The 227,446-nt window shown below is 41.5% G+C and overlaps 3 protein-coding genes across 6 annotated transcripts; 1 reads left to right on the top strand and 2 right to left on the bottom strand.

Annotated features, from left to right (window-relative positions):
• Nucleotides 1–1,996: 1,996 nt before the first annotated feature.
• kcnh2b (potassium voltage-gated channel, subfamily H (eag-related), member 2b) lies at nucleotides 1,997–149,251 on the bottom strand. Of its 4 annotated transcripts, XM_081696418.1 has the most exons (16): nucleotides 148,640–149,251; nucleotides 136,831–137,061; nucleotides 68,797–68,955; nucleotides 68,099–68,617; nucleotides 67,354–67,565; nucleotides 16,098–16,505; nucleotides 13,078–13,468; nucleotides 11,668–11,867; nucleotides 10,983–11,018; nucleotides 9,629–9,881; nucleotides 8,917–9,110; nucleotides 8,698–8,800; nucleotides 8,200–8,490; nucleotides 7,231–7,420; nucleotides 6,233–6,434; nucleotides 1,997–5,949 (listed from the first exon to the last, which is right to left on the bottom strand). In XM_081696418.1, the coding sequence occupies exons 1-16, from the start codon at nucleotides 148,713–148,715 to the stop codon at nucleotides 5,698–5,700; spliced, it is 3,717 nt and encodes a 1,238-aa protein (XP_081552544.1). In that variant the 5' UTR covers nucleotides 148,716–149,251; the 3' UTR covers nucleotides 1,997–5,697. The 4 variants fall into 4 exon arrangements, with proteins under 4 accessions (XP_081552544.1, XP_026858752.1, XP_081552545.1 ...); XM_027002951.3 differs by lacking the exon at nucleotides 10,983–11,018; XM_081696419.1 differs by lacking the exons at nucleotides 136,831–137,061; nucleotides 148,640–149,251 and adding an exon at nucleotides 70,345–70,424.
• A 1,222-nt stretch (nucleotides 149,252–150,473) lies between these two features.
• Nucleotides 150,474–204,991, bottom strand: sspo (SCO-spondin). The gene is made up of 109 exons (XM_081696442.1): nucleotides 204,967–204,991; nucleotides 204,344–204,514; nucleotides 203,711–203,934; nucleotides 203,160–203,262; nucleotides 202,135–202,293; nucleotides 201,464–201,549; nucleotides 201,044–201,169; nucleotides 200,661–200,817; nucleotides 200,180–200,420; nucleotides 199,509–199,650; nucleotides 199,151–199,277; nucleotides 198,729–198,901; nucleotides 198,253–198,471; nucleotides 197,693–197,858; nucleotides 197,061–197,313; nucleotides 195,494–195,689; nucleotides 194,738–194,832; nucleotides 194,255–194,511; nucleotides 193,862–193,996; nucleotides 193,493–193,695; nucleotides 193,268–193,395; nucleotides 192,836–192,945; nucleotides 192,534–192,683; nucleotides 192,203–192,296; nucleotides 191,566–191,975; nucleotides 191,076–191,312; nucleotides 190,645–190,875; nucleotides 190,276–190,398; nucleotides 189,588–189,688; nucleotides 188,971–189,202; nucleotides 188,558–188,695; nucleotides 188,237–188,374; nucleotides 187,565–187,747; nucleotides 187,256–187,406; nucleotides 186,893–187,052; nucleotides 186,666–186,720; nucleotides 186,423–186,539; nucleotides 186,012–186,260; nucleotides 185,733–185,860; nucleotides 185,353–185,494; nucleotides 185,015–185,182; nucleotides 184,381–184,631; nucleotides 184,203–184,224; nucleotides 183,580–183,700; nucleotides 182,646–182,889; nucleotides 182,313–182,454; nucleotides 181,841–182,020; nucleotides 181,210–181,410; nucleotides 180,886–181,041; nucleotides 180,594–180,755; nucleotides 180,024–180,188; nucleotides 179,608–179,799; nucleotides 179,239–179,361; nucleotides 178,984–179,113; nucleotides 178,695–178,820; nucleotides 178,515–178,606; nucleotides 178,131–178,313; nucleotides 177,742–177,912; nucleotides 177,270–177,522; nucleotides 177,067–177,113; nucleotides 176,808–176,978; nucleotides 176,498–176,632; nucleotides 176,123–176,265; nucleotides 175,909–176,003; nucleotides 175,595–175,644; nucleotides 175,336–175,506; nucleotides 175,013–175,183; nucleotides 174,758–174,837; nucleotides 174,395–174,564; nucleotides 174,228–174,274; nucleotides 173,780–173,980; nucleotides 173,435–173,605; nucleotides 173,139–173,336; nucleotides 172,744–172,843; nucleotides 172,343–172,563; nucleotides 171,822–171,971; nucleotides 169,721–169,887; nucleotides 169,377–169,522; nucleotides 168,665–168,885; nucleotides 168,309–168,344; nucleotides 167,946–168,110; nucleotides 167,407–167,616; nucleotides 166,982–167,149; nucleotides 166,540–166,674; nucleotides 166,091–166,334; nucleotides 165,522–165,674; nucleotides 165,292–165,338; nucleotides 164,933–165,103; nucleotides 164,509–164,685; nucleotides 163,100–163,255; nucleotides 162,784–162,905; nucleotides 162,288–162,424; nucleotides 162,012–162,058; nucleotides 161,540–161,803; nucleotides 160,990–161,151; nucleotides 160,416–160,532; nucleotides 160,053–160,191; nucleotides 159,632–159,828; nucleotides 159,208–159,378; nucleotides 157,457–157,584; nucleotides 156,903–157,048; nucleotides 156,386–156,432; nucleotides 155,782–155,946; nucleotides 155,370–155,593; nucleotides 154,765–154,860; nucleotides 153,904–153,964; nucleotides 153,083–153,213; nucleotides 151,765–151,915; nucleotides 150,474–150,814 (listed from the first exon to the last, which is right to left on the bottom strand). The coding sequence occupies exons 1-109, from the start codon at nucleotides 204,989–204,991 to the stop codon at nucleotides 150,792–150,794; spliced, it is 16,662 nt and encodes a 5,553-aa protein (XP_081552568.1). The 3' UTR covers nucleotides 150,474–150,791.
• Nucleotides 204,992–208,749: 3,758 nt separating this feature from the next.
• On the top strand, nucleotides 208,750–212,664 carry aoc1 (amine oxidase copper containing 1). The gene is made up of 5 exons (XM_027003001.3): nucleotides 208,750–208,814; nucleotides 209,178–210,721; nucleotides 211,073–211,361; nucleotides 211,667–211,799; nucleotides 212,052–212,664. Exons 2-5 carry the CDS (start codon nucleotides 209,185–209,187, stop codon nucleotides 212,319–212,321), a joined length of 2,229 nt encoding a protein of 742 aa, XP_026858802.2. The 5' UTR covers nucleotides 208,750–208,814; nucleotides 209,178–209,184; the 3' UTR covers nucleotides 212,322–212,664.
• The last annotated feature ends 14,782 nt before the right edge of the window (nucleotides 212,665–227,446 follow it).

Raw genomic sequence — 227,446 nt, 5'->3', positions numbered from 1 at the left:
GACTGATGGCGACTCCAGATAAGTTACTGCATCAAAACACTCATTATCATTCCTAGTGATGATGACCCAATTATGACCCATCCAGGACTTGATGTTTTCTAGACAGTTAAAAATCAAATCAGTGGAATCCTGGGGGATTAGTAAATTGAGACATCTATAATTGTGTGTTGCCTGCATAGTGGTGAAACAAGATATTATATTTACTGACATTTGTGGCAAACGGAAACATATAGAGGGGAACAGCAAAGGATAGTGCATAGCATTTAGAGCTGCTCTCACTGAGTGTGACATAGTATTCATGCCTGGTCAGACATGAATGGAATCAGCTCAGAGCAATCTGCCTGGTCAGATATGAATGGAACCAGTTCAGTTAGGCCAACTCTGTCTCTTAGATGGTTTAGCAATATACAGTGGTCTACTGTGTTGAATGCAGCATTGTCATCAAGAAGAACCTGTGTAAACATGTTACTGATATTACAGTTTAGCCTAAGATTGTTAAGATAGTCTTTTGTTAGTGTGGTTAATGTGCTGTGATGAACTCTTTAACTAGCCTAAAATGTCACATAGTTCATTACTATTTAAATATTTTTTGAAGTTGAAGAGAGACCAGCATGTGAATAATCTTTCATAGAAATTGAATATTAGAGATCGGTTTGTAATCATTGAGGTCAGTGGGGTCTAATTTATTCTTTTTTATAAGAGGTTTGATAACCACTGTTTTGAGACTCTGTAGGTACATTTTATGTAACTGATTAATGTCATGTTTATGTAATGTCATTTGACAGTGCACTGAAAGCTTGTTTAAAGAATTGTGTTGGTATGCTGTCTAGAGGACAGAATTGTTAAAGAGTAAGATTACTTTGACCTCCTGCTGTTCCTAATGAAAGAGATTTTAAACAGTTGAGTGAGTGGTTAACCAGCTTATCAACTGTAGTAAAATGGTTTATTTTGGTGGTGTTCAATCAGGCTGGAAAAGTAGGTTGCCCTTGCAATGCTGATCAGCATGTTGAGTTCATTCTACAGATTTTTGGACAGTGTGCTGAGTCAATCTCCATTTTCCTTTTTGTCTTTAACCTAATTAATAAGGTAGAATTTTACATAGAACTTTATAAATGTTGTGCTTTATAAGGCATTCTTTCAAAAACTAATTATAAACTACAATTATTTTTAGAGGTTTGGATGTTTAGAGGTGCTATAGTATTTATACATTTATTCAGTCTAAATGTTTTAACTAGGCTACTTGGGATAAATATTTTATTAAATGTTAAATATTTAATTTAATTTAATATTTGAGCCTTATTAAATATCTCGAATGATGTCAGTGCTTTTTTGCAGCATTTTTTTGCAGCAAAAACAGGTTTTGATACATAAGTTTATATAATATGTCTTGTATAACTGTTGTGAACTGATTGAAACTATATGAAAGCAATTAAACTAAAAGTGCAGTTTTTTTCATTACTTTATACAATGTTTCAAAGACAATTAGCAATTAGAAAAATGCATTTGTTTAGATTAGCAGATTAGCATATACATTTTTCAAATGCAGTTAAGGATTTGATCTCATTAACTTTACTGGCCAATTAAATCTCCAGTCTAATTTAGTCAGGGTTTTTGTTGTTGTTGTTGTTATTGGGGTTTGTGTGTGTGTGTGTGTGTGTGTGTGTGTGTGTGTGTGTGTGTGTGTGTGTGTGTGTGTGTGTGTGTGTGTGTGTGTGTGTGTACAAACAAATGTGACTGAAGTTCCAAATGTCACAAGAGCTCAACTAAACTTCTGTATTATATATAAAATTGTGTCCTTTAAAGTAAAGGGCGTGTTTATTGCCTTAGTTTAACTGGCTGCTCAGTCAGTTTACCTGAAAAATGACATAATAAGAAAATATATATACCTAAAAAAAGTCCCAAGAATGATAAAAGGTGACACAGGTGGTGTGCATTCACAAAAACATATTTGACCTCACTATCCACTTCTACTTTTTATTTTAAACAATAAAGTACAAGGTTTGACATTTGCTTTTAGAAATCAACATCACCTCCTAATAAGAAAAGTAAAATACAGGCTGACACTGTTAAATTTGTTCATCCAATACATACAAGTCTATCTTAATAAGGAAAAATATGAATTGAGCTATTTTTGTTAACCATTTTCAGCTATATAAATGACCTAGAGGTAAAAGTGGAAAATATATTAATTAAACACATTCATACAAGCAAAAACACAAAGAATACTTTATGATATTTAATTTGTTTTCAAACAGGTTTATTGAAAGAAATAGTTTAAATTTTATAAAGTCAACCATTTATGATTCTATAGCACAATCAAGACCTTTATCTTAGCTTTCTGGAGTGATCTGATATGGATCAATAGATTATATCAACATCTTCCAGTTTTTTTCTGGCAATTGTTTTTATGTATGGTTTCAAAATTCATCACTCTAGCATTCGTACAGCAGTTTTTCAGTTTTACATTGTCCATTCTTCCATTACCTGGAAGTACACAAAATCACTCTCTTAAGTGACCTGGAAGTACAGTGCATCTGTCTACACATTCTAAATTCAACAGCGAATCAGCTGCTTTTACACCTTTGTCCATTCAGTGCAGCATGCAAATAAATGTGCACAAAGATTAAATTTGTCTTTGTCATTATATATTAATTATTATTAATATTAACATTATTAACATAGTTATTCACATATCTATCTGTTTAAAAATCAAACATATATTTTTCATCTACAGTTTTTTTCTGCATTTCGAAGCATGCCAAGGAAATGACAGAGTCTGCATAGTGCCGTCTATACGAGTGCCAAGAATTGATTCCTTTACAAGACTCTCTTATGTACAGTACACGAAAGGGAGAAAAAAGCAATCCGGTGAAAATGCAGTACCAAAATAAATTAAAGCCAAGACTGAAAAATATCTACATACCTCAACAGCTGTTAGACAGATAAGTAGATGTAACAGAGGGGGAACAATTTCTTTAATTTTTTACATCTTGGGAAGGAGGGGGCTCTCTAAAGTGCACATCAGTACACTAAACAAGTAACAAGACACAGATATTATGTTTACATATCACAGGAGATAAAATGATAACACACATGAAGGTTATGACAATATTACGGTGCTAAACATTCATTATGAATGCATGAACAGAATTTTTGAATATTGTGTTCCAAGATACCATAGCATTGGTAGAGAATATACATGTTGCAATGTCCACTTAGCTAATATTGTTGGAGTCATTGCACTACTCAGAGAATAGTTTGATAAACGTCATACAACCATATTTTGTCAACAAATCAAGTTGGTTTGTCCAATGTCTTACTCTAATACCACTTCTCTCTGAAACAGTCATCCAGAAACTGACAAAATCTTAAAGAAATCTCAAATGCTACTGTGGGGGAGAAAATCATTACTTATGTGGGTATGGCTTTGGTTATACTCTAAAGTGCACCAACAGGAAACATGATCAGCCAATAATGCTCTCTAACCAGTGTTGTTATTCTTTATATAGGGATATTTGCCATAACTCAACAAGACTAATTAAAAATAATAATAATTCAGAATAGGAATGCAAATCTAGGATTCATTGTTATGATTCATTGTTATATGTGCAGTACATAAAAAGATTCTATTAAAATATGAATACTTCCCATATCTTATGGATCCTAGATTTGCTATTAGGAGACTTCCTGCTGAACTAATAATAATTAAATGTACATATTCATGGTGAATGAACAATCACTAAGAGCAGATAAAGCAGGCAGAGATAATGTGTGCAACATCTTCAGTCTGTTTTTGTCACGTTGTCATCCCATAATCCTAATAAACTAGATAGAAGAAGATGGTGTGGACAACTGTTGGACAAATGGAGACAACCAGTAACCTTTATTTAAATTCCTTACCATTAATAATGTCTTGCAAAATAATATGCAATAATGTCTTGCAAAATTAAAGTAGCATTAGGTACAAACAAAACATAATTCACAAATGATATACAATATAAATAATGCCTGAATTCAAACAAATGGGAAATATGATGCATTCTGTTACAAATTCATAATCCACTCACTATAGTAACTTTGTTTATCAGAAAGTGTATATGAATGGTGCTTGTCGGTAGAGAAGTGGCATGCACCACAATAACTCCCAGAGCAAAATATACCACTGACTGGAGAACCTTCTGCTTCTTCATCTGGATGGAGTGGTGAAGCTTATTTTTAATGTGTTATCCAGTGCACATTAATATCACTGCATTGCACACACAAACACTCACTGTGTCTCCTTTCTCTCGATCTCTCTGACGTGTGTATATGCATGTGTGTGTGTGAGAGAGAGAGAGATAGAGAGAGAGCCAAAAGAGCCAAGACTGCTGGTGTTAAAAACACTATCACTGAAACATTGAAATGAAGACTGTTGACTAACATTAGTGCTTTTAACACAAGCATGTTTTGGTGTTAAGGTGAGTAATACTTTAAAAATAAAGAGAGTACCACACATATCCACTTGTTTCAGGTGCCTGATTATATTCTTGGGCCAAGTCTTGTGACTAATAGAAGAACATTAATTAGAACAATACTGGTAGTATCTGATTTCAATTTTAAATACCCCAGAAATAAAAAACAATAGAAAGCTACCAGTATTATTTTAGTTTTAATTGAAGATTAATGAAGTATTTTATCATTTATGGTGACCATTTTTTTGTGTGATTCTGGAAGAAATTGCAGTACTTATACACATTAGCAGTGTGTTTACTTAACATGTGGGGTTGTGGGTTCTGGGGATAAGTATTGCTGAGGTCATTTGATTAATCAAGACATCCTTAAAAATATCTGTGAACGTCTTTAACCACTGTGAGCTAGGACACACCCTCAAACACATTTGACATCATCCGGTGTTTAACACAAACAGTCTTATTTTGCATATTCATTTACTCCTTCATTCCCAAGCCACCCATTGTCATTGCACAGCAATTTGATATGTTCAGTAATGGAATGGCTTTAGTCTCACCCTTAATTACACATGAATGCAAACCAGACCATCCAGGACACTCTTGGGGCCTAAACCACAGATATGAATGGATAAAGAGGCAGAATGACAGGACAAAAGAAACACTTTTTTCTTTTTCTCTGTTAGGCCAGCTAACACTAAAAAGTTGTTTTCTTTTTTCTTCGGAAGCGCCGCGGACATGATATAGATAAAGATTCTGAAAAATTTCAGTGCAAGACATAATGGCTACTTATTAGTTTTCATTATTATTCATAAATGGTAATCCAATACTGGATAACAGCAGTAAAGGGACAATTTGGACATGGGAGCTGCCCTTAGGGTGATAATTCCACTTTTTAACAAAAGCCAAAAAGAGTGGACAATGTTCAACACCCTTCCACACTCTTGCTGCTCCTGGTGTCCATTTTATTGACAGTTTGGTAATGTGTCACCCCATCCTGAGGGCACTTAGACCACAGATGTCAAAAAGAGCCAATGGCCTTATTTTGAGATCAGTGGTTTATATCTTTAGGTCCTTCAGGTTGACCTGGATCAGCAACATTTTGACTCCAGCAACAGAAAAATAGAGGTCTGCCATGAGATGTGCAAGAAAGAGAAAGAGAGTAACTGAAAAAGACTGAGAGGCAGAGGCAGGAGTTTTCTGAGTGCTCTATGTTTCCTCCTCTCACCCTTTGGGTTCTTCTACTCCCTCCCTAGCTCCCAGGGTTGGAGCTATGTCTCTGCGGTGTCCTTGAGTCCAGAGGGGCCTTCGGCTCCTGGAGGGAGAACCTTCGTTGGGTGTCAGGGTCTAGTGGATTGCCACAGGGACCCAGGTTGGAGAGGCCCTGGACAGGAATGTCCCCTGGGCCGAGCAAGGGAGTCTCTGTTGGATGAAGCTCCATCATAGAGTGAGACAACTCACAAGACTTAGCCTGGAATTCCTCAAAGTCCTGTGCATCCAGGATCTGGATAGAAAAGACACAAGGCAAGCAGACATTAGCAATCTAAGGATCTTTGGGAAAATGTATTTAATTGGAAAAAAAACTGTGTTGTATATTCTTGAGTGAATTTAAGTTAATGTATATTTATTCTCAAAAAGGTAGGTTTTTGAATTTTAAAACGATTTGTTGTAAATTCTAATAGGGTGCTCAGATGGAAATCCTGGTAAATCAATACATGTGCATGGTAATCTGTGCTGTTCAACAGAATATTGCATGTCTCAGTTTTAGTGTGTGGAGATGCAGGAACCTGTGAGATTGAGGCAAGAGTCTCAGATTCCCCAGGTGTGACAGGCTGGGTGAGTCTCTCTCCGTGGCCTGCAGCAGCCTCGGGATATGAGCAGGCCTGTGGGGGGGAAGACACTGTGCTGTAGGATGGAGGTACAAGTGCCATCTGCCTCTGCAACAACTGCATGATTGTACTGATGTCTGTGGCCATACGAGTTTCCAGCCTGTAAAATACACAAGCACACACACATGAACACCAATCAATCAGTCACAAATTTCAAAGAGTATATGTAAAATATCAAGAGCAGGAGAGATGAAATAATTGCTGACAGTTAAACATGCATTATGCACTGGCATAATCATAATAGTAATTACATATGCATACAACAATAAACTCTCTAAATAAACAATAGTTGCTCTGTGCATGAACCATAAACATAGTCATAGTCATCCAAACTGATTATAGACAACAGCTATTCTGTATAAACAATATTCCAGGGTAGGAGAATATTTTAACAGCTACAAGTTTAAACAAGCATTATTTTAAGGGCAGTTTAAAGGAATTATCTGATCACTTTCAGCAGCACTGATTGACAGCACTGCCAGCAACCCTGATTAGACCCTTACAAACAGTGCATCGAATGATCTCCAGATAGTTAGGAATTGTGGCACATAGAAGTCCAGCTTTCAATGAGGGGGGATTCTGTCATCAAATGTGACTAAAGCACCTATGAATATTTCCTTTCATTTTCTTTGAGTGCCATATGGAATATACCATGCACTGATCTAGTACAGGATATCTGTGAAAGGGTCCCAAAAACATTGTGTGACACACTGCTCAATGATACAAGTTTGCTGACTTTAAGTAAAAGTCATGTACTTTAAGTTAAAAGAATAATTAAACAAACTGCTTATGTGAATAACAAGTTAGCATGACATGCACATGTCATAACAGGAAGGCAGCATCTTTGCCCAATTCTCAGATATGCTATCATCTGTGTATGGTGAGGGGTCCTTCACCTGTTAAGCTGTTTCTGCAGCAAGTCAAGCCTGCTCTCCAGCTGGCTCCGCTGCTGTCTGGAGATGCTATGCAGTGGCACATGGAGGTGCGAAGGGGGCGAGGGAAGGTTGCAGCGTGGCAGCTCCTGGTACTGGCGTCCACGGCTCTCGCCCCAGAAACTAAAGATGTTGGACACACCTGAGAGAGCACCTTGGAGAGAGAGAGAAGCAGAAGGAGAGAGGGCCAGATACAACAAACATATAACAAATATAAAAATGTAGAAGTATGTAGGAATTAAGTAACGTCTGTACATTAAGCAACTTCTTTCTTATTTCTTCAATAAAATATCTTTATTGTGCACCAAAATACTCTTTTGTACATGCTGTACAAAATACTTTGTACATATTCTTCATCTAAGCAAAATGTAATAAACCAACAAATAAATGAAGGCAAAGCTATGTATTATGTAAAAAAAAAAGTGAAAAGTAATTTGCAAGTAATTTTTCACTCTTTACTCAAGGATAGTAGCAGTGATCTTTTTCCAAATTATGTAATATAACAATGTCTCAGTTGGAACCCTAATAGATTGCAAAATTATACATTTGAAAAGCCAATTTATTTTGTTCTTACATTCAACCAGTGTGAGAGCCAGTTGAAAGAGAAGCCCTGATGAAAAGGTTTCTCTCTCATCTGAGTGCTGATTATGTCTGAGAGGCCTAATGAGAACATCTAGCCCTGGGTTGTAGAGATGGGTGAACAGAAAGGTGGCAGGCATGCAAATATCTGGCTGAAAAAAAGGGGTCTCAGGAGAAAGCTAGCTAAGAGTTGATCCTTTTCCTATTCTAATCCTGCATTAAGCGTGTCTTAGTCATGACAGGGGTTTGTTAATAGAGACAAACATTACCTCACTTAATACAAAATTGGCTTTTATAAAACCAGACAGTGTTTAGTTTAGTTATAGTTTAGTTCCAAGCTTAGTCATAGCTTACCTGACAGAGCGTTGCAGGTGTTGCTTGTCTTAGGATCCCCCTCCACTTCGATGTTGTCACTGAAGCTCATAGAAGTGCCTTGTGCTTGAGAAAGCTCCAGCAGTGTAGTTGGAGGGGCAGGGCATGCGTGAACAGGTTCCTCCCCTTCATCATCACTGGAGTGGGAGGAGACAGAACTGTGAGGCCCTACCCAGTCTGGTTTTAGTCCCTGATTTTGATTACTTCTGGTTTGTTTCCTGTTACGCCGCACAGGCTTCTGGTTCTTTTTGATCTCTCCAGCATCGGCATCATCTGATGAAGGACAAAGAAAGTATGTTCGTATCAAGGTTATTATGTCAGCAAACTTAACAGTTACATATGTTGCAGTTGAGCAAGATTAGTGGAATTATTCATGCATCATGTTTTTCTTTCATGTATTGTGATATCTCTGATATCTTCCAGTGGGAAAAAAAATTGGTTCAAGAGACTGGAGAGAGTTCAGGTAGAGAGAAACAGTACCTTTTTCTGTTCGACGCCGGAATGAAAGCTTTCTCTTACGTAGTTTGTTGAAGCCAATACAGTCAGAATCTTCGCTGCTCGGAGACCCAGGAATCATGTTGGTCTGAAGTGACAAGATAAATGTAGTAATAGTAACATTTTACCACAACCTGTCATATGTGTTGCATACTGCCAGGAAGAGTAGGAGTTCAGCTTTCTGGCTTGGTGGCAGTGACTCACATCTCTCAGGTTGAAGGTGATCTCTAGGTTGCTCCAGAAGTGATCAGAGAACTCTGGGTACATGTCCAGCACTTCCAAAACATCCTCTCTGTGGATCTTGTGCAAGTCACAGTAAGTCAGAGCTCTCACATCAGCATTTGACTTCCCTGGCCGAGCATACAGGTTGATGGGCTCACCAAATATATCATTCTTTCCTGTGGAAAAAAAGTGCAATATGAAACAATATCAAACTAGATAGATGTATATCTTATTAGGTAAATATAATGAAATTTCTCTGTATTTACTTGAAAAATAAATGTATTTCTGCTACCATGAGCATAAAATGTGACTGTTATATAAAAATGTAGTTTTACAGCCAGCAGATGGCACTAGAGTAGGCACAATCTCTCTCTCTCTCTCTCTCTCTCTCGATCTCTCTCTCTCTCTCTCACGTATAAAATACAATGTACATCTCAGGCAAAATCTCTCTCTCACACACACACAAACACTAAACACACATATATAAAACACAGTGTATTTCATTGTTTGAACACAGGTGAGGAAGAGAAGACAAAAGCATTTCTCTCAATACCTAACACTTTAAAACCACAATCCCTGAAGGACATCGAGTGCACAATGTCACAGTGATATTAAATTACAAAGGAAATTAGCAAGTTAGTACTCAGAATGCTACAAATACTTAGAGTAGTTTTTGAGTCCAAGCAAAACATACCCAAAATGGCCACTACCACATCTCCGCGTAAGATCTCGATGGATCCACGGGAGATGAAGTAGAGCGCAGTGAGCACATCGCCCTGGTGTACCAGAGTGTCGCCTGGTGGGGCATGGGTGGTCTTAAATTTCATGGCCAGGGCTCGCAGGCAGCCTTTTGTGGAGCCCTTAAAAGCTTTGCAGTTCTGGAGCAGTGTGCGGTTCAGGTGCAAACAGATATCTGCCTGTAGACACTCGGGAAAGCCTTTCAACACCTGGAAAGGAGGGGAGAGAAAGAAAGAAAGAGAGGGAGAGATAGAAAGAAATACTGCCATGAACACAGAGGAAATTGAAATGACAGCAATGGACACATCTAAAGACCTAACCTGGAAATTAAGACCTGATGAAATGTTGACTTGCACAGGGATCGTAACAGTAGAATTCAGATCTGGATGTAAACGCAGCTAATTAACATTCTGAAAAGAGTCTTTTTCTTCTTATATATGCCACATTACTTTAACTGATTTTAAACTAATGAGTAACCTTGCCAGCATCCTACATTCCCTTCTCAGATGAGCAGTCACAGCAACCTATTTCCATTTAATGTCTCCCTCCTCATCTTTTTTACTTCTTCATAATGTGTGTCTTTCTTCCCAGGCATAAGCATTAAGCCATATTTCCTCGTCATTACTAATGAAACACGGAACGAGATGGGTGGAAGAGGACTTAATTTCACCCAGAGCCATTCCAAAACATTATCGTGCTCATTTTCTAATCCAAAACATTATAGTACGCACTTTTTAATCTAAAACATTATAGTGCTCATTTTCTAATCCAAAACATTATACCACTCACTTTCTAATCCAAAACATTACTGTATTCACTTTCTAATCCAAAATGCCCTACTAGCCCATTACCATTACATAATGAGAAATATAATGAGTGAAAAGCACAGAACAGAACAGACACCAGCTTTACCATTTCTTTTCTTTACCCATGTAAAATGTCATTAAAGTGCCAAATTTGGAAAAGGAAATAGTAAAACCATCACAGTAGGAGCAAGGAGAATTGTAGCTTCTAAATTTAGCTCAGTTTGTTTAACCCATGTTTAAAGGAAATATACTTAAATATATTTTGATAAATATATTTGTGTTTTGATATATTTTATCCAAATCTATTAAATCTATTTATTTAAATATATCGATCATTAATTTTAAGTATATTTAAATATTAAAATTGATAATAAAATTAGTATTTGCATATATTAACCTACATGTGTATATATATTTCAATATATATGAACATGTGTTGGAGGTGATTTTCATATGAAAGGGGCATCTTCTCTATAGGTTAGAATACTGATGTATACAGTTGACCTTTTGTATTCTGCAGGAAGTTTTTCCTTGTTCCCTCTGTAAAAGACATGACAGAAGATAAAGACAAAACATTTTAAAGAACATCATTACTAAACTTCAGATGCTCAGAGGTTTCACAACAAAGCAACACTTCTCCCTATTAAAAGGATACAATGCCACATTTAAGCAAAGATCCAATTATGTAGACTCTTCAGTACTGTTACTTATAGAGAGGATGCCCCTTTCACATGAAAACCACTTCTCACACATGCTTACATACTGTAAATATGCCTATGTGGGTTACATAAAACTACCAATTTTTAATATTTAAATATATTTCTAATATAGGAATATTTAAATATATTTCAAATTTACTCTCAATATAATTAAAATAAAGCAAAATATATTTAATATATCCTTTGATTTTCAAGAGCATGAGATACTGAAAGATGAAAAATGAATTGCTGTAATGTCGAGTACAAGCTGTAAAATTGGAGAGGAGAGTTATTCTGACGTGCAGAATTACTTATTTGCCGCAGAACAACTGAATTCATTAACTTACCCTAAAAACCATGAATTAGCAAGTGTTTGTGGTTATACACACCCAAAAACATAACGTGTGTGTCTGTGTGTGTGTGTGTGTGTGTGTGTGTGTGTGTGTGTGTGTGTGTGTGTGTGTGTGCGCATGTCTGTGTGTATGACTTACGGCGTTCATGTCGATGCCATTAGTATAGGACCAAGCATGTTGGAAGTACTCCTCCAGCCTCTGTCTCAGCGGGTTGGGAATCTGATGGAAGCGGATGAACTCTCTCACGCGCAGCATCTGTGTGTGGTAGCGAGCCGTACCGGAGTATAACCTTTGGATAATGGCTGACACATTCCCAAAGATACTAGCATACATGAGGGCTGAAAAGAGAGATAACTGAATATTAGGCTTGTCTGCTTCCACACTGAATATATAAATATGTTACAGACATAATGCTTCACAACTTCTGATGCAGCTTTAGGGGAATTCACTGCTGTCCCAGATAAAAATTAATAAAGGACAAACGCATCATACCACAAACAGCAACAGCTAAACCACTTTCTAATCAAACTATTTGATCTTGTAAAATTTTAAATAGATTGTTGTTGGAACATTGGTCATTTTAGGTTACACATAAGGTGAAATTCAAATTTGATAACCTTCACCAGTATTTGAATCATTTTTCATATTTGACTGACTGCATTAGTTTTGAGAATATCATAATTTGTTTTGGGCAAATACCACCAGCTGAAGAAGTCCTGGGATCATCACTAATGGTAGAAAATGCACTGCAGGAGTTCTGATAAACGTAGGGGTCAGCAGTGAGATGATATCACATGAGCTAATAAATGTACTCATTACTATGCAGAAAGGGGTTTCCCCCTTTGGACACTTTAACATTTTAGCATGAATAAATGCAAATTTTAAAGAAGTAACAAAACACTTTTTAACTCCAAGATTCTATCTCAACAAAGCACCAAAGTCTTTGACAGTAACTAATATACATGCAAAACAATGCATTGAAAAACAATGCATCTCTAGTACTGTCCTTTGGTTCTTTTTTATTATTAATGGCAAGAGTGAGTCTTTAAGGCAAAGGAATGCATGGCTGCATATTCTGAGGGAAATACAATGGCATGCCCTGCATTCATATGTTTCACTTGTTTCACTTGTACAGTAAATTGTGTTAATATATTTGGGTTTCATTTATGAAATGCAATGCTACAGTGTTGTATTTGAATGCAAAAATGGAAAGCAAAACAGTCATGCCTAAGTCAACAGAAAATCAACAGGAAATGTGCACTGCATTTCAAATTTACTTTTATGTTGTTGTTTGTGTGGGTTTTTTTACATTTACATTACATTATCTTCTGTGAAATTTGTAAGGGTTTGGGTTAACATTTTTGTTTTAAATATGTGCAGAAAGACATTTGTGAACACGCTTCAAGTTTTAAGAAGGTCTCATGCATGCAGACACATTATCTATCATCTTGGCTGAGCATTATGGATAAGGCATCTAGGACCACATTCTTGCAAATCATGGCTTAAAGAAATAGTTAAGTGAAAATATTTCATATTCCTATTACTCACATCCAATAAGCATGACGCAGATGGAGAAGATCTTCTCTGAGTTGGTGTTGGGTGAGACATTGCCAAATCCTACACTCGTCAAGCTACTGAAGGTGAAATAGAGGGCCGTCACGTATTTGTCCTTGATGGAGGGGCCCGAATTTGAGATTGTGTCATTGTAGGGTTTCCCGAGCTGATCCGCCAGCGTGTTGAGCCAGCCAATGGAACCATTGCGTTCTACACTGCCAATGGCGTACCAGATGCAGGCCAGCCAATGGGCAATGAGGGCAAAGGTGCACATGAGGAGGAAGAGCACAGCAGCACCATATTCTGAATAGCGGTCCAGCTTTCGTGCCACACGGACCAGACGTAAAAGCCGCGCTGTCTTGAGGAGGCCTATTAGAGTGGTTGTCTTGAACAAAAGAAAAGAGAAAAAAATCCAACATAAATAAAGTTGCCTGGATCACAAATGTCTTATTTAAAATTCTCAGGCAACAAACAATTATGAAATTAATGCAAGACTTTATAAATTTGATTTGACTCAGGTATGTGCAGTGATAGACATCCCAAAGCAGAAAGTTAGAGTCATTTCTAAAGTAACCTTAAACTGAAAACAATGGTATGGTTGGGTTTGTAAGTAAACTCTGCAGGGCAGTACATCTATAAAGTTGGGCATCTCATGAAGCAATGGGATAAAGCTCCAGGTTCCATTAAATGTATTGGTATTAATTCTGGATGGTTTTTGATTCCTAGAATTGACCCCTAACATCCCATCTTGGTCATTATCCATTAGAAGATGATACTGTATTGTATATATAGTGTATACATAGACTGATCAGGCTGACATCAATTAGTTTACATTGATTTAGCTTCTCACTGGGCCTGTAACATCCGGATTTGTGCAGGGGACCTATTCATACATAAAATAGACTTCTTAGTGGAGTCGCTATTGGCTTGGTATCAGGTTTAGTCATGATAAACTGAGGACATACTATTGCGGATGAACTGCTAATGGTGCATATCTCTGCATATTGTGTGCATACACATTTTTTTAGATTGCATCAAAATGTTGCTAAAATTCCTGTTGTGTACTCTCAGCATTGTTTTGTGTTAACATACCACTGCTCTTCAAGCCTTAGTGTCATGGAACGCTCACCTCCCGCGAGTCACGTGGTTTGGCCCGCCACGTGCAGTGGGAGGATCTTTGTTTGTGGCACCTCGTTTTGTCGGTGTGTTTAAACCCGCGTCAGTGTGTGCAGCGTCGTCATTGTTAGATGTATTCGTGTTTATCGGTTTTGTTCCATGTTCATTTCTTGTGTTATAGGTGAGTGCCGCTGTCTTCATGTAAAAATAAACGTTCGTCCATGTCGCTGGAGCCTGTGCGTCCTGCCCCCCTCACCCTTGGGCACTTGGGCAAACGTCACAGAATGACCAACCACCACAGGACGCCTACTCCATCGTCGAAAGTTGGACTTCCTAACGGGAGCTGCGTAGGCACTTAGGCACCCCCGCCCTGCCGCCTGGATCCCAGGAGGTTGGGGAGAGGACCGGGACTGGTGTCCGTATCCACTCCGGAAGTGCAGGGGAACACCCCCAGGAATTTATTGGGGTGGGCCGAAGGCTATCGGTCCTGGGCTGAGGAGGACCGATGTGCCCCACAACAACCAGAAAGAGGGTGGTTGAGTGGATCCATCGGGATCTCCAGTGGGTAGAGTGGAAGCTCGAATTCCTTCCCTTCAGCGGACTCGCCAGCAAGACTGGAGGGATCTGCCCAAAGCCCCGGAGGCAAACTGCCTCTGGGACGCTCCTAGAGCGGTGGGAGAGAGGAGGACGGTGGTGGGAGGTAGCACGTCTGGAAGCGGGGGCGGACGTGCACCCCTGCGTGTCTGTTGAGGCCACGAACACGTTTGAGGTGCCTGCGACAAATGCAGGCGCCATGTCACAGCGCCTTATGTTTGTGTGTGGGCGCTATTGTGTGTTTGCGCCTTTTGTCTTTACAGACGCAACGTCGTTGGGAGCGTACCAGACCGCCCTGAGAGAGGCATGGAAGCTGCCTGTCTCCCTTACTGGCGGCACCTGGCCCGCCTAGTACTGGGTGGGCGCCGGGCACTGCTGTGCTGTGTTTGTGTGTACGTGTACACTGCTCCCGGAGGCTCGCGTTCACTGGACGGACGCATCGGGACTGCGCCCCTTGGGAGGGGGTTTTGTCACTGAACGCTCGCCTCCACCGAGTCACGTGGTTTGGGCCGCCACGTGCAGTTGGAGGATCTTCGTTTGAGGCCACGCCTGCACAACTGCACCTCGTTTTGTCTGTATTTAACCCCGCGTCAGTGTGTGCAGTGTCGTTGGTCATTGTTGATGTTAAATCTTATCGTTTTTGTTGTATGCTTGTTCCACACATCGTTGTTGCATGTATTCGTGTTTATCGTTTTTGTTCCATGTTAACGGTTTCGTGTTCATTTATTATGTGAGTGCCGCTGTCTTCATGTAACAATAAATGTTCGTCCACGGTGCTGGAGCCTATGCATCCTGCCCCTCACCCTTAGGCACTCGGGCCCTAACCATTACACCTAGCAATAATCCCCATTTTTAATTTTGATTATAATTAAAATAAAGATGTCACTTTTATTTAAAAAATTTAAATACATTTAGAACATTTAAGTGCTTTATTAACATACCATTTTGTTAATGGAGTGAGAATACAGTCTTCCAAGATAAACTTTCTCCCTAAACTAAATAGTAAATTGATCATTGCAGAATAAGGTAAGGGGAATTTTTACCCTACTATTCATCCTTCTACACATTCCTAGAGAACATGTTTTGGTTAGTTTTAATAAAACCTTAATAGGTTTCTGCACTTGATTAAAAATGTCTTACATTTATTTGAATTTATTTATTTCTCAGTTCATTGGGCTTTTTATTGTGTTGTATCTTAATTTCTTTCTTTTTTTTTGTTAAACATGCATTTGTACAACATTTTGGAGAAAATGGCAAAAATCCATTGTGGGTGGAATTCCCATCACAGCCCCTGCCCTTCTCACCTCCTCGCCATTGTTGTATATGAGTAAGTCGAAGGGGATGGCTGCCACCATGTCGATGAGGAACCAGCCTTTAAAGTAGTGAACAGCAATGCGCAGCGGGTGGCTCACCACCTCGTCATTGGCATTGACGTACGTCGTGCGGAAGTTGATGAGGATGTCGATGATGAACATGATGTCCACGATGAGGTCGACAACGCAGAGCGGGCAGCAGTAGCTGCAGCTCGGCATTCCACTATCCTCCAGGAAGGCAGCGGAGTAGGGCGTGACGATGGCTGTGTAGATGACCAGCAGCAGGATGAGCCAGTCCCACACAGCCTTGAAGGGGCTGTAGTGCAGCACGGTCCACTTGTGGATGCGTGGTGCCTGCAGCTTATATTCAGGCAGGACGTCGGCACCTAGCGACAGCACCTGTGGTGATGAGAGAGGGTCATGTGTTTGACCATGGCTGACAACTCAGTATTTATGTGGAAGGCTTCCAGATCAGGCCTGGCCTAATTATTTGGCCATAACCTTTGTTGATTTGGAAAGTGTTTTATTTTTAAACGAACTTTGCATATGACTTCTTTTATAATTCCAATATCCATAATACAGAAATCCACATAGTTCGAAATATACACAGTCTGCTGGTCTAAATCTTTGTGCACAGTTGCCTGAGGACAGAAATGTTACATTCCCTGTTACATGTATTATCTAAGAATACAGAATGGAAAATTGGTGATACACAAAAAGGAGTAGGATGGGTAGTGTAAAAAAAAAATGACAGATCTGATCCTGTTTTCATCAACAAACTCTTGAATGTGCTGGTATGATTATTTCCAAACACTGACCACACTGTCTATAGTGCAGAGAAAAGAAAATTAGGTTTTGGAAGTAAAGTCCATTAATGCAGCTTTTTCACTGGATGCCCTACTCAAAATAATGTCTCCACTTTAGGCACAGACCCCAAAGTAGCAACAGATTTACAATGTTTTTTTTTCTCCATCAGAACAAGCACATCAGCATACTGACACACAAATATTCTCAGCTATATGTATGTTCACACAACAAATGTACACACACATGCATGTTAAAATATTTGTGCAGACCATTTGAAACATAATTTCACACTTTTATACGCTCATTCAGAAATCCTCACGAATCTCATGCAGCATGAGGCATTATTATACTTATTATATGAACAGCAGATATCAGTACTTAAATTATTTCTGACACACTAAAGCCAGTGGGATCAGTGTACATCACATGACCCAATGCCAGGGACTAAGGAGCATAATACACTCAACTAACTGTAAGCCCACATATTAAGTTGTACTCACTCATAATTGTAAGTCACTTTGGATAAAAGCGTCAGCTACATGCCATAAATGTAAATGTAAATTAACATTTTAAAACACTTTTGGTAATGTGCACTCTATGAATTCCTGTAGTGATGTGGCAGAGAGAGACATTGAGGAGAGCAGAGTGGTTGAGCAGAAGCCAGGGCTCCAGAGACTACACCACCTCTGTATCCATTACCCTTTCTTCACCACCATGCACCTCCACAGCAGCTCTCTATACTAACCATGACTTCACATGTTCACGGTGATCTCCATACACAGTCCCTCTCTCCACACTCTGCCCTGTCCTGTATGTTATACAACTCCCTGGCCTCCACACTGCAGAAAACTCTCCCCCACAACAGCCCCTCCCACTCTCAACACCATGGTAATCTGGCAACTTGCTAGAGTTTAACAAATGTGAACAGACATATCTTATGCAAGATAATTGCACAGCAATTTAGCATCAAAAACATTAGAGCAAATATCTATATTCAATGACGCCTTGAAGTTTATTTATTACAAGTATTCCCCTGGCTGTTTTCCAGAACAGGACCCATCAAAACTCTACCATTGGCACTTGCTCAGAAGTGTCTCGTAGTTTAAAATTCCACCAATGTCTGCAACATCTTCAGTCAAGTCAGTTCTATCCCCAGTTACATCCACCAATCCACAAAGAAGGACTCAACTGCCATCATCTTTAATCTTCACAGTTAAGTATGCATGTTTAGGATCCCTGCAGTGTCTTAGCAAATTGACTGAAAGATGCCCAGCTCATTGCACACAGAACTTTTATATATCCAGCACTTCAAAGACAAAAGAAAATATCCATGGCACTCCCACATAAAAAGGTGAAAGGTCATTCTTATCAGGGCAGTTGCATGGTTTTAAAACTCAAAAACAGAATGATGAAAGACTGAGACAGATTCCAATGTCTCTCTTGTAGAAATGTTTGGATTCACAAAATTTCTCTATAAAGGCTGAGATTGGCATAGACTACTGCAGCCATATCATTATTCTGTTATTAACATCATGCTCACCCATATGAGCTATTCTAGGTTTAAAGATTTTTTTGTTGTTTTTGTCAATGAGTTTTTGAAAGTCACCTCTGCTGTGACTTGTGGGGAACAAAAATGTTCCAAACCAATGAATTTTGTCCCATGCATGTTTCACTATAATATTATGCACTCATTTGATTTATGAGTTTGTTAGAGTCAAAAAACTAAATTTGCTACACATATGCTATAATGCACTGAACTGACATTAAAAAAATAGCAAACTCTTGCTGTTGTAGATTTCTTTTTCAAACTTCAATTTTGTCAAGCCAGCTTCTATTTAGTGTGCAATTGTCAGTTAACTGTCTGTGAGCTAGCACTGCTTTATAAGTTATATAGCTAGACTATGATTCAGTTAGCAAACTTTGATATTTGATAGACCTTTCATTTCATTTTTTATCATTGAAGTCTCCATTGTAGCCACTTTCACAATATAAAACAAAATTCTAACATAAAAAACAACATACATAAAAAACACATAAAAACAGCATAAGAAACAACATGCATAAAACCCAAAGCCATTATCTATTGAATAATCTAATAAAATGGACTGAATATTTGTATCTACTTGTCTTCATTAAATGAGTTATATAGTGAGTGCCAGATGGGAGAAGAGGAAAATCAAAGTGTAGTGGATGCTGGCAGTCCAAGAGGATAGCCCGGACCTTACTCACAGTCCTTCTGTCACACAGCTCAGCTAACGCTACACTTCTCTGTTGTACTTGGCTAGCTTGGCTGAGAATACTACTTAGATTCTCACTAGTTGATAATATTAGACTTTTTTATGTTTCACTTTAAAGTTATAAAACCAACAGATCACTGAAAAACTGTCATGGTTGGTCAGCCGGATAGCAGAAGGGAAACACTCCCTCCTGCTAGGGATCACACCCCTTATTTGCCCCGTTCACAATCACCAGAGTACTGATGGAAATCACCTGTTCGTAATCAGTATCTGCTTATTTAAACCCACAGAGTCCAAGAGTTGGGGTTATACATTAGAGCACCCAAAATGCCACTCTCGTCCACTAACTGTGCCCCTCAAAGAGAGCCACTGTTAGTATTGTCTAAGTGTTAGTGTTGCTCAACACTGATGGATAATAAAAAGCACTTTGCTGCAACCCTGCCTCTTGCTTCTTCAGTGCTGGTTCTCAGTCTAGGGTAGCATGTTAATTGCCTGGCCACAAGACCAGAGCAGCAATCCACCTATTTCAGAAGGGATGTATTGCCTCATCGCTACCCCCAAGATGTATGGAGGAGACACAGCGGGATGTTAGGGCTTCATCGTTCAGTGTAGTCTTTTTTTTTTTTTTTTTTTTTTTTGCATACCCACCCCAACTGCTTGACCATGCCAAAGTGTCTTATGTCCAGAATCACTTGGAAAGTCCATACCTGAGGAGCTGCTCTTGTGACTAATGCCTCCCTGCTAATGAATGATTATGCCACTTTCATGCAGGAGCCGGCCTTATTAGACGCTTTTATCTGCAGACTTGCAGGCAGAATTCATGTGTAAACAGGGGGCTTCATCACTGAACGAGGTAGTGCACCTAGTGATCACGTATGACTGCCTTTTGCAGGAGTGACACCAGTAGCTTCATCGTGGGCTACCACAGCGGGAGAATGGCTCCACTATTGGGCAGGTGAAGGCCCCAGTGGAGCCTATGCAGCTAGGTGTGGCAAGGATGCGAGGCAAGCCAAAGGACCGAGGGAGAAGACAAAATTCAGTGAGTCATTCCTTGATCCTTTCTATGTGTAAACTGCCAGTAAGTCAGGGTCGCCAGCTCTCTGCTTTGGCACAGTTGATTCAGGGGCTGCAGGCAACATAATGGACTGGGGCTTTGCCAGGAGGTTAGGGATAAGCGCCATCCCCCTTCCCACTTAGTTAAGCGTGAGAGCACTTGACAGAGGACCCGTGGGATTGGGTTCCATAACTCGTTACCCCTTGTGTTCTCCTCGAGACTGGAGGGGAGCATGTGGAGCAAGTTGCCTTTTACCCTTTTCCTTTCTCATCCAGTCACATTAGGGCTCCCATGGCTAAGGGTGCACAATCCCCCTTTGCAATAGACAGAGAACCGTGTCCTCGAGTGGGCTGCCACCTGCCAGAGCAAATGCCTGTCCTACTAGCAGACGTCACTGCAGTCCACATCTATCTAGAGTCCCAAAGCCGAGAACATCACCATGCCCCAGGAATACAGCGACCTGGTGCAGGTATTTAGCCCCACGAGAGCCACAGTTGCCTCCACATCAGGACTGGGACTACGCCATCACGCTGAAGGAGGGCACGGTTTCTCCCCGATGTAGGCTATATCCTCTATCCCAAGAGGAGGAAGGAGCAATGGGGCAATGCATCAAGGAGGCCCTCCACCTCTTCAGCATCCACAAGTGTCTTAAGAGTGACAGAGGGTTGAGGCCTTGTGTGGACTATCGGGGACTCAATGAACTGTTGGTACAATATCCATACCAGCTTTCCCTTGTCCCCGCAGCACTCACGCAATTAAGGGGAGCCCGGATATTCACAAAACTGAACCGCTGCAGTGTGTACAACCTCATCCAAATCAAGGAGGGTGAAGAGTGGAAGACCATCTTCAGCACAGCTTTGGGACATTACAAGAACTTGGTGCTTCTGTATGGCCTAGCCACTGCCCCTTCTGTCTTCCAGGCCTATATCAGTGAGGTCCTATGGGAACACCTGGGTAGATCTGTTGCATATATAGATGACATTTTGATCTATTCCTCCTCCTGGGATCAACATGTGCATGACATATGGGATGTCCTCTGCACCCTCCTGCTAAACCACCTCTGTTGCAAACTGGAGAAATGCGAGTTCCATCAGAAAGAGGCAAGTTTCTTGGGGTATATCATGAGGGCAGGGTACACATGCAACCATGCAAGGTAGAAGCAGTAAGGGGCTGGCCTAGATCTCAGACTCGCAGGGAACTACAGCGCTTCCTGGCATTTGCTCATTTTTATCACTGTTGTTAATCCTTCAATATGGTGGCTAGACCTCTTACCAACATACTCCACAGGACAGCCAAGAGGCTAAGACGGGGACCCGAGGCAGAGAACTTCTTCTTTGAGCTAAAGGAATCCCTCACCACTGGCCCGGTACTACAGGAACTGGACCTGGAGAGGCCGTTTGTGGTAGAGGTAGTTCCATTGCATGGGGGGGGGGGGGGGCTATACTCTCAACACAAAGGCAAAGCAGGACAGTTGAAACTGATTGCCTATTTTTCAAGGAAACCTCTCCACAGAGAGGAACTATGGCGTGGGGGATCGGGAACTCCTCTCTATGAAACTAGCATTTGAGGAGTGGAGGCACTGGTTAGAGGGAGCACGACACCCCTTTTTGGTCATCACTGACCACAAACCTGGAGTACCTCAAATGCAAGGAGGCTCAATTTCAGGCAAGCCTGGTGGTTGCTTTTTTCACCAGGTTTAGCTTCCGCATCACGTATAGGACAGGAGAGAGGAACATTAAGGTGGATGCTGTCTCGGCAACACTACGCAGAGGCCCAGTCTACCAGCAAGGAGCCAGTACTTTCACCCACTTGCTTCCTGGAAGCTCTGAGCTGGGACCTGGATCGTCAGATAAAGGAAGCAAATCCACATCTGCACTGCCTGCCAAACCGCCTCTGTCCCACTCTGCCTTTGTCAAGCCCTTCACGTGGGGACAGGCCATCTGGGAACAACCCACACATTGCAGCTACTGAATGCTTGCTATTGGTGGCCAGCCATGCACAAAGACATAGTGAGGTATGTGGCATCTTGTGCCGATTGTGCCTGCAGCAAGATCCTTTGCACACTACCTGCAGGTAAGCTGCTGCTGCTGCCCACACCTATAAGACCCTGGTCTCACCTGGCTATTGATTGTCACTGACTTGCGTGTCTGAGGGCAACACAGTGGTCTTGGTCATAGTGGACCGATTTTCCAAGATGGTAAGGTTCCTCCCCTTAAGGGTCTACCTACTGCCTGGGAGACGGCAGACCAGCTCTTCTGGCACATCTTTCAGCAAATCGGGCTACCAGAGGACATCATCTGGGACCAGGGCCCACAATTCACCTCCAGAGTGTGGAAGGAACTGCTGGGTAAGATGAATATCACAGTAAAGCCCAGTTCTTGTGTGGTTAGAAACAGTCAAATCTGATTGGTTTTGTTCAATCCAAGAAATTCCTTGTGCTTGGCTCAGGTTCCTTCAATTAATGTGCCCATAATCTAGATCCATTTTGTTGTAGCCTGTGTCAATGGGACACTTGTATGACTGCTGATTGTGTTCTAACTCCTGGAGTATGTGTTTGACGTCAGGCTTTAGGAGGCTGATTTTCATGTCATAGTATGTCATCTGAGTAGCCCCTGTACTGGGCTTGAATATTCCGTGTGTTGGTGTGTAACAGTAGTCCAACAGAACCAAAGTTGCAAGACAGGATCAATAATTGTCATTGTTTTTGGTTGTCTTCACAGCTGATTCAGCTTTGCTGTTACTCTGTGGATGGCCTGGTGAAGAGGTTCTATAATCAAAGCCCCACAGTTGGCTGAATCTCCAATAGTTCTGATATATGAATTGTGGACCCCTGTCCAAGGTAAAAGTAACTGGAATACCCTGATGGGCAAAATTGACCTTCAATTTATTAATAACTATACTGCCCTTTGTGTATACGCTCAGATCTCCCAGAAGTCAATCTCCCAAACATTTGAGAAATAGCCCACTGTGATAAGGTAGTCCTTACCATCATAGGTGAATAAATCGGTTCCAATTTTCCCCCATTTCATGTGGGCGAAATGTTTTCTTCGGCTGCTTATTGTCCACTGCATGACTTCACGATTTCACATCTGAATATGAATGACTCTTTGGTCATTTATAGCCTGATGGTACACACTCTCTGGGTCTCCTGACATGGCCCTCAACCCCCAAATGAGGAGAGGAGCACTCTCTTCTGAGAGCATGGGGAATAACTGCATATTCTCCCTTAAGAATTAAGCTCAATTCCTCCTGAAGTGAAAAGTAATGCATTATTTCACTCAGGAAAGCAGTTCTGTGACTTGGCCATCCTTGCAGATTGGTTTTGATGAATGTTTGTAGTGACACATCTCCTTTTGCAGTAGCACAAATCCTACGGCGCCTGTCCCCTGAAATAGATAGGTGTTCTACTATAGTGACTGTCTCTATTTCAGCAGCTACCAGCTTTGCTGATGGGCACTCTGGCAGGTATGCCCTGCTCAATGTGTCAGTGAGTAACATGTCTCTTCCAGGAACATAAACTACATCCACATCATGGTTCTGGATACAAAGCATCATTCACTGCATCCTTAACAGTATGCACTATATTCTCCAAGTGACTGATCACTTTGCATCCATGCATGTATTTATTAAATGTTTCCATACTAAATACCATGGCCAAGAATTCCTTCTCCATTTGAACATAACCAGGTTCTGTCTAAGTGCTCTGTTCTCAAATGTGATCAGTGTGCCCCCTTGTATGAGTACAGCACCTAGACCTGTATATTAAGCATCAAATTGGAGTCAGGTCTTCCTCCAGATTGGAGTACTTTAGGACTGGTGTATCTGATATGGTTTATTTCAGTCTGAGAACTGCATCCTCATGCTAAACTGTCCATTCTGATGAAAATATTCTCAGGCTTGCACAGTTGTCAGGCAGATAGAACAGAACTTGGAGAGGTGATTTACCATCCCCAACAACTGCTGAACAGCTATGACATCTGTCTGTCCAGGCATATGTGTAATAGCCCAACCTTCTCTGGGTCAATTTTCAGTCCAGTAGAACTCAGCAGGTGCCCTATGTATGGAACTTCCAACTGCTGTAGTTTAAATTGAATTGGCAATGAGTCAAACAGCCTCAGTTTTTCATTGTTTTAACTGGCTACTTCCTTGTCCTTTGCTCATATCGTTTATAATGCATACATGCCTTCAGTGCATTTCAGAATTTTCTCTGAAAGACCTCTGGAATTGGACATGGGCAATATCCCCATGGGCATCCTGAGTCATCTGTTATCTAAATGGTGAAATTGGTCAGGGTTCTTCTAATCTGACATGCTAGAAGCCACATTTAACATCACATAAAGTAAGTTTTTGCTTTAGAGCTGTGTGGTAGTGTGTGGTCTATGGTTGGCAGAGAAAAAAGACTACAAGTCAATGCCTTATTCAGCAGCCTTGGATCAATGCACACTCTATGTTTGCTGCTAGGTTTCTGTACAAACACCAATCTGTGCTTCTCTCCTTAGACGATCTTGTAACCCTTCCTTTAATGTTTTCATCATGGCAACTGGGTTTCTTCTTTGGAAGTTTGATCATGTAGTAAAACCTGTAAATCTCAGGTTTTTAACTCCTTTTGCCATCACCAGCAAAGACATCTCTGTACTGTATTTTGTTCCATTATCCTCCAACTATCTGCTTGCTTTTCCAATGTGACAATGCAGTCTGTTGCTGCTGTTCACACATGTTCATATAATGCTCCTTAATCAACTAAATTTTTCATCTATTCCTTAATTTAACATGGCATTTTCCCATTGGTTTCAGTTTGCTATTATACATTAGCAACAGGCTTTATTTTCTCAATTTGTGTCAAGATTTAGGAGACTTACTAAAATGATGCAGCTTGCACCATAATCAATCTGGAATTTCACAAGATCTTGGCCTAAGAGCATGCCAACAAACAGGTGCAAATTTCCTTTTTTTCCCTGTTTCCACTGTATTTACAATGTCAACAAATGCAGTGGTAATGTTGAGGTTGTCCATCACTCTACAGTTTTCCTATGGCTTTGATCAGTCTTAGACTTGCACTTCATTGTAAAGTGGTTTTCCACATTTCTTTCCTAAGGCTGTACATTTGTTTATCTTGTGTAATATTTTCCACATAACCTGCCCCATCCACAACCCACAGACTGTATCTTTGGGATGTTTTTGGTGCACTGTCCCTTTCATTCTATGTACTTTCTTCACTACTACTCCTGAAATACTTGTCTTGTTTTGCATTCCTCGGGACAATTTTGCAGCACTCAGTATGTGTAGACAGTTATCCAGTGTCGGGTTTTTCTCACAGAGCAGTCTCTCAAAGTTGAGTTGAATATCCTGCACACAAACTTGTCTGATGTGATTTATATCTCTAATTACCAAAATTGCATATTCTGGTTAACCCTTGGAGATCTGTGCTGTCACATATCCAGCCATGCCCTATAGTGTACTCTGCCCCTCTTTCACCTATTAATTAGCCCTAGGCCACCTCCAGCCCCTTACACACCTGAGGATTACCAAAAACCCATAAGGCTTCCTGAGGATTTAAAAAAAAATTTTTTTAGATAAACTCATCATGGAGTCTCTTGCACCTATGCGAAGTAAACGAGCTGTTTCTTGTATCCTTCTCTTTACCCCACCCCCCTTTTATCCTGGACTGTTTTTAGCTTTGCCCTTTTTCTGTCTGATTCCTGTCTCCCCGATCTGAATTTTGGACAGTTTGACATCTATTGCCTTTGGTTTATTGGAGCATAAACAGAACATCTGCACTTGAGCTTGCTGACAACAGGAAGCAAGGACATACAGATGTAGCAGTTTTCACCTGTATGCAGTAATATTTTAACTTTACCATGACTAAATGTAACATGACTGTATTTAACTATTTATTACTGAACAACTCCTGTCCCCCCCCCCCCCCCCTTTTTTTCCTGACCAATCATGAAATCGAGCATACTGAATGTGAATGACACAAATTTATATCACATATTTATGGGATCATACACTAACAATGATTTAGCAGAAACTGTTAGTAATAAGTTAGCTTTGATTTTAAATAGGCCACATGACAATGCATAGTAACGTTAGCTTCATATAGGTTATTAACCGCACAGAGCGTCTGATAAAACAAATTGTGTCTTAAGGGGTAGTAGTAATTTAAGCTCTGTATCTTCATAAACTAAGCTCATATTTTGGAGAAGATAACAGGATCCACAGCTGACTTTAGCTTCTGCGCTAAAGTAACTTGCCATACCACTCACTTACAGAAATACTGAGCTAGCTACAATAGACAGTCCTTAGCTAGCTAACATAATTCAAACGAATTTAGCAGCTCTATCATTCGGTAGTCGCAGATTTTGGTGTAACACCGCCACACCAGACAGCACCCACAAAGTATAGTACACGTAGCACACACATGCATGCACACGGAACGAAACAAGTTGAAAACAAAGTGTGCGCTTGCATCGATTGCTGTGCTTGCTTCGTGCTTCCTTTTGCTTTGGCCTGTTCCGTTTTAATGTACACAAGCCAAAACGAACGGGAGATTTCACAATCTAGTGGCCTAGTAAGAAATATGGATAGATATTTGACTTTAAAATGTAGTGGAGTTAAAGTAAAAAGTCGCCCAAAATGGAAATACTTAAGTAAAGATATACGTAAAAGCTACTTGGGTACACTAACGAATTACATTACTTCGTTACTGGCCACCGCTGGTTACAAATTTTATAACGAATAGAGGCAACTTTCAAGAAGAGTTTTAAATGTTTTGGGAAAAACCTTTTAGAGCCAGAGTTCCTAATACAGGAACACCAACTATGACGACACATGACTTCAGCGTTCTGACACAGCATAATTATAGTGTAAGATTTTTAGGCAATATTTATTTTTATTTTGATGTCACTTGACTCTTGTTTGCTTCCAAAAAAACACTTGGGATGACAGCGGTTTGACGGTTTGTAAAATAAATCTGCAAGTACAAATACAGAAGTGTAGTTCCTAGCATGATTTGCAGTAAAAAAAAAAAAAAAGCAATTCTCCCCATGTTCTTCCATTTGCTATCACAAAGCAAAAATCAGTAGCAGGACATTTAATGTGCAATTTTTACATAGATTCAGGGTTAACTGGGATCAAGTGGAGCAAAGTGGACCCATAAATTGACAGATTTAACTAATGTCTAACTGAGCAGGATGATGCAGTACGCTTGATGCAGAGCAGGGGACAGGGCTTTAACCTCAAGACTCTAATTCACAGTGACTCACCCACTGCTTGCCACCTTTTATCCTCAGCTGAACGCTTTAATGCCAAATCACAATCATATTAAACTGTGATCACAAGTAATACGGAAATAGCTTTTCTTACTTTTGGACGGATAAGTCAGGATTTTTCTAGCTATATTGCTTTAGATATAGTAAAGTTATAAACCACATGCTAACAGAGATCTCAGCAGAAAACATGGTGAACAGTAAGGGAATAATTCTTGTCCCCCCATTCCAAGCAGAGCAGGTGGAAGAAAAGGGTGGATGACTTGATCTTGTGACAAGATCAAAACCTTTCATTTTACTCAGGCAAGATGAACAAGGGAGCTTGTTCAGGCTTCAGCCAACAAAATATTCTCCAGTTCCTGACATGGAAGCATTGACCTGATGTGGCCTCTTGCAGCATGAGCCGGCATACTTCTTTCAACCCTCGCTGTTCATCACAGCCCATTTCCCACAAGTCCTGACAGGCATGGCATATGGGCACTGAACCTCTTCTGGGGTTATCCTCTTATCCTGAGGCACTGTGGGCTTATTTTAGCTATTCGTGTGAATTAGAATGAAAAATAAGGGCAACAACAGCTGTAATAATAAAATAATTATTGTAAACATCATAAAGGACTATGGAGAACATTAGGAAAAAAGCTAGTACACCCAAATAGCATATGGCTGTCTATCATAAATAATGTTGATTGTATTATTGGTTATGAAAAACAAGATTTTGCTATTTTATACCTGAAATAACCATCATTAGCAAAATGCCATTATTTTGCCCTCTGAAAATCATGGTCCAACTTAAGAATTTAAGTGATTAGAATATTTGAAGCTTCCCCTGTAAATCTCAAAGGGAGAAATCTCAATGGATTTCTGTTGAAACTCCATATTTGGTCTCATCTGATCTGTTGGCTTAAAATGACTAAAACTAGACTAGGTTGGATACAAAAGTACTGTATACCGATCACAGGCAAAACTGGGTCTGTGAGGTTTTTTGTCAATCATCTGTTGACTATTTCTTCTGAATCTTCTGAACTTTTTGTTTGTGGTGCATTGCATGGTATGGCTGATAATAAGTAATGGAATGATTTCTGGTAGCTTTAACCTGGATAAACCTTTGATTTGACTGGGATTGAGCCTGTGTGTGTGTGTATATATATGTGTGTGTGTATATATGTGTGTGTGTGTGTGTGTGTGTGTGTGTGTGTGTGTGTGTGTATATATATATATATATATATATATATATATATATATATATATATATATATATAATGCTGCACTGTGCTATGTATCAGACGGAAGGTAAATGAGACAGGAAAGCAAAGGGCCTGCCCCCACTGACAGAAACGGTGGAGGAAAGCCGTAATTAATTATGGCAAACACCTTCATCTTAGAGCAATAACGCAGTGACTAAACAGGCATTAAGACAGGGAAACCTATGAGAGGCATCTTGCGGTGAAATACTGCTCCTCAGGTGTCAGATGTCCTATCACACTGCTATCCTTCTCAGGACTCAGGACTGGCTCTCAGGGCTACTGAGTGAAGCATAGGTTAATCTTCTTTTAGTTAGTGTTTCTGTAAGAGTCTTCTATAATCTTCAGTGTTCATAAAAACCAATCTTCACAAAGAACCAACCTGCTGTATGTCAAGAGGTGTTCTTACCATTCTTTTGTCTTTTGCTTTAAAAACTATTAATGCTTTAAAAAAAATCCTCTTTTAAAAAGGTTGCACTTGCTTTTTCTGCTTTAAATTGAATCAATGAAAAATGAGGTAGAAATTTGGTAGACATTCCTTTCATCCTGCTACATGGTTGTTAATTATCTTTAGAGAGAGTCTATTCAGTCCATCTGTTGATTAGCTCTCTTCGCCTGGGCCAGTTACATTTCACATGTTCTGATTGATCTGGCACCAATGATTAAAAAACAAATTAATCAATAAATCATGAAGAGCATTAAAGACAACTTAGTTTGGAAAGCCCATATGTGGTATTCTGTTTTTAAAAAAGTGGTGTGTGTGTGTGTGTGTGTGTGTGTGTGTGTGTGTGTTGCACCCTTTGGAAAGACCTTCAACCTATGGTTATCAAAGAAGCCAAAAAGCAGTTTAAGTCCACGTTCCATCTGGTTTCTAAAAAAAAAAAAACTCATCTAAAAGAATACATTAAAGATCAGAGCCAGTACTCAGGTAATATTTTACCTCGGGTATCTCTACTTTAACACATTAAAGGTCTGATCCACTGGTCTATTCTACTGCTCAACTCAAACACTACCCCACACAAGACATGCTGCAAACAAAGTTTTTTTCAAAGCACCTGTAGCTACTCTGTAATCTTGCCACCAGAAGAATGGGGAACAGAAAGACTGCTAGAGGGATTAAACCCATGGCACAGCAATACATTCATGCATACTACTGTAATGTGACAAGACTCAACCCACTTTCACAGGATCTTTATATGTGCAGTGTGGTACACACAGACAGACAGATACTCTGCTTGGAGCCTTAGGGTCTCTGTGGCCATACGTTCGCAGTGTCACCCACAAATGTTTAAGTTCTCAGTTCTGAGTTCTGTCAGAAACTGTTAGGTGAGCTCGAGCTGTACGAGCCCACCAAGTGGTAATGCTGACAGTCTAGAATCTGCCATATGCCCCTTTGATTAACTGCTCTATATATACCATTTGGTGACCATGTTGGGCCATGAACTTGGATGAGAAAAACATTCCTGGATTTAATGTAATAAATCTTGCAAGTGTTGGCTTCCAGTACAGTACTTGTGATAATACTGCCGTCTGTGATCACATCGTTTCATGTGTTACAGCAGCACGACATGTTAGCCTTTATCATCCCCCAATAAACAGTTAATGAGCTGTTGGAAATTCAGCTGCAACACTAGAATGTTCCAGCTGTTTGCATTAGACAACAGTTTCAAGCATAAACATGCCAAGGCTCAAATGCTTTAGAGTTGCCTGGAAATCTCCTGTGAGATGAGGTTTTGCCTGGTGAAACTGCAATTATACAATGGCCAAGGCATGCCTTTTCAGGAGAACCTACTAAATACAGAACCATGTCTGCTAAGAAGTAGTTCTTAAAGAGAAAATGACATGAAAACTGACATGAATGACGTAAACTACTACAGTGTTATTTGAAATAGAGAATCATTGTCACTTCTGCAAGAGGACCATTCACAGAACCAGCAATTGTGCTCTCCTACCAGGATATTGGTAATTCACTGCAAGCGAATTAATTAAACATACTCTGTGCCAATACAGGTACACCCCAAGAGTGCTTTTTGATATATTTATGTCATGTCCTCTCTCCTGATGCTCCAGTTCATAAGGCTTGCCCCAATTCCAGATTCAACTGTGTGGAATAACCACTTGTGAAGTTAATGTGCTCTCCGTGGAAAAGATTCACTTTGACAGGTAGAGCTATTGCTTGTTCCACATTAATGTCTGTGTGAGTAGGTAGCTAAAAGCTCAAATAAAACAGGGCACCATTAAGTTAATAGCTAGCAGTTACACTGATTTATATTTGCTGAACTAAAGTTATTTTCTCTGTCTTAATAAATATTGGTGTATTGGTGTATTTGTTTTCTAGAGAAAGTACACAGTGATGCATGTGGTTTATAGCAGGCAAATACAATAAAGCCTGCAGTGGTTTCAGTAATTCTGGGGACACAAAATTAATGATGGCCCACAAGCCCCTCCTGAGTACATAATGACAGGAACCCCCCCCCCCCCCTCCCCAATCCCCCGGGCGCATGATGTGTCCAGTGTGCCCAATTCTTTAATTCATATTTTCAAATAAAAGAGTCACCGCCAGTAACTCAACGGTCTCACTATTTTATAGATCCTGGGTGCACAGATAGATGTACACCCTGTGCAAGGGAATATAGGTTGCCACTAGAGATCCATTTCACAGTAATGGGACACACAATTTTCAGAGACTTCTTTTTCAACTGTAAACAATGGCTGAGACTGAAGCCTAGGTCTGTCCATATTAACAAGATCTGAATAACTAGTTATCTTAGCAACACCAGCTTTGATACAGCAATAAATAATTCAGCCATGGGACACAATTCAGAAATCAATATATGAAACTCTTTCATGACAAAATGCCATCCCTGCATCACCATACTATGCCTTTGACTGCTTTCAATCAGTAATCCCATAATTTTGTCTCCATAGCATTTATCACTTTAACACTAGTGATTCTGTATAACAACAATGATTCTATTAACTTGGTTATGTTTTTATACTTGCTGAAACAATTTCATCTTGGCCAATAAAAACAGAGCACCTAATATTGAAGGAGAGTGAGTAAAAATATTCCACAGCCATATTTGGTGTTGTAACTGATAGGCAGATGTACTGGTTTGAGCAGCCCTATACACTGAGAGACCTTTTCCTTTATGGTACAGATGCCTCTAATTAAAACACAGCAGAAGACTCCTACATTAATTTCCTCCAGCTCATGTTCAACTCTCTAATGCTGTGCCTGGATACAACCTTCTCCTTCCCTTTATATCAGTGCAATAGCTCTGCTTCAGTCATTCTCTCTCCCTGTCTCTCTCTCTTTATTGCTCCCTCTCTTTCCCTTGTAACTTTCCAGCTGCTCTCTCAATTAACGATTGCACATGCACCAGTAAAGAGATGAGAATAAAGTTTGAATAAAGTTAGTGACGCAAGTTTGCAGATGATTCTGAGAAATTAATTTACAAAAGACAGGGGGTAGGGGGTTGAGCAGTCAATGACACCTTATCGCTTTAGTGACAAATTTCCTCTTGAGCTCATAATCTCTGCTTTTCCTCCTCCTGATGGAATCGTCTTAATAAAACAAATTTACATAACAGGCAAAGGATCAGCATTCCAGGGTACTGTAAATGTAAAGATCAAGTGTATAAACAGTCATGAATAAAATGTAGAAAAAAAACAACATTAAAAACCCACACACTTAATCAATTTTCTTGACTTTTTTTCCACTGCATTTGGCCCTGAGGTTAGACAATCTGACTAGCTGAGTCATACTTTCAATGTCAGTTAAATGTACTTCATGCAGCACACAGTGCATAGTCATGCTACTGCAGTTTAAATCAGGATTTTATAACATTCCCAGATTTTATACATATTTGTTTGCCAAGAGAAAATTGTTGCACATGCTGCATACATAAAAATGAATTAAACTAGAATGACTGAATAAATTCAGGTGGAATTAATGAATTAATTCAGCTTGGCATAGTGAGCCACACTAAATACATGAGAAGCAAAATCAAACTGAAAAAGAAGAAAAAACCTGGAGAGGAGCCTTTCTTCCCAAAAAAAAACATCTACAAAGGTCAGAATTATCCAAGCTGAAGTACGATACATTACCAGCTTTGCTGAAACACAAAATGTACACTGTGCCTAGTAAAGATATGACAAAGGCAGCAAGGAACAGGACTAAATGTTATTTGAATCACAATCAAATTCACCTATGTAATTAACATGGCTGCCCATTCTGTCTGCTCTTTTCTTTACTGCTTTAAAATAAAGCAATGGTAATCGGTTCACATATTGTAATAGAAATCCTAACCCTTTTCTCTGACAAATAATGGAACCCGGGACTGATCTGGTTTGGGAATTGGCCCATTTCATTTTTCATAAGTTGGGATACTCTTAAAAGCAGTACAAGGCACTCTGAAAAGATCAATATAAATATGCTCCATTGATGTATCTTTTATTCATAGACATGCGCACACAAAAACCTGACTGATGTGATTAATTTTCCACTTCACTGCTCCATGGTCATAGTGGCAGGTCCCAGGTAGAAGGAAATGGAGTCAGTCTTTTACTGTAAATCAGCAAAAACACTTGGCATTGTGGGAAGCCACGATAACGCATCATTCATGGCATCATTTATCTCTCGTCTCTTTGCTAGCCAAGTACCTCATTAGTCACCTCAGAGAACTGTGCTTGTAGGTTTGGCTAACAGCCCATCATCAGACAGGTTATTTGGGCTGGTTAGGCGCTCTGTGGGCTTGGGACACCTTGGCAGCTTCTGCCTCTGGAGACGCTTTACAGTATGTGAGAGAAATAAAGAAGGAAAGAAAGAAAAGGAAATAGAGAGGAACGTCCTACATCCTCAAGAGAAATTAATGCTGTTTGTGTGCACATCACTGTGTGAGTATGTGTGTGTGTGTGTGTGTGTGTGTGTGTGTGTGTGTGTGTGTGTGTGCGTGTGCACGTCATTGTTTGAGTATATGTGTGTGTGTGTGTGTGTGTGCACGTCATTGTGTGAGTAGATGTGTGTGTGTGTGTGTGTGCGTGTGCACGTCATTGTGTGAGTATATGTGGGTGTGTGCATGTCATTGTGTGAGTATATGTGTGTGTGTGGGTATGTGTGTGTGTGTGCATGTCATTATGTGAGTATGTGTGTGTGTGTGTGTGTGTGTGTGTGTGTGTGTGTGTACGTCCTTGTGTGAGTATGTGTGTGTGCAAGTCATTGTGTGAGTAGATATGTGTGTGTGTGTGTGTGTGTGTGTGTGTGTGTGTGTGCACGTCATTGTGTGAGTATATGTGGGTGTGTGCACGTCATTGTGTGAGTATATGTGTGTGTGTGTGGGTATGTGTGTGTGTGTGCACTTCATTATGTGAGTATGTGTGTGTGTGTGTGTGTGTGTGTGTGTGTACATCATTGTGTGAGTATATGTTTGTGTGTGTGCACATCATTGTGTGAGTATGTGTGTGTGTGTGTGTGTGTGTGTGTGTGTGCACATCATTGTGTGAGTATGTGTGTGTGTGTGTGTGTGTGTGTGTGTGCACGTCATTGTGTGAGTATGTGTGTGTGTGTGTGTGTGTGTGTGTGTGTGTGTGTGTGTACACGTCGTTGTGTGAGTATGTGTTTGTGTGTGTGTCTGTGTGAGCATACGTGTCAGTACGTATCTTTCTCTGTTTATGCATACGCATATGTGTGTGTGTATGTGGTTGTGTGAGTATGTGTCTGTGTGTGTTTGTTTGTGTACAGTCTCCCAAGGGCAGAGGCAGTAACCACTGCAGCAAGAGACTGTTCAGACTGGAGTCTCATCAGCATGTGCCCCCAGAGCACATGGATCCCCTTCCACTGAGGCCAGCCATGTAGAATGTTCCAAAACAGAATCAGGTCAGCATCAGCAGATGTCCACTTTAATACAAGAGCATAATTCCCTTTGCCCTCGTGTACCATCAATCCACGCTTATTCAAAGCGAAGACTTCTCACAGCCCAGTATCAAAAAGCATGAACAAGATGAAACCTTAAGCTTCATTTTAGGTGAGAAACTTATAATTTAACACAAAATTACTTTCTCCAAAACCATGTTAAATAATCATCAAATAATAATGAAAGCTTTTCCCTCTGATCAGTCATTGACACCAAATCTCTAATGCAGGTAATTTTTTTCTATGATTTAATGGTTTGTCTCCTGACATTGAGAAACAAACAAATAAAAGAATTCAATTTCTCTTCCCATCATTCCTGCAGCTCAGTTTAACTCCCATCCAGGATTAAGTCACGATGAAGAGATCTTAATCCTGAAGGTGTCAGACAAAATTATGCATTTCATTTCTCCTTCTAATTCACTCAACTGCCATAATAGCCCAAACAATTACATTCTTTCTCCTTGGTTAACTAATCTAGGTCTAAATGCATTTGTAAACCTGAACCACCTGACAGAGAATCAGGCTGACTGTGATAAACCCTCAGCACAGAGGGCTCCAGGTGTAAAGGGAGTCAGATGTGTGTCTGAGTCACAGAGATACAGAGTCTCACTGAGTGGCAGCCAGGCCTTGTTCAGAGCACTGGGGATGAGCGGAGCGAACGTCCTGTGGATGCTTAATGCAAAACATATACAAAACACAGCCCGTGCTATTTTCAGCAGGACACAGTGAGCGGATGGGACGTCTTCCCACATCTCCTTTACTCCCTCAAGTCTGCTGCAGGCTGTGTGCTGCTTCCTCTCTATCTTTTCGCTGTCTGCTCAGAGCCTGAGCCAGGGGTGGAGAAGCTCTCCCTTGGCCCACACTGTGTGTGTGGGTAGAGTGGGAGGATGAAGAATCTGGAAACATCTCTAAAGAGTAAGAGCTCTGACACAGCCAGGACAAACAGTTAATCTCTCCCACACAGTAAAGTCTAAATATGAGGATATCAAATAATCTGAATTGAATCCACACACAAGTGGCAGTGCCAGCAGGGCACTAGAACAGAAACATAGAAAAGTGCAAGAAAATCTTATCTACTGAATTAAATTAAATAAATGAATACTTGGCGAATGATATAAGGTTAATGTATAAATCCTCTAAATGTCTGAATTCTAAATCCATTTTTCTTTTCACTAGCATTACACTCGTCCTCTTTCACTAAGTCTAATTTGAAATCAAGTCATCCCTCCTAAACAAGCATACTCCTTATCAGCCCAACACAGGGAGTCCCCGCTCACCTCTCTCCGCTCGGAGGTCAGGTGTGCCGCGTTGCTGTTGTCCCAGCCCTGGCAGCTGGTGGAGCCGGCCTCACAGAGTTGCATGGGAGCGGGGCACTGGAGCAGCTCGGTCACAAGCTTTAGTGCCAAAGAAACGACCATGATCCTCAGTGCTGCATCAGGCTGCCGCCGCCACCGGCCCCTGCCGTCACCACCGGCAACGGGCTGGTGCACCTCCGCAGGGGCACCTCCAGCACCACTGCCCGCCAGCCGAACATGCCTCAGACTCGTCCAGCGGGCATCAACCCATACCCTGGCTGACCGAGTTTCTCTAATGTCCCTGAGTCTGAGACAGTGAGCGTATCAGGGGTAAAGGGGGTGCTATTCCCAGTTTAGGGGCTCTCTGTCATGTCACCGAGGCTGATCCCTCTCCTGTCAGCTGCTCCCGGGCTACAGCCGCCGATTCTCTCAATGAGTTCCTCCGAGTGGTTTTCGGAGCACCAGTTCCACTGAGCTGCCCATGAATTATTCAACAAGCGGAGAAGAGGCGAGCGGAGGAAAGCAGAGCGCACGCTTGTGAAGCACCACAGATACACGACTGGATAGCAACAGGAGCCTCGTCACTGTAGTTGTGCATGAAAGAGTGATGCTGGTAGAATCTTCACAAGTGCTCTGGCTTGTGCCAGAGTGAACGAGAGAGAGAGAGAGAGAGAGAGAGAGAGAGAGAGAGAGAGAGAGAGAGAGAGAGAGAGATAGAGCAAGGGAGAGGGAGAGAAGAGTGTGTTCTGGGAAGTGATTGCTAAGACTGAAAAAAGCCCTTTGCAAGCGAGACATGCTCTGCTGAGGATAATCAGAGAGGAACAGAGGGAGTCAGAGTGAGCACTGAGAGAAAATAAAGAGATAAAGAGAGAAAAGAGATCTTCGGAGATCTAAAACAACCAAAAGGAAGCATATCAAAATGATGTGATGAAAAGAGAGTATGTGAGAGTACAATGAGTGAAAATATCTGTCAAATGTTACTGGAGGAAGAAATCTTTTCACACTGATTTTATTCAGTCCCCTTTCACCGACAGGTCTGCAGAGGCCCTACAGATGGTACACTGGTTCTGGTGGATTACCACATTAGCTGGTTGCACAAAGCACTCATTGACTGAACACAGGGTTCCTGAGCTGAGGAATAACATGACTAATAAATACTAATGACCAAAAATGTATGTGTGCTTGTGTGTATATGTGTTTGTGCATGCGTGTATATGTGTGTGTGCAAATCAAGCAAGAGGCAAATTTCAGTGACAGTTGCCTATAAGTGTTAGTATGGGTATATGTGTGTATGCAAATGTGTATTTGATGTGTGTCTCTTTGGTGATAGAAACACAGGTTAAGGTCTTGGAAATGCTGCTCTGACCACCCTTTGGGCTCAAACACACACACATGCACACGCACGCACCTAGACAATACTGTGACACCACAGAGCATGAACAATCCTATTGTACAGGTAAGTGACAATAGACCATTACAGAGCAGGGTCTAATTGCACATATTGGCCAGGCACCTGTAGCACACTAAACATCCCATGCTAGGCTAACCAGCTGTGCTAAATTCTCTAATGCTGATCACCAAGCCATATACAACTGCATGCTCATTGTGCTATGTTAATACGGAAAGTCATCATACTTCAGTAGCATAAATCATACTTTTACATACACACTGAGTACAAAATATTAAATATGCCCTCTTGATATTGTAGTGCAGCCGGTTTTACCCTCAGAACAGCAACAACAAATTGAAACAACATGCTGCCCATCACATACCATGCAAACAAATCCCCCCACATCACCACCATCAATGTGTAGAGTTGACACACAGTACGATGGATGCAAGAGCTCACTTTTTTTTTTCTGGTTTAAGTTTGAAACAGTGTTCAGTCTTCCCATCCATTAGCCCACTGTAACACATTTCCGTTTAGCTGAACAAGCTGGACTTATCTGTTATTTTGCTGCGATATCCCATTCAATCCAAAGATTAGGGAACTGTTTAGTTTTTCTAGAACTCTCAGTATTATTGTTGAAAGTACCTCAGAATAGTGGTTAAATATGGCTAGATTGTCTGTGCATCTGTACAGTTTGTTTTAGCCTCTTTGTGCCTCTTTCAGGTCATCTCCGTCTGTTATTGGTTTGGATGTTTTTGGCTGATGAACCATTTCAGAAACATGGGACAGTGCTGATCTTAAAAGCCCAGCAATGGTGCAGCTCTTACAAAGTTACTTATTTACTTTGTAAAGTTATTTATTTATTTTGCCCTCAAATGCACAATCTGTGTCTTAAATGTTTTAAAGATCTTAAAAATCCATTTAGGCCTCCCCCCCTTCATCTACATTGATTGATTACATTGATTACTTTTACCAGGTGAAATAACTTGGATGTCAGATTTCAGATGTCATAGTGATCAATTTGTATCAAGGAAAGAGCCTGGGCCCATAATGTATAGAACACTCACATTCCATACAAATTATGACAAACCATTGTGATAACTACTTTGTACTGTGCTGATAATTAGCAAAGTGGTTACGGAAATGTTAATAATAACGAAGGCAGCCTGCCACATGATCTGCATATTGTATGATGAATCACTTCACTGCAATGCAGTTAGCATGCATTTTTAATATATGCGGCAAAACAGGCTCCTAAATCATAGAACACAGTGAAGGTGTTTTATTATATTTCTTTATATATTATACTGCCCAACATTAGCAAATGCCACGGCTTTAAATGGAGCTGCTCCCAACATTAGTATGTGTGTGTGTGTGTCTACGTGTGTGTGTGTGTGTATGCATGTATGTATGTATGTATGTGTGTGTGTGTGTGTGCTCTGAATCAGGACACAGTGGTTGTGCTTTGCTAGTCTCTTAGTTTAACACTTTATCTGGGAGATGGCTGTGCTTCTCTTTTCGACCATCCATGATGAAGAGCAACCTGCTCTCTCTCTCTCTCTCTCTCTCTCTCTCTCTCTCTCTCTCTCTCTCTCTCTCTCTCTCTCTCTCTCTCACACGCACACAGCTTACAGACTTGCACAGGCAGATAATCTATCAAAGAAAAGAAATGTATCATTTTGGTTCAATTTTGCTGATTATATTCAGGTTTAACTTCAGTTGTTCAGCCTCTTTGATTCCATTCTGATGTCTGTCACAGCAAGTATATTGCAGGGCTTGATTATCCCAGAGTCCACTGCACAGACAGTCCAGTAAAGAAACAATAGTTGAGAATAGACTGGTCTCAGTGGTAGTCCTGGGAACCCTATGCACCGTTTCCATAGCTTCTCTGTTAATTTGTTTGTTTGAGCTCATCAGGTAATCAGACAATAATTGATCCTTTCACAATCTGAGTCAGACACATTAGAGGAGGGATGGAGAACATCTAACTCATCGTTTGCCATCTCTCCCCCTCACCACCTCTAAGTCATTGCATCTTTCTGTCTCCCATCTTTTCTGTCTTCCATCATTTCTCTCTCTTTTTAAGGTGGCTAAGGCATCACTCATGCTCAATAGTTGTTCAATTCAGATGAGCATGATGCACGGCCTGTCTCCTGTTACCATGTCACAGGTCATCTCTAAAGATGCTATATTCAGAGCAGTAAGGACTATAGGGCTAAATATGACTGTGTGTGTGTGTGTGTGTGTGTGTTTGCTTGCGCTGATTGCAGACTAACATGTCTGTGATAGATTGTTCATTGTTTTATGTTTTTTTTATTTTTTACACTTTTTGTGTCGCTATTTATCTACTGTGGAACGCTGTATAGAATTCTGACTTCACTTTAGACATGAGCATAAGAGCGTTGGAGCCAGTTCCAAGCACTTACACAATAGCCTGGTCTGTGTTGCCTAGCTACCAGATAGAGAGAGAGAGAGAGAGAGAGAGAGAGAGAGAGAGAGAGAGAGAGAGAGAGTGAGTGAGTGAGTAGCCTCTGTGGTCTAAATTTAACGCCTGAGACTGAGAAAAGGAGATTGCAGGAACGCATCAAGTTTAATATTCAATAAAATTCTCATTTGTGTTTTGTTTGGTTTTGATTTGTTCTTTTTTATGAGGAACATTAGAAGCTATTATTAATTCTGAAGACTTTGACACCTAAGATGAAACCTAAAATGAAATTATTTTCAGTAAATTCTAAAGACTGCTTGTCACTTGCAGTGAGAATGATCAGATACAGCCCTCGCTAGCAGGTGCAACCAAGGATTATAACCCCTGGGATTATAACTCCTGAGTTTAGCATCAGAAGGAAGCTCCTAGATTCTCCTAAAGAATTCCACACTACTCAGAGATTTCAGAACATTTCAGCTCAGGAATGTGAAATTCGATCTTTTAGCATACGTTATTGTATGTATCATTATGCATTGCATATATTGTATCATTATAGCTACTCCATTAATCTGTGCAGGTGTTAAATCTATATCCTGGGTGATTCCTCTCCATGGTGCTAGAGGAGAAAATAAAGTCTTATTCACCATCTTCACCATCTAAGAGATCCACTTACAGTCAGATACTAATAATGGAAATCTACCTTTGGATCCAGAGATCAGGGATGGACACCTAACAGGATACAGAGCATTGTGTCACTTTTATGCTCTTGTTGGCATAAATAGATCTAGAGGATGTTGCACCGAGGCTGTTCTGAGCAGCTTTGCTTGTGTTTCAGTCATGCAGTATGATCCCTGCAGCACGATGGTGGAACACAGGCGTGAGCAAGCTTCTCCCTGGCACTCTTAATCTTTCCAATCTCATTATGTAATCAGTGATATTTACCGGACAATCCTAATTAATTACATAACTGTATTGAATGTTTCTACCCTATAACTAGTTTCATCTTTCCAAGGATTGAGGCCTCCCAGGGACTGGCTGGCCCTGGACTGTACACTTATCACCTTGGAATATTGTATCAGTCCTTTTGCCTAAAGGTGACTTTCTGGTGCAGACCTTCTGGTGTAAAATAGTGATAATATCTTGTATGTTATTGTGTCCTCATAAACATTTTAACACTCCATTTTATATATATATTTTATTGAATATAATTATTATTACTGTCATTACATTGTAGAGGACGTTAATCATCTTTAATATAGTTACACTTTACATTAAAAATATGCTTCTAATTGAAAGCATACCTTACTAATAAATAATTGAGATATGAATGAGCTTGAACATGACAATCTGATGACAATCAAGCACAAGAGGACAGTGTCATTTCATAAGGGGAAAGGTTTAGCTTCTTCTACGGGTATGATAAGTAAGTACCTTTAAAGGCAAGAAAATACGCAAAAACTGAGAAAATGCCCTGAGACTAAATATAGGGTTAAACAGCACAATGCTTACGCCAGCTGACGGCCAGCCCCAGAATGCCTGGGGCAAGGGTGCATGGCTGAGCAGGGCTAGAGCAGAACTTCCCACTGAGGGGCCAGACAGCACTGACTGATTATGCTGCTGCCATTTTACCGCAAAAGACAAACTGATGGATGGAATCAGTGAAGATGAGAAGAAGAGGGGTGGTTACTGGATATAGAAAAAAACAAGGAACCTGCTCATCTCTCTCTCTCTCTCTCTCTCTCTCTCTCTCTTTCTCTCTCTCTCTCTCTCATTATGTATGTCTATACACCAGTTTGTAAGAAAAAGAGAGAAAGAAAGAGAGAGACACTGAACACTAAATGAGAGATGGAATGACACAACGAGAGTGAATGAGGTGTAAAAATGAAGGGAAAAAGTACCAGAGAGAAGGAACAGGAGTTATACTGTGTCACACTCCATTAGGGCACCAGTCTCCATGTTTGTTTAAAATGCCAATTTTATTTTAAATACACACACACACACACACACACACGGGCAGAGACCAGGTATCAACTGTAGTGGGATATTGTCCCATCAACTGTCCTAGAAGAAACAGTGCCTCCAGTGTTGGAAGAGAGGTATAGGTCCTCATACTGCACTCTGACAACTGTAGTTTTTCTTAATGTAAAAAGACACTTTAAAATGCACTTATGCAATACCTTATATAAGGGGAATCAATAAACATGCCAACATGTCCTGAATGATAGAATTACAATTTGTGCAAGATATTCACCATGAGTTAAATGGTGAAACTCAATATAGGATTGAGTTGTTCAAAACCAAAACATTTTTTACAGTTTTGGTCATATATTTTCAAAATTAATTCATGGAAAATTTATTAATTCAGAAAGATATGACTGTTTCAAATGAAACGTGTAGAAAATGTTGACTGTGTTTACGAGAAGCTTGATAGTGGGATTGGTCTGCACCTCAGCTGTAGCTCAGATGCAAAGAATCCTTGACTCTTAAAGGTTTGAGACATAAGATGATAGCACACAGTGACACAGGAACTCCCAATGGGTTATAAACAGGGGTTATTGTCAGGTTGTAATAAAGAGTTATTACAGAGTACAGCGATCACAGCAAAATACATGTTTTATGCATAACATTTCATTAGAAGTCTGTGGAGTGTGAACACAACAGAACATTAAGCAGAGGAGATAACTGCTGTTTTATTTCACATTCAGCCAGAGATTTCTGAGGCATGCTGGAATAAAAATATCCCATCTCAGGAATAAAAGTCATCTGGCAACACACTGAATCTATTGTCAGTGGCGCGAAAAGGAATACAAATAAACAGGAGGGAAAGGATGGGCATGTGGGGTTTGTGTCCCCCACACCATGCTGATCAAACTAATCTCTCTCTCTCTCTCTTACACACACACACAGATTAAACTCACCATTACATTGCACAGACATGATGTACAATCAATATCTGTTAAATCAAATGCCTGCCTCCGTGCTGTGTTTCAACACAACTGAAAATGGAAAATGTGCTTCAACTCTTACAGCTAACAAATGGCTGTAATTTCATCATCAGAGTGTATGTATGATGTGCATGTGTATGTGTGTGTGTGCCTGGAACAGCGTGTACTTCAGGAACAGTACACGCATGAAATTGAAGTTTCAGCAGGTCTCTGTTGGTCTGCCTTGAAGAGGTGTATGTTTGTGGAGAGAGACACCTGCAGGTTGAAAATATACAGACATTCACTCTGCACCAATTAGGGAACATATATATGCTTACACACACACACACCTCCAAAACACTCAACTAGATCCTACATCACAGTGAGGTAGTAAATCAGTATTGTCTCTATTTTCAAAAGGGTAGATTTGAGAGAAAACACAACTTTAAATGCAATATTTGCTTACAAATCTGTGTGTTCTATTTAAAAATGTGAACCTCACAGGGTAATTCGGTTTACAACTCCATAATTTTCATGTTGTCTTTTAAATCCTCTCACTGATGATAAACTGAAAGATTCACTTTATTCCCATTCTCTCTTGATAGTGATTCTCCTGAGGGAGTCCAGTAGGCCTGGGTTCACTGTGATTCACTGTGATTCAGCCACTACAGATGTCCTTGGGAAGAGTTAATAGAAATAAAGCACAGCTGTGGTTTTAAATGCTCCGCGTGTCAGCAGAAGTGCTCACCAGTAGTCAGGAATAGCTACAACTGGTAGGCCAGGTTACGGGAGAACTACTAACAAGAAAGAAAAATATTACAGAGTTCAAGGTAAAATATATTTCCAAAAAGATTATGGCAGGTAGCAAAAAGGTATCATGCCACCAGAAAAATGAAACAACAGCATAGAAGACTTAAACTGAGACTCGGGTCAACGACCTGGCACCTGGATGCTTACTCAGGCATTGGGACACTTTTCATTCCCCCAGCAGCTGTTGGAGAATATGACAGATAACTGAGTTTTAGCATGAGCTACTGCGCTGCTGTCCTCTGCACTAGCAAGACCACATGTGGCTGACGTATGGCATATGTTGATGGATGGCCCCGCCCTCCTGATTGTCATTTGTTGCTCTGATGGATGGGCTGGCCACTGGTGGCCTCAGAAGCCAATCTGATCTTTGTCTCTGAGCATGACAACACAGAGGCGTGATGCCACAGTCCTACATTTGGCCAGACGGCGGGTCTACACAGACCCCTGAGCACTCTGTGCAAGTAGTGGGGATCTGAAAGGAGCATAGCGAGAATAACAACTGTACTTATCTACTCCCACTACCTTACAGGTGGACCATCAATAAAAGAAAAATTCTCAATCGGGGCTTTGTAGTAATTGCATGCTGGAATTATTGCTGAAAACAAGTGGGAGATGCAAAATCATGGCAGGAGCTTTCCTTTAAAACTTGAACATGTACACTTCTGCACTAGCCTACTGTTAACTTCAATCACCCACTTACCTAAAGGCAAGTACTCTCTAGTGACTGCAGATTCAAGCACAACTCATGCCAGCACCAGAACATTACACAGTATGCAGAACTACAACAAAGATCACAGCTAATCTTTTACATTTCCACAACAAATGATTGCCCTGATGCATTATCTTCACATACGTAAAATGATCTAATTAGCTAAAGTTAGAACTTGCCCAGAAGAACTTTTTCATGGTAAGATCAGGTGAGGGGCTATGAGAGCTAACAGTCAGAATCCAGTCAGATTGCAGTAGTAGTTTTGCTCTGACAGGCATCTGTTTAGAAAGAAATATGATACCGCCCTGGCAGACACACGAGTAGGAGCCAAAGGATCTTCCACAATACACGGCTGTGCTCCCTATGAAAATTAGCTTCACCTTTTGTGTGAAAATTGATTGTGTTTGGGTCTCCATTTATCATCTTTGTGCTTGGGAGAGCATGCAGGAAGAAGGAGGACATGGACCCCCATCGAATGCATAGAGCAAGCGGCAGAAGAGGAAAAACATGAAGGGAGGACATGAAAGCAACTCCATGCTGAAACTGAATCCATGCAAACAAACTTAACAAAACAAAACTAAACTAAACAAAACAACTAGAAAAGCATAACAGAAACATAACAATGCAAAAGAAGCACATTCACTCAAAGATATCACTGATTTAAACCCTGAAGATGCCAAAGTCATCTGGAGCCTGGAGTCTACATGAGCAAAATTGGTGTTGCTCTCTGGGTGGGAGGGATGACGTTACTCAGTCCACTGCCAATCACAGCAATCCTAGCCAATCCTGAATATATGTGTGCTTATGTTTGCTGACAAGAGCAGTTGTTGCTTTCCTCTGAGTGAGTTCAGTTAGATATGCATGGAAAAATGTATGCAAGAATATCTGACTACAGTCTACTCATTTTAGTGTCCCACCCCTAGATTGCTGTTCTCTAGATATCACTAATCACAAAGTGAATCAATATAGATGTTCATGGTTAGTTCTGGAGATTATATGCTGTTCCTTGTGCAGAGTTTCTAAACTCAGTCTGTAGGTGGGAAAGAATCTATTTATTAAAGTGTAAGAAACAGCGCAGCAAGTATGTGAGAGAACAGTAATTAATATTATTAGTAATATATAATTAAAATTAATATTGCACCTTGGCAAAGAACACTGTATGTAAATGAATTCTTGAAAACAAGACTAGGTAAATGTAGTTCAACAGGACTCCAAACAGAGAAAAAAGTGTTTGTTAGAATTTAAATGTTTATCTACAAACAAGGCTAGCTTGTTAGAGAAAAATGTCATTGGTGGATGTGATCTATCCATAGACAGTAAGTGTCTATCTATGATTCAGTGAGGAGTGCCATACAACAGTGGTCCTTCCTTTTGGGAGTAGGTTGTTAATTGCTGTGTTCAGGTTTGAAATATGAGTCCACTTTTGCAGCTGTTGTAGCCACAGCAGGCGAATGGCATTGTTGATGTTGTCGATACCAAACACAGCGTCGCTTACAATGACGTTCCTTTCCACTCTTAACAGACGTTTTAAACAATGGGGAGACTGCAGAGTGGCTGGTGAGAAAAAATTGAGTATACTGCTGCAAATTTGCCTTGACAGCCTTGTGTTCTCAGCCTGCTGCATACAGCACAACAAGACGCCATGGTGTCTTTCCCTTCATACTGGTTTCCCCACATGACTTATTATGGGGGAGTTCTGTAACGGAGCGTCCTTTTGTGCTGTCTCTAGCAGGCAGGGAGCCCCACTATGCAGTGTCCTATCAGTGCTGGGTCTCCCAGGGGACAAGAGCTTAAGAAAACACTATTACTGTCAGACCAAAGCACGCAGTTTGTGCTGCAAAAGCAAACTGTCTGTACAACCATCTCTCCGTGTGTCATGGAGCTGTTACTGGATGCATGACACACTGAGCAGAGAAGCTGGAGCAATATACTAACACACAAACTTGTACATACATTCGCAACCGCATGTTTACACATACGGATACATATCCAGAAGTGTACATCCACAATCACATAAAACGGAGTGAAGCTCTAAGCTACATATGGTACCACTAGTATATATCTTGACTTGAAATTATCAATGTCAATCTGCAGTATGGAATTAAACAATATTCATATTTATATTGATATATTTATATTCAAATGCATATTTAATGTGGGTATGCTAGCCTTGAATATTGAGGGTTTTGCCTTTAATTAACAATGATATGATGTTCCAGGTTTTAACTGACAAATTTACAATGTAAACTGATATTATCATTAAAAGGTTTTTAAAAATTCCAACTTTATCAATTCAATCTCCTATTTTTCTTAATACAGATTTCCCTTCTTAAATCAGGAACATCAGGTTTCTGAACTGGATGCTGACTGGAATAAATCTCATACCTGTTTGATCACTGTACTTTTACAACTTTAAGCAAATAAACACTTTCCACAGATTCTGTAATTGTGAAATGTAACCAGTTTTCAAGATAAAAATGAACATTATGCTGGGAAACATCAGACACAGAGAATTTCTTTAATATGGGATAAGAGGAATCACTTCCAGTATTTGCTGGATCATTTTCTAATTCTTTGAAGAAAACCAAGGCTTAGGACTTACAACTTGTCATGCCCTGGCCGGTAGCAAGATAGACCACATCCACCAATCATGGCATGCGTTCACTTCCCTGATCCCAGTCACCTGTTTATTGAATGATGACCTACACCTGTCCCTCATTTATCTCTAATCTGTTTAACTCCCACAGGTGCCAGAGTTCATTGTTCCTGGTCACTCATCAGTTTAAAAACATTGCTAGTCCTGCAGCCTACTTTGAAAGCTTACCCTTCCCTTCTGGCTTTTGCAAATAAAATGCCTTGTCTATTCTATGGATAATTTTTGCTTCAACATGGTACAGTAATTGTACAAGTAATTTTGATTTACTGTACATTTTATTAGTTTATATATATGTATACAGTCAGCTGATGTGTTAATGTGTGCTTATGCTTTTACATATAAACATATGTTTTTCCTCATCTTAGGACACTTGTAGTATCCCTTGGTTGCATGCGACAGTTCAGTTTATGATAGCTTTAGGTTAGGCACAGTGGAATAGTGATATACTGTATGTGATTGGTTTAAGCAATTGGAGATAAAGATAAAAAGGTACATAGCCTCAAAGCACACTTTTAACAGTTTTAATGGTAGTAGGCCTATTAGCACCCTTAAGCGCAGGGTCCTAGTAATATTTCTACCCACTCTACTCAGTGCTTTTTCACTGAGCAGTGTGCTGCATGATAGGATATCAGGGTAGGATCCTGATGTTCTTGTCCAGTTGCTCTTTTGACCAGCTTTAATATTTTGGAGTCATTTGCATGTACGATTCTCCCTCTGACTGAAGTGAAAAACCTCACCACAATGCTCCAGAGACTTCTGTATTGCTCTTGGTCAATCACCATGATTAATCGACGATTAACAAACAAATTGCTTTTGCTCATATCAGACTTTCTACATACATATGCTGCTCTCATATCCAATATTTTATTTATGTTCAATCTAATCAGTACTCCACCAGATCTTTGATTGACTTATAACAGACTTGCAGTAACACACCTTCATCCGTACAATCCCAGTGCCTGTTTATTCCCTTGTAAATTTCACACTTCTGCTGTCTTGAAAAGGATGAAGTCACCTTCTCAGACTAGGCTCCTCTCATGGTTTCTTCATAAACAACTCTGAAGGAGTATTCCTTTGCCACTGTTCACATTGTGGGGCTGGATATGTATTTCATTAAAGATTCTTTGTCATTATGTTGATTGTTTATAGGGTTATATACATAATATTGAACTAAATATTTGGGATTTTACAATTCTTTGACTTTGACAGTACTCTGTGAAAATGGTATGTGGTCCTGGAGAAGGTCATCTTAAAACAGTTCTACTATCAGTTTCATTATAGTGGACCCTTTTCATCCTACTTTTACATTATCTCTGATCTTTTTAATCTCTGATCTTAAATCACTCAAGCAATATAATCTTGCACTCTCTTTTTCACTTCCCCAGCAAAATTTGATCTAGCATCAGCTTTGCTTTATTTTGCTTCACAGGACTGGACTGCAAAATCTATTTTTTATTAGGTGCTTTTATAGTAGGGAACTAATCACCCTCTTGTCCATTAGAGCACTATGGGCTCACCAAAGAGAATGATTACACAAACTACACCTAGTGAGACACAGAGTGTCAAGGAGAGCCAAATCCTTCCATTCCAACCAGGTGTGTGTGTGTGTGTGTGTGTGTGTGTGTGTGTGTGTGTGTGTGTGTGTGTGTGTGTGTGTGTGTGTTAGAGAGTGAAAGTGTGAATGTGTGTGAATAAGTGTGCATGTATGCAAGTCCATCAGTGTATGAATAACACTGGAAATACACAGCTGTGAGTGTATGCATATGTTACCTGTGCTGTACCATGTTCCTCAAAGTTCTACCCAAATGTGCAACACTGGACTTTGTTTCTGATTATAATCTCATGTGCCATGGTGGCGCCCTACACCATCAACCCACAGCAAGGCCACAGGGAGAAGGAGGTGGCTGTTAGGGTTGTAGGGGATACAATTTAAAACGTTGGAGGGAACACTGTCTTGATTTATTTGTCCACAGTCACTGATTGCTGTGTTCAAGGGCATTGTTTATAAAAGTGATGGATGAAGGCTGTTCACTCTCTCTCTCTCTCTCTCTCTCTCTCTCTCTCTCTATTTCTCTTTCTTTCTTTCTTTCTTTCTTTCTTTCTTTCTTTCTGTCTCTCTCTCTGTCTAACCAGAACTCACTCACTCACTCACTCTCCCTCTTTCTTTCTCTCTCTCTTTCTTTCTTCTCTCTCTCTCTCTCTCTCTCTCTGTTCCAGTATCCTTTTCCCCATCCTTCTGTCACTTGTGCATGGCAAGGCCAACTATCTCTCTGGAAATTGTCAACATAACTTTTCCTTGAGGGAAAAAGGGCAGCCATAAAAAAGGGAATTTGTCTTGCTGCTGATAATGATAATAATAATTCATTTAGGCCCAGAATATTCCCCATTATGGTCAATGTTTAGTCGGGCCTGACTGCTGACCCGGCCAGATGGGGGCTTGTAATACAAGCTAAATTTACATAGACACAAGAGTCACAAAAGAACGAGAGGAATGAAAGATATTATACACATGTGCATGCAAAGAAGTAGTACAATGTGTCATTGGTCACAAACATTTCTAAGCAGAGACAGAATCTGCAGCACAAAAACTATAAAGCTGTCCATTAGCAGATATACAAGGCAAGCCCATGCCCAGGCCTTTGCACAACTGTATGAAGACATAAATCAGATCACAACCATTTACAGCAAGAAACTATGTTCACAGCTCTACATTTGGTAAAAATTACAGCCACCCTAAATAATATAAAATGTTTCTATGCTGAACAAATATTACTTGGTGAGTATTTATGTTGAATAAACCATGCCACATAATTAAAAAAATATTTTTACTAGCAGTGTAACACCATGTTTGAATATGATTCATAGCTGCTGGTTACACAGTAAAGAAGCTCAGCTGCCTCCTCCAGAACCCAGAGAACCATTCCAAGCATGCAAGGTATTAGATCTTAGTAGATTTTAAAATCCCAGTCCTTTCATTTCAGTAGAGCCCCACAGTATCTGCAGCTTTGGACTCCTCATAAACATCAGTTTATGCTGAATCACAGTGGTGAATTGTATCTGGCAAAATTGATAGATGTGTATTCTGGGTGATTAGAGTCACCCTCCAAACTACACAGCCCCCCCCCCCCCACACACACACACACACAAATGATAAATGATGTATACTAAGCATCATGAAAATGCATTTGTCCTATAAATGTCAAGGCAGCAAATAAAGTAGCACTCGAGTTACCATATACACACAAATGTACACACACACGCACACACACACAAACAAACAATATATCCACCCAATCAGATAGAACAGGGCTCTTATATAAAGCAGTTTGTTCAATTACTATTGATGCCACTGCTAATGGTGAGGTGGGTCACATTTCAGCTCCAAACACATATTTTCCATCTGCAAATATTCTCATCTGAGAAAAGAAATACGTGCCCGTGCACCTTCTTCTTGTACAATATCTCGTGTTCTCTTTTTCAAACATAGACACACACAAAGCACCTGGCCTCCCATATCATCTTTCGTTTCCATAACCCTCTGTTTTAGGTCAGGAGCAGCACTTGAGAGGCTCTGAGAAACGTTTGCAATTTTGAAGCCCATCACCCACTGTAATTTGATTGAACAGTAGGAAATGGAGGGCTAATGCATTTTATAGCCTGGCTGCTGGAATGGGCAAAGGCAAACCTCTCAGAAGAAACACTTTTGGAAAAATCACTCGCCCAATCAACATGTTGGTCCCTGAGGCACTCCACTTGGGAAATCAAACTCTTTTATGAAAAGCTTTTGGGAGAAATGTTCAGAGCTCAGAGCAAATAATAAGAAAGAAAAAAAAGTTTAGTACAAGAAATGCAAGTGTTCTAACTAAAAGTGCACCAAGATGTGGTGTTGAAGTCATTACATGCAAAGCAAACACTAATCCATCCACATGAATAAACCAGTAAACAGTGCAAAGATTATTAGTTCACTTGTATCCATAAAATTCACACCAACACCAAACACAAAATGCCTCACCAGCTCCATGCTTGTGTTTTCAGATATACCTGCTAGCACCCATCTGTTAGGTGATGGGTGTGTGGGATGTGTCCGGAGCACTCACCTCCTGGGCCACAATGCTGGAGATTCGCACAGCCCTCTTCACGCGGGCGTTTCTGCCGCCCGGCGCCCCCTCCTGGGGGATGCTGTCACGACCACTGAGCGACATCTCGCTCATCATCTGATCGCTCCCGGCCGAGCTGCGGGCATCCCGCCATTCACCCGCTGCCTGCCCATCTGCGCCGCGCGCCAGTACGACCCCGGCCCCAACCCCGCTGCCCCCAACCTGTGACCCCCGTCTGGCCAGCGCCAGGAGTAGATGCACACCCTCCTCGTCCCCCTGCACTGCTGCCTCTTTGGGCTCTGTGCACGTGGTGCTGGCCCCGTGTCTGGGGCGGAGCTGCCTGACAGCCTCACTGCTTCCCTCAGTGATGCAGCTGTTGTGGGAGTCACTGCGCACTGGCTTCCCTGTCCACCTCACTGACTGTGTGTGAACTCTCAAATGCCGCGCTATCTGCGCTCCTGCTCGATCACACTCCCCTCCCCTCCTCCCCTCACACTTTTCCCCTCCTTCGTTGTCTTATCAGAAGGGGAGTCAAAGTGTGGGGGAGCATTTCTGTTCCCTCCCTCTAAGCCCCCTTTCACTAGCAGTAGTCTCTTCTCTCCCTCTCAGTACCATTGCTACTCTGCTCCTCTCTGATGATTCACTCCTCTTGATCAGGTCTAATTGCTGCTGCCTGTCTGATCCTCTTCTCTGCTCGTCTTTCCTCACCTCCTCATCCTTGCTTTTCCACCAGCTGTGGTACTTGATTAATTTTTTGTAATTCTTGTAGATACTTGTATGATGAAACCTCACTATCTGGTGGTTGTGTCACATACATTGTCCAGATTTCCACACACACACACACACACACACACACACACACACACACAAACAAACAGTACATCAATCCAATCAGATAGGACAGGGCTATTATATAAAGCAGTTTGTTCAATTACTATTGATACTACTGCTAATGTTGTGGGGGTCACATTTCAGCTGCAAAGTAAGGTTATAGTATTCCTGTTTAATATGTTAGTGAAAGATAAGTTAGCAAAGATACTTGCCAAGTTTGCTCTCTGTTACATTCAGAATATTTGCTTAAATAAACCAAGTCTGTGGAAAAAGACTTGAGTGCTGCATCAGACTGCTTTCACTGCCATTATGTCCAGAGAGTACTACAGAAGGAAAGCATGCCACAACCCACATGCATGTGGTCTGTTTTGCTTTACAAACTAAAAAGAACTGCAGCATGGCTGACAGCATGTATTGTGTTGAAAATAGCCACCAGTATACTACGAGCATCTGTTAAGGAAACTAAAGCATGCTTATACCACAAAAGGACTGCAGATCCACATTATGCATCATTATTGATGTTTTCTCCCTCTTTGCCTAATGCAATAGTGCAATTGTGTGAACCGTCTGAGATTATGTAGACATGGCTGACTAGTGGTACTGTGGTATGTTTTTAAGAGACAGTCATGCTACAACAGCCGGTGGTCCCAGTTTAACCAAAACTAATCTACAGTGGAAACTGTTTCATACAAGACCACAGACACAGAAGCAATGCCACATCTTCTTGAAAAACACAGAGCAACGGAAAACACACCCAGTGAGGAAACAAGACAAGAACTTGTAAACATTAGGATTTGAGGGATTTAGCAAAAATCACAGAATATAAGGAAATAATACAATAAAACTAATGAGGCAAATTTTGGCCATGTTTTATGCTCTCACAAACATATCAAAGTTAGTACAAGGGCTTTCAAGCCACTAAGATCAGAGATTTGCTCACTTCCAAACATTCAAAGGTATTGCATTGAATCCCTGATCAAATTCCTGCCTTTAAATTCTATATGCAGTTTACTTGTTAATAAATATTTCCTTTTCATGCCTCATTTCCAATAAACATGTTTTTGTGTGTGTGTGTGTGTGTGTGTGTGTGTGTGTGTGTGTGTGTGTGTGTGTGTGTGTATTCCTGTCTCCCTCTTTTGTCCTCACATTTGCATGAGAGATGGTTTGCAGTATTTTCACTCTTCCTAGGATTGCTGTTTTTGTTCTGGACTGAGATTGATGTTAACAATGCTGGGATCTGTTGGAGCCACTCCTCAAGTTTAAGTCCCAAGCCGCAAGTGCCCCATCACCACTTGGACAAGCTTGGTGTGTTAACCTTCCACATGTTCTCTGTTTCCTCTCTGAGGCACTGGTATTTCACAAGCTTTTGTATTCCTTCCTTCAGATGGCAATATCACTTGGTATTGCCATATCTATTTTCCACTGATGTTTTCTGTTTTTTTCTTCTTTTTCTATTTTCTGTTATATACTACTAATAATAATACAAATAGATAAATCAATAAATAAGATGCTAAATTCTGAATCTTAAATTATGGCTGTAAATGTCACATATGCATTATCAGTCAACTGCAAAAAAAGGTTTTCTGAAACTCTGTCTAAACATTATGAATCAGAAAAGTTGCTCAAATTGGAGCCTAATTACTGTGCATGGGACTTCATTCTGCTGTCTGTGGAGTACCAGTTAGGTCCAGGAGCCAGAGGTACAAGAGGCAGGCAGCATCTGTTTTCAGACCCCCTTATACATAATTCATACACGTTGAACAGAGCGGCAGGCATAGAGCTGTGTGGTGCTCTGGCTGTGTCAAGTCTTCTCTATTACCTTGCTTTGAGAGCCTGAGATAGTGAGCAGTGTTGGCACACAGGGCACCCTGGCACCACCCACAAACCCAAGTGTCCAGCTTCAGCTTTAAAAGACTGAACATTTTCAGATGCAGAGGCCAGTGATCTCAGAAGGGTATAATTGCAGCATCTATTCATCTTAAGTCAGAAAGATGTGCCTTTAAAGTGCTGCGACATGCCCTTCAGAAATCTGGTGAGCAAGCGAGTGATTTCTGAGTCCTTGTTAAAGCTAGGTGAGAGAGGGTTTGTCCCACAGGGCTTCATTCTTTGAGACATAACCCCAACACCTACTTGCACTATACCTTTAGACACAGCAGCAATTACTGCAGGGTTATCATCAATAAACCACCTCCAACAGCAATATAACGCACTGATGCATATGCCATGTATCTCTATCTATCTCTCTCTCTCTCTCTCTGTCTCTCTCTCTGTGTCTTTCTCTCACCCACACACACACACACGCACACACACACGCACACACACACACACACACACACACACACACACACACACACACACACACACACACACACACTCTTCTATACAGTCTGTAACTCTGAGGTGCTCATTACTGTAATGATGAAGCCTGGGACAACATGTAAATCATCACTAATTAAAAATCAGTGCACTGCTTTCATAACCAAGATATAGTGGTCCGGGATCACTGAACCCAGGACGTAATTTAGTCATAGCTGCTTAGAGACGACGACAGTGCAACGACCCCCCCGAAGAGTTAGAAGTATTATTATAAAGGCAACTTTAAAAGAACTGCAGAACAGGCCTGACTGTTGATCATGATACTTCTCTTAAAAAGAGTTTTTGGTAGCATTCCTGCTGCATCTCAAAGCTGTGTAAATATTAGCAGGCAAGTAATAATTAATATGTAAAATGTGGTGTTATGTCTGAAAGAAAAATGCTTAGTTCCACAGTTTATACATAAAAGCTAGGCGGTCCTGATGTTTTTTGATGCTATTACACCAAAGGCAAACACACAATTATTGTTTAATCTAATAAGTACATTAACAAAATGGACTCCTTCTTTATATGGTCAAAGAGCCTGCTCTGTTCAAAGAGGAATTTAGAGCTACATAAGATTATTTTCTCAAAAAACAGAAGAAAAAAAATCATTCTAAAAAAATAAACTTATTACAAACATATTTAGCCTATGACTCCAAAAAAAATTCTGAACATTTACTGAAACATTCTTGCAGTACACACTAGTTTATATTGTCTTTCTCCAAATCCTACATTCTCTCCAAAGAACAACATGACTCTTAACACAGTGTGATAGTTTGGAAGCAGCTACAAGTCAGTCACATGTGCTTTTAAACACTCCTGCCTGAGTCATGCTCCTCCTTTAATCAAGCAGCCTTTTCAAGACCGGCATGTTTCTATTAATCACAGCTGAAAACGAATGCCTGATATCTAAACTGTTTTCAGGTCAAGATAATTTTCAAAGAGGATTAAGAAAAAACAAACTATCAAACTAAAAGGGAAATGATGTGATTGCAACACCTCCTGCCTGGCTTGTCAATGTCTACAGCATCAAAGATTCCTTTGTTTATAAGAATGAAGTGCTGGGCTCATGGCCAGAAATAATCAGATAGGGGATTTTAATTCGTCTGCTGAAGCAATTATACCTGCAAAGAAGGATCCTTGACTGTCATTGATTTTATTGATTTGTTCAGTTCAAACTCAGAACTTTATTCTGGGAGTGGTCTTTGTGGTGTTCTCTAAGTCATTTACAAAGGCAATAAATCACCTAAAGATATTCCAGTCTCTGCATAGTTGATAAAGAACAAATCTAAACAAAAAAATAGTGAAGAAAAACTGAAGAGGGCTGAACAAAGGTTAATAGGTGGGCAACTCTGAGAGAACATGATGAACATCCACTGTATGAAGAAGAGTGATTTGCTGCTTTCTCTGCTCTGTCTACATATGTACACACATGCACACACTCAAACAGGCATGCAAACACATGCTCAGCAAAGACAAGGTCACTGTGCTTAGATTGAACAGCAGGTTGGAACTAATGATATCCTGCAATACCGCATGGCAAAAATGTCCTTACACAAGACCCCAGTTAAAGAGTGTGCAGCAGATAAGAATAATTTACACCTCTACTCTCTCACTGCATGATATATTTTAATTAGGAACAGGTTCTAAAACCCATTATGTATACTGGCATGCAATGAATATTGTGACTCATATATGCATGTAATCAAGATATGAGTGGTGTCACTGAGACGTAAGGAGAGTGGGAATTCCTAATTAGACTTGATAATAGCCACAGGGTCTAGGTTGTGGGTTAAACTGCCACTGAACCATCATGCTGCTTTCTGAATCTAATCAAAGTTTTACTACACAGTTTCCTTTATGGCACCTAGAGGTGCCTTTTTATTGATTAAAATGATATCATGTCCTCAAATTGCTTTGCACTTCATTTATATTTTTAATTGGAGTTCAGTTAGAGATCAGTATAACTTCATTAGATTTGTAATGTGATTGGGACACCTGAATATGAAGGATCCTTTCACATGTGATGTATGAGCGTCCATCTACACATCTACATCATGAATGACTGCTCGCTGGGTTCTGTAAAAAATAAATCACGGGTTTTCCTAGCAAGTTAGGAGCTTGGGAGTTTGATACTGGAGCGAAGTAGAGTCACTGTTCCAGCTGCTGCTTCCGTTTGGTCTCCGCTGTGCACTGAAAACAGATGGCCCCTCTACTCCCTACATGACTCTGCCCCACTTACAGCTCAAAGGGCTGAGGTAGGCAGCTTTGTGCCGCGATCTTGTAATGCCAAAGACTTCGCCAATGTATCTTCATGAGTATACACACACACACACACACACACACACACACACACACACACACACGCTTCACAATGTACTGACAATGTTCTGCTTTCTATGGCATTAATGCAAGTAATAGTATTTCAGACTTCATATCCTTAGAGATTCGTCTTCCACACAGTTCTGTCAGCCTTCCTTTTGAAAGGATTCTGTGTGTATAACTTCTGGGCTCAGGATGTGAGATGCACACCTGCCATTACAGCTCCGATTAGCATGGAGTAAAGCTGTTGAAGTGAGTGATGGAGACTTTTGATATCCCTAGCATCTGTTTAAGCACCTCTTGTTCTGACAAAAGCAAAACCATCTTGGTGAGAAAGGGAGGAGACACAGGCAGTGAGAAAATGAGGCATAGTAGCGCCGTTTAAAATCACTCCACACTTCCACTCACAGGTCTTATCTTGCACAAAAGAAAAGTCATAACAGCTTGGTTGCTGAGCACCTGCATCAGACTGCCACACCATTTGACTCTACGTACCCAAATCAATCTTGGAGATGCCAAAAGAGGGGTCAAGTGTGTCTGACAACCCACCATCGAGCCCCACACAAACGATGCTACAGCAGCTCAAGGTGAGGGAAAGGACAGTTCTGTCATTCTTCACCCCACTTCTGCTCCCTAGAGCCACAATGCTGTAGCTGGAAATGAGGACCCCGATAAGACACTCCTCTGAGACGGATGACTCCCATCTCCTCTACGAGCTGATGGATAAGGGCACGGGAACGGAAGCGTGCTTGCCTCCTGACGGGCCACTGGAAAGGTCAGAGCTGCCGGGAGGGGATTAGAGAGGGAAGCCAGTTTTGTTTAATGTACAGTAACATCCTTTATGTGTCAATGGCTCATTGCGGGTCCTGACTGCAGGCAGTGCTAACACGGGGTCACCTCACCGCAGTGGCTGCTCAGGTAATCCTAACGGCTGATTTGCATTCGGCCAACTCAGCAGAAGTATTCTGTGGAGAGCATGGCAGGCTGAGAGCATCACTGGAAGAGGCCCTGTGCAGAAGGCACTCATGACAATCACTCATCCCGCAGCCGGCTGTGGGATGACTCACCATCATCATTAGTGCCAAAGAGTGTCCCCGAGGATGGCGGAGGTAATCTAGTTAGCGGCAGTACGACAATGCATCACATGGCAGCTCACGCTGGCACCCTTAATTAATAAGCACCCAGGCATTCATCACACAACCCAAATTAGCCCCCGTAGTTGGGACCACAGGCTCTAAAGATTGGACTAAAACAAACGTCCAGTAAAAATGCAGTGTGGGTTTATGTGCCTGTTGGCAAGCATGTAGTAATGTAACATGAAGCCATAAACCACGATCGACAAGGATAATGCTTTGGCTCCCAGGAACATGTCCTTAGTGGCTCTCCCTAAGGAAAGACTGCTGTACATGAGAAGTGAGTCTTTCGGACAGCACTTCTCCACAGAGCACCGCTGCCACTTCTCTGCAGCTGTAAATAACCTTTCATGACGCTTCAGAAAGGCAGAGCCAACCCACATTACGAACCCGTAAAGGTTTGAAGTGACTGCTCTTTAAACCAAAGCACTTCCCTCCGAAGCCCAGCGCAGGAGGCCATCACGTCTCCTGTAATCCCACTGGAGTGTCTGTAACAGGCGTGGAGCTATCGGTCACTTGGTGCAGGGCTGTGACAGCGGGCATGAGGCGCAGGGCCTTCTCAACCATAATTTGTGGTGGTCTGATGCAGAGCATCTCCTACGGTTATGGTGCAGTCGCCACACTTAGCTGTATCTGGAGGCTGATCACTGAAAGAGCCGGACATGATATGACTCGATAAGAGCCAGATAACATGTCATGAAAGGTGCACAAGGTAAGTGAATGAGCAAACATTCAGAAGACTGCCTTAAAGTTGAACCAGAAGGACACAGCATCTGCTTTTTGTCTGTATTCAGCTTGCGTTTAAATGAATTGCTTTTGGATATGTGAAAACTGCTGATTAGGCAGTGACAGTATGAATAACAGTGTCACTATGCAATTGTTCGTGATATATTGTGACACCCAATCACTATCAGGAAGCAATACATTCTAGAAGTCCAAATTGCAGGATGATTTCATCGCCCAGAGCAAACTGTTCACATGTAATGCATTGAAATTGGCAGGGTAGCAAAGAGATGTGACTGTAAGATCCAGTAGAGGATTCAGTGTGATGTCATTCAGGAGCACCAAGCAGTGCTCTCTTGGGCTCTAGCATGGCTATGCTAGCATGCATACCATGGCAGGCCATTAATGATTCAGTGTTTTCACCCAAATCCATTATCCTTATGGGCTCACTGAGTTGATATGGGGCTTGGGTGTCATTTGAGAGCTGGTCAGTTGAGGAAGGAAGTGAGTGCCTCAGAGGGAGGGAGAGGTAGCAATGAATTGGCAAATATTAATCACCCCCAGCTTAAACACATCTTAGTGGACATTATTACAGATGCAGCCACAGTGAAAAAATTACAGGGGCAGGGGAGACATCTAAGGGAATCACAAACACTGTTTGTGGTGGGCTATGCATTTAGTAATACAGACGCTTGATACAGCACAGGTATTTGTAATGCCATACACTCAGTCTGTGCAGATTGTTGAGACTGCAGTCATTGTTTCAGCATCACATGGACAGCTAACTGGATGTGTAAGTGGCACAGTCTTTAGAGTGCCTGCTGCAAAACCCACTGGAACTGAATTACAGATGCAAAACAAGCATGAAACCCTTTTCTGGAATTCCTATTTCTGTCCTGCAGACTCAGCGACGGGAATGCTTTACTGGGAATGCCCTGCAGGCATTTGCCATGGCAGTATACTCCGCCCACTAGTCACGGAACCATGATGTATCACTCTATCTCTAAATACATTTTGTGCATGAAGGAAAACACATTACACACCAAGGAGCTACTAATACCTTTTACAGTCAAAAAGGGGTAGGTTTTATCACAAGGATAAGCAAGCATTTTCCCATGTGGCAAATCATTCAGTTATATAATTTCATGTCATTGCAAATTTCAGTTATTCTTAAACACAGAGACTGTATGCAGCATTATGGTAAAGCTTTAATATCCATCTTTACTTTGGGTCACAGGTTTGCAACATGTTCCCCTAGGTGTAGTGAAAAATCTTCTGCAAACAGTTTCTTTCTGTTAGTGCAAAATAATGCCATTAGATCCTTAATGGTACAATTCACCATGTTAAAGTTGTTCTACGGAAAACTGACCTTTATTATTATGTGTTATCTCACTCTCCCTGCAGGTGTTAATTGGTCTCCATGAACAGGATAGATAACATGACAGCAAAATCTCATGATCATAACCCATGTGACGACAAAATCAAATTTAGCTTTTTTTTTTACACTTTTCATTTACACTTTGCTTTTAAAGCAAACCAATAAGCATAAGCTCGGGCATGTGTGTGTATGTATGTGTGTGTGTGTGTGTGTGTGTGTGTGTGTGTGTGTGTGTGTGTGTGTGTGTGTGTGTGTGATTGTATATATGCATATCTGTGCATTCCTCTAGTGTGACACATGGAGCCAAGCCTTTAGGCTCTTTTTCTCAGTCTGCTTGGCTGACATTGAGAACATATGGTCCCTGTAAAACAGGGAAGTCAGGCGTGTGGCCACGACTTGCACATACCGCCATGAAGCAGAAACAGCAAGAACGTGTCAACGGCTCTTCCTCTCTGCTCCCACCCCCCTCCCTCTCCACAACACTTGGCATGGGCAGATGGTTTGGACCACAAGCTACTAAAGAGGACAGCAGGTAGAGAGCTACTCTTCCTGTGTCTGCCACCTCATTCAGTGCAGGATTACAATTCTCCTGCCACAGAAACTCCCTTCATGCTGACTAAAGTTGCCCCTTTAAGAGAGCAGGACAGGAATCATGAGAGTATTAGAGAACAATGTTACTGAGAGCAGATGACAAAGATGCAGATCTAAGACTACATTTTCACTAGCTGCTTCGAGTTGAACTGCAGCCATTTGCTGAATATGCCTTTCCAATATGCCATAACCTCTATAATCTTTGAAATGACTTATGAACAGTCTCTCTAAGAGCAAGTGTTTCTCTCAGCATATGAAACATGATAGCAGTAGAAAATATAAAAACATAACAATATACAATGAAAAATATTAGGCTGTTTGAAGAATGTCAGTATTCTGCCAACTATAAAGGGCAGACATGCCATTCAAAGTAGAAAAGATCAGCAGAGTTCAGAGTCCCCTGGTCCTGGTCCTGTGTGGATTACTAGGCTTTGCTAAAGTCAACATCTGGGGTCCCTGAGTGAATTGCCTGTGATATTACACTGTGCTAGCTTTTGACTCTATCAAATGATGTCATTTGGAGAAACGAGTTAGGGATCATTAAAAGGTATCCACGGCATGGGAGTGGCGTGCTTGCCCTTAACTAATGTAAAGCTTAATGAAAAGTGAGTGAGAGTCTGAAATAGATATGCTAAAGTAAGAAATCATAATTAAGTAATTTGTGGAGAATGCACTCATATTAGAATGTAAATTGTTTTACAAAGGCCATGTTTTATATATAATAAAAGCAACTTCCAAAAAAGCACTGTACAAAATACAATAACAGCGGAAGCAATAAATAATTAGGAAAAAGACAGAAAAAGAACTGTGGATGGCAGGTGGCCGTTGTGAAATGCACCATGTTTGTGCGACATTAACTTCAGTTGAGTTTCTTGATATATCTTGTGCTATTTACACTGGCAGACAGATGTTGGATGGAGTCTGAGAGAATGGAAGCCTGGGTAAATGACACCATCAATGCACACTCACCTACGGCTTGCATCCCAGAGGCGTCCACCACAAACGTATGTGTGTGTAGATATGTTCTTGTGGCTGGAGCGCACGCACTCTGGCGGGTTGGTGCGGTCTGCAAATGCTGGCACCTGGTTGCTGGGGGTCCGTGAAGGAGCACTCTCATGTGCCCACGTTCACGCCACTACCGAGATGAGCCTATCAGGCTCCCATGCCCCTAACGCTGCCGTGATGGATTAGGCCTGCTAGGCTGCTGAGCCTGAGATCATTACCAGCGGATGTCAAAACTATATGGCCAATTAATTCAGCAAAAGAAAGGCATACTTCAGCTATATCATCCACTCTGACGCTGGGAAGTGCAGGACTGATTCTAAGCTGTTTTTATGCACATTGTGGGTGACAAATTGTAGGTGCCTGGTGAAAGGCATGCAGGTGCAAAAGACACCCCTTTTACATTTCTTCTAAATGCACCTATAATTGCTTGCAGAGGAATATGCTCACACAGTAACATTTTTTGGCACGATGAACCTAATCACTAATTCGATTTTTTTAATACCTTAGCCAATTACAAACTTGTTAAGCTCCAGAAGAACAATTTGCTTCTGCAGTACTCAATGTTTTAGTAAATCAGGCCTCTGTTTTCTGAACTCCATTCAAACATACTATAATCACTATTCCTAATCCAAACTTAAAGTGCTAAAAGCCAGCTAATGACATGTATGTCTTGTTTGCATGTTTGTTTGATTGTTTGTTTGTTTGTTTTGGTGAGCAAAAGTAATAAGACCAACTGAAGCTTGGTTCTCAGCTGAGCCAGACATGCATTAGTGATACACCCCAAATCGATGTTGCTTAGAGCAGGGCCCAATAGAAGGGCGAGTGAACTGCCAGGCCAGCCCAGAGATTAATGGCTCTGATGCTGCCAATATGGGTTACCCATATATATGTTTATGTGTGTGTGTGTGTGTGTGTGTGTGTGTGTGTGTGTGTGTGTGTGTGTGTGTGTGTGTGTGTGTGTGTGTGTGTGCAGGCTATTTGTGTTGGTTGGGAGAGTGGGCAGTGCCTAGAAAGGAGCGGATGAAGTTGAGGCGGGACAGGCATACCTTGGTGCACATCCTATTTTTTTCATTTTGAGCTGTCCGTGAGCTGGAACATCAGCAGCAATGATGTCTGAGCACTAACCCCCTCACACCAGTGTATGTACACACACACACACACACACATCTTGGACCAAAGCACCACTTCAAAGGCATCAGGGCGGGCCGTACCCTGTGCCCCTGAGGGCTCTAATCACTCAGACCTCCACCCAGCTGTCTGACACTTTGACCTGCATCAATCAAATCTACCTATATCTGGAGGATGCTGGGCAGGCAATGTGTCCTGCTGACAATCTCAAGGACAGGTATATAGTTAAATTCTACATACACAGAGGAACAGTGGGTTTACGGGTCCTCTTGCTGATTAAAGATGTTCTGGTATGATGTGATAGACTGCATTGCCCAACAACCTTGCAGATGCCAGGGCCCATGGCTGGCTGACACCAAGGCCAAGCTCGAGGCTGCAGACTTTCAAGCCAGTCTGGAAGAAGCAGTCCAGGTTCTGACAGACATACATCGAATAATGGAGGTCGTGACTCGGGAAAGCTCTGATGTAGGAAATTATCATCTGAGTGAGCTGAACAGCAGAAGAGGGGGGACCCCAGATGTTTAAAACTACAAGATGTTCCACTTACACATGTAGACAGCATTGACATAGGTGCCAAAAAAACAAATAATGGGGTATCTTCCTTGTCCCTTTCTATTGCATCTTTCTTACAGGTTTGGCACTTAAGAAAATGACATAATGATTCCGAGTTATCCTTACAACTCCAGCTCTAAACATAACACTAGAACATTCACCTTTTCAATTCATATATGAAATCCTAGATCCAGAACCTTTATTGTTCAAAAGTTTGACTTGCAGAAATTTTGGTGTACAAAAACCCAGTGGACTGAAAGGAAAAACTGCTTTAGAACTAAACAGAATAATTAACACAAGTCATTTACTTTAAATGATTGTGTTGCACACTTTGTATAAATTACATCACCAGACCCTACAGGCTTACACAGAGAGGTGGTGAATCTTTAATCTGAGGTTTTATGTGATCAAGGAGGTTATGGCTTTGGCATGTCCAAGTGAACTTTAAAGTGAACTTTGACACAAGCACAGACCTCTCTGGTTTGATCTCCTGGGTGTGTTTGATCCCTAGTACTTGTGAATGGGTATACACTGCTGATGGTTACATACTTCTTTCAGATTCTATAAAAGCATTAAATCCATAACATTTCCATACTAACTACACTGGTTGGGGAAAAAGCCCCATATAATGAGTTAAAGCAATAATGAAAGGCATAAACCAAATGTTCACTGCTGTTGCATTTTTACCACAATACTGAGAATAAAAACAACATAAAACACATCCAAGAGCACTTTTAAATTTACCCACTGTGAACCATTGACCATTCACAACTTTAAATATAGGATTCATCAGTTAAAGTTAATGTGTGTTCTGCATGTTCTAGGGGACTCTAGGCATGTTCATCAGATCTTAGCATTTTACCAGCACAAAGAGCTTCCCATTTCTCCAACTTTGCTACTGTATCAGAGCAGGACAATTCCTCGGCCAAGCTAAAAGTGGGAGAGCGAGCTCTTTCAATGGAATGCGCAGCAAGCACACACAGCATAATTCACATACTAATGGTGCTAGTGATAGTAAATGACCGTGTGTTTAAGTGTGCAACATCAGCCAGTTTTGCGGAATTGTGGGTAATTGTTCCTTAACTGCACATGCAAGGATTAATTATCACTTATCAAAAAGTCCACCATACCACAAGTCCACCACAAGTCCACCATACCTCCCAATCAGTCTCTGAACCTAAATTCACATCTTGCAAAAACAGGGAATTATTAACGTTAAATCATAAGTTAGCATGTTGCTAGCTACTTCTCATTAGGGGCATATATTATGTATAAACCATATACACATTTAATATGATTTAAAAGTACACAGACATGATTATATTTAGCTATATTTACACTCCCAAATAACATACAATACAAATCATAAACATTAAAGAAGCAATGGTATTTTTTCCCCCAATGATTCTTCGCCAGATTATGAAACAGCCATTATACTGACATCTAGTGGCCTGGACCTTTCAGAGAGTGTGTACATCTATTTTTAAACATGGCTGCATCCGTGTGGGAGACCTGGTTCAAATTAAGAACTACAAAGCAATCTGATTCTTCACTCATGTGAGCTGCAATTTAAAGGAAATTATAACAATAATAAATAATTACATTTATAAATATTGTTTGCTACTTTTTGGTGGTAAAATCTATTGCACTTTAAATTAAAATTGTGTTTTATTGTGTATTATTTTCTCTCTTTATTTTAAGTATATTGTTGCGAACTTGAAGACAGCAGGGCTGTAGCAGTGTTGTACTGACATGAGCGGATTATGCATACTATTACAGGCTTCACACATCAGTTTGAACGGAGGTGATGCAGTTGGTTAAATGGTTGTTAGACTTGCTGTGTGTTAAGGGAAGCTATAGTCCAGTTACAGCCCATCTTTAGATCTCTATTTAATATTTGTTCTATTTAATCAATTTAAAGCGATAGTTTTAATTATCTACGTAGCAACTATCATTGAAGCCCTTTGAATTACCACTGTGTATTAAAAGTGTCATATCAATAAACTAGCGTTGCTGTGTGTGTGTGTGTGTGTGTGTGTGTGTGTGTGTGTGTGTGTGTGTTTGGGGGGGGGGTGTATGTGTGGGTGTTTGGGGGTGTGTGGGTGTTTGTGTGTTAAAAATATCCCACCATGAATTAAAGGCACAGCTGGTGTCTTCTGCCTGAGCACTGTGACCTGCCTACTTTTTCTGCACCTGAGCTATAAACACAAGCACACATACATTCCACTAGACTTTGAATAGGTCCCTTAGAGGTGATAAGGAAAGACCCGCAAACACACACACACACAAACCCACACACTAACACAGCAACTACACCCATCCCCCCACCCCCTACACTCACACACACAAATACACAAATAAAGGACAGTTTACTAACTAAAAAATGACTAACAATTAAGAGCAGTATGTGTTGTGTTCTGCAGTTTGGAGGGTTGGAGAGCCCTTGCTTTTTCACCTGAATAAAATAGCCAAATGGCCCGATGAGCTGTGCAACCAAGGAAATGAAAGCTTTAAGCGCAACACACACACACACACACACACACACACACACTAGCTACCGTATAGAATCATATGCAAATACATTTAACACTCACTGCAGCAAAAATTATCACATTCTGCCTTATCTGATTCTGCTGTGAAAAATTGTTATGACTTCATGAGTTTATTATGACATCAGAGTGCAAACCTAATCAGTAATTCAGTAAGGCTTGATCAGATGGATCTATTCCACAGAGAGAGAGTCCTTCATCACCATGACAACCTGGGAGCTGTGAACAGTGAGGACACTAGAGATGTTGAGGCCACGCCCACATGTCTAAGGGGGAGCTGGTGCTAGCAGGTTCTCAGGTGTAATTTATGCAGTTCAATAGTTGCTCATCAACACACAGTATACACACACAGAACACGCTATAAAACACTTAGACATGCCATCCTCAAGCCCACGTATATATCAAGCATCTCAGAGGAGAAGTGGGGGTCAGCTCCTTGTTGTCCATACACTGGTATTTATTACGATAGGAAAGATGGAAAAAAAAAAGATCTCACACTTTATTCTCCAAGGAGACTGATGTATGTGAGCCCTATACTATGTGAACTACAGAGAAAAAGTGATCAGTTTTGTGTTTCCTCTTTTGTTTTTTGGAAATTGCTGTTATTTTTAACCAAAGACTTTTAAATTTATTATAAGATGATATAAAGTATTTTTTTTAAATTTCAGAAATACTAAATGATGTCACATTTGTATCACAAACACAAAGAAGAATATCCCAATCTATAAAACATATCCACTGTAAACATTATTTGCCTGGAATTCCCCCCCAAAAAAGCTTTCTGGCGCATGACTGTCACATCACAAACCACAAGCAGGCAGGGGCATGATGCATTGCACATGATATAAATCTGCTCTGTGTGTGCTTAACCTGGGTGCACCCAGCTGAGAGGGCCAGGCCAGCCGCATGACATGGAGGTGCATTAGCTTAACATGGGTACACCCAGTACACTACTTGACTGTACAGTAAGGTTGTGTTTCAGTGTGAGGGTGAGAAGTTCTACAACTGACCCTACAATGCAACTCTGATAAAACAAACATGTTGCATTTAAAAAAACAAACCAGACTTTCCACATTATACACTCAAAATAATCATGTCTTAAATTAATAATGCATTTTCTCACTTGGCCATTTTATCACATTTATAATCCTCATGCATCTGGAAAAGAGAACTGTTGATGCCAATCTAACCCAAGAAGATGAACAACAACAAATGAAAAGACTGCTTTACTCAGGCTTTGCCAAAGCCAGGATCACCTGCTGCTAGCACTGCTGGACCATTGTTGCTGCCGTCAAAGTGATGAAACAGGAGTTCTGGAGTCTTGCCATTCTAAGAGTTAATCACCAAAGAAACAGATGTGCCATTAAAGCATCTGCTGCGATTCATACCCAGAACAGCCAACTGATCATTTGGTGCTAAATGCCCATATAAGCGTGCAGACTATTAGACACATGACAAACATATGGCACTATACATATCAGCCTTAGCTGTACACAGTGAAGCCAAATGTCAAAAGTAGGAGTCAGAATGCTGATGGCTTGTGAACCTCTAAATCTGCATAAGATCTAAATAGCAGAACTTGCCAAAACAAGACCAGCACATTTTCAGGCATAGTCAGCATGCCAAACTGAATGCACCTCAGTGACTCATTGCAATCTTTCTTACCCAAATTTCCTTCAAAATCTAAAAATATAAGCTTAATTTTTACACTACTTAAATAAAACACAAAAAGTCCAAAAAAGCATTTTGCAACTTTGTCTTCAAACCATCAGAAAGAATGTCCACTATGAAAATTTAAAATAATACACTCCCTGTGGAAAGTGGCCCAATTAGTAGAAAGCGCTCGGCCCTACCTGCGTGACCTTCTCTGTGACATTGTGTGTGCGGTCCATGAGCTTGCATGGAGCAATGATGTCTATCTCCCCAGGAGGAAGTGCAATGAGTGGGTCCGGCTTGAAGTCCACAAAGTTGAGAGTGATCTGGGGGATCTTACTGATGGTACGGTATCGCATGAGGTCTGAGTCAGAGGTAGAGTTCAGGATCGTGGACTTGTTGTTCACTGCACCTGTGAAAATGTGTGGCTGGGTAAAAGGGCAGTGTGGCGGGTCCACTGACAGAATAATAATGCATGCAATGCTATATATTTTTTTTTAAATTTACATTTATGGCATTTAGCTGACACTTTTATCCAAAGTTACTTACAATTATGACTGAATACAACTTGAGCAATTGAGGGTTAAGGGCCTTGCTCAGGGGCCCAAGAATGGCAACCTTGAATTAGCAACCTTCAGTATGTGTGTGTGTGTGTGTGTGTGTATGTGTGTGTGTGTGTGTGTGTGTGTGTGTGTGTGTGTGTGTGCTTTGCCTGCACAGCTGATGAAGGACCTCTGTCCAAAACATACTGTTTCTCTGTATAATTACCTGCCACACTCAACTACAGACAAGATGAAGCAGTAAACTGAAAGGAAATTTATGAGCTCCTAATATGATGCACTTAGGTCTTGCCACTTCAGTAGTTCTCCTCTCAGACCTGCCTGCCTGGTGTTGTATTGTGTACCCTGAGGACCAATCGCAGGGCATCATGCCTGAGCAGCTCACCCGTGCTGCTACTGGAGACTCGGGGGCCATGCTTGCGCTCCCACTCGGGCCTCATGGCCTCGATGTCGTCCACGGAAGAGGCGCGGCGCATGCTGTGGAAGCTCTCTCGTGAGCGGCTGGGCGTCAGGCTGCAGTTGGACACCGAGGCCTCCGTGTTCAGCCTGGGGGGCCGCGGAGAGGACTGACCCAGTGGCAGCGCCGGGGCCGGCGGAGGGCCCGGGGACGAGGAGGTAAGATCACTGCCCAGCAGGGTGCGCCTGTCCTCCAGCCACAGTGAGGACGAGGGGGTTTCTGTGGCAGCGGTAGCAGTGGTGGCAGTGCCAGGCCGTGCTTGCTCGTGCTCTCTCAGGGACAAGAGCTCAGTCAGAGCCAGCGACTCGTGGCTGCTGCTGGCTGGGAGAGGGGCGGTGCCACGAAGGGCTACGACGCGGCCAGTCTCAGGGTCTTCCTGAAGAGAGGACTGGCTGGCACTGTGGGACTGCAGGAGAGGCAGACGCAGTCGGAGACGCCATGATCGATCTGATATTGGGAGAGAGAGAGAGAGAGAGAGAGAGAAGGAGAGACAGAGACAGCAAAAGAAAGAGAGAGAAAGACGCATATAGAGAAAGAAACGGCCTTAGTAAATACATAGGGCCAGTGATTGAGCCAGTGAAAAATAAAATGTGTGAGTGTGAGAATGGAGAAGAACGGAGACTTACTTATGGGTCGCCACGAGAGAGGCAGCCGGTGGTTGAGTTGCAGGGCGGGGTTGTGCGGTGTGTCATCAGTCATGACCTCGAAGTTTAGGATGAACATGATCACCACTCCATCTTCATTCTTTACCGGCACCACATCCACCATGCATGGGAAGCACACACCTGGGGAGAGCAGTGTTAATTAGAGGACAGTTTTTTTTTAAATACCATTTTCTATATTAATTTCATCATAAAATATTTTACGCAACCAATTAACATTATCAGCCATAACTGATGACCACTGTAGTGTAGTAAGAAGGGCTCCATGTCCAGGACAATCACTGAAGCTACTCTGGTCAGGGGTAAGTAAGTCAGTATTCTAGATTCTGCAAATGTATTATGTTCCTGATTTCATGCATTGGTTGCACAGTCTTCATTCCTCCAAAAAATTCACATGCACCCCTCCCAGTACACCTGTCATCACTTCTATGTACTACATTTTCCATGATCCTCATGTCAACCTTGTTCATTCTAATTCCTGTCAATTAGTCCTGCCTATTTGTAAGTCCCCTGTTTGATTCCCTTTGTACTGAAACAACTTTGTGTCTCATATTCGTTGCGAAGTCTCAGTCAGTACTTGCAAGTATGAACAAAGCTGTTATTGTTTCCTTGCCTGTTTTGATCTACTGCTTTAAGGTTTGCCCTGTTTTGCTAAAGCATTGCCTGGTTTTTGCTTTTTCTATTTTTGACTGCTGCTTGTTATTCTGCATTTTTGGATTGCCCCTTTACTTATATATTAAAGCCCTGGTTTTGCCGACTCTGCCTCTGCCTGCTCAGCCTGTTTACTAACACACAAAATCATACATTTACAGCATTGAGCTGATGCTTTTTATCCACAGTGACTTACAGTTATGACAGCTTGAGCAATTGAGGGTTAAGGGCCTTGCTCAAGGGCCCGACAGTGGCAACTTGGTAGTGGTGCTTGAACCAGCAACCTTCCATTTACAAGTCAAGTACCTTAACCACTGAACTACCAGTTGCTAAACAACCCTTTACATATAGTAAGTAATAAAAAGTCTAAAAAGACAGTGACCAGTGAGTATTTATGCATTTGAGAGAATATGCAACATTAAAATGCAAGATTAAACCTCATTTCAACCTATATTATATTCACAATATCAATGCTTCAGTTTGTAGGATATAATCTAAAATCAATAACCACATACAGCAAATCTATAGCCTTCAATGAACTCTTCTTTTGATTACTTTGTGCAGCTAGATTCTCTTGGATGGATTTTACTGTTACCACAAGAATTGCAACAGCAACCATGATAATCTTATAGAGAACTACAGAGTATGTAAACCTTCTCAAAACCTTCTCTTTTTTGTACCCACCTTGCTAAACCCTTCTCATCCACTCAGTCTGCCACTTTTTCAGTCTTGTAGATGTTGAATGTAATTTCATACAAAGTTCATACAAAGTCTACACAGATTACTATAGCCTCCAAACCTGTAGTGGCACAGTATAAATGGCATTTAAAGTAAAAGAATAGCTGCCTTGCTCCCTCTTACCGCATGTGGAGAAACAAGAATGATATCTGGTAGTACATATTCTCAGAAGACTGACAGATTGACAGTTGTTCTCTTTAATAGAGAGAGCGATAGAGCAGGAGAGAGACACAGGGGGCTAACAGAGATTGAGCCATTATATAATCCCAGCTGTGGAAGAACCAGAGGGTATGATACATGGATTACAGGAAACCTAACACCATCTGGTTTGAGTGCTGAGTGTGTAGCATGGGTGGTGTGTAGCAGTTTGAAAGCAGTTTGGAACAAACCTCCTATGCATGCATACTAAACACTATATTGTATTGTGAGCAAGCATGGGTGCCTTACATCAATCCAGTCACAATTTGTTCTTAACACTCATGTCAAGGCCTTTCAGAATTCTGCCTGGGTGATTGAATGTCTTTGATCTTCCTTATCTAAATGGTAAAATGTAATAAAATCTCAGATAAAAAATGTATTTTACCACCGTATAATACTTACACTCTGCACCTCTTATTTACAGAAGAGTAATAGCTTGTTTTACTCTTACCAAGATATGGGGATATTATGTTATTACTATATGATGTGATTGTATTCATTAGGCTTCTTCATTAAAAGTGTAGTTGGTGTTACAAAAAGGAAAAAGATACCAGATAAATTCAGATATACTATCTAGTAAACTAGAACATTAATCTGAATTTAAATGTTCAGTATTTCCTTGTAAATATGTATGGAGTCTTGAACAATATATGGGCTCAGACATTTCTGCTGACAATACTGTATGTTTCAAAAATGTCTTCCACATGTAAAAAGCCAACATTGAGATATTGAAAATATATAGGTATCTAAAACCCATTGTTTTACTTGATGTTTTTTTTAAGAATCACCTCAAATAAGGACAACTCAGAAGAGTGTAAACAATAGCTGTCATAAACAACACACAGAGTGACCACGTTTAAACATACAAAACAAGAACAGAGGAAACATATATCACTGGTGTCTTTATAGTGAGCAAGGCTACCTGTGTGAGTTATGGTTAAGCAGTATTTCTCAAGCTGGGAAGTTGTTTTTTTGTTTGTTTGTTTTTTCCATTGTGACAGAACTGATTAAACTAATACAGCTCTAACATTTACAAAGTCTACTTATAACCTTTTAGGGACTATTCAGAGTGTCTGATTAGTAGAACCCCTTTCATAGTGTTTGTACAGGGTGAAGCAGAAAGAAACAAAAACTGTACTAGAAGCAAAATGTTTTTTTGAAAAACAGTGTGCTGATAAATTCATAATCTCCCTAGTAGAATATCTGATAAACACTTATATATACACATACAGATGCATGCAGACATGCGCGCATGCGCTAACACACACACACACACACACACACAAACAAACAAACAACAAAAAAAACAATGTCAGTGAGGGATTATATTCTTTGTGGAGGAAGGGATTTGACTTCAATTCATTATGCTTCCTGGGTTTATTGTGCACCACTTAAAAAGACTGATCCACTCTTTAAGATTAAGGCTGAGTTCTCAATCTGTGAAACACTCATAAGTCCAACCATGTATATGCAGTCAAACACACACATATTGGCGCATTGCTGTCCTGGTTGTCCTGGGGTCTGGAACACTGCATAAACTGTAAAGCCCAGCACACTCATGGCCATCTCTAATCTGTAATCTCTAGTTAATGTTCAGACACAATATCTTACCACACCATCTAAATGTTTAACATGATGGCACTCAATACAGAAAGGAAAAAAAGAAAAGCAAGGTTGAATATAAAAGGATGGAAAAGAGAGGTTAAATTATTTAATTAATTATTATTTGCGTGTGTGTGTGTGCGTGTGTGTGCACGTGTGCGTGTGTGGTGTGTGTGTGTGGTGTGTGGTGTGTGAGCGTGTGTGCGCGTGTGTGTGCGCGCGTGCATGCATATTTGTGTGCGGGCAATCATTTTGATTTCTTTTTCCATAGGTGCATAGTGAGTTGTCTGCACTCAGAGTTAAATAAATAAACAAAAAAGAGTTGTATTAACCAGAAAACATTTATAGTGATATAAAGAACAGATTCTGTAACCTGCGATACTTAATAATAAAAAAATTAATAAAAATACAATGATTATAACATGACTCTTTGCAAACTCTTCAAACTTTGACAGAATAGAAAACTATTTGTGGAAAACTAATGAGAGCTAATCTCTACTGTTACCATTCCCGCTTGTTAAATGAAAATCCTCAACACGATACTGGGATATTTGCAGCTCACAAACATGCATGACATAGAAGTGTTTGTCATTAAAAGGTCATTTATATTTAAATTATGCTGCCGTTCTTATCCAGAAAGTTTGATGTGAAGTTTAATGTGCCAAATAATCAGTGAGTAAAAAGGTGTCCTAAATGGTTGTCGTGTCCTGATCAAAGCAACTACTCCAGCAATTTTTTTTTTTTTATGGATGAGATACTTAATAATCATCTCAGTTATTAGGAAGAGACTGAGACAAGACTGAGTAAAAATTCATGCAGGTGTCAAGACTGAGACAATCAATATGTGATTTTGAGTCTCGAGTAATACAACTCTAATATGTAGAGTAATTACAACTCGAGTAATACAACTTTAACATTAAACATGGTTAAAATTTAATGGGGTTGACACTGGATTTGCAAGGCTATAAACTTGAATATTGAATATCTGAATATCCTAGGAAAAAACTACAGCTTCATTCATAAAGCAACCTGCCTTTATCAATAGGATAGAATTAGGATTAATGAAAAAGAAATCCAGAAAGGATTCCATTCTTTACATCTCTCTGAGAAGAGAAATAAGTGTCGGATTTGTTTAATTTAGGTTTAATTTACTGAAAGACAATTTAATTGAGCCTAAGAAAAATTCAAGGTCTCTTCTTAGTTTAAAACTGTTCTTCACTGCACAGTAATACGTCTAGGATACTCCTCCAGGCTTGCTGTTCTGACAGTTAGGCTGTTCTTGCTGTTAGACAGTTGTTTTGTTTTTTTTTAGCCCAATATATTATTACTGCAGAAATATTCACTCATTCAAGTATGACTGCTTGGAGATACTGTTGTAATGAATAGCTCACTAGATTTGCTGGTTAGAACGACAAAAGTTTTAGGTAACAGATGCTGTGTGTGTTAAGTGGGGCGTTTGCAGCAATCTTAACATCAGAACAGACAGCAGGGCTCTGATCCCAGAAGACAGGGTAAGAGCAATTCCAGAGGAGCAGACATGGTTCAGATTATCCAGCAAAGTAAGAAATATTGTGTCCAGAAAATATGTGGGGAACTGTTCTTTAGTTTTGCTATGCATAAATTTCACATTTTACTATATGGAGGTAAGATGCTGCTCTCTAGTGGGAGGATGTAAGGTTACTCAGGTAGCAGCCCTTTACAAGGATAATGTATGATTTTTTAAAATGTTTTAATATTTTTTAAGATAAGAAATATTAGCATAAAAATGGAAATAAAAGCTCCAATGTGTAAATGCACATTCCATGCAAGTTTATCAATACCTTTATCTCTCTCGCTGCTCCTGAGACCATTGAGTTACTTGTTCATGCTGACACATGCATTTCCTCAGTCACAAAATCCTTGTCACGTCCTGAACGTTTTGACCTTTTATTACCGAAATCCATCAATGTAATGCCCTCTCTATCAGGCTGGCTTATGACCTAGCTGGCATCTTTGGGTAACATTTCTGCTATGTAGACATTTTCCAAGATCACTCTTAGCTATAAAAAAAAAAAACTGTCCAGGCCATGATGAATAATCTAGCAATGGAGCAAATGTTTATATTATTGCAGGAAAGAAGGTGGATGAGGCATGTATACTCGATGTTTGTGAGCTGAAGATTTTGGACTTTGTAGAGACAAAGTTAATCTTATATAAATGTAATTCTGTGCCCCTGCCAAAGAACAGCCATTGTCAAAGAAAACCATTGTCAAAGACAACCCATGCAAAAGTGAAATAGTGGTTGCAAAATAATATAGATATTACTTCACACATTAAAGTCTGTGCAAGAGTTTACCACTAGAGGGCAAAACAGTTCTAGATTTTATCTCTACTGACTCTGTGCAGTCAGTAGTGGATACATCCATTAACTTACCACGCTGCTTACTGAGAAATGGCATTAACCCTGACTTCTGATGGCATTATCTGGTGCCAGGAATTGACAGCGGTATTGTTTTAGCATATCACTTCTATCGGCAAATCGGAATTCAGTTTTGTGGTGGAACAGACAATGAGAAAGAATGTAGATGCATCCTGTTCTACCACAAGCATCACAAGGCGACCTCTTAGTGAAAAGAGAGTGCAGAGCCTTGGAACCTGACTAGAATAACACAGCCCTATGTCTGAAAGTACCTATCTGAGCTGATGCAGGATCAGTGATGTCAGTCTACTGAGCACAGGCTAAAGTAATGGCCATGGCTCAGACTGGGTTGAACCCTTTGCTGGAGCAGGTTAAGTGGACACAGATCGCCCACAAACCATCCACAGGCCCACAGGGGAGCGTAAGCATGCTGGCACACGTTTCACATAAACACACACATAAACATTTTCAACTTTACTGATGTGAGACACACACATATACAAAAACCTGTCACCTGTAACACTTACTTTGATGCTGCTTGACTCCCAGCAGATGTGTGTGGATGGCAGTTTGAATGGATGCTATTTGTCACAATTCTGAATCTAATCCAGTCAACCTTCCGCTCACACCCAAACTGATTGTTTATGATTAGCTGCTGAGCTTTGACAGAAAGAAAATGAGGGGAGGCCGAAGAGTGCTGACGCTCTAAAGACTGAGTTTAAAGTAAACATCAATGTGGTTTTAAAGTGTAGTGAAAGACATAGGTATACTGAAACTCAGAACCTGACTGCTAACCATTTGCTCTCTCTCTGATTGAATAAACATTGCCAATATACCTAACAATATTCACCGCTAACAACCTAGTTCATAAAGTGTAGGGACTGTTCTTCCCTTGTTAACAAACATTTCTCTACTTTTTCTTTCTCTCTCTTTCTGACTCTCTCTCTCTCTCTCTTTCTCTCTCTCTCTCTCTCTCTCTCTCTCTCTCTCTCTCTCTCTCTCTCTCTCTCTCATTCCCTTGCATCTTTTCTATCTGTTGCCAGAACAAAAAGACTATCCTGTAATTAGGGTAACATGAGGCTCATCAGATCTTCGGTGGAACTCTCATATAGAGAGCTCTATGGAGGGTGCTGGCCATGCACTATCGTGAGGCCGGGTCCCTCAAAATTGGCCTCACCTTTACCACAGCCTAACCTCATCCTCATGTTTACTAAGACTTAAGACATCCTAAGATCATATTTACTAATGTGGACACAATGTCTCATACAGGTAATTACACACATCTGCCCTGAATGCAACAATGAACCATGTATGTATATGTATGTATATATGTGTGTGGTGTGTGTGTGTGTGTGTGTGTGTGTGTGTGTGTGTGTGTGTGTGTGTGTGTGTGTGTGTGTGTGTGTGTGTGTTTGTATGTGTGTGTTGCAATGGTATATGTATAACTCCACCACCAATCTTCCTATTTGAGCTCTTTCTCTATCTAACACCCACCCCTCCACACACACACACACACACACACACACACACACACACGCACGCACACACACACACAAACACTATAGATACTGTGTGAGAACCTGTGTTGATTGATAACATTGTCTGCAGGATCCTGCACTGGCATTAGGTTATCTGTCAGAACACTGACAGTTTGATGGACACACATCTCAGGTTCCACACCCTGATCCTGTCCCACACACAATTATTAACAGATGACTTGTCAACCAATAGGATTACGTATGAAAACCACCTGAGCAATATGGCTCAGCAGGAAGGTCACCCAGGCTTTCGTGGCTAATCCTGGTATGAAGCCTTTAGGATAAGTGATGTTTGACGGGATGTACGGAGAGAGTGACCTTTCTCAGCTCAGCACACACAGCTCACTTTGGTTCCTCATAAGTCCTGTCCCTAAATATAGCAGTCATCATCTGTCATTAAAATAAAAAATGTCATTAAATAAAATTAAAATAAATAAATTACTGAAAAATAAGTGCCTCTCCTTTATATAATTAATAGTATTTCTGTTTAGGTCCATAATGCCATTTTATCATTTGTACAATGGGAAAAGAAAACAGCCAAGCCCCATACCCTCTAGTTTCATAGGACAGCATCTCTTTAAAAACAGTTATTTCTTCTGAAGCCAACCGAATGGTTATCTCGGGAATATCGCGGGAATGGTTATTTCAGTGAGAGCGATCATTCAGGATGTGCTCTAGCAGGACTGATTCTGAGAGTTTGGTGTAAGGAAATGCTATTACCTCTAGGCCTCTTTCTCTCTCCTATGCCTAAATGAGCTCTCTGCTTTGTGAGGTCTGAAACACTTTAGACATTCAACATGATGTCAATGTTTTTTGTTTTTTGTTTTTTTTCCATCCATCATTTGACAACTGCTTTTTGCCAATACACATTGTACCGGAACCTTGAATCAGTAAGTAAGAACTTCCCTAAGCTGAATCCCGAAGTTCCCAGGTTGAATCATGTCCAGCATCAACCAAAGCAACAGTCTTCCAGACAAAAGCACGCAGACGCAGCATGCAGCATAGTCTTGTGTCAGTAAAAACATGGCAGAAGATAACAGCACTCTGGAGATTTTTCAGTCTTCTAAGAGTACTAAGTCTGAAGCATGGTCCTAAGACTGGGGAATGGGGAAAATCTCATGGTTTGTTGGTCTAATTTGCTAATAGCTTGTCAATAATTTAAACATAAGCTTTCAGTGTTGCTTACTCTTGTAAAACACTACACATTGTCAGTGATGTGGAATCAGCACTTTCTTTTTTTTTTTGCCTCAGGCTCAAAATTAACTGAATATCCATTAAGAAGGAATTCTACGTACATTTGTATTTGCATATTCTTGAAACAGAACACTATTTTAGCCCCATCTATTTCCAGCGTAATTTTGGATTTTCCAGCATAACTATTATGTGACAGCATTATTTGTATTTGTATTTGTCCGAAGTTCAGTAGGTCGTGAGTCAATTAGCCAGAGGAAACCAAACATTTGAAAACATTTCAGCATTATCATTATATTCTGAAATGACCTATAAGTTAGCCTAATATACCAAGACCTTTAGAAAACATGTACAATCGGACTGGACTCTTCCCTTTACACTCGAGTTGTGATGAATAATGCATCCAAATCAAGAGCCTGTTGGCTCAGGTAACAACGTTTGCATTTAAAAGCAGTACTGAAAAATCTTTACATTAACATGATGAAATAAGAACTAAAAGCACTACTATGCCTTTAAAAGTAACAAGGAGTGCTTCTTATTTGTGCTTCTTGTTCCTGAACAGCCGTCGTTTGTGATAGCAGTGCTAGCAGTGTTAGTGCTGCTGACACGTGGTGTGTGAGTGTGTGAGAGAGCTTCACAGAAGGGGGGGCACACCTCTCCCACTGCTCCAGCTGAAGATAAAGCACTTCCTGCCACCAGCAACCTTGATTTAGGATTATGATCTATAGCTCGCATGCACACACACACACACACACACACACACACACACACTACTCCCTGCATGATGTGTTTACTCAGACGGTCTGTAATGTGTTCCTCTGGTTCTTCCATAAAGTGGAAAACTCCACACGGGACGGGAAAAAAAAAAAAAAAGACGACCAGATAGCTCCAGAGCATAAACATCTTCAGGGATGTTTTGTGGGAAAAGACTATGGAAAATGATGGTTTACTTCTGTATATCCTGCATTTAGTTTCAATATTTGTCAGCTTTCTTGTAGACATTGGTAAGAATATTCTGTCTCTCTCTCACGTGACGTCCACTGCAAGATTTTCATGTTGCATGCTCTAACTACATTGTTTATAGCTTTCAGACAGTGCCTGTGAATGCCCTTCATCCTGGCCTGCAGATAATTGAATCCAATTTGTTGGTCTTGGGTCTTCTCTGTGAGTCTGCTTTGGCCTAGCTAACTCATGATAACAATTCCAGTCTGCCTCTGACCTGAATGAGAGCCGACCGATTAGGTGTAAGAACATTGCTGTAGTCTATGGTTTTGATTTAAATTAGGATTTTGACCAGATAAGATCAGTATGATCTTAGGTTATTAAGAAAGGGTAATGTTTACTGTACATTCTATCTTAAATCAATGTGAGAATAAGTCTTTATGGAAGACCATGGAAGGTTTATAGTCACACAAACTTAGGTTTGGCTTTGCAACAATGTGCTAATAGCTCTAAAAAAAGTACTGTAGATCTGCTGAATGGTTCGGTTAAAACTGTAATGTGTATTTTGTGAGAGCTAACATGGCAACCTGGCAGTCCGTACCCCGATCCGTACCTCGAGTAAGCCCAAGCCGTACCTCAAGTACTTCGAACCTCAAGTACCGCTCGGCTTGAAATACCTTGCTTCAGGTCTCATGGACGACAAGCATCGAGACTATTTTCAGTCCTGGCTCCAAGATGGTGGAATGAACTCCCGCTTGCTGTTCAGACAGCAGAGTCCCTTGCAGTCTTCAAACACAGACTGAAGACCCATCTATTTGCAGAATATTTAAAGGACAACGGACACTGCTCCCTTATTGACTGACTAATTTAGTACTTATTGTAGGGCACTATTTATGCTTTTTAACAAACTCTAGCACTTATTGTTTATAGCACTTATCATTGTTTAAGATAGACCTTATGTATTTTGCACTTCTAGGTATCAGCATTCATCTCTGTATTCTACAGTATTCTAGTTCGTTGGTATGTTTAATTCTAACCGACTATACTATACTTGAATATATTCTATGAGTAAATGACAAAGCACTTTTCTAAGTCGCTCTGGATAACAGCGTCTGCTAAATGCCGTAAATGTAAATATAAAATGTAAATGGTGGTGGAGGTTTTATGCAGGATGGCAGAGAGACACTGTTTTGCTTACAACTTCCAGGTTTTGCTTGGTAAGCAAATGTCTAGAATGAGCATGGTTTGTATGCAACTAGAGACAAAAAACATGCAAAATAGCCATGTGAGACATTTACATTGCAGCTAGAAAAAACAATTAAATACATAAGTGGCACAATTTGTCAATAAAATGTCAGGTGCACACACACATAAATACCTCTACACATGAATGCAAATTAATGAGGTACAACCTTAATTAAACAGAATTAAATACATTTATAAAAAGAAACACATTTGCTTTAACTTTAACACTTGATATCAACTTTATACTTTACACTGAAAAATACTCTTTTCCAGTATAATGTAGTCTTTGAACTGTAAATGGAAAATGCTTTTGAGCTCTTTTTGTGTTTGCCTTTACACATATTTTGAGAAACTCAAAGAAGGTCTGCAGCCAGGTAATGTAGCTCATTCTGTTGGGAATTGTGCCTTAGCTATGCCATATCTTTCATGGAAGGGCACCTTTAACACTTTTAGACATTTTTTACCATACCCACAGTAAAACCACGAACACTAATGAGAGTTTATTTCAATCCTGTTTAAGTCATGCAGTTAAAGGGGGTTTCACTGAACACCATACAAATAAAGCCAACACTGCCTTTTCCAGCATGCTGTTTTGGATTGTGTGTGCACATGGTCCTTGGGACTAGGCCAAGCTGAAGGAGGAAGAAGCTCCCAAGTGCTTTTCCCATCTGCTGACTGACAGCAGCTCGAAGCGATGCACAAATGGCATGGCAGGACAAGTCTGAGCACTTTATTTACGCGAGGCAGGGGTCTGCAGACCCAGCACGCAGCCACTAGTGGTGTTGTGTTAAACCTTTGGCAGACAGAGGTTGCAGAAACAGCGCAGAGGATTAGTACACGATGATACGACCACAAAGGAGGGCGTGATGTGTTCCTCTTTCAGAGGACTGGCTTCATACCGCTGAAGAGTGAAACAGCTCTGCGAGTGTAAGGAAGACAGAAGCATGTGCTGTACATCAGGACTACAGCTGAATACCAATATGCTCAAGGTTTCTTTCTTTCTCTTCTGTCTTCTTTCTCAAAGAAGTTGGTTTGCCATTCTTGCCTCTGCTTTGCCCACTGGGCACTGTTCTATGAAACAAACCCACACTTTAATACCTTAAAGTGATAAATACAGGATCATACAACCAAAAAAAAAAAGGAACAGTGGAACAAACAAAAAAAAAAATTCTGATCTGGTCTGGATGTTCATCCACAATATCTCATGTCTGTCTTGTTCATATATATATATATATATATATATATATATATATATATACATTATTGTCACAACACACACTGCATCATTTTGTCCATAATAGATTAAAGAGTGAACAGTGGATTTCGTCATTGAGACAGGTGTAATAAGGCTCAATAATGCTCACGCTTCTGTATGCAGTCTGTCTCTTCTTGTCTTGCTACCACTGAAGACATGTTACCAGCAGTGGGCTCATTAAGCACTCCATCATAGGGCACAAATGATAGGGCTCTTTGTTTTATATAGCACTTACAAAATCACAATACATCTTTCACAGGCAATCAATATTCTTTGACTAACATTTACCACTGTTGCTCTTGTATCTGAATATCTTTTCAAAAGTTCACTTGGGCCATTTCTGTCAGATTTGGCTAAAATGTGGTATAAAACATACAGTTGCATGTGTTGGTTAGACTGTGGCATATTGATGTCCATGCATGTGCAACATTTTTGGTGAAAGAGGTTTCAGGTTTGTCTGAAAAAGCACCACAGTGGCAGAGATATCAGTGGGTATTAATTCAGCTCCTCTACAGAGGACAGTAATAGAGTAACCATGATATATCATGGTGTCACGTGAAACAAACCAACTGCACCAATTAGTCAGACAGTCATACACTCTGGTCCTTATTACCTCAACCGGTGACAGTAGTCAAGACAGAAAGGGTCAACAGCTTGACTGGGACTGTTTATCTAGCACACTGCCTTGGCCAGTGAGGGGGTGGAATTGCTGAGTGAGTTTCTTGTTAGAGGGGACTGATTTCTATGGGGAGAAAGGTAAAGAGCACAAGCAGTTATTAAATGCTAAGGTATGTTTGAATGCACTGTTCAGGAGTCTTAATGGCTGCAGATCAGAAAACTGTCAAGTAGTTCTGGTATGGGTGCCACAAATGAGGACTGGACAGGAAGTAATTTAAGGCAAGTGGGATATGGTCAAAAGAATTACACCAGCAATATTGGAGCAAATATATAATAAGAGCACAATGGATGTAAAAGAGCAGACAGTGAAATTTTGCTAAGGGCTCCCAGGAATCTCTCTCTAATCAAATGGAAATGCCACATGACCATGTCATCATACATAAGCATGCATGACAAATTTATGCCACAATACAGTCTAACAAGCAGATTTCTCCCGACATCACACCCCTCTGCAATGAGTGCAACCTGACCTGTAGACTTATAATTCATTCACTAATGAGCATTAGGCCACAGTTTTGACAGGATACACCTCATTTTAGGAGTAGATGCACTATGAGTTTTATGTGCTTTGACACATCTAACTTCAGCTGGGCTTCACATATGAATGACAAGATATTATATGAACTCTGAAAAGACACACTCACACACGTGTGTATATGCAGACACGAATGTGAAAACATACAAAACACATAGGCATACAAACAGATAGACATATTCGCACGCACACACACACACACACACACACACACACACACACACACACACACACACACACACACATGGTCCTACCATGCTGCAAAAAATCTCGAATGGAAGAGCAACTAACAGATGACAATAAAAATGGTGACCTAGTCCAGCATACTGCTTCTGCTGGATTACAGTATATGGCATATTTTTCTCTTCCTCTGATTTGCAATTTCATCCTCTTTTTCCAGTTTCCAAGGAAACAAAGTTCTTGAGCTTTTGCTGATATGAATTAAACAGAGCTAAGCATAGCTAAGCAGTCATAATGACTTGTGTGAGATCTTTTACCTCAAACTGTTCATTGATATCACTGATATCATTGCAGGTTCCTGTCACGGTATGACACTTCTGCCCAAATGTCTCTGTGTGTGTGTGTGTGTGTGTGTGTGTTTGTCTGTATTGCCACGTCCTCTTGTGTTGTTCACCTGATCCTTGTTGTGTGTAATTGTCATGCGTGTATATAAGTCTCATGTCTTATATTGAGATTGTCGGTGTTTGAAATCATAGCCTGTGTGCTACGTCATAGTGTTAAGCCTCTGAACATCACAGAAACACCGACTGAAGAAGGATGGCTGGGAAAAGCAAAAAGACGAAGGGAAAGAAGGGAAGGGAATGCCCTCCCACAGCCCGTGCAGGGAAGCCCCATGTGTTCTTGGGCCCCCTCCTGATGGCCACAATAGGGGAGAGTGGTCCAGGTGAACGTGGTCCAGGTGTGGAAGCAGGGGGGTCATATGGAACCATGTATGGTGACCGGGACTGGCATAATGATTTCCAGTCCTCGGAGTCGGACTACTATCCCGCAGAGAGATCCCTGCTACTTCCCTCAGCCTGGCCTCGCTCCATGGATCCACAAGGAGGGAGGAACCCTCTGGATGATTTTTGGGGGGGCCCTGTGCATGGTCCGGGGTCGGACTCTGTGGTGTCCAGCCGGACTATGGGAACCGACACTCGGAGTTGGACTCTGCTGGGTCCTACGGAGACCAGTCGGACTATGAGAACCAGCACTCGGAGGTAGACTCTATTGGGTCCCAACAGCGACGCGAAAGGCTCCGAGAACGATGAGCCCCCAGCACGCAAGGCTCTGCCGAGGGCACGTCGCCCCAGAGCAAGCAAGCTGCCCCAGGGGCCTAGCAGGGAGGCAGCGTCATCAGAGGAGGACACTCCTCTGCCTAAGGCAAAGGGCCCCAGAGCACATGCGCCTACGCCTAAGCCTCATGGAGGCCAGAAGGCAGCGCCACCAGTGCCTGCACCAGAACCGGGCAACACAGCTGGTGCACTTTCCAACGTGCATACGCTAAAACCAGGACAGCCGCCGCTACCCAAGCCAGCGAAGGACAATCCCCCACCAGGCTGGTCGGTCTTTGACCCAGCTGACAACTAGGGGACTGGCTGGTGTTCCTTCTCCCTTTTCCAGACTGTTTAATATGTGTGGTGTTGTTCATGTGCCTGTCCCTATTACACTGAATGTACCAATCACTTTGTCCCCCTTTGTGTCTGTGCCGTCCCTGTTAGTACGTGCGTCCCTGTGTCTGTCGTCGTCCTGGTCCCTGTCCTCCCCCGCTGTCCTGCTCACGCTGTCCCGTAGCGGGTTATCCAGTCCTTTTGGCTCGCCGTTTGGCGTTGGTCTCGGGACCGCAGCCTGATAGGGTGGCGCGCCAGTAGTCGCGCCCATGAAGGGGGTCTCTGTCACGGTATGCCGCCGCCCCCCCAAACGTCTCCGTGTGTGTATTTGTCTGGAATGCCACACCCTCTCATGTCGTTCACCTGATTCTTGTTGTGTGTAATTGCCATGCGTGTATATAAGTCTCATGTCTTATATTAAGGTTGTTGGTGTTTGAAACCACAGCCTGTGTACTACATCATAGTGTTAAGTGTGTTAATAAATGTCTGTGTTAACGTGTCTCGTCCCCGCCTCCTGCTTAAGCCTCCGAATGTCACAGTTCCCTTGCTCCTTTAGTTTAGACAGTAAAGGAGAATAAAAGCAACCTTCCTCTGATGTACCTGCTTGACATACATTAAACATTGATTTTTTCTGTGACATTTAGGCACTGTTAAAATTAATGTACAAGTCTCCAGAAATACTCAACTTGCAACTTATAGCATTATGGTGAATTGAATTGAAAATTATACTCCAAAGTGGCCTTGCCAGATATTCATGAAGCAATTATAAACTTTACTCTGAACCAAATCTTTTAAATAAGTTCCACTGTATTGAGAGCTCTTGGTGCAGTAAATTAGGTAGGCATTGGAAACAGTGATAACTCTTTCTACTCTGTGAAGTATGTGGTGGTCTTAGACTCTTATCCTAAGAGTCAGACCTGCTTCATAAGGCTCTGGTATTTCTGTTTTCTTGCCATTATTGCCACTCTTAAATTTCTTTTTTCAAATGTATTTATGTTTTATCACTGACAATCACTTTTATCACTGACAATCAAATGTATTTATGTTTTATCACTGACAATCTCATATTGGTGGAATTAGATGATGACGGTCTTCCTTTTGACAGGTTTATTATGAGAATCATAGGTAGTGTTGCTTTCAGGCAAGAAAAAATATATCCTCTAATGAAACTCATATGCTCCCAGTGTTGGCAATGATCAAGGCCATCCAGATTTCTCAGAGAACACAGAAAGTCCACCAAGAAACTGCTGCTCAGGGATTTTGGCTCCACAGTAATTGAGCTCTAAACAGATGGGGGATGAAAGGATGCTGGGACGATCAGTGCTGTGAGCAGGTTCATCTTGAAAATGAGAACACACCAAAAGACAAAAATTGACATTAGGTGGAGAACCGATTAGGACTCAACTGTAGACCGCACAATCCAATCTGCTGATCAATAAGTTGATAGCTTCATTAGCAACGACCAATTGCTACACTGATGTGTCTTACTTTAATGCCAAGCCAATGAGCAACAATTCTTATTTAAACTTCATTTAAAATGCTAACACAGAGATACCCATTAGCAGCACACATGTGTGCTTCTTGATGGTCAGAGCTGCAGTAGTGGGCTGAGGGCCGGGAGCAAGTGCTGTGTAGTGTCAGTGCTGATAAATCCAGGGTGTGTACATTTGCATTGCCAGTATGACTCTGCAGCACAGCGTGCAGCGTCTGTGTATATGCTATCACCTCCCCACGGGGTCGCCTCTGTTTGCTCGGGAGCTGTATCTCAGCAACGGCAATTAACACAGAGGGGCACACACAGAGCTTTAATGCTGAGTGCACACAATCTATTACATCACTCTACCATACTATCTATCTATCTATCTATCTATCTATCTATCTATCTATCTGTCTGTTTGTCTGTCTGTCTGTCTGAACTGATCAGATATCACCATTTACAGAAAGTTGGGAACACAGCATATAACATAAAATGAAGTGTGGGTATGTAAATATACACCTATGTATCTACACTCCCCTGCAGGCAATATAAATGTCAACACCAACTTCAACACCAACACCCTATGTCGACGCCACGTACTTGATCAACAATAATTGTGTAAAGGATAAACTTTTCCTCTCCCAGTTATTTTCTAAACTTAATTTTGCGGTTCCCTTCCCTGGTTAGCTGAATCAGGCATATTACATTTGGGTATAAGATGCAACCGACATTTCGAGGAGGGTCGGTGACACTGCTCCAGATAAGACATTTATTTACTTATTGTTAAATCTTCCAATTAAAAAGCTCCCTGCCTGAAAAGCAGTGTATACATTGTGAAATGGATGAGCAAACTCAAAAGTAGATATCCATTGCTCCACTTAATATAACAAGCAACTTGTTAAGGATGAGTTATATCAGATTGTTAAACCTAATGAGCTCCAAGAGCTCTGCAAATCCCAATGAAGGCCTGGGTGGAGCCAGGTAATGCATGATAGCCCTGCTGCTTTCCTGGATAAGACACAAACACCCCCACCCCCCACCCCAGCACACACACACACACACACACACACACACACACACACACACACACATAGTAACTTAACTCTGAGTTAGTGGAGGTGAATGCATCAGTTACTACATGCAATTACAATATTATGAAACATGATATAAGGGAGCCAGCATGCACCACCACACCTTCCAAACAAAGATAAAGAAATATGTCATGATACTTATAGAGGTCTTATATCCCTTGTGCTTCATGAAATTATAAACAAGATCTTGCACTATGTCCTTTAAAGGCAGGAAATTTTTGAATCTCATTTTGTTCTCATTTGAACCTTTCCCACCCTTGCCTTATTTTTCCACCCTCTTATCAACAGCCATGAATGACCTAGTGCACATCGGTTTTAGAAAGACTCACACACAGCTAATGTGTGATTAACGGTGAATTTCAAATCCATCAGACCCATGTTGTGCACAGCAGCCTGGGCCGCTGGCGCTGGGTTTGACTGCTCAATCATGGTGTGTAAAGTAAGCAGCTGTTTGGGACGGTGTCATTAAAAGGCTGTTTATCGCTGCCATCATCACTGCCATCCCAGCGTGACACTGAGAGTGGGGCTGAGGCTGGGGGCTATACGATGCAGCATGCTTGTTAACAAGGCGTGTGAAAAATGTTCCTGCCTCCAGGACACCACGAACTAACCATAATAGATAAAAATGTCAGGAGCCGCATGATGGCAGTGTTTTAGCAAAAGGGCAGGTCATTTTTTTCCTGAGTAATCCAATTTACCAAGCAAATTTATTACTCTTTTTTTCAGTGGAAGGGATCCAGAGAGTGGAGTGGGGTTGTCATCCACTATTTGTCAGCCACTCTCCAATCAGATCATCACTTGTCAGTTTCTGACCACAGGAGCACTGTTGACCAAATATTAGTTAGGCTGTGGACCATCCTCAACACTGCTCTGACACGCTAGTGGCATGATAGTGACATGGTAGTGACATGGCAATGACATGGTAGTATCATGATGACATGGTAGCATGGTAGTGTCATAATAGTTACATGGTAGTATCATGATAGTGCCATGGTACTGCCATGGTAGTTTTGTGCTGGTAAATGATATTACATGTCAAAAAACATTGGCACTGTGTAAATAAAGTGAACACACATTTCTCATGTATGGTGTATGCTGTTGTCATTAAATATGGTATATAAATAAATATTATTATTATTATTATTATTGTTATTATTACTAGGTACTGTCAGGAGCATATAAGTTATCCCTCTTATATATTTCCCCCCACACAGCAGCCTCCGTCTGGAGGCATCCACGTGGCTTTTGCTTGTGTTTTGACTTTCATTTCCACATACTTTATGCTTTGGTTTTGTGCCACACCCCCTCAGACAAGTGGTGCATGTTTCCATCTTATTTGGTGCACCAGCTGTGTATTATTATGTCTTTATTTTCTTCCTTTAAGACCACCTTTGTTTTAACCATTTGTCCGTTATTAACGTTGCTTTGGATTTCTTTCTTTACCATTTGTGCATTTGTTTTGTGTTTTCTTTTGTTCTATTCAGGTTGAGACTTGGAAGGAAGCATTTATTTACTTCCTTTTTGTACACTCTTTACCTGTGACAACATTAAACACAACATCATTTAATATGCACAAGTGACTTCAAGAAGTCAGTGGGAACACTTAGAAGGATAACTAGACATCCAGCACAGTGACAGAGAGAATGAGGATGAGCACATCTATGTCCGCATAAAACCAGGATCCAGGAAAGTGCTCCAGGGTCCAGGATCGGCACTAGATGAACTGACCAACAGGACACAGCTTGCTCCCTGCAGCCAGAGGTGTGTGTGTGTGTGTGTGTGTGTATGTGTGTGTATGTACGTGTGTGGCACAGACACGCTGTCCGCCAGGCTGTAAGCAGGGAATGCGTATGAAAAAGATTTTGTCATTTCAGCTGGCCACTAGCACGCTATGTGCAGAGAGAGTGTAAGGGAAGTTGGCCCACATAGTGGGTGCATGGCTGAAAGGGTGAGCACTGCAGGGAGGAAATGATGCCCCTTGGCGGCTGTCAGGCTGGCTAATCCAGGCCGCTGCACTTGGCTGCCCACTGACTGGCATGTGCCAAGACCCATATCTGCAACTGGCGCCTGCTCCCTCTCCCTTGCTAGGGCCTTTCTGTTGTGTTTACCCTGCCTCAGTAGGTACTGCTGACAACAAATGCATTACAGAAAGGAAGGAAGGAAGGAAGGAAGGAAGGAAGGAAGGAAGGAAGGAAGGAAGGAAGGAAGGAAGGAAGGAAGGAAGGAAGGACAGAAGGCAGGATGGAAGGATGGAAGGAAGGATGAATTATCAAGAGAGGACCACTATAGACACAAACATATGTTCAGGAAGTGTCAGAAATACAGTAGTGATCTGTATTAGTTCTTTACTGCATTACTTTAAAAAATAGACTATACAGGGTACAGGACTATATAGGGTGCAGAATTCTTGACATTCATAAACCCTTAACCATATTATTACATTGTCTGCTTTGTGTGTTGGCCGCTTGATAGTAGAAAAGTCCACACCTGCTTACTCTTATTCTCATGGCAACAGAAAATGGCAAACAATATCCACTATAACCCTATCAAAATTGTTAAAACATGTTAACATGTATTCATCTGTTTTAAAAGAGGAAGGGCCCTTAGCTCATATAAGTAAGTGTGTTAAAACATCATAACTTCTATACTCAAAATCATTAACCAACTGAGGTCTGCAGAAGGAGCAGAGGTCATTGCAGAAGGCAGAGGTGGACTGTCATTGCTCCTTAGATGTCACCATATCTGCCCTGGTGTGTCAGGTTGCAGAGGAGAGACAGGCCATATGACAGAATGGGATCAGGCAGGAGGCCTCCATGAGCTCATGTCTGTTTTAATTGCATTTTCAGTGCGGCTATCGGACAAACGCTCCTCACTAGCAGGTCCTGGATCGAGAAGCCATGGTAACAGGACACCAGGACAAGAATGAGCTGTGGTTTGTGCAGTGGCAGGCAGGGGCCTAGTAATGCTAGTTTCCAGAGTGAAATGCAAAACGAACTGGTATCACACCCAAACCTCACTTCGGAGGGAATTTGAGGTTTCATACACCTGGGTGAACATGGAGTGGATCAAACTGATTGATTGTCATCACAGCCATCCTGGAATTTCCATCTTATAAAACCATAAGTAACAATAACACACAGCACATAATCTCACACTATTCAGCAAAATATGATCAACAGGTGGAGTTGCTGAATGCAGTTAGTACACCAATACCAATGAGTTACAAAACCAAAAACACCTTAAAAATTAAGGTATCCTCCCAGGCTTGTAGATAACACACATGTTGTAAACAGGTACAGTTGTGATTTGTGTGAATACCAGAACTTGGTCTCACCTCCCACTGATCAATGATAACACATGTTAATGCATGTTTACTCCACAGCTGGCTGGGGAAAAAGGCCTGTTCACTAACCTCTGTCTGTTTCCATCACATCCACTGTGTATTGTAAGCCTTGAAGGCTGATTACTATGTCGAGTTGTGTGCGATCGATGCCCCAGGAGGAGCGGATAGGTGTTGGGCGTTTTTGCCTGTGATTAAATGCCTGATCATGGCTTCCATTATGGGCCAGCGTGCCCCACAGGCCCCTGGTGCTACCCGGAGAGCAGGCCAATATAAACCTGCTCAGTGTGGCTGGAGATACTGAGCTTATTAGGCTGCAGGGCTAACAGAGAAGGCCCACAGCTGAGGGCTCGAGTTTTGCAGAGAAGCCTTGACCTGGCTCACAGCACAGGGACGGTCCCACCCAGCATGCTGAAGAGAAATGAGCGACCCCCAGCGCTAGCGTTGCGGCTCACGCAGCCACCACAGATGACCTTTTACGCTCTGCTGTGTCTCCTCTTTCAGGAAGGACAGCCGGCTGGTTGGAGTCGTGTACTGTAATATATGGGGCTTGAAAGTGCAAACATCTGTCCCTTCATTATACTGGGCCACTGGGTTTCTAATGTAGGCAGGAGCTCATTATTTGCAGCATATCTCTGAAGTTTTTGCAAGAATGAAATCAAAGCTATGTGGCTAGCTTTGTCCTCTATTTGTCGACCATTTCTCAGTAAGAATAATAATTGAGAATCAGGCAACTTGTGCCTACTCTTTTTTAAAATACCACTTTATTAGAAACATGCTGTAGGTGTATAGTTATGTACTGTGTTAGTTTAAGTGAACAATTTATGTTAGGCATCCACATCCAATATGTCAGTGTCACTGCTGTGTTCAGAAAATTGAATATATACCAACTTTGTTTCATCATTAGTGACAGAACATATCATTTATAACATAAAGGAGCAGGACATCCAAGGTTTTCAAGTTTCTTCACCATTGCCCTTTGTACCATTTCAAGTGTCCTGGGCCTCCTCTCCATGGCAGAGGTTGGCGGGGCCATTCTAGCAGTAGCTTTAGAGAGTTTGAACATAGTGTATGAATCTTTAATGCAAGCGCACTGCCATCAACAATCATTATCCAGGCAGGACGAGGACAGGAAATCTTGGCAGGTTTAAAAGCATTTTCGCATAACTGATTTCGGTTATGCCTTCATTTCTCTCCATTATCCAGTTCACCCTATTAAATTAGACAAAGCTCTAGTAGGAAAGCCAACTTCCTGCTGCTTCCTCACGCTCACTTTACCATGGTCAGACACAAAACCATGATGTCCATTTAGCCGCAATGGATTCCTCCTCATTTAGGACCATTAGATGCCATTTCAAATTTTTCATTTCAAAAATGCAATTAATGGAAACAATTAGAACTAAGAAGGAGTGAGATTGGATTTTAAAGATGATAACAAATCAGGCTGTTGCCACAATGCATGGAATATGTACAGAGAAAAGCAAGCATTATTATTATAGTCATTAACCACCCACTTAGAAGTTGTCATTGCATTTATATAAGAGAGTAAAAATTCTGTTTAATAAAATAAACTATTAGAGAATCACAAAGAAGCACTCCCAATTAAGCATTCCCAAAAGAAGCACTCACAAAGAAGCCACATTATTAGGCTCACTACACACTGTAAATCCAAGCAATTGTACATGTATATTTCCACAACATATATCTTGTCACAATAATATTGATTTAGATTTAAATAGATAATGAGAACATCTAGTACCGTTTGGCTTTCCTGCAAAATACCAAAAGCAGCCATACTGTTTCTCTGCAGCACGATGGTTTCATTAAATAACTGGCTCCAGTCAGCAGAGCTGAGAGGGATTTCAACAGCCCAAAGCCAGCTGCCCTGAACTGATCCACTGGTGAAGACAAAGTAGATCGTTGGCTTGGAATTAATTAAAGAATGTGATAATGATAATGGATATTGTGAACCACATTCCAATTCAACTTCAGAAGAGTCAAACTGATCCATGAATCTTTTCTTAGAATCTTTTAAAGCCCATTGAAAGCCTAGTTAACCAGTACTCAATAAATATACCAAGCAGCCACTGTTACAGTCTGTGTGTGTGTGTGTCTGTGGGTGGGTGGGGGGGTGTTTCTAGTTCTGAATGAATGAATATGTGTCTTCCACATATTTTCTGTAGTTGGAAAACCTGTACCTCTCTGTGTCCTTTCACCAAGCGCCTCTGCAGTAAAGCTATACATCTAAACATCTCTGCCTTTAGTTAATAAATACAACACTTTTTGACCTCTTCAGCTAAAGACCTGTATCCAACAGGGACATATAGCTCTGTCTAAAAAATCAATAAATGGAGAGTCAGATGCTCAGATGCTCATCAGCAATATATATGGATGAATGGTGCATTTTGTGTGTGTGTGTGTGTGTGTGTGTGTGTGTGTGTGTGTGTGTGTGTGTGTGTGTGTGTGTGTGTGTGTGTGTGTGTGTTTGTGTGTGTGTGAATATGTGCACATATGTGTGTAAGTGTAAACCTTTTAACAAGCAGTTATAGTTACTCTCATGTGATTTTAGGATTGTGGTGCAATTGTGGCAAAAGACCTAAACAAAGGTTAGAACAATCCTGTTTTGTAATTACTAGCGAGAGAACTATTCATTCCCTAACAAGCTTCCTTCCTAGTTCTCAGATCAAACCAACTCCACAGACAGTCATAAGAGAAGTGGACTGCTCTGAACTTCATATACAGGAGAGGACAATTAGCTCTGCTAAAGGAAGTGCAATATTTCTACCCAACATCCCGATTACATTTTAAATTGGTGTAAATAATAAAGGATTTTTTCATTGTCAAACCTAACTTTATTCTTCTCACCTGTCACACACATACTCTCTCACACTCGCACTCGCTCTCACTCACTCTCTCTCTCTCTCTCTCCCTCCCTCTCTCTCGTGCATGCACTGTCTTTGGTAGGTGCTGATCTGGTGAGCCAGTGAAGGTTAAGGGCAGTCATCCAGAAAGCACAATTAAATCACAGGGTGGCATGCTGAATGGCCTGTCCCCCGCTGGAGGTGCTGATAACGGCATGGCTCTGGGTTGCAGGGAAAGAGCTTAGTCCTCCACCACTTCACAGACTCCTCAAACTTCTCACAGCAGAGAAAGGACTGAGCTTGGACTGGTCGTATCCCGGTTAGTCTGTAACAGTCTCGACAGGAGGAGCTGACTCCAGAGTGTCAGACCGACTAGCAGAGGCCTGATACATTTAGGCCTGGTGTGCTTGAGATTAAGGATAGGACATCACTTACAGAGTCAGATTTGAGGGTAGATTTAAAGGGGCAAAAGACCAAATAAAGCAAGTGAGAGAGCCTTATCTGAATCTGTAGGATTCCTGTCATGTTTCCCCGACTCAGAATCTGCAAGGAAAATGTTCAATTATCACCTTTTGTCCTCTGTTGTCCCTCTGTTCCTCCTTCACACAAATCTGTCTAAGAAGATTATTCTACCACCGGCGCATCATTAACAAGCCATGCAGGAAATGAAGTATTGTAGAAAAAAAAAAATCCAGTGGAAGTTCAGAGTGTGTTTTAACAGGGATCATAAACCATGAGAGTATTCTCCCAGGTGCAACTGCCTTTACTCAGCACATTAAATACTGATTGGATGCCAAAAGGAAAAGGCTGCTTAACATACTAGGGCAGACTTTGGGACACAGATAATGTCTAGTCCTAAACTCAAGGGGATTTTCAATGGGCAGGATCTCCACGGATGATCTTGTCAAAGAGTAGGACTAATCTATGTCTAAAAAACTGGTTTCTAACTGTCTTTGTTTAATCAAAGCGTAAGCAGAAGTAGAGATTTGTTGGAACTTTTAAGTTCTGTGCACATACTATGGTTGTTAGTGACTAGAGATGAAGAAGAGCCCAGCTTGGTTAGGTATCTGGGATGGAAATAAGAGAATGGGAGCACTGCGTGTGGCGGTGGTGGCAGGGCAGACCGAGCTGTATTTCAATGAGACCACACACGCTGACAGCAGGATGAGGCCAGTCATGACTATACACATGTGTTTATCTTACAGCATCAACAAAGGACCTCCTATCGGGAGGAAAACACATATCTTCTCCCAGCTCCCCCCTTTTGTATCGCAACGTGACATAGCAATAGGGGAGTGAGACCAGGAGAGGGAGAAAAAGAGTGTTTCCAACAGCCATTCAGACCCTACACTACTTTCTCTACATTTATTCCATATAACAATGTTCATTCCATTTCCAACTGAATAGACACATAATGCTGGAGTGCTCAAGCCTTTCACTGAGGGGGATGACCACAGGCTTACACAGTCAGCCTCCTGCGTCCAGCGACCAACATGGAGAGGGGCAGAGTGGAGAGCAAGCAGCCATAAGCAGCAGTGTGGACAGTAGGGAAAAGTAACACCAAAGCAGCTGCTGTGCGCAGGAAGAAGGTGGAAACGGATCCCCTTCGAGAAGGAAGCCAGCAGCACATTTCAGATGAGCCAGCAGCAAATAATTAGACGAGCAACACCAGAAAACTAGACAAAACTTTTACGAGAAGGTGGTCAAGCAGAAGGGGGTGCAAGAAATCATATTAGCTATGTGGAGAAGCCACTATAAAATTTGAGAAGAATGTGATTCTGAGGAGAAAGAGGGGAGGTCTCGAGGGAGTATAAAGGAGGTTCTAATACTAGAATGATCTCATTCATCGTCCACCACTCAGAGGAGCTGATGAGAAATATCAGCCAGATATCTCAAAGCAACCACTTGGGAAAGAGTAAAGTAGTTCAAGGCCCTCTATGGATGTGATAAGATCTCATCTGACGATGCACACTTGAGAACCTCGTAACTCGGTTTACTTGTATAAACCACCTGCAAGGTATTGAAGACCACATGGTCCCATTCATAAGCAAAGTAATCACGCTTAATCACAAGTGAGACATGGAATATTGTTTATGCAGTGCATGTACTATGGCTTTAACTAAAGCAAAGTTTATCCATCCATAAAACTTTCTGAATTCAGCCAAGAAAAAATACCAATGCAAAAAGCAAATCTAAAAGCACAACTACTAAGAAGTGAAAGAAACCTTAACGTTTTGCTATTTACATCATATTAAATGGGTTGCATGTGTGTATGTGTGGGAGGGAATCTGAGATTCTGCCTTTACATGAAGAATATGATTGTCACTGTACATTCACATCAACTTATGCCATTGCTTTCTTTAAGAACCATTCACAAGTAAATGAAATATAGCATGTATGGTTCCCCACTGACTCCAGCCACACAGAGGCAAGAAGGCTTTGAGCAACTCCAGACATGAGGTGACTAACAAGAGACAGTGCCTATAGGAAAACACCCATTTGCAAATCAGGCTTCAACTCTATAGCCCATTCAATACCCGCTTAGCCTGTGGCATCCTAAGCCTTCCACCAATTGATCCCTGGGTACGTTTGCCTGCTTGGGAGGGAATTTACACAAGCACAGCATTAAGATATGGCCCACATGTTATGTGTGGATGATCCGCTAGGCCTCTGCTCTTCAGCATACTCCCGCAGAGCCAATAGGGCACAAGGAGCTGTCACAGCCTAATTTCACCTTTGTGTGGAAATGTCCTTCATCCTATTTTCGAGTGGAGTTTGGTTGGTCACTTTCATCATCCACACCAGATTACACTCATTGACATAGTCTGCAGAACCATTTATTATTAATCTAAAATTTCATTCAGTATTTATCACTGGCAGGAATATATAAGGGTGAATCTACTGTCAGTTCTGGAGGTAGCATTTCTTGACATTAGTGCTGAATCTGGACTAGCATGTCACATTACATTTTGTCTACACTGTAAAGTCCATTTAAAATATGCATTTCCTTTTTGACTTTACTATAACACAGTGGTGTCCAATTACTTAACTGTAAGTAAAGTAAAAGACCTCACATTGATCCTCACTACCTTTGCTTGCTTTGAAGAAAGGCCCAGGTTGCTCGTGTTCTGTCTTCTTCACTAAAAACAAAGCCATAGGCTGGAACTTGACACGCAGTCAACAACAGGCCAGCTGAGGCATGCAGACCATCTTGGAGGTACGGTTCTTCTGTCTTCCTGTAGCAGGTGGGCAATCACCAAGGCAATGAGAGGCCTATCGGCACTGACCCTCCTCTGGAGGATGCCAGAGAAAAGCACTCAGCCCTCTTTAATGAATCGCCTGCAAACGGCTGTGGCTAACCCGGAGGGCGGCAGGGTGGCATTTAGCAGAGACAGGCTAGGAGGGCTCCTTCCCCTGCCACACAGGCCTCAGACAGATGGGCTAAATGTCATGGTATCCTGTGCATGGTATTTCAAAAGTGGTAAGAACCTTCGTTAGTACTGTTACCTAGCAAAGGATGAGTTCATTTGGCAACAGGCTTTGTCTCTGTCCTTCTCCCTTCCTCTCTGATTCTCTGTTTCCCTCTCCCAATAATGGGGCTCTCAAGCTGGAAACAGATTGAAGAGCAAAAAATGAGAGTGGGTCTAAAAAGGGTGGTTGGAGTGTTGGCGAGGGCCATTTCCCTACGTAGAGAACCCATCATTTCCCAGATCATCCAGCTGGCCATAGCCAGGCTGGCAAACTGAGTGTCCTCTTTTAGCTTTCGCATGAGGATGTAATAAGAGTGCCTGTGCATATTTGCTTCCCGCCGAGTCCAGTCATGGATCAAAGCGCCCGGCTGAGGATGGAGGCGGCCAGGCGAATCCTGGGAGCTGGGGTCAGTGAAATGAGGGGCAAGAGCTGGAGGAAATGGTGAAGAAGATAACCTGACCAATGTAAGTAGGAGGAGTCCCATTTTACAGCCACAGAACTGCTCAGCTTCGACAAGAAACACTTTGTGGCAAGCGCACATAATGCATGCCTAATCACTTTACACTCAGTACTGATGGAAATCTGCTCAGATCCTCTCTGAAGCTGGATCAGCTCCATAAACTCCTCTCTAAATTTACTTTCTATTCCAGGTGTTGATTTATCTTTTCTTGTGTTCCAAAAAAAATGCCAGAGCAAAACATGACTGAAACGATCGGCTCGATAGGAAGAGGATTTTTTGTTCTTCCTTTTCTCCAAGTGGGGAGTTTGTCATTAACAGGGCTGAGGCAGGCTCAGCACTGAGTGGTGTATGTCTGGGAGAGTACCTCTGCAGTACTGAGGCTTTGAAGGCTTAGAAGTAAGCAAGAGCACTTTGAAACAGCACGGTGAAGCGAAGGCCAGGCGTGAGAGCTCACCAAGCCAAAAAAACATGGCTGGGCTGCCTAATGAATAAGCAGCCACACATGGACCATCATGAACACAGAGCTATTCCAGCCAAATTCCAAACAGGCCTTGGAATAAACAGCTGGGACCTTCAGGGTTTGTCTTTTCTACACAAATGGAGAGGGGGAGGGGTATGACAGACAGAGAAGAGGAGGTAGCAAAAGTGGACAATAAAAGAAAACAATGTACATCTGTTGTGGAGATTGTTGTCATGGTGGTGCTCCTTTCCCATCACCAAGGTGACAGGTCTAAAAGGGGGTTCTGGAAGTAGAGAAGTGGGAGTGCTGTGTGTGTGTGTGTGTGTGTGTGTGTATTATATATATATATATATATATATATATATATATATATATATATATATAGTGCGTGTGTGTGTGTGTGCGTGTGTGTGTGTGTGTGTGTGTGTGTGTGTCAGTGGGCAGGTCTGATGGGGCTGGACTCCATTAGAGAAGAGCCATGTGAGAAGCACTTACAGACAGGAGTTCAATGTCACTGGCAGCGTGCAGGGCAAAGTCATCTCTCAGTTTGCCAGTGACATCCTGGCACCCTGCAAGACCCATGAGACCAGCTCCTCTGAGCCCCATGCCACTACACAGCTTACTGATAACAAGGGCTCTCCTCATCTATCAGTTCCTCTATTAAGACATAGTTCAAATGCAGCTGATCACTACTAAGAGAGAAAAGGCTACCATACCGAAGAAACTCTAAAAGACCGCATAAAAAAATAGAACAGTACTATGCCGTAATGTATCTGTGTATCTGTGTGTACAACTCAGAGCCCTTTGACAAGCATTTGTTGAACTAAGTGTACAATCTGTGGATGCAATAAGTTCATGACACACTAACTCTATTTCCTCCTATGTGCCCCTGCAAGGTCACACACCCATATAAGCATGGGTGAAGAACTGCTCCATCAGAAGACATCATCTCCTTCCCACTTCCCTTCTCTCTCAATCAGGCTGCCGGAGGTGATAAGAGAGAGCAAGGCCGTCATCTGCCTGCTGAGACTGCAGAAGACTGCAGTTATCACAGCCTGTCTAAGCCGCAGACACCTCCATCCATCCTTATGCTTTACTGAGCCCCTTCCAGGATGGCGAGAAGAGGTCAGCGATAGCAGGAATGGGCTGGCAAGCCTGAGAGGGCACGGAGAACAAGGGGATCACACTATAAAGAGCAAGGGCACGCAAGAATGTGTTTCTTAGAACGTGTGAGACGGCTGGTGCGTGCGAGGAAGAGGGTGTGAGCGAGGAGAGCATCTGTAGTTAAGAGTGGGTGAGAGCATGTGACTGTGGCTAATGAGGATGGAGGACCAGGAGAAGTAGGGGAGAAAGATTTATGTTGCGTTAATATGTTTGTCAGACAGATGCGCCGGCCACAGCACACAACTCTGGACAAGAGCGAGTGCTTGTAATGATTGAGTTTATTAAGTATACACAAACTTGCACACTTGCACACATATATACTCACACAAACAAAATTGCACATACACATTGGGCCAGTAACAGATGGTGGCTCATAAGCTGTGGGTTTTGTTGTTGTTGTTGTTGTTGTTTGTTTTTGGTCCCTACTTTTTCACAATCTGCTAAGCATGCGTGACATAGAGGAGGCTACTAACAGCTACAGTGTTATGACAAGAAGGATAAACTTTGCAAGCTTCCCCAGAATGGGGGTGGGGGGTGAGGGGGCAGTGATATGTGACTGTCGTAAAAGCTGCAATCAGGACAATATGTTAAACACAGCTTGTACTACTGAAAGCTGTGAGTAAAGGTGGCTTTAGCCAGAGCACCAGCAAGGTCAAGTGTTAAAGTATCCTATCCAGGACAGCACATTTAGTGCATGCTTCAAAGATCCAATTCAGGACCACACAAATAGTGCATTCTTCAAAGATCAACAACCACAAGTTCAAGACCTGAACATTCTAAATCTGTTATCAGCATGCAACATTATGGTTCTCTGTTGTTACCAGGACTGGTAAAATGTGTGGGACATATACTTGATTTTCTTCAATAGCACCCCTTAAAGGCTAAATGTTTTGATCCATAGCATTTAAGTTTCATCATGATTGGTCAATTTTAAGCCCGTAAAATACCTTCTGATATCTGATCAGCCAATGGCGATCCCATTTTTTTTTACTTATTGGTTAATCTTTCATTTCTGTTGTATATTACAGCTCAGTGGTGCACCATCTGCTTTTGGGACGCTGAGATTTTTTGAGTGTTAATAGCGCCCACTATTGACTCACATTCACCAAACTTAACAGACTACCTTGGAATCATGTGTTGAAACGAGCTAAGAAGTTTCATCAAAACTAAATGAAGCATTCATGAGTTTTACATTTGTATGCAAAATATGCCAACTTCCTGAGGGATTAACTTACATATGTCACCTTTATTGTTTTAAAACTTCAAAATGTTTTTGAGAATTATTGAGGTTCAGACTCTTCAGATTCTTTAGACTCAAAGCTTCAGATTATGGTGATAGGGTGAAAAACCCAGAACTAGTTCGCAATAGTAGGTTTTGTATATTATGCAAATCAGCAAAAAATCTAAGTGGGCAGAGCTTAATGTTTCATGGACTTTTTTTGTTTGGTTTGAGCCAAGGAATGCACTGAACATGGAATTTTGCCTCTACACCTTACAGTGTGGGAGAAAATCACAAAAACGTAAAAGGCTGCATTACAGCGCCGCCATCAGGCTGACGAAGGTCCCTTTACTAGGCTGAGTATGTTCACACATGCTGCATCATGCTGTAAAGATTGTCTTTCTGTGCCTTACGGTCTTTGCTCAACGTTTTGTTTTATTCGAGAAAAATAATGGGAAGATGAGAAAAATCAGAGCAATAACAACAGGGTTTCAAACACTATGTGCTTAACCCTAATGATAAACTGAGGAATGGTAAACCATGGTATAATTTTCTCTCTTTGAGTTGCATGGTTGCATGGTGGTGCTATATATGCTATACTGAATAAATAACAGAAGATTGTTGGTTATGCATTACTTGCACATAATATGTAAGATGAGGACACTGGGTATTATGATATCCAGCTATTTTAGTGATGGAAAGAATAGGCCTGGTTTCTCGTACATGAGACTTCCAGTGTTCATGCTATTATTACAGAATTTCATATTCTGTGACCTGAAAGGGGGATATTGGTCACCATAGCACTCACCACACCTATGATATTTCAAAGTCAGCAAATAAAGAAAATGTATCCACTGATACCTGTTATAGAACATGAAACACAATACAAAATAACAAGGGCACCTGATATGATAAGTTCCTTAAAGTTCCTTAAAATGTCTTGTATTCAAGGACTCATATTTGAGGATGTATACAGCAGAGTCCATAGAGGGAAGAGTTTCATTTTGCAGTTAACTGCATCACTTGTGCTAACAGCAGACACCCAAACTGACATAAGTCTCCCTTTATGGAGACGCAGCACCGCCGCACAAATGTGCAGGTCTTTCATTACAAAACATCTAGGGCCAGTCTGTGCACCAGGCAAAGATAGGCCATCACCTAAGATCCCAGTCATCTAGAGTCTCCATGAGCCAAGGAACAAATTAGATTTGTGTGTTGATGTTAATAACTTATTCTTCAATGTATATGAATATATTTTAACAATGCCCATTATCTACCACTGTACTGATTATGTTTATAATGATCATGGTTGTAATTGTCTGTTGAATTTTTTTTTTTACATAATGATGCCACTGTATGAATTCACAAAAAAAAACCAAGTGAAAGCTAAAGTGTGGAAAGGATGTGTTTCATAAAATGATTTTATCTTAGCTTCTGCAACAATCAAGTTCAATTAAATTTGAATACTAACACCAGGAAATGGTGAATGTTGTTTTGTGGATAAATGACCCCTGTTTTGAGATGGACTGGGCACAAATGCTAGACATCGCAAAGATAATTCAGATGAATTATCTTAAAAGAATTTGTTTCCTGGCATTTTGACAGAGAGAGACACAGCGACAGGGAGACAGAGAGAAACAGAGAAACTGAGATACACTGAAGAGAATGCTTCAATTGCAAGTGTATTATATGGTTTTAGCTTACTCTCAGCTATAATTACATGCATGTTTGAATACGAATTAGAGGAAAGAGAGACGAAGAAGAAATTAATTTCATAACTCAATCGTAGCTATTAGTGATACCGCAATGAAAAGAAGCGCTGAAAAGAAATGACCTTTGGGTTTTGTATTCCAATCTCAGAGGGATTCCAGCTCACGCATCTGATTACAAGGCTTGTCCACTCAGGGAGAGATTTCCACTGACAGTCGTCATTGTTCCTCAAACTCAAATGAATAAGAAAGCACTTTGAGGGAGGTTGGTGAAGCCCAGCTTAAATTCCAAAAGTCCACTTTTTACTCATTTGCTATGCAGCATGACAGCAGGCCTGCTGATAAAGGCCCCTCTGAGAGGAAGCTGAGTGTCCTTGGCCAACTAGAACTGCCTGGGTAAATATTGCTCTGGGCATGGATGATTCACAACACCTACCGAAATGCAACAGTGAGAGCATTCCTGCACTACCCACAAATGCTGTTTTATGTATGGGCCCATACGCCATGATTCAAGGTGGGTTCAGAGCAACTATTTTTTAGATGTTTAATATGTGGTGTGAACAAGGACACTGAATATTTATTATATTACATTTGCGCACTGGCATCAGCCTCCTTAACTCTGTCACCACTACCCACACATACTTACACACACAACCATGCAAAGACCCGCATAAACACACACTTCATGACAGCAAGCTTATTACACCCTCAAGCGGTCACGCCTACTCCACACACATCTCTCTCTTCTTAAGTGCGGCTGCCAGAAGGTCTGCCACCCACTGTTGGCTGGAAGGGTCTGCAGTGAGAGACAGCCATGACCTGCATTATAATCTCACTCCTTCAAAGGCCTGATGGTGGCTGGCACAAGCCCTTCCCATGTATGTCTCAAGATAAGCCTTGTGTATTTGCATTATAAACCAGAGACTGCTCCAGGGCTCTCAGACCAGGGTGCACAGTCTAGTCTGGCTCTTTTAACACTCAGCAGTTGAGCAGCACATTCTTCATCTAAATGCATGCGACAGGATGTTGTACAACATTCCGAAGGCACAGCTCTGCATTTACATTGTTGAAGAGATGAGGGAAAAGGAAGGAGTGAGGGTGACACAGAGGAAAGTGGCGATTCAAGTGCAGAACTGAAGACCCGAATAATATGCAGCATTATGCTGCTCATACTCATAAAGAGAGAGAGACAGACAGACAGACAGACAGACACAGAAAGAGAGAGGAGAGAAAGAGAGAGAGAGGGAGAGAGAGAGAGACAGACAGACAGACAGACACAGAAAGAGAGAGTGACAGAGGAAGGAAGAATAAAGTCAGGTTTGAGAAAGAGTAGAGAAGAGAAAGAGTCAATCCTAAATTCATTTTATTCAGCACCATGGACAGTGCCAGCAAACAGCACAAGGTACACAAAAACAAAGAAGATGTTCTCTGTGCTGTGCATTCTAGTCACCTACTTAATTATTTTTTATTAGGATTATTTTCCCTTGCCTGTTATGTTATTTCAAATTTATTTGAAAGTTTAGACATATAGGCTTTAGGAATATAAGCCAAAATTCAATGGTCCTTACATAACAAGTACACGTTACGGCCCCTCCCACAAAATGTCTCCCTGTTTGTGTGTGTGTGTGTTCATCTGTATGGCCACGCCATCCCTGTGTTTCACACCTGCTCCTTATTGTGTGTTGTTAGTCTGGATGTATATAAGTCTTGTGTCTGAGTATAGGTGTTGTCAATGTTTGAACCAGGTTAGTTCGCTAACCGCGTTGTCATCTGTGTATTAAATAAGTGTTCATTGTGTTAGACACGGCTCATCCCTGCATCCTGCTTTGCCTCTGCATGTCACAGCAACACAAGTCATACAGCAGTAGAGAACAATAATCTATCATTCATCCACCTCGCAATGCACCATGTCCTTTGGGCCAGCTGGATGAATGGGTGCCAATTCAAAAGAGACAAGCTCATGTATAATAAAACCTGTCCAATATCTTACAAAAGCAAACACACACACAACACGTGCACACACACCATACATGAGTGTGCAAACACAAACACACAAACATGCGCACTCACACACATACACATGCAGGAGCAAGCACTGGAGTGTAAAAGGCAGCTCAATCACTTAATCACTTTTAGTCTCTTGACTGGATGACAGCTACTATAACTTTAATAGGAAAAGATTTCCAATTACAAACTGTCTCCATCACAAACTTAGCCAAACAGTCATTTATGGTATAAGTGACGTATTTGTTTACCTGTAAGGTAAGGTAAGGTAAGGTATTTGGTAAAGCTAGGTTCAGTTATACCAACTTACAGCAAACTGCCTTTGCTAGACTGGAAAGTTGAGACATAGGACAATATGCATCCATTCACTATATGGCCATTCTACTTTCACCATGCTCTCATACACAACAAATAAGATAGATGTGTCTTTGCTTCTGAATTATTGTAATGTTATACTTCATAAATAACCACTTGCGAAGGACTTTAAAACACTAAGCTTCAAGCACAGTGTAGTGGAGGCAGTGGTAATTCAATGTCTGCAGTGTTATAAATATTTGGCAAACTGAATTCATATATTGAAAAAAAAAAAGTATGTTTGCTTACATTCTCTTTCTCTCTCTGTGGTGTGACTGAGTGAGACAAGGAGGTAATGATCTCATTCTCTGATTTTCCAAATGTAATCTGGGACAATGGAAACAGGGTAATGAGATACTGATTGTGATGATGACGATGATCTAATATATGCCACTTAGCTGCCATTTGACTCCCTGTGAAAAGGCTTCTCCTGTCGGTGTAATGAAATAAGAATATGTCAGGGCAGTTTTAATTCGTGTAATGGCAGGAGAGATCTCCGTTAAGTGGGTGTCACATTCGTGCCAATACATCACCAGACACATCAAGAGTAAACCATGAAGTGGAAATGTCTATTGCGAAATACAGTGTAAAACTAAGAGCATGTTCAGGTGGACACATTAAAACCAAATGTTATTTTAATGTCATAATTATGTAAAACCAGAAGGTTTGAAAACCTTTGTACTAATGTACATGTTAAAAAGATCCACACAATGACACACAATTTCCAACCACAAGCACTAAAGCACATTTTACATAAATAAAGTAAGGAACACAAGTACTCAGTGCCACTCAGAACATATCAATAGGCATGACTGCATGGCTGTTTTTAATGTAGGTCTGAAATGAAACAGCAAATAAATGTAAACACTAAAAAAATACAATTATCAAAACACATTGTTTTACATCTGTTTTATTGAAAGGAAAATGCTAACACTGCATACAACTCATGACAAAATGAGCAGGGAGGGAAATATGGTAAACCATATAAGCAGTGCCATTATGAACAGGGATGTGCTTTCAGCTGTGTTTGAGCCCAGCCTGCAGGAACAGTAACACATCTATCTGATATTCCAGAGCCTGATTAAACTGCTAGAGCTGAAGTCTTTTCAACACATTCTTTCATCACTATATTGTCTGTAGGCAATGATTACAAAGATGAAAATGGCATTTTCTGTACGCCCCTGCACATTTTGAAAATGAGAGTTAAATTCTGCTTCTACTGACACTTGCACTATCATCCATTACCGCATTCTGAGAGAGGTGTTTCTTTAATAGACCTGGAGAAATCCACCAAGCCAGATGGGTTTTTTATTACATCCCGAATTAAGATGCTGGTAGGTGTGATTAAGAGCTACAGTCCTTCTCCTTCCATTCACCAGATGCAATAACTGTGCTCAAAGGCCTGAGAGAAAATAATAAAATGTAACAGGATGCTGGTAGTCCAGAGCATATTTTCATATGTGCTGCCACTTTAGCGGAATCAATGTACAGTGAGTGCAGGAAGCACTGTAGGAAAGCCTTGGATGCTAACGTACAGTTAAGGCTAACGCAAACAATCCACAGAGCTGTGCACTGAAGCGCTGTATAAGAATGAAGGTCAGGACTACACAGTGACAGCCAGCCTGTGAATCTTTCACAAGTCATGCAATATTAAAAAGCCTAAAATCACTGCATGCTAGAAAGGGAGCCCTGTAACTGAAACCTGCCTAAAAGCTAGTGGATAATTAAGCGACCAGAAAAGGTCAGAAAAGAGAAAATGTTTATACTCAGAGAAGCTGACAACTGCCTGTCAGAACCATCTGGCAATCTTTAATGCTATTTATCATCATCTGTCATGTGAAGACACTAATTATAATGGCACAAAGGAAATCGTGGCAACAGTGCTACTACTGGGCAAAAGGCTCGGTAGCCAATCTGCTTTCCATGGTTGATGTATATTGTCTTTAACCAGGAAAGTGGAACCAAACACCTGACAGTTCCCAAAAATCCACTAAGAGTGAATTAAATGGAACAAGGGAAAATTTATCCACAGGAACCAATAACACTGAATCTTACTATGTACTAACTGAAAAAAAACTGAAAAATGAAGTGTATACCTACTGATCAAACCATTGGACTATATTCAAACATAAGCATATCTAATTAAAATAGGTCATGTTCTAACAGTTACTCTGATAAATATGTTATGCAATAACTGCATAACATGTTGCGCTATATGTGGTTATAAGCATTATGTGGATCATACAGAATATAGCAAAACAGAGTGTGTTGTGCTGGAGTAGACTAGAAACCTAGTGGTACAAGAGAATCAATTTTAAAACATAACCAATGTTTCCCTAACAAGGACAAAAGCATCTCTGCTACTCCATCTGGATTGTCTAAGAACATGGCCTTATACTGATTTAAAACATCTACCATGAGCACAGTTATATATAATATAATATATATTATATATAATATACAGACCGCTCTTATGTTATGCCATCATTATATAACTAGCCAACACATCTAAAATCATCTCAGCAACCAAAAAACGTTTTATTCACTGAATAAAAATATACACTAAAAGGATACAATGATAAACAAAGAACAGCCTAATTAATAACTGGACATCTGATTACATGAATTTCAAAAATATTCCACTGGCCAAGTTCGGTGTTTAAAAAACCATTATAAGCCTACTGTGAACATAGACAGATGCTGTATAATTCATCTTTGAAATGTGTGCCTTAATAAACCTGGCAAATGTCACTCTCACCAGACTAAATAAAAGATAGGCTAGGAATGAGCCAATATTACAACACATTATAACAGATAATGTTTGAAAGCTATGAATAACAAGTAATATTTGAAAGCTGCATAACACCTTCAGTGCTTAAAATAACTTTGAAAAAGAAGCAATTATCTTGTCTGATCCAGTAATTTTTAAATTGTAGCTGTGCTTAAAACAGATTAACTTGCTTTCTGTTTTGTCTTTTGTTAATAGACTAGTTCATGTCAATGTGAAACAACCAATTTAAATATTCAAACTTTATAACTTCATAACTATGCCAAATACAACAGACGATAATCCAAAGTCAGTTCCTTAATGATGACTGCAGTCATTACTTTTTCAGTTCCATAATGTTTGGTGCAACTTTTTGTCAGAGCATTTTGTATTGGGCTTCATACTGGCCAAAAGTGCTTTTTTATTACACAGCATACATATAAGTCTGTTAGCCAAATCTCCAATTATAGGTGAAATCCCATCTTTTATATACATACTTTGCCATGGTAATTGGATTACTGCTATGTTTGTAAAACATTTCATACAATTTCCACAAGCCATATAAGAAAATAACATAAATGCCCTCTAGTGATTTATTCAGTTATTAATTTTACTCATTTGGCACACACATTCAAAAATCCCATTAGTACCAATAAGACTGAAAACGTCAGGATAGTTTGGCGCTTAAAAAAAATCAGAACTCAAAGAGCTCAAAAAGCTCAAAGGCTTTATTGACAACATGTAAAATCTTGAGAATTTTTTACTTTTACAGTGACCCTCTTGAAACCTTCCAAAGCCTTCTGTACTACTGTAAGTCTATTTAGCAAAGCTAAATGGACTGTCAAGCATCTTTGAGGGCAACCACATAATTGCTTACACAAGGATAAACAGGTTGCACTGCACCATGCCACAAAATAATTTTAAAGTGTCTAGCGGCTTCTGGGGGCCACTTAGACCATTATCCGGAAACTTCAGCTGCCCAACTAATCATACTTGAACCTGAGCATCTTGAATGTTACAGCACTTCTGTCAGCCTGACAAAACTGCTCCCCTGATCCATTTTGTGGTGTAGCATCTGCTCAATGCCTTGTTTCTCCATGCTACTCAGGCCATGCACTGTGGGAAATAAAAACAAATATGTCTAAACACAAGGATGCTGGTGCCAAGGGTGTCAGCCTGTTCTCAAGATGACACCAGAATATCAGTTGTGACAGAGTGCCTTGGATGCATTATCCAGGAGCAGTTTGCTACAATGTGGATTTCATCTTGTCAAATACAAGACTGGTCTGGAGAATAAAGAAACAAATAAGTTAAATAAATGCAGAAATGTACAGCGCACTATGCAGCATGGAAAAACTGTAGTGCCCTCTGCGCTCACACCTCACATTTTCCTGTCACTTTTATCCAAAGCAACTTACAGTTATGATTGCGTACAAGCGATTGAGGGTTAAGGGGCACAACAGTGGCATCTTGGCATGGTGGAGCTTAAACTGGCAACCTTCTGATTACAAGCTGAGCACCTTAACCACTGAGCTACACTGCCATTATCCCTCTAGTTTAAGTGGAAGCTGGGGAGCACTAACACTTCTCTGATATATAATTAGCACATAATGTTACAGAGAGATGATGCTCTGAAGAAAAGAGATGTGACCACTGTAATACTCCATGAAGGAAGACAATAAGGTTATAGGTTTGCCGTCTGCATATCACAGCTAGACAATCCCTGACCAAGCAACTTTCAGAAATGGCTCCTCAGGGTCTTTGACTATAGTTTCTTCATGACCAAGGCACTCATACTCTAATAACCATGTTACAGCATGTTATATAGAAAGAATTGCACCATTATTGCAGTGGCCTGTGGAGATGTTTCAATAGTGTAGCAACAGTGAATTTCATCATACATGGGCAGCCCGCTTTATATCTGCAAGGTGGTAATATATAAAAAATGCAGCTGTCTAAGCCAGTAATATAACTAATAATGAGTGAAAACTATCCAGTAGTATTGATTTAGCACAAAGTAGATGATTTACCTATAATTCTTATTATCCAAATTTGTTGAAAGATTTAATCCAAATCTACATGCATGCAGAAACATACAGAGGCCTTTTTCCAGACATATTTTAGAGAGCTATACTTAAATTGTCTTTGTATCTAAGATCACAAAATGTAATTCCCAGAAAACCCTGGCTAAGGGTTTAACTGCCAATAGGTTGTGCATGCATAGTGTAGGTAAGTGCATGCATAGTGTAGGTAAGTGCTCTTATCGCTGTACTACATTATTGACAAAAACAGAAAGATGGATAGATACACAGAAAAGAAGACAGAGATACAGACAACTGGCCCCCTGCCACAGTGGAAAGCGATCGCTTCCATAGGTGGAAAATAGCATTTCAAAATCATATCTAGGGTACTGGAGAGAATGGCCAGCTATTACCCACCACCTTAGGAAGTGGTGTGTTAAATCAATGACCCCATACCTGACCCCCACTCTCTCTGGGCTGCCACTTTGGCTTTCTATTGGAAATCTGGCATTGCTAATGAATGGAGTGTGTCCAGATAGTATTAATTAAACCGAATGGCTATTGAGCTCTGGTGGCAGCCATATTAAAGGCTGGCTCTGTAATTAATCACAGAGGCCCAGCATGTGTCCCCTAATCCTGCCACCACACCACACATGCTAGTGCTCCACAATGAGTCTTAACAGACAAATAGACAAAACAAGCACTGTCCAGTTTATTTGTTTGTTTGCTTTTTAAAGCTCAGCAGGTGAAAAGTATTTATGTTCAACAGCAGAGCTGCAGAAACTCACCATTCAGGGCTGACCTGAACTGACTAATCAAATCTAGCTGGGATAAACTGGACAAAATGGCTCTGTAATGTTATAGTGTATTCACAGAGTTACTGGAGTAGGTGGCTCATAAGGCTTGGCAAGTTTTAAAAGGATTTTAAATGTTGACAATTTGGATTTTATTTTCTGTTGGGGTTCTTTTTTTTTTTTTTAAGACCAGTCCTGTCAACCCTAGTGCCAAACCAAAGATGATCCTATTCTAACAATACATTAGACACTGTTAGCAACTGTTAGCACCTACTGCACTGATTGCGCTTCTACAATTAATTCACTACACATACTGAAATACTGAGCTGGAAAACTGCAACCATAGAAAGGGGACAAGAAACTGAAAGGTATCTGAAACTGATAAACCACAGGTGAAAAAGGGCTGACGTAGATTTGATTGGGGATTAACTGATATCATTACATTACTGCTCACCCCTGAAGTGTATTTTCTTATCTCCACTAGAGAGAGAGGCAGTCAGGTAATGGTACATGTCCATCTTTTGTAACATATAATCTGGCAGTGTGGTGATTTTATTGAGGTGAAAAAGTTAAGGGTAGTCTAATGAATGAGTCATACTACAGTCCCCTCTTGTTCTTACAACACTGCTCCCATTATCATCAATAAGCCTCTAGCTGGAGGTACTCCCAAAGAGGTGCCTGCCTCGTTTGTGCAGTCGATAAATGAATCATTACTGGAAAAGCCGTTCTAAATCTAATTGAAAATATCCAGAGCTTCAAAACTTGGCATAGCTGAGAGAGAGAGCAGGAGTGATACAGAAATAGCACAGAGAGGTTAGTGCGTTAGATGAGAGATATAGAAAGACGGAGATAGCAAGAGAGAATGGGAGAGGGAGAGAGAGAGAGAGAGAGAGAGAGAGAAGAGAAAGACAGAGAGAAAGAGTATAGATGAAACAAGAAAATGAGATGACAAAAGAAGAGAATGAAGAAAGAGAAGTATATAAAAAGGTCCAAAAGTCTTTCCAGTTGTGACTGTGTGTGTGTGTTTATGTGTGTGTGTGTGTGTGTGTGTGTGTGTGTGTGTGTGTGTGTGTGTGTGTGTGTGTGTGTGTGTGTGTGTGTGCACGTGTGTGTGTGTGTGTGTGTGTGTGTGTGTGTGTGTGCACGTGTGTGTGTGTGTGAGTATATGGGGTGAGTCAGACATAAATAACAGTCAATTAAATAATTAAATACTCTTAATGGCTGCGATCACCGCACCTTCTAATTATAACCATGGCCGCTATTAACAGATGTTGGAGGGATGGGATTAATGTTAGGCTTGCCCTGCATCTTCAGTGGTTGCCCTTGGAGACCAGCGGGGGCAAGCCTGGAAGTTAACAATATCATGGGAACTCAGAGGAAATTTCGACCTCTTCAGAGACTCAGCTGGCTCTGACTCTGTAGAACTGTAACACCACTGGCCTGAATACCAGCAAGAATATAAAATATTCTATAATGTAAATCATATAAAATATTCTATAATATAAATAAATGTTGGGCACTGTTTAAATATTAGCGGTAATCACAGACAAACCAATTTATTTTCTAGTTTATAAGATTCCCTGACATCATGTCCCCAACTAGACAAAGAATAAATCATACATAAACTTTGCTGATGAAATCAGTATAAATATCTATCTCTCAACTGCAGTTGTCTATCTGTGCATTTATTTATCATTTGACTGTTTTAAAGATCTTGACAAATAATGGTGTGGGGGTGGCGGGGAGGGAGCAAGTGCAGTGAGTGCAGCTGAGGAGAGTCTTTAGTCTCTATAGTAATAAACATAGGCACAGAATTGAGCTGCCAAACGCAACAGAAAACCAAAAGACACAAATATGCTGGCAGTAAAGCTCATAGCACGGTCACAGAAGAGAGCATGCTACTCTAGACAACATCTTCTTAGGTGCTGTCAACAAGCAATGCACAGCACTGGAGGAATTAGTAATCAGGTGATTGGGAACAAAGCAGGTCCAGTGTGTGTGTGTGTTAGTGGGCATGCCTCTCCTGCTGGGTGTCCTGTGCACTGTGTCAAAAGGCAATAAGCAGACAGGAAATAACTGTTTAATGATTTTTCTTTAAAATCTTTTTAAAAGAAGCCCAGTTATTCATGGGGTATAAAGGACTCTAAGTACCTGAGTTTTTTTCCTTTTTTGAAGTGGATCAAGTAGTCAAAAATCACACTCAGATAAAACATTAATGCATGTGGTTTCCACTATGTGTAGATGCCACTACACAAGTCCTTACATACATACCTAATACGTCTGTTCCTACATTTCAATATGTGAAAACTGTAATGTGCAGTATATCTACAGTATAAAAGTGACAGGCTTGGCTTTAAATGCAGACACCCAGGAGACTTGTTAGGGTAGCCAAAAGTAGCCAATTATTGTAAATCTTTATGCCTGTTTGCTTACCTCCATGAAATTTAAAGTCTGACTGATTAAGAGATAAAAGACAAGCATGCTTTATGAGGTTGTAAAACTCCTTTATGGTCTGCTGTGATGTGAGACGGTAAATAAGTACTCAGCAGTGCTACAGTTCAGACATCTGTTGGGCTCCATTGCAGTATTTCTTGCATGGACCTGCAAACCACATCATTCTCACTACAAAAGTGTGTGTATATATACACACACACACACACACACACACACACATATTCCATATTGATATGAGAACCAAATATGCCCATAACGCTGTTTTGTGCTCCACCCTAAGGAACAGTCTATATGAATGTGTCTTTAAGTGGAGTGGCTATATAGCAGGTGGAGCTCAGGCTTAACATTTCAGCAGGCATTGGGAAAACCGGCCAGAGGAGCACTGTGACATAAGCACCATGGGCTGCTGAGTGACGCGTGTCAGGGGAGTATCCCAGTGTGATTAGTAGTGTCAGACACAGGTCATGCTCTGGAAGGGACTTCCACTCACCCTGCACTAGGCACCTCTAGACAAGTTATGGGTCATGCACATCAATCTCTGCAAGAGGACAACGATGCATGTTAATACACACACACACACACACACACACACACACACACACACGTAAACACACACATACACATGTAAACACACACACACACACAAAACCTTACTCAAAACTTCCTCAAAAGTTTGTCTCAAAAGTAAATATTTATGAACGTCAGTGCCATCAGAATGACACGTCCTTGTCCTTGTCTACGTCCACATCCTTATAAACAAGTTAGTCAAAATGCTTATAGTCATGTTGTCAATATAACAGTGTCCTCTGTATTTTCAGATGGCTAAGATTTTGACATTTCAATTAATTTTATATATCAGTTTCAACAGTACAGTTTATTAAATGAAGGAGATTGATTGCAAGAGACTGAACGGGATTCACATTTATGCTTTTACTGTTTGTGCTGTCACTATAATAAGACAAGGCTGTTGTACAGCACTCCCCTTCATATACACATTCCCATCCACATACACACATTTTCCTTCACACACACTTTCCCCTTCCTACACACTTTCAAACCATTCATACACACATTTCCCTTCATACACACATTCCCATCCATAAGTGAAAGTCAAGATTACCTGAGAGTGATTCATCAGTTCAGGAGATATATACCAAAAAGTTTAATAGAAATGTATAGAATATGCTTGACAGATTATGAGAACTGGTTTTACACTTTTGAAAGTAATCACTGTGTGTGTGTGTGTGTAGATGTTTTCCGGGTAAGACTAGTATAATAGTCAAGTATAGGACAAGTATAATATATATTGATCAACAGGACATAAGCAGTTGCTAATGTAAGAAACACCAGCCAATTGGACACAGTCATTTGTCTAATGTACCAGAGCATTTGCTATTTGTTCAAAAATAATAAGAAATAGCTTTATTGATGTGCACTTGTGACTAAATGAAGTAGAGGTTGAATAAGTATTTTTTAGAATTTCAATTGTGATCTGAGAAATGTACCAAAATGTACTTAATTTATTAAAAACTGTGATCAGGTAGATATAACCATATATTCTGAACATAATGATTCATTTTAATTTTACTTTCAGGATCATTTCACTTATAATATATTTCAAGATCATTTCATGCCCTTTTTTTCTATGGTTGATTTCAAAAGATAAATATTTTATAAACATCACCATAAAAGGTACCACAAAGCCCAACAGCAAAGGCCAAATGAGTGGAAGGTTGTCTGAAATGATTACATTGCCATTCACCTAAAATGAATATCCTCATTCAAGAAGAGTCAAGGATTCTCTTGAAACTGGACGTGCTTAGAATCTCAATCATATCTGTATGGTGCTGCAATCTGTTTTTAAACATTGTTTCTATGGGAAACTAAGGATTTATAAAGTTGACAAACAGCTTATGAAAGATAGATAGATAGATAGATAGATAGATAGATAGATAGATAGATAGATAGATAGATAGATAGATAGATAGATAGATAGATAGATAGATAGATAGATAGATAGAGAGAGAGAGAGAGAAAGTAACCCTTACAGGTATATATTGATTCTGAAATCCCAATAAATCTCACTCTCAGCTATAGGGTACACAATGCACTCTGATCAGATCCAGCATTAATAATACAAGGCACATAAAAATGGATGCTGTTGGCAGTTTGTCTGTTGACAGTACATCTTGAGTAAGTGTTTCGAGACAAGGGTGAGTGAGAGGTTGAAACAGGAGGGCAGACAGGGTGAACGTTGTGCGGAGGTGTGATGGAGAAGCATATAACAAATATCAAATGACCCAGCATTTCAAACGACCCAAATGGATAAGAAAATAGGAAACTGTGACTGTGGCATCCAGAGATAGAGGACAGCTGAAAGAGAAGATAAAGACATGGCGGGATAAGGGTCGAGCAGGAGGAGGCATGGACATATGGACTCAGAGGACAGACCGCATTAAGGACAAAAGAGTGGCTCGCATTCCTACATCCAAGCCAGTCATGCTTCTAATGAAATTTCAGAGGTGCAAAACTCAGCACAGAATGACGTGGCTGGAATTCAGTCCCAGGTGGATGGGTGAAATGTGTTTCTTTGCCAGCCTCTAATGTGATCTGAGGCACTAATGGAGAGGCCGTGTGGTGGCCGAGGGCCATGCGAGGGCCACGTGAGGGGCGAATGGGAGAGAGACGCTTCAGAGCACTGCCTGAACGCATGATTAGCAGGGAGCGGGGAGTTAATGGAGTCTCAAAAGCCAGTAAGCGTGTAGGTGCCCAGAGACAGGAAAGCCTAATTACCGGGGACAGTGGGTAGGAATGAACGAGGGGAATGGGTGAAGAAACATTTCACAACCCTGAGAGAGAGAGAGAGAGAGAGAGAGAGAGAAGGAAAAAAAATTTGTCAGCTAATTAACTGACATTACTGTTCTCTGCCTGGCTTCTTTTCCACTGGTGAAGACGTAGAGTGCGCTTACATTGCCTCCGGTGACATTTCCATAACCGCGATGGAAGTTAAGATAACGGGTGAGTGAAGAAGGCGGGGTGAGACTGCTCACTCAGGGAAAGAGAGAGAGGGTTAGGAAGAGAGTGGGAGGAGCGGATGCAGAATAGCGGCACTCCTGATCCTAAGAGCCAGGGAAAATCTTGTCTCATCTGCCATGATGTACTTAAAGAGGTTCTGCTGCAATAAGGAAGGCAAGGAAACCTGAACACACATAGTAAAGCTCAGTAAAGTGTGTGTGCTCTACATCACACAGTTCCAGGAAATCCCTCATTAACTGACTATTCTGTGGTGAAGGAAAGCAGTCTGTGCTCTCAGGAACATCATGGGAACATGCTTGGCTCATATATGTGGTATAGGTTAGGAAATTAGCAAATCTTTGCTTATCCATATAATCAATATCAAGAGGGAGTTATTAGTTTTATATTATACACATTATCAAAATGCTTTCTTTATATCACCTTTTTTTCCCTGTCAGGTTTCTCTTCTTCATTGAAATTAGTGTAAAAAGTTGAGTGTATGTTCATGGGGTGGTGAAAGACTTATCTTGGGTGTTAGAACTGTTTTTGATGAAGCTATTTATGTTTTTTCCACATTAAATTATACAAATGTTTTCTGTTGTAAAGTATGATATAAATTTATAGTCATTCATAACTGAGGGGTCTTCAATGTCTAGTTCGTGGTAACAGATTTTGCCACACAACTTGAAGAAAGACTGGCACATGGTCAGATACAGTTACATCAACTGGGCAAGAAATTACAAATTAACAGTAGCCTGTTAGGGATAATGAAATAATCTATTCTTGTGATACATTTATAAATGCGAAAAAGTCAACTCTGCAGGGTGTTGAGCACTCCAAACATCAGTATAATCTAAATAATCTAAAAAGCCGTAGCCTGGGAGGACAATAATACTTTTCCCATAGGAAATGTATCTGTCATGGGGTTTAAGTGACAATTAAAATCCCCACCAGTTATTGAACTACTAACATTCAAATCAGTCAATGTCAAAAAGGCACAAGTGAGAAATTCAAATGGATGATCAGTAATATACATGGATGAATGAAGTTACATTTGTATAGCACCTTTTCTCAGAATGCTTTACATCCACACTGGTGAGAAGGAGCACTGGTGAGAAGAAGCAACCAATTTTGTACTCTCAATCGGAAACTACAGCCCCCTGGAGGACTGCAGTGGGCATAGGAAAGAGAGAGAGGATAACACACAGGACAGAGCCCCATCCATCACTGGGCATGCAGGCAAATAGTCATTCACTCACACACACACACACACACACACACACACACACACACACACACATACAATAATTGTTAGGGTAGCCAATTTTTACCAAACCTCCATGTTATTGAAGTGTGGGAGGAAACCGGAGACCCCAGAGGAAACCCACACAGACACGGGAAGAACATGGAAACTCCACCCAGATAGAGATACGAACAAGAGAACCTCATACTCAGAGGCAAATGTGCCAGTTCATAAAAGCACTCTTGCCAATACAGAATACCTTGTACAAATAAATAATCACTCTCTCTGACATTCATACATGACAACAGTTTAAAAGGTACATTTTCCCTCAGGAGTATATCTACTCTGCTTCTCATAGTAGTGAATGAAGAGGACAAGACCTACTCAAAACCACCCGGGTGCAGTTTTAAAAGTTCTTTAACATACAAATGAATCACTTGTAACAAAGAATCTTTCTCTTTTTTACAGAAGCTTAAGGTGTATGGATACCATTAACATTCCAAGTGCAATAATTTACAACATTGACAATAACTTTTGTTAAAAAAAATAAAAATCCCTCAGTCTGAATAATGACTTCCTCTGCCTATTGAGATAATTGTAGCCTATTCAACAAGAGCACAGATTTCTCAATTCTGACGGATCTTCGAACACTTTGGTGAAGCTGTTCTGCACCACTTTCAGTGAAGCAGGGAGGAAATGCATATAGTTTTGTACCAACAGCCCTTGAATGTTTCTGCAACTTGCATTTGTAGCAGTTGTGTGTCACTGTTTCAATGTTCAAGAGATCAGAGAGCCATGTCTCAAAAAACTTGACTGGCAGGTCTCCTTCCACATTCGCAGGAACTCTGATGATTTGCATGTTCTTGTTTCTCCCTCTGTATTCTAAATCATCGATGTGTTCGGCCATTTCTTGGACTTGTCCCTCCAGCATATTCAGCCTGTTTTCCACCAGGATGGAAATCTCCTTTCAGCCATGGTAAGGCACCTTTCAGGCATATTCAGTTTTCCTATATCAGACTGAAGCATTTGGATTGGGGCCCAAGTTTTTTGTCTATCACTTTGGAGACATTGTATGTGATTTCTTTTATGGCCGGGAAAAGTTCGCAGTCTAACACACTTGTACTGGCTAAAGACTGACAACAGGTGTCATTATCTGTGGATCATTTAGGGTAGTTTCTGCACCTGATTTAGCTGAGCTTGCAGCATATTGTCAGCAGTATGTCTCAGAAAGTAAACCAAGGTTCATATTAAACTACCAGTACTCCCTGTGGAGAAAAAGGACAAGTTTTTGTGAGAAATGTTGGAAATATCAGTGAAGTGGTGCACTACCTCTGCTGACAACAAATGTTCCTCAAGCTACCATCTTGAAAATAACCTGCAGCTGTTTATCTTGAAGCTGGTGTTTTGCACATGCAATATCCTTGCTCCAGTTCTCCAGGTTTCTGGCTGCTGCCCTCTGCTCCTTCTCCCGCAGGGAATCGCACACAGGCAAACAAGCCTAGCAAAAGCCTTACTAGCAGAGTATACTTTCCATTCAATCTATTCTATTCAATTCTATTCAATCACAATAACACTGATGAAAGAATTTTGACTTCAGCAATGGCAGGCTCAAAGACCTATGTAATGGAGGCTACCTGATCTTCAGCTATGCTGCCAAGCCACTTCAGTGAGACCTGTTGTCAAAAACAGTGAAAAGCATAATGACTGCAGGGTAGGTCGAGAGATGAAGGAGGCAATTGGGCAATGAATGAGGGGGATTTGATTAACAGTTGCTGTCACATCCAACTCCTGTGAATGGGTGTGAACATTTGTCACAAAGCATTGCTACAAACGTAGTTAGTGGCTGAAGAGGGACTGTTGGAGATCCGTGCCCCACAACCGAGCTCCCTATAGGCTAGATACTCATCCTTCAGTGAGACCACCTAACTAATGGAGTCCTGAATCATCTGTTGCCATCAGACAGAGATCTTCCGGTAAAAGCAATTTAGCTGGCGGTAGTATAGCAATTGTGGTCCTAAAAGTTATCTGGTTACAGATCTCCTTCTCTCTCAGGGAGGAGTTGGTAAATGGAAGCTGCTAATGTTCCTTCCTCTATAAACACAGAGCAGCACGGAAACCAAAATACCATGTCCCATTTGTAACGTGTTCACCCTCTGAGTAGAGACAGCAAATAACTTCCACCTTCCACCTTGTTAGCCAGAATGCTTATGGTTCCTGTTCAGAACAGCAGTAATTCACTTGAGTTTGTGGCATCTAGAGAGCAACGGCAAATGTTGAACATGAAGCGTCTCTTTTCTGATTTCTCTAAACTAATTATACCCTTCAGCCACCCAGGCAAATTAGATTGGGTCTAGGGATTAAAAATGAATGGGGAGATCCAGCCAGGTGAAACGGTGAGACAGGGAGCAGTGAGGGAAAGCAATTAGGAGAAACCATAGCCATGCAGTGGTATGTCCTGAGGAGAGACTGAGGCCTGGTAGTGGGTTTCAGTCCTGGAGCTGGAGTTACACAGCTAACCCCAGCTAGCATAGCCTCACCAGGGGAGACTCATGCCATTTGAGGCGGGCACACCCGCCCCTCCCCCCAAAGCCCTCCTTCTCTTCTTCCATCTAAACATTCAGCCAAGGGCAAGATAGAGTTCCCAAGGTCTCAGGGTCTTTAGGGAGGCCGTCTCGAGCCGTACATGTCTCCAGATTGCTGTTTTTCCTGCTGGCTGCCTCAATGAGAGAGGCAGTGAGGTACAGTTGAGGCGCCAGGAGCTAGTCTGTGTGGATGTACAGGGGCAATAAACAAGATGAAGCAGACATCTGATACCAGCCCACATACATCGACACCGAGTTCACTGAGGCATGTTACATGTATAGAATTATGAACAGCACCAAAACCTGATGTGGTACAAATAAACACCCTGTAAAAAGCTGCAAGAGTTCCTGCTGCTTCGGGCTGTATCTCTACAGAAGGATGAAGCACTTGGCAGTAAAATTCTGAACCAAACATTTTTTTTTTTTTATTCTTAAGCTCTGGGTAAATCAAATATAATTCACACACTTGCACATAAAAAACACTTGCACATAAAAAACTCACTGAAAAACAAAGACATTGAGCAAATACTGATGTGGCTGAATTTACACAAAAAGTAAACCATTTTTAAAGACAATCAAAAATGTTAGTCACAGAAAGTGCCAACACACACGCACACACATACACACACACACAATCTACTGTCTCATACTGTTGCACTGAAAGCATGATGCACAGAAGACATAAACAGCGGTCATGAACACAGTTTAAACCCAATGGCCTGCTCAACACTATTATCACCAGAAAGTACTTACTGGTTCACCACACACCACATACTCATCCTGGATAACCACACCCGATGGGCTCACTCAAGATCTAATGTTGCAAAAAAAGATAAAATAATGTACATCAGCCATATCCTCATATACAACCTTACTATACGTGTCCCAAAGGACCAAGTTGATAGCTAATATATTACACTATTACTACACTATAAATGTTCTACAATTTTTAATCCAGCCCAGTGAAAACTTTTAATATTCATTTATCTAATTCATCAAATTTGTAAATAGATTTTAAGAGGGTTCACCCCTACAAAATGTTATGACATTATTCCATCAGTGACTATGCACAAAATGGCAAAATGTTTATATTTTTATCCAGAAGGAAAATTGAAAAAGCAAAATTTGTCTGTTGATTGGAATGAAATAACTTCTACTGAAGCCAAGAACTTGCCACTGAGGATTAGTGCTCTAACGAAGATGGCCTGTCACAATGATGCACTCTAAAACCTTAAAATTCACAAAATAAATAATTCTAAATGCAAGCGAAAGCAGGAGCAGGAGCACCAAGCACCTGCCATAAGGCTCAGCCACTGACTGCTCTTTAATGAGCCCCTATATCAGAGAGGTGAAAGGCCTGCTGAATAATTAAAGGCATGGAGTAAATGCAGCATTGCCACCTGTTTGATTGGTGGGCCATATAGACCAAAGGCCTCTAAGATGGCAGCGGAAAACTTGTCAGGGCAAAAGTTGAATAATTTAAACTAGTACCACTTTATAGACCCTTACCTAAACCTTCAAGTGTTCATTTCAGGTTCTCACACATAACAGTAAAGTCTGTATTACTCTTTTTTTTAGTTTTCTTGTGTGGATATAAGGGAATGCAGGGTAAAAATGACACTTCTAGAGAAGGTTTGCCTGTTGCCCTATGCAAATGTCCTAGCCATCAACATTCTGTATAACTGTCCCATGTGTAATGGTGCACTTGTCCATTATATGTGTATGAACACCTCTAAACAACAAGTCACATGACTTCTCTCCCTTACTTTTGGCCCAAATCTGATGGCCAGTCCTGACAAGTGAGACAGAGATAAATAACATGATTAACATTGCCTACCACTACTCAAGCACTGAATACTTACGTTATGTGGACCTTTGCTTAGCAACCAGTCCTGAAAGGCAAAACAGTCCACTGTGTCACACAGTCTACCTGCCCTTTCCTCTCTCTCTATTTAAAGCTAAGCATTAAGGATGCAAAAAAGATGCATGATGCAATAACTGCACTAATGCCATTTCTCTCTCTGAAGCAATTTTAAATGAGTGTAAACACAAAATAAATAATGCCTACATATTTCCAAACTGCACCATAACCAGCCCAGGGAGTAGGCATTTTATTGCCAGATGACAGCTTTTCATTTCCGCATATAGCTTTTGTTAAGGTTCCCTGCACTTCTAGTCACCACTTTGGGTTGATATTTAGCATTGTCATGCAGAAATCACATCCAGAGAGCAATAAGACATGTTCATTTTCCCAGCATCTGGGGAGAGGCAGTCATCAGACAGATAGCAATGAGATGGGCTGAAGCTCCATAGAGCCATAGGCTGTAATACCCGGTGGGCAGCATTCAATCGAAAGGGCTATTAAACATCGTGCAGGCTGCACTTTCAAAACAAGCTGTCTGCTCTAAAAAAAAAAAAAAAAAAAAACAGGAAACAAAATCATGTGCATGTGTGTGTGATCAAATGTTTGTGTGTGCGTGCGTGCGTGCGTGTGTGTGTGTGTGTGTGTGTGTGTGTGTGTGTGTGTGTGTGTGTGTGTTTGCATATGCATGAATTATAGAGAGAGAGAAGGTTTGTGGGGGACATTTAAAAAGACACAATTACAAAGTTAGCAAAATAGCTGGGACAGAAAATTTTCATCCTTTCACTAAATTAAATGATGCAAGTAACTGGTGTATGGAATGTTCTAGTAACCAAAGCAATTTTGTGAGATGTTAGCTTTATTTAGGATTAAGGTAAAATGTTTCATTTTGTTTATATAGCTCACTTATATTTGCACATGGTAGGCACAAGGACTTGGTATGGCCCTTTGTTTCCAGCCAGCAATTATTAAAGTGCACTATTTGCATGCACAGTGAAGAGGAGTATTTCCCTCAGGATTCCCTCAGAACTGCCTGGAGAAAAAGAGAAGACATTCAGGGGCATCTGACCACCCAGACGAAAGACCTGACAGATCACAGAGTCTCCACAGTACCTAGTAGACAGGATCACATTTGGACCAGTCACGCCCCTCATTAGTACTACTTGGGGAGTGTTGAAATTGTGTGTGTGTGTGTGTGTGTGTGTGTGTGTGTGTGTGTGTGTGTGTGTGTGTGTGTGTGTGTGTGTGAGCATGGGTGTGCACGTATCTGTAAGTTTGCAACTGTGCGTGTGTGTGCGTGTGTGTGTGTGTGTGTGTGTGTGTGTGTGCGTGCATGTGTGTGTGTGCATGTGCTTCCTGTCAGCCCAAGCAGCTGGCGAGAGACATCTCCAGTGGAGGGTGGTGTGTGGCAAATGCTGATCCAGCCAAGCAGCTTGTCCCTGGTCCCCCGGCCTAGCGTACAACCTCCCAGCTAGATGCCTGATCTGGCCCATGGCACCAACTCACCCGAGCGCAGTCGGCCGAGGCTGGTGGGCGTGCGGCAGGCACTCGGCGCTGTGCTCAGCCGCGGCTAGCTCGATGGGGAATGTTTCACTGATCTGTAGACAAATCCCACTGGGGCACAAGCACCACTCTCATTAATGCAGCCCAAATAAACCACATCCGCCTGACAGCCTCTTTCTGTCTCTTTATCGCTCTCACTCGTTTCTCTACCTCACTCTCTTTCTTGCCTGCACACTCTCTCCCTTCATTTCTTCACTCTATTAATTCCGCTCCCAGTGCATCTCCATGTCTGGTTCTCTTTTCTGACCTTCTCTCACTTTCATATTTCTCACCACATTTTTTTCTTTCTTTCTCTCCTTGTCTCTCTGTCTTTCTCTCTCTCTCTCTTTTTCACTGGCTCATCTCCCTCACTTGCATTTCCTCTGTTGTTTGTTTTCTCTGTCTCTTCTCACTGATTTCCCTGTTCCTCTTCACCACTCTCCAAATTTTTCACCCCCCTCACCGCTCTCTCTCAGATTTGGGTCTAATGCATTATTTTTTCAGGCTAAGGTACATAGGGAAAGGGCCTTTGTTAATTATAAGGAAATGAACCTCACACAGTAAATATGACGTGCTTTGGATTGCTAATAGAAGCCATCAGTGTTGAACAGATGCAGCATGCCAAAGATCAGACTTCAAAATGAGTTAAGAGTGTAGCACTGAAGTCTACTTTCCACTTCACATCAGAAAACCATTCTAAAAGGACAAATTGCCACTCACAACATGAAATGGTTGTCTTCTCTGCCTCCATAATTAATATGCATGACACATACTGTACTATAGTGTTGTAATCAGTCTTTCAGGATCTGCAGGTAGCTTTGAATTCTGTTCAGGGTGCTCTTCAGAGTCTTACCCTGTGCTATTATAGGGCTAAAACAAAAGGTTTTATATTTCCCTGCCCACAGATAATGGCTAAACTGGAATTCACCCTTACTGATGATACCTGACAATGGAGAACATTCATTTCTAAATATCTTGGAGTTTAGATTTAAATAAAAGAGCACTTTTAAAGTTCACACTGAGAAACTGAAATAGAACTGTCTCATATGTTTTTACTTTAAATATCAACATTAGATGCCTTCTTTTTTTAGCTACATTTTTTTTTAGAAGCTCTAGACTACCATTACATCAATTTGACTTCAGTATGCTCTTCATGTACTGAGTCTGCACTGGTTATTGGGGCACATCACTGTTATAGAATTATCCAGTATAACCACTCCCAAATTTAGTAAAGCACCTAACAGTCAGCTTGTATTTTATCTGTCTACATAACTGGAAATCTTGTAGCTTTTATATAACTCCGACATTTATTTTATTTATTTTAGCTTCCGTCCACATCATGGTTGTAGCTGCTCTTCTTTCCTGCTTGCTGAAATGCTGTAGTACTGTGTTAACATGGCGGTCATGTGCAGTGCCAGCCACCTCAAGGGTAGGACCAAAATAACACCAGCTGGAGCTTGTAACCATTGTACTGGAAAAGTACTCTCCCTCTGTCTATAATCATAAACCTTAAAAAAAACCAATCAGTATCCATGGAACAGTTTAATCTAGACTAATTACCAAATGTTTATGAGTGTGCCTTGTTAAAATCTCTATAAATAATTTTTGGCTCAAGAACTCAGGTAAGTACTGAACAGAAGTACTTCAAACAGAAGCAGTGGAAAGATCTATTGTTGATTGTTGCTGATCAAATCACAGTCAGTGCAGCACCTTTCTGCTTTTCTGCTGTTGCTGAAGCCTTCCATTTAAAAGACTCCATCCGCTCCTCTTTTTTCTGCTGAATAGGGAATCACACACTCCTGTCGAGTGTATCTTCAGAACACTGTGTAAGTGTCTGTCGTTGCAACCTTCCTGTGCATTCACCCTTTCAAGCGAGAGACAGGAAGACATGATCAGACATTTGGCAGAGTTGATTGACAGCCTTTGGCCGTGCTAGTCGATGTCATCCTTCTGCCCCATTTCCCCTCCCTCTCTTCTCTTACTAACTTTCTTTATCACTCCCTCTCCATTCTCACTGGCCGAGGCCATTTCTGAGAATCTCCGTGAAATCTTCTCAAAATGTGATTTCTCAGCAGTTTGTAAGCCATTAGCCTGCACAGGCAGGATGTCATGTCTGGATGTGGTCCATGGACAATGGCTGTAGTGCCCATATTGGAGTCTTTCACCATTTCATAGTAGCTCTAACCTTCACAGTCATCACTGTTCATACCGCACACACAAGATATAGAACGTCGGTATTAAAAATATGTGCTTGTATTTGACACCACAGATTTGTCACATCAGTTGGTTGAGATATCACTAAAAGTTCAGTTCCAGATTTCTTGAGTTAAAACAGACCAAATGCTATTTCCTGTGGATGTTGTATAGCCCATAAACCCATAAAACACTTATATATGAAATTTGGCTTTATCATTTCTGCCTGAGCCTGGTCTCATCTGAAGTGTTATTTGGCCTTGTCCCAGAGTTTGAGCCATGGTTCATATACCTGAATGGCCAGTCCCTTCCTGTCTCTCCATTACACAACACAGGGCAGTTCCAAACATGGGCAGGGCAGGAGGCCAGCAATATCCCCTCTGTCAGTGTGACACACACACATACACACACATTCACATTCACACGCATGTACACACACACACAATTGCTGGTTACATGATGCACACACCTTGACAAAATGTCCCTAAATGCCTCGGCATTCCTCTTTCCATCTGTCTTTTTCTCTATCCCTTTCTCTCTAACCACTCTATTTCTAATTCCCATCTCTGTTAAACTCCCATTCAACTAGTCTATATCAATCTCTCATTCATCTCCATCTTCCCACCTGATTACTGCCCCATTTGGATTATCTCGCTTCCTCTTTTGAGTGACTCCGCCTACCTCCTGCCCTAGGGAAGGAGGAGGGCTCTTCTTATCTGCTCTGCAACTACAGCAAGCTACAGGGCTCTGTGCCATCACTGCACCTATTGTAAACTTCACTGCTGACCCTTCAACCTCCATCCACGTGAGAGGACCTTCACAGGCATGAAACACCCAAAAAGGCCTAGTCACTGGAAAAAGGCTGTCTTCCTCAACATACCGCAAGAGGAGTCTCCCTGGGACTAATGTCACAGCATGTCTCCTAATTTCTAGGAAATTTCTTGATCCATTTGAATCCCAACCCTGACTGTTACTGTCTGGCCTGTATTCTCATATGATGCCAACACTTCTAGTTAAGTCTAAGAGAGGGCTGCGCCTGCCGAGAGTGGATAAAGAAAGTGTGTGAAACCCAAGTGGTGTATGTGCCACAGGCGTGATAACCATCTCGGGTGTGGGGAACAGGCTGGCCGGCCAGTCAATGGTCAGACAGCAGAACCTCAACTACCTTCTCAGTTGATGTTAGACCATGCTTCAGTCCATCAAGGTCATCAAGATCCTGTGTGGACACCAAGATGAGAACAGATAAAGGATAGTGTCTTGCTAAGATCCTGATTAAGTATTTGGGGTTGAGCCTTTTTTTTCCCCTGCTTGGCTGTGGTTTCTAAGGAAGGTGGGCAACAGTCACTTAAGCAACCATTTCCACGGTAACCAGGATTTTGCGCATGTTTGCAGCCTTCACAGTGGCTGCTGATGAATTGGATGGCGTCATTTTATATTGTTGTCTTATGCATGCACAATTCTCCCTTGACAGGCAGAAATAGCAAAGTTGTCTGCTACTCAGAGAAGGGCTCTGGAACTCCTTAAACACCCTCCTCTGTCTTGCCCCAGGACCTCGCAACTTATAGAAGCTGCCATTCGACTCAGGAGAAAAACAGCTTTTCTATATTTCTGCAGAAGTTCATTCTGTGAATTTACCTTGCAAAGTCAGACCCATGAATAACAGCAAAGTATGACTGGCAGATGCTGATGGCCTGTATTGAATCAAAGTGACAGAAAGAGATAGCACATTATGGCTCTGCTTCTCTGTTCCTCTCTTTTTACTCGCTCTTTTTACCTCTCTCCTTTTTTCCTCATTAGCAGTCTGAAGTTCTACAGTTCAAGCTTGTTCTGTGAGTCTCTGTCACTATCACTGTTTCTTATTACTGGCCTATTATGGTAATATAGAATTAGCGGAAAAGAACAAAAGCTGAAGCCAACACTCACACACACACAAACACATATGTATGCATGTACAAACACACACACAAACACTCATATTTTTCACAAATTCTTTGACCCCCCCCCGAAATTAGATTGTCAGGGTGCCATTTTGGTTCTATTCCAGGGGTTAGTTGCAGTGTGTGGGCTTGGGGTTTTGCTCTTCAGATTGCACACTGATCCTCCCCAGCAGACCACAGATGAAGCTCCTCCATTCTTCTCCCTATGCCAACATACACACACAACCGGCCACCCACTGAAGGAGCAGATATCAGCCTTACAGGAAAAGGAAAAGGTATCTCAAAAAATAAATGGACAAATTTATTTTTTACACAAAAAGACACATAGATCATTTTTTAAATACTCATATAAAGTTTCCTACAACCCAAAAAATAATTTAAACATGAGGCACTCAATAACTTTTGAAAATAAACAATGTTTAGAGGGTTGCGGCCAGAGCAATAGCTCAGTGGTGTTTTGTGCAGAAAAGAGGTTTGCTCACCACTGCAGCCTCACATGCTACATGACTCCTCAGCCTGAAAGCCTGAACCTGATCCAGCTCCATGTAGATATTACACCTACTCTCCCTCTCGGCCTTTCACTCTCTCTCTCAATCACTTTTTCTCACCCTGTCCCTCTCTCTCACTAAATCTCTCTCATTCTCTCTCTCTCACTCAATTTAATTCAACTCAATTCAATTTCAACAATGCTTTTTGGCATGAATTTTATAAGGTACATTGTTGCCAAAGTTAATTAACATAACCAGGAAAGGGCAAATACGTAGAAAAATAATTATAAAAAGTACTTTATCTACAAAACAAACATTAAATCAACAATAAAGACCAACTGAAGGGGTGTGTGTGTCTCTCTCATTCAATTAAAGGTAGCTTTATTAACATGGCTCTGTCAGATATCATTTTCCAAAGCAAACAGAGTTTGAAGCTAACCATGCTCTTTGAAAATAACAATAATGCTTTAAGTTGAAGATGATGATAATGGTCATAAGTAACCAAATATAAATAAATATATAATAAACTAGAAGGCTGCCAAACTATAAAGAACTAGATAAAACAAATTCAGTAATAAAAGCAGTAAATATATTAACATGATATAGATGATTAGTGTATAAAATGAGCAGTATGGTGCATGTACAAGTGTACAGTCTCTCAGATGGTGACATGATGCTGAGGTGCTGTGTTTCCTTCTTCAAGGACAATTTGCTATTTTCTCTCCCTCTCTCTCTTTCTCTCTCCCCTGGAAACCCTCTAGGTGAAGACCCCTGAACAGAAAGCTCCAGTGTGTAAATGGATACCTGTGAGTGGATCGCTGGCTGGAGATTTCTGTCACGGACATGAATCTATAGCTTTTACTTAGTTAGCACTAGTGCATGCACACACCCACAATGCACACAACACTCATACACACACACACACACACACACACACACACACACACACACACACACACACACACACACACAAACACGCAGTGAAGGTATGGTGGGGTTTAACAGCAATGTGGTAGGGGATTCCACATACATAAATAAACCACTGGACACAGAAGTAAGGAGATCGATACTTGAGGACTACATGTATCATTTATTTAAATGATTTCTTGAAAACCCCTCTAGATATATAAATAAAATAGCTGTTAATCAGGGGGAGCCTGAGTTTTCAGTGTATCGGTGCAGGCAGAAATCAAGTCTAGATTATGTGGAAAACGTCTTGTGTGGTCGCTGTCCCCTATACCCTGTTTCTTCCTCTCTCATTTCTCCTGTTCCTTTTCCCTCCTAAAATGTAAAGTATCCTTGGGTTTGTGAAAGGTCCCATATAATTTGAACTTATTATTACTATTAAGAAAAGGCAACCAGTAGCACTAAATGACTATCAACCTGATCCTCTAACATCCCACCTAATGAAAACTCTTGAAAGGTGGATACTAGCTCATCTGAGATCAGTGGTCAGACCAGCTCTTGACCACTGCATCTCAGGATGACACTGGAGTGATGATGGGGTGTTCTAACTGTTGGACAAAAAACTTCCTCCCACTTGTACACAACATGCAGCACTGTGAGGCTCGTGATCTTCAACTTCTCCAGTGCATTTAATACCATACAGCCTGTGCTGTAGGGGAGAAGATTAGATGGATGCAGGTAGATGAATCCCTCATCTCATAGCCAGTGGACCAACTGACTGGATAACCTCAGTATGTCTGACTGCAGGCCTGTCTCAAATATGGTGGTGTATAGTTTTGAGGCCCCCAAAAGACCGTATTAGCTCCACTCCAGTTCAACCTGTAGACCTCTGACCTCAGGTATAATAGATATATTGTGTCATCTAAAGAAGGTCAGTGATGACACAGCTATTGTGTAATGTATCAGGAGTGGGCAGGACAAGGAATAGGGGAAGATTGTGAAGGACATTGTTAACTGGTTTAAGCTGCTCCAGCTGCAGCTTAAAATCAGCAAGACTAAGGAGATAGTGGTGGACTTCAGGAAGTCCAGACCTTCCCTGTCACCAGTCACCATCAATGGAGTGGAGGTGGAGGGGGTCAGTACTTACAAATACTTAGGTGTGCCCCTGGACAACAAATTGGACTGGAAATATAACACCCACACTGTGTACAAGGACAAAGCCACCTCTAATTTCTAAGGAGGCTAAGGTCCTTTGGGGTGTGCAAAAAGCTCCTTTCTAACATTCTGTCAGTCTGCTGTGGTAAGTGCATTATTCTATGCTGTTATGTGAAGGGGCAACGGTATCAACAAAACCTCCAAAAATGGGTCAGGAGTCAAGACTGACTTTCTGGAAGTTGTGACAGAATGAAAGACTCTCAACAAGCTATTAGCCATGCTGGGCAGTAATTGCCACCCCCCCTGCACACTATACTGTATAAACAAAGAAGCACATTTAGTGATAGACTGATACGGCTGTGATATGTTAAAGAGCATCATACGAGATCTTTCCTACCCACTGCAAATAGAGTCTGAGTCTCCTTACTCCAGAGTTAGTGATTTCCTGCTGTCTGAACTGTGCTGAATTCACACAGCTCCATAATAAACTGACAATCATATACTTCTGTGCAATATATCATAATCTGCTACTGTTTTTGAAATTTTCACCATAAGCTTTATACTGTGAATACCCTTGCTACTCCTAATCATACTCTTATACTCATGTTCTGCTTAGTGCACCTTATGCTGCTCTTATGTCAATGTCATAAATCTTGTTAGCATACATATAATGTAAACAGACACTTTTTTTATTCGTACTTCACTTCTATAAAGTATCTCTCTTACTTTTGCCTAATTTATATGCAATATATAAGTTAATATGCAATTTAGGTCTTTTAGGTCCATCAGGATCAACAAAGATTGAGCTATCTATCTATCTATAATCTTTTTATATCAGAAAAATTATCACTACTTTGTAAAAACAGTGACAATACTTTTTAAGACTTGAAATCATGTACTGCATGATTCCATAGAAACATTTAGCCGTACGTAGCAATTTGTACTTTTCATGAGCAAATGTAGAAATAAAGATGACCTGTAATTGTCTATAAACTATGTATTAACCATAAAACAATACTGCTTTCTGAAGGCTTCTCTGCATAGTTGGCCCTGGATGTGTGGTCCCCATGCCACACACACAGCTCTGTTATAGCTGTTAAAATCTCCTGCTGTCTCAACCTTTGTGTCTCATCCATTGCGACTGACACCAAACTAACAGGGTCCCTTGAAGTTGGCAGACTATATTTGCAGACTAGAAGTGACATTTGAGGTGGCGAGGGATGAAGCGGGGCAAGACTGGGGGCGAGCCTGGGCTCGGGGCTGGCTGGGGTTGGGCGGGGCACACTACTGCTGAGCCTGATGTGGGAGTGAGGAGGCAGCCACAGCTTTAGTTTAAAGGTCAGTGCCGAGGCACAGGAGCCTGAGCCACAGCTGCCTGCATGCACACAGCAGCTAAAAATACAGCAGCTAGGCCAGGAATGGCAAACATGCAGGGGTCTGTGTGTGTGTGTGTGTGTGTGTGTGTGTGTGTGTGTGTGTCTGTCTGTCTGTCTGTCTTTCAGAGCATCGTGAATGAGTAGTGCAATTATATGGCAAATAGTGACTGCATTAGTATGGTAGCCTTTTTACTATCACTTAAGATTAATAGGAGTATACTTAGTAATCTTTATTTAATCCACTAAGCAAATGACCATAGCAGCTCTAAACTCCTGGCCTGTACATTGCGTCTAGCCTGATTCAAAACCCTATATTTACTTTACAGGAGGAAATAAAATCATACAGCCATAAATATCAGAGAAACACTCTGAGTGGAGAATGCTTAGGACAGCAATTTGTAATAACCTTCAAGACTTAATTAATTTGGCCTTTTCTAAATGTAATAAAATATACATAGCCATAAATTTTCATTGATTAGTGACATCTGGGTTATGCTGATTGGTATTATTAGTTTGAGAGCTGAAATCTTAGTGCACACAGGTGTCCATAGTGACGATGATAGTAATGCTTAGAGGGCTTTAAGTATGGAACAGTTCCTGACTCTGTGTGTGTGTGTGTGTGTGTGTGTGTGTGTGTGTGTGTGTGTGTGTGTGTGTGTGTGTGTGTGTGTGTGTGTGTGTGTGTACGCGTGTGTGCATGTATGTGGCAGTATGCTGTTAACCAGATTTGGTTTTTGTATTTGTATTTGTATTTTGTATTTGTAAAAATTAAAAAGAAGAAGAAGAAAAAGCCATGTGGCCATGTGATGAAAGGCAGAAGAAGGAGACTGAAGTGTAAGAATAATATCTATTGCACTGCTGCTCACATTTTACAGAGTTCACACATCAGTCTTCATGATTTCACACATCAGTCTTCATGATCTTTAAATTCTGCATAGGCTGTTCCTGTACGTCTCACACACGCACACGCACACACACACATGCACACACACACACGCGCGCACACACACACACACACACACACACACACACACACACACACACACACATACACACACTCATACACACACACACACAGTCTATCAGTTAGAGATTAGTCTGCATTGTGGCTGAGGAAGAGATGGCCAAGTAGTAAAAGCTGCAACAGTGGTGACAGATTGTCTTTCAAGGGCCCATGGATGCAATGTCTACAGGTTACACTGTTAGGCCCCACTGTCAATATGATGTCAAAATAAAATGGCTCTAATAACAGGAAAGCAAACATCAGGCAGAGAGGAGATGAAACGCCAAGCACACACAGAGGCTGGTCTTTTAATAGTAACTGTCACTGTCATATAATCAAACCCCACATCTCTTTTGTTTTACTGTATGTCCCTGTACGTACTTCAGGATATGTTAAAGGCTTAAACGTTCAACTTCAAAACATCATGCTAGAAAGGTTTCCTCTTATTATTATTGTCATATTATTTTAGAGCAGTCTTAGCTATGTTGTGCTGGGATTTAAATTGGCAGAATCCAATGCCCATCTGTCCTGAGTACTATCATTCGCCTAGTGTCCAGTAGGGAGAGGGGAAACTCTTGCCTCACTTTCATTAGCCACACTGATTAATAATTGCATCCTAAGTGGACATCCCTGCCAGTTTACATTACCCGTGAATTAAAGTCACCCATTCAGAAATTTCCTCATTTTCCTTCGACGCGCTCAAGCTGTAGGCAGGAAAGTGCATGGGGGAGATTTGCATGTGATTTGTATGAGGGCAGAGGCGGAGCATGAGGCAGTATTGACGTCACTGGCAGCCCAGCAGCACTGCCGTCATAGGGGGAGGAGATGAGGAGAGCAGAGGGCACTGCTTCCGCCTACAGGCCCACATCACAATAGTTTGGCCAGTCCACTCGTTCCTGCGTCCCTCTGGAGAATTCCATATGCAAATAATGAGAATAGGTAGAGAGATTTTCACACAGTGACAAGCCTGTGTTTTATTCATTATAGCAGCGAAGTGGGGGGGGGGGGGGTTCTCCACTGAATCCTGCAGTGGTTTACTAACAGCTTTTAACACAGAACAACCTCAGACTAGGACTACTTTAAAACCTACTGTATAATAAACCAGGATATGGAAAATAAATAAATAATCAATTATTTGGATGGAAACTAAAACAGAAAGTACATTAGAGTGTATGAATTAGGAGGGTATCTCCTTACTGTCAGAGACTCAAGGCAGCAACAGATCTGAACCGAGTAGAGGCTCAGATACCACAGTTTAGTTACTGACAGTAAAAGCCATGGGTGCCAAAAGAGGAAAGAACAGTCTCTGTGGTTACTGTATTACAAAAATTCAAACTAACAACAGAAACTTGTACAAACCAACTAAAACACAACTTCAGGTTTTGAAAATGAACTGACTGAACTGAACTCACCTGTCAAGAAAGATGATGCCTTATCCAGTGCACATCCCTCCCCTTACACATAATGCAATTACTATAGAAAAGCTCATTCACACCTGTCATCAGCTAGCAAGTCCCACAAGTACGCAGGCCTTGTTTTGTCTGTGAAAGAGAGCATGCAAAATTTGTTTGAAATGCATCATGTTGCAGCTTTTTTTTGCAGACTAGAAGCTCCTGAGAACCTTAACACATCACTCCGTTCCATTCAAAAAGAAGCCTTAGGCCAGCAGAGCATCTTCAGCATCTGGACATATTCCATCTCAAAAACCATATCACACCACTATGATAAGCCAATGCTCAAACAAGCAGCTATCCAATTAACTATCACACCATGTTTCTCACTTCTTAGCACTGTTAAACACCTATACTAGAAGGGAAGAGTGAAAGAAATGAAGTTGCTTTAATTAGTGTGTGTGTGTGTGTGTGTGTGTGTGTGTGTGTAGGTGTGTGCGTGCGTGCGTGCGTGTGTGTGTGTGTGTGTGTGCACATTTATGTGTGTATGTGTGTCTCCCCTCCCCTCCCTTGTGTTTAGTGAGCAAGTGCAGCTTCATTACGTATGTAATGAGGCAGTCAGCCAGTAGCCACAGCATCCAGCAATGCTGGCAAGATTCATTATCTGCCTGTCTGCTACAAGGAGAAAAATCACACTCACTTCCAGCTGCACCCTGTCCAGCTCTGTAGAATTAAACCTTGCATTTTTTGGCAATTACTTTGAGATGAATATATCTTAAATTAATTTTGGGTTTGACAGTTCCTAAGAGCTCACTCGTGAAAAAAAAACAAAAACAAAAAAACTCTACAATTCAGTTCAGATTTGACTGGCAGATGAGCCATGCATTAAGGATTGGCCATTTATCGCTACGAGCACTACCAGACTGCTGGTGTCATGTGAGGGTGCAGTACATTTATGACCAACCACCAATAAAAGTGGAAAAGGGGAAAATAAAGATATGGAGAATTGGTTATATGAAATGAAAATGATCTAGACAGATAATCAGCTATCCCACAGCTTCTTTGAGTGAAGAACACGTGGAAGATACAAATAAATTTCCACGTCCACTGGGGAGTGTGTGGAAGAGTCCAGAAAGCATGAGAGTGTCCAGAGATCACGTGGGAGTATTTAAAGAGTGAGTGGCATAGTGTGTGGTAGAGTCCAGGGAGTGTGTGGGACAGAGTGGTCCTAATGGCTGAGCTCTATCGCACTCCTGTTCATCCAGCACAATAACTTCTTAAGAACCAGAGCTTCTTCTGATAGCTGAGTGCAACTCTTCCCCGGGATAAGAGCATACAGCTTTTTTTATACAGCTTTACACTGCACAGTTTTGTCATATATCTCTATAGGGCAAAATGGTTTTACCCTGAAACAAAAAAAGCACTGAACTTGTCACCATAAACTTCACTTTCTCTAGTTGAGCTTAAGCTTTCTGTCTTCTCAGTATGAATAAAGCTCAATACTAAGTAATCTCCACCGGATGGATTGTAATATGTGGGTGTTTTGACTCCCTTGTGGAATGCGTTGCAGGGTGTCAAACAGTGTGAACAAAAGAGGAAGAGCTGTCACACTCCCACATGCCTCATCCGACAAAGTGAGCAAAAAATATGAAGGATCATTAGTGTACACATGGATTCTTAATGCATGCAAATACAGGGACAAATGATTTAGCTGGATGGAAGCCTACATAACTTAAAACTAGTTTACCCATACCTTCCAATGGAATATCCCTTTTCCGACTGGGTGACCCAGTTCACTTTTCCCACTGGAAGACATTGTTTACTTTTCATAGCTACTTGTTACAAATAACACTGAGAAATGAAAAATGCATGCAGAAGTAATCTGTTAATCTGCAAATGATCTGAAAGTTGTTGATAATCTACAAACACAAATACTGAACAGACTTGAGAGAAACCTTATAGAAACATAGTATAGGATGAACTTTGAAACTACTGGCTTGAGTATTTGAATGATGCATCAGATTCACAAAATGTCAGTGAGACACACACACGTGCACACAAGCACACACACACACCCACACACACACACCCGGCAGAGCAGGATTCTGCTATTGTAAGCTATTTAATACTAACAATAGCACTCTCTCTCATAGCAATCTGTCCTAAATAGAGTCCATTCACTTCCAGTCAGCTGCCAACTCCTCTGGTTTTAACAGGACTCATCTGACCATCTGACAAAGTCAATAACTATGAATAAGATAAACCAGCACATTTCATTATGACAGACAGAACCATAGACTGTCCATTGACAAGGTGGGCTTATCAGATGGCTTCTAATAATGGCTCAGGAGAAGTGTAGTGAGGCACAGGACTAGCCATTTGGAGAGCAGGGGGCTTGACCCGTGCTCGTTTGAGAAAACCAAGAGGCAGGTGTCCTGGCTGGTTCCAACAGATGGTAATCTCTACCCCGCTACTTAAGGAAATGATAATCACTATTTCTAAGCATCTGGTACTCCTGTTTCAGTGACCCATGATGAGAATCTGTGTTGAAAGCTGCTGCCTCCTTTGACCCCAAGGTCAGGAGGGTTAAAGGGTTAAAGTGTCTATTGGGAAAAGGATGGTAGAAATGTTTGGAGAGGGCTGTGAAAAGCTGACTGGGACTACTACTGAGAAGAATTAAATAAATACATTTAAATAAATAAATAAACAAACAAATAAATCCCACAATATGACTGAAGGTTTTATGTGTTGAAGAATAAGAGAGATAACATTAGGAGTGATGTTTTTGTCTTTCATATGATGAAGAACTCCACTGATTAGAACTAAGCCGAGATCCTCAAACCTATTGATGTCTCTTCATGTGATTTACAGAACATGAACCATGGTTCCAGGCCAGCACTTGAAGTATGCAGAGACTGTGAGGTTATGACATCAGCTCAGAGGGTAGGCAATCAAAGAGTCACTTACATCCTGCGTGGATACTGGAGTACAGCAGATGCATATGACCCATGCCACGAATGGGCCACATTCTCTGTGAGCTCTACTTTACAGTTGCACACACACACACACACGCACACACACACACACACACACACACACACACACACACACACACACACACACACACACACACATACACTCCTGCTCCCCTCTCGCTTTCACAGGTACTGCATCTACAGTGGAGCTCAGCCTAGGAGTGATTGATTAAGCGCCAGTCCGATCAGCAATGGGACAGCCGAGCATGAGAACTGTTCATCCATCATTGTGAAGGCTGATGTCAGCGTGCTGCTCACCAGATGAATGGATGCAGAGGCATGAAGGAGAGGAAGAGAGAGTAAAGCAATTTTTCACCTCTTCTTTACCCCATTCCAACCCCCCCCCACCACCACCACCACCAGCTCTGCCACTCACTCTTTACCCACAACCAGAGGAGCAATCGGAATCCCTTGTTATGAAGCCTGTGTTACAAAGCTGTGTTTCCCACTGTGCATTATTTATAAGGAATCAAAGTGTGTTCCAAAACTGGGGTCTAATTCTACACTGTGCGTGTTTATGCACGTGTGTGTGTGTGTGTGTGTGTGTGTGTGTGTGTGTGTGTATGTGTGTGTGTGTAAATGCATATGTGTGTATGCACTTGTCTATGCGTGTGCCTATATGTGTCTCTTGGGTACATGTGTTTGCATATGTGGCTGTGGTAGGTTTGACTAAGAGGAGACATACCAGGGGGTGCCAGAGAGACTCTGTTACTGTGATTTTTGGAGAGTTATAAAGAGAGAGAGAGAGAGACTGAGGGAGTGAAAGAAAGGGAAGAAGTTGAAGTTACGGGCTAATAAGACATACAGGAGTGTGGCACATTCCATGGCCTGTGCTTACCGTACACAAACACCAGAGCAGCTTTGTGTTTTGGATTCATAGCCAAAAGGCACAGGCACACACACACACACACACACACACACAGAGTCAGGAACTGTTCCATACTTAAAGCCCTCTAAGCATTACTATCATCGTCACCATGGACACCTGTGTGCACTAAGATTTCAGCTATGAAAATCCTATGAAAACCAAATCAGGTTTTGGTCCCATGCATCCTATCCTAGCTGTAATGCTTGCAACCTGTGTTACATCAGCCTGAAATCTTTTCACTCTCCTATTGATTTGACAAATATATCTTAAAAAAGTTCACCAGCTGGAAAAGTAGAAAGTAAGAAGTGTAAAACTTCCAGCATGAAGACACGGCTCAGAAGAGTGCCATTAGTGAACCTTAAATTGGGTCATATTCCACACTGGGGTTTTGGCTTAGCCAGCGCAGCTGTTGGGGGAGCTAGGTACTGCATATACATGACACCCTCAGCTCTGAGAGGATCCAGTGGAAACAAGGACTGGTGGAGCAGAGTCCTCCCATGCCATGAAGGAGATAGAGAACATGATCACATAGTCAGACAACAACTAGCAACTTCTGCCCCAACGCCATACCACTGCACACGCCACCTGCTCATTTTAAACACACACACACACACAAACACACAACCCCCTCTCGCTCGCTCGCTCTCTCTCTCTCTCTCTCTCTCTCTCTCTCTCTCTCTCTCTCTCTCTCTCTCTCTGTCAGATGAGGGGAACATTCAGCCATGTTGCTGATTGACTGTTGTTTGTTTGTGTGTTTGGTCATTGGTTTCATTACTTTGGTCCCCCTTCTCTTTCTGGCTTTCTCTCTTTGTCTACCTTACTAACAAGTCATCAGTTGTCTTTCAGGAGTTCTGTCTCTAGCTTAAAAACAGGAATAAGATTTTGGATACAATCTCATGACTGAGTAGCTGACTAGAACAATAGCAATGATGTGAATCCAATCCCACTTTAGGACACGGATCCAGCTCCAGTCTCTTCCCTCTGCTCTGCCATAGCAAACGTCTGTCCTATATTCACTTTGCCATCCTCATGGACCCAGTTACAGGGCAAATATTTAAACTCTCATAGTAGAGGCTGAATTGCTGCCACGCCATACATCATATGCGAGGATCACTGAAACTGTCACTGAATCTGTCATTATTCACTTTCTGTCACAGAGAAAGTCATCTGGCCTACCGTCTTTTCTGTAGAGTGTGATCTCCACTTTCCTCTCCTCAGTGCCCAGCAGGGCCTGAGCCATCTGCGCAACATCCAGGCGCTTGGTGTGTGGCCCGTACAGGAAGTTACACGAACACGGCCTCTGCATGACCTCCGCCCGCGTGTAGCCACACATGTGACAGAAGCCATCATTGCAGAAGATAATGGCGCAGTTCTCCACACGTGCATTGGCTATGATGAACTTCCGACCTGATTAGAGAGGGGGGTGTGGGAGACATAGAGAGAGAGAGAGAGAGAGAGAGAGAGAGAGAGAGAGAGAGAGAACAAAACAAAAGAAAGACAAGAATCTGATTATGGCTCACTCTGGTTTGCATTCGACAGTAGGTGGACAGTAATTAACGACTACTGATGGAAATATTCACATTTTCATATTTTTTTTCATAACACTCTGTTATGAATGAAGTTGTCAAGGAAGAGGTGCAGTAACTGGGCAGTGACACTTCATATTGTTGTGGTGCTGTACTCAGGTACACTGGCTCAACTGAATGTGATATTTAACCAATGGGGGTTGACTGGTGCATGGGATTCAATGTTTTGCAATGTTTTTATTAATGTATTTGCGATAAGGCCACATAGAAATATGGCTCAAACATTTCCTGAATTCTGTGGAGTCTGCCCTTTAAAATTGTTCGATAATAGAAGTTAGAAAAGAATTAATACAGGTTAAAAAACACACCTACGTGTGATTTGTGGTGGGTTTGTGGGTAGCTTTAACTCAAGGGTGTCTACAGTCATACAAGGGGAGCACTGTGGGTATTACTGATCTTTTGTACACAAGTCTCTTTGGAGAGATCCAGAATGATCGAGCAAATTGCTGCTCATGCTGTTGCTTGGCTGTGTGTGTGACTGCATCATTAGTTTATGTCCAAAAGAGCTAGCTACAGGTCAAGAGCTGATCGTAGCATTTCCAGTTGGAGTGATGCTAGGATCAAAAACTTACCAAAGAGGTCATCATTAGGGCAAAAATATAAATTGGAATGATTCAATCAAAGGCATCGCAGAAACATTAAGTGTATCTAAATCAGCAGTTTGTTGGGAACTCTGGGGAACTTAGCATTAGCTAAAGCAGCATCAGATAATGGCAGCATTACAGAGCTGGCATCACTTCAGCTGGACATTGATCGCAAAGGATTTGCAACCAAGTCCTACTCATGACACTTTTATGGGAAATTGTTCAATTAGTTATGTTGTTTTGTAATGGGGAAAGGGTGGGTAGGCAGCTACGAACAAGCTTGACTGTGACTCCCGTGTAGTTCACTCAGTGTAAACACACTTGAATTAATGTCCCCATTCTCAAGTTCAACCTAAAAGCAATTAGTTACATTCAAATTCAATGTATGGAGCCAAAACCATCAAAACCTATTACATACAGACTGCATTGTGAACTTTTTGAACCCAGCAGGGTTTGCCATTCGAGAGTGCAGTCTCCTCAAATGGAAGTCCATATCTAAACCATTTATGTGTGTTTGTGTTCGTCGTAACTGATGGGAGATGGTGATGATGTGCCAAGCTCGGACTGCAGAAGCTGGATGATGAGTCGAAGGAGGGCAGAGCTGGACAGTGCAGCTGCTTTCTCCCTTGCTGGGCAATAACACAAATAAATTACCAAGTGAAACTGAGGACTGGAGCTTCTCGTGGCCAGGAAACTTTGGCATTTTTCATGAGATGTTATTATGTAGCTTCTATTCTTCTCATCATAACGGAAGTTTTTATAATTGTGCTATTTTCTTATGCTGATAATTTATTGATATTATTTACTATAGTGGGTTTGCCCAGACTGACAGGAATGTGAAACCTTAAAGCTTCCACATACATCTGTTTCAGAATGACCCGTGGACAGGAGCAAAATCATAATGTCCTCCATTTATCTTCAAAACTTTATTTAAGACATAAATTTTTTTTTGCATAAAGAATGTGAATAGTGGGGGACATAATGTTGAAATCCCGTGTTCCATCACATAGAGAAAACAAAAAAGCCAAAAACAACCAAACAAACAAATAAAACAAATAATCATCAAAATACGTACCTGGGAGGACCAAGTATTCTATGTATTTTATAAAATAAGTTTAGCATTTAATAACAAACTATTTGCAAAAATAGTTATCACTCTAAAATTTCTTAAACTGTGCTTTTTACGTGGTCTCTAATGTAAGTGTCCAACCAGCATCAGGGTCAAGGCCGTAGGGGAGAGGACAAACTGCCCAGCTGTAGTGATCAGGTCCAAAAGGACAATACACACCATTGCTACAGGCTGAGGAAGTGGTCAGGTGAGGCATGAGACTATAATGAAAAAAGACAACATCACAGCTTCAGGAATGGGGTTAGTTTGTTTATTTATTTCCGCCCACTGTTTTCACAGTTTAGTTATGTAGCAATATGTGTGTGCTATGGATGTGAATGGAGGCGGTAAGGGTGATTCTGAGCATGTGGAGTGTTTTGGTAAGGGATGATGGATAATATATGTGTAACAATAGCGGTAAGATATCTGTAGTGCTCTAGATGACACACTTGCTTCCTACGCATTTGCTATACATTTACATGGATACTCACACACACACACACACACACACACACACACACACACACACACACACACACACACACGAGTCTCAAAATATTTTCATCACTACAGATCTATCTCTCAAAGTGATCTGCTTTGGTTATATATTTAGATAATATATTATCATCTTAAAGAGGGAATATTTCTTATCATTTATCATCTTAATATGTTATACCTTCATAATTTGAAGTTATACCTTCATAAACTGATCATTTATATATTTTTGCTCATTTAAGTGCCTCTCAGAAAGGCACTATTCTCAAACTGCACTAGAACACAACCTGCTGTGATCCACAATGGCAGAACTCCGCCACCTTTTCCAGAGCAATTTCAAAACCTGATACATTTGTAATTCCCATTCCAAATTTGCAAGTCCTTGCCAATCCTGTCACAAAAGCATGGACCTGATCTGCACAAAACACTATTCCTTAATTACCTTGTGTCGTTATTTATCAGCCGGAGCGGCTGTCGCTATGTCACAGAGAATAAGAAAGCGGCTGTCTGCGGCGATATTGACAGTGCCGAGTCCTGCTTAAACGATGCAGTGACTAATTGGGACAGAAGGAAAAAGAAAAACAGGAAGCATGAGAGAAGGAGAGCATGTGAATAAACAATAGGGCAGTTGTGGAAAAAGTCCCAATTGAGTTGTTTATCTCATTAAGCGTTTTTATGCTTGATTTCAGCCAGACTGAGCCACAAAGGTCCGTGGAAAGTTCAGTTTCCAATGTATTGATTATCATGGATCCAGTTTGCCCCTCCTTGCAGTAAAAACATCACAAAACAGTCTGTAAATTGGTCTTGAAATGGGAATGACGTGTCCTTTGTGTGAAGCCAACAGAGGGTAACTGAACAGACAAGAATATGCGGAGACAGACACATGGACTTTCTCAGTTCTTTGAAGTGATAAAGAGTATGAAAAGTGAGTGTGTGTGTGTGTGTGTGTGTGTGGTGTGTGTGTGTGTGTGTGTGTGTGTGTGTGTGTGTAAATGCATAAATGTAAATGCAGTTGGCTATGCGTGTGCCTCTTTGTGTCTCTTGGGTGCATGTGTTGGCATATGTGGCTGTGGTAGGTTTGACTAAGAGGAGGCATCCCAGGGGATGCCAGAGAGACTCTGTTACTGTGATTGTCTATGTGTGTGTGTGTGTGTGTGTTTATACATGTGTATATGTGTAGATGTGTGCATGTGTGTGGTATAAGTGGCAGACCCCAGTTCTCTGGCACACCTGCCCTGCCACCCTCCTTTACAATAACAGTAGAACAACAGCAGCATGGCGAGAAAGCGCCATGCTGTACCAATTGTTCTCTTCTGAGAACAAAGGTCTAGCAGACACAACACAGCACCAAAATACTCCAGCTCTGTCTGTCTCTTTCACTCACTCCCTTACCCTCAACACACACCAAGACACAAATATGCACGTTGTTTGAGATCTGAGAAAAAAAAAAATGCAGCCCCTGAAAGGATGACCAAACAGAGAATATTGCCCCTTTAAAACCAAAGTCATTCCTTCCACAGACCAAAGTCACTTTTTTTCTTTCACAAACACTGCATTTGTAATGCATAACGTCAAATCCAGATTTTATCTCTTACAAGAGGCTCAGTAAATTCCACAGACACACATTCTGTTCCATAAAGGAAGGAAACAGAGCCTTTTTGAGTGTTTGTTACCCTGCCTGTTAGTGGCAAACAGATTAGACTATCAGAAGCTTTCTAAGCCTATCTATCAGCTGAAATACGTAAATGAAGGCCCCAGGTTCTTATCTCCTTCCTGATTGTGTGCACAGGCCAATCAATCTCTGCAAGAGGCGAATAGCAGTTCCTCATCTGTCTCTGCTCCCTTCTCTTGGACCGAGAAGCCAAAGCGCTCAGACAGGCCTGTAGAGTAACAGAAGCTGGGGGTCTGTGGCACCAGCATTGTTAAAGAGCCCAGTTCAGCACCTCTGCCAGGCAGGCCTTATGTCTCCGAGGCCATAAACCAACATCACTGCTCCCCAGTAAAGGTAAGGGAGGTGATAAGGTCAGGAAACACCTCCCAGCAGACCAACTTGTCTGCAGAGCAGCATCAAAGGTATAATATTGATCAGCAAAGGTGAGAAGCACACAGTGAGCCTTTAATGGGACTAATATAGGCTCAGCCCTGTATTTGAGGCCTTTTTTTGTCCCTTTTGGGACATAACGTGCTAATGCATCCCTGATAGCTTATATCCTCCCCTGCTTTATAAACCTAAGGTTAAAACACTGACAAAGGTGACCATCTCTTCAAAACTGTGGTAAACTGTTAAAAGATCTATAAAAGAACATTTCAGCACAAGTTTGGCCTTTTGTTCCACTGTGTGTGTGTGTGTGTGTGTGTGTGTGTGTGTGTGTGTGTGTGTGTGTATGTATGTGTGTGTGAGCCCTTTAAACTGAGCTGTTTTTCTACAGTAAGCTATGGGTTCCAAATAAAAGGATGCAGCAGGAGGCATTGCCAGAGCCACTTAACGAGGCACCGGTGAAAGACAGAAGAAAAAAAGGTTGAAGAGAGAAACAAAGATGGAAAGAAAGAAAATGTTTGACCTGGCTGGCCCAGCTGTGTGTGAGGATTCTGGGAATGGCAAGGTTAAGGTTTTGTATGTGTGCGCGCGTGTGTGTGTGTGTGTGTGTGTGTGTGTGTGTGTGTGTGTGTGTGTGTGTGTGTGTGTGTGTGTGTGTGTGTGTGTGTGTGTGTGTGTGCAAGTGGATGTGTCGGGGGGGCAGGCCAGAGCAAATCCCTAGCTCCCTACTGAAATCACAAGCAGGGCCGGGAGCAGGGTGCAGGGGTTTGATGTGTGCTGATACACATTAATATATTCTCCCTGCAGATACCTAGGCTCCAGTAGATGTGTCAGTGGCATTTTAGCCTCAGTGCTTTTAGCAAAGGGCCAGAAGGGCCTTTGAAATAGGGCAGGACAAAGGCCATAAGAGAGGGAGTGAGCCTTGAGCTAAGTTCAGCTCCAGGGAGCTTTGTTGGAAAGGTGAGAGTTTAAGGTAAAATACAGAGCTGGGAGGGGTCATGGACACTGCTTCTCCTGACCTGTCCTTCCTGTTGTGGCTCCCTCAGATACATTCCCTTGGTAGATGGCCTGCACCTAGTCTAGATCAGTAGGTCTAATTCCCCAGCTCCCAGGCTCTGAGCATGGGTGATTCATATGCAAATGTTGGAGAAGGTGGTCGACATGATATTGTGGAAATTGTCCCATAACATTTTATGGCACAGGCATTTATTTCCTTATACTTATTTTGCCTGGCAAATTGTGGTAAAGTCAGTTTGTCTGACTGATCGCTGGCCTTGCGCAAGCTCACAGATCACTTACTAGATGGAATACGTCAGTCGATCTGTAGGCCCTGACGTCTGAAGAGCTGCCACACCAGTTCAAAAGCTGTGTTCCAAATCAGGCCCCAACTCACAGCTTCAGAAGAAGCCTCTGAGGAAAAACTTTTGCACCGTATGGTACATCCATGTGTCACCACTGAGTAAAATATAATTACTGCAACAATGAGGTAGAAACTGTTGAAGACACCCTCATCTTTTAAATATCTGGCCTCAACTGTTTAGAGTACATAGTTAGCATGCTAAATGGGCATAGACGCTGACAGACAATGAGAGCTGTAGGCAGTACATTAAGGCTTTTAAGGGGGAAAGTCAGTGGGCTGGTTAAGTGGTAGCTTACCATAAGAGAAAGTGTGCTTGTGCATGAGCGAGAGAGAAAGACAGTGTGAGAAAGAGCTAAAAATTATACACAGAGTAGACTAGAGGGGGTAACAAAGAGTGACAAAGAGAGGTGCGTGTGTGTGTTGGCAAGCCAGAAAGAGAGACCTTCAGCAAGACTGTAACAAGACACTAGAAGCGCCATAATTAACCTAAGCATCTGCCGGAACTGTTGGCTTCCTTTCAGCCTCATTTAACTCCATGATACCAGAAGTTAGTTTGTATCTGATGAACAAAAAATTGCCTGGGTGGCATCACCAAACAAGATATGAAAAACCTAAAAATAGATTACTCAAATTGTCCCAAATCGTATCCTTATCCTAACTCACATTCCAGTTTGCTGCTGCACACTGTGATCTTTGCGCCGATACCTATTTAGGACATAATATAACCTAAACTCATTACAAATAATGTACTGATTCATTTATACAGCAAGTTACATCAGGGAGAAAGAGACACTAACATGACTCATCCAGAAAGAGCCTTTGAATGGAGGCGGGCGAACTAGTCACCGGTTTTTATCCAGGAGAACAGCGTAATCTTTGTCTTCAGCAATACCAAAACAGCCGTAAGTTTAGTACAGAAGAAAGTTTAACACAGAAGAAAGAGTGAATGAAAGAAAAGATGCAAGACGCAACTGCTCCGAGTGCTGCTTAAGGTGAGGAACACTGAACAGTGAGGAGGGCAGCAGCTGAAGGTGGGGAGCATGGGACTGTCCTAGGTCAGGGCTCCATAAGCCATTCATTACAGCTATTCATGGGAAGGTTATCCTGGAGAGGGCTAAAATAGAATGGGGAAATAGCTAAAATAGAATGGGGAACTGTCAGAAACACACACACACACACACACACACACAAACACAAACGATGGCATACATGTACACAAACTTGCTGCAAACACAGAAACAACCAAGCACATACAAAACATGCTAGAAATAAAAATAAGCAGAAAATGTGTCAAAAATAGATGTGCTCACACATAATTCACAAGAAGAAGAAAAAAGTCACACACTATCTCACTCTCTCTCTCTCAGACACACACACACACACACACAAATACCAAGAAGCATCCACAAAAAGGTCAGGCAACTGGTATAGTGTTTGCGCACGCATGTGTATGTGTGTGTGTGTGTGTGTGTGTGTGTGTGTGTGTGTGTGTGTGTGTGTGTGTGTGCAAGAGTACGTGCGTGTATGAAGCAGATTGAACTGGACCATGACTGCTCAGTATCACTGTGAGAGGTGGCTGACGGAGAAGCATTACTTTTTATAGGCATCTATAAATACCACACCTTTAATCTGAATAAGGTGCAGTGTGGAGAGCCCCCAGGCTGGGCCACCTCACAGCTCCTCCTCTCTGCCTCTGTCCATCGCTCTCCGCCCCCACCTCTAATAACACAGCCCTGGGCAGGGCTCAAAGTCAGGGCCCACAGCAGTTAGAAAGGACGAAGATGAAAAGGGGAGGCAAAATGGAAATCCTACAACACAATAAGGCTACAGAGTATAAATGAGACAAGGAGATGGAGGAGAGAGAGGATTGAAAGAGAAAGAGAGATTGCAAGAGAGTGAGGAAGAGAGAATTAGTTAAGTCAGCATCGGTGGCCCCACCCGCCAGGGGACGGGGTGCTCGGTTTGTGCCCTGAATAGTTGCCACGGTGATGGTGATGTTTGTGCACATGCTGCAGTGTTTAATATCCTCCCCTGGTCCTGCTGCTCTGCACACATCTAATTGGAGTCAGGTGACTCCTGCCGCTGCTCCGAGGAGCAAGCTTGACTGGGATGACCATATGCACCCTGACACTGGCTTGCACAAAACAGACAGAATGGAGAAGAAGAAAAAAACTGTAAAGCATCACATATAGGGCCAGGTGTTATGTGTGATAATAAGTGTGTGAAGCCTTTTTGTTGAGAGGGTTGGATTTCAACGAGAATCAACGAGGACAATAGTAGCTGTGGGGTACAAGGACAGATGATAAAAGATGACCAAAGACTGAAAAATATTGATTCAAGATGTACCAGTAGTATTATCGCCTCAGCAGAATCTGATACTGTGCAAAAAAAACGGTCCTCAGACACAAAATTGCATTCAAAAAGATTTCCTTGCTGAAAACTGATAAGGATGCACCTCCAGTTTTAGAGAGGAGCATGTATCTTGACCAGATAAAGGTCGTAGTCACTAACCAATAAATGGTCCAAACTAGATTTATTGCAGTACTAAAAACATATGTGTAAAACAAACTAATGATCAAATGACTTAAACTAGATTTAATGCAGTGCTAAAAGCTCCCACAAAAAGCAAATGAGAATATGAGTATTCATTATCAATGCATTAATAATGCTTCATTAAATATTTAATGTGCAATATAACACAATTCATAATATCAGGATGGTTCCTTAATGTCTGGCAAAAATATAAAAAGATATCTATCAATATTTGGCAACTTTCCTAGGATGGCTGGAATATCACAGGATGATAACAGAGTAACTGTCTTCTCAATACATTTTGTGTGCTAAAATATATGCACATCAATACAAGTCATGTGGCTGTTGCTTGGTGCCTAAATGCAAATGAAGTACCTTACAAATAAGAAAACACATCTACCTTCATACTAGCTACATAAAAATAGAACAATACAGGCCAGTAGCATATACATTTTTTACAATTGTGTGTTTTAAAACTTTTCATTCAGCAAAGGGCAAAATGAGGCTTCAGGGATTTTAACATTTTGGAGAAAGCAAATGAACGGATAGTTATTTGCCCTTGACAAGATTATAACTCCCCATGACTCTAAAGAATCAACCAAAAGGAGAGCAAGCTCAGGCAAACCCTAAATGATCAGATATATGACAATTGTACTGTAATCTGTACAAACACAACCAATATGAAAATTAAAAGTTGCAGCAAGGAACATAAAGCTTTATAACTTTTAGCATACTCAATTGTATATTTGAACATCCTCTGTCCTAGTATCCTTCACTAATCACTGCTGATATTCTCAAAAGGGTAAAGAGGGCAAATTCTTATTAGCCAGATACAACACAGCCTCGTGACCTCTGTGGTATATTAATTTGGTTTAGCCCAACCTATTACACACTGCTACTGGTGAAAATAGGAAATAATTTTAACATTTTCCTTATTTCATTGTTAAACTAGAGCTCATTTTCTCTATTATTCATTACAGCTTCTTCTATCTTTAGAAAGTAAACATCTGACTAAAGGCTATGCTCAATGTAGATGGGCAAATATGCCACAGAGCTGAAATGGAGGAAGAATTTTAGCACTGTCAGACAAGTATTTCTGGATATTATTTGCATGACTGTACTGATGAGTAATCAGATTCAGATTTCACATCACCCCATGTTGAGTACTGGGTTCGCAGATGACCAGGAGGTTGGACATGAATCTGGACAGCACAGGACAGTCTAGGACAGGTGCTGGATGAAACATCCATTATAAAATCACCTAAAAAGACGAACCTGGCAAGGACAGCTAAAATGGAAGTGAACTTTTGGAAACACTAATACAGCATAACACATATGCTCGAATAACCTGTACACATATGCTTTCAAGAACATGCAGACACAATCTTGCTATCCTTAACAAAGAGTGGCAGCCTGTAAAACCTGGGTAGAGTAACATTCACACACAACCCTCATACACCACTAAAGTACTGACAGTCACAAACAACTCCCATATACTACTAAAGTACTACCTCCTTAAATTATCTAGCTTTGCCCAATAGTGTCTAGGTTGTGTCATTCAGGAGTCCTACATATTCACTGATCCAGGACTAGCATTCTCTGTCTCTGATCTGAAGTTTAAGTATCGCTGGAGCCCAGGTCAGAACTACTCATAGGTGATTGTCGCACACAATGTCCATACAGCACTAAAGCATTGACAGTCACAAACTACACCCATACAACATTAAAGTACTCACTGTGATACATAATGCTCATACACCACTAGTGTTGATTATCTCTCACAACTCCAATACAACTCCAAACTGCTGAAACATACAATGCCTATACATTACTAAAGTACCACTGTCACACTCAGTGTTCATACAACAGTAAAGTACTCTCATACACAAGACCCATACACCCCTAAAGTACTGACTGTCAATAATCCTGGGGCTAATTCAAGTCCTCATAATAGTACTGTTCTTGATGCTAACAGTACTGATATAAGTGGGATTATATATCTAATTGTCTAAAAAAATACAAACCAAACTAAAACAAAACCAAACCATTAAATGGCTTTCCAGACCCCATGTTTATTGGCAGGGTGAGAGGTGTTTATGACATGAATTCCTTGTACCAGTGGTGGCTTGTTGACTGGGAAAGTACAACTCTGTCATGTCGGTGGGGACCTCCATTTGGTCAAGACTTGTGGAGAAAAAGCAGAATCTTGATTTTCTGCAAATTTTCTTTTTGTGCTACTCCAAGAGTGACAGTTATGAACCTGGACCCAAGACCTACACTGGTGACCAGTACAGTAATAACAGTCTCCACAAATGTCACCTACTGGTTTCTGCTCTCACATGTTGCATCTGTGACATCAGATGCCTTCACCATTAGTCTCACAACTTCAATGTTTGTTTCTCTGTTAAGTTGCAGGAGACATCATATTACAAAATGCTAAAGAACTGTTTTATTTTTTTTAAATGTTTATGTTTGTATTATTCCACTGTTTAAGAACGGGACCTTGCAGGAAAGAAGCATGCAGTACCTGGCGCTTTCAGAGAACTATAGCACTCTGTTCTATAAATGCTCATAGACTGAAATCATTTGGATTCCCACTGTGTTGCAAAATATTTGCATTTCTAATTTTCCAACTTTGAGCGTCCTAGTCATACACCGGTACATATTCGAAGGAAGAACACTGACATGTGAAAACGGCAAGTTCAGTCTGCAAACCGCTATTAATAATTATCCCGCATCACTTCAGTTCTGATGAAAATCATATCTCCACCTGACCTTTGCCCTGTGAAGACTCATCCTCATCTTTCGATAATTATGGAACCTCACCTTGGGATAGCACTTTAGCAGAGAGGTCGTCGTATAGTCTATGTTTAAGTCATTTTGGCTCACTAAAGACTAAGGGAACAAGACTAACATGGATAACATGAATTAAATATAATATCACGCCATTCGTGGAATTACTCACAATAGAACTTGTCTTTCTAATTGCAGGCTTAATTACGGGTTATTCCGTGTCTGCGTGAAAGTCTCAGGGTCGTCTTGAATTATTAAGAGATCCCACGTGTCTTTTCAAATTACGTGAGATCCTTGAAAGATTTTTTTTTTATTACGCACATTTGTGTGTCTTTATGAACATAAACGACTTCATATTCCCATTCTTTATATTGCTTTTGTTGGTTTGTATTGTTTTTGTTGTTGTTGCTGCTGCTGCTGCTGCTGTGAAACATGAGATATGTGTGGAAAAGCATCGACTATTGTTATTTAAAAATACCCTAAACTTACTTTGACTTTCGAATTTCCTGATGATGGTATCAAGGAAAGTGTTCTGAGGAGCCACGTGCCCCCGTCGAACCGGCATCCTTGCTGAAGTCCGCCGGAATGTCTCGACTTTCTGTAGTCAAAGCTGACCTTTACGCGTAAAACTGCCCGACTACGATCACTGCGCCCTCGGCATGAGCGGCTCTACACAGTAATCCACAAGCGCTCCTCTGTCTTGAGAACTTCATCAGCGACTGACGGGTGAGCCTTCCAAAGAAAGAGAAGCGCTTTAAACGGGAGTCGCCACTTATCCACACTCCCGTTTCTAGTTTCCAGTGTAGTCTATGCGAGCGTGGGTTTTGTTTACGTCCGACTGTACTGCCAGAAATGATCTCCTTTCTCCGGTTTACAGTTAAGTGACGCAAGCGCGGTTACTTCATGACATCCAGCAGGCACAACTCTCGGAGGGAATATTCAAACGGATGGAGGTACCCTAATTTTGCCATAATTACGTCTTCTGCTTATCCTTTGTGCCTTGACCCTCTTCTTTTGATTCTCATTCGGCAAAACCATTCGGGGCTGTATCTCAACAGCAACGTGTTGTTGTGTCAACGGGTGTTCTTGAGCAGGCTAGTGTCTCGCACCAGAGGTCTCCGCGCTCTGCACAAATGATAGCTCACCGGTGGCATCGACTACACCTCCTTAACCCTTTCTGCCACGATGGTGTCGCCCTGCTGTAGTAGAAAACAATGAGGACGAAAAACGCGACGTCAGCACCTAGAATTCCATCTTTCATTTTCAATTGAAATCCCACATCTAAAATTTAAAAAACAAACCTACTGTATGCTGTTATCTGATGGAGAACGAAAAAACATGCACACAGGAAAGATAATAAACGAGACACCTGCTTTAAAAAACAAACAAAAAAAACAAAAAAAACATCGAATTGATTTGTTGAAAGCAATTATGACAGGGGCAAGTTCATTTGCATTCGCAGGTGTATTATAAACGAAACCTTAATGCCACGCCCTGATAATGTATTTGATGAATAGGAATCAAGTGTCGCGCTACACAATAGTAGACTAAGCTACTCCAAAGTCAAAACCAGTGGTCATGACAGGCTATAACCTAAGGAGTTCATGCACAGAAAGATAGTTTGCATGCACGTTACCTCACCTTGCAGTTGCAATAGTTTGCTTTTGCTGACTGGAAACTCGCTTTGTTTAATTCAGGGATGGGCTAGGGTTTTCACCTTCAGTAGTGTCGCGTGGGAGCGCTCCAGACTGTACAAGATACGTCACCGTCTATGCAAGACTCGTGGATGTGGGGTTTCCCTACCGTCACCCGGAGACAGACAAAAGGCACAGCTTATGGTCTAGAAGCGCTACAAACCCGACAACCGACAGTGTAAACACAAATGTTTTAATTGGGAAAAATTTAACCGACTATTCAACCGACTCTTCGTTACTGACTGAACGAGGGTGGTGTTTTTATTTTGGAGGGGTAAATATACATCTTGGGGAAAAGAAACGGGGTTTTACATCTCTTCACAAGAGGGCGCGCTGTACTTTTTCCCTCTTAACTCCCATATTTAGTCAGGAGCGCGCTGTTAAGGACACTCGGCTGTCTTTGAAGCATCCTACTAGTGAGATCTTCCAGCCTGCCGCTGTTACATGGGTCGGAGCCCTCCTCCCCCATCTCTCACTGTTTCCTCACTATCACCCCCACCCCGCGGTACACGCAGTATGCATGCAAGCACTGTTCATGAGTACTGATCACAAGTGTGGATTATGTACTGAAGGGACACATCACAATCTTAACAAAAAAAAGAAAAGAAATGCGTTAATGTAATTATTTATTTAGTAGAACAGAAATATCTTTGGTCAAAATGCACAGTGTAGAGCTAGAGGTCTGAGTAATGTAGCTCATTTTCTAATTAAAAGACAAGATGTACAAAATAAAGTAATTAAGTTTAACAATTTTAAAGGACTAACTGCATTAACTTAAAAACCCATAATTTATAAGCTGTACAGAATATAGATGTCTGAGAGCTTCAGAAAGTACTCTATAAAAAGAATTCAGTCATATAATGACTACAAGCTAAACACTGGAATATACTGGAGCTGTCAAGAGATGCTGTTCCCCAAAGCCGTCCATCCCTCTGAAAGAATTTAGTCTAACGTTTGGATAGATCTCCTCCTGTGAGAAAAAGAACATAGTCTTAAATCAACAGCTGTCAGACATTCGTGCTACAGGAAGGTTGAGCATCACCCGTTGTTTGAAGCAATACAAAAGAAAAGGACATAGGATTTAAAATGACTACTTGAATGTGCAGTCATCTTGAAATGCACACGAGCACAAAGCATTCTTCTACGTTGTATATTATGTACCACATCCTAATTCATTTCGAATCCTGTTGTGAAAGACAGCATATTAAAAAAAAAAACATGATTCTGTAACACCATATGATGACAAATGTGACCCGCTAAGCGACAGGCCCAGCTATTCGATTAGCTAATGTAATCAGCAACATTGATGAATGGCCTAATGTGTAATTGCTGGGAGGGGAGACCCTGATGCAATTATGCGTGTTTGAAATGCAAACATGCGCCTCGGCGAGGGTAGTACAGTTTAATCGAAATGCCGAGACGGTAAATGGAGAGAATGTTCTCCCGTGATGGGGAGAGGGGCTGTTGTCACGACAACGGGCCATGAATATCCTGGATACAGTAGCTCTGCAGTCTCAGTGTAATGGGGATGCGAGCTGCTGGCCGATCATAAGTCTGGAGTGGTGTCTGTCTTGCTGTTCTGTCAGTTGTGATTAAGATGAAAGAAGCAAGAGTGTAAACAAGGTAAATCGTAGGAATAAGGGGTCAGATTATTTATGAATCTTATAAAGTCTCTGGGCACTTATCCGTCTTCATAGCATGCTATTCTCTTGTTTTTTCCTCAGGGTAAAGATCTTACAATCCAGCCACATATATTATATAAAGCCATTCTATTCATACCTGTGACATATTCTACTCGTGCCTCTGGCAGCAAAAAGGAGCAACTTTTCTCCTCCTGTTAGCACGTGCATGGGAGACATGTGTGGGAGAAGTCAGGGCTACGGTTCAGAAAGCAAGGGCACGCTGTGGTCCTCTGCTCACCCTGGCAGCTGGTACACTCGCAGGAGTGTATAACAGGCAGCACGACGGGCTCACTCTCTCCGCTGGTACACCGCAGGCTCAGGAAGCGCACGGGACTCTGGGGGTCCAGTCTGTAACTGCAGCAGTCACACACAGCTTGGAGGTAGGGCTCCTAGCACAGAGAGAGAGAGAGGGAGACGAGGTGCAAAGGAGGAACACAGCAGGCCAAGAATGCATGGGGGATTGCATTAGGGTGCAGAGGGGAGAAAGCAACATGAAGAAAAAAGATGAATGACAGAGGAGAGTGCAGCAAAGGAGAGACAGGAGAGAGACAGGAGAGAGACAGAAGAGAGACAGGAGAGAGACAGGAGAGAGACAGAAGAGAGACAGGAGAGAGACAGGAGAGAGACAGGAGAGAGAGAGGAGAGAGACAGGAGAGAGACAGGAGAGAGACAGGTGAAAAATACAGCTCGACAGTGATGGGTGCATTGCAAACAGGCAGGGGAACAGAAGTAAGCAAGAGGAAAGCAGAGAGATAGAATCATCTCCAATCCAAATGATATTCTCTCCATGCTACATTTACTTCGCTTCTCTGCTTGAGGAGACCTTAGATGTAATTCAGGGCAGGGAGAAGTGAATGTATATGCCCAGCTGCACTGGGAGGTTGAACTGAGGATTCTGGGAGGAATATGAATGGAAATAAAATTGGGGAGAAGAGAAAGGTGTGATTTCAGTGTTGAAACTATGCAACTGCAAGTCTTCTGCTTCTCGTCTCCATGGTAACTTGAGAGACTTTCTGAGCTGAAGCATATTTTTAACAGTTGCAGCAAACAGATTACAGAGATAGAATTCTCCAAATGAGATGGGCGAATCAAAGAACCATCGGGGTGACATTTTATTTGGCAGACAGTTAAAGGTCAGATCATGTTGAGTACATTTTGATAAAATGTTAGTGTTGATTTTTGATCCCACACAAGCAGATCTGCGCTTCTGTTTACATCTAGTAATGGGAGAGCTGATCTAAAATCAGGGGAGCTACTGTCTTTCATGGCTTCTGTCAGTGTGGTAAAAAAACAAAAACTGACCTAGAAACAGCACTCTTAATATATCTCTAGATTATAGCCTTCACAGCAGCTGCTTTTCACAGGAGAAGACTCTTAAACACACAGTATATGGTCAACTTGTACTCATTTGAACATATTACTAAAATTACTGCTTAATAAAACTCATTACCAGAGTTTTAGTTATTGCTCTGTTAGATAAGCATGTACCACTAGTAGGTTCTAATATAGGTATTACAGGGTAAAGCACACTTTGGCAAGTGCTTAGTAAACCATACCTCCAGAATGACATCTGTTCCGGACAAACAGCGTCCCCTGCAGAAGCTGACTTCCACGTTATCCAGGCGGCAGTCTCCCTTGGTGATGTTCCTGACCTCAGTGTGACGATGACAGTGGGCAAGCGGCTCTCCTGCAGGACAAGAAGGTGTCCAGAGGAGAGAAAAAATGCAGCAGAGCAGGAGGAGAGGAGGGGAAAGGCCAGCTAAGGGAGAATGTCTGAAGAAAAGGCTTTTGTGCTCGGCTTAATGGAAGAGGGAGAATTAGCAAGCAGGCTTGCAGAGACCACACTGACTATTAAAGGCCTTGACCCTGATTAGAATGTATGAGTTGCACTGAACTTAAAAGTCTTAACTGAACTTATTCCGAAGTGATTCATTGGTACGGACAAGAGGATAGACAGCTTCTTTATTTGTCATGTTTATTTTATTTACGACGAGAACTGCATTATTCTTTATTTGTCGTGTTTCTCATTTTGTTTATGAACATAACTGTATTAGCTAGTTTTTAAAAAGATAATAATGTCTGCTGAGGATATGCTGAGGAGATAACTTTCCAGATTCCTATTGTAAAAAGTATTGTGTTTACAGCACTTATAACTTTTCTGTTGACTCTTCCAGTTTGTCCCAGTGGTTCATTTCAGTGTATATAAAAGGAATAGTAGGCCAGGAACGACCATCCTTGATATTCATACCAGAGCTGATACTCTGCAACAAACTGTATCTTCAGGAATTGCTGACAAAGTTCCTCAATCCCAGGGAAGCTAAGGAGCAGCACTAATAATGTGGCATGTGTAAGGTGATGTAAGTCTCCTCATCCATACCTGTGTACTCTTTCCTGCAGACAGGGCAACACTGTGCAGCCTCCATTACCTTGACTTCGCCCTGGGCAGAGCGGAGAGAGAAGAGCACAGGATCACAGTCAGCAATGAGCAGCTCAGAATAGCACACTGATTCACCGCCCCAGAGATGGCTGTTTGACAGCAGGAAGAGCCATCGGCCAGCATTGCCTGACACACTACAGTTCCCATGGTAGCCTGTAGCATGCCTGGTCCTGGGGGTGGTATGAGTGATGGAGGTTAAAGGCCCACAGAAACAGATAGCCAGAATTAGTCAATGAGGAAAGTCCAAAAGAAATCTTTAAAGAAAGGCAAGTAGGACTGTGTTCATTGTAAAATAAAGCAGGTACTGAGGATGATTTTAACCCTGTGACATCTTTGGAAGGCTGGGTGAAGTACATTGCTTTCAATGTTTTCTCTTTGGTATAGGCTGCAATTGTGGAATCGGTGTCATGGAGACCCAAGAAGCTGAATAGACCTGCTCCCTCTCCAAGTGGGCCAAGTGGGAAGCACACAATCATTCAGCTGCCATCTGCTCTACAGCGTCTGACCAGAGTAGTGGCCTGCACAGTGAGTCACTCTATCCACCAGCATCTGCTGCTCGCCAGGGACCCCCGTTCCCCCTGAACACTTCCTCACAAAACACCTACTATAGGGCTCATAACTATTGGCTTTGGTGCGGGTAGGTCTCACAGTGACCAACAAAAAAAAAGGATGCACCAAAGATATACCGCATGAAGGAACATATAGAGCAACCAGGTAAATAGAAGGGAAGGTAAATAGCTGTAGAAATAATACTAATAATAATGCGTCCGCAATAATGTCAGTAAATGTTGTACTGCTCACCTCTTCACACAGGAGGGGTGTGCAGATGGATTTACACTGCTTTAGGCCATTTATACAGCGACAGGTGTCGCATTCTTCTTTCCACTCAGAGCCAGGCTGGCATATGCACACACACACACACGCACACACATACACGTTATATAAATATACCAAACATACAATAACATGCTATATACTATATACTATATACTTTATGCTATATACTTGTTTTATGTCTAGAAAATAAACATTTACATAATTTAAAATAAAGCTTTCAACAATTTTATGCATTATTGATGAGAGTAATTATTATAGTGGCATTCACAAGAAGGAGCCAGCAGTGTAATCCATCACGTCTAATAATTAGGCCCTTTTTAGGGATAAATATATAATGTAACTGGCATTACAATTATAGGATAAAGAGCAAGCTGTTTTGCAGACATGTGATTCTAAATGTCATGACTGCTTGTATGTCGTAAACCAGTGTAAAAGTGTGCCGCATTTCACTTGTACTACAGAGTCCTTTGTTAACTTGTGAACATAAAAAAGGATGTTTTATGTGTGTGTGTGTGGGGTGTGTGTGTGTGTGTGTGTGTGTGTGTGTGTGCGTGTGTGTGTATATACACCTCTTGAAGTGTGCCATCCTCCTCCTCACACTGACAGAGAGCAGGGATCACACACTGGCCATCAGCTCTGCGATAGTGCCCCTCTTCACACACACAGCCTTCTAAAACCCCACTGGCTTGGCTACAGTTCAGTGGTTCAGCACTGTAAATGTCCACGCATGCCCTCTCACACACACGCGTGGACTCGGACACAGAGCGTCTCCAACGCTCACCCTCCGGGCAGACTACAGCAGCAGGGAAAGATGTCTTACTAAACACATACTCAGTCTCTAATTAAGCACCATGTTGTTATGTATTTAATGAGTCTGTCAGAACTTAAGGCCGTTGTGATGCACAGCCTAAATCACCCCTACTCAGCTCTGGCCTATAGTGCTACTGTCTTCATTGAGGTGATATAGTGAAGGTGTCTTACCGCAGTCAGGCTGTGTGCAGAGTCTGTTCCTGTGGATGGGACCCTCACACTCATGGCCATCATACTGCCTGGGCTGAGCTACAGAACGACTAGAGATCTGCTGTCCAGAGCCACAGGTCACAGAACACGAACTCCACTCAGACCAGCTGCTCCATTCACAGTCAACTACCACACAAAAACACACAAACACACACACACACCCACACACACACACACACAAACACACACACACACACACACACACACACACACACACACACACACACACACACACACACACACACAAACACACACACCCACATGTGTGCACGTTCAATTGCACACTGAGCATGCCATTGCCGAGAACTACAAAGCAGGGCCATTTGAAAGGTCCAGCCATATATTATTGAAGGTGGTAAGAAACAACAGTCCTATAAAACATGGACTGCAACAACAATAAAGTCTTCTGAGCAAAGCAGTCCTACAAGAAGTTTCAGCACGGGCATGTGGAACTGCACTGTGCTGTCTCAGGCCCTGGTACATCTGGGCCAGTGTTATGACAGGCTGTTGAGCTTTCTGTCCAGCTGACATGGTAAAAAGTGTTAAAGGCGCAGGCTATTCTCACCATTGCATGACTTCTCTGTGCAGTTGAACACTCCGTTCTCGCACATGCTGCAGATATAAAAGGGGGGAAAATGGGGCATGACACAGGGTACTCCCTTAAAGAGCTATGTACATGAATCAGCTGTCTAAATCAAATGTTTGTTTATTGTGCTATAAAAGCCACATCACATCCCCAATCCTATCATCATGTCAAATAAACTCCCTCATCCTTTCCTGATGAATTTTACACATGATCAAATAAGAATCTCTTTTGGTCACACCAGCTTTAAATCTTCCCAACATGCGGACGTAAAAATCATTCTTACCCTTATATTAAGTCTACGCACAAATCTATAGCCACCCTGTCTCCCCAAGTGTCCTGTGCATGCACGCACATATGTCAGACATTTATAATCAGTATGCTTTCAGCAACATCCCGGTCCTAGTGGAAAAGGGCGAGGAAAGGGAGTGGGGAGAGTGTGGCATACTGAAAGAGGGAGAGAAGCCCGGCCTGCGGGATGAGTGGCCTGAGTCGTTACCAGGCATTGCAGAGGTGTGGTACGACAGTGCCAGGAGGAAACTCCTCCCCCAGACCATCCAGGGACATGCTGGGGGAGCGCAGGAGCAGGGACACAGAGGAGCAAGGGCATGCGGAGTGGGCCACACACGATCCATTGAGCATAACCTACAGGAATGGAGACGAGCACAGTTACCTGGACTGCAGTATGCTCATCTCACATCAGAGCGTCTGGTGTGGGAATGCCATGCTTTTCTGTATTTTGTTGGGTTTGTCTTGACGTATATTGAGCACATTAGTCGAAAGACGCAAAGCAAAGGTTTCTGGTTTATGTGAGGTCTTCAGGCTAAAATGGCTTCCATTTTCTCTCTAATGCATAAGCAAGATACATTTTTGCTTGTTAACCCATAAGTGAAGCTCAGGAGATGAAACAAAGGCCATGAAACTAGAAACCTGGTCCCAAATGTTCGGAAGTGTTCAGGTTACATTTCGACATTTTCTGGGGTTTTCAGATTACATTTAGACCTGTGTTGGGGTGCTTGGGTTGGGTTTAAAGCTGTATTCAGGCTGACTTACTGTGTTAGGAGGGCAGGTACAACCTGGGATACAACGTCCTGCTACACACTGATTCCAAGGCCACAGGTCCTGGCAGGACAACGGGCACGAGCCTGCACACAGACTGAACACCTGACCCACAGGACATTCTGACCCAGGGCAAAAAAGAGAGAAAAAAAACATCTCTCAATCACGTGTAAAACAAATAAATTTTAGGATAAGTACACTGACCACTGTACTTTTAGCCAGCTATAGTGAAAATGAAGGGTTAAAGCTTGGATTAATGACATTCAGGCTGCACCTATGCAATTTCTATCCCACTGGCATTACTCGCAGCTCCTATTACTCTGCAGGAAACATTCAGTCAAAGGCATTTCATTTTAATGTTCTGACTGCTTTAAAATGGACCTGTCAAATATTTCTGTATGTGATATTAGCTGCAAAATTGCAATTTAAGAACATGAAGGTTGCTAGAGACTTAATTTCTGTAGTGGGTGGAAGCCAAAGGTAGTGCAATGGTGTTTTAATAAAGCTCTTCCAGTAGTCAACGTAAGAACAAAGAAAACAGCCCAGGACACAGGCCAAGTCAATAATCACAAATGCATAATCATAAAACATAATCATGGCTAATAAAGGTAACAACCAGGAAATAGTACAACTAGGTGCACATGAGAAGTGATACTGCCACCAGGAAGACACAGACTGAAGGTGAGGGGCTATGGTTGAGCCAGATCAGGCAAGGACCACCCACAAGGGAAGGGGCCCATGGCCAGTTTCCTAGCATAAAGACTCCATAACCGTTTCTTGCTTAAAGCCAGGCTATCCTCAACATTTATGAGTGCATTCAGCCCTAGCAGGTTCATAGTAAATGTGCAAAACATGCACACCCTTCAGTATGACAGCACAAAAACAGCATTTTGCCTTTTTTCAATGTAGTCTTCTGCAGTTTCCAAAGATTAGTCAATAACTAGAGTGGTTAAAGATAGAACATGCCTGTGTCTCTCAGATATGTCAGGTTTGTTGCTTCATATTTTCATGTCACTGGTCACACAGCAAGAACGAGCTTGTTGTGTATATCAGAGCTTGGAGAAAAGCTCTACCCCTCGACTTGTTATGTGACTATGTGTGTGGTGGACAGATTAAGTGTGACATCCCATGAAAGAGGGGTGGTGAAACCCTGGAAGGGCAGAGTCAACAACCAACAAGCCCCTCCCCATCCTGGAACATGGCCAGCTACTCCTAGGTAGAGATTGCTTAGTCTATGGCCAGGATATGTATTTTAAAGATATCCCCAGGATTTGTTTTAGCATGGCATAAAAGTCACTTTAGAAATGAAATACAAAATACCACCAAGTAAAGTTTACTTAATGGTGTTCCTGCAGCACAACGCTGCAAAACTATTTATGTTCCTTCTAAGAGTATGCTTGTGCATGTTCCTCCTAAGAGTATGCTTGTGCATGTGTTAGAAATGCACAAGTATTCTCCAGTGATGCCAGCTTTCCTAAAAATGCAGCAGAGCCATCATGAATGTGAGATGAGAAGGACAATGTGGTTCTGGCCTATGACTTGGCAACTTATGAATAAAAGTCAGTGGCTATTCAGAATTATACTCAGGTTTTAAAGCATTAAATGCTAAACCAAGGTTTCAAATGCAAAGATAACATGGAATGGTACATTCTGTGTGTGTGTGTGTGTGTGTGTGTGTGTGTGTGTGTGTGTGTGTGTGTGTATGTGTGTGTGTGTAAGTTCATGAATATAGGTGCTTTCCCCACCAGGCAGGCAGCTGTTGGTCTTGCAGGCAGTGTGCTGTTCCACAAGAGAAGGGCAGGCTAATCCTCCAGGTTCAGGCTTCTGTAGAACACTCTTACTGCGCATGGACACTCCTCCACCACAGGAGGCGCTGCACTCACTCCAGGTGGACCATTTACTCACTATACAACCAGCTACCAGATGACACATGGACTGAATCAGAACAGAACTGGGACTGGTAGTATACAGCTACCTAATGGGTGACATCTCTTAATAAATTAGGCTGTACTTCAAATGGATCATGATAATTAATCAATCAATTAATTAATTAATAATGATTGGCTTTATTACCATAACAAATAAAACAATACAGTTGAGCAAAATATAGTATTATTATGTCTGTGTAATGTACATATACAGTATATATGGATTGTAAGTATGGCAGACCTGGGCATGCAGGCAGAGTGCACGTCTGGTTCTGAATGGTCTCAACACAGGATGGACCTCCAGGTATGTGTGTGCAGGGTCGTGTGCGTGTCCTCTGTCCTGTCCCACATGACACCGAGCACTCACTCCAGGACCCCCAGGGGCCATAAACAGGGCAGGTGCGGTCCGTACACACCAGTGAGCCGTTCATACACACACTATATAGACACACACCATTTAACATTTTGCATGGTAATAACAAGAGGGTTCCTACTTTATTGGCATTTACACTTATTTAAACTACAAATATCTTGAACAAATATGTTGTAAAATAATATATAGCTTAGCATTCATATCTAGCTCATATGCTCTTCCAGTCATGTGTGTTTCTGTATGTGTGTGTGTGTCTGTATGCATGTGTGTGTGCGTGCATGTGTTCTACCAAGTGTTGCAGCTGACTGTGACATTCTGGCCGGGTGTAAGCTCAAGTGTACTATTTTCCATTGGAAGCCCACAGCGACATGCTGACACTCTCACACACTCCCGATCCTGCAGCAACCAGCCGTCAGGACACCGGCAACCTGCAGACACAACCACACACACACACACACACACAGTTAGGTGCGGTAAGAGAATGATTTAACATTGGCATAGAACATCTCAGTTTAGTAAACAGTAATGATGAAACACCCCTGTGATCTATTGAGCAGTTCTGCTCTGGGTGGGTAGGTGTGGTCAGCAGTAAGAGTTATTAGTGTTGAGCTTTGCTTTGGTGTTATGCTAGTATAATCAGAGATCGGAGTACCTGGGTGACATGCTCCCTGCAGACACTGCACATGCTCCCACAGGTCAGCACAACTCCGAGGACACTGATTGGCACAATAAGCCTCATAGACCCGCCCCCTGTCCTCGCAGCGCTCACCTGTTAACAGTCACCAAGGTGAAATGAGCAACTTTGGTATTCTGTGTGTGTGTGTGGGTGTGTGTGCACGCACGCATGTATGTGTGTATATATATATATATATATATATATATATATATATATATATATATATATATATATATATATATATATATATAGGTCCTTCATCAGCTGTGCAAGCAAAGTGCTTTGAAGCACGTCTGTCCGAAACATCCTGCTTCTCTGGAAAGCTTGTGAATATCTCTAATCTACATGTCTTACCACAGTTACCTGGCATCTTTTTCAACATTTTGGACAGAGGTCCTTCATCAACTATGCAAGCAAAGCACTTTTCTTGCACAGCTGAGGAAGGATGTCTGTCTGAAACATCCTCTGGAAACTTTGTGTATTTCATTACAATCTTAAATATCATCTTCTTTGTTCTTTGAAGATATATATGCTCTGTGTGTGCATATACCAGGACAGAGGGCAGTATTGCAGCTCTGTGACTGGTGCTGCTGTCTGGTGCAGTGGGCTCCAAATGGCAGTGCCAGGGCTTTGCGCTCGCGCTGGCGGAAGCCTCCACTACATGGCTCCTGACATACACTCCACGGCCCCCACACACTCCACTGGCATGGGTCTGCAGAAGAAAGCATGTCAGCATCACACATTCAGCACAGAGACTTGCAGACTCCAAGGCTCTCTCAAAGCTACAAAGCTGGAGAGTTTTGAAGCTAATGCCTCCAGGCTGAAGCTACAGACACAGAATAATACCATAGCTTTTTCTGACACATGGTCAAATTACTATTTCTCTTTCTCTCTATTTCATTGTACCATGTAAAACCCTTGCCAAAAATACAGTAACTTTCTATATATATATATATATAAACACAGAAAATGTGGTTTCTTGATGTGTCAACAACAATGGATTCCCATTCATTCCCATTCAACAACAATAGATTTCCAAACACATTCACTTATGATGTCTTACAACATCAATGATGTAATTAATTCTACAGGTCATCCACCTTTGCAGACATCAAGTTGTGGGCAGAATCTCTCCTCCTCCAGGGGTTTGGAGCACTCCCCTTTTCTTGTGCTGACGGGCAACCCAGAGTCCATATCCAGACATGCCCGGTAGCGCCTCTGCACAGACACCAGAGCTGCAGTGGCCTCATGCACACCTACGCCCACACCTCCACCCAGACCTGCAGTAATGCCAGGGTGAAGGAGCGAGGAAGCAGGAATGCACCGAGAGCATGGAGTCCACTCTGACCATTCACTGAGAGACACTGAGAGAGGGAGAGAGAATGAGTGAGACAGAGAAAGAATGAGAGACAGAGAGAGAATTAATGAGACAGAGAGAGCAAGCAAGAGGAGAGAGAGAGGAGAATAAAATGGGATAGAAAAAGCAGTCAGTGTCAGTGGGTTATTATAGGGAATCAGTGGGTTATTAAACAGCCTTGTTTTTAGAAATCTTCAAAGTATGAAGTTTATTACCTTCACATTCTCGAGAATCACACTGCAAAGACCCGTCATGGCATAAACTACAAAACACACAAAAGAGAATATCTGAGGAAATGTAACCTCTCTCTCTCTATCTCTCTCTCTCTCTCTCTCTCTCTCTCTCTCTCCATCCATCTATCTATGTGTGTGTGTGTGTCTTTAACCAGTCTGTATTAGTTTATATTTTACTAACTATATGAATCTCTGAACCAAAGGGCATGCACACTTTATCATTAAGGCTGATTTAAGGACAAGTATCACTGAGCTTACCATGTACTGCAGCCTAGAGTGACCAGCGCCCCCTGTGGGACAGTGATGGGAACAGGCACGCCTGAATCTTGCTGGAGTAGGTAAACACAGCCGCACTGCTCTAGAGTTATGCACGTGCTGTTTTGCTGCATCAGACCCTGCAGGGACCCAAACACGCACAACTTTATTCAGGCTTTCTTCCAAAAAGAAGGTCCCAGAGTTTCATATTATGAACTGCAAGTTGCAGTTTGGATTATGCATTTGGAAGAGTGCTTGTGTTCATATATTAGTTTGTAGCCAAGCTACCTTGATATGGTTGATGGTAAAATTAGCTCAGGGATCTTGACAGACTGACACCAAAATTCTTGAAAATAACATGAGGTGGAGGTGGTGTGTCTCACTGAAATATTCTACTTTTATTGCAAGGTCAGCGCTTAAGAACTCAGATTTAAATAGGCTAGGCAGTGACAGTTGGAGATGTTTCCTTGAATACTCAGTGGTGGAGGGTCAGGCTGACCTGAGGACAGTAGCAGCCTGGAGTGCACTCTGCCTGAACCATGCAGGCATCCACCTGGCCATGCAGAACACACTGCTTCTCACAGGGTGAACCACACTCTGGCTGGAAGGGCTCCACACAGTCTGATACACAGAAGAAACAGAAGGACAAAGTTATTGAAGACATTCAGTAACATATAAAGGTAAATACACCTTACACTGCACTGGTGACCTTAGCTAGTGATCCAATTTGTTTCTGAAATTCAATGTGGATGTGGACATAAACATACATACACACGCACACAACACACTCCCACTCACGCACAGTATACTCTCACCCTGGCAGTCTTGAGGTTTACAGGGTTTGCTCTGCCGCTCAAGCTCAGTGCAGTGCTGGCCCCTAGTGGCAGAAGTGAGTGGTGCACGGTATCGCAGTTGCAACGGAGACACACAGGAACACGACGTCCACTCAGTCCACTCGGACATGGGACAGTCTGTGGGTGAGGGATTGGATTGCATGAGAAACTTAGTTTCTAGGTGAAGTGCACTTAAGAGAGCATTGCTCACAAATTGCTGCTGTTTTGCGACAAAATACAATTGAGTCAACATGATCAGTGTGAATTGACATCCATAAATGAATAAATGTATATTTTGCTTTGTTTATGAACATGGTGCAAAGTGTGCACTGTCACTACAGTGGGTAGAAATCTTAATGAAATTGGAAATGTAACACTATATTGTACATAATCGAAGAGAAAAACCACGCACCTCGTGGGGAAAAATATCCCGCGAAGTTTAAATGGGAGTGTATGGTAAATTGCAGGACACTGATTCTTGCAACAGCTTTAACATAAAATGTCGGCAGCAACACCGCTAATTCAATACCCTACCACTTAGAATTAGTATTATAGAAAAAAATAAATAAATCATTTTGCAAAAAAATGAGCCCACAGAGGGGCTGTGTTCACTTCCTTTGACTTGTAGCTACCATTACTGGACAGAGCCTCCAGGCAGGCTAAGCTGATCAACTTTCATCCTGATGTCAAATGTGATCCTGACACTGTGATCAAAGACATATATTATATGCATTTTATTAGCACCACTATTATCAATGTCCTCCTTGTACTGTATAGATCTGATGAACTTGACAATCGACGTAAGCCACAGTGGCTGGTAGCTAGGTAAATGTTGTTGAACCCTGATTACAATGTTAATCTCCACATGCTCTTTGCAGAAGTCGTTATTAAAAGTGAACTAATGAGTGAGGATACACCATTTAGACATTCAATTTAGTCATAAGTCATTTAACCTATCAGGATCCCTTAAAGTTCCTGTGGGTATGGAGCCCTCCTGTCTGATTATAGTTTAAGCCAACCATGACGACCTTTTGGCAGGTTTAGCGTTTTAGAATCATGTAAAACCTTAAATCGGGGTTTTAAGCGTATTTGTCGTGCAACCCACCATGCAAAACCTTTTTGGCATATTCCCAATTTTAATTCATGGCCAATAATGAGAAGTGTGTAGTGCAAATCAATAGAAAGTGCACAGTTGTTTCCGTTATGGGCGTGACCAGTGTGGGCATGGGTGCGGCCTAAGTGTGCTCTGTCTCTGCGGTTTTGTGAGTTATGTGACTTTACACTATATCATGATTATTATTTTGTTGTTGTTGTTGTTGTTGTTGTTGTATAGCAGTTAAGTATTTCAGGCAATACCCTAACCTTCTGTGGGGTGTCATATGGGATATTACCTGGACAGGGTCTCCGGTAGCACAGCTGAGTGTCCTCTCTGTTCCTCTCTGCCTCAGTTTGAGTAGGACAGGCATGATCACCCTCCTCCTCACACACACACTGCCTGCGTCGGGAAACCACACCTGCACCACAGCTCCGAGAGCATACTGACCAGCGGGACCATGGACACACATCGTCTGAGACCGAGAGACAAGACCAAGAATGTTATTAAATTTCAATCAGTGACAGATATTTATCATTAAATGCAACACAGCTACTACACCTTTAAATTGATGAGTTTAAAGATACACTTGGATTTTTCAGGGACATATAAATATATGCTAGTAAGCAATACTGGACATATGGGATATATAAATACCTGCAGGTAAGATATATTGTACACAGTACAGTATAGAATGCAGTAAACACTTAACAGAAGCGTACCAAGGCAGGGAGCAACATGGCAGTTCTGGGCCTCTCTCTCTGGTCCGAAGCAGTTGGTGCCGTTGTTACGGGGAGGCGGGTTGACACAGGCCCGGCTGCGGACCTGACCTCCCCGACCGCATGTAACAGTACAGTCAGACCACATGGACCATGGGGTCCAACCTCCATCCACTGCCAAGAAAATAAGCCTTCTAAGAACTCGCATCCTATCAAAATAATGTTCATTTTGGGCTGAGATTTTAAGTGACTGATTTTAAGTTACTGATCTGTAACTCCAAAATATGTTTTTGGATGGCTTCAAGAAAATGGTTTCAAGAAAATGTGCTTTTAAGGTTTAGGTCAGTGTAGTTTATACCCACCTTGACAGTCAATTTCTTGGCAATACTCTCCCTCAGGGATACATGTGCTGAATATAAAACCACACAAATACAAAAAAAAAAAAAACACAAAAAAAAAAACAGTTCACATACTGTTCTGTGATGCAGGGGATTTTTCTGTATATAGACTTTGTTTATTTACATTATGGCATAATTTTATCTCTACCCAGATATTTCAGAGAGAATCCTAAAACATTCTCCATCTCACCTACCATTGTTTACATTCCCCTTGTAACCACGTGTCTCCAACAGATAGCTCCTCATTGCCATGGAGACACAGTGGCGGACACAGCCCTAGGTCACATGGTTTGTGCTGAACTTCCTCAAAATGACAGTCTGCATCTGGACTCTCTGGTATCAGCGATCTGTAAAAGAAAGCGCCAATGCTCTGCCAATAGCAGTCCACCAAACTGATCCGTTTTAATTTTCCCTCATTGTTCGTCTCTGTCCAGCTCGCTCCCCGTACCTGTCCCATCACATTGTAGCTTTGCATCAGACCCTGAATGACAGGACCATTGTCCAATACATTTCATTTGCTCTCGTGAAAAATCCATCTGAAGTTCTGTGTTTCCTAATCCTGGAGTCCTAATCCTGATGTTCCACTCTAGGAAAACATTTTTAGCATTCAGCTTTGCTCCCATTTTTAAACTGACTGAGAGCTGGTTAGTCAACTAATCTAGGTGTGTAATGTGAAGGAGAAATTATTCTGGGGAAAGGGAAAACATTAGGATGTACAGTGCAGGGGTAGGCATGAGGAGCGGGACCCTTCTGCAGCGCTCACCTGAAGCGCGTTCTCTGTCCTGACCCACAGGTGGTGCTGCAGGGTGCCCAGCTGGACCAGGAACTCCAGGAGCAGTCGCTTTCCTCTGTGCAGCTACGGTTTGTGCAGGACAGCACTCCATCTGTACAGCTGCAGTTGTTGCAAGCCACTTCGTGCTGACTTCCTGCCGCCCAGCTCTGACCCAGAGCATCCACGCAGTCACACTGCCATGGCTTCACACACACCCCATCCTGCTGCAGCTCACCTGCATACATCCATGCAAATGCACACACATTCACACACACGAACACACACAAAATAGTTATCATAGCATAAACAAGTTATCATAGCATAAATTTGCTTATTGTGCATTTATCTACACCTTGGTTCATTTAAATCTACCGTACATAATAGTGATTTAAGATGAAAATATCTAAGTGTCAAAATTGCAGCTCTCTTGCGCCCCTTACCCCGAGGGCATCGGCAGCCAGCCTGGCACTCAGTACTGGCTTGGCACTGAATGCCTTGCTGCAGGTCTGAGCAACGCTGAGGGCATTCATTGGCACAGGGCACGAACTCCTGACCCAGTGGGCAGCCTTTGTCATCTGGCACGGACATATATGGACAGCACAATCATAAACAACACTTTCTATATTACATACCTGCGCTGTATGTTCTAATGTATAAGCACAAAAAAGTATGCCAAATAAAGTAAAGGTGACACCAGCACATCTGTTCCACAGCATATCCTACACCTACTCCACAGGCACTGTACCACTGTGCAACAAGCTTAAAAACAAAACAAATCAGCCTATATTAAACCTTTTTTCTAAAGTCCTGCTAGGCCTTCATGCTTCAGAGGGAACACTGAAAGGAGTGGTGAATCAAGTGGTGTATTTGAGACGGTCATACCACATGGTTTGGTGTTGCAGGGTTTGACTTGGTTCTTCTCTCCAACACACTTGTGCCCCCCGTTTTTTGGGGGAGGGCTGGAACAGGAGCGAGTTCGGATGGAGCGGCCACCCCCACACGACTGATCGCAGAGGGACCACGGACTCCAGCGAGACCAGCTCCCGTCCACTGTGGAGAGACAGCACTTGAGCCCTCATAACAACTTTAAGGTTTATGTTTAAAGATCTTGGAGGCTTTTGTTTGTATTTTGAACGTCTTTATTCATACAGTATATGTGGCTGTGGTATTTAATGCACACGTCCATTTTCCATGTTTCTGTGTTAAAACTTTATCAAAGTAAAAACAAAGGCACATTATGAGGAATAATCTTTTATGTTCTACCACTTTAGCTCAACATTTAAGGAAACTCTTAGTCAGTGGTATACCTCGGCAGGCACGGATGTTGCAGAAGCGGTGCTCCACGTTGCCCCCGAGGATGTCTGGGCACCAGGTTCCATTAACTCCCGGAGCGAGAAAAGTCCGGAAGCGCTGTTGCTGCCCGACCCCACAGGAGCGTGAACACACACCCCACTCCCCCCACTCTACCCATGAGCAGTTCCTGTGGGCACACACCTCTCCCACACACACTCCGCCATCTCCCAGAGACCAGCACAGCTAAGTGAGCTTACAGGCTTTTAAGCACAATTACAGACAACTGCTAATTGCAAAACCACATGTTTGTGCAATGAGTGTATTGAGTGTAATAGAGTGTATGAGAAGAATTAATAAGTATGTTTTCAAACTTCAGACATGAAACTATAACTTTTTAGTATCAGACAGTGACTAAAGACTTACAGATTGAAGGCACTTCCAAAGCTACCATGTACTGTCAAGAGTTCTATCACATAGGTTCATAGTAGATCTGGATAATGTGGCTGTAGAAATAATGCCAATAGCAGAGTGTGCAGAGTGGGTTCAGGTGTACCAGGACACTGAGAGAGGTTGCAGACTCTTTGTTGCCTGTTCTGTCCTGAGCAGGGTGCACTGACACATTCTCTCATACGGGTCTTCAGTGAAGGATGTCCTACATCACTGCAGCTTTTAGAGCATGCACTCCATGATGTCCACTGGGAGAAGCCCAAATCTTCATCTGCATTGAGAGAGAGAGAGAGAGAGAGAGAGAGAGAGAGAGAGAGAGAGAGAGAGAGAGAGAGAGAGAGAGAGCACTACTTAAGAGCCTAGGGATACACTAAGGGACTGATATGAATTAAGAATGATTTGGCTGAATTTTCATCACCTAGCTAAGCATTATATACATGTGCAATAAACTTCATGGTTACATGGTTACCTGATAGAGGTGGTTCATCTGTAGGACGCACATCAACTGCAAGTAAAGTGGTTATAAATCAGAATCACACAAACAAAGCTAATTTTCCATAAAGTATTACAGTGTTATAGGTTTATCATAACAGAAAGTGAGAGCATTGAGAGGAATAGTCATGGTACCATATTATTATTATTATTATTATTACTATTATTAGTTGCATTTATATGGCGCCTTTCTCAAACTCAAGGACGCTGAGGTTATATTGGTATCTATTGATATACCATCTATGATATGATACAAGATATTAGATATTTTATTAAAATAGAAATAAAAATAATAAATTGTAATATAAAGTGCTGAGGCGGTCTTTGGCTTACTGGGGCAGTCTGGGGTCTGGCAGTACATTGTCTCCTGCAGGGGACCCAGGCAGTCATGCCCCCCATGGGCTGGGCTGGGCTGGGTGCAGCCCCTGTTGCGCACCTTCTGCCCCAGACCCCCACAGCTGAGTGAGCAGGACCCCCAGGGGCCCCAGGGGCTCAGACCTCCATCACGAGGACAGGGCACCAGTGAACAGTTCCACCGACCATGCTGACACAAGCTGAGATGGACATCCAACAAAAATGAGATTACACTAACCAACTACGCTCAGGTTCAAGGAAGAATTATTGCCATTACTGGCAAAGACAGCTCTGGCTAAGAACCCAGCATCCCCTCACTAGGGAAGGAACACATTTTTCAAACATAGTCCAACAATATTTTTCTAGTGTATGGTGGGATCTTTTGCTTTCTTTATTTGCACATCATCTGTGCAACCAACCAGACTGGCTGTCCTCATTTCACTCAGCATATATACCTACACAATGCATACACCAGGAATTACAGAGCTTGGAATGTGTATTAAACATTTCAGTGGTACAGTCTAGTGGAAGTGTAAATTATTTGGGTCTTGCTCTTGAGCGGGCATTTCTGCCTACATGCCTCTCAGTTACACCACAGGGAGACTAGAGGAAGCACAGAGACTTTTCAGAAGGTCAGTGCTACTGACCCGACAGACATTAAATAAAGGTTTTCAAAAGCAGCTCTTCTTACCAAGTGCTACACTCATGCATCAGCTGCTCTCCAGACCAGAGCTCAGTTCCCATGGTGACGTTCTGTAGGTCTAGAGTTGACTCCGGGTTCGCAGACACTCTCTGAAGTGCACTCAAGAGCTCTTTGTCCACCAAGCATGGACACTCCTACACATAACACAAGAAAGCATTTCCAAACTCTTTGCATCCATTATATTAGAGTAGAGCCTTAAAACATATAGAGAACAAGCAATGTGATGAGCACTCAAAGTATCCACATAATTATTGTAGGGCTTCCTAGTGCACTCCTGTTGTGCAGTAATTGCAGAAATGGATGGCTAACCACCAGCGGGTCAGCGCTCTGACCTGTAGGCAGGCTCCGTGGTGCTGGTAGGTGTTCAGTGGGCAGTGACAGCCCTCTTCACAACCCTCTGAGTAACAGCCTTCCAGGCCACTGAGCTGGGCACAGCTGAAGGGGCAGCCCTCACCTCTCTCACATTCCCTGTACAGGCGGCCTGGGGGGCATCCCACCTCTGACACAGAGAGAATGCACACTACTACAACACACTGAACTGACACACAGAGAGAATGCACACTACTACAACACACTGAACTGACACACAGAGAGAATGCACACTACTACAACACACTGAACTGACACACAGAGAGAATGCACACTACTACAACACTGAACTGACACACAGAGAGAATGCACACTACTACAACACTGAACTGACACACAGGGAGAATGCACACTACTACAACACTGAACTGACACACAGAGAGAATGCACACTACTACAACACACTGAACTGACACACAGAGAGAATGCACACTACTACAACACTGAACTGACACACAGAGAGAATGCACACTACTACAACACACTGAACTGACACACAGAGAGAATGCACACTACTACAACACTGAACTGACACACAGAGAGAATGCACACTACTACAACACTGAACTGACACACAGAGAGAATGCACACTACTACAACACTGAACTGACACACAGAGAGAATGCACACTACTACAACACTGAACTGACACACAGAGAGAATGCACACTACTACAACACTGAACTGACACACAGAGAGAATGCACACTACTACAACACTGAACTGACACACAGAGAGAATGCACACTACTACAACACTGAACTGACACACAGAAAGAATGCACACTACTACAAGTTTTGCTTTCTAGGACAGCAAGGATTTGTTTTCTAGGAGAGCTAAGAAGCTTGCTTCCATCCAGTCCCTTGCAGATCTTGGCTTTATGAACAGCTCAAAACAGTGCACATCCTGCTACACTGAACACAAAATATTTGCTGTTCAATAGCCATATTTATAATCATTTGATGAGGCTGTTGATATGCACAAGACCCTAACATATCTTTATCGCACAAGGCCATAAGATATCCTACACATCACTGGAAATCTAATATGGAGAAATTTCTGCTGTTGCTATATACAGCAGTTATACAAGAGCCAATATTTCTGCAGCAGAACTTGACAGAACTTGTACTTCACATACACCTTGAAACAGTACCACGCCTGCAATGGATGTCCTTTATAAAAGGATCCAGTCACTTGTCTTCTTTAAGAATATACAGCTGTTGCAAAACTGGAATTGCAGAATGAGCAGATTATTTCACAGCAAGTCTCATGAAATAGCTCTCCTTGCTTTTCATGGCCCTGAGGAGAGAAGGCCATAGAATGGAGCCAGTTCACTGGGAAATGAGTGCAGTGCCCAGCCGGCCGCCGCAGCAGCCTGGGCCTGACTGGGGAACTTCCTTCACCCTGGATGATTAGCTGCAGCACACAGCCTTGAGGGAGAGTTTAATTACAATAGCAAACACCCCTCAGACAGTATGAATTGGAGCGCCCTCCAGATGGTATAGCCCAACTCTTATTTCTTAGATAACAAATTTAAAATTTAATAAGATTTTCATTTGGGGATAGTTTGCTTACCATGGAACAATGAAAAAAATGTAAGATTAAGCACTTTTTGAAAGTGGCTCTAGGCTCTTTTAATTAGGAGTTCCAAAAGGTTAGTTCCTCAGAGGGACAGAAGAAGACATCCATCATTTGGATTCATACCAATATTTATAGTCCCAAGTCAGCAGCTAAACTGGTACCCAGAGAGTACTGGAGGTGTTCATACATCAACCTGTGCATCTACCAGTAATGGCCAGTGATGAGCTTGGGTGGGAAAATGGGTTGGGTAGGCCACTAGAGTACATTCAACCAAAAAACATAATACATCTGAATGTTAATTGAACATCCCCTCACATGATTTCTGATGGTTTCATTTATTTTTTAAATGGAAAATCAGACCAGTCTCTTTCTCAGAACCATGGGCAGCCATGTGTGGAGAAAAAGCTGTGATATGTGTGAACGCTGCCCTGCTGAAGTGCAGGCCTGCTAAGAGGCTGGGCAGAAATGTGGTGTGCTACTTACCCAGACACACGTGCGTGTTGCAGGTCTTGCTCTGGCGTGTCATGCCCGTGCAAGGGGGGGTGCGGCAGGAGCGGGTGCGCCCCTGTTCCCCTCCCCCACAGGTAACAGAGCACACAGACCAAACTGACCAGTCAGACCATGGTCCTGTATCTGTGGAACACAGTTATAGAGGCTGATGGACTACTGCTTATTCTGTGCTGGGCTGAACTGGGCTGTAGAACAGAGTTGACTTTAATTAAATAAATTAATTGAAAGGAAACAACTGAAGAAATAAAAATAAATAAAAATAAATAAATATTATATATATATATATATATATATATATATATATATATATATATATATATATATATATATATATATATAATTTGTATCTGATCTGAAAAGAATTGGATATACAGAAAGATTTTAATTAAGATTAAAAGTAATCATTTGTTAATAAATTGTTTTAACACAGTGTTAATAGTGTGAAAGGCAATAGTGTGAGTGTGTTAGTAGGTTTTATGCCTGGGTTCACAAACCTGTGCAGACTTGGCTGTTACACTCCCTCTGCTGGTCGCCTGCACCACTGCACTCTCTCCCGCCTCCTTGAGGGGTGGGATTATTACACTGACGAATCCTCATCTGGACTCCACCCCCACATGGGACTGAACACTCTGACCAGGGCCCCCACTGACTCCAACCGCCATCAACAAGGCAACCAGGAACTGAGTCACAGTGCAGGATACCTGCCTCACAGGTGCTGAGGTTTAAACACCAACAAAGCAAATCATCTGATCACAACTTCATTCTGGGCATATAGCATACAAGCTTCTCATTTTTCTTTAGTCTGTCATGGTAAAAAGGTGTTGCACTACACATCCTGGAGCACAACACTTTGGAACTAAATACTAGTTTTAGAGGAAGTTCTGGCCAACTTTACCAGTTGCTGCAGTCTCTGATGATGCTCTCTCCTGAATTTACATACTGCCAACCAGTCTTATCAGGCCACTCCCATGAAGTGTTGTTGATATTTAAACTCTCTGAATTATAGGGGAAAATAAAGACCAATTAATACAGAAAGAATACAGTTATATAAGTAATAGTTTCAAGCAGCATATTAGTGATGCTACAGTAGTGACAAACCAGCTTATTAAGTGACTTTAAATCAGTTGATGCTTCTTTACTTTTCCAAAGTTAAAGATACAATCTTTTACCTCTTACACTGCCAAAAATAGTTTTTAAACACTGGAAATGCAGCAATGAGTTTTAGAACTCAAATATTTTGCATAATAATAATAATACCAAAACCTTCCTCAAAAGGTGGGGTTTCCTCACCAGTGGTGCTGTTGTGGAATTTACAGTGGCATTCTTCTCTCTCCACACACACCCCATCCTGCAGAACCATGTCTCCTGGGCAGCCACACGTCCGACTGCACCCAGGTGTGTCCACGCACTCCGTGTCACCATGGAAATCTTCACAGGATCGAGGGCATGGCTTCCCACAAGGCCACTCCTCCTGTCCTCCCCCACAGTCTGATGGTCAAAATGACAAAAGGAATAGCATTTAAGCCATGTAACACATGGCCTTGATTTGGGATGAAAAACAGCCTGAATGCTGAAGGGCAGTTCACCAGTGCACACGGTCCAGTTGTCATGGCAGCCACGGCTCTGGAGACGTTCACTGTGGCAGGGTAGACCCCCGAAGCGGGCAGGGGGGCTGTTACACTCCCGCTTTCTCAAAGACACACCTGCACATGCGTCACACTCTGACCATGCACTCCACAAGCCCCATGATCCGTGCACTACACAGACAGAGAGAGGTAGTCAAAATAACTTTCTAGTTAAGAAAAATGCACCCGAAAGGACAAAATGTGCTGTCTAGATTACATTTTAATATGAGAGTTGCCTGAGTTATCTGCCCACTGAATCACAGCCTTTGACTCTCATGCATGACTAGTGGTAGAGATAAGTGTAACCTGGACAGAAGGTGATGGAAGGGCAGGGCTGTCTCTGGATCTGCACCCCCAGGCCCCCATGCACCTCCTGCAGGCCTGGACACGCCGCCCCTCCAGACCTGGACTCAGGACAGGCACAACTCCTGTAGCGAGAGACCCACTCAGCACCACATGTTTTAGAGCACGGTGTCCAGCTAGACCACTCACACCAGCCTCCATGCACTGAGAAACAGGACAGGAAGTGTGTGTGTGTGTGTGTGTGTGTGTGAGTGAGAGAGAGAGAGAGAAAGAAAGAGAAAGAGAAAGAGAAAGAGAGAGAGAGAGAGGCAGAGGGTTGTATTTTGAACTGATCTGCTACTTTCCCAATCCATAAGTCATAAACAAATATGCTTTTAATACAAAAGAATAAGAAATCATGCACATGTGAATGCAAGCACATGATCAAGCTAGAATAAGCTTGATGTCAAACCTGGGCATGGATCGTGGCTGCAGGTAAGCTGCCCTCCATCACAGGTACTAAACACAGAAAACACAAAACATAAGACAGAAAGGCAGAGCACACTGCAGTGGTAAATCCACAGTGCTCACTGATCACTGGCTCCCACATTTTCTTCCAACTACCTTCCTTTAACTCACCAGTTGTTGCAGCCATCTGGAGAGAGGACTGTGTCTCCAGGGGCAATGCGCCGGCCAGTGGACAGATCAAGACAGGGACACTGCTCTCTCTCTACACAGGCTGTGCTGTTATGATTCAACACTTTGCCATTGGTGCAGTAACAGCCAGGTTCGCAATGCCACTTGCAGTACTGTGGGATCATCATCACCATCACTGTCATTGTCACCATCAGGATGAACATAATTATCTTTAGCACTAATTCATGAGTCATTAGGATCTTGCATGGTGTGGAACATTAATTATAAATTCTGAACTCTTTGGCTGACCAACACTCTTAAAATAATTGGTGTGGTGAAGCAACTAGGAGATGAGCTTGTACTTACAGCCAGCTCATCACAGGAACGGGGACATGAGGGCCCACAGCTACTGAACGCAGTGCCTGGAACAGCTGAACATGGAGCCACTGAAAACACAACCTGCAGTTAAAGTCTAACACAGCCATCACATAACCAAGGAGTTGTATTTGTGCATAGCTACAGCCATGCAGGCATGCACATGCATACACAGTTACATGTACATAAAACAGACCCATATCTCCAAAGGAAATGCATTTAAAAACATTAAAAAATGTTATGTACCTGGGCAGTGGTCTGTGTTACAAGCAATAAGTTCAGTTCTGAGACCCTCACAGAAGTCTCCCTCTCCACCTACAACTGGCCTGTCACATTCTCGCCGCCGACTCCGAACACCCTCGCCACATGTCTTGGTACAGTCCGTCCAGGATGTCCACTCGCTCCACCCTCCATGACCTTTCAAGGAGAACAATGACAAAGTAAGGAAGAACATTTCACTTTTATTTACAAATATCCTGACTAGACTTACAGATATCCTTTAAATGCTATTACTGATAGTAAAGGTATACTTCACGCTAGAACAGAGTCATGTGGGTGGGGTCTCTCACGGCTGCATGGAGAGAAGGCGCACACATGATCCTCGCGTTCTGGTCCAAGGCAGGGTAATCCGGTACCGGCCCGCTCTGGACTGGAGCAGAAACGATAGCGCGACTGCAGCCCAGCACCACACGATGCGGAGCACACGCCCCAGGGCGTCCAGGCTGACCAGCCACCATCCACTGAGGGAATATCCCACTTGTAAACACACACAGACACACACACAACTCTGCCAGCTGCAAACCAGTTGCACCTCCTGGAGGATCTTACCATTACACTCCAAATGTGTGCAGTTCACCAGCTTTCCTGACTCACAAGTGCTATAAAACAAAATGAATGAGTGATTATGTGCAATCAAACTTAGGGAGCCTCAGAAGAATTAAATGAAGTACAAGACAATGCATCCCATATAAAGCAATTATGTAAAATCCACAATGAGTGTTTAGTGTGTCAGAAAGGAAAATAAATGACAAATTCTTCACATTCATAAGTATAAGGCAGCCAGGAGTGGGAATGCTAGTCTCCGACAGTCGTCCTATTGCAGTGAATGTAGACGGCAAAAGGGCTGCTGTACGATTCTTTACCAGTTGCTGCAGTCCTTAGTGACAACAGTTCCAGGCCCATACTGTTCCCCATCTACATCACAGCGGCATAGAGGTAAAGGCACACAGCTCCCATCCTGAAGGAGACACAGCACCATCTCACACCAGGAGGACAGAGACCAGCGCAATGATACAGGATCAGACACAAGCACACGCACGAACACGCACGAACGCGCACACACACACACACACACACCTGTAGGGCAGAACCCAGGGGGCAATGACATCCAGGTGAACATGTAAAGTTTGCATTGGTATCCATGGACAGATCAGAGCAGAGCAGCACCTCTCTGATACACTCTGTCCACTCCTGACCCGCAGCACAAACAGTGCCGCCACCTGCAACACAGGGCAGCAGGGGTCAGAGCAAAGGGCAGGGCAGCAGCATTCAGCATTCAGCATTCATTAACAATCATTCATGCAAAGTATCCCTGAATAATAATGATCCAACAACACGTAACACCACCCACATACCCGGCAGGTACACACCTGCACACACCCGCACACAAGCCCACACACCCGGCCACACCTGCAGCTCCCCTCCCTGTACAGTCAAGTTCAATGTACTCACTGCAGGGCTGAAGGTTGCAGGCACTAAATTGCTGCGGAGTGCCATGGCTTCTGACTAGTCCTCGAGTTCTGTTCCGGTAGCCACCACCACATGGCACTGAGCATTCAGACCATGCACTCCACGGCCCCTTAACACCTGCAGAAACACAGACACATATACACACATAGTCATGTGCATCCACATAAAACAAGCAGAAGATACCAAAAGAAAGATTATATCCAAAGAACAATTTCTAATTTGGTACTTGAGTACAAAAACACTTTTTTTTGTTAAATTAATAAAGTGTCCTACCAATCAGATAAAGACCTACCACTACAAGGGTAGAGGCTACATGTGTCCAGGCCAATCCGGTCACCCTCACAAGGACGACCCCCAAATGCTTGTGATGGATTGGTCCCCGAGCGGTACCGCCTCCTAATGCCCACATCACATGTCCTGCTGCAGGCACTCCAGGAAGTCCACTCACTCCAACCACAGTCAACTAAGACAACAGTTAAATAGAAAAATGTGTGCAGCGGTTGGCAAAAACATTAAAATATGTATGATCTTGAAAGGGAAATCCATCTCACCAGGGCAGGGTTTCGTACCACACCGCATGTCTCCATTAATGCATGTGCTGGTGGGGGACAAGCAAAAACATGCAGATACTCAACTACCATCACATATTCCAAGACACCAAGAACAGATGGACTACAATTAACAATTTCATTCAAACTAACTGTTATCGATTCCTCAAAGAGAAAAACAAGAGAGAAGTGGAGAGAAGAAGTACCAGTTGTTGCATGCATCATGTGGCACACTGTCACCCTGTGAATAGAGCACCCCCTCGTGGAAGCAGGGGCAGTGACTAAGGTGCACACAGGTGTTGTTGAATAGGTAAAGGCCCGGAGAACAGTAGCAGCCATCATAACACTCTGTAGCGCACTCTGCTGAGGCCGTGACATCAAGACATACACGTGGGCATGCCCCACCCTGAACCTGGCACTGTTCCTTAGACAGGTAGCTCATACCAACCGGGCATACACCTGTGAACCAAATGTAAACACACACCTGTGAGCCAAACACTCACAAACATACACATAGACACAGGGGTATGGCAATTATACCACACACACACACACACACACACGCACATGCATTATTACACAAGACGCAAGGTTGAGAAGTGGTCCCAAGATCGAAATCCCTGAGGGAGTGAGCTGGTTCCTCCCCAGAGAGGTGGAGATGTGCAGGCGGCTGTGTACCTGTGCAGGGCTGGGAGTTGCAGTCTCTGGTCTGGATGTGGGGGCCCAAACAGATGCTGCCTCCATACAGAGGGGGAGGAGAGCTGCAGAAACGCTCTCGGGTCTGAGCACCGGAGTCACACTCTGATGAGCACGCAGACCATGCAGACCATGCAGACCACCCGCCACTGACTGCACAAACAGAGACAGAGGAAAAGAACTTCCATAATACACTTAGGCTTAAACGGTTATCCAGTGTTTCATACATGTGAGTCTGTATAACAAGGAGATTAAGAGTATTAGCTTTATCTTTTTTTTTCCTTTTTTGCTGGTGGTGTAACTGTGTGTGTGTATACCTGGACAATATATATGTGTGTGCATACCTGGACAATATATCTGTGTGTGTATACCTGGACAGTGGAATGTGTTGCAGGGCTCCTGTTCTTCCGCCTCTCCAACACAGGGGGCACTAGATTCAGTGTTGTTACAGCTCCTAAAGCGATGTCTCATTCCCACATCGTTCACATGATGAAAGCATGTCTTGCTGCACTCGGACCACACTGTCCACTCAGTCCATGGAGCTCTGCTAGGACCTGAAGGTGTTCAACACCAACATAAAACAACAGTAGGCTTTAAAACTCCAAAACTGCCACTCTCCATAAAAACAAATCATGTTTATGTGCCAAATCATGTTTATGTGCCAAACCCTCTACTGAGTTAAACATGGTCTTGAGCATGGTCTTATGTAGGTTACAAGGATGTGCATTTTTTGTTGTTAACAGCTGGAATCAGACCTGGTGGGCAGGGTGTGGAGCACTGTCGTGCCTCTGTGGAGTCCCCGACGCATGGTTCTACACTTGCTGCCTCAGAAGGACCCAGGGCTGACCTTCAGGAGTAGGTCATGAAGAATAAATCAAAGATATGTTTTGTAAACCAGTGAGGAGTAACATCTAGGCAATAGAGGTTCAGTGTACCTGAAGCGCTGCTGTATTCCGATTCCACAGCTGCTGTCACATGAGGTCCATGAGGACCAGGCTGACCAATCACATTTGGCAATACAGCTGGAGTTATCACAGGCCACATGGCTGCCTCGACACACACTGCAGGATTAAACACAGACTGGGGTCATATTAGGTGGCATGCAGAAAGTGTAAAAGATATGAATCACATGTTAAATTTGATCACTTTTGCTGAAGGATAAGAATGATCAGGGGAGCAGAGTTTTAATCAGCTACATTGCAAGAGGCATTTAGTCCCACTCACCAGGTAGTGCAGTTGTCTTTGATGACCTCTTTCCCTGGCTGAAGAACCAACCCTTCCCACAAGCAAATACACCTGCTGGCATTGACACAACTGTGATCTTGAAGAAAGAGACCTGCTGGACAACGACACCCTGAAAAAGAAAATGTCATTATGACAACAGCAAGAAAAAGAAGTGCAAAAAGAGTCCATCATACTGAGAGAGGGCTTGTCTAGGTTCTGAACTGAAACTGAGCTGCTATGTTCATGCGACGCTACCTGTAACGCAGTGGGTGGAGCAGTTCCTCTCAGAGTGGAGGGCAGAGCAGGTCAGAGGACACGGCTCCACTCTCCCCTCGGCACAGTCAGCCTCCGTCACCAGCACCTGGCCATTAGCACAGCCTGGAGCAAATAACAGACCTCACTTACAGCAGGTCATATGAGCCAAGAGCCAACAGAAAATTCACACCCAGAATGACAGATCTGACACCTCGAAGACAAAACACTTAAAGCAAGAATAAATAGCATCTAATGGGGTGGCTGCTAACTCCCGAATAACTGCGACTTCATTATTTCTCAACATGTCATAAGGGTGTGTTGAAGTTTCCTAAGAAGAGCTTCCATGGCAACTCCTATTCCTGCACAGACCTGTCTGAGAGTCTGTGCTGGTCCCACACGGTTGTGTGTTGCAGCTCTGCGTCTGCATGGTCATCCCCTTGCACACTTGACCATTGTTTTTTGGTGGAGGGTTTGAACAGGACTTGCTCCGTCTCCTCAGGCCTCCACCACACGTCGCATCACACTCTGACCACTCACTCCACTCAGACCACTGACCATCCACTGAGTGAGAGGAGAGAAAGAAAGAGAGAGAGAGAGAGAGAGAGAGAGAGAGAGAGAGAGAGAGAGAGAGAGAGAAAGAGGAAAATTGTAACCCAGTGGCCAAAAGAGACCCATGACACAGAGTAAGTGAACATAAATTGATATCATACCCTGCCTTGAACTGTAAATACTCAAAACCACATGCATCAATCAGACAAAGCCCGCTGCACATGACTCACGCTTACCAGGGCAGGCCTGAAGGAAACAGGCCCTGCTGTCAAACTGAGCTCCACCACAGGAGCCTTCTGCCCGGGCATCTCTCAGGATCTCTCGCTGCCGGAACAGGGAACCCAGGCCACACGAGACACTGCACTGACTCCACGCTGTCCATGCAGACAGCACACAGTCTACTGGAAGACACCGCAGAGACACAGAGCCACTCTGACACATGCTTAGTGATGGTACATCAGAAGCTAATCATGTCCTTTAAAACAAAATCTATCCTTTTCTTAATCTAATATCTTTTCTCTTTTGTTACTATAGGTCCATGAGGTTACTATAGGTTTCATGAGGTTGACACTAGACAGCCAGTATAAATTTAGAAAAACATAAATTCATTAGAATCCAGTCTACATTGCAGTAAAATACAAACAATATGCTTGACAAGAAAATATTGTGTATAAAAACACAATTTCTTAATCTTGCAATATTACTTTCAATTCTGCAATCTTAATCTTACTTACAATCATTCGAATCATTAAAAATGCTATTTTTTCCTCCAATATGGGTAAACCGATATGTAATTGTGCACCTACCACAGTCACTCTCATCTGAGCCATCAGCACAGTCTTTCTGCAGGTCACACTTTTTGTTCAGATGCACACACTCTCCACTGCCACAGGTAAACTGCTTAGCAGAGCAGGGACTGGGCACCAGGGGATGCCTTGTAGGCGTTACTGGCGGAAGTGTGGAGAAACCTAAAAGATGAGGTTGAGTGATGCAACAAAAAAACAAAGAAAATGTAATAACCTGCAAGTTAGCCATAGTTTTCATTGAATGGAAGACCGGAGCAAAAAGGCGTTTGGTGGATGTAAGTAAGAAAAATACCACAATGATCCTCATCTGAGCCGTCAGGACAGTCCTCTTGTCCATCACACACAAGGCCTGTATCCACACAGCCAAATCTCTTGCAGGCAAACTGGCCCTCCACGCACAACACCCTGGGTAAGCCACCATCATGCGATGTTGTTGTGTCTGACAATCCTACAAACACATTTTTGCTACAGGTTAAATATAAACCCCATGAAGTCCTATAAGTTAATATATTGACAACTCTGTTTTATAGACCACTGTTCATAGCTACTGTAGCTCTTTCTATGTATATCCCAAACCTGAATCCTTAAGATGGAGGAGCGGGATGTCTACATATACCTGGTTCTCCAGTTGGTTCCTGAGGTCCAGTGCCAGGTATTCCTGTCCCAATGGGAGAAACAGTGGCCACCCCAGGATATCCAGCTTGTGGGGTCATGGTGTACAGTCCTGGAGGTCCAGAAGTGTACTCACGGTAACCTGGGCTTCCTGTCAGTGCAGTTTGATTCTGTAATCCTGGTAATCCTGTAGGGGAAACTGTGCCTAATGATGCACAAAGTACATTAAATGACATTTATGAAAGGACAAAATTTCTTACATAACAGGCTATGCAAAGATGAACATTTCATGAGAGACTTTATAGCTCCAGTGAAAAGTCACTGTAAGACCACAGCTTCCAAAATGTATAATGCTACCATATTTAGGATATGGTCAATTATTAAACAATTATTATTATTCCTTATTCAGGGAAACCACAAACAAACCTGGCTAGAGATTAGTGTAAAAAGTCTCTTTTCTCCAACATTGGTTAACTGTGGCATAATACCAATGTCCACTTTATGGACTTAGATAGCAATGGTTTCTAGCTGTTTGATATGTGTCCACTCAAATACATTCATGGCCAGTTCACCCTGTCACAGTCTAAAGTTTATCTGAGGTGCTATTTTGTCATTCTTAGTTGTACTGAACTCACCGCAGCCCAGTTCGTCTGAGTGGTCTTTACAGTCCAACCTGCCATCGCATAGAGCTTGCACAGACACACACTCGCCACTCAGACAGGCAAACCATCCAGGCTCACAGCTCCTTGCTGTTACCACCCTATCACCAGGGGGTGCTGTGGTCACTTCCACACTGCTGGGTGTGACCAGCTCCTCTGATATGAGAAAACGAACATGATTATAGTAGTAAATGCACAGTAGTCATCTGATTAAAAGAAGCTTTAAAGGCTTATTTGCACATACAGGACTCAATATCAACAGTGTATTATAAATATCAACAATGTACTGAATTTAAATGAGTTTGAATAAGCTCAATGAACCTTGAACTTTAGAGATCTCATATAAATTCAACCAGTGCCAATAAAACTGAAAGCTGCATTTTGAATTCCAGAAAAGAACAGAGCATTTCTCCCAATTTCTCACAGAGGGAAAGAGGTTGGGGCCTACCTCCTCTGCAGCCCAGCACCTCCACCCGCAGGTAAAAGGTGTGGCGGTACTCCACAGGTATGATGCGCAGGTAACGAGCTCTCACAAGCCTGCCCAGCCAGCGTGTGACTGGAGTCCTGCCCACCAGACGCACCTTAAAAATCTATCATACAGCAGAGACACAAAATGTAATGATAGCCCTTCTGTGAACCTGTTCCTGAACCTGACATAAGGGCTGTCTAATGCAACCTTCACTAAAAAAAGCTAAAAGAGTGTGTTCATTACTGCCACAAAGGGATATACAAAGGGAGATACAGAAGGAGTAATGGTAAGACCCAAAACTGTCCCCCATACCTTAGGGGATGAGCCTCTGATTCCAGTCTCAGTGAAGTCAGTGAAGTGGTTTTCAACTAGGGCAAAGGCCAGGCGATACCTAGTGAGGTAGCCCCACATGCGCTCACTGCCATGGATGATGACCCCTGACCCCTGACTGCCCTGGGTGATAACCCCTGACACCCAGGTCGGCTCCAGGAAATCCACCTGGAAGTAGGGGTGGGGGTCTCCTGGCAATGGGCTCCAGCCAGGTTCCATCACTAACCTAAGGTGTCACGATGTTACAGGATGCAGTTATTAAAGGTGACAATAATGAGTTTTGGTAATTGCACAGTAGGATAAAATACACAACCATCCCTAGATATTCACAAGTTGCAAATGTGCGTGTTCGGTTATTAGCAGGTTTGCCATCCAAAAAATGTTTTGGGTTTTTTTTAGATTTGCGGATTACTGTGAAAAATCTGTAAAGTTTTCTTATGTAAAGAAAACAAAACAAAAAAATCATATGAAGTAAAAAAAAAATCATAAAAAGTAAAAAAAAAAATATGGGTATTATTAATCTGTTTATATTGTTTTGTGATGATCAGACGCATTAGTAATAAAGGGATAGGGGAGCCTAGAGTTTTTCACAGTTTCCCACATTGACGAGGGTCTTGCTCCCCAAACCCCAGTGAATATCAACAGAAGACTATTAACAGAATATTAACTCCATTACTAATCTTTAACTCACTGTGATTCCTTTATAGCGCTTTTGTCAGAGACCATAAAAAGTCAAAATCATCAAAGAAGATCAGACATATAGAATATATGTCTGAATATATGTACATATAGAATATATATATAGAAACAATCAGACTTGATATTTCTTTATATTTCATATAATAAGATGTACTGATCCAGTCTGTAGATGAGTACTTTACAATCTCTCTTCCACTGCCCATGCCATGACACTCACACATTGGGCACAATATTGAGACGGCCTGCGTCAGCTGGGTTATTTTGTCTAGATGATGAGGAGGTCAGCTGACCATAGTGAATACGACCATCCTCCAATCCCAGAGGAGTGGAGCAGAATCCTATATAACAGAAAATGTTGCACTGACAAATCATGTTCACAGTTGTGTCTATTAGGCCTGCCAATTAATTACATTTCCATGTTAACCAGTCTGGGCCATTTTATTATTCCCAAGAAACATACTGGGCTATGAATGAATCAGGGTTATGACTTAACAATAATAAATAAATAGAGTGACTGCAGTATTGTTTTGCCTCTTAGTTCATATATACTTATATAGGTTTTGAAATTGTATTGCTTTTGGTCACATAGGTCCTGAATTCTTTGCCAATCAGTCAAGATTAACTTATTTTCTCCTTTGTCTTTTGTCTTTCTTTTAAATATTGAGTAACTCCATGAATTTCTGTCTCACATTACACATTATCTCACATCATAGGGTAAATATCAAGGAATATCATTGTTTACTGAAGGAATTTACTACAGTACTCATTCAATGCAGACCAGGGGTGTTAAAACAAATACAAAAGTTGTCTGAAAGCAAAAAAAAAAAGATAACTAGCTACCTTGGTATCCAGGGCTGGCCTCCTATGAAAGAACAGGGAGAGAGATTATATCAGTCATCACCAAAGCTTTATTTTAGCTGTGAATCTTTTTACAATAATTTTCAGGTTTACTCTCCACACTGGTGATTTTTACCATGTGCAGATAGTCTATTGTGTGATTGTAACAGTGAGGTCTTACAAGTGGAGCAGTTGTAGTTGGTGTTCTTGCTGACATAATGGCAGCCATACTCGGAGTACTGAGAGGAGCAGGTGTGGGAGTGACATGGGTAATATTTTTGTGGGGGACACAGCCACTCTCATCCACTCCATCTGGACACTGAGGTACCCCATCACATCTCTTTGTTGACTCAATACAGCCCCCTGGAGGAGAGCAGGAGAACTGACCCTTAAGGCAGCCTGTAGGTCTTGGGGTAGGAGATGGGTGAGTTCCTGAAGGAAACATTTCAGTTTAGGAAGACACTGATGTATGTTGGAATCCATTTTCACTCTCTGAATGAGATTAACATTTAATTAAAAAGAAAACATCAAACTTAATTATGATCTCATTTTGTGTAAGAATATTATATAAAATATAGAATTTATAAAAGCATGCATTGGTAGATCAGAGTGAAGTGTTCTGTAAAACAGAACTGAAAGAGTTAAACAAATTCATCAACTGGCAACAGAGCAAGTAGCTAAGTAGCTCTTTTCACTTAAGAATCATTTAGAATTTATAAGAAGCAAGAATTTTTAACTGCACTGATACACATAGACAAACAACAAATTTTGATATGATATTTTTCCATGAAAATTATATGTTTTTATGCATTTACCGCAGCTGAGTTCATCTGAGCCATCGCCACAATCATTGACTCCATCACACAGGACCCCCTGAGGCCCAGCAGGGACACAGCGGCCATTCCCACACCGGAACTCCCTCCCTCTGCAGGGCCTGTGTGACACAGACACTAAGGGGGCAGGGGTGGACAACCACTCATACTCTGTGAAAGAGGGAGAGAGAAAGAATGTGAAAGAGGGAGAGAGAAAGACATGATGTCATGAAACCTGATAGAATAATGAACTGTTGTAATAAAACTTGATAAAATAATGGCAGCAAAAATGGTGAGACAGAACGTTAGCAGTAACAGGATGAGATGTGACGTGCATGCACCTCCTCCACAGCCCATCAGCTCCACACGGAGGTAAATGCCATTCTGGAAGTCATGCGGCAGAACACGCACCAACCGTGCCAACACTACTCTGTCCAGCCTGGTCTGGGCCACACCACGGTCATCATGGTTACCCAGGAACATCTGCAGACATGCAGAGATGCAGAGATCATGTGATTAGCCAAAGACCAATCGAATACAAAATGACAACATCAGTTAATGGTGTGAGTGTATATTTCAGTGTATTCAACCAGTACCAATTTATAAAATGTCATATTCTAAAACATTGTTTGTATTATTTCCTGTCTTAACCCTAGAAAGTTCACTGTAGTAATAAAGTAGAAATAATGATAGGTAAATATAGTCCCAAAAGAACGTCCACCTTGGCTTTGGGGCGGGCATCTGTAATAGGCTCTTTGTAGGTGAACCAGTCGCTACCATCACTGCTAAACTGCAGATAGAAACTGGAAACGAAGGTGTCAAACAGTCCCCCACCCTGGGTAAGGAGCCCTGAAACCCACAGCGCAGAGGAAGTGAAGGAATGCTGATATCAAGGTAAGCATCAGTGCATTAGTTGGATTAAACATCTCTTAAGATATGGCTTTTACCCAACATCAAGCAACTCATCTGTGATTAAAGCTGTGGAGTGTTTGGCAGATACCTGTGATGTTATATGCCCTGAGCAGATCTATCTGCAGGTAGGGGGCCTGGCCGCGGGAGGCGTGGCTGTGGGGGAAAGCAGGTGCGAGCTCCCGGTACTGCTCCGGCTCAGGGCTCCAGCCCTGCAGGTCATTCTGGGGGTTGTGTGCATGGAGGCGTGCAGCAGAGGCTGGATGATTTAGCTGTTGGGATGAGGCATTGAAGCTGGAGGCAGGGAGAGACTGAATGCCCAGTGGAGCCCAACACTCGTCTTGGGGGGAAAAAGTAGAAGGAATAGGTGAACGGCAATGATCTCTGATATACGTGCTACAGATACAATGATTTGTACTATGCAGCAGTGCTGATCAACCCATTCACATGCAAGTGGTAGCTAATGCTACTAATTGAAGGTTCCCCTTGACTTTGAACTGACCTCCAGGTGGGAGAGGAAATGTTGGAACAAATGGTGCGCCCCCTGGTGTTGTGGAGGACACAACAGTGGTCAGCAGAGCTGGTGGAGTGGTGGGGATGTTGATGCTGCCATTCTTAGCTAAAATGAAAAGGAAGACGTTGCTTTTGGCATGTAAAATGTCATATCCTGACTGTAACAAAGAGCTGTATAACTGTTCGTGTTCACAATAATATTCCATCATTACTTCCTGATTTACTGTGATACCTGTGTCTTCACAGTAGCAACATCTGTCTCCTGCAGCTGGTATGAGTGCATGACCCTGCATGAGCAGAACACACTGCATTCAGTATTCAGGGACACTTAAAACTGGAAGAATGGAAATGAATAGAAACAATGAGATCATATTTTGATGGTGTGCATTCCGAAGACACCATGGGAGGAGCAAACAACTACCTCCAAAAGCTTTGCCAGCCAGGCATACACCTACACACCTGAGGGCATCCAGTGGCAGCATATGTGCAGAAGGGGGCACACTGCACTGTGAGGTTGGGTAAGCAGTGGCAAAGCTGGCACTGGTCACCTTTCCAGCGATCACCTACTGCATGTGTGTGTCCCTGATACTCACACTCCTCACATGGCTGTGTCTGACAGCTGGAAACACCAACAAGCAGGCACACAAGCACACAAGCACACAAGCAACACGTACATAAAAAGAATGACGAATGTATGAACCAAAACAAAACTGTACAAAAAAAACTATAAAAACTATAACATGAGTAAATTAAAATATATTAACATCAAGATAAACTAAACATTGCTGAAAAAACTGACAGATAAAAGGAGGGGATTCTTACCGCCTGGCTTTCCGGTAAATTCCACGGCACTGCCTACCGTTGCCATATTTGGAGGGGTTGTTTGGGCTGCGAAAAGACCACTGGACACTCTGCACCCCACATGGACCCAAACACTCCCCCCATGGAGACCAAGATGACCAGCCACAGTGCACTACGATATCACATGCACACACACACACACACACACACACACACCTTCACCCTTAAAAGACCTTTGCATTCATTTCTGAAAGACACATCTCACATCTCATTTTTATTCCTACTTGGAACCATGATTCCCTTCTTTTCAGAGAGTGAGAACGAGTGTACCTGAGCACTCTGGGTTGGCCTCGCAGTGCTGGGGTCTGCCTCTTTCACATCTACAAATCTCACAGCCCATCTTCACCTGTTGCCCTGGCCAATACAGCACGCCCGACACCTCACACACACACTCCTCTGGCAATACACACTGCTGCAAATGGTTCATCACCTTCCCCTCCGGACACCAGCAACCTTGAGATGGAGAGAGAGAAAGAGGGAGAGGTGAAGAAAAGGACAGAGCGTGTGGGGGACAAATTCAGAATGAGAAAGAGGTAGAGAGGTGGAGAGAAAAACAGAGTGTGTCAGAAAAAAGACAGAGAGACAGAGAGAGAGAAAGATGGAGAAGGAGAGAGAGAGAGACAGTGGGAGAAAGGGAGAGGGAGAGGTGAAGAAAAGGACAGTGCATGAGTGAGAAATTCAGAAAGAGGAAGAGGAAGGGGAGAAAAATGGAGAACGACAACAAAATAAGAGAATGGCGGTATAACAAGGTGTCATGAAAAAGAGAGACACCAGCAGTTTGCTGCATCTAAGAATGTAATGTTGTCTACAGGTGCAGATGAAGAACACAGGAGGGTGTTATGTGAGACGCAGCACTAACACAAAGACTGAGCAAGCCATGCACACAAAATGCACTCTAATAAATCCCCCTTTACCTTCATCTTCTGTAGTCTTATGGCTTACCTGTGAAACACTGGGCACTGGGGTCACAGGAGGTGCCGCTAGATACATGGACACATGTTTTAGGACACGGGGCACAAGTGTGTGTGACGAGACCAGCGGGGCAGGAGATGTTAGCACAGACTTCTTGAGGACAGGGCTCTGGGGACACAAGGAGAGAGAAAAGGAGAAAAGAGGAACATGAGGTGTCTTCCACACACTACATCCATTTCCAGTGCTGAATGCATTGCATCTGAATTGCACTTTGTGTGCACGTGCGTGCGTGTGTGCTTGTGTGTGTGTGTGTGTGTGTGTGTGTGTGTGTGTGTGTGTGTGCTCGCTTACTGATCTCAGAGCTCAGGCCTACACAGGCTCTGCCTCCTCCGTTCTGTGGTGGAACACACACTCTATGGCGGAGCTCCACCCCTCCACATCCTTTACTGCAGTTAGACCATGTTGTCCACGGCGACCAATGCCCATCAACTGCGCCATACACACACATACACAGGTCAAAATGGACTATCATTATAAAAACAAGAAAAATACAATACTGTAAATACGGTTGCCACCATAACGCATTCTCTTATTGCAAAGTTAACATGGTATCCACAGTGGTATCTACAGCTATATTTAATTACAACATTTATAAATGTTCATGATAACAAACCTCTGAAGACAAGAATGCCTCCACCTTCCTACCATATTTACTCTCCCCTATTATTAAAGGACTGATGAAGAATTCCTCCTTTATTACTCACCAGGACATGCTATGGAATAGCACTGCTGTCTTTGCATGTTTTCTCCCCTGCAGTTTCCTACTGTGTCCCCCAGGGGGCAGTGTCTGTGCCTACTCATAGTGCCAGCCCCACATGTGTGGCTGCATGGGCTCCAGGGCCCCCAGGGAGCCCAGCTCTGACAACCCTGCTCATCCGAGGGGCCTCCAGACACAATCAGATCAGCATCAGGGCAGTCTGCCTCTCCATCACACACCTATTATCACATATGCATGCACATGGGGCCTCATATACAATGTTTTGCAAACAAATCCAATAAACATGATTAAGAAAGCACTAGGTGCTGCAATATATAATAAGATACATTGCCTAAAATGTACAATAATTACCTGTAATTACAACACAAGAAATAATGACTTTATATAGGATACATGGTATATCTTATTTATTATTGTTCTGGATTATTAAAGTAAAATTTCACACTAAATAGACACTCTATTTACAGTACATTCTATGAATTAACAATATTTTAATTTTATTTTGTCAGAATGTTAAAATACAGAGATAAGCAACACAAAAAATGTGATTTTCTTTTGTGTCATTAGGTAAATGACATCATTAAAAAAAATCTTGTGTCTTACTAATTTGAAAGGGACACAGGATCCATCCATGCAAGTAAACTCAGGACAGGTGTGACTGATGTTACTGCCACCAGGGGGAGCTGGAGATGTGCTGGGCTTTGCTGTACAGCGAATTAGAATGAGTTTATACACAGAAAGCATAATCATTTAAAAGCATATTCTTTAGGAGAAAATAGATGTACTTTCTTTATTTTGTCCTTCACAATATAAAATCATGGAGTCACATCAAAAAAAAAAGATGCTTTTCAGGATTGATTAATAATCAGGATTTTTGTGAAGGCAGCTGTCACAAGATCCCTCCTTTGATGTCAAGTTGTCCATTTCGCTAATCACCATAAGCTTTTGGTTTATTTTTTGTTTCAATTTAGCCACCACCTTGTTTTGTTTTGTATATATTTAACTAATTTCCCCTCATCTAGCCTGTGTCTCCATGTATCGCTTATATTTTGATTTTGCTACATTTTGTGTCATGTCTTCCAGGTTTGTAACCATGTCTCCTGGCTACTGCACTCAGACTGTTTTAAGGATTTGCCCAAAATAAAGATGCACCCTGCATCCTGCCTCATCTTGCTCTATGCTACAGCAGCATTTTGTTTGAACACCTAAAGGTTGGGCTTTATGTGTTATATATAGTATATAGTATACATAGTATATAATATATAGTATATAGTACTTTGTGATCACTCACCACACAACAGTTCATCCTCTCCTCTGGGACAATCAAGAATGCCATTGCAGACACGGGATGCATTAACACAAGTTCTGTTATCACAAGTGAAGCTACCCGGACAGGGTGGAATCCGTGTGGAGCCTGGAAAAGCATGTGTGCACGCACATACACACAAGTAAGAATTGCTTGTGTGTATGTGAGAAATTAATGTAGAATGTACTCTATAAAGCAAAAGATGCATACAGAATTTTCATGGTGCATGGCCAGGACTAATTTTTTATCAGGATTTAATTAAAAAGCCCAGCCAGTCATCTTGATAATAAAGGCAAATCAGTGCACCTAAATAACTGAACATGTGTTTTTAGTGTCTGCGTGCAAGCATCTCACCACAGTTGTCCACACTTTCATCAGAGGCATCCCTGCAGTGTGGTGTCCCATCACACAGATGTGCATGTTGGACACACTGGTCTCCACTCAGACAGAGGACCTGGTCAGGTGCACATGTGCGAGCACACTGCTTCTCATCACTTCCATCCAGGCAGTCTGTCTCTCCATCACACCGCCAGCCCAGAGGCACACACTGGCCACTTGCACAGCCAAACTCATACTGGCTACAACCTGAATTACACAAGGTGAGTTTCATCTTAGTATTTCATGGACAAAATGCACCTATAAAATATTTTAACCCACAGAACATATCATTAAAGTCAAACATGCTATTTCTACCATTCTAAAGACACACAAAAATACTAAGGTCATTACCAGTAATTAGTTTATAAGATCAGTTAATGAATGGTTATGTTCCAAGGTTAAGACACCTTTAACAGGACAGATAACTTCATCGATGCCAGAAGAGCAGTCCTTGTGGCCATCGCAAACTCTCTCGGCAGACACACACTGATTGCTAGGGCACTGGAACTCCCCAGGAGCACACACACAGCCACGCTCGTCACTGAAGTCGCCACAGTCATCATGGCCATCGCAACGATGAAGATAGCGCAGGCAACGGCCAGACGAGCAGCGAAACTCCCCTTCAGCACACACCATACCACAGCCTGCTTCAGACAGGAGCAGAGACTTAGTGTTCTTTTACTTTTACTTATGCTCTGCTGAAGGCACATTATATTATCTCAGGGGCAGACACATTATCATAAACAACAATGGGATTCCACAGAATTTTAAAGCAATTCGGAGCAAGTACAGATACTCATGACCATCAAGTAAAATCTTCAAATCCTCAAGCAGAGGACATACAGCACAGATATAGCCCTCTGGTTTCAGGAAAAATGGAGCTAACGCAACGTGTACCTTGTTCGTCAGAGTCATCAGAAAATCCACAGTCCAGTCTTCCATCACAGACTTTAGAAGCGGCTATGCAGCGTCCATTGGCACAGCGGAACTCCCCAATGGTGCAGGCTGGCACATCCGTGGGTGGGCCACAGAACTCCTCGTCAGACTGGTCAGCGCAGTCAGGGTGACCGTTACAGTGCAGTTCAACCGGCAAACACACCCCACCCGAACAGCGGAATTGCCCCGGGGGGCAGGTGGAGGGGCAGAACTCGTCTGAGCCATCACCACAGTCGTCCTCATTATCGCAGAGCCAGAGAGAAGGGATACAGCGGTGAGAGGTGCCGGGACACTGGAACTCCGACTCCAGGCATGGCACAGAGGGAGGGCAGGCAGGGCCAGAGCACTGCCAGGTCCCATTAGAGCAGGAGCTGAAGTACACACCACAAGCACAGAGCTACAGAATACACTGGAGCTGATCACCACTCACTATGTGAAATAGAGCATTAACACTGTTTAAAGTATAAGGTCTGAAATGTCATAAATCATTTCTAACCTCAAATAAATAAAAAATAATTCTTTGCTAAATATGCAAATTAGAAACTGGGCCTTGGCCCATCTTGGCCTATCAGCCACATCAGAATGCTTCCACACTGACCAGTTCTGACAGTGCTGAGTGACAGCTGTGCCAGGAGGAAACAGGGAACCGTTCCACTCACACGGGCACTCGGAGGGGGAGATGCAGCTGTCACCTGCAGGACAATTAGACAGAAAAGACAACAACATATGTCTGATTAGCAGTCTCTGGATCAAGCACTTTGGATTCTTTAACCAATAGATAAAAATAAAAATAATCAGTTACACAAAAACCAGTTATACATAAACCCAGATCAAAAAAGCACAAACACAAACACACTCACATACACAAACAAGCACACATGCACACACATGCCCATGCATGTACACACACACTCACACAGTGTCCTAACCATGACGGATGGTGCCGTAAGGGCAAAAGCAGCCCTCCACACAGGAGAGGGCGCTGCAGCGAGAGTCACTACTGGGAGCACTGCCAGGGCAGACAGCAGAGCAAGCTGGACCACAGGCTTCATACACCAAGCCATCGTCACACTGCAGTGCTACAGAGACAGAGAGAGGATGATGTGTACAGATCAGTGCAGCTAAATGTGGTGACAATGAGAAGAGCAGGAGTGAGTATGCAGTTGAGCACAGTGCCATATTTGTGTGAAAGGCCTCAGGTGTGGGCAACGGGCTGTGTGCCGGATCTTACGGCAGAGCTCCTGGGACCTCCAGCGTATGTAGATCCCTCTGTGGTTGCACTCTTCCGCGTAGGTGGCGACGGCTGTGCACAGGCACTCACAGTCCCCTCCGGAATCACAGCTACAGCGCAGAGACAGAACTGCAGCGTTGGGCTCAGGCACCCACTCACCCAATTTTTTGGACAGATATGTGTGTTGAGAGCTGTATGTGTTATTCTGTTCTCAGTCCCAGTCTGGAGCCCATCACTCTAGCCTTGATCCAACCCCTCCTGCAATTGCATTACCACATGTACAGGGCAGTGCAGACAGTGTGTAAGGGCTCCAGGACTAGGATTCATTCTACTTTGGTCAACTCTATGCATTATGTTTAGATGGAGGCAGGTCCATCTCTTTATAAGTGACCCACTGATCTAATGAGCCTCTTCTGTGCTGCATGCTCTTACCCACAGGCATCGAAGACACACCAGTCATAGTATTGTTGGTAAGGCACCTCAGCATGACAGGGAGAAAACAGCTCCTGCATGATCACTGCACACTTCTTCTTCGCCCAGGTGACTCGGTGTGGGTTAATCTAGAGAACCCGCACAAATGTGATGTTCATTTACATGGCACTAACGCTTAAAATGGAGCTGAAGTGGCAGAGAGGTGAGAGAGTAAAGGTCACTCACTGTGCAGGGGTCCCGCAGGTCCTGCTCTGTGACATCAGGGCAGGACGGGCTGACCTTCCAGGAGTTCCCAAACAGCTCCGGGGTAGACTCCATTATGCCCTGCCTCGTAGTGAAGTCATTCTCCGCGTCTCCGTCAAAGTTCCCGCACAAGCCTGCGACACGGCCCCTTAGATGGGCTGCCAGCTGCAGGTACACACGCATGCCTTCCCAAACAGCATCAGACAGCACAGAGAATCGCAAAACGCTGCACACAGCTTGAATGGATGACACACACGAAAAGTGTTCGGAAGCATTCGGTTTCATATGCTATGTGGGGGAAAATAATAATAGCAAACAAAAACAAGTTATCCAATTAAAAAGCAACTGTACCTCCATCCCAAAGCAGGGTGACTCCGAGGCGGGACGAGAGGGACACAAACAGGCCGACTCTCTCCAGAAATAACCCACTGCCTGAGTAGGACTTAGGAAGGGTCACAGCCATGCCGTTCACTGTCACAGCTTTGCCTGTAGAAAGCACAACCACATCAGTCAGGGGGACTTTGAGTTAATTGAGGTTTTATGCAGTGTTGTTAATCCAGGTATTCAATTTAGTTAAAGCATTGCAGGTGTTAAGGTAGTGTCAGATTAGATCAGAATGCTGAAATTCAAACTAAAGATTTTAAAGTAGGACATTTGCCATCAATAACAAGTGACAATAAATAGCAACAATAAGGGACAATCACAAACCGCAGTATTATGACAAAGTGTGTTTTGGAGACTGACCCCTGAGCAGGTGAATGGCAGTGTTGCCGATGGTCAGTGTGACGGACTTGGTGCAGGTGACCCCAGTACTGCCACAGGGCACGTTTTCAGCACTGACACTGAACAGTCCACCCATCTCCTGAGCTAGGACGTACTCACAGTCCCCCAGGAAGGAGAAACAGCGCCCATCAAAGGTCACGTAGTGTGGATCGCCTGTGGCCACACACATACCGGCACATAGCGACTGGGTGCAGTGCCAGCGACGCTGCTTACACACACTGTATGAGATGGGGGGGTGGGGGGGGGGTCATTTAAAAAAAAAAAAAAACAATAATCGAGGCTTATATTGACTGATCTTGCAGAATGTGTTGTTCCAAACTTGGTTTTGTTTTCAATATTCATCCTGTATTTTAAATGCAGTATTTTTCCCTTATCAAATCTAACATTTTGTTCCTGGGTTATTTGAGATCAGATCAACTCATCCTCAGAGCAGTATGTGCTTACCATGTGTTGCAGTCTTTAGAGATGGTATCATTGGTGAAAAAAATTTGTCCATTGTGGTGACATGGACACTCATCAGGAGATACACAATGATCACCCTATAGGCAAGGATCCAGCAAACAACACCATATATGGATTAGTTGAAAAACCTCACTAATTAAGCAATAGATAGATAGATAGATAGATAGATAGATAGATAGATAGATAGATAGATAGATAGATAGATAGATAGATAGATAGATAGATAGATAGATAGATAGATAGATAGATAGATAGATAGATAGATAGAGAGAGATACTCAAAACTGTACTAAAGTATAGAGTTTCCAGAGAAACAGTTCTATGAGGATTCTTCAAAGTATGACTGATGTTACTATTAATTTGGTTGCATATATTTATGCATGCATTTTTGTATTGTATCATATTCTGTTTGAGCATGTAGCACCTTTCATATTTATCTAGTGTTATCACATGTCTGAAAAGCCCAGTGGGTGTAGAGGTACACAGAGGGGAGCAGGGTTGTCTATAGTGTAAAGGTGAAGAGACCAAGGAGGACAGTTCCTCAGCCAGAGGAGGATGGGCCCCCACTTTGAGTCTTGGTTCCTCTCAAGGTCTCTTCCTCATACTCCAAGCAGTTTTTCTTTGCCACTGTCGCCCTTGGCTTGCTCACTGGGGGCGTGGACTCAGATATTTGTAAAGCTGCTTTGTGTCACCGTCTGTTGTAAAAAGCGCTATATAAATAAATTTGACTTTGACTGACCTTAACACTCACCAAGAGCACTGTTCCCTCTGGACACACGCAGCCATAGAGGGGCTCTGCACAGGGTGCATGGGGGCTGTCCACATTCGCACAGGTCCTCAGGCACGAGCGAGGGGAAAAGACTAGAGAGCCTGGACACTCACTGACCTTGGCACAGGGATGGTCAGTGCAGTTCCACACACCGTGTCCACACACACTTTGGAGAGAGAGATGAAATTATCTTTACATTCCAGTTAAAACACATGCATGTATAGTTCACACATGTGGGTATGCCTCGCCACATACTCCTGAATGTATTCAGGTATTGTACCAACCATGGTGTCCTATGTTGTCATGAGGTTAAAGAGATGCAATGAAATCAACCTATCCCGATAATAGAGACAGCGGGTTATAGAGTGACTTCATCAGAGCTCTCATACCTCAGAAACACTGACTAGTCAAATGCTTAAAACAGCTGAACATTTACTGCTGTATATCACGTATCATTAGTTGATGATTTATATTCTTCTCCATAAAATGCTGACAAATATCTTTCTATCATCTTATTTCTATCATCTTATCTCCTGGTTTCTAGGGCACTAAGGCTAATTTGTTGCTAGCAAAAATGATTTACTGCAGTACACTACAACCTTTCAATCATTAGCCAAATAAAAGTGGAATTTTGTCTCTAACCTTACAGTGTGGGGGAAAATCACAAAAATGTAAAAGGCTATCCATCAGGTCCCTTTACTAGGCTGAGTATGTTTACACATGCTGCACCTTGCTGCAAAGTTTGGTCTTTTTGGGCCTTACGGTGTTTGCGGCACAATTCGTTGACAGTGCTGATAATAATAATAACAAGAAGGAAAATTCCAGCAGGTTACTATAGGTTCTCAAGAACTACATGCTTGGACCCTAACAAGCAATGGAAAGATGTCAAACAAATCACATATGGCTCTGAGCATAAGTTCAAGTCATCTGAGCATACAAAACCAATGCCACAACCACTGACTGGGGAGCAGTCAGCGCTTTGACCAGTCACTGGCTATGTACTATCCAACATCTTCCCTTCCTCCAGAGGAGAGAACAAAAGGTTTCATCTACTCAGTGTGTTAATAAGATAAGTAGCAAGATGATTTGACAAGTATTCCAGGTAGAAAAATACACTAGCGTTCATATGTGTGTTCCCTTGAAATATAATATTGTGCTAGTGCTTTACAAATGAGAAAGTTCATTTTCTGCTGAATAACTGTGTGTGTTGTCAGGGTCAGATGATAAAAAGTCACCTTTTGATGCCATGATGGTCATAAAATCAGCCATAAAGAGTTTATCATGACAAACTGACACATGGTCCTCTTCCTTTCTTTCTTCACTCTGCCAGCTGCCTATCTTCTACTCTAGCACTAAAGTGTGCTGTAACTGGGGTTTGGCTCTTGACACAAGGACAGGCCTTGTGCATTTACGCATGATTACTGGAATTGAGCCAAACTCCTGACTGCAATTGGGCTGTAATAATGCACTGGTGTCCAGTACAGGATGTACAATAATGCAGCAACTGCAGGTGTGTGTGTGCGTGTACCAGATATACCAGGTATTGCAGCTGATCTGCACGGAGCTTCCCGGTGGGTGGACCACCCCAGCACGCGTACACGGGCACATGCTGAGTGGCACACACTGGCCGTGCTGGTCCTGCGCCAGGCCCACGGGACATTGGCAGCCTGGCACACAGCTGCGGCTGCCGACGACTTCATCACAGCTCCAGCCATGGGCCAGGTCAGCACAGGTGCCACCGCATGGCCTCCCGCACTCCTGGTACACCTGGCCCCCAGAGCAATGCATGGCTGTGCAGAAGGAGAACCGAGAGAATGGACGATAAAAAAGTGAGGATGATACTACTGTGACTATAATTAACCCATAAGACCTAATGTGTCACTGTGGATGCATTCACATCTGCTTTAACTTTAAGTCTCAAAAAAATGCCTATAGCCACTTTTAAATTCTGATAATACTGTTAATACAGTACTGTTGATTTTGTATTACTTTCTAAAGTCTGATTTGCTGCAGCAAAGACAAGACAATATCGAAGACAATATTAGATGCAAAAAATATATATTATTGTTTCCATATATTTTCATTTCATTGCAACTGAGGCACTAGTCTGATCACCTAACAGCTGAAACCTTAGGCTAAATCTTCAGGAGCAGTGGGGTAGGCTCTTACGGCAGAAGGTATGGTTTCTCCAGCTCACTAGCACCCCCTCCTGGGCACAGCGATGGGCATAAGCAGTGAGGACTGTACACTGGCATGACCTGTGAGGGGCGCAACTGCACACCTCACTCAGACAGAGGCGCATATAGGGCTCCCGCTCTACTACGTCATGGCACATCTGTGGAATGGGGCAAAAAGCAACCAACTAGCAAGAAGTGCTCTTTAGTGTAATGAAAAGATGCATATTTTTTATGCTTCATTCTTATACATTTGTTTGTCAAGCTAATTTTAGCTTAATTCTATTCTATTCACAGCAGTACTACATTTAAATTTACATTTACATTTACAGCATTTAACTGACACTTTTAACCAAAGTGACTTACAATTATGATTGAACACAAGTATCTCCTTTATCAATAATCAACTGTTAACGCAATTGTTTACAACTATTTTGCAGATGTAAAAATTAGCAGATTACTGCCTGCCACACTATTCTTGTTGAAGTACTATAGGAGTTACCAACTGGAACTGGTGTCAATGTAACTGGGCCCTGTACTAAATCATAAGCTTACCTGAAACACCGGACTGTGGAGAACATCACATATCCTTTCTGCATACTGTCGGCGCTGGGTGTAGGTGCTACATGGGTCAGAGGTCACAGCTGAGGGCAAAGGGCATGATCCAAAGCTGAACTTGGCGGCGAAGGAGGATACACTGTTCTCGACATCCCCCTCTGGTGTGGTGAAGTCATCATGCTGGTTCCAGGTCAGTGTTCCACACAGGCCTCTCACCTGTCAGATTGCACAAACATGCACAAAAATTACACCGCTAAGAGAGTGTGTTAATTATTATTATGTCATAATATCTCTACTAAGTGATTATCGGGGGTTTTTTTAAGAGTGTGCAATAGACTGCCATGCTTTTTTGCAAGACTTCCCACCATGAAAGAAAACCCATCTCTAGGGACTCATGAAAAACACTATCCACACTGTAGAAGCACATTGCTGATGGGTACTTTACTGAAATGAGAAATAAAGGCAGGGTTTACCTTATGAGCAAAGCTGGGCTCCAGAGTGATGAGGAGCAGAGGGCCATCCGTCTGCCACAGCAGCTGAGCCCCAAACACCTGGATGAGCAGAAAGCTGGAGGAGGCTCTGTGCACTGCCACATCAGCCGTGAGAATGGGCAAGTCCTCCTGCTGTCCATTCAACATGAGAGAGCCTGAAAGGGCCAGCATAGCAGGGCACATAGAGTCAGATGATAGATGGATAAACCAAAGGAACAAAGAGACAGGATACACGGAGTCAAACAATGGATGTATGGATGAATGCATGGCTGTATGGATGGATGGATGGATGGACCAATACAATAACAGACAAACAGAACAGACAGACCACATAGAAAGATGGAAGGAGAGGTATGAGGTTATCCATGCAATTGGATGGGGTATTAGACAGATAGGTGGCGCACCAGTGTTAGTGATGGTCACTGTGGTATGGAGTGCAGTGATGGACAGCTCCTGCAGGCAGCCTGGGCCACCTCCCACCACACACATGCCTCCCCTGATGGTTACTGCAAGCTTCTTATCCACAAAATCCTACACCAATACACAGCAATACAGTGGCAGGGTTCAGCGGCAGGTAGTTTTTATTTACATGTATTTACTGATTATTTCAAGTTTAATTTAAGTTTAAATCTCTGAGCTGTAATTTATTTATGTATTTATTTTGAAAGCTTACCTCTAGTATTAAGCTTAAATGGTCAGATATGCAGTGTACATTTTAGAAAAATAAATAAATAAATAAATATTGTCATATCAGCATCTTACCTCTACAGCTATGAACTGGCAGTCATCGGCCTGGAGGTTATACATCTTTTTATCAAAAGTGGTTATCTGCATTGCCCCGATAATACTGCACTGAGCTGCACACTTCTCTGCAGAGCACTGCCACTGGCCTGCCCGGCACACACTGTGAACCAGAAGAGAAACCAGAGTACAGGATGGACCCAACAGGTGAAGTCTTGATTAACAAAGAGGCAGATTGTTGATAACTGCATGTTCTTTACAATGTGATTCACTCTCTGAACCCTCTTTCTTGATACTGTTTGGGAAAATTCCATGCAATGCGAAATCTCAAATTTCACAAATTAAAAAAAAAACTAAAACAAAAAAGAGTGCATATGTGCATATATATGTAATCAAAATTATAACATTTTAAACCCTTTGGATCAATAAATCCCCTTTCAGGAAAAAATACGTTTTTTATTGTCTAATTCCTCTTTTCTGGTTTTCTGATTAATTTTACTTGATTGCTTCTGTAATGGTTGTTGTTGCTTGCTTTCTGAAGTGTAACATAGAAACTGCAATAAATTACAAACTTTTCCTCTGCCGTATGTTATTTTTGAACATGTTAAACCATATTTCACACAATCAATCTTACACCATGCAGATTTATTGCATGCCAGCACTAACTAGCAGTACAGTGCCAGTCAACCCACCAGGTGTTACATCTCTGTTTTATAGCATCACCCTCCTGGTATGTGCGTCGCCGGTGGAAGCAGGGGCAGTCTTCCCTTCGTATGCACTGTCCTCCATGGAGAAATAGTCCAAGTGGACACTCACAACCCCCCACACACTCTTCCCGACACTGGCCAGCAATCGGGGGGAGAGTGGAGGAACAGCTGGGGGGACAGGAGGACACGCAGTCCGAGAAGAGCTGACCTCCAGGGCACACTCGCTCTGCAGGGAGCAGAACAGAAGGAGAGGCAGAAAGGGAGGAAGGAAGCAAAGACGAAGTGAACATGTTGTACAATTAAACTTACACTGGAAAAATGGGATGTTTATAAGAGAAGCTATTTTAGGGTAAATACGGGATGTTTACACATTTTGTGTTTCCAAAGACAATTCACAGCAGGTTTCTGTGCTGCATATGTAACAGAAACAAAGCTATTTTACATTTTCCAGAAATGAGAAACATACCACAGAGACCAGGGCCCCTCCAGCTAAGGATAACATGTTGTTGAGCGCACTCGCGGGCGTAGCTGGCCAGCGTGTCACACACAGCACCTTCTCTCTCACTAGCATCCATACTGCAGTACACATACAGGCAGGCTTCTAGATAAGGGCCTGGATCCACCTGGGCATGGTTAAAAGATCAGCAGCACTATCAAGACCTCTATTCGAGAGAAGGTCAGAACATTTCTAATAAATAAAATTTTCTACCAAATTGTTAACTGCCAAATGCACAGGTCTATCTGTGGAAAATTCTAACACGTTTCCAATGTTACAACCTTGCGTCTTGTGTAATGTGTGTGTGTGTGTGTGTGTGTGTGTGTGTGTGTGTGTGTGTGTGTGCCTCTCACCCAGTGATGGCAGTGCCAAAAAGGGCTCTCCTTCAGCTGATGACATATTGACTCTGCCTCTCTGCGAAGACTGATATCACCTGTGATGTCACAGCTGTGACCCAACTCTGCTGCATCACTGCAGCCCTAGTGGAGGTCAGGACCAGAGGACCTCAGTTATCCGTTCACACAAGGCCTTGCTCAGGTCAAAGTCAAGAGCAGGTCTACTGCAGTAAAATACTAAAAGATAGTTGCCTACTATACTGCAGTAAAAATATTACACTGCTCATTAAGTACTTAGCTCTGGTTAGTTTTTCAAATAATGTGTTAAGTCTTGTTTGTAGAAAGAACCTAGCTTAACTGCATTGCTATTCATCTTCAGAAAGCCTAACTCCAGGTAACAAGTAATAGTGTGAGTTTCAGATAATGTGTACAGTATACCTCTGTCTGTGGGTCTGGAACACGCCATGAGTTTCCAAAGCTGGCAGCATATGGTGAAACATTTCCATTTCTACTGCTGAAGTCATCTGTATAGAGAGACAAGAAATGATTAACAAAAAACAATTTTGGTGGCCAGTCACCTAAAGGTTTGGCCTTAGGATATTAAGTGTCATGCAGAGTTTGTTTGTCAGTGCTACTATTCAGTACTAAAATACATCACTGTACATAATCTGGATGTATTATGAAAAGCAAACGATGTAAAATCAAGGTACCTACAGCAGGAATTACGTCCACCTGAATGATCTTGTTTCTCTTCAAATTCTTAACACTAATCTGTTGTTAAGATCATTTCAAGGAACCCTCAAAGGTATCATTTAGACCATTAAAAAGAATCTTTGTTGAATAATAAATAGTTGTTGTTTTTTTTTTATCTTGTTTTCCACACCCCAGTTGTATGTGTTAAGCAGTGTATAGAAGAATGGCATTAGAAACCTGTGGCCCCAAGTGGATCTGATATCTAACCTTTTTGCCTGTGACTGATCATTAACTGCTTAAAGATCAATATGACATACTGAGTACTACAAACGCTGTCAGTGTAAACTTAACAAAAACTAATGATCACAGCAGTCAGGCAGCTTCCTGGATGCTTGGCCCCTGAATATATTTCTTACCATCAGCAATGTTGTTATATATGCCACACAGACCCCTAGTGGCAGCAAAATGCTCTGCGGTAACGGTCAGATACACTGTGTTGTCCATGTCAAATTTCACTCTGACACCAAGTCCACTTTCTACAAAAACAAAATCTCCCAACCAGTGAATACTCACTCCTATGAAAAAAACATGCAGGAAATCAGTTTTACTACATTCATACAGCAGGAAATCAGTTTTACTACAGTCATACAAGTTTTATATATTCTTACTGATACTTATTACACACATTTTTTTATTGAAAGTATCTGTTTAATAATAACAATTAATTTAATAAAGACATTTAATTTAAATAGCAGTAGACTGAAAGCATGGTCTGAGTTGCAATGATATGAGTTTCTGTTTCCAGGCAAAACTGATCAGCTCTAGGGGACACTGGATAAACTGACACTAGTTAACTAATGAACTTGAGTAGGCCGAACATGATCAGGCATGCAGGATGTCCATCGTCATGGAGGCAAAGCAAATCTACATTCTTTGCATTCATTGGGGAATGTGTCCCAATGTCTCCCAGACTCACAATGTCTGAATGAAATGGTTTTTTATCATGGTGGTTGTTCATTTTCACATAAATATCTTCTCCTAAAGTAACCTAAGTAATTTTTTGCAACACAATATAAATATTATGCTATGCTCTTTGACTGGATTTATTCATTGTATTAGTCACCTGTTAAATTCTAAGAGACAGAGTTTCTCCTTTTGTACTGCCTTAGTCAGACTGGAAAAATGATTAACAGAAAGTCAGGTTAATGAGTTGGGTTCAGTGGCCCATTTATAAAGTTATTTTCCAGAAGCAAAGGTAAGTGACAATGTGTTTTGCCCAACATAGACTCAGGTTTTATTACCTGTCCTGCTGAACAGCTAATCTTATCTTATGTAAGGGCACAATCATTTGACAAGATCATCTGGCAAGAACACAATGGCTGACATTAGAAACTGTTTTTATATTCAAAAATGCCAGTTATATGATTCATATCATTTATACCTTTTTGAAAGACAGGCTGTTCCTGTGGCAGTATGAGGCCATTCAGAGAAATGTTGTCTTTAAGAACAGAGACGCGGTCAAGGCCCATCATCATCCGTAGTGCCTACAAACATATGACAACAGTCAATTACCTCTAATGTCAAATATATATATATATATATATATATATATTGATTACCATATCAATATTTTTGTTGATTACCATATCACCATATGAGGTGCAAAAAGTGGACTGAGAAGCCTGAGTGTCACATTTGCCCCTCCCAGTGCAACACCCACACGTTACATTGCCTGTAATTCTCCTGATTATTCTCAATCTGCTGTCTATTGAATCCACCTGTTGTCCGTTCTCTATGTGATTTCCCTTTGTATATATACCCTTGTTTGTATATATACTGGGTTTCCCTATGTACCTGTGTATGACGTCATCATGCCGCTTTGACTTTTCTTTTGGATTGCCCTTTACTCTGTTTATTAAACCTGATTTTCCCTAACCTGCGAGCCATTCCCAGCCTGATTCTGAGCTGGCACAGAATGTGCATGTGTAGTACCTTGCTGCAATGCCCCCCTCCATCACACACAGAGCTGATGTAGACAGCCCAGGTCCCATCGGAGGAAGAGGCCAGCACATAGGTGCAGCTGCCCTGGAAATGGAAGTGCTTCCTGTCAAAGGTACGATAATGCACACCACCCCAGCTCAGGCAGGTTGCAGAGCCTTTGGGGTCTCGAACCCGTCCGAGAAGACCCCTGCGTGGGATGGGTGAGGGCTCAGAGTCTGCAGGCACAGACCAGTGATTAAAGAATGACTTACTTATATAATTACATGCAAAGCAAAGACACCCAATTAAAAAAAAAACTATAATGATTGTATTGTAAACTCTAGAAAAAAAAATATTGATAAAGACAACACCACTTTTCCAGACATGCAACCAAATGTTTGTTTTAAAGCCAATAATATATCTAAATCATATCTATTGTATATAGTGTAAGAATGATTAGGAGTTTCCAACTGCTTGGAATACGATATGGTCAATGGGAATTTGATAGACAGGAAGCAATACACAGGAAGTAATAATATAATAGAAAAGTAGGGTAATCTAAAGAACAGAACTGCCATCAAAAGGACAATTAAATCCTTTGTTATACAATTACTAACATTAAGATCACTTTTAGCATTCACATACCTGGCAAAGGTGTGTAGGAGCAGGACAGGCAGGTCTGGTCGGAAGCATTTCTCCAGCTTAGACCCCACAACGTTCCACAGCACTGCTCCAGAGCCATGAGAGAGGAGTTCTGAATCCCTGGAAACTCATCACAACTCCATGTAGAGAAACACAAACCCCTAACACTGGCTCCTATGAAGAAAGGGACAGGGAAAAAAACAGCTCTAAAGATGTATAAATAAACAATATTACATAACAGATCAAGTAAAGGACAAGATAAGATTAGAAATTTGACTCATGTACATGGCTTACAGGCAAGCCAATGAGGCAAGGAAGGCAATTGTATTTGTATAGCACTTTTTATACACAGTAGCAATTCAGAGTGCTTCACATCAACAGAAAAGAATGCAAATAATAAAGCTTATTATTTCAATATATATATACTGTGACCATCACTGAACTCAACAAGCTGACATATGCCACACAATAGTGATACTTGAGATGCTTGGCTACAAGATGAACAACATCAAGGAGCAGTATAGTCCATGGATCCATTATCTTGGAGGCCAAGATAAAGGCCACCCAGTGAGAAGTCATCCAGCTATCAGAAAAGCAGAAAGGCACCGTAAAGCACCTCAAGGTACCTGAGAAGTACGACAAGCTGTCCATACCTGAGGCCTTGAAGACAAGCAAAGATTAACAGCTCTGGCTGCCAGACTGAAGAGATAAACCCGAGAAGTAGAAGCCAGGAGAATAAACAGGATGTTCTTCCATGAGCCATCCAAAGTGTACAAAGTGTACTCTTAATGGCACGGCAACAGCATAAGAACAGATCCACCAAAGCCGGAGAGAGATCTACTAACAGATCCAACAAAGCAGGGAGAGCTGACCACAGAAATCTTCCTCAACAGGATCCAGTAACCATCTCACTAGCAGACAGCAAAGAAAGGGTCTCAAGCATGAAGAACTGAGCTCCAGGCCATGACATGGTCCATGCCTATTGGCTAAAGAAGCTGACTGTTCTCCGTGAACACCTGGCAGCACAAATGAACTAGCTGCTAAGAGAATGTCACATAACACAGATTATTTAAATAGAATATCTAATGCTAAAATTATATAGTTGGTTTAAATAGAAAAGAAAAACAAACGAAATAATGAAATAAATTAAAAGAGGAAAAATACATTGAAAAACTAAATGTGCAATGATAAAATAAACTGCTACCAAGATGAGGATCAGCCACAGAATATTTATATTCAAATATAATATTCAAACAACAAAAAAATAAGAAAGAAAGATAACTAGAGGAAAGTGTAATATGTTAGCAAAAGCAAAAAACACATCATTGCTTGCATCTTTCTTTTAGGTTAGCACCATGAAAGCATTATTGTACTTGAATGGTCACAAGAAATGCTATTGGTGCAGACCTAATACACATGTCTAATGAAATAATGATTCAGTTTTTTCAGTAATACCATCTGGATGGTGGTAAGATGAGCTACATTTGGTCTGTTACCGTGGGAGCAGCCAGGACCAGTCCAGCCTTCACAGCAGGCTCTCACTGTCCTATTCACACGTTCAGTCACAACATTCGCAGCTCTATAGCACACACACACACACACACACACACACACACACACACACACACACACACACACACACACACAACACAGAGACACAAATACCAGCCTGTTCAAGAACTGGGTCACAAAAGAAATTAAATTAACTTCCCATGAATGATTATATCAGTGAAAACATAACAGCAAAAAATGTAATTGTCCCCATGGTCTAAAGCGTTTTTTCTTACTTGTATAAGTAGCAGGAAGCCTTGGGACCCTGACTTTTGAAATATAGAGCTATGCCATCATCACCCCCATGTATGTGTTTCATTCTGTCAACATCTAGCCTCCAGCCTTGAGTGTTGTACTGGTACACCTCAGAGCACTCCACTTCAAGCTGTAAGCGGGGGGAGATGATATTCTCCAGTTTCTCTTCCACTGTGTGTTCACACCAGTGACTGAAGTTTAAAAGAAGACTATAGTGTTAGAGTCAAACATTGATAAAATCAATCAACTACAATACACAATGGCAAATGGAGTCAGCCAAGGCTGTTTCTGCATTTTTGTTCTGATTTAATATGGGTGATGTACACTTCTACCAAAAAGGAAAGACATACTTAATATATGAGTTATCTAAAAATAATGGCCAATATGGGAAAGGGTAACATATTGTAATGGAAATATGTCATTTGCAGAAAATTGTTATAAACTACAACTATAGAGAATGGGAATTTTAAAAACTGAACTGCCTTTTCCAAGACATTTTAGGACCAAAGACATAGCTCATCCCTGGAGATCCATTCCTCTTTCACTTAATCAGCATGCACCCTCATTAATAGATAATTTATAACTAAACTTGCCTAGGTTGAATGCAGCAAAACAGCAGATTTGAGCCAAACTAGGTCTGTGATATAATTTATTACTATATATATTTTCTGCTTGTGTGTGTACTTCATTCCACATGCTTTATATTCTCTAGCACTAGGCCAGGAACACTGTGGCCTCATCCTGTGATTTCAGGTCTTACCCAGCTAAACTAGACAAAGGTTCAGTCATTGGCACTTGGCTCACCTCACTATTGTTATGCTGAGCCACTGAGCTTAAACTGTGCCCTGTGATTGAGAAATTCGACATAAATAGGTATGTTAGAGGTTCAGCTACTCACCCTATTCCTATGACCAGGTGCAGACCCAGCAAAAATACAAATAAAGCCTTCATTATATCTTTGAAGGTCCTTATGTGGGAATATGTGAGGGCAACTGAAAAAGAAAAAAATGTTATTAAGTGGCATCAGTTTTACGTCATGTTAACATTGACACTACAAGAAAACCGAAATCATGCTCAGAATGGCCACAAACCAAATGACTCCAAAACTCACAGATAAGAAGTGAAATCTTTTATTCTAGTATGTGCCTTGCGTAAGAACCATTAAGGCACAATATATTGCTCACTTCTTTCATCATTCCACTATTAAATTGATTATTCAAATTAGGGATTTACAACATGTGAAACACCTTTGACCTCCAAAAATTAAATATTGTGCAATGTCTGGGTACAATATCAAAGTGCAAATTTCTGCTAATGTTTAAAACAGGAATTAGGCAATCAAGCCTGAAACCATTTACCTGGGTCTTCAGATTCACTCAGGAGATCTTATCACTTCCAACAGTGCGCCTTTACCTCCTTATAAACTTGTTTCTTTCAACTTCTTTATAAATATTTCCTGGTCTTGCCCTTTCCAGTGTCTTGTTTTGCTTTTGTTTTTTCACCTATGCTACATCCTTTGCAGAACTTGAAAGTCAATTTCTTTTTCACTTTTGGTCACAGTTGTAAAGCACTTCCTCAGTAAGGATTTTGAATCCGCTCATCGTCTGAGTGCTGTGTTATAAATGGTGGGGGGATTCACAGCCCAGTGGTAGCATCTGAGAGGGATGCAATTGGAGGATAAGTCACTGAGCCACAGCTGCAAGGGCAGCCATTAGCTCTTCATTGGGTGATACAGGTGCCCAGTGATCCTGCATGACCAGTGCAAAAGAGACCAGAGACTGTAGTGTTAAGTCCACGTCCCTTTGCTTGAAGGCTGTTTGTGCAAGTCTAATCCTATAAAGAAATGCAGGGGAAGGATTTCAGGAGCGTTTATTTAATAAAGAGTGTCAATAGGGAAGGGCTGGGGGGCATGAAGCCTGAGCAGTATTACTAGCCTGGGGCATTGACTCCAGAGATAGACACAAACACAGCTGTCTCCACACTTTGCACTTCCTGTATTCCAAGACTGATTCATTTTAAGTCTGTATCATAAACACCCGATATATATAACAGACATGAAAAGGAAAGAAAAAGTAATGGTAATACTGTTCACACTGTTAACAGATGAGGAAGAGTGATGAAGAAACCAAAATGAGTAATGCTAAAAAGCCAGCAAGCAAACTGAATGCCCAGGAATGTAAAAAATCAACAAAAAAATGAAGCAAATATGAATCATATATGTAAGCACTTGAATTTTTTTTCAGTCAGGACACAGTCAGTCATGTTGGTTCCACTTTCTAAAAGCACAGGTGTATCAAATATTATTTCAAATGTTAGATTTTATTTTCAGTGTAAGATCAAGCTGGTAAATAAAACTTCATTGCCAAGGATGCACATTATTCTGGAGAGCACTGAAAAAACATAAAATGCAACACTGGACCATATCCAAAACTAATCATAAAATAATGGGTTTTATGATGTTTATTGTTCAATCCACTCCTGAGAAGTGGGAGGCTGATAAAAGCAGCAGCACTAGAAGAGACTGGTTCATTTCATATATTACTTCTGTAGAAGACTGCAGAGGAAAGATTACTGCTGGGGCTGGACTGAGCAGCAGATTTCACCAGCAGAAGTGGAAATCTCAGAGAACCAGAAACTTTGAGCAGTACTAAAATAACAAGCACAATCGGTAAGTCTGATTAGTATTTTCCACATTAAAACTTCATTGCTGAGTCTGGCTTGTCAAGATTTTTTTGTGAATGTATTACATGAATTTATAGATAATTATTGATTTTACAACAACTTTATGGCAAAGGAGAGACAATGAAAGAATTATCTACACTCACAGGCTAGTTATCTACATTTAGCACATGACTGTGGATTGATTTTTCCCCCTTCATTTGATAGAATAATTGAGAACAGAAAGGTGAAGTGTAAGTGCTCTCACCTGTGCTTTTATGACTCTCCTTTGTTCTGTGTTGCCCTAGTGCAAAGGTCTTGCATTTGGTTGAGAGACTTTTTTTTACAATGTCTAATTTTCTCTTTCTACAAGAATAGACATGCAGTTGTCTTTGATGCTAATCATGGCTTCACTAGCCACAGAGGTTGCCATGTCTAGATTGCGGGAATGGGCTCATCATGGGGCCTCCATGTTTGCTGATCTCAGCCCTCGAGAGATGCATGCCGTGAGAAACTACCTCCACTCCTGCAGTGAGCTGGGCCTTACCTCAGCCCGGGACAAGTCCCTCAAAAAGAACAGTATCCTCCTTATAGAGCTACAAGTCCCTCGAAAGCATGAAGCCCTCTATGCACTGGACAGAGGACAAGCAAAACCATCACGTCAGGCTCGTGTTGTGGTGCAATTTGCCAACCAGGCTGAGCCTAATATAACAGAGTACATTGTTGGCCCTCTGCCTTTCCCAGACTCCTATCAGCTTAAGACCTTCAAAGGGAACAGACCTGTACACTTTGAATCACGGCCAATCACGTCTGTAGAATACATACATGTGGATGCCATCTTGGAGAAGATTTTAAGGAAAGTGAACAAGATTCTGCATGAGAGCACAGGTTTCACGTATTGGAACTGCACTGATCGCTGCCTGACCTTCTCAGACATAGCTCCTCGTGGACTGGAGCCAGGAGAGAGACGGACATGGATCATGCTGCAGAAGTTTGTGGAAGGGTACTTCATACATCCTGTAGGGTTTGAGGTTCTCATCAACCACAAGGACCTGGATCCTGAGAACTGGTTTGTTGAGAAAGTGTGGTATAATGGACAATATTTTGACAGTGTGGAGGAGTTAGTGGAGAAGTATGAGAAGGGAACAATTTCAAAGGTCAAACTGCCTGAGCATGATGAGAAGGATCTGTTCTCCACCTACATTCCTCGTGGCCAAAGCAACACACACACAAATATCCATGGGCCAAAGCTTGTGGAGCCTCAAGGTCATAGATACCGAATAGATGGAAACTTTGTTGAATATGCTGGATGGTCCTTTGCCTACCGTGTTCGCTCATCCGCCGGTCTCCAGATATTTGACATTCGTTTCAATGGCAACCGGATTGCCTATGAGATAAGCCTGCAAGAGGCCATTGCCTTCTACTCTGGAGACAGTCCAGCTGCAATGCAAACAAAATACATAGATGCAGGATGGGCCATGGGGGTCTCTGGTTATGAACTCGCCCCAGGTATTGACTGCCCGGAAATTGCCACTTTTGTGGACAAGTACCATTTCTATGACACCGACAAGCCAGTGCGCCATATGAATGCACTTTGCATCTTTGAGATGACTACTGGCTCACCTCTCAGGAGGCACTTTAACAGCAACTTCAAAGGAAGCTACAATTTCTTTGGGGGACTTGAAAACCATGTTTTAGTGATCAGAACAACATCCACTGTCTACAATTACGACTATATCTGGGACTTTATCTTCTATCAAAATGGAGTAATGGAGTCTCGGGTTAGTGCCACTGGGTACATCCATGCCACATTCTTCACAGAAAATGGGTTAAACTATGGAAACAGGGTTTATAGCTATGTTCTTGGAAATATACACACACATCTTGTTCACTACAAAGTGGACCTAGACATCGCAGGTAAGCTCAACAATAAGCAAATATGAGCAAATGTATTCTCAGATATTAAAATAGTTATAAATACTGATGAAATAACTAAAATGGGCCCAAATTTAGTGTATTACTCTAAATTTTAAAATATTATCCTATAACCTCATGGCATTTATAAGATAAATGGAATCCTCCTTTTTAAGGATCAGCCTTAATTTATATGTAGAAAACTAGAACTTATTTGAATATGCACAAGGTATGTTTGTATTTTGTTTATTTATTAATATTATATTATATATTAATACTATATTACAATATATTAATTATATTTTAATTTGCTTTACCCATAACTTATATGTAATCCTCTTTCCTCTGCTCAAGGGAGAGGTAACAGCTTTGAATCAGTGGAACTGAAATATGTTAACTTCACCAACCCCTGGAGTCCCAGCCATACCATCAAACAATCCATGCTCCACAGGACACAGCATGTAACAGAGCGCAGTGCTGCCTTCCGCTTCGGCAAGAAGTTCCCTCGTTATTTACACTTCTACAACCCCAATGAGAAGAACAAGTGGGGACACCAGAAAGGCTACCGCATCCAATTTAACTCCCATGCCAACAGTGTTCTGCCCCGAGGTTGGAGAGAGGAGAATGGCATTCCATGGTCAAGGTATCATTACTGCATCACTTACACAATGTGAAATGTAAAATAAATGTTTTAAAAAGGCAAATGTATCTCTTTGTAAGTTTAGCAGTCTCCATAAACAAAATGTAGTGACATTCATATTCTGAAAAACTGGTTGCAACAAATACAAATTATTAGGAATAATGTTAAGTAGTGTATAAGTGTTTGGATATCTTTTAAGAGTATAAAACAAAGTTTAAATATTAGACACAATCTAAAGGAAAACAGTAATTGTGCTTATAGACAATGAGTGACTCATATCTGAGTGTTCCTCTCTTTGCCAAATGTAGATACCCTTTGGCTGTAACCGTACACAAGGACAGTGAGGCCACCAGCAGCTCCATCTACACCCAGAATGATCCATGGGAGCCTGTGGTGTCGTTTGAGGATTACATCCGTAACAATGAAAACATTGTGAATCAGGTATTGCAACTGTATCAAATTGTTTTACACATTGATTCTATTAAGCACCTGCTTATCCCACAGGCTCTTTTGCAAAAACAAACAAAAAGGGATTGGCTTTTTAAATTTCCAAGTCAATCTTGAATGCATATCATTATGCATAAAAAATGTATATCTCTATAGCGCATATATTAAGAATACATAAATTAGAGAGACCAGAAATGAATAAGAAAAGTTGATTTTCTGAAGAGCCAAACTACTTTTTTTATGCAGGATTTGGTCGCATGGGTTACAGTGGGATTCTTACACATTCCTCACTCTGAGGACATTCCCAACACGGCAACTCCTGGAAACGCAGTGGGCTTCTTCCTTCGGCCCTTTAACTTTTTCAACGAGGATCCCTCATTGTCATCACGCAGTACAATTATTGTGCGCCCAGACAAAGAGGGCAAACCAAAAGTTCAGAGATGGACTCCAGAGGTCATAGGTCACTGTGTCTCATACCAGTCTTTCGTCTACAATGGCACATATTCTGGTGTCTAAAACAAATTTTGAGATAGAATCATGTCATGTAAAAGAAGTTATTACTGTTTTATATGAAATCCTTAGGCTGTAAAAAAAAACTTATTTACAAAGGAAAAGGAATTTATAAAGTACAAGGTATTGAACAGTATCTCTGTTATTCATCCTGTTATACACACGTATGCACATATTCATACACTGCACACATACTGAAATTAGAGTTCTGTGTCAAATCTTAAAAAACTCTTACAATCCAAAATGAAAATGAAAAACATTTCTCAATATCTTGTAAAGTTTAATTAAAAAAAACCTTCCATATCACTTCTTTATGCGTAATTCAGTATAAATGGTTTTGTTCTTTTGGTTGTCAAGGCCTACCACATTTTGTTGGGGGATCTGTGAGAGGTTGAATGAAAGAGTGCGTATCCATGGTCTGGATTTATGTTTGAAGAGAATCCAGGAAGCAGGATGCCTCATCCGCCAGCTTATGCATCTCAGCAGTGCTAAAGTAGCTTGAGCTCAAGTGGGAAAAGAGAGCAAAACATCTTGTCCCAAAATGCTCTGTAAACAATCCAGAACTCACCTGCATAGTCACCCTGGGAAACCGATAGGGAGGAAAAAAGAAACAGAGACATCTTGTGTCTTATTTCAGTCTTTTACAAGTTTATTAAGAACACTAGAAGACACTAGAAGAAACAAGCTTTGATTTATTGATAGCTCAAAGTGTGTGTGTGGGGGGGGGGTTTATAACAATTACAATACTCTAATCTATCACTGTCCACTTTATTTAGCTGTTGTTTAATAAATAATATGTAAGAGCCTCATTCGATTTATAGCGAAGAGCAATAAACATTATTTCACCTTTAAACATTTAATTTCCACCCACTATTAAACAGCATACATCAACTGTGTCTATGCAGTGAAATCTAGTTAGGGTGCTAGTTTACTATCAGACATTCTTTTATCAATTGTGGGCTAAGGTTTTTACAGTGGAAGTTAAAGTGACCTTCCAGTAAAAAAGAACAGGATTTTCTTCTGGTCAAAAAAGAAATGGCAGTAAAGCAAGGACCTCAAACGTTATGGAGAACTGGAATTCCTAAACTTCACCAGGGTAACAAAGACCCATGCATCATCACAATTCAATGTTTAGAAAACAAAGCAGAAGACTGACACAGTAGTACACTCCTCTGTCTGTCTCTCTATCTCTAAAGCTCTCTCTCAAACAAAATACGTGAGACAAATGTCTAAAAAAAATGTAAATATTGCTAATAAATGATCGATTCTACTCATCCTATTGGTGCTGCTTGATCCTAACTGCTGTTTCCTGTATTCTGTGGGGAATTTCATAAAGATAAGAATGAAAGATAATTTTGAATCTTTAATGAATGAAGGAATATGCAAGAGAAAAGTTGAAGGGCAGACACATACACCCAAAAAGGCATGTCATTCTAGCAGTTCTTTCTGCTTTGCAGAGACAGGATGAAATTCTGTGTTTTGATGAGAGTTTAGCTGAAGACCATCCAGAGGTCCCATGCATGTGCTGATGTGCTGATGAAGGTCAAGACACCATAAGACATTTTTGTCATTCTGTGTCAGAAAAGAGGAGAAGAAATCAGCTGGGTAATATTCCATTAACATTCCAGCTGCATTGACTGGTCATCCATTAGGTATGTAAACTGTGGATGGAGCAACATGGGCTGTATGTTCTTAATGGAGTAAATATTGTTTTACTCCACAGCCCACACAGCGGGGTCAGTTTGTTACACAAAACGGACATAAAGTCAGTCTCAGACACAAGGACAGGAAGATGCATGATTTCATGATTGATGTGGTGGTAAAGCCAAATGAAGGCTTCCTGTTTTTTCCCTTAATTGAGATGAAGACCTTTATAGATTTGTTGCTATAATAACCATATTAATCAGTTAAATGTGATGTTTTACTTTATTTTATTTACTTCATTTTTTATTTAACCCTGTTAATATATGATCTATATATAATAGGATGAATAACATTTACCCAATAGTCACGCTTTTATAGACAAAAGAAGAGATCTATTCAAAATGCTCCAGATCAGGTATTTAGGCACAGAAAGGCCAGGCTGGATCCTAAGGGTCTTCCGGGAGGAGGAGGAGGTCAAGATGTGCTATAAAGTAAATATTCCTGTTACTGGAAGATATCTGTGACAGTCAGATATAAATGTATTTTTATTAATAGAGCCCCAAATAAGCATCCCTTTGACACACTGCATTGATTAGATGTTCCCAATTCTGTAATGCAATAGAAACAGTGGAGCTCACAAACAATTAAGGCACCATCAAGTCTGAAGAAGAGATTTTATTAGCAAGAAAGGGCTTCATGGGATTTCTACATTAAAGGAAAAAATATATAGCCATAGCCTATCATTAAGAAAGTGTTTCCTAGTACTACTGATAGCTGTGCTGCTGAAGTGGTGAATATTCATTTCATTAATGAGACATTTTCTACCACCCTTAATTTTTTTTTCCCCAGTTGCTTTTGCTGAATTGCCTTTGGTGCTTTTTTCATAATTTTAAATTCTTTATGAGCTTTTAATAGTAACTCTTGTTTCTCAGGGAAAACATCGTAGCTCATTATCTTGCAGTTCTCATTAACCAATTGCTGACTTGCTGGTCATAGTTTTGATTCTCGATGTATATGCACTTTGCCCTAAATCAACATAGGATCAAGCAGTTCTCTTAATCCAGCTATTATGATCAAGTTTGCACATACAGATAAGGAACCAGAACTTATTATTCTATTTGAATACATTACAATTAGCAGATCTGCCACACATCCTCTTATATTGTATTTACAATGTGGTGTATGAAGACCAGAGCCTTGCACTTTCCACTGAAAATTTCCACTGATTTTTAAAAAATGTAAATTGTTTTATTGTAACAGTGTTTATTTATGTGTTATATAGCATTTTAGAGACCCTTATAAAATGCATCTCTAAGAAAAGTGTACTTAATACATTGAGCAGTATGTAGGCCGTAGGTACATGGCACTTAATTCTGTCAATTTATTAGTATTTGATTGTGTTTAAAGTGGTGTTACACCCGGCCAGTTCCCAGCCGAAGCCCAGACACCAGACACAGCTCTCTTCTACCCTATCCCTTTCACCCTATCCATCTCTCAACAAAAACTGGGATACCTTTCCCCTAGACATGGACTGGGCTTATCAGATGAAACAGAGTCAGAACACTAAGCAGGCTTAGAATGGCATATAGTAGTCTCAGTATTTTTTGTTATATAAAATCTTGGTAATGCTAACAGCTAAAAAAAAAAAAAAAAGGTCATTTTGTGTGCATGCACACACACACACACACACACACACACACACACAATTAAAGTCACACCCTAAATTTCAGGTGGTTTCCTAGTTTTATTTCTAAAGGTAATGTCATCCATAGTTTTTTCCTTCAGTTTAAAGTGTTGGGGAATTCTGAAGTGACCCCTTATATACTTTTTATTTAACAGACCAATGTTCACATACTTATTCTTACTTTCTATCGTGTTATATGATCATGTTATAATGCATTTTTAAAAGTGCTTGTGAAAAACTGAGTTAATTCACTGTAGCTTAATGAATATCAGTGCTTCAATTTGTAGTTAACCTCTTTGAATAAAAACAAGACACAAAGTATCTTTTAAGACCCCAGTAAGACTCGTGTAATGTACCTGTAACCTTAACCTTGGAAGAATCAATGTGTCCCAGATAAGAATTTAGTGGAGTAGCATGATCTATGTAGACAATTCTATACACAGATTGTGTGTGTGTTATAAGCAACATGCTAAAACTACAAAATAAGCTGTGCACTGCAGTGCTTAGATGTAACCTCTGTGAAACAGCTGTGAATGAAGCTGTTGAAAATCAAATCACTATTTCCCTCAAGCTCAGTCTACCCTGTATTTGTTCTTCACTCAGTTGAATTGCATCTAGGAAAATGTTCAGCATGTCTGTTGTTGCAGTATAAAAAGCAAGTCTATCATCTTTAGCAGTAGCAACTAATTTTGGATATTAGGTGCTATTGTGATGCTATATTAGGGCTATTATGAGTAATCATTATTATACATTTCTGAAAGATTTAGTTACATTAAATTGTAAACTTATGTATAGGGGCCAAGTATTAAAATATCCAAATATCCAGTTTCTTTGTATACATGTTTATGTATGTATGTCCTCACTTTCATACATACATTTATGTATATTACTTACTGCTGATTCCCCAAATGCTCTCTCCCACATGGAGTGTAAAAGAACAAACTGCAAGGGAGAAAGAGAGAGGAAAGAGGACACAAAAGAGGCAATTACCCATCCTAACACAGCCTTGGAAAGAGAACAAGAGAGGGAGAAGACAGAGAAAGAGAACAGAGATAACAGAGACAAATTTAGAGAAGGTATCTAGCAGAGGCATGGGTATATGTATTTATTGAAGAATGTTTGTACATAATTCTCTCTCATTTATGTATACCAAACACTTATGATTTGTTTTGATTATTTCCCCAAAAAATGTAATCTCCAGTTACAATTTATTAGACATCAGCAGTATCATTCTTATAAGAACTTGCAGCATTCTATAATAGGCAGTTGGCTGCCTGTAACATGTGACAAGATTACATTAATGAGCAATAGTGCCATCAAGTGCTCACAGAGTTGCACATCACTAGAAATTTCAAACATTTTTTGTCATTAATCTCTGGTTCATTATTTTTTGTTGAATCCACGTAAAATAGCAATGCAATATCAAGGAATATTGAACATTCTCCACTGCGGGAACTTATTCAATTTGATTCTTAACTTTACAACCACTTATTTTCTTACAAGACTGAAGGCAAGGACATGGACACATGACCAATAGTTTTCTATCCCAACAATACATCAATAAAAATGGAAAATTCAACAACCATTTAAAAACTCAACATAACTAAGGGACACTGCAATGGCCTATGTTCAGATATCTTTTTGTTGATAGGAATTCTGACATTACATGTGAACATTACTGGACTACATGATCTTGGTTGAGGGGTTCATTAATGTCCTTCTAGCCATTTGAAAGATGACAATTCTACCTGCAAAATAAAAGAACAAATGTTATACTTTGAGTTGTTATTCCTAGCAGTTTTCAAATTCTCTCATCTTTCTTTCACATGCAGCTTTTAAGAGCTAGAAGTATATAATGTGCAATGTGAAAATATCACCAAAAAGCATTAAACACAAAGTTTTAACTATTTTCAAAGTTACACTTTACATTTTCAAAGTAACACTTTGAAAAGGAGTCACTCCTTTTTGATTATTTTAATGGGAGCTTTTAATTCTGTCACCCAGCTTCATGAGCTCACTCCAGAGATGCTTTTCCAATAGACCTGAATAAGTTCAAACCTATGCTGAACACTTCTGGCTCAAACTATAAATGAAAACTACTAAAAAAAAATTGTTCCAGAAATAAATTCATAAATCAGCTACATTACTGATAATTATCTTTAAAAATCTTAGCTAGTGGATTTTAACTAAACCAGGAACACCTGCATTAAAAACAGAAATAGCCCCCGACTCATCTCCTGTTTATGCCACATAAATCTGGAACTGAACATTTCTCTTAAGCAAAAGAATATTTCAATTGTTCAGTCCAATGCAACAGACTTGTGTTGAAACATAGATGCCCATCATATTCACAATGTAATTATCTTGAAAACCTTAAGGTCAACTGCTGTTGAACAAATACAGTAGAATTGCCTAGAAACAAACAATACAATTCAGCAACCAATATGGGCTGCAAAGTACTTTACAGAGTGGCTGATAAAAAATGATATACAACTTAATTTGGCAAATATTGAAAAGGGTGTGCTGAACTTGATCCTGTGACAGTTCTATGACTTAATCTGTAACACAGAAAGTTAAGACTCAAAGTATCCATAGTTATCTTGGATTGTGCACAGGGCTCAAGAGGTACCTTAATGAACCACCACTAAGTTGGTCCTGGTGATTAAAGAATGACCCTGCAAACAATGTGTGAAACGAAGGAAGAGACAAAATGGTCCAAAATACTGCACACTGACAATATGTGAAGGGGAAAAAAAACCACACTGAAATTATGGGACGAGACTTGGGAAACTATTTGGGGTTTTGTATTTTATACACCTGCAGACAGCATATGCCAAGTTACAGTATGCTGCAAAAGTTATAAAATGCTGCACAACGCATCAGCCTTTCATTTATATCCTTAAAATCCTGCAGCAGATACATTATGGTACATTATGAGTCCTCTGGGAGTAAATCCACATATCTGCAGAGAGGCTGATACTACCTGCACATACACCAATTATTGCTTGCGAGCCACAGCAATTTGATTGTCCAATGCCAGTCTGGAGTCATACACTTATGTTATCATGCAGGTATCTTTAAACTAGGCTATATTTTTAGAACTAAACAGCACTACTAATTACAGGTCTGAGAGCTAATTAAAAAGCCACTGGAGATCCACACAAGCTGACAGAAAAAGATGGAGTACAGTCCTTAGTGCAGAAGCTGTAACGCGGGAGGGCTGGCAGGACGCAGAGACAAACTGTGTTGAACACATAGACGTTTATTTGGCACATGTAACACAATGAAGAACAACAAAGCACAGGTTTAGGTGAGGTCAAACATCAACAAACACCAATGACTAAACAAGACTTTATATACATGCATAGTAACTACATAAAACGAGGAACAGGTGTGATACACTGCGAGGGCGTGGCCATGTGAGCACACACACACACACACTCACACAGGGAGAAGTATGGGACAAGAGGACCGTGCCGTGACAGAACCCACTCCACCGGCATGACTCCCAGCGCGCCAGCCTATTTGGCTACGGCTCCCTGACCAGCGCCATATGGTGAGGCTGGAGGACTGATCAGCATGACATGGGCCACCGTGTGCAGGACAGAGGAGAGGAAGACAGGGACCATGATGAAGACAGACACAGGGACGGGCACACTGATGGGAACAGGAACAGACACAAAGGGGGACAAAGTGAAAGGCACAGTAAGTGTGACAGGGATGGGTACAGTGACCAGGACAGGTACATTAAGAAAAACACAAAGGATTGTGAAATAGTCCGGGGAAGCTGGCAAGAACCCCATCCAGTCCCCCATTCATCAGCTGGGTCAAGTTCTGACGAGTCAGGGGGGTGGAATTGCCCATCACTGACTTGGGTTGTAGCAGCTTCTCTGGCTTTGGGGCAGACGAGCCAGGAAGCACACCAGATGTTTTTCCTGTCTCTGGGGCGGACACTTGTGATGCCTCCTTCTTGCCTCTTCCAAGGTGCAAGCATAGGCACGTGAGCTCTGGGGCTGTGTGCCTTATGTGAGGGAGTGCCCTCAGACTACGACGCCACTTCTCTGCAAGTCACACAGGGCAGCTTGCTGGCTCTAGGGTGGCATGCCTTGGGTGCCGGAGGCTCATCTCTCTCGCAGTCTGCTGCCTAGGTATCTAAACCCTCCACCTCCATTGACGGAAACTAAACATGCTTGAATTCCAAGTCCGACCAGAGGATGACGTTGTTATACTCCTCACTCCTGCTATAATCCTCGTAACCCTCGTTTGTCTCTAGAGAAATAATAGGACCCTGCAGAGTCCAAACTCAGATACTGGTCATCATCTTACCAGTTCCGGTAGTCAGATGGAGGTCTGTAGGACTCTGCAGAGTCCGACCCTGGACCACACTCAGGGCCCCCCCCCCCCCCCGAAATCCTTCAGGGACATTCTCCGCCCTTGTGATGGCAGGGAGTGTGCCCAAAAGTATGGAGGGTTTTCCCAAAAGGGCTGGATAGCAGCAGTTATGTTTTTTTCTTCCCCTTCTTCTTATTCTACGCTCCTGGCATCCTTCAGCGGTTGGTGTTTCTGTAACGCGAGAGGCTTGGCAGGGTGCAGAGATGAACCGTGAACACAGAGATATTTATTTGGCGCATGTAACACAATGAAGAACAACTAAGCACACAGGCTTATGTAGGGTCAAACATTGACAAACACCAATGACTAAAAAAGACTTTATATACATGCACAGTAACAATGTAAAATGAGGAACAGGTGTGATACACAGGGAGGGTGTGGCAATGCAAACAAACAAACACACACAGGGAGATATCTGGAACAAGGGGGCCATGCTGTGACAGAACCTTGCCCACTCGACACACTCCAGAGGCCACCAGCGCAGCGAGCAGGCCTTTTGATACCAATGCATGTCCTACAGAGCAACCTTTTTTCCCAACTGCATAATGAAAAGAAGTGTACAGATTAACAAAGAAAAATAATGCAAAAAAATATAATTTCATTTATTCATAATTTTTTTGTATTTTTCCATTTTCCATATTTTCACTTTGTATTTCAAACTACCGTTACTTTGTAGTTTTATATAAGACCTATGCCTTTTGAACTATGTTATGCAGGCAACTGTTAATGTTGCTTAGCAACAAGTCATTTGTTGTGGAATTATTTTTTAGCAGAAGGAATTGCCAATAATAAAACATTTACCACTAAGATTTTGGCTTCTTTATTTTGTCTTTATTTTGTAGAACTGTTGTATAGAAATAATAAATCACTCAAAGTTGTGTGTTATTGTGATAACACTCTCTTGCATTCTATTGCTTTATTCACATGAAGAAAAGTGTAATTAACTCAAAACTTAGATTACATTAAATATGTCATTGACATTTTCACCTATGGCATTTAGCAGATGTTTATCCAGAGCAAATTACAGAATTGCTTAGCTGTTGACTGTTCTTAGCTAAAACAACTAGGTTAGATTCGAAAAAACACTATTAAAATGAGCTACTGCCAGAAACAAGAATCAGTGATGAAACCTAGAGTGAGAGATACAATACAGTATAATACATAATTTGAGTACAATTATGAGACATTTCAGTACAAAAGCCACAGTTCAAGCCTGTAGATGACAAGAAACTGAACAAGCACCTTGGTGGCCTCCCTAGAGAAAAAGGGGTAAATTCTAAGAATGTTGAAAAGGAAAAACAAAAACCAGTATGACCAAGTCAAGTTTGCAACATGAGATGAGAACCACAGCTGGTCTTTCACAATTACACCAAGGTTTTTAGCATTCATGGACGAAGTGACAAAGGAGACAAAGCAAGATTCCTGTAAGGACCTGTTGCTCCAGGCATGTGTAGTGGCTTGGTCTTGCTGGGATTCATCTTCAGGTGATGGGCTGCCACTACTAGATTACTAGAAACAAAACTCTCATGACCTCATATTAGGCACCTTATCTTCCTCTGTAATTGCTGAGGCACTTGGAATTGTAAATCTTATCCTAAACTAGCTCTTTGCATAGTTCAGCCATGTCATGGCATATCAGTCTAGTGACCCACTCCTCCTTTCCCAACCAACACCCCCAAGCATAACACAGCCTGTTATAGCTGGCATTTCAGCCATCCCTGTGCTCTTTGTCAGTCTCTCAAAATAACCATGAGCAGCTGAGAAAGACTGGGAGACATGGACAAGTAGCCCACTGCCAACACGGAGTGTGAATGGTCAAAGATCAAGGGTTGATTGATCAGTCTCTTAAACCAGTCCCCAAGTTCCACCAGTCAGTCAACATTCTTACTCTAATCTATCTGCCAATACACCTATATTAGGTTTTCAATGTTATTAGTATTTGCACTGAGAGCTGGGTACACTGGACTAGATGATAAGCTCTGTTTGGTCAGCAACACCTTGAACAACATGCAGAACATGTGATCTTGAATATTATTCGACTAGATAACTAACATAGATTTACTTTTTGAGATGCACAATCACAGAATGATCAAGGAGCAGGAAGTCATTTTTACCACCAAAAGGTAGCAAACAGTATTTATGAAAGAAATTATTGTACTTTTTATTTTTCTATAAAGTACAGCTCACATGACAGAATCAAATTGCTTTAAGGTATTACTTAAGGTTATGTTCCATAGAACAGGTCCCCCACATGGGGATGGCCATGTTTAAAACAGATTTAGCACAGAATCTGATACATCCAGGCCACTAAGTGTCAGGATAATGGCTGTTTCACAATGTGAGGAAAAATTAGCAGAAATGATTTATTGGTGCTTTAACAAACAATAGATAAACAAATATACAAACAAGGAAACATATTAATTATATTAATTGACATGGTTTCTACAAATGTGGTCTGAGTGGATTATCAGTAACATGCTTCTAATTAGAGGTTAGCTAGCTAGTGTACTGGAATAAGCAAGATTCCTGATGATGTTTTTGTTTTGTTTTTATGTTATCCCCCTTCATCTTCCAAAGTTGTCGCAGTTGTCCCAGGGCCAGGTGTGCTCTGTGTCCCAAATGCATACACTAATTGATCTTAATAGTAAAGGTTTAGCGAGTTAATACACAAAATATGAATATACTTTGTTTCGTACTAACAGGAAATGATGAAGCGTTGCTATGCCAACATAGGTAGTTGTAAGATTTTTAAAAAAGTAAAAATGGGAATAAACACACTTTTTCAGCATACTGCTTTATGACAAAAACGGTCCTGTAGAAGAGTGCTGCTTTATTTACTAACCTTACATGTAAGTAACAGTTTTTAGTTTTTTTGTGAATTATACCTCATCCTTCACAAGTTTACCACCGTAAACTCATTTCACATGGTATACACTGATGTTAATATTCGAACTGAGTAACAGAACATTTACAACACAACTGCGTTAAGAAAACCACTGAAACCAGAATGAAAGGCTTGACAGCGATCCAGCATGTAGACAGGAAACAGGATCCCTGACATTTATATGTAGCCTACCTGATTTCGATGCCAGGCTATACGCTAAGCAAAAACACCTTGACGCTTGGCTGTACAATGGACATTCGTATTTTAGTTGTCATTTTAAAAGTTGGAATTCAAATCAACAGTAATTAACACTATTAAATATTACCATTATTATTATTATTAACCATACCTATAACTAAATCTAAAAACAAAACAAATTATATTGTTTTTACATTTTATTTTAATCTCACTTTACAGATTTGTCTAAAAGCAGGAGCCCTTTTCCCCTTGTCTTCTCTATGTGGCAGGATATCAGGCGGGTGTCTCCATCAGTCCCCGAGAATGTTTTACATGATTTGTAATTTTTACCTTCATTTTACTGTATTAATTTTGTAGTATCACACCTGAACATAAAGTTATTCTCGGCTCATGTTAACAATTACCATGTTAGGCTAACCGGAGCTCACGCCTCAGCAGGGAAGCTAGATAATGCTAACCTAGCTAAGTTAGCTAGTTAAGATCTGAGTCTTTATTAGTGAACGATGTTATAGATTTCTGATTGAGTTTATATATTACATCAACATTGGTATTAAATCTGAAATATTAAGACCTAATATTCCAACTCGTTTACAAATATGGATAAGTTAAATTTAGCTGCCGTCTAGCTGGCTGGCTAACTGGCTAACGCTACGTAGCTTGCCTACGAAGGCCAAACATTACTACAGCTAAGCTGCTAGCAAACTTAAAGTAACATACGTTTGAACAGACTTATTACTAAATGCTAAAACAACCTTTTATGTTTATTAATTACCTTACTGTTTTAAAGAAATAAATCCAAGTTGTATTGACATTTACAGACAGTTCACCTGCAACAGTCGTCGCTGAACCATCTATGTTGTCCGCCTTTTTTCCCCAAAACTTTCCAGACGATAGTAGCTCCTCGTTTTCCGTTTTGCATTGCATTGCATTGTGGGACAATAGTGTCCTTTCAAATCACACTCAAAAACCGACCAGTTCTAAGTATGCATCTTGGATTTTTGAGTATGCTCAAATTTGACGATTTTAACTACACTACATACTGTATACTCAAAAACTAGTTAGTATTAGTAAGCAGTGTGTAATTGGGACGCAGCCATGGCGAAATGAAACCATAAAAAGCTGGACAGCTGGGGAGACATACGGGGAGATGAATTTAACTGTAACAATCTGAACTAATTTCACTGTGCTGTTTTTGGTCATACCTACAGTGTGTGTATAAGATTCTATAACCTAGTAATTGTGCTATGATATGAGTCTCTGTTGGCAAAAATACAAATCAATGTATACTAACAAAATTGATTATTGCAGCCTATGTATACAGATTGTATATATGCTGTGGCCATGACTGGAAATGAAAAATTTATTTTATATGTATGACTGATATTTGTGTTGCTTTGAACATAGAATATTACTTTTGTTCTGGAAGAAGGAGCCACACTCTTGCTTTCTTTGATGAATAACTAGAATAATGACTATGTCTTCAATAGTTTATTTTAATTATCTGAGTACTGCATCCCAGACAAGCAACTTTGCTGCTTATCTTGACTGAACCTAAAGTCATAATCTGTAGCCTATCATGTTGCTGGCTTCCATCCTAAATGTGAATAACTATATATGACGGTGTCCTTTGCGTTTTCTAAATGTGAAAATTTAATTATTCTAATTCTAATTATTCATAAAACATTAAGTAGCACTAATGCATGTAACAGATACTTCATACTTCCTATTTGCAGAAAAACCTATTATGACTGAGTGGTTATATTGACCAAAGTCATTCTGATTAGAGTAATTAGATCAACCAAGTTATTTTGGTTTAAAGCCACAATGACCAAGTCTAAACTTGTTAGTAATGGCTACCCTGAATGTACTGATGTGCAAGCAGGTCTGTTGATGCAGCCCTAGGTGCACAAAAATCAGTGGAATAGAAGTTTCATAGAATATTCCAGTGCGGCATTTCCCAGAACATATTACAAAAAATTTCAAAATAGAGGCTTTTCCTTCTCTAGCGTCTACATCTCATCTCATTAGCTAGATTTCAAGGCCTTTGTGAGCTGAACTAAGTGGTATTAAGATAACCAGGACAGAGCAGTGACAAAAGGAAACTCACCACCTGAGAAATGCATCTAATTCCATAATATGCTTATAAACATCGTCTGACAGTGTTAAAAAAAAACTGAAAGCATACTGATTTCACCAAGGTGAAACCGTGTCAGATCCAACCTATGTTCACTTGTAGAAAGCAAACTGAAGGCAAAACCATGGAATGGGCAGTAATATTCAATGCACTAATGCCCTAAAGCACTAATTAGAGCCATAATAATTACTTGATGAATTGAATCAGGTGTTGTAGAACTGGGTAAACAATAAGTGGCACAGTGCAGTGTTTACTTTTCTTAATAACATCTGACAAATGTAAACCCACCCACATCTTTATCTATCCACGTGTATTTAAAAGGCCATCACTTACAAACCTCTTTTTAAATGTTTTATTCAAAGCATGATCAAACCCAAACTCTAATTGTATGCACAATATTTTGATTTATTTCTAATGCCACATAGTTATAGAATGTGAAGCAGTGATTAAAAAGAATAAAATAATTACCAATTTTATAAATAAATATTCAGAGCTGCAGGGTATTTCCACATCACAAACCATTACCACATATCACTACAACAGTCTGTGACTATTACAACCAAACCTGTTTAGCTAGCTGGCATTGAATAAAGAGTAATTAGGGACCTGTCTAATGAATCATTGTCAGCGTTATTATTCCATGGAGAAAATATAAATGTCTACTGAATGCGTAATAATAAGTACTGAAATTATTCATTTGCATCTCTCCAACCCATATTGATATTTAGGTGTTTTAGCCCAACAAAGACAACACATCTGACCCATATTTAGAAAGAGTATGAATAAATCATGCCTGGGGCTCATGGAAAGTGTACTATGGAAAGAACATAGCATAATCAGATATCTTACTAATTTAGACCTATGAGGAATCAAGGGATGTAAGAAGTTAATGAAGTGCTGTTGTTAATGAGCCAACACCCCCAAGTCACCCATGTATGAATATAACTGTGCCACTTCAAAGCTTTAACTATTACATACACAATTGGCAGACATTAAATGATATTTAATCTATAGGGTTAGACTCATGACTTTGCACTAACTTAAAAAGTGTTATTTTTACACTGAAATGAATAGGGAATGTATGGTAATTTCACCATATGCCATGCTTGTAAATTACCATACATTATGCCTCACACTTTACAGTGTATATAGCTATGTATCTATATGAGGTATGCCTCCAATATGTGCAGTACTCGTATCTTATATGTACAGTATATATATCTGTACAGTTTTATATGTACAGTACTCTTCTTATCTATCCTATATTTCCTATATATATATATATATATATATATATATATATATATACATATATATATATACACACACACACACACACACACACACACACACACACACACACATATAAGATGTGTGTGTGTGTGTGTGTGTGTGTGTGTGTGTGTGTGTGTGTGTGTGTCAAGGACATTTTGGAAGTAGTTAAGTGCCCTGGAAAAGTGTTTATCTAGCCACCATATTACTACTGCAATAGCACCTATTTGCACACGTATTTATTATCACTCTGTATATGAGGAACAGGGTACTCGAGTGTATCCCATATCATTCTGTAACAATTATGTCTAACTTGTTGTACTCCTTGTCTGTATTGTATTGTTGTGTACCATGGTACTTGTTGAATTTCCTCTGGGCTCAGTATGGCAAATTTATGTTGATGTGGAAAGCAAGGAGGAAACTCAAATGGTCATGCAGCAGTTGAATTTGTCATATAATTTATGTCACAAAAGCTTCTTATGTTGACAGCCCATTTGGCTTTGTGATATTCATATTTTGTTTAGTAACAGAACAGACAATCCTTTTGCCAAGTTTTGGCTGATTTATCTATAAAACATTGTTTGTACTAAAATGCAGATTCATTAACTTCTGAATGAATAGCGGTTAATGTAATACATCTCATAACACATCTCAACCGTCATTTTTAGTGTTCCATTCAGACTGTGTTATAACTATTCAAACGGACTGGATCTAATGCAGCGAAGATGTATATAATTGAATTTCTGTCCATAAGTCTACAGATCAATCGTCTTAATATGAGGCTTACAATTGTCGAATAGCTATATTTTTTAAATAAGCAATGGTTCGCCTTCCCAGTAACATTTTTAGGTTACTTACTAGCTAAGTACTTATTATTATTATTATTATTATTATTATTATTATTATTATTATTATTATTATTA

The sequence above is a fragment of the Electrophorus electricus genome, chromosome 14 (genome assembly GCF_041902795.1).
Source record: "Electrophorus electricus isolate QZ-2024a chromosome 14, ASM4190279v1, whole genome shotgun sequence".
In the NCBI taxonomy this organism is placed as follows: domain Eukaryota; kingdom Metazoa; phylum Chordata; class Actinopteri; order Gymnotiformes; family Gymnotidae; genus Electrophorus; species Electrophorus electricus.
This window is presented reverse-complemented; position numbering and strand designations above follow the sequence as displayed.

Coding starts and splice junctions, on each gene's coding strand:
- aoc1 (XM_027003001.3), top strand. CDS start 209,185: ATGCAGTTGTCTTTGATGCTAATCATGGCTTCACTAGCCACAGAGGTT. Junction 210,722..211,072: donor AGTGGACCTAGACATCGCAG/GTAAGCTCAACA, acceptor CCTCTGCTCAAG/GGAGAGGTAACAGCTTTGAA. Junction 211,800..212,051: donor ATGAAAACATTGTGAATCAG/GTATTGCAACTG, acceptor TTTTTTATGCAG/GATTTGGTCGCATGGGTTAC.
- sspo (XM_081696442.1), bottom strand. CDS start 204,991: ATGGACAGCTTGTCGTACTTCTCAG. Junction 184,225..184,380: donor CAACTACAACTGCTCCACTT/GTAAGACCTCAC, acceptor GTTCTTTCATAG/GAGGCCAGCCCTGGATACCA. Junction 182,455..182,645: donor TCAGAGGCTCATCCCCTAAG/GTATGGGGGACA, acceptor GCTGTATGATAG/ATTTTTAAGGTGCGTCTGGT.
- kcnh2b (XM_081696418.1), bottom strand. CDS start 148,715: ATGCCGGTTCGACGGGGGCACGTGGCTCCTCAGAACACTTTCCTTGAT. Junction 68,618..68,796: donor TCTCTCGTGGCGACCCATAA/GTAAGTCTCCGT, acceptor TCCCAATATCAG/ATCGATCATGGCGTCTCCGA. Junction 7,421..8,199: donor CACCTGCAACGCTCTGTCAG/GTAAGCTATGAC, acceptor TCTCTCTCCAAG/GTGCTCTCTCAGGTGTGTCC.